The sequence below is a fragment of the Pseudonaja textilis genome, chromosome Z (genome assembly GCF_049901715.1).
Source record: "Pseudonaja textilis isolate UNSWEBS1 chromosome Z, rPseTex1.2, whole genome shotgun sequence".
Taxonomy (NCBI): Eukaryota; Metazoa; Chordata; class Lepidosauria; order Squamata; family Elapidae; genus Pseudonaja; species Pseudonaja textilis.
In genome coordinates, this window is record NC_142008.1 from 88,766,749 (window position 1) to 89,004,787 (window position 238,039).

General features: G+C 37.8%; 3 protein-coding genes and 2 long non-coding RNA genes across 17 annotated transcripts; 3 read left to right on the top strand and 2 right to left on the bottom strand.

The window, feature by feature from the left end:
* Positions 1 to 10,013: 10,013 nt before the first annotated feature.
* LOC113447846 (uncharacterized) lies at positions 10,014 to 134,686 on the top strand. The gene is made up of 66 exons (XM_087917191.1): positions 10,014 to 10,330; positions 10,882 to 11,076; positions 11,899 to 11,995; positions 14,391 to 14,500; positions 16,241 to 16,326; positions 16,606 to 16,749; positions 16,971 to 17,042; positions 18,412 to 18,555; positions 19,329 to 19,394; positions 20,198 to 20,827; positions 22,613 to 22,669; positions 24,013 to 24,156; positions 27,064 to 27,135; positions 28,379 to 28,522; positions 34,740 to 34,883; positions 38,139 to 38,210; positions 39,707 to 39,850; positions 41,237 to 41,308; positions 42,817 to 42,963; positions 49,500 to 49,571; positions 51,051 to 51,194; positions 51,594 to 51,665; positions 52,333 to 52,476; positions 52,568 to 52,639; positions 53,362 to 53,505; positions 55,021 to 55,139; positions 59,195 to 59,329; positions 59,774 to 59,951; positions 61,918 to 62,061; positions 63,655 to 63,726; positions 63,996 to 64,139; positions 66,186 to 66,257; positions 66,963 to 67,106; positions 67,580 to 67,651; positions 69,423 to 69,566; positions 70,427 to 70,498; positions 71,265 to 71,405; positions 72,168 to 72,239; positions 72,326 to 72,469; positions 73,052 to 73,123; positions 74,948 to 75,052; positions 80,765 to 80,836; positions 81,454 to 81,558; positions 88,072 to 88,143; positions 89,610 to 89,732; positions 90,579 to 90,638; positions 91,907 to 92,011; positions 94,733 to 94,801; positions 98,302 to 99,057; positions 99,857 to 99,925; positions 100,512 to 100,568; positions 101,622 to 101,726; positions 103,032 to 103,100; positions 106,120 to 106,224; positions 106,981 to 107,043; positions 107,742 to 107,819; positions 109,909 to 109,986; positions 118,036 to 118,120; positions 118,521 to 118,597; positions 120,269 to 120,412; positions 123,483 to 123,554; positions 124,889 to 125,006; positions 129,067 to 129,260; positions 132,683 to 132,870; positions 133,021 to 133,119; positions 134,231 to 134,686. Exons 1-66 carry the CDS (start codon positions 10,014 to 10,016, stop codon positions 134,522 to 134,524), a joined length of 8,592 nt encoding a protein of 2,863 aa, XP_087773317.1. The 3' UTR covers positions 134,525 to 134,686.
* Positions 134,687 to 137,383: 2,697 nt separating this feature from the next.
* Positions 137,384 to 148,489, bottom strand: LOC148124137 (uncharacterized). Of its 3 annotated transcripts, none has more exons than XR_015740067.1 (3): positions 147,896 to 148,489; positions 145,207 to 145,289; positions 137,384 to 138,502 (listed from the first exon to the last, which is right to left on the bottom strand). It is a non-coding gene; the product is annotated as an uncharacterized LOC148124137 (long non-coding RNA). The 3 variants fall into 3 exon arrangements; XR_015740068.1 differs by having other exon boundaries at positions 148,071 to 148,447; XR_015740066.1 differs by lacking the exons at positions 145,207 to 145,289; positions 147,896 to 148,489 and adding exons at positions 139,385 to 139,591; positions 141,971 to 144,446.
* A 10-nt stretch (positions 148,490 to 148,499) lies between these two features.
* Positions 148,500 to 155,943, top strand: LOC113447862 (tRNA N(3)-cytidine methyltransferase METTL2-like). Of its 5 annotated transcripts, none has more exons than XM_026718305.2 (9): positions 148,500 to 148,630; positions 149,944 to 150,035; positions 150,629 to 151,005; positions 151,642 to 151,691; positions 152,483 to 152,543; positions 153,095 to 153,234; positions 153,379 to 153,485; positions 154,527 to 154,592; positions 155,161 to 155,943. In XM_026718305.2, the coding sequence occupies exons 1-9, from the start codon at positions 148,536 to 148,538 to the stop codon at positions 155,343 to 155,345; spliced, it is 1,173 nt and encodes a 390-aa protein (XP_026574090.1). In that variant the 5' UTR covers positions 148,500 to 148,535; the 3' UTR covers positions 155,346 to 155,943. The 5 variants fall into 5 exon arrangements, with proteins under 5 accessions (XP_026574090.1, XP_087772380.1, XP_087772381.1 ...); XM_087916254.1 differs by having other exon boundaries at positions 153,152 to 153,234; XM_087916255.1 differs by having other exon boundaries at positions 150,722 to 151,005.
* Positions 155,944 to 156,277: 334 nt separating this feature from the next.
* On the bottom strand, positions 156,278 to 161,267 carry LOC113447863 (uncharacterized). 2 transcript variants are annotated; one of them, XR_015740065.1, is made up of 3 exons: positions 161,133 to 161,267; positions 160,157 to 160,267; positions 156,278 to 156,680 (listed from the first exon to the last, which is right to left on the bottom strand). It is a non-coding gene; the product is annotated as an uncharacterized LOC113447863 (long non-coding RNA). The 2 variants fall into 2 exon arrangements; XR_003375667.2 differs by lacking the exon at positions 156,278 to 156,680 and adding an exon at positions 157,403 to 158,910.
* On the top strand, positions 160,601 to 224,367 carry TLK2 (tousled like kinase 2). Of its 6 annotated transcripts, none has more exons than XR_015740064.1 (24): positions 161,358 to 161,489; positions 165,374 to 165,456; positions 167,040 to 167,111; positions 167,824 to 167,893; positions 168,436 to 168,479; positions 169,530 to 169,625; positions 171,814 to 171,981; positions 175,584 to 175,679; positions 177,683 to 177,775; positions 183,460 to 183,570; positions 186,335 to 186,471; positions 187,655 to 187,807; positions 188,879 to 188,945; positions 193,074 to 193,171; positions 193,598 to 193,679; positions 197,658 to 197,749; positions 198,595 to 198,684; positions 201,853 to 202,022; positions 206,290 to 206,428; positions 213,064 to 213,175; positions 214,168 to 214,275; positions 214,802 to 215,109; positions 221,348 to 221,533; positions 223,260 to 224,367. XR_015740064.1 is itself a non-coding variant. In XM_026718301.2 (22 exons), the coding sequence occupies exons 2-22, from the start codon at positions 165,376 to 165,378 to the stop codon at positions 214,973 to 214,975; spliced, it is 2,253 nt and encodes a 750-aa protein (XP_026574086.1). In that variant the 5' UTR covers positions 160,601 to 161,074; positions 165,374 to 165,375; the 3' UTR covers positions 214,976 to 217,790. The 6 variants fall into 6 exon arrangements, 4 of the variants coding, with proteins under 4 accessions (XP_026574086.1, XP_026574088.1, XP_026574087.1 ...); XR_015740063.1 differs by having other exon boundaries at positions 223,263 to 224,367; XM_026718301.2 differs by lacking the exons at positions 161,358 to 161,489; positions 221,348 to 221,533; positions 223,260 to 224,367 and adding an exon at positions 160,601 to 161,074 and having other exon boundaries at positions 214,802 to 217,790.
* The last annotated feature ends 13,672 nt before the right edge of the window (positions 224,368 to 238,039 follow it).

A 238,039-nucleotide genomic window follows, 5' to 3' on the forward strand; every position in this document is an offset into this window, starting at 1 on the left:
CTTAATTCTCTCTGCATTTGCAAGTTGAAATTATGTTTATCACTTTTTTATTTTAAAACATTATGTTTTTTCAAGAATCTCAGATAAAAGAGGTTTACATTTTCTTCAATTTCAAATATCCAATTTAAATACAAACTCAATTTAAATTAAAAGATCTAATTTTTTTAAAAAAAATCACTTTTATTTCCACAGTACAAAAGAGTTGCCTTATGGCGACATGGGCCACTTATAAATAAATAAAGAGTTCAAGCTAAGAATTTGGAGTTTAAAAAGCCCTCTGCAGCATTTTTTTTTATGCAATTGAATATAGCAAAGACACTTCATTCAGTTGCAATTACGGTTACTCCTTGACTTACAACCATTCATTTAGTGATTATTTGAATGTACAACGACACTGAAAAAAGTTACTTATGATCATTTTTTACATTTATGACCATCCTCATGGTCATGTGATCCAGAATTTGGATGCTTGGCAATTGGTTTATATTTCTGATGGTTGAATATTGTATGAGTTCATAATAGTCACCTTTTGTGGCCTTCTGATAAACAAATTCAATGGAAAAGCCAGATTCACCCAATAACCATGTTCCTACCTTAATAGCTCACTTAATAACTGTGGCAAGAAAGGACAAAACAGGGCAAAACTCAACTACTGCCTTGCTTAGCAACAGAAATGTTGGGGTCCATTTTAGTCATATGTCAAGGACTACCTATAGTCAGATAAACCATAAACAAACTCAAAGAATTGCGAAAGTACTCCTATGTGCTATAAGCTTATATTCTAAGATATTAACAGACTTAACAGATAATCAGAGTTGGAAGGGACCTTGTAGGTCATCTAGTCCAACCCCCCACCCAAGCAAGAGACTCTACACCATTTCTGACAAATGTCAGTCCAATCTCTTCTTGAATGTCTCAAGTGATGATGCTCCCACAACTTCTGAGGGCAAGCTGTTTCATTGGTTGATTGTTCTCACTGTCAGAAAGTTTCTCCTTATTTCCAGGTTAAATCTCTCCTTGTTCAGTTTCCATCCATTATACCTTGTCTGGCCTACAGGCACTTTAGAAAATAGCTTGACCCCTTCCTCTCTGTGGCAGCCCCTCAAATATTGGAAGACCGCTATCATGTCTCCCCTGGTCCTTCTCTTTACTAGACTAGCCAAGCCCAGTTCCTGCAACCGTTCATTGTATGTTTTAGCCTCCAGTCCCCTAATCATCCTGGTTGCTCTTCTCTGTACTTTTTCTAGTCTCAACATCTTTTTTATAATGTGGTGAATAAAACTGGATGCAGTACTCTAGATGTAGTCTTACTAAGGCTTTATAGAGTGGTATTAGTACCTCACTTGATCTCGATTGTATCCCTCTGTTAATGTAACTTAGGATTGCATTAGCTTTTTTGGCTGCTGCTGCACACTGCTGGCTCATATTTAGCTGGGTGTCCACTAAGACTCCAAGATTCCTCTCACAGTGACTGCTATTGAGCCTAGTTTCACCCAGTCTATATGTGTACTTTTGGTTTTTCTTGCCTAAGTGTAGGATTTTACTTTTCTCTACATTGAATTTCATTTTGTTAGATACGGCCCAGTGTTCTAGTCTGTCAAGATCCATCTGGATCTTGAGCCTATCTTCTTGAGTGTTAGCTATTCCTGCCAGCTTAGTATCATCTGCAAATTTGGTAAGTTCCCCTTCTATTCCCTCATCTAAGTCATTAATGAAGATATTGAAGAGTGCTAGGCCTAAGACAGAACCTTGTGGCACCCCACTGCTTACTTCCCTCCATGTAGACTGAGACCCATTAAGGACTACTCGTTGAGTACGGTTTGCCAGCCAGTTGCAAGTCCAACTAGAGGTGGTGTTATCTATTCCACTTTTTTCTAGCTTACTAAGAAGTAGGTTGTGGTCTACTTTGTCGAATGCCTCGCTGAAATCTAAATATATTATGTCCACAGTATTTTGCTGGTCTACTAATTTAGTCACTGTGCTGAAGAATGAAATAAGATATTCCTCTTCATCCTCCTGTTGCTTTGATCTTATTCAAAGTAAAGGAATCCCATCATTTTGGTTGGAACCAAAAACGAATAAACTTACAGATTTTGTCTCCGAGTCCTAGCAATGAAAACAATATGAAGACAAAAACTAGACAATATGCAAAAATTCAGCCATCAGATGAGCATTGTGTTATCTGTTAAGTCCACTGTAAGTCCACAAGTGAGAACTGACAGTTCAAACCTATGAAGGATAAAATACCTCCGTGCTGTGACACGGACCGGAGTGAAGACTTCAGCTCAGTCTTTTCCGAATGCCACACTCCATATCTCTTTTAATCTTTCACAGAAGAAATTCAAACAACAAGCAACAACATAAGCCAGAGAATCCCAGAATATCTGTATGGTCTTATAGCCATTAGGAATTTTTCATCCTCCTCCCTTTGTAGACAGTACATTTACTGATAGTGGAAGGGGAAGAAGGTAGTTATGGATACCTATAGATGAATGAACACATACTCCAAAAGGCACATATTCATTGGAACATATGCACACTGCACATCACATTATTGGCTGGAACAGTTCAAGAATCTAATGGAAAGCTCAAGTAGTATACATTTTAACTAGGGGGATCTCATACACAAAGCAGGTGTATGATTTTTTACCAATTTGATGTAGTGATAAATGAGCTGGTCTAGAAACCAGGAAAGTGCATGCCAGGCTGCTTTTCCCTAAAGTCATTTTGGCTGACAAATCAATTATCTTTCATACTGCTGTTGCATGTGATCCTACTCTCCTTACACATTCATAGCTGGCTGAGGCATGCAGATCTTATAAAGCACTCCTTGGGTGCTCCCTGGATGTTCAAATAGTTGTGATTAGAGCAGAAAGACACACAGCCCTGGTCAGCAGCTTAGAAATAATTAGGGATATGTATTTTCAACTGAACACCGAGGCACATCAGGTTCTTTGGAATACATGAAAAGACAGTGAATTTAAAGTAACAGTTAAATCTTGGCTGATTACCATGGACTTTTGCACTTTCTCATATGCTTATAAACACTGAGCCACAACCTATTCTCAACTAGCTGCCAGACACTAGCAAGAGGATGAAAACTGTGAGATCTGGTTCAAAGATGACTCCCAAAAAGTTCTTGCTTTGTTGATTAGCTGGGATTGGGGAGGGTGTAACATGTGCTTAGGCCCAGGGGTGGGATTCAAAATTTTAACAACCAGTTCTGTGGGCGTGCCTTAGGTGATGGGCATGGCTTTGTGGTCATGTGACTGGGTGGACATGGCTTGGTGATCATGTTATTGGCTGGGTGTGGCCAACTCAATATCACTCATATCGAGACATGCATCTCCTCGCCTGGCCTCTCATGACTGTGGGGATGCTGCAACAGTTGTAAGTGTGAAAAAGGGTCATAAGTCACTTTTTTCAATGCCATTGTAACTTTGAATGGTCACTCCACACAAGCAAGTACCAGCAAAGGGTGGGGAGAAAACTCCAGAGAAGTTCCAGAGACAGGAAGTCTAGTCCTGCCAAGAATGTAATAAGGGTTAACGGAGAGACAGTTTCTGTAAGCAACACCAGAATGTTTCCTTCCTGCCTTCCTTACAGGATTAGGGCAGTAATTTCTTCTAACAACTGGTTCTCTGAATTGCTTAGAATGTTAACAACCGGTTCTAGCGAATAGGTGCGAACTGGTAAAATCCCACCCCTGCTTCGGCCCAATTTCTTTTGCCTGGTTCAGGGATCATTTTTTCCCTTGGTTTCTTTAAGAATTTGTTTCTTTTCTGAAGGGATCTTTTAGATTCCTTGCTTATTGTCCTTGCTGCTTATATGCCTCCTTCATTTTTTAGTTATGGCAACTAGCCTAGCCTCATATTACTACCATATAGGGACATAATAAAACAACAGCTGCAAAACAGAAGAAAAGAAGCAGTTTTTAAATTGCAGGATTATCCCTTTAAGATTTCACAATCTTCAGACAAGATAATCACATTTACCAAGGGTAAAGGATAGATAGAACAACATTCTCAAATAGGACGTCAGATTTTAGTTCTCAGATTCTTAACAATGACCACACTCACTGGATAGTTCTGAGAATTAAACACTGCACCTATGGCCTGGAGAAGATTGAGACCTTTCCATGGTGCTGAAAGCATTTGCCAGCACAGCTGCCCTGCCAGCTGCGAATACATCAAAGAAACCTTAATCTAACTTGCTAAAGTATGGTGCAGGATCTCCAAAGGTAGTTTACCTGAGTGAGGGCTGAGAATGTTGTCTCTGCTTTTATCACAGCTTCATGATACCCTTTCATATTTCCAGCAATGCTAGTGGATACCTAAAACTGCACTGGCTGCTAGTTAACTTGAAGCAGTCTGATTTAAGATTCTAAATACCAATTTGGAAGTTTTATATGGCTGAAGACCTGGGCAACTTTTAAAAAGCCTGCTCCAAAACTCATCCAATCTACTCATCCAGTAATATCAGTGGGACAAGCTATCACACACATCCCCCAAATTTCACCTTGGCTCCACAATTAGCCCTTCTCAATGGACCTTTTCTTTGCTGCCCAGGGGACAGTTTGCTCTCATTCAACTGGACTGCCACTTCCCTGATGAATTTCTATAGGGATATAAATAAACAGCTGTGGAATGTTAAGTTTTGCCCTGTTCCAATGGGACCATTACTGTATTGCAACATTGTGGTCTGGGTTTTGCTGTTTTTGTTTTGCTGTCAATACATATCACTTGGAGCTGGTTAGAATGAAGTGGTAGATCAATTCTATAAATAAATAGTATGCCTGTGTGTATTTTTTGCCAATTTACTATTCCTTTTGTTTGTCAGGACTTCTACCAAGCCCTGTTTTCATCGTTACTATTCTACCCCCATTCAGGTACCAAAAAGTAAGGCCCGTATACCAAAAGTTAGCAGTAAAAGAAAAAAATTAAGATCTTTTTTAAAAACAAAAGTATGCCTTCTACTTACATAATTTGCCATTGCAGAATTATAATTTCTGATTGCTTTATGACAAGTAGATTCATACACATCGTTTCATATCCATACCCATCTATGAGCTACATTTGTTTGGTGGAGAGCAATATTCAGAGAAAAAAATGGCTATGTTTCTAAATATAAAAAAGATTGCCTCTAATATGAATAATACTTGGATATTGTTACAGGCCACTTTCTCTACAAATAATTATGAGGATTTACTTCCTGGAGGGTCTCATACAGAATTTAAAATAGTAATTTGTTTGGTAGCTTGGTTGTTAGATGGGTGAAATAAATCTAATTCATCCTTCTGAATCAATCCATTATTCTGCAGCTTGGGACCTTTAATGTTAATGAATGATTAAGAGCCTTTTTTCCCCTTCTCCACCAATTGGATAGGTATTTATATCCCATAGGTCATGCCCTATTCTATGACATCATTAGATTGGAACTTCTCCACACAACTAGTGAAGTCAAGACAGTAGGGGAGAACCTACTGTGGTGGGAGGGCTGCATATCCATCTCCAGAGAGCCAGTTCCATCAAACTCTCTTGGACCCTCCTATTAACTATTTGGCACGAAGCATAAGACCTCTTTTATGTTGCCAGGGGAAAATCAGAAATCTTAAAACTTTCTACACTCTTGTTGATTGTCCTAGCTGTTCGACACTGTCGTATTTCAATTTCTGACCTTTTGGATATTGCCAGCAAACTTGCTAATCCCAGACTTTTCAGCAAGAGAGCTGTGGCAACAATTACAGTATTTTGCTGTAAGTATTTCTGTTTGCGCTTGCTATCTGGCTGAAAGTTTGCTGTCAGAAATGGATAGTAGTTTCTGTTACACTCCAGCTAAGATGTAGCATTCTCCATGTTTTCATTGGGACTTTGTTTTTGAAGAATTTATTGGACATCACTACTGATGAGGAAGTAACAAAACTTTGTTTCAGAAGAATGGACATCCCAGTCAAGAAAGATGGAAGGTTAATAATTTTGTATCTGTAAAAAAAAATCAGCTACTTGTTGTGTAAAACAAAATCAAACTTTAACAAGTATAATTGTCTTAAGTTTTAAAATTGCATGTATATTACATGCAACATATATGACACCTTTTTTATTTCCTAAATGTATTATTTGAATTGGTATATTGATTCTATTCCTGCATCAAAGTTTTTTTCCCCTTTTTTACTATAACTGGGATTGCATTACTATGAATGTGTTTAGGAGACTTTTTGATAATCCACAATTAACCTGAGATCTCAGGTTTTATTCTAGCATATTTACTGCCCAGCACTGAAATAAGCTGGATCTGAAGGAGTGGGTGGAACAGCATTAGTGAGAATGGAGCCTTGGTTTAATCAATATGCACTTTAAGGCTCATTATTTTATGGGATCCAAGAATTATGCCTATTCTGTGGCAGTGCGTTTCCACTGATATTCCTCCTGCCCCAAGAAAATAATGTGGTACCCACCTTTATAATAGTTTGGCAACTACAAAAAGTTTTCTCAGGATTGGGTAGTTGTGAAGCCCTTTATTTAATTTAGTATGATTTAAACTTCAGCATTTATTTTTCAGTCAGCTATGTTCTCTTTTCTATATATTGCTTTTCTTTTATTTGTAAGCTGCCCAGAGTGACCATGGAGTTAGAAAGCCTACAAATTAGATAAAAATAAATAAAAATAAACAGGTGTTTTGTTTTGTCAGGATTCCTAAAGGTTCATACTTGTGAACTTTTCTCATGAATAAAATATGTTCACTGGAACCTAAATAAAAGTTGGATTCCTGAAACAAGAATCTTCCCTTACATTTTTTAAAATCTTTTATTCAGTTTTTTGAGTCTGAGGACATTTATTGAAAAAAGTGAAATGTTGATTTACACTAAAGCAGTTTATCCAAACTGCAGAGAGTGACGCCTGACTTTCATTCTTACATTTCAAAATATTTATCCTTGCCAAAGACATCTGAAAATATCTCTCGTCTTCAGAGAAGGCCACTATCCATTTTAAAAATTTAGATTTGACAATATATCTTCCCTGAAGATGAGTACTTTTAGGCATGGTGGAACAGCTTCTATTTTGATGCAGAAGGTCTCATGTTTAATTCTGGCTTCTGTAAGTTGGGTCACAGATATTTCAGGCTAAAACTGTGAGAGCCTTTTTCATCCATTCATCTGATATGATATGAGGCAGAACAGAGGTTTAAGAAAGTAAATATTACTATCTTGGCTTTTTGTTATCTTCCCCAAAAAGCTATCCTTCTTGATAAACCACCAGAAAAAAAGTTGTTTAAGTTCTTACCTTTCTAACATGGGTAGCTTTTGTCTATTGAGATTCAGTCATCCAGGTCATGGCTATTTCAAAGGTGATTTTTGAAAAGGTAACTGGACTTTCTTTGTTTTTCCTGGAAGACATTTTTCTTCTTATCCAAGAAGCTTTTTCAGTTCTGACTGAATGGTGGAAAATGGAAGGATTTGTGTTCCTTGCAGTCATCTGGCTCTTAGCCCTCTTTCTAAGAGTTGTTGAGGCAGTGTAGAAGAGGTTTACCTGTGCCCTCAGGATCACCTAGGTTAATAGGTGCAAATGGGTGTGGAACTTTCTTGGAACTGCTGAAAAGACTGTGTTGTAAACAGGAAATAGGCGATGTCATATCCCTCCACCTTTGTTGAGAGAGAGAATAGTCCAATCTTAACGTAGATGACCTCTTTGACCCTTCTTTCAAACCAGCAGTCCTCTCTTCCAGAATGTGGAGTTTGCTGTCATCAAAAGAGTGATCTTTATCTTTCAAATGTAAATGGACTGCTGAATCTTGTCCTGATGGGTTTGTTCTCCTATGTTGTACCACATGTTTGTGAAGTGGTTGGTTTGTTTCTCCAATGTACAGATCTGCACTGCATTGTACTGCACATATCCACCCCAAAGGTAAAACCCTTGGCCCAGTTACAAACTGAGCAATGACATATGCAATAGCAAAACAAGTAGCAAAAGAAAAGACAGTCAGTTTGATTTAGTGATGAAGATGCTAACCTTGAAACCAGGAGACTCTGAATTTTAGTCTTGCTTTAGGTATGAAAGCCAACTGAGTGGCTTTGGGCCAGTCATTTAGTCAACCCACCTCATAGAGTTGTTGCTGGGGGAATAGAAGGAGGAAGGAATGTTAAGTATGTTTGCTGCTTGAGTTACTTACAAAGTAATAACAATAGGATAAAAACTCCAATAAATAAATAATGTCAACTCATAAAACATTTTGTATACACGTTTTATAGTTGACAACAGAAATAAGGGGGGGCAAAGAACAGACCACAGGGTAAATCGAAAGTACATTCCATTCATATTTTCTTCTGATTAGATGGCTGAAGCTTCTGCCGCGAAAAATGTAATTGGAGTGCATGATTGATGACTCTTGGCTATGGACGTTTTTTCATTGGATGATACACCTGGGGGGAAGCAGGATCAAGGGTGACAATGAATTATGTATCTCAGAGTTGGCTACGGTCAGATTAGTGCCGGAAGTAGAATGTTACCTTCAAATAAATCCTCTTTAGTTTTGGGAGTGTGGCTCAAGGCTCATGATTTAATTGAAGTAACTGCCGGAACCCTGATAACTAACACACTTCACTTCTGAAATTATTTATCCATTGCCAGATCCATTGCCAGTTATATTAATAGGGCAAAATCTTGTTCCATGGAGCCTCTGAAGTCATACATCATCTAAGGCTGAAGAAATATCAGACATTCTTGTGAGATGTTAATGATGACACTCAAAGTCTTAATAACATCTCTAAGGCAGATTGCCAAAATGTCCTTTCATGAGACTGTTATATTTAAAAAGTTGTTGACTTCTGTTTTAAAGGCTCGTGAAGGACATGCATGTATTTTAGCAACCACAATTGGTTCTGTCAACTTGATCATTAAGCGAAATGTCACCAAATGAAAATTAAATGACTCTGTGTTTATGATTTCAGCTTTCCTTAAGAGGCAAACTAAAGCCTTCAGCATGAAACTAACTAAGGCCTGCCAGTTTAATGCACCAGCTGTGGTTGGCACAATGGTTAGAATGCTGTATTGTAGGCTGACTGCCCACTATCAAGAGTTTGATCCTGATCGGCTCAAAGTTGACGCAGTCTTCCATCCTTCCGTGGTCAGTTAAAGGAGGACCAAGATTGTTGGGAGCAATATGCTGATTCTTAGAGAATGCTGTAAAGCAGTCTAGGTCATGTCAAAATTTTCAGCTTTCCATTTCCAAATATTAAGGAGTACTCAAAAGTTGTGACATGCCTTGGGGATTATAAAGATATTTTGTTTAATATAATTTAGATGTGCTTGGTAAGTAACTACATAAATACAACTTTTTAACATTTTCTTTGTTTCATTTGAAAGTACTATGAAGTGAGATACAAGTCTAAATGCTGTTGCTATTCTGTAAGTGCATTCTAATAAACTTGTTAAGGTCACAGAATTGAGCTTATCGCAGTTAGCACTTTCTAGGGATACACTGTGCTGCAGAAAAAAACAGCTCAGGAAGAAATAGTTTATTTAGGCAATCTCCCTGCTTTGGGGACAAGGGAGGAAAAAATGGTTCAGTTACAGAAAAAGTACTGACTGGCTATAATGGGGGATATGTGTCTAATACAGACATTGCAAAGGTCGTAAATGTACACATTGGTCCCAAAGCTACTTTTTCATCCCTGTTATAATTGTAAATAGTTGCTATTCAAAGCAGTAGCTAAATGACTATCTGTGCTTGGTATCATCCCCTGGAATAACCTACGGAAAGAAACCTAGCATTGGGGTTAGGTTATTCCAGGGGAATAACCCTGGAATAACCTAACCCTAACCCTAACATATGTATATCTACAGGTATATCTGAACTTACTATGCTTCTATATCACCAAAATGTTGCAATTAGAACTTTGTGCCCTTGGTGGAGAGTAACTAGAGAGAACCAAAACCAGAACAGAACCATCTCTGTAAATGAATGTTTTGTTTTTCTTCCTTCACAGCAAACCCCAAGACCTAACTGAGAATACCAAAATGGGTGGTCAGCCCCAGGACTCAAAAGCAGAAACTGAGGAGAACAAATCCAATTACCCAAATGAGGAGGGTGAACACGACAAGAAATCTCCTGGAGAGCAGGTTAAAGAGGAAAAATCTAAAGACCTGAAGGAACAGAATGCAGATAATACCCAGCCATCATTAAAAACATTAGATCTGCAGGAAGATAAAGAACCCTCAGCATTATATTCCTCTAGTTCATGGGAAAAAGAAACATCAGATTGGAAGGATGATCTATCTAGCTTTCTTACTCCCGAGAAAAGCACAACTATTTTTTCCTCCCTCATTTCAGAGCAGTAAGTCAGAGTAGCAGAAGATAAGATTATCAGGATTTTTTGGTCCTGCAGTTTAGAAGATAATTTCCAAAGGGGCCTCAGTTATACTCAGTTCAGTTTAATCTAACCTTTTCACTGTCTTTGTAACAGCTGTGTAACAGCTTCAATTGCTTAAACTATTACATGAAAGGGAAATCCTGTACTATATAATATTTATCTCATGAATCTTAAATTTCACATGCTAACTTTCTACAATATCAAGATGCAGTACATGGTTTTTTCATGTTGTCATCTAGCAATCTGAGTGAACATATTCATGATGTGCGAAGTCACTATATTGCCTTTGCATAACATGCTGAGCATGATCAATTTTAACTCTGATTTAAAATCAGGGATTTTGGTCACAGCCTATATATGTTTAGCAAATTCAACCATTTTTCTAATTAATAACTTAATGTATTTGCAATCACCAAAAAAGGGTTAACTCAGAAGCCAAAGGTGTGTCAAGTGAACCCAGTCATAGAGAGAATTGTCATCTGTTCCTAGTCTTGAGTTTATTTTTCTCCTCCTAGTACTGACACTGATGATCTAAAGACATCAACTTGGACTGAATCCCAATTGGTGAATCCAGAGTTGCAGTCTGAAGTTGAATCTGTTCCTGTATGCATATGGAAGAAGCCTACAGAATGGAAGGAAGAGGAACGCCGTTTTTCTATCCCAGCACGCAAGCCTTCCTTCCACAACCGCTGCGGCTGCAGTACAACTGAGTAAGCTAAGACATCAAGTGATGATGGGCTTTGGGCATTCCGCATATTATTCCACATGTTATTACATTCTTCTCATTGTTCCTCCTTTGTATGTTTTGAACTGTGCTGAGGTACATTTCATGGAATCTTGAGACAGAAGAAGCTGATGTTCAAGCAAACAGCAGGCTGGAATTTATGAAAAGTTCTAGATGGGAAAACTTTTGGCTACTGAATTATTTCCCTGAATGTTTGTAGTATTTGAGTATTGTAGTATTTGTTGTATTTGAAGGATCAAAATGTCCATGGCCAATGAATAGTGGGATTATCCTGCCCACACAATTGTATAAAGCCATTAATTTTAAGACAAAGTGAAGTAATTCGATAGCACCTTTTCTAACCAACCACTTTTATTATGAGGTACTTGTAAACTACAGCTCACTTCATCGGCTGCATATAGTAGATAAGCTAGTGTAGAATTTAAATTGGGATAGGTGGAAGATAAGTCAACTATGCAGTTGCAGTTTGCTCATCAGACTGATCACAAACAACTTAAAAAAATATGACATCTTAAAAACCATTCTGATTATTGTTTTATGTTCAAAGTCTTCCACTATTTCTAATCAAATCACAGATATTTTTTGATCATTTTAAGTTATTTTCTTTTGAACAAGGCACATTGGCTTTTATCACTGTAAATCCTTTATCTAGTCTGATTAAAATATTGGACTATACATTCTGTGCTGTCAGTTTCATTTTGTTTTAAAGCAGTTGAAAATGAAATTCAGGAAATACATTTCGGTCACTTTCCCAATATGCTAATCTTTTCATTTTTGTCTCTCGTAGACGATTGATCAAGCACAGCCCACTGCATCTTCCCAAAGCACCATTTCACAAAAGCATTATGTGGAGAAATCAAAGACCACTATTCAGAGGACATGAGGTGAGAGCAAGAGTTACAGGGCTGTATTAAGATCTAGTTTAAAAGTATTGGAGTTTTCCTAGAAAATTATCCATGGAAATGAGTAGTAGTAGTGTACGCTGAAAGACAGCTTTTCCATTACCACTATCACTGAACTTCTGCCGATCCCAGGAAGCATTAAGCATCCTTCCCCATACTTTCAGCTCAAACAAAGCCAGAGAAATGGGAAATAAAAGCATCCCTGTATGAACTGCATGCTTCTGTTACAAGCCCCTAAATTGTAGAGCTGTGTTTCACAACCTCAGCAGATGGGAATTCTTGGAGTTGAGTCCCCATATCTTAAAGTTGCTGAGATTAAAATAGTCTGGATTTCTGAATTGGCTTCTAATTAAATCATCTTTAAGCCAATCTTTTCATGAGAGATCACACTGAACCTTTTGGGCAAAGAAGCGTAACTGTGGAATTGTGTTATATCTGTAGAAAAAGTCAGAATTTTATTCTTTTTTGCCCCCAAATTGAAAGGAAACAGGGTTGGGGGTCTATTAGCAGGATTGCTCAGTGCGATGGCTCTTGTCCTAGGCACAATATGGAGAATAAAAGCATCTTTGTAATAAAAATGAAGAAAAGATATTCTTTGAATTATGGAATCATGCAGTGTTTCTTCAGCAGTATGAAGGTGGCTTCTCATAGCCTTTTTCCAAGCCATTTTCCCATTCCATCTTTATTATAACTATAGTATATTCAATCAACTAATTAAGGTAGGATGATGCAATGATTATAAGAGCAGGGCTGTGGCCACATCTTTTTTTGATGTCTTCTGGAATTGATCCCAACACGAGGCGTTTGTGTGACTTCAATGGCATTGAAAGTGGCAGAGGAGATAATCAGGCTCCTAAGGAATTACAGAAAGGTATCACACTTTGAGGCCATTATTTTCTTAGTTATGGGTTGGACTATAAGAACTCTTACAGCCCTATAATTCTATAATTTAGAGGCTCTTGTAAGTCACAATGGAGCAATCTCTTGATATGAGTGGCTCTTGGTGCTCTCTGAGCCTGATTGTTTTCTGAAGACATTTCATTACCCAAACTATGTAACATTATCTATGCATCCTAGCACTGATAATGTTGCTTAATTTGGGTAATGAAATGTCTCAGAGACCCCCAAGGACCCTTCATTTCAACTCTGAGTTACAAATATTCTCCTTTATTGGAATCTCCTGATAATCAAGATGGATACAAAAATCCTATTCCATTGAAGTGTAGACACTGGTTAATCATGGCTCAGTGGCTAAGACAGTGAGCTTGTCGATCAGAAAGGTCAGCAGTTCAGTGGTTCGAATCCCTAGTGCCACGTAATGGAGTGAGCTCCTGTTACTTGTCCCAGCTTCTGCCAGCCTAACACTTTGAAAGCATGTAAAAAAGCAAGTAGAAAAATAGGGACCCATTTGGTGGGAAGGTAACAGCGTTCCATTTGCCTTCGGCATTAAGTCATGCTGGTCACATGACCACAGAGATGTCTTTGTACAGCGCTGGCTCTTCGGCTTTGTAACAGAGATGAACATCGGCCCCTAGAGGCGGAAATGACTAGCACCTATATGCAAGGGGAAACTTTACCTTTACCTTTTAGTCATTAGATAAATGGTTTATTTTCTATGTCTGCCTTTGCAGCCTATATAATCTTCAGTTCATTGTGTAGTTACATAAATATTATAATGTAAAAAACACTAAACAAAGGCAGTATAACAGAAAAAAACAGTATAACAAAACAAAGGGAGAACAAAAACCTTTAATCAGATACAAAACATGTTTTGTATGTGTATGTTTGTTTTTAAAAATATTTTTTTTAAAAAAAAATCCTTTAATCAGCAACATGAGCATTTTGGAGACTTTTGTCTTTAATAAATTGTTATCTATTTACTTATAAATTTATAAGGTAGAAACCTACAGTTAAGTACAGGAATCCCATATATCCTGCTGAAGTAATTGAGATAAAGAAGGATTCTTTTGCTTTGAATTCAAATTAGTAGGTGGCTATAATAATAAGGCCACCTTGCCTTACATGTTAGCATTATGACAATATTAGGACTGAAGAGCTTCAAGTTTGCACAGATTTTCTTTTCACTTTTTATCATCACCTTTGTGCTTCTTCTTTGTTTATCGCTCATCTTTAATATTGCTGGAATAATTAGACTGGAATAAAGGTTTGGCCAGAAAATCTTTTAAGTTGCACTAGCCTTTACTTCATACACCCCTCTAACTTTACCTGGTCCAAATTAAGTTTGGAGACAAGAATGGATTCTTCCCCTCCCCCCTAAGAACAACTCATATCTGTACAGAAGTAAGATGTTGCTGTATATTTCTTCCTGAGGAAAAGTATAGTTGAGTGCATCTTGTCATTTCATCCTCCCCATTAGATCTGCTCACCAGAGAAAGGACTATTGAAGAATGTGAAAAGGAAGAAAGACTACAGGGCACTTACCAAAGCTCAGATGCTTAGGATGCTTTCCTCCAAAGGAAGCAACAGGTATTTGGGCAACCTAGAATACTTGATTTAATAAGAGGAACATCAACAATGAGTAAAGAAAAAGACAAAGCCCTTTTACATTAGAAAGCAAATATTTTCTTCCTATTGTAGATATTAAATACAGTATCTATTTGAAATCTGCAGCTTAATGTTAAAACAATCTTTTGCAGAGTAGAACTGAAAAGAGTAGAACTGTCTATTAAGGGCATCTGGGATGGGAGGTAACATTATTCTATAGGAATGAATATATTTTTAAAGTAAAGTAGAAGAGAGAGATAAGAGAGATTAATTTTAGAAAATGACACTACTTTCCAGATGACTAAAAATATGTTTGAAGGCTAACCTTGGGCTACTTCTACTCTAATGTAAGTTGCAAAAATGTCATGTTTCCAGAAGACACTGCTAAAATCCAGGTAGTCCTCAACTTACAACAGTTTATTTAGTGATCATTTAAAGTTACAACATCACTGAAAAATGTGACTTATGACCATATTTCAGACTTACAACCATTGCAGCATCCCCATGGTCATGTGATCAAAATTCAGGTGGTTGGCAACTGACTCACGTTTATGAGCATTGCAGTGTCCTGTGGCCATGTGATCACCTTTTGTGACCTTCTAACAAGCAAGTCAGTGGGGAAGCCAGATTCACTTAACAACCATTTTACTAATTTAACAAATACAGTAATTCATTTAACAACCATAGCAAGAACAGTCATAAAGTGGGACAAAACTCACATAACAAATATCTCACTTAGCAACAGAAATTTTGGGCTCAATTGTGGTCATAAATCAGGGACTATCTATAGGAATTTTCCACACTTGGTATGAGATTGCAAGCTAGCCGTAAGGTATTCAAAATAACTGAGTGTTTAAAATTAAAATCACAAAGAAGCACAATCCTAAGTATTAGGTCTTCCTTATTAACCATGTTATTCTCTGTTCACAGTTGCACATCAACTAACTACATTTCCAGATAGTGCCAATCTACTTTAGGCATCATAATTCTCAACCACCTTGAAAAACAGGATAAACTCTATGTTTCATCCCAATATCTCCTTTTATAACATAAATTTATCCTGATTGCTATCATTAAACCAACAAAATTGAAATTAGCTACAGGTGATTTTAAACCAGTTGCATCTGTAACAGGTAATAAAACTTAACTCGGGATTTGGATTGAAATCAACTGTTGCAAGATTACATCAATTTGAATAAGTATTAGTAGACACTGTACTATCTACTGTTCCAACGATATATAAAATCTGTCCTTTCTAAGATCTATATCTGGTAGAAATCCTAATACTTATTGTACATTATTACTCAAAGTAAAGCTCACATTTCAGAGATTCAAACTTGTGAGAAAATCAAATTTTACCTCCACATCTTCATCAATATCAGAAGAAAAAAAGTATCACTGTGTCTATGATTGTAGACACAGAAAAAAATTGTATGTGATTGGAAACTCAATCTTTTTTAATGCTATACTGATTTACCATATTGCAACTTTTGGAATGAATGTCTGTATCTGCTTTTTGTTCCTTCTCTAAAAAATAATCTGGTTTCTCTATCAGCTCATGATTTTGTAGTTTAAGTTTCTAAACAAGTAGGAATGGAGGCTTGTAGCCATTCATCAAGGTGCCGCCACTAGACTGGAAGAAGTTGAGTTATGAATGCAAGAAAGAGATAAATTAAAGAGATTGTATTTGTCAGCTGTTAGTGTGTGCATGTATCTTGGCAGGCAAAGTAAAGCTATGTACAATCTCTACACAACATTCTGTGATGAGGGAGAGCACTTTGACCCATGTCTTCTCCATGGAGCAAAAGGTAAGAAAGAATATGATTGCTTTTTCTTTGCTATTGAAATTAGTAGCGTATTTATTTATTTATTTGGTATGCTGCCCATCTCATACCAAGTATGTTTTTGCTTTTGTCAAACAAGTTGTTGCCAGACTCCTGTAAGCTTTTGTGGAATAATCTGATGAAAAGATCTAAAATAGATTCCACACTGAGGATATCTAGATTTCCTTAGGTGAAAGAAATCAATAATATAATTTGCTTTTAAGGCCTTTTAGCAGACTCAGAATATTATGTTTGCTTTCCCAGGACTCTCCAGGGCTTGCACCATTTTTACTGCCATCAGAAGGGGAAGAATTCACATCAACTATCTCCTCCTTACCTTACACACTTTGGGTATCCTCCTGTCCAAAGATCAGATGTTTCAAATTCTCCAGTTTATCCCTATTGATGGTCTGTGCTATTTCTTATCCTTGAGCCTAGGAATTTCATAAACTAATATTTTGCAGAATTTTAAACAAGTAATCCTTGTGTGCATGCTTGTTAGTGTGTGTGTGTGTACATGAAATAAATACGTAGAACATGTTACATTTGGTTCATTTATATATAAAATTATAAACTAACTAGTTGCCTCACATTTTTACCATTTTGTCTTGCCTTTCTTTTTCATACAGCGTATGGCAGTCTGGATTTTTATGACTTTTTGGATGTTGCACGTAACACCTTGCTCTACATTGATCTTGAGGGTATGTAGAATATTTCTCATAGATTTACAGTCAATATAAAATTATTCTGAATTTCTTTCTCACATTTTCTATGTTCTCAAGGTTCATGTACCTTTTTTGTAATGGCTCGTGTCCTTCCTCCTTCTCTGAATCAAATCTACATTTGTTCATGCCATTTTAAGTTTGCTTGTGGCTCTCAGATGTCATTAATGCTGCAATAAGATTCAACAGACAATTTGAGCAAGAAGGAAGGCACTGTTCTGTCCTTTGCCACAGATAACTGTAATGTCTGAAGGTTTTCCTAACCCTGATCAATACCTATCAAGTCACTAGCCTTTTAAGATGGCCAGATGCAGAACTGGAGGACTTAAAAAATTAGGAGTGACCATTTTATATGAATTTACAAAACTTAAAAGTTGTTTGAGGCCCAATTCTAAGATAATTTTATGTCAATTTTTAGCTATAGGATGGTTCTGAAACAGTGGTGGGATTCAAATATTTTTACTACCGGTTCTGTGGGCATGGCTTGGTGGGCGTGGTGTGGCTTGGTGGGCGTGGCTTGGTGGATGTGGCAGGGGAAGGATACTGTAAAATCCACATTCCCTCCTTGCCCCACTAACCTGTTTTCCAGCTCCGTTCTCCTGTTCAGGACAACAAAATAAGACCCAGCCAATCAGCTGGGACTCAGGAGGCAGAGAATTAGATGGGGGCTGGCCAGTCAAAGGTGGTATTTGCTGGTTCTTATAACTACTCAAAATTTCCACCACTGGTTCTCCAGAACTGGTCATAACCTGCTGAATACCACCTCTGTTTCTGAAACCTAATCACTACCAGAACCTCTGCAAGATCAGTGAAAAGTCTGGGCCAAAAATGCTTTACTGAGTATAGTATTTCTTCTAGGTTTTATTCGCATGCTACTGAAATTTTCTGTGAACATTCTGTGATATTAGTTTGGCCAAAGCTTGTGACCATAATACAGGTAGTCCTCACTAATTGGGACCAGAAACTCTGTCCTTGAGTTAAAACTTCCACACAACTTAACAGCAGCAATTCTGGCAGTCCCAGATGCCATCATTAAGTGAGAACTGCATGGGCTATTGAGCAAGAATCTCATGTGACTGCAACTTATGATTTCCTGCTGGCTTCCTCATTGATTTCTTCTCAGAAACTGGCAGGAAAGGTTGCAGATTACAATCACATGACCACAGGAATGCTGAAAGGGCTGTAAGTAAAGTGACTGGTCATAACACCATTTGTTCAGTGCCATCTTAATCATAAATTATTACAGTAAAAGTTATTCTCTATTATTCTCTATACTATACCTAGGTGATTATCAATTTGTGCTTTTTAATTGTCCTGTCCTGTTTTTGTTCTCTTGCATCTTCTGCAGCTTTTGAAAATGTTCAGAGGATTTTCCGAACCATTAAAAAGGATATGATAGCCATTGAAGAATTGGAGCCAATTTTAGCATGCTTGGGGGTCAGCCTTAGTCCCCTAATTATACAGCAAACACTAGAACACACTACAATTACCAGTAAGTATATGCCTATTTCAGTGTATGCTGGATTGGAAGAGATGGTACCACGTGTCTTTGGTCTTTGATTTCAACAGAAGAACCAGATTATTATCAGAGGCAGAAAGAAAATCTGAACTCATCCAAGTTCATCTCAAAGGAAATGTAAAGTCTATACTTCCAAGTTCTTTTTTAATATACATCAAAATTAAACACTAGAGCAGTGTTTCTTAACTTTGCAACCTTAAGTTGTGTGGACTTTAATTCCCAGAATCTTCCAGCGAAGGTTGAGAAATACTGCACTAGAGACATTGCCAATTTCCTTCCTTTATCATTCTATTATATTTATTATGAAGATAGAAGCTTTTACTATAAATTGAGATGAAAATTAGCTGCGTTGAAGAATGGGGAGGAAAGTTTTGAGGTTTTCAGGTAATGTTTTACATCAGTTACTCAAAATGACATTGTATTTTCTGTCCCAGTAACAACAAGTACATGTTTGACTGAAATGAATATCCATTCCTACAAAGTCCAAATACATATCAACTAATAAAAACCCAATTAAACCAATTGTGCCAAGACTACACACTTTTGATTCAATAAACCAATAAAGCTGGACTTCAGTAGTCTCCACTGTAGTGCTCATTCTTCAAGGTAGCTAAGATTCAGTTTATCAATAACAATAGTTAATCAGTAATTTGCCTAATAGGAAACTATAAGCATACGGATGTAAATGTGGGGAAAGAGATTCCTTTATACAGTACATTCCTGAAGTCTCCCTTTTTCTTTGACAGAGGATGGGAAATTGAACATCTCAGAATTTCTGTCATCTGTGAGAGGATTATTAAGTCAACACATGCGTAAGTGTTCACAGCTCATGAATTAGGTTCATGGTAAAATGTTACCTAGCCCAGTGGCCTCCAACTTTTCTGACACCAGGGACCAGTTTTGGAAGAAAAATTGTCTTCCGCAGATGGGAATGGAGGGGAGGAGAATAGCAAACTAGAGCCTGTGTATGTGCCAATGAAGGTTTGGTTACTTGCTCACCTCTTGCACAGCACAGTTCCTAACAGGCCACTGACTGGTACTAGTTCATTGCCCAGGGCTTGGGGCCCCCTGTTTTAGTCTGGTCTCTGTAAGTTACTTTTGGGTTGTTGTAAGTGGATGCTATCTTAAACTGATATAAAAAAAGATTGATGTACTATGAAAAAAAATATGTGTATAATTCCTAAAATTCAAAAAGTTATGGTATACTTATTTTCTGAACTAAAATAGAAGACACACTTTGCTTTTTTTTATTAATGGTTCTTAGAATATCCTATCTTTAGAAAAGCTCATCCTCCTGTGTTGTATTTATGAATCATTGATTGGGAAGGAGATAATTGGCTAAAAGGAGAGCAAAGATTATTAAACAAAATAAGCACTTCTTGAAGATAAGTCATTTATGTTGTTCCTGCATGAAGAATGATGGGTACTGTGGATTCACAATAAAATTGTAATTTTCTTTTTACTATACTGGTAACAATACCTCTGGGAATCATTGTGTAAAATATTGTTATTTGGCAGTATGAGTGCAGATAGCACTTTTATAGAGATTCCTTACTTCAGCTTGACACGTACAGTAGTTAATAATCTCATTACTTCTTCTGATTGTTACTTATAGATGAGTATGGTATTTTGGATGGAGAATCTTGTCAAGACTTTCCTACTATGGATGACTCTGAAGTAGAAAGGAGAAGAAATATTTTGCTTGATAAGGGGATACCACTTTGTTATGCTCACTTGATTGGATTATATGAACCAGATGAAGAGATCACTATTGACAGCCTAGAGAAGAAAGCAAATAAATTTCAGAAACCTGTTGGGCTAAAGCAAACCAACAAAGCAACAACTGCAGTTTCCATGGATGAAAAGGACAAAAAAGACCAAAGCACAGAGTGGCCAAAGATTAGATCAAAATATGGCTATACAAGTCATGACACACTGTTTCCATTAAGTTCCACTCTCCCACTTGGAGAAAGTAAACTAATGGCTACACAGTCAAAGACAAGATGGCCATTGAAAAAGCCCCCCATACTACCTGATCTTTCTTTAGTTCCTCATGCAAGCCTTAGTAGTGAAAGTATAAAGCAGAAAAAGAAGAAGAAAAAGAAGAAACTTTCCTTCCAAGATGATATCCCAGCTAGGCATGATGAAGACAAACAAGAACTTGATGAAGACAAACAGGAAATCGAAGCTAAGAGAGATGAAAGTGAAGATATGGGACATTTAGAAGATCTATCATTTCAGGAAGGTGGGTTTTGATATGTTGTACATTTAATGTAATATACACTTGAGCTTCCATGTTTTGGATCATTGAAATGTGGTTAATAAGTCATTTTTGACAGATGGAAGTCCAGTCTTTTCTTGAAAGTTTCCAGTGATGAAGCTCCCACAACTTCTGAAGGCAAGCTGTTCCATTGACTGATTGCTCCCACTGTCAGAAAATTTCTCCTTATTTCCAGGTTGAATCTCTCCTTGTTCAGTTTCCATCCATTTCAATAATATCAGTGTCAGCTGAAGTTAGAGTTTCTTATGGATACCTATTTAAGATTGTAGAGCTATTATCTACCAGGATTTTGCACTGCTTTAACCTTGACAGCTCATTGGTTCTTCCTGACTATGTTGCATATATCAACTTGCTTTTTACTCTGGTCTACCCTATATAATATTCTATATGAGCTTCAAATGTATTGAACTACAGCCCTTATAATTCTTCAGAAATCTCCATGAATCAATATTCCATTTTTGTCTTTTACTTTCTTATCCTGATATTCAGGCTTTTCAATGAGAAGCCTTATGCAGGATGATTTATGTATTTCCTCCTTTGAGCAATCATTCCCAAATGTTAGGTAGGACCAGACCCTGGATAGTTTTACTCATAAGATGTGGAGGACTACAGAATAATGGTATTAGATTATTCATGTGGATAATCAGTTCATTCCATCTATTTGTTTTATCAAACTAAAAGATCAATGGTGTTGGTATGTTCCATACTATTCTGAATATTAGGAAAATCTAATTATTGTCTTGTTGGATAAGCATTGAGATTTAGCAATAGCAAATAGCACTTAGACTTATATACCACTTTACAGTGCTTTACATCCCTCTATAAGCAGTTTACAGAGTCAGCATATTGCCTCCAACAATCTGGGTCCTCATTTTACCACTTCAGAAGAATGGAGGACTGAGTCAACCTTGAACTGGTCAGACTGTGCAAACTACTGTATGTTTTTGATTATCTATCATGACTACATTCTACATGGATATCCATTGTGAAGGCCAATAAAGTAGATGCAATCTAAAACAATCTTCCTCAACTTGTACCTTTCAGATATTTTGGGACTGCAACATCCAACATTTCCAGTCATAAAATCCAAAACAAATCTGAGAGTAGTACATTGGCAAAAGCTTCCTTAGAATAACCTAACCCATGAAGACATGAGCAAAACCCTTTTAAAGTTCCAAAGAATTTTAACAGAATTTATCTGCCTCATCCTAGCTAATTGATTTCATACTGTGCTATATTCTTGTCTTGTTAATTGCCCTCTGATATAGGTAGTCCTCAACTTATGGCCATAGTTGCTAAATGAGACAGTTGTTGGCTGAACTTTTCCCTACTTTACAACTTTTCTTGCCATAGTTATTAAGTGAATCACTGCAGTTCTTAAATTAGTTATATGATTGTTAAGTGAATCTGGCTTCCTCGTTGACTTAGCTTCTCAGAAGTTTGCAAAAGGTGATTGCATGCCCACAGGATGCTGCAACTGTCATAAATATGAGGCAGCTGCCATCCAAATTTTAATCAAGCGACCACAGGATGCTACAATGGTCGTAGGCATGAAAAATGATCGTAAGTCACTTAACTCACTTTTCTCAGTGCTGTTGTAACTCCAAATTGTCACTAAACGAATGGTTGTAAGTTGAGGACTATTTGTACTTTCCCAGGTTTCTAGGGAGTCATTTAAGAAAGCCCAGATAGGAAAGCTCTTTAGATAGCAATTCTGCAGACTTTTTGTTTGATTTTTTTCCTGTGAAGGGATTGAACTGGAGCCACACGATCCTTTATCATCAGCCTCACTGCCTTTTAATGACAGTGAGTAGGACATGACCAAGCATTCTGATGGTAAGCAGTCACTATGGATGACAGCAAAATGGGCATCTGTTGTGTGGAATGCTGCTTATCTCACATAGAAGGTGCAAACTTGTCCACAGTACTTTGCTGGACTCTTCATATCATGACAGGATTGGCCCTCTTGATACGCTTGGGGCAAATGACCAGCTTTTAGGATGCTTAAGAGGAAGACTAAGGAAGCAACACTGAAACCAGCTTCCTAGTGGGATGAACCAGAGGCCAAACATACATTTAGGAATGAAGCTTTTTCTTTCATGTCAGATACAGTATTGGTTATTGGAAAGATTGTCAAAGAGGAAGGAAAGGGGGGTTTCTAAACTGTAATTTCCTACTTTCAAACCATGAGCCAGAGAACAAAAAGATGTCTAACATTTGGATTCGATACTGGCTGCCATGCCAAACAACAATCTGGCTTGTTTAAAGTATCTTGCTTAGTTAGTTTTTAGCATACTTTAAAAAAAAAAAAAAAACTAGTGTTTTCCACCCTTGGCAACCTTGAGATATAGGATTTCAATTCCCAGAATTCCCCAGCTAGCATGAAGTCCACACATGCTAAGATTGCCAAAGCTGGGAAATGCTGCCCTTAACGCATGTATATAAATTGAAGGGTATTTTTTCAATCAGAGAAAAAAAAGTTGGCCACATTCAGAATCAGCTGAGTAAAACATATTCAAAATGTAAATTCTACTTTTGCTTTATATGAAGTGATAGGAGCAAGTCATAAAGATATCTGCGTCCATAATTGTCCTGGAGATTGTCATCATGGCCTATGAACAGACATTGGGAGAGAGGACTAGAAAAAGCCATCAATTTCTGATTTTTGAATTTAATGCATGAAGGTCATTGTTTCCAATGAGTCTTTGCTACTTATGTTCCTGTATTGACCTAAGTTTAGTAGATTGTATAAAAATCAGCTGCTACTGAAAAAAAATAAGACCATATGACTTTTTGCCTTATCATCCTAATAGCCCATGAAGCACTGATTGTGGCAGCCTGAAAGAAGTTGACGTGTTCTCTTGCTTTTAAATTTAAAGGGCAAAACCCACTAGATGATATTAATTGAAGAGGAATGTCTAATCTGCTTCTTTTTAGTGCACTAGGTTTTTGCTGTAATTTAAGAAGCAAGAATAAGAATAGTTAGCAACAATGACATCATAGTCAATTGCTTCCAACTATAGATACAGAAAGTATCAATATAAAAGAGTTAGCATGAGAAACAAGAGTTAACATCAGAAACTTCAAATTGTTTCAGCACACATCTCTATATAACATGTATTTTGCCCCAAACTAGCATGTTTTTTCAGCCTTACAGAATATGTTTGATGTCATCCAAATGCTTCTGGAAGATAGCATCAAAAGTCATGATCTGTGCTCCACCCTGAACAAACTGGGAATCGGCATGAGTGACACAGAATTCCAGGAAATGCTGCAGAATGCAGATGTGGCAGGTTAGTCTCTTCGATTCTTTTGGGTTTACATCTTAGCCAGTGGGTTGATGGACCAGGTTTATGATTGTGCTTCTATCTAGCTTTTATTCTGATCAAGCCCAAGAGTACCACCAGAAGCCTTATACCATATCAAACTGATGATCCTCACCTAACCAACCAAAGATATTGAGATGCCAGGAACAGAGCCCAAGACCTACAAGCAAACCCTTATGCTTATTATTGAACAGTACTACAGTACTTTCCATAAAAGATAAACCAAGTTCTCATGTTTTATTTGCCACTATCCAACTGTTAAATCACATAACCTGGATCTTTTTGTTTTATACTGTGTGTTTGTGCTGATCAACATGATTTTTCATTGTACGCATTGTATCTACATGCGCATCCAATTCTAATAATAATGTTGTAAACAGTTCTTTTCTATGCTCTGGAGTCCTTAATTGACCTTTAATTACTTAGTTCACTTTTCCACCCAGAAACTGAATAAATTACAAGTTATACCATGTGAAGTATTGGATAAATCTACTAAGATTGCAGTGAAATGGAACCATCAGGTCCAAAATTATTCTAGCCAAAATTCCAGTACATCTTAATTATACATTTTTTTCTATTTTGTGGAAGAATTAATAAGTTTTTGTCAGCATTGGTGGCTACTCCAATAGAGATCCAGTTATTACTGCTTTACTATCACATTTATTGACAGGAAATTAAACATGGATTCTTTAACCAGATTTATTGAGAAAGATGTTCAGTTAGACAAATTTCAACAAGTGGCTTCTTTGAAGTTTCTGACATATTATGTTCAATCTATGGAAGCAGGAATAATCGTGGCTTTTGTGTGAATTTGTAAAAATGGCTGTATTTTTAACTAAAGAAGCTACTCTTCTAGCATTGGAACCATACCATACCATAATAACCAGTTAATTCAGTACTACCTTTTTTACTACAAAGTAGGGGTGGGATGCTACCGGTTTGGCCCAGTTCTATAGAACCAGTACCTTGGAAGAGCAGCAGACACTGAACCGGTTTGCTGCGATGACCTTTTGGTCATCTGTTTGACCCACCCGCCTGTCCCGGCTCTTGCTGTCCTTTATTTCCTGCTTTTTCAACCTCAGCTGCTTTGTGCAGCACAGCTGAGGTTGAAAAAGCAGAAAAGAAGAGGATGTTCAAATGCTGCGCACTCATGCGCAGCACTTATTAGCTGTCCGGGTGGTACAGATGGTTTTTTGCAAATGCTATACACGCATACACAGTGCACGTCAAGAGCATGCGCCCGTGAAGCAAGAGCACACACGCAAAATGCACTCTCACTGAACCAGTAGTAACCCCGGTTGAATCCCACCCCTGCTGCAAAGGTGTAAATATGACACACACATCCCAAATAGGCCTATATTTAGGCAGTTGAAGCCATTCCACAGAAAAATCAGTGCTCTATTCAATCTATTGTTTTAGTCTGTGATTATTGTTCGATCTATTTCCAATTACCATGGCAATTTCTGAGCATTTGATAATAAAGATAATGCACACTTCATTTGAAATAAGAATAAAGCTTAAAAAATTATCTACAAACTTCCAGCTAGCAATAATAATCATCATCATAATGTTAAGAAATTGAAGTAACAAGAAACGATCGATGAAAATGTTCCATCTGAATGACCAATAAAATTTTTGCTAGAATTTCATCTCCACACTGTCATATCTGCGAAGCAGGGCCCAAAGTTCATTGCAAATGACTCACTGAAAAATGTATGTGATACTGAGGGGATATCCATAGCTTCATAATATAATATTGCTATATAATATTGCTATATATGATAATAATGTGCATCAGACAGTTATTAGAAGGAAACTTTTTTGCCAACCTGATTGCAAAAACCATTGTATAAGGTATGGAAAAGAAAAACTTGATAAGCTCAAAATGTTTTGAGACAAGATGTTTTTCAAACCATGAAGCAAAACCGAACCATTTGACCACAATTGCACAAGATGTATTTGGAGAAATAAGGGTGAAGTATTTGCAGAAAAGGAATATCTTGACAACTGTAAAATATAAAGTGGCTTTATCACACTTTGGAGGTGTCAAGAGCCAGTACTACAACCAATATTATACAGGCATAAAAATAATAATGGATTCAACAAATATCAACATATCCTAGAAGCTAACGTTTACTGTTGCTGAAGAAGCTGAAGGTAGAAAGAAACTGGGTATTTCAGCAAAACAATGATTTGTCCAAATCAATCATGAAATACAGGAAAAAAAATAATGGTTTATGTAGGATCTTTTCAGTTCCCAAAATTGCATATTATGGAGATATAGGGAGACCTCAAATATGATCATGCATGGAGACATAGAAATATTTCTTAGCTAGAAAAGTTCCACAAGGAAGAGTGGGAAACAATCGAAAGAAAGAATAGAAGAACTACAGAAAATTACTTGGAAGCTATCATTTCTACAAAAGGAGTTGTTATAAATATTAAGCAGGAAGGTGAACATTCTTTTCTTATTTTGACTCAGTAAACAACTGCTCTTATAGGGTAAGGTGCAGTCAAATTTGCACAACAATGTTGTACTTAACATTGTACCATGTAGAGGCTATATCAGTTTATTTCTAGATTCATTAATGCATATAATTTTTCAGGATGGAGGGTGGACGTAAACTTTTGCATGTGACTATGGATACCCTTGAACAATATAGAATTAGGAAATTGTACTTCTCCAAATAACATTGGACTGCAGTTCCCAAAGTTTATGACTTGTTTCCATATTGGCTTAGATTGATACAGTTTAGAATCTAATAACCTCTTGAAGGCCCACATTTGCTTCAACCTTCTCTAAAGGATCCACTGTATTATGTATAAATCCAAGTAAATGAATACTTGTAACATGTTTTCATATTGCCATTGCAGAAGACGGGACAGTAAATTTCAACAGCTTCATATCCTTAATGGAGAAAATGTATTTCTTAAGTGAATTTGCAAGTGAGTAAACCAAAATACTGTTTTCAAGCCGGGAAGGGATATGGTAGATTTTCATTTCAGTCTCAATGTTTATATTAGCTTAAACCCAAAAGAAAGCCAGGTAGAGTTTTATCCTGCTACGGTGCATCCACAAGGCAGGGTCACAAAAGTCAAGACAGTGGCTATGACCATGTGATTGAAAACTTGCCTCTTTTTAAGTACTCCATGTGACACCCATAAAGATGAGGAGCGATAAGTGAACAGTTGCAAGCCTCTTGACTTTTTCAATCCACACTGACTTGTCATCAAATAATTTAAATGCTCTTGATCTTAAAAATGAAGAGTTATATGTTTCAGCTCCAAGAGTTAGAATTTCCCATCACATTAGAATTCTAACCTGAGAAAAGAAAAGAATTTCCAGGGAAAATAGGTATTTTTAGATCAAGCATCAAGAAAATGCAAAACTTCTCACTTATTGAAAGGACTCTTAAAATTCCACAAATTGTTAGGGCACAATGTTTTAACCCACATTTCTACTGGGAGATTTTTCAACAATTTCTCAATGGCAATTGTCATTAGTAACAGCCATTTCCTCTCTTTGTCTCTCATGGTTTTTTTTAGCAGATTAATTTTTAAAGGTATATTTTTGTACCCTCACTCCAAAGCAGGCATGGAGGTAGGCGATAGTAGCAGCTGCCAAAAATGAAAAAAAAGAGAATGTTTGCAGAAATTTGCGTATTTATTTATTAAATTTAAATGCCACCCCACTGTTGAAACAGTTCTGGGTGACTTACAAAATGAAAAAAAGATAAATATAAAACAGTCAAATTAGTAAGAATTAAATAAGGACTGAAAAGCTCAGGGACAGACAGCACAGCAGTGGGGTCTTTTCTCTTACCCCATATTCTACCTTCAGTGTAGGGTGCCACTATCAGAGTGGAATTTCTACAAAGGATCCTCCTTCAGAGAAGGGAAAAAAATTAATATTTTCTTAGGATGAGAAACGGCTGACCTGGAAACTCACATTTCAACTAAGACAGAATGTAGCAACTGAATTGTACATCTTGATAGATCTGGGACAACCTAAACTGCAAAATGACTTGCCTCACCAAAAAAAAATTGTTCCTCTGACTCTTAGTGAGCAAAACTGAAAGTTTTGTTTTTTATTAATTGTTCGTGTCCTCTTCAATTTTCATTCTGCATCTTTGGTGGCAGCATAAATAGCATTTAATGACAAGAATTGGACATGTTTGCAATTTTGCAGTTTTGAAACGTACCATTCAAGCCCTTGACAAGATAGAAGAAGACAAGATGGTTCTGCATGATCTTCCTTTCTTTATTAGAAATATGGGTATCCAGCTGCATGAAAATGAATTAGAAGAAGCCCTAAAACAGGTTGCTATTGACGGTTAGTACAAAATAAAGTATTTTTCATCCATGTCACTAGAACCTAGCAGACATTGTACAGATAGTCCTAGCTTTACTACCATAGTTGGGACTGGCAACTCCATCACTAAGATAATTCAGCAGGACATCATATGATTGCAATGGTATCACTTCTGCCATGCTCATTAAGCGAGACCTCATGTGTGATTTTATTGCTGGCTTCTCTGTTTGTTTTTGTTTGTTGGAAACAGACTATGAAGTGCACAAAATGGCGACCACATGATTTTGGGACACGGCAATGGTCTTAAATATCCCATGGTTGCAAAATGTTCAAATTTTAATTATATGACTACAGGGACACTGTGACAATTGTCAGTGCAAGGATTGATCATGAAGTTATTTTTTTACTACCATTGTAAACTTTGTACAGATATTAAATGGGGCAGTCACTAAACAAAGACTATCTGTAACAAAGAACTTTTGTTCTATACAAGATTCTGAGGTGACAATGATATAGTGCTTCTATAATCCCAAATGTTGGCATCCCAAGCAAGAAGCCCTCAACTCATTCTTAATAATAATGATTACGGCTTTTATGTTACATTGTTAAAAATGTAGAGTGTGGGACTGGGTATTTTCCCCATATTATTATTTTTTGGGGGGGATAAATGCTTCAAAAGTTCACGTGTTGGGAGCTTCTTCCTTCCTGAAGGGTAGTCCTTTTTATAGGTAAAACCAAAGCCCAATGAATGTATGGTTTTCTTGCACTACCAACTTTTCTACAACATTGTGTGCTCAATATCAGTTCTTATTTCCAAGAATCAACTGCCATGGTAAAAATACTAAATCAGTTCCTGTTCTCCCATTCACTTCTCTTCCCATGATTCCTTATAGTAAAAGACAACAAAGCCCATCAAAATACTTAAGCTTAAGCAGGCTAATCATACCCAAATATTTAGTTTTTAGGATGTTGGAGGGAAAAAATCTAGTAGTGCTCGCGGAGATTAATATGATAAAGATTTTTCTTTGGTGTGTGGTGCCCTTCTAAAATCTGCAGACACTGAAAAATGCCACAAAGAAACATTCATTGGCTTTCTGATTTGTCTGGTTTATTACTGCATGGACAATCTACTACATTGGCAAAGTATCCTCTTTCATTATGGTCCAAGGAAAGTTTTTTCTCCTAAATTAAATATTAGAGATCTCCACTATAGAAGGCCTATATTTCTTCCATTGGCCTCCCTTCTCCTTGCCCTTTATTTTCAAAGATATGCCCTATCTATTTATGGAGGTATCATCTGTCTACTGTCCATCAATTCATCATCTACTTTACTCTTTGGCCTTGCAGGAAAGGACAGATGAGAAAGACCTATTGAAATCCCCGCGAACCCCAATATATAAGAACTGTGGGTAAGTTAGACTGATCTTTGAGAAAGAGAGGGATGAAGATGTTAGCTGAGGCCTTCAGCCTTCCTACACAATCATTTTAATAAATTTCTTACAATGTGTGGCCCTTACGTTGTGTGTGTGCCCTGCAATTATACGATGATACTTGATCGGGGAACATCCCCAGAGGTATTTAATCAAGCTTATAATGCAGTTATACAAAAATCAGATAAAGATCATATCCAATGTGCTAATTAATTATGATCCAATTTTACAGACTAATGTTGATACAAAGCTCTTAGGAGCAGTGATAGCAAATGTGTACAGCAAGTACTATTATTAAAAAATGATCGAAAAGGGTTTGTAAAAACTAGACAAACAACCGACAATAGGTTAATTGTAGATGTAACAGCCTTGTATAAAAATGAAGACCAATTTGTAACCTTGTTAGACACTGAAAAACCCTTTGAAAAAAACATACAGGCAGTACATATTTGCTGTATTAAATAAGTTTAGATTTAATTTAAAATTCATAAAACAGATCAAAATGTTATGAGTTTCCCACATCTAAACTAATGGTGAGTGACATATTTTCTACTACTTCCTCGTTATTTAGTGGAATTAGACAAATGTCTACTTCAGTCTTGCTTTTAATGTTTGCATGGAACCCTTGGCTTGTATTATTAGACAACATGGGAAGATTTATAGAATAATATGTAATTTAGTTGAACATTAAGTGGTTCTGTTTGCAGGTGATCGTTTTCTGATATTCTTCTATATATTTCCAAACCTCACACTACTATTCCAGTATTGATATAAATGATATTTAGCAAACTAGCAGGATATTCTATTAATTACCCCAAATTGAAGTTGATGCCAACAGCTGAAAATAATATTACTCATTCATTTAAGGAATATCAATTCTGTATTTGTACTGAATCCTTTAATATTTAGATGTGAGAAAGATATATCTCAGTAATATATAATATAAATAGAATATATAAAGAGATTTCTTCAGATATACAGTATAATTTGCTTTGTCCTTGTATGATTGCATACTAATTCCATATCTAGTTGTTGATGTCCTTTGCATCTAAGCTTGTTAAAAAGTACACAAATGTAATTAATAACAGCCAGAAAGTCATCAGTCATAAAATATCAAGCCATTTTACTAGCAATGTTGATTTCTCAAACAATATGGAATGAAAAGAGGTCCAGTTTTTCTGCATATGTATGAAAGTTTTCTGAAGCCACCTCTTGTCATCTTAACAACCATTCCCAAGTCTTCTTGAAGTTATGGATTTGCTGGGGTAAAAGGTTATTGCTACTCTGTCATGGAGGACAGGATATATTTTAGCCTTCTCAAGTTTTTTAATATCTACTTTTGATATATACATACACATAATTTTCTGTTGCTGCTGACCCTCAGTGGGAAAATGTTTTTCCACTGGACAAATATAATGAATACAAATTTATCAATGTTTGGCCTAAGATAAGGGAACTGCAAGAAATACTTCATTTTTTTCCTGTTTCATGAATGGCAGGCAGGTTGTTCATTAAACTAATTCCTAGTAAGGCAGGGATAAAAATTGGTGATTAAGAAGTTAGAAGCCCAAAAGAGTGGATACCGATATTGCCTTCCTGCAATATCTCCAAGTTTTTCTTTTGAGGATCTTATTCTTATCAGTTATTGTAATGCACATGCATGAAGAGTAATAGACAAGATGCAACTTATTGTAAGATGGATGTGTTAACAATGCAACTTATCTTGAAAAGAGGATAACTTTTATTTGGGGAAGGAGTGTGTCAGTGTATGGAAAGATGCATTAACTGGCTTGCAGGATAATCTTAATTAAATCCCTTGCCTATTTGAGTACTTAAGGGAAAGGAGTCCCAGGGTAAGACAGATCTATATTGAGAGTGTGTTTCAAATAAGAGGGGGTGGTGGGGAGAGAGATGCTACCTAAGAAATAATCAAACAAGAAAGGCAAAAAACCCCAGTTTTCATTTTGGTACCTGCAAGATCCTATTAATCAGAATCAGTTTATTTTGTATTCGATTTTGCAAGTCTTAAAAGTACAAATTTCCCACCATCTCTTTTAATTGCTTGATCCAGTATGGTGGATCGTCCTAGGTTTCTTTTTTTGACTGCTAAGCCACTGGGAGGACCTGCTTTTCTTGTCTGTTTGTTTCTCAGAGAGCACCTCTTCCCCTCATTTCCCAAGGTCAGCCACACATTTCATTGTATCGCCCTTCCCTTCAGAGCTCATCCTCCCAAATTCCCAGCAGAAAATAGGTTGTGGGCAGTGAGAATGAACCATAGCTATGTCACTACCCTCTTCTGACAATTTCCCACAAGCATATCAGGTGTCCTATAAATCATCTGCTCCAGTTAACTGGCAAACAGACCCAGCTTCAGGAATCTTCTGATCTCCTCCTCTCATGTCTTGTATGTCTGATGTGGATGGAGCTGAGACATTTTCCACTTCTCAGTCTCTTCCTTTACTTGAAACTCCCTTCATCCCATGGAAGTGCTCCTCCTGCCTCTCTAGTCTGATGGTTTCCGATATATTCCAATCACACATACATTCACAAAAGTTAGACATGCTCTGTCTCTACCTTCATCTGCCTGCAATCTGTTCTTTATTAAAATGTCATATCTGGTAGATATGCACAAAAGTGTCTCATGCAGATTTATTTAATGCAGTACTCTAAAGAGAATTTCCAAAATCAGATTCTGTTCTGACCTAGGCTCCCTTAGAAAGCATAGAACACAATCTTAGTTCCGGCAAAGCCTCTTTTATTTCAATGACTGTGAATTACGTTCATTCACAGACTTCAAGGCTTCACAAACAGTCTTTCAGGGGAATGTTTATAAACACCCATATTATCACACTTGGAATGATGCCAGAAAACTAATTGCCAATTGCAGGGCAAGGCCAAATTTAACATAGAGTCAAACAGAACTTTTCAAAGCTTGAATTGACCAGACAAACTAATTGCTTCCTGCAAAAGCTCACATCCCATTCACTTTTCTTTTATGTCTCATGGGGCCAATCATCTCCGAGGTGTGGCCTTACTACTGAGTCGACCCTGCTTTCTCAATTGTTCTTGTCTTCTGGTAGCCCTGCACATGCACAGACTGGGAACCGGTTTCATAAGCTCCCCCGTATCACTGCTGTCTGAGTCTGAAGGCAGCTGATGACTGCCAGACTGCCTGGCCCCATCCCTGCCTCCGATGCAGAGCCCTCGTCTGAACCCTCCTCAGTCTCCAAGACTGGCTTAGGTTCCTCCCCAACATCCTCATTACTGTCCAACTCCGCTGCCAACTCCGTCAGCCGCTGGCAGGTCATAACAGATTCAGCTGGAATTGTCACTCTTAGGTTGACAAAGTGAGGGACTTGAACTCTTCACTTAATAGATTTTGTTTTTCCATATTGAAATTTGAAGCAAATTGACTTTCTTGTGTAGTCCTATTGGAAATGAAGCTGGCTTTGAACATGGTACTGTTTTTGTGTCCTGTTTTTTTTATCAAGGTTCTCAACTGATAGATGCCTCTATTTTCATTAGTTTTCCCATTATGCCTAGAAAAGAAGTAATAATTGGTTTCCTTTCTCTCTGTCTTTAAGGACATGTGCTTCCATTATATGGGCCTATCTGTGTTGACTCTCTCTTGTATCTGGTGCCTTACCATTTGGTACATCTGACAGTGGTCTGGAATCTTTAAAAAGGAAAGAAAATCCCAGTTTTTACAACCCTTTCTACCATTATGGATGTAAAATGAAGCCTGCAAAATTCTGGGCAATTTCACATTGTTGTTTTTTTCTTGTAAGAAAGAAGAAGAAAGTACCACTTCTGTCTCCATCATTGAACTTGTAAAAAGAAAATAATAGTCCAATAAAAAGGTTTTTTTTAAAAAAAATAATAATCCGCTGAATTCCATTAGACTTGAATTCAGAAATATCAAAAAAGCAATCAAGGTCCCTTCAGAACCAAACAGTTAGTTTGGCAGCTCTGGACAGAATGGCCATGGATGGCAATGATCAGTGGGAATGAATGTTGTTGGCATATAGTGCATCATAGCTAGTTAGAGTAGATATATTTGCCTATGGTGAAATGACAGATCTATATCTATATTCAATTTGTTCAGCACAAATTGAAAAACACTATTTTCAATGTATAGGAGGGAAATAGGAGCTGGTAGAAGTCTAACACCAGACTTTCCTGCCCTTGAAAAATCACCACACTGGTCTTGGTTAATATCTGAAGATCAGCCCTAATTTTTACCTGATAACCTGTCTTATCTTGAATCTTAGTAACCATATAGACTGATTTTCCCCCAAATAAACCCTAATCTGTTTTTTCAAATCTTCCAATGGTGCATGTATGGCTGCCCTCTTGTTCTCTTTCCTTCCATCTTTTCCAGCATTAGAGTCTTCTCCAGAGAGTTAAATCTTCACATACTGTGTCAAAAGTGGGATAATTTGAACTTGGTCATTTATGCCTTAAGAGAAAATTCTGGGTTTATTTGTTTAATGATCCATTTGTTTGTATCTCAAGAAGCTGATCTCCAACACCAAATTTTTTAAAAAAATGTCAGTATTCTTCCTGTCTTGCTTATCGTACTAGTTATTATTTTGGGGTGGGTCTTCTAAGGGTCCATTCCTTCCTAATAAATTCAGTACTATCAATTCCCTTATTCTAAACCAACTTGCTATGCATGCAAATCAGGATGTGGTGAATTATATAAGTATTCCAACTCATATGAAAGGTGATTAAGTACAGAATTCAGGTTGCAGTGTTTCATCCAAAAGAAAACAGTAGATAAAAATGTGACTTTTCTTACCCCTCAGTGTTGAAAGATACTATTCAAGCAATCAACAATATTAAAGAGAACAAAGTTTCTCTGAAGGACCTCAAAACCACCCTCCAGAATATGGGCATTTATTTGTACCCACAGGAGTTTGAGGATCTAATTCAGATGATTGCAGCTGACAGTAAGTACTGCTTGGAAGCACTCTTCTCAGACTCTTAGTGTTACCAGGGAAAAGAAATTGATCTCTTCAGAAAGTGTCTCTTTTAAGGTAAAGATTTCTGTAACTCAAGTATCTGTTGGTGATTATATGGATATATACATATCTATAGCTTTCTATAAAGAGGCAGGGAAAACCCGAATAACCAAACATCCACATACAAATACCCACGAAAACCTCAGAATATATATGTGTGTGTGTGTGTGTGTGTGTGTGTGTTTTCTTAAGTTTTCGCGGGTACTTGTATGTATGGCATTCAGCTTTGTTCGGGTATTTTCCCACGTCATTGTAGTTGTGCTTTTAAAGTTGTGGCAACGTTTCGGCAGAATCTCATCTGCCATCATCAGGCTTCTGTATAGTGTTCATCTGTGAGTCAGACTTTTACAGTGGTTTCAGATTTAAATTTGGGGCAGCCTATTGCTGTGCCAGAATGGTTTTTTCTTCACCCTGATTGGTTGGGAGTCTTGGTCTGTGTTTATTGGTCTTGGCGTCTGCTGTGTTCTGCTTGATTAGTGTTTCTAATATCTTCTGTCTGTTTTTTGGCTCTTTTTGTGTCTTGATTGGCTGGAAACAGTGTGTTACTTTATTGGAGGCCTTTAATGCAGCTTGGCTCCGGGTAAATGGACGGCTATCATTAGTTAGGAAGCTAGGTTTCATCTGGGTGCCTGGTTGGGGTGTGTTTGAGCTGGAGGTATCAGGGGGGATCTGTCTGTGCCCAGGTGTTTGCCTGGCTTGTGGTGTGGAGATTTTTTTGTTTGTGAGTGCAGGCTTCCAAATGATTGACAGTCTTGTGGAATCATCTCTTCTATTCATGCTTTCTGGCCTTTTTTCAATCTCTATAGCTTCTCTGATGATTCTGTGGCTGGGGTTTTCTATAGTGGCTGGGGTTTTGGTGCCATTGAAGTTGATGCTATGACCTGTGGCTTCCATGTGTTGGACTAGTGAGGAAGTGTGTTCCAGCTTCTTGACTGCATTTTTGTGTTCATCCAGGTGGGTACTTATTCTTCTGTTGGTCTGTCCAATGTATGTGGCCGGGCATGATGCACAGGGGACTTTGTATATGCCTTGGTTTTCCAGGTCAATTTTATCTTTGAGGTTTCTAAGGATGGCTGCTATTTTTCTGTCTGTTTTGAAGGCATAAGTACCCGCCTGGATGAATACAAAAATGCAGTCAAAAAGCTGGAACATACTTCCTCACTAGTCCAACACACGAAAGCAACAGGTCATAGCATCAACTTCAGTGGCACCAAAACCCTAGCCACTATAGAAAACCCCAGCTACAGAATTATCAGAGAAGCCATAGAGATTGAAAAAAGACCTGAAAGCATGAATAGAAAAGATGATCCCACCAGACTGTCAATTATTTGGAAGCCTGCACTCACAAACAAAAAAATCTCCACACCACAAGCCAGGCAAACACCTGGGCACAAATAGATCCCCCCGATACCTCCAGCTCAAACACACCCCAACCAGGCATCCAGATAAAACCTAGCTTCCTAATAAATGGTAGCCGTCCATTTACTAGGAGCCAAGCTACATTAAAAGCCTCCAATACAGGAACATAATGTTGCCAGCCAATCAAGACACAAAAAAAGCCACAAAACAGACAGAAGATATTAGAAACACCAATCAAGCAGAACGCAGCAGACGCCAAGACCAATAAACACAGACCAAGACTCCCAACCAACCAGGATGAAGAAAAAACCATTCTGGCACAGCAGTAGGCTAGCCCCAAATTTAAAACTGAAATGGCTGTGAAAGTCTGACTCACAGATAAACCCAATACAGAAGTCTGATGATGGCAGATGAGATTCTGCCAAAACGTTGCTACAACTTTAAAAGCACAACTATAATGATGTGGGAAAATACCTGAACAAAGCTGAATACCATATATATGTATATGTGTGTGTGTGTGTGTGTGTGTGTGTGTGTGTGTGTGTTTTCGTAGATTTTCATGGGTACAGGTATGTAGGATGCGAGCAATCTTACATGGGAAAAGACCTGAACATGCCAAGATCTACCTACCTATATATATATATATATATATATATATATATATATATATATATATATACATACACACACACACACACACATATGCACATACATATACATGAACATACACACACACATACACACACACTAGCATTATTGACCCTTTCTGAGTCATAGAAAAGTTTTAGATGTTTGGACTTAGTTAATACTAGGATGGCGGATCACCAGAAAATCTGAGGGCTGTAGGCAAGAATCTGTGGTCCAGAGTTGTTTGCTGTTTTTGTTATATAGTCCCCCTAGGCTGGTAAGAGTCGTTGGATTGTGGTGGGATAGAAATGTGAAAAATAAATTTAAAAGATAATGTAGCAAAAAAAAAAGCATACCTTTGGGAGGCATGTGGCATTGTAATCTGAATAGAAAAGAGGCAAAGTTCACAATACAATGCCAAGATGACGTTTTTATTACTTAACTGTAGGAAAAGGAATGGCAGAGCTTGGGGACAGTTGAAAAGGATAAATGAACCTAGGGTTCCTATTTAGCCACAAGAGAACTAAGTCCAATTCACCTTGAGAGTAATTGGCCCTTATCTAACTCTAAGCAAGTGCCAACCATTAGTTGAGAAGATTCCTGTACATTGGCTTTTAGCAATAAATTAGTTTAACTGAATCTCCACATGTGGACCTAGTGTTTTGTGTCTGGCATTAATCCACCTTGACTCTCACTTGAAGATTCCACTGAATGTTGATCTGATCATACAAAAACAGACAAGATAACCTTCTATGAACCGACTATATAAAGGAAAATATCTGTTTATTTATAATTGTATGAATTTCCATAACAGACATAAAAGACAAACCAAAAAGGGGGAAAAAGGAAAAACAGAAAAGTGCAAAAAATAAGAACCATATAAGTGACTTCCAACCTTCTTTCAAATAGATAATTGCATTCTTATTGTCCCCCTCCTCTCTTATATATTTTGGATATTTTCTTCATTTTCAATCCATAAATATCAATTCATTTTTTTCTTCTTTCAGGAAAAGATCAGTATAAAGTTTTTCATTTTTCCAAAGTTTTTGTTGTTTGTTCTCTGACCAATTTGGTCAGTTTTGCCAGTTCTGACATTTTTACAATCCATTCAAATACTGTGGGAATTCCATTATTCTCCCATCATGTATAAGGGGCGGGGATTTAAGCAACTGCTGATTAACTGTATTCATTTTCCAGGAGAAGGAAAAGTTGATATTGGGCAAGTCATAAAGAAGATTTTCAAACTAAAACGCTTTTCAGACATTGAAGGTGAGTGAGTTGAAACAGGGCAGGATATTTCTTTGGTAGAAATAGCAAAAGAGAAAAATAGTACTGAGTGGCTTATATCACCAGTGCAATCCACCCTTTTATTTATTAAACTAACTTACATAGCTTCCCAGAAGGGCAACATTGAATAGTGAAAAAAAATAAAAACACAATATATTAAAGAGACAATGAATTTTATTGAGGCTCTAATAATAATAATTTATCCCACCAATCACTCTTTGCCAGCTTCATCAACATCTGGGGGGAAAGCCAGATTTTCACTGCTTTCCTAAAGAACAGTGGTTTCTGATTTTACCAATTCTCTTAAGAAGACTATAATTCAGGGAAAGGTGGAGGGAAAAAGAAGAGAATGGCCACTAGTAAGATGGATGAAATCTACTATGGTAGTGAGGGGGGCAACCATGCAAAATGAAAAAGACCAAGCTGGGACAGATCTTGGAGAAGATCTATCAACATTGCTGCTAAAAGTTACATTGACATGATGGCTCAAAATATATTTCTGACAATACAACCGAGTGTGCAGTTTCTGAGTGACATTAATGAGGAACACAAGTCAAATGATGGTGATCGGACGCTATCATATTTAGTGGTCACTCTTAACATCTGAGTTTATTGACAAAGTTATCTTGCATGATCTTGTTTCTGAAAGTTTGATGAATATGAAGACCACTGCTTCTTTGGAAATTGCTGAAAATGTCATATCTTCTTCCAAATTGTGCCTCTATTAGTCTTGAAAATTTAAGGTGAATAAGGCCTGATGGTCACTTATACCTCTGGTCCTGGATGAGACTTTTGCATAACTTGTACTCCATGATTATTATCAGCATGGGATCTGAAATTAGATTTTGCTTTTGAATCTGAAGCATAGATTTCTTTGAAATATGCCCAAGAGAATGCAAGATTATTTCCAAATTTGGAAGTGGGATTCTTGACTGTTGAGTCTTAATGAACCATTCTAAGCATAAATAAACCAGGAAAGGTTTAATGATATGTGTTAGACACAAGTAAACTAGGACAGATTATGAAAATAATTTTCAAAAGCAATGTCTTATGTGATGTACTTATACATGTTTGGCTACATAAATCCTGATGATTATTATCAGCCCTTTGAGATAGACCAGGTCAGAAAACAGTCTCCTCAAAAATGACTGAAACTATTTTACTGATATAGATCATTGTAACAGAATCTTGGAAGCCTATATATGTTTTTCTTTCCCTTCCTCTTATAACTAGAGGAATTAAAGAAGAGCTCTAATAAAATTATTTTAAATATTTTCCCATGCTACAAACCTATTGCTGTATAGTTCTTCCAATATTATCTCTTTGGCTCACTACAGTTGGATTGTTGGATTTTAGTGGGTATAAAATACATACAGTGTTGAAGACAATGTCATAGGAAAAAATACAGTAAGCCAGTTATAGAAAAGCAAGTATTTTTTAGAAGTCTAATCTTATTTCTCCCTCTGCCCTCTTCATAGTTCTGAATTATATCATTGAGATCATTGACCAATTCAAGGAAACAGAGTTGAATGTTTCTGAAGTGGAGAACTCCTTCAATAATATTGGAATTCATTTAACCAAGTCAGAATTAATGCAGGTCACTGAGACTTTGTCAGATTCTGGTGAGAATTTTGTTCCCACTCTGTTTGGGGGGAATCTGGTGGACATGGAGTCTGGCAGGGATCTATTAGGGGAACTAGAGTTGAAATTGTTCTTTCAAAAGTGGCTGTTGGAAAACATGGAAAAATAATTATGGATCAACTGTTTTGATCAACTATACATAGCCATGGTGAAGTTCATGTACATTTTGGGCCTTTCTTTAATACTGGAATTCCAAGTCACCCTGCATATAGTGTCACCAATACACAATAATGCAAAAGCACTCACCACTAGAATTATTTTTTATGAAATAAAAATAAAACAAAAAAACCCCTCACTTTTTATTTATGGGAATTCTTCAAAAATAAAAATACTGGATTCAGTTTGCCTAGAAAAAGACCCAGATTACCTGGTACATCTCCTTAGAGGGAAAAGCCAGTGTAAATTAACCAGGGTTCAAAGGGTATACAGTGTGCTAAAGATGCTGGTGATAGGCAGAAATCTCCTCATTTTCCCTCTCCTCATTGTCTTTTTCTGAATATCCACAATGGTCTTTTTCTGAATTACAAACCACTCTCCATCAATTGGGGGAGAGTATCTGCATCATCCTCTCCAGGTTCCAAGCATGTCCACCAACCTAAAAAGCCTTTTGGCCTTTGCCCTGACCCCGAGAAATTTACAACAGGCTAAAAGAAATTCAACATTGCTACAGTGCTAGCTAGCAAAGGAAAAATAGCAACAAAACCCAAGATATCTGTAGGATATAATCTTGAGAAAGTCTGGTGGTTCAAAATTGTGTTACTCTTGCTCCCAAGAGCCTCTGAGAAGTAATGAGCAACCAACAAACTTGAGAGAAGAGAAACTTTGAAGAGAAACTTTTCTCTCTATGGAATTTTGATTTTGTTTGTTCTGCCCTTCACATGACCATTTGATGCTGTTGAAACTTGCATACTGAGGAATTGATGGCATAGAAATGGAAATAAGCAAATAAGTTTGAGATTTTCCATTTGGAAATAGACTTCCAGTGCCATCACATAAGCACTGTAGGGCTCACCCTGTGGGGTTTTTTTTGCGGGAGAAGGGCGGATTATAACTACCTAGTTTCATCTTTGTTTCATTTGATCATTTACACTTTCTTAGAAATTCCTGGCCAAGGAATATGGGTTATCTATCCCTTTATTAAACTATTAAATATCTATCCCTTTATTAAACTATTTCTGGTGAAAATAAATTTTTAAACTTCTGTCTTTCCTGTATTTCTGAGCTGATTTCCTGACTTTCACACGTATGGTAGACAATCTGCCATTTTATGTGATGTTATTATCTATGGTTCATTATGTTGCAACAATATTAATAGCTCATTTGGTTGATCTGATAACATTTAATGGTTTCCTTTTTTTCCTTTATAGCTGGTGAGACCGTGGATGTTAAAGAACTGATGTCAGCTATGAATGAAACTAGACGATTTAAAAATTATACTGGTAAAGTTTTAGGAATGTGTTATGTGGGTAGCTCGGTGTCAGCTCTTTTCTGGGAAGTTTATATGCAACTTTACCACATCAGTAGTCAGTCAGTCACTCTTTTATTGATTGATTTATATAGTCACCGATCTCACAAAAGTGACTTTAGCTGGCATACAAGGATTTAAAAACAAAACTCTTACACCATATAATCCCAGACAAGCAATGATATTATGCAATAATCCCACTCACAGGGAGAAAAAAACACAACAACAATCACAACACTCAACTAACTTGACTCAAATGCTTATGAAAACAGCCAGTTCTTCAATGCCTTACAAAAGACTAAAAGGCTTGGGACAATCCAAATCTCCAGGGAGGTGGTGTTCCATAGGATTGGCACAGCCACCAAGAAGACCTGACTCTAGGGTCCCACAAGAAACATTGATAGAAGGAACCTAAAGCATGCTTTCTGTAGCTCTAGTGAAGCCAGCAGAAACAATGGGAGAAAAGTGCTGCAAGTAGCCTGGCATATCATGAAGGTTTTATAGACTATAACCATCTGGAAGCCCGCTGGGAGCCAACACAGCTTGCAGAGCAGTGATTTTTGATAATGAGAAATGCCAAAATAGCTGCATTCAGGACCAACCACAGTCTTTGAATGCTCTTCAGGGGCATCTCCTTGTGGAGTGCGTTATAGTAATCCACAAGAGAAGTACTTAAGGTCTGAGTCACCCTGAATAGGACCTCCCTAGTGTGCACAATTGGCACCCAAAACATCTACAAATGTTCCCCTGGCCATGGCTATCCTTCATGCAGGAGGACATCCAAACTGTGCACCAAATCTGATTGGGGGAGCGCACCCCTACAGAATTAGATGAAAAATCTCCAGAACCAGGGTCTTTAAAACACATAGTCTTGCCAGGATTGAACCAATACTTCTTCTTCCCCCATCTGGACTCTTGCAGCATCCAGGCATCATTAGGAAAGGACTTAATAGCACCAGTTGCTAGGCTTGGTGGTCGGGTGAAGTCGGAGGACACACAGAGAAAGAGAATTGTATGCCTTAATTAGAGCAATACAGTATGCCGTTTCTAGAAAAGAAAACAATGTGTTTCGTCTAATATTAGAACCACTCGGGTCTATTTTGTTTCCTATGCATCGGTTAGCAAAAGATAGCTTGGCTTTAATGAATATAATCTATACATCTATTTAAAGGATGGCTTTAACTTTGATGAATGATGTCTATGGATGTCATGGACATAGTGTGAAGAAGGATAGATTCTCACCCCACTACTGCCACCCATATATTTTGTGCTATGGCCCAGCCCACTGCTAGAAAGCAATCCTGGAACAGTTCCCTGAAGTTATTTCAGTCTTTGGGAAGAATCCCTTCCATTCAACCAACAGAATTATCCATATTTCCCTTTAGGTTTATCAAAACCTATGGGCTGCAATACTCATTCAAAATGAGAACTTTTGCCCTTCTGCATAGATATAAATAACATTGCTGATCCTTGCCTCTCTAGCTGTGCTTGACTGCGTCCTAGCTCTCAGGTTGATTAAGGAACACCAAGCAGCACGACTGAAGCTTGAAACAGAAACTCTCAGAACTATAGACCTGCCCATGGCTAACCAGGTGATTGGCCAAGCACTAAGGTCAGCAAACATAACAGGTAAGTGGCGAAGCTATGAGGAGAGATGTAGCTGTCCTAACATTGTAATAGTTCTGTAGAAAAAAGATAGGAGTTGTGTAAGAGATGACCAGGCTGAGCCTAAGGAAGGGAACAAGTGCGTCTTAAGTCCTTTTGTGCCCTCAAGAGAGCTAAGTCCAGCCTACATTGAATTTCATTGACCCTTTAAAAAAAAAAAAAAATTTTATTGAATATACAATTAAAATAAATGAACAAACACATACACAACATAGAAAAATAGAGAAAACAAAAAATATGAATTAAAGGCATGTTATTATTGGTGTCATATTTACAATTAAATCTTAATGCAAGTATATAGTTACTCCCTCCTTTACGGTTTAATAATGTTTACTATTTATATTATCTATCTTTGTTCTATCAAATCATACCAACATTCCCAGCTCTTATAATATTCTGATGATTCTTTATCCTTAAGTGCTAGAGTCAATTTATCCTTTTCTGTACAGCTTACTGTTTTCTGAATAGTAATTTCCTCTGTTAGAATATCAGCTTGTTTCCAATATTGTGCAAAAGCTAATCTAGCTGCAGTATGTATAATATTATATATTTGGCTTTTTTGGGGAGTTATCTATTGAATATCTCTAATAGGAAGAATTCTGGTTTTAATTCAATCTGCTCAGCCATTATTTCCTCCAACCATTTTTTGATTCTCTGCCAGTATTTTTGGGCATCTATGCATGACCACCACATATGGTAGAATGTTCCGTGTTTCTTTTTACATTTCCAGCAATTCGGATTCATGTTAGGAGACATCTCCGTTAATCTCGAAGGAGAGAGATGTCATCTGTAAAACATTTTATAGGCATTTTCTTTATATGTTGCTGATTTTGTGATTTTATTATTCCTGATTCAGACCTTTTCTCATTCTATTAAGGTGATGTTACATCCTATATTTCTACTCCAAGTTATCATATTGCCTTTGACTACTTCCTCCTCTAGTTCTATCTCTAATAAGTAGTTGTAAAATTTGGTTTGTTTGGTTTTTTTTGTCTGAACCTAGTAAGATTTTATCTGATTGTTGTGGCTTACTGTAAATTCCAGAAGCTTCCTTATCCTGTCTATATCTATTTTGTATTTGGAAGTAAGTGCACTGGTCAATTCGTAGTCCTTGTTCTTGGAGATGTTGCCATGATTTTAAAGTTCCTGGTACATCCAGTAGGTCTTTATATTTAATCATCTTGTTAAGATCCACATTGTTTGGATGTATCATCGCCTCCATCATTGAGATCCAAATTGGGATCTTTAGATAGTGTTTTTAATTTATTTTATTCCAATTAGCCAATAAAGAGTCTTCTAATTACATGTCTGTGGAAGTAATTCTGTTTGGTTTTCCCCGTGTCCCATAAAAATGCATGCCACCCCCTCTGTAAATCATGGCCTTCTAGAAATAATATTCTTTTATTTGATAAATTTACCCATTCTTTCAGCCATAATAAGGAGGCTGTGCTGTGGTATAGTTTCCAATTTGGGAGTGCCATACCCCACCTGCTCTTCATATCTTGCATTGCTTTTAAATTTATTCTCGTTTTTTTCCCTTGCCAAATAAATTTTGTGATTATCCTATTGAGTTCCATAAAGTAGTTTTTATGTATTTTTATTTGTATTGTCTGGAACAAATAAATAAATTTAGGAAGAATGGTCATTTTAGTAGTGGCAATTCTCCCTAGTAGGGAGAGTTGCAATTTAATCCATAGCTCTAGGTCTTTTTTAACCTATTGTAGTAGTTTGTTATAGTTATTTTCCATTAGTGTCTTACAATGAGCCATCAGTCATATTCCTAAATATTTAATTTTTTTTACCACCTGTAATCCCATTGCCTTTTCCAATTCTGATTTCTGTTTTTCTGTTTTTGTAATTAATTTCATTTTTTCCCTGTTAATTTTGAGTCTTGCGACTTTCCCAAATTGATCTAACTCTTTCAACAATTCTTGACCTACTTCAGTTGGGTTCTCTATGAAAAAGACCATATCATCTGTGAATGACTGCAATTTATATTCTTCTTTCTTAATCTTTAACCCCTTTATTCCTGGGTTCTGCCTAATTCGTGTAAGCAGTGTTTCCAAAAATAGTATGAAGAGCAGGGGAGATAATGGACATCCCTGCCTAACTCCTTTCTCTATTTTTATTGAGTGTGTATATTCTCCATTAATTATGATACTCACTTTTTGTGAGGCATAAATTGTGGTTACGATGTTTTCAAATTTAGTGCCTAGATTCATATTGTAAATGTATTGGATTAGGAATTGCCAATTTAAATTGTTGAAGGCCTTCTACGCATCCAAGAATACAAGGACTACAATAAGAAATTATTTGGGTGTAACAAAAGACAAAGTAATTGGTGATGAGATGAAAGAAATGCTAATTAAAGAAATTATGTGGTCTGAACTGAAAACAGCAATAGAAAATAAAAACAAAAAACTCCAGGACCTGATGGGATCCCAGGGGAACTCTACAAGGCAATAGGAGAACAAATAGGACCCCTCATGGTGGAAATATATAATGAGGTTTTACTTGCAGCTAATATGCCAGATTCACGGAGGGAGACATTGATTTCGCTGATACTGAAGGAAGATTCAGATCCTCGACTCATACAAAACTATAGACCAATTTCTTTGTTAAATACTGATTATAAAATATTTGCTACTATTATAGCAAATAGACTAAAAAGAATCTTGAATGAATATATGCATAAAGACCAAAATGGATTTCTCCCCAACAGACAAATTAGGAACAATCTAAGAATAGTGTTAAATGTTTTGGAATACTATAAAGCCATCCAGAAAAACAAATGTCTTTTTTTTTATTTAAGTTTTTATTGGTTTTTAAAAACAAACATAAACAAACAAAACATAAAAACATCAAGCCATCTTCCATATGTATACACACAGTGTGCTGGTTGGTTTACAAATTGTTTTCGTAGTCTTCAATTACAATTACATTGCATATAATCTCATATTTTCAATCAAAAATTAATTACCTTAGTATCATTCTTAATCAATAATTTGACTATACTTTTATTCATTCATGTTTTATAAGATAATCATAATTTACTTAGTTTGTTTTATAACAGTTCATATTATCATCCCAAATCTATCCTAAAATCATTTTGTAGATATAATAAGAAAGAAGTACATCTTTATATATTTATTATTTTCTAAAAGTCTACATATTTCATTACTGTATTTTATTGTCTAACCATTGATAGAATAGCTCGCAAATTTTATAAAATTGTTTATCCTCTTGTTCTCTAATTTCAAATGTCAATCTACTCATTTCAGCACATTCCAATATTTTCTTAATGATTTCCTCCTGTGATGGTGTTTTCTCATTTTTCCAGTTTTTGGCAAATACAATCCTAGCCACTGTTAATACATTTACAATCAGATATTTCAAGTCTTTACTATATATGTCAGGTAAAATATCTCTGGTTTCAAGTCTATATGTTTTTTTGTCATTTTTTCCAACCACACGTGGATTTTAGTCCAGTATTTTTTAGCATCCGCACAAGTCCACCACATATGGTAATATGAGCCAGGTGTCTGATGACATTTCCAACATTTTTCGGATTTATTCTTGAACATTCTTGCTATTCTTGTTGGGGGAAAATGCCACCTGTAAAACATCTTATACAAATTTTCTTTATTTGCTGTTGACATTGTCATTTTATAATTTTGAGACCACAATTTTTGCCATTTCTCTAAATCAATCCCATATCCAAAATTCTTCCCCCAAGCAATCATAGTTTCTTTAACTTGTTCTTCTATTTTAATTTCTAATAAATATCCATAGAATTATTTAATCACCTTTCATCAGTACCTGTCAAAATCTTATCTAAATCAGTCAATTTATCATAGAAACCATCCATTTTAGAATCTTTATCATACCTTGAATGTATTTGCACATATGAAAACCAATTCATCTTTATACCTCGTCCCTCTAGTTTTTGCATAGATTTAACTTCACCCTTTTCATTCAATATTTCACCATATCTAACTGTTTGTTCCTTTTTGTATATTATAGGATACGAAAATGCTTCAAAAGTCGATAGCCAGACTGGAATTTTCAAATAACATTGTCTTTTAATCTTCTCCCAGTTTAACCACAGAGACTCCCATATATAATGTCTTCTAAAATACCCCTGTGTTTTAGTTCCTTTATACCATAAAAAAGCATGCCACCCCAACAACAAATCAAGTCCTTCTACTGTCAACAATCTAATATTTCTTAGTGTTATCCATTCCTTAACCCACATCAGATTTGTAGCTTGATAATACAACTCCCAAACCAAATCCTCCTCTAATTCTAGCATCTTGCAAAAGTTTTAACTTTATTCTCGCTTTCTTACCTTGCCATATATATTTCAACACAATTTTATTTAAATCTTCAAAGTAATCTTTTTCAAGCCTAATTGGAATTGTTTGAAACAAATATAAAATTTTGGGTAATATATTTATCTTGGTTGTTGAAATTCTCTCTATTAATGACAGTTGTAAATGTTCCCATTTTGCCAGATCTAGCGCTATCTGCTGTTTAAGTTTGATATAATTATTCTCTTTTAGTGTACTACATCTTGCTGTCAAATACATCCCCAAGTACTTGATCTTATTCGTGACCTGAATTTTCAATAGGTCTGCCAGTTCTCCTTTTGTCTTAATAGCATATTCTTTGTCAAGATCTTTGTCTTATCTTTATTTATTTTCAAACCAGCCACCTTTCCATATGACTCTATCTTTTCTATCAATTTTGATACTGTTTTTAAAGGGTCTTCTAAGATGAAAACCAGATCATCCACAAATGCTTGCAGCTTAAATTCTTCCTTTTTGATTTTCATTCTTTAATATTCTTTTCCTCTCTAATATTTCTGTTTAGCACTTCCAAAGTTAACACAAACAACAAAGGTGATAGTGGGCACCCTTGTCTTGTTCTTTTCTTATATTGATAGAGTCTGTCAGTTCTCCCTCTATCATTACCTTTGCTGTTTGCTTATAGTATATAGCTTCTATTGCTTGAATAAATTTTCTAGCGAAGCCCATCTTGTTCCAGAAGTAATAACATGAATCGCCAATTCACATTATCAAATGCCTTCTGTGCATCTAGAAATATCAGAGCCATTTGTTTTTCAGGATGTGCCTCATAGTATTCCAAGATGTCCAAGATTACTCTCATATTGTCTTTAATTTGTCTCTTTGGCAGAAATCCATTTTGATAAGGAAAAAAAAGTCTCAATTTTTTTCTCAGCTTTGTCTGGTCAAAGGAAAAGTAGAGTATTTCCAAGCCTCTAGTTGGCAGTGTTACAAAGTTTCTTTAGATTTCACTTTCCCCCTCCTTTTCCGCCAGAGTATAATAAGAATTAGTTAAAAAAGGAAGAAAATATTTTTTTAAAAAAAAAAGACTAAAAGGGAGTCTCTGGCTTAATATATTATAAAATCAAAAAGGGGAAAGTAAAGAGTAGATTTTTTTTAAAAAAGGAAAAAAAACAGTCCAGTTTCGAAATATAGGATCATCAGCAATAAAATAAAAAAATAAAAAAATTACTTTGACATTCCTGTTTAAAATCGCCGCTTTTCACTTCTGTCAAAAGACTTTTACAGATTCTTTCTTTCCCTTAGGGTGTCCTCTCAAATCTTTAAATAAAGAAAAGTTCTCACCAAACCGGCACACTTTCTCTTTCGTTCTCTTTCATTTCGGAGCTGTCCCAACTTTAGCAGCTTTAATGGCTGCCTCTTTGCTGCTGGCAAAAAGAGCTTCTCCTGGATCTACCAGGGACTTTGTGATATCCCTGGGATCGACAGGATGCGCTCTTCACTTTCACCGTCTCTTCGGGACAGTTTAGATCCACTTGGACCATCCAGGAGCAAAGATATTGGCAGCGATCTCAGACCTCCAAGATCGCATGCCATATCATTGTGACGCCAGCTCCCCCCCACCCCCAGAAAAATGAATTTCATTGACTCTTATCTACCACCAATTTGCTTTGACCATTAGTAGTTCAAAGTCTTGTAGAGAGTGTTAGCAACAATTTTGTTCCAAAACTTTAGAATTTTTTTTTTCTGGTCAAAGTACATTGTCTGAAAATGTCAATTCATTCCTAATGGTTTGAGACTAGGTTATAAATATGCCAGCCTTCTTCTAACAATATGCTTAATTGGGCTAATGGGAAAGAGAATTAGCAAATTATGAGAATGCCAGAATGGTATTAGGCAGAGAAACCACATTTTTTAGATGATTGGAAGATATATTTTGGCATGATATTACAAGAGAAAAGATTTATGAGAAATAAGTAGAATAAAGGAAGAGCTATTCATGGAAAGGGGATATTAAATGAAAAGCTCTCTTCTAGGTTTTTGAAAGTTATTCCAAGTAGGGTTTGTTTTGATTTTGATCAATTTAATTTCAATTTATGTTCTTATTTTTGGTAGCAAATTACAAAATATTGGAGGGAAGAATTTCACAATTAGTAATAATTGTTTATCTCTCTTTCCCAATACAACTTGTAGAAACTGGGCAGGCAAAATTTAATAACTTCTTGAGGATATTGATGAGGAATCCACAACTTAAAACTTCTGCAGGTATGATCTGGAGGTTCTGCATAGGCAATAGTGCTCTGAAAGACAGCATAGAACTAATCATTTATTTTATAACATTTACATTTCTCTTGTTTTAAATCTATTTATTTAGAACTGTTTATCATTAATATTAAAACAGTACAGTGACTAAGTATCTTGCTTCTTGTGCAAGAGCTCTCTCTTGCAAAAGCTAGCAGAAATGTACATGTCTGTTTTAATTATTGTTTTCCTTCCTTTGGTTAGTTAGCTAGGTCTTCCTAGCTTAAGGATTTTCAAAAACCAGTACAATACAAAATGTAGTGCAACATACAGAATTACTTGGTACAAGATACATAATACAAAGTACACAGTACAAAGTACAAACTCCCATCATTTCATTCAGTCTTTCCAATATCTGGAGACGAAAGGATTTCTTTTCACATATTAGGCACAACTGTAGCATGATATTTTACTACTAATGGTAAAAGGAAAGTGTAGAAATAATTATAATGCAAAATAGCTAGCAAGGATAGAATTTTCGTTTTATTTTAAAACTGGTTCTTGCTTCTACATATATGTGTATGTGTGTGTGTTGCTGCTCTAACTTTGTATATATCAATTAAATGTTCTTTTGTACACAAGTATATTTTATTTGTGCATGGGTACACACACACACACACACACACACACATATACATGCACATGGATATGCATCCACAAAAACTCTCCTCTAGGTAGAAAAGTGAATGTTACTTTCATGGAATAGAAAGTTGGATCTAGGAAAAAAATGAAGCATTGCACGTCTTATGTTCTGAAGGGTTTAAGAATCCTCAGGTTGCAAAACAGCTATTATTAATAAAATCTGGGAAACAAAGACATAGCTCATTTGCAATGCTCTGGACATGGAAGGAATGCAACGTTATCCATCCTTGCTCTCTGGAAGTGGCCACTGGCATCTTCTGAAACTGAGTGCAGGACAAAATGAAGATCTGCTCCAAATCAGCCTTGGCATCAGCCCAACCTCCTGGGCTAGCAGGACAAGACTTCCAGTGTCTTGGAATAGTGATCTTTCTTTCACATTCTTATAGGCACTGCAAAGGAGTCTAGGAAGCCATCACTTCCTGTTTGCCCTAATTGGTTGGTATTTATATGGAGTAACAACTATTATTTTTCTTCCCTCAAAAGTGTGACTGATGGGGAGTGAGGCAGAAAGTAGAACACAGAGAATGGTTACCTAGGATTTGTTTTTCTGTTGTTCCCGTGCCATTCAAAAACTCTGAATACAAGAAGTCCTAATCAGTTTGAACAACACTGCTGATTTACTATAAATCCCTCTGTCCCTATGCAAGCAGTTACTCCTATTCAATTCAGATGGTATACCACTACCCCAACTCTCTTAGATGTGTTATGAATGGGTCCCATAAGCTAATCTGAATTATTCAGCATCATTATGTTTGATTCTCAGTCCAATCACTTTCCTTTTTATGTCTCCATCCTCTCTAGCTTTGGAAGTTGGTTTTGATATTCTGGCCAAAATGAAAAACGAAAGGATTGAATTCACAGGGTTGCAGATGCTTATGCAGAGCTTCAATATCAACTTGCCAACAGAGGATATGTCAGAGGCATTGGCCTTTTGCAATGTTGATGGTGAGTATAACTTTTACTGTGGCTTTTAAGGATATATGTCAATGGAGATTCTCAGTCATTCAGGTCTTGGTTGTCCCAAATGTTCAACTGAACATTTTTCAAAAGGCAACTGAACTTTATTTTTCCTTGAAGAGTTTCGCTTCTCATGTAAGAAGTATATAGTACTACTACTATATTATAGTAGTAGTGTATACTTCTTGGATGAGAAGTGGGGGCTGTGAAATTCTGGGAGTTGAAATCCACCGGGCTAAAAGTTGCCAAGGTTGGAGACCCCTCCTATATTCCATATATTACATTCTATATATGATATACGATGTCCTGTAATATTACATTCATACAAAGATTATTATTCTATTCTTATTTTTCTCTGCTTTCTTTTCATTCCCTTTCCATTTTCAGATAACAATACATTAAATCTAAAAGAGTTCATCAGGAATGTGATCTATACTGATACTTTTGTTACTAGGCCAGGTGAGTGAAACCCTATTTGAAACTATCTTTAAGTATTAGATGTACAAACTATCCAGCTTTTTGCAATTAATTACTAAGAATAAGAGACAGCTTGATAAACAGGTAATGAGGAATTATTGAGTGGGAAAAGAAGCTTTGTAACAGTAGGAAAAAAAGAGAACATTAGAGGAGCAAGCAAAAAAGAACATAATTTTGGTTTAAAATTACATTATTCCCATTAACTGTTGATTAGATCTATAGTTTTACATTTGAATATTCTCACATATACCTGCCCCTATATATGTACTGACTTCAATACATATATAGAGGCAGATAATATTATTAGTATTACAGTACTAATTATAGCATAAATTATTTTTATGCTACTAATAATAACCATTAACAGATTTGGGTTTCATGAATTTGGGCAACCAAAAGTAGGACATGGAAACAGCTTAGTGAACTGGAAAATGGGAAATCATTTAAATAATGCTTTCCCTTTTGGTTTCTTTCATGATATATTTCCTAGTATAAGCCAACCTTTCCCAATTTAGTTAGCTCCAGACATGTTGAAGTTACATCTCTCATCATCCCTAGCCAACAAAACCATGGCAGATGGTTTAAATATCTTAGTCATGCAGATAATGATGATGCTGTACATGTTGATCTTGAAGTGATGTTTTTATAGAACTGCAGCTCATCTGCTTGGCCTTGAGCAAATTCGAAGATGACCACTTCGATCTCCAGACTCTTCAATCCAGCCTGGACACTATGGAACTTTTTAGGGCCAATGAATTATTGAAGGAAGTGATGAACATAGCCAGAGTTGACAGTAAGCATTCTTAATATGAAATGGCATCCCTGAAATTACTGTCTAGTGATTATTTTCTGTATTTCAGCATAACCCATCTTTTGCCTTATAGGTTATGGCAAAGTTAATTTAGAAGAACTCATAAGAGTTTTAACTGTAATACCAGAGATTCCAGAAGCAACCGGTAAGGCCAATTAATATTTTATTTTTCTATTCTATAGCTGTTTCTTTACAGTCTTCCTAGAATCTACTTCTCCAATCTCCTGCCTTGTGTTATGGGTTCAACTCTTAGACAGAAACCTGGCCTATAGCCATCATTCATATCTTAGAGCATACATATTCAATATTGAGTTGGGAAACTTACTTGCAGTCTCAAGCCTCAAATCTCAAGAATGATGCTCTGCTGTAGTTGTAAATGCTCCAAACTGAAAGTTTTTAACAAGAGATTTGATAACTGCTTGTCTGAAGTGGTGTAGTGTTTCCTGCCTAAGCAGGGGGTTGGACTAGATCACCAGAAGATCTGCAAGTCCCTTCCAACTCTGTTATTCTATTCTATTCTACTTCCTTGTGTGTAGGAGTAGATATATAACATCCTTTTTAAACTCTTTAAAGTGGCTGGTTCTTTTCCTGGCGCAATCCTGAGAAAAGACATGGCTGTTTAAGGAGTTGCAAAAAGGCTACTGGATTCTTTTGATTTTTTAAATTTTGTTTATTGTAAATGCAAGCAACTATAGCTGAAGCTGAGGATAAATAAAGATGGAACAAGGATAATTTAACCCCACCCTCATTTCAGTTTGTTCAATATAGTACTTGAAATGCTGTTTTAAGAGGAATAATATTGCTATTTCAGTTGGTGAAATAAATGTGCAACTGAATATCATATTGCTACAAATATTTCTTTGGTAGTGCTGATGGATACCCTTGATGCAATGCATAATACCATAGACCAGGAGATTAATATCAATGATCTAGCAAAAACCTTGACCACCATGGGTATCAACCTGACACCGGATGAAATGCAATCACTATGCAACTCAGTAACCATCACTGGTGAGATTAGTACTTATTTCAATTTCAATATTCCAGCATGTATATCTTTTATCATTACTTAAATAAAAAAACACATTCCTTTATAATTGACATTACTGAAAGAAAAAAACATAATAAAATTCTTTCTAGTCTTATGATGTTAGTGATATGGACTGCAAAAATGAAGATGGCCAGTAGATGGCAGCAAAGAGATGTAAAAATATTTAACACTGGGTTTCCCCCACCCCTTTCCTGAGAGAGTTATGATAGATAACTATGAGGAAACAGGCATCACATATGTTATACAAAAGGAAGCCAAATGTCAACCCTCATATATCAGCTTCACTAATTTAAGATCCCCCAGATATGTTAGAAATACAATTCAAAATAGGCTTGTATGTAAGTGTCAAAACCCTGTAACAGCAATCAAGATAGGATATGTGGGATTGAGTAAATTGACAACATGTGTTACAACATTATGACACAAACTCTGCTTCTTACCTATTTGTATGCGATGTTGCAATGCAAGTACAAAGCTCATGTTGTGTCACAATGACACACATTTCATCATTTGGTTTTCATCATGTTTAGGAAAAGATTTCTTTACCTCCCTAGGTTCTAATTAGCAAGATTTATTAAAACAAAAGATTAAGGAGGCAACACTAGAATTCTAACAATTGGAACTACACAAAGAAAACACAAAACACTTCCTTAATTTATCTTTCCCATGCCTTCAAAGGGAGACAGGGAAAAGCCTTCTTTTTTTTAGGATAAGGACTAATCTGCACTTTGATTTCGTTAACACAGTGCAGTGATGGGATTCAAAAATTTTCACTACTGGTTCTGTGGGCTTGGCTTGGTGGGCACGGCAGGGGAAGGACACTATAAAATCTCCAGTCAGAGGTGGTACTTGCCGGTTCTCCTGAACTACTCAAACTACTCAATTTTGAAATTTTGAACTACTCAAAATTTCTGCTACCGGTTCTCCAGAACTGGTCAGAACCTGCTGAATACCACCTCTGACACAATGGCTACTAGTCTCTTTACCAGTGTGACAATAGACACTTATACCAGGCTGCAAATTCTGGGAACTGCCACCCAACTAGAAAAAAATCAAACTGGGGAAAGCTGGCATTTTAGTAGCCTCAAAGAGGTTTTGAGTTCTCATTTTAGTCACAATTCTTAAGGATGATTTTGCCAAGTTTTCTTATTACCTGATCTATAATTATTTATCTTGTATACATACATTAATTGTATTAAAAATATAAATGTTGGCATGTTTATTTAGACTAAATAAACCATAGTCATTGGTGATTCTTGGTAAATTTGTTTAAGATTATAATCTTAAGCATTGTATAAAGCCAATTTTTTTTATCAGATTGCCAATCTCTAATTCTTGTAATATCAAAGAACTTGGTGACTTTCCTCATCTTGGAGAGCAAAACAGTATTCTAGAAATATTTTCAGAACCTAGGTTTGTCATGCATATATTATTATTTCTCCCATTCAACCAACTTGCTATTCTGTTCCTTATAGACGATGGGGCACTGAATTTTAATGATATTATGAAAGAAATAATCGGAACAGAGTCCTTTGTAGAAATTCATGGTAAGACCAGAAAATACGGTAACATTTGCATAGATACTAATAAATTGGTAAACTTTGCACTTTTCATGTTTTCAATTTAAATTTCAGTCTGTTTTAATCATACCTGAAAATTAATATACATTGGGAGGATATTTCCTAAGATTCACATATAATTTTTGAAGTCAATTTCCCTCAATGTACCATATATTTTAAAATTATTTCCTCCTCTATATCTTTATTTTGCACATCTTTCTCTTAATATACTAAGCTTGTTTAATCAGTTGATTGGGCAACTGAATTGCAAAATTCAGAAAGCATTTCAAAATAATACCAAATTTCCATTTATTTGGCCAAAAGTACATTAGATATGTTTGCTTTAAAATGGAAACTGAAAATATTTTTGTACCCGTCAAATTGTTACATTTTTATATTATTGTAAAAACATTTGAGTTCAAATGGAATGGATTCAGAGCAAAGTTCAATGTGCTTCAAATTGCTTTGGACCTCATACAAGTTTGGTACCTCCCAGCCTATGATCATATAAAATCCAAAGCCCCTTTTACAAGTTATATCCAAAGCATGTATAGCCCTATAGTCTATTTGACCAAACATTATTTGTCTGATTTATCAGTACAGTGATATTATGAATATGTTATTGTGGTAGAAGTATGGGGACCTGGGTACATGTCCACCCTTCACTATGCAAACTCACTGAATGACTATCCCTGTCCATGCTACCTTTTAGGGTTATTGCAGGGATAAAATGAAAGATCAGAATGTAAAATTAATGAATACAGTGATATTAACAAAAGAGAAAAACCAGCCTTCATATTGGCTTTAGAATGTGCTCCATCACAGTCTGTACTAAGCTTAGCTACTGAACAGAATTGCCATTAAGGTCCAATGTCAACATTTTGAGGTCAGCGAGGTTAAAAAAAAGCATATCATGGTTTTCAGAAATGTTCTTTATTGTAATAAAGTAAGAAAATACTAGCAATAAGGAGGCTCTAGGCTCTAGTCTTCTAGATTAGTGACAAAGTCAGCTTGGTGACCTTGGGCCAGTCATTTTTTTCCCCAACCTTGAGAAAGAGGCAATGCAAGTAACATCTGAAAAACTTTGCCAAGAAAATTGCAGGGATCTGTCCAGGCTGCTCCAAGAATTGGACACAAATTGAACAGAAGAAGTCAGTCTGTCCCATTTTATATCATGAGGGCAGTGAGACTGTATTTTTTAAAAAATTATCAGCACCACGTGAGCTTTTTCTACAACTGCTTCCTTAATAGCTATTCAATACTTCTCCCCTTATCTGCTCAATCATTCCTTCTCTATCTCCAAGGTCAACTCTAATATGGTTAGCGTTAGATTGGGTAGATCGGGTTCATAGAGACGCAAGACTCCGAGTGAACAATCAACTCTTTATTAAGGAATTTAGTTCTGAACAAAGATGCGGCTCGCGGCGGCTCTTCATATAGAGCCAGCTCACGGCTCGGTGGCCAATGACATCGCTTTGAATCTCCCGCAATCGGCTCAGCCAATCGCGGTAGATTCTTAGCGTGCCAATCACGGCCGCTCAGTTAGCCAATCAGGTTGTGGTCCATGTGGACCAATCGGATTTCAGGATTTGGAGAATGTTAACATAGAACACCCCTCCCCTCTTGGTTTCGTCCGACGTAGCGTGGTGACGTAGTCGCGCAGGTAGGTGGGGTTTCATACTTGCCTAGTTGACTTGCGCGTTTCAGTAGGTGTCTTGTCGTTGACCAGTTCGGACAGGTTCTGCGTTGCTCTCAAGCTCTTGATGGAACCACCTGGAATGGTGAGCCGGGCCCATTACTGCTGCTCCCACCCGGTCTACCCAGGTCGGTCAAGTTGTCAGCTCCGCTATTCCCACCTGGTCTCTCCGGGCTGGTTGAGCTGGCTCAGCTGCTCCTTCCAGGTGAAGCTCCCATCTGCAACGGCTCGAGGTCTACTGGTGAATATGGCTGGTTTATTGTTTGGTTTTGGCTTGTTCTGGTTGGGGGGTGTTCTGCCTGCGTTTTAGGCCTTTCCTCTTCCCTTTGTTCAGCGTTTGAGTCTTTCCCCCCCTCCTGGTTTCTTCATTAGTGTTTGTTTGCGGGGTGTTGGTGCTGTCAGCGGCTAGTCTTGACCGTAGCTGGTCGATGTGCCGCTTCCAGCTTCGTCCGTCAGTGGTTTGTAGTCGGTACAACCGGGGGCCCGTTACCTGGGTTATCTGTGCTGGTACCCAGAGTGGGTCTCCCGTGAAGTTTTTCGCGTAGATGATGTCTCCGGTGTTAAATGTCTGGTGTCTACTGGACGAGCCTGGGGGTTTCTCTGGGTTGTACATGGGGTGCAACTGGTCTAATGGGGACCTTAGTTTTCTGCCCATGAGTAGTTCTGCTGGGCTTTTATTTGTAGTTGTGTTGGGTGTGATGTATTGTATGAGCAGCATTCTATTTATTTTTTCTTGTATGTCGCCGGTTTCTATTTTTTGGATGGTTTTTTTTGTGAACTGAACTATTCTCTCTGATTGCCCATTCGCCGCCGGATGAGTGGGCGAGGTTAAGGCATGCCATATACCTCGTTTGGCCAGGTATTTTTCGAATGCTAGTGCCGTGAACTGCAGTCTGTTGTCCGACACTAGCACATCTGGTAACCCGTGTGTGGTGAAAAGTTTATTCAGATTTTCTATGACGGCTTCTGTTGCTGTGGTTTTCATGGTGCTTACTTCCAGCCAGTTGGAGTAAGCATCTACGGTGACCAGGAATGTGTGCCCCTTGGTGGGCCTGGAAAAATCTATGTGGATTCGTGACCAGGGGCCTCTAAGGGTTTCCCATTCCGAGACTGGTGCGGCAGGTGGGTGGATCATGTTTTCTGGCACCTTTTGCATGTGGCTACCCATGTCTCGATCTGTTTGTCCATCCCTGGCCACCAAGCGTAACTTCTGGCCAGGGCTTTCATCTTGACGATGCCCGGGTGCCCCTCATGCAACATGTCTAGTACCCTTTTTTGTAAAGTCTCTGGTATCACCACCCAGTCTCCCCAAAGTATACACCCCTTCTGTGAGAAAAGTTCGGTTTTCCGGTTTCTGAAAGCTTTGAAGGGTTTGTTGCCGTCGCTTTCTGGCCACCCTCTCTCCACCCAGCTCAAGACTCACGCCAGCCACTTGTCTTTATTTGTTTCTTGGGCAATGTCTGGCGCGGTCAGGAGTGGGTTGGTTAGAGTCTCTACTTGCAGGGTTGTTGTTGTGGGTGCTGGGTCATCCTTCAGGTCTGGTAGGGGGGATTGGCTCAGTGAGTCTGTATGCTAAATGTCCTTGCCAGGCCGGTGTGTCAGCCGGTAGCTGTAGGCAGCAAAGAACTCGGACCACCTCGTCACCCTGGGTGACAGGATGTTCGGGGTGGCCTTGTCCCCTGCCAGTATCCCTAGTAGAGGTTTGTGATCTGTAATGATTGAAAAGGTCCTACCGTAGAGATACTCGTGGAACCTTTTCACTCCGGAGATGACTGCTAGGGCTTCCTTGTCCAGCTGGCTGTAATTCCTCTCCGGCTTGGACAGCGTTCTCGAGAAGAAGGCAATGGGTACTTCTTTCCCATCCGGTAACATGTGGCTGAGGATCGCCCCGACGCCAAAGAGTGATGCGTCGCATGTTACCATCAGCAGCGGGTCTCGCTATACTAGATGAGGACTGCATCTGACATTAGTAGGTTTTTGGTCTGTTGAAATGCATTTTCCTCCCGCTTTCCCCAGGTCCAGGCAGCTGTTTTATCCAACAGCCTATGCAAAGGTTCCACCGCGGTCACCTTTTGGGGTAGGAAAACATTATAAAAGTTAATAAGTCCCCAAAACGCCTGCAGTTCTGCTTTATTCTTTGGTGTGGGGGCTTCCTTGATGGCTCTGAGTGGCTCTGATGGCTTTTTCAGTGGGGTGGATTCTGTGTCGGTCTAGGAGATACCCCAAGAATTTGACCCTCTCAGTGCAGAGTTGGCATTCCCCTTTTTTAACTTTAAGGCCCGAGTCTTTGAATTTCTGCAGTACCGCCCTTAGGCGGTTTTCCAATTGTTCTTTGTTGGCGGCTGCCATCAGCATGTCATCAAAGTAGGGCACCACTCCTTTTATTCCCTGGAGGAGTCTTTCCATGAGGCTCTGGAAGACTCCTGGCATGACGCTGACTCCAAATTGGAGTCGGTTGCATCGGAAAGCCCCCCGGTGTATTACAATCGTTTGTGCCTTGGTGATTTCACCGTCGACCGGCAGTTGCTGGTAGGCTTGAGCCAGGTCGAGCTTCGCGAAGATCGGGCTCCCCCCAGTGAGTGCAGGAGGTGCTGTACCACTGGGACGGGGTAGGCACTTTGCTGCAGGGCATGGTTGAGGGTAGCCTTATAGTCACCACAGATTCTTATGGAGCCATCTGGTTTGATGGGGATGACTATGGGTGTTTCCCAGCGGGCATGATCAATTGGCTCTAAGACCCCTTGCGCAATGAGCTTGTCTAGCTGCTCATCGATTTTGAGCTTGAGCGCAAAAGGCACTCGCCGTGGTTTAAGGCGGATTGGAGCAACATTTGGGTTGAGGTTGAAGGAGATTGGGGACCCCTGGTACTTGCCTAGGGTGTCATTGAAGACCCCCTGGAAGTCCCTCACGAGCTCCGCTTCCCAGTCCGCCTCGTCGGTGTGGTGAATGCCCGTCACCTCGATTCCCATGCAGGGGAAACCATTGCAGCCCGAGCAGGCTGGGATGTTCTTTGTCCACGATTGTGAGTGGCAGTACCACAGTGTGGCCTTTGAAGGTGATTTTAAAATGTCTGATGCCGACTACAGGGATGTGGTTTCCCTGATAGTCCTTCAGGGTCAGCTTCTGGTCGTCCAGTTCACGGCGGCGGATGGTAGGCACCAGGCGTTTGATTGTGCGCCAGGAAACCATGGAGAGGTAGGATCCGGAGTCCACCTCCATTTCGCATGTTTGGCCCTCGATGCCTACCTCCACGTGTACCTTCCGGGCGTCAATGGTTGAGGAATGGCCGATGACGACCATCTGGTGGGTTTCCTCTCTTCGCTGTGCCTCGCTGAGTCATTTGTTCCAGCTGTCGCGGCTCCATCGGCTCTTGGCTTGGCAGTCTCAGTTCCTGGGGGGGTGCCATCTCATCGCCGGGGGCTGCTGCCTCATCGCTGGGGGCTGTAGTTCCACTTGTTCCAGCATACTTTGGCGATGTGCCCCCACTTCTCGCAATGCCGGCAGATGGCATCAAGAAAATGGCATTCGGAGCGGGGGTGATTGCCGCTACAGCTGGCACAATGGAACCCCAACTTAGATCCCCTCTGGTCCCACTGATCGCATTCCACCTGGAGCCAGTGGATCTCTTCTTCCTCGTCGTCGGAGTGGGAATCAATGTCGCCATGGTGGGTGGTGGTCACCCAATGGCTGGTCTCCGTGTGCCTCTCCGGTGCTGGGGCCGTCTCAATGGCCGTCGGTCGATCTGCGGCGTTCGCTTGCCTCATCTGGGCCGCCGATTTGCGGGTGGCCTCAGCGGCAGTTGCCTCTGCAAGGGTGTCAGTGAGGGAGATGTCGCCCTTGGCCATTAGCTTGCTTTGTAGCACAGGGTCTCAGAGTCCGAGGACAACTCGGTCTCGCAGGGCTTTGTCCAAGTCGGTAAACCCGCACAGGCCTCCGAGATCCCTCAGCTGGGCCACAAAGTCGCTGATGGCCTTGCCCTCATGCTGGTCTCGCCGGTAGAAATCATGCCTTTGGATGAGGGTGGGCACAGAAGGGGCATAATGGCATCTTAGGATGGGCTCGAGGTTGGCCCAATCCATTTTTTTTATGTCGGCGGGCTTTGCCAACGCTTTGGCCATCTTGAACACTGTGGGCCCGCAGTGTGTCAAGAACACGGCTCGTTTTCTCTGCCCGTTGGCATCCTTAAGGTTGCTGCACTCCAGGAACATCTGGAACAGGTCAGTGTAGGATTCCCAATCCTCAGTGGCCGGGTTGAAGTGTGCGGGTGGCAAGGTGCTGCTCGCCATCTTGCCAGTCGTTTTGCGCCATTTGCCACGTGCTTGTTGGTCTCTCGTCTCATGATCCCATCCTCGTCGTCAGTGTTAGATTGGGTAGATCAGGTTCATAGAGACACGAGACTCCGAGTGAACAATCAGCTCTTTATTAAGGAATTTAGTTCTGAACAAAGATGCAGCTCGCAGCGGCTCTTCATATAGAGCTGGCTTGCAGCTCGGCGGCCAATGACATTGCTTTGAATCTCCCGTGATCGGCTCAGCCAATCATGGTAGATTCTTAGAGCGCCAATCACGGCCACTCAGTTAGCCAATCAGGTTGTGGTCTGTGTGGACCAATCGGATTTCAGGATTTGGAGAATGTTAATATAGAACAGTTAATTTGGGTAGAAGGTCATACATCTTGAAATTCTACAGATAGGATGAATGCTATAATTTATATCAGCTATGTTAGGCATCAGGATGTAGGCAATATAAGTAATCATTAACATCATTTCAGGACATACATTATGATTTGACATATATTGAAAGGCTGGAATTGGTTCTCACATTCTAAATTATTCATGGGAAGTATCTCTTTGAAATACTATTATCATCAACTGCCCCATCAGGCAAAGCTTCCCTATATTTCAAAATTACTTCACCTCATTTGATAAACTCCAGTAATTACCATCTTTGATTTGTCCAATTGGGAATAAGTTTCCATATTTTTATTGAAAGGATCCATCCTATTAACATTAAATATGGCTTTACAAGATTACTTTGCTTCAAATCTTATTCAGGAATGTCAAAGAATAGGCTAAGAATAAGTCAAGACTGAGCTCATTTGAAATTTGCCTCCTAAAGCTTTACAGAATACTTTCCATACTATCCACAAGATTGTAAAAGAGGACATTACAAAGGAAGATTTGCTGGATGCCCTAGAATACTTAGGCAGTCACCTGACACCCGATGATCTGCAAGAGGTTCTAGCATTTGCTTCCAGTGATGGTAAGTCTTTAATAAATTGGTGGATTATTGGGGCGGGGGTGGGAAACTTTGAGCAGAAAGGAAAATTGTTTTCCTTTCTCCATTAAATATTTTTGAAGATAAAACTGACAAAGGTGTGTATTTTTGCAAGAACACTAACATACAAGATGACAGCCACATCCATGAAATTGAAGCCTCTCTTTTTTTATGTGCCTTAAAGAGGGGAGGGTTTCCATCACTTGATCACAGCTACATTCCTGAAGGCTTCATTTACTCCCGCCTCCTATTCTCTGTCTATTCATTCTCTAATATATCAGTATTCTATCTCATCCTTGTCTTGGAGGCTTAGCTTCTAATGTGACTAAAAATATGAATCCAGAATAGGAAAATGGTAATCTGAGATATTTAGGAGACATCCAGAGGCCCTGCTCTTCAAATTCTTGGATATAAGATACTGTTTATTAAGTTGGATACCAAGAAGTATACAGCAACTTCTATACCTAAGCTTTTTGGCTGGGATGGTGGTAGAGTTCCCTGCGTTTATGATCTTGGGGAACTTTAATTTGCCTTCTCTGAGTCTGAGGTCAGAGATAGCTTAAGAGTTTAGGTCCACCATGGCAGCTATGGACCTATTCCAAGTCATCCATGCCCTACACATAAAACTGATAATATACCTGGCATATTTTTTTTTTCTGTCAGAACAGTAGCACAGTGTTCCAAATTTGGGGAAGACAGTGGATTCCCTCTTGTCATGGTTAAATCACTCCAATGTGAGCCTCCAATTCTCTGGCACCACTTCCTTTCACAGAGATATTGGGCCTATTAAAATGGCATACCTAGCTGAGTAATAGACCCAACTGGGTTCCACGGGGAGCTTGAGACTGTTCCAGAAAGCTTGATAATGGCCTGACCAAAGCTTGGGGGTCACTTGGAATAGTAGAGCAGCTTCAGTTTTGCAGTAGCCCATGTCCGAGTGGTCCTTCTGTGCACATAGTTCCAGACATTCTCTGTGCTATACAATAGAGTTGAGAAAACTTAAAAGAACTATGAGGCTCCTAGAGCTTAGCTGGCAAAAGATAAGGAACAAAGACAACTTAACATGAGTTAACCTGTTAGAGCCTACTTTATGATGATAAGGATAGTGAAACATAATTATTTCTCTGCCCTTATTGCATTTACTGATAGTCACCCAACAGCCCTATTCCAGGTGACTTGTCCTTCCTGGGAGGGAAGTTCACCTATATGGTTACGATCAGGAATATTGGCATGTTTAACAGATAAAGTGACTTGCATTCACTCAGCGTTGGATTCTGGTCTTAAGACAAAATCTGTTGAGTTGTGGGGGCTAAGTCTTGTATATACAGCATGAGTTTGAGCCTTTGAACTGGAGGAAGTGGACAGAGCTCTTGCGGTTTTTAGTTCAGCCACTTGAGTTTTAGATTTATGTCCCTTATGGCTAGTTAAAGTAGCAAGGGAAGGGATGCATTATTAGTTTTGGTCAGTTGTTAATTCTGCTTTGAGACAGGGAGTGATTCATCACAGCTCAACAGTCTTTGTCCAACTGCTGATCTCCTGTTTGTTCATTTTTTTTCTTTTTTGCTCAAACCATTGAAGAATCAGGGAAAGTGCATGGGATGGAATTCCTCAAGATTTTGTCTAGTCCCACCAGCATTTCTGACATCAGAGGTAAGTAATTTAAGTGTGAATGAAGAAAATTCATGGAAGGCAGAGGAAAAAAGTTCTCCAAATATAAAATGAAATGGAAATAGATTAAAAAAAGGAGAGTCAGTTCCCAGGGCCAATTTTTCCTTTCTCTCTTCCCCTTGTTGGCTACTCAACAGTCATGTCCTGGCTTGGCAGATCCACTGCTTTGCAACCTCTTCTCTCTGCAAAGCACTGGGCGATCTGAGAATTACAGCAGCATTGTCTTTCATCTAACAATTCATGTTCTTCAGCATTGCAGAATGCCACAAAGATTTTTGAAAATCCCAATGAAGAGAAGATGACTATCAAACAGCTGGAAGATACTCTAGAGAATATGGGAGTAGATTTACCTAGTTCAAGATTCAATGAGATAATTCAAGCTCTCAACACTGATGGTAAGACAAAGCCTTATTCTTTGTCTCTCTATTTCTGGGCTATACTAAAATTAAAAAGTCAAAATCTGCACAAAATTGAACATTAAGTTGCAGAATGAATGAATTAATTAATTAATGATGAAGGAAGGAAGGAATACATAATTCAGTGAATAGCTATACTTTAACAGCCGACAATAGATAAATGTTACATTTTGTTTTTGATATTCCTTGCATCTTCTTTATGTCTACTACATCTGCACAGGGGAAAAAAATTGCCTTTATAGGCAATGAATGAAGGCCATCTTCTTTTTCATATTGTGCATGAAAAATGACACATTTTCTCCTCATCAAGAAATGTGAATTTTTCAGTTGTAGTATCATTCAAATCACAAGCTGGAATTAGGTTACACACTGGCACGTATAATACATAGCTAGCATATTTTGGGGGAATCAGTGTTATGGAAGTACTGAAAAAGAACAAGGAAAAAGAAGCCGAAGAAATTAAAACATCAGGTCAGATAAAGAACAGGAAATGTAATTAAATCTCACAGACATCAATGCAGATAGACCTTACCTACTAACTGTTTAATTTAGTTTGAATTTGCAGTGGTGTAAAAAAAATAGTTTTGCAACTTAACCTCACATTTACAATTGCCACAAGATCACGCAATCATGTAATTGTTATTTGGGCATATTATAATTACCACACATTTACAACATTGTAGTGCCCATGATCACATGATCACTGTTTGCATGCTTTTCAACTGGCTTTTAACAAGTATAATTAATAGAGAATGTAGAATTAAAGATCACAAGGTGTGGTCATGTAGTGTCTTGATTAAGGACTGTTTGGAAGGTGACATCATAATTCTATTGCCCTCATGTGATTTTCCACTTAACAATTACAGCGCCGAGCAAAGAAGTTGCTCAGTTGTGGTCACTGACTATATTGCTCACAATATTATTCATTCCATACCTTCCTGTCCTGGAAAATCTGTGCTATTTCATATTTGCCTTTTTAAACCACAGCTTTATCCTTGTGATAATGATCTCATCAACCATTTTTTTAAAAAAATCTCAGTTTTCTTATTTATGACCTGTTCGTTCTTCCTTTATTTATAATTCGATCCTCATTCATTCTTTTTATATCACCCAAACACTTCATCATAATTCTTTGGTGATGATCCCATAATTGTTCATTCATTCCACATTTATTTGTCAACTTTTTATTCTTGTTCCTACCAATTCTTGTTTTACACACTCCATAAGTTTCCCATATCCATAAAATTAAACTTTATAAGTTTCTCCTCACATTCTCATTTTAAGTCTTGTGTTATGTAGTTAGATGTAATGGTATATGGGAATGACCTTAGAAAACATGAAGAGCTGCAGATTAGACAATGGTAAGATGGTGGCAGCTGAATTCACAGAAGAAATGGAGGCATGGCAAATATCTAATAAATGACCTTTTTTAATTTCTTGGACCATAAAGGCAAGAGATGCACTTTCAGATTGGAAGATAATGTTAATGTAATCTTACAATAAAGTTAGAGCTTCTTCTTGGAATTACTTTCCAAGGTTGACAACAATCTTTCAATAAGTTATGCAACTACTCTTCAACAAGCCACATACACATCTTAACATTCAAACATTTATCCAGTAATTCCGATTTATCTTTGTGGCCTTATCCTTTCTCTCTTGCTCTTTGCTGTCTTTTTTTTTAAAGTAAGAATTAAGAGATAAACTTTATTTTACATAATTTAAGTTTCAACAGTCTCCTCCAAAATGCACAAAAGCTGAGGGTGAAAACAATCACAGATTTGGTCGAAAGCTAAGTCACATCCTTAACTAAGTAAGATTATTTTACAATCCACAAAAGGAAAAAAAATATGACAAATACCCTGCTAATAGAAAAGGGAATATAAAAATATTAGTACCAGCTTAAAGTTTTCTTTCATTTTTATGTAGTCATTAAAATATGTGCAATTCCCATCAAACAATAAGGAGTACTTTCCTGTGCATGTTTTCCTGTGTCCCAGAAGTGTTCTGTGCATTAATGTTTTTCAGAAAATGATGAAATAGATTTCAAAGAGTTTTTGCTAGCACTGGGTGAAACAAAAGATTTTACTGAAATGGAAGGTAAGATCAAATAAATCTGATTTTTTTTTACTTAGCAGGTATGTGTAAAAATACTACTTCTTTTAGTGGGCTCCTTCTTCTAGTCAGAGTCCAGTTCAAAGTATTAGGGTTTATATGTAGAGTCCCTCAGTTACTAACTCCACAGCACACCCTTATTTGTATGCCCTTATTTTTCCCTAAAATTCCATTAGTTCTTTGCATTCTTTTGAGTTAGGCCTTATTCTGGTTCCTCACTCTGGGTTCAATAGTATTCAGGTTCTAGGACTTTAAGGATGTGGCCCTATGAATCCCTCCTTTTCCCGCCCGCCGTTTGTGGAAGTCTAATGAACTTTAAAGCATAGTCTAAACTAGTCTGGGTCTCCAACCTTGGCAACTTTAAGAACTGTGGACTTCAACTCCCTGGGAGTTGAAGTCCACAGTTCTTAAAGTTGCAAGGTTGGAGACCCTGGTTTAAAGGTCTTGGGGTCTGGTTGTTACCATTTGTTCATGTCTTTTACCAAGTAGACTCAGGCCTATAAAATATTATGGATGGCATCAGATTTTGTGTTCATTTTACTACATTCCTCTAGAATTAATCATTTCTCTACTTTCCTCTTGAAATAAGACAGCAGATATAAGATGGATGAATTTCCTTAGGGTATTTTCGCCTCTTCTTTACAGTACAGTATGTTTCCTTTAAACATTTTTTTCCTCATCTTTCTCTAGCTTTACAGCATGTCATTACCATTGTTGATAAAATGCATGGTGACCAGCTACATATAAATGAACTGCAGGACACTATAGGCAAGTTGGGTCTTCATTTGACCAAGGAAAAAATCCAAGAAATTTTTCATGGTATCGATGTGGATGGTAAGTTGTTTTGTTTTTAATAAAGTGAAACTAAGCCCATATTTTGGTTTGGTAAGTTCAATATCTGGGCTATTAGGAAAAATATAGCGAGCTATGGTGGTGGTTAAGAATATCACACTATGTATTTTGAAATTCCTTTCCAGAAAAATCAATAAATATTTATATTTGTAGATATTCTTCAAGAACTTGATCATGTTAACTTTTGATCATGAGTACTGTTTATTAAAAACACCTGATAGAAAAAACTGCATAGCCAGAAATGTGATTTTAAAAAAAACATTATTTTTAATCACAAAACGTTTTATTGATTACATAGAAAGTCCTTTATGAGTTTGAAGAACTAGGCAGATAAATTTGTTCAAGCCCTCATAACAATTCTTCTTTAACAATCCAACCCCTTATCTAGGAATATTTTTATGACCAGACATTTTTGTGATTTAATGGATTTTTCATGTATTTTCTTTTTCTACCAGCTGATGGGACCATAAATCTAAAAGACTTTCTGATGACTCTTCCTAAGATGCATTACTTCAGGGACTCTTTAGGTGAGGTTGTTAAAAACACAGCCATTACTTTTGGTAGGAGATGAACATTTGTCTCAGGATGTTGAAAATAATCGACTGTTGAGGTCTTTGAAAGTGGTATCATCCAAACAGAATATTTTGCAGCATTGAACAGAATCTACCCCCCGCCCCAAAATAGCACTGGGCTATGAAAAATTGAACAGAAAAATAATAAGCATCTCAGAAGATTAGGTAGAAAACAAGGTGGTTACATTTTTTAAAAATTGGACAGTAGCAATTTACATCCGGAAACCATATATTTGTGAAAGATTTGTAATAAAGAGTCTATTATACCTGGACAATTTTAACCCATAAATTTGCAATGTGCATGTGGTTTGATTGTGAGTTTTAAGTGTAGGTAAACCCCATAAACAGACCTTCCCCAGGATGGTTTGTTTTTAGCCTAGTCAGTTTTTAGTCTATGGATCACCCAAATTGGGTGCATGACTGTTCTAACTGAGTCCAACCACTTTGCTACTTGTCATTCAGTTCTGCCCTTTTCTTCCAAGCATTATGGATTCTCCAAGGGAGCTGGGTCTTTCCATTATGCATAATAACTAGAGCCTGGTCATTTATGCCTCAAGTTAGAAATCTAGGTTGGTGTGTTTCTATGATTGATATGTTTTCCTATCTGTCCATAGTATTCTCTCACAATTAAAAATGTCAATACTGTTATAAACTGTTTTTTTAACATTGTTTTCCATAGAACGTTACAGAAGAAAAACATTAACAGCATGATTTTGATTTTTGAAAGTAGAGATACATCACAGGATTCAAATGTCTTTTCCAAGGCCTTCATTGCTATCCTACTTTATGTTAGACTGTAGTACACTTATTTCTTGACTTCTGGTTCCTTTACTGTTGATACCTGATTTTAAAAAGCAAAACCTATCTACCACTTAAGTGTCTTTATTGTCCATTCTAAGCCATCACTGTAGCAGCAAATTAACTTTTATATTTAGCAAATTCACAGTCACTTCAAAGTCACCAGTTCACGTAGGCAAATTTTAATTTAAGATTACCTTTTGGGAAAATTATAACACTTCTAGACAACAGTGGCCTGATCTATTTTTGCAAAACAGAACTATAAAAACATTAAAAGTTGAATTAAATGTTTTAATAGCTTCCAAAGTATAATCTCAGATTACCTGAAATGCAATAATAAATTATTATTATTATGAGTCTTCCCACTTTTAAATTTTTTTTAATTTTTATTGCTTCACTACATTACATCTTAACTATATTTTATTGTATATTATTTAATAAATATAAAAGTCCCAAAGCAATGTAATTTTTTCAGAAATTAAAAATGTGAAAATCACAGCTAAGAATAATGGAATATCAGCAGGGAGAAAATTCAGGTATTTAGCATAATAACAATATTTTTTATCTCCTTGCAAAAGCAAAGAGAGATATGTCCAAGTACCAGGAAGAATATTTCATACAGAAAATAGTTCAGGTGAAAAAGTATTTTATTACTGTCCTCTCTTTATTCTTTTTGTTTCGTCACTCTCTGTCCTAAAATTCAGTATACCTGGTAATTAAGTGGGCAGCTATAACCCACAGGGGCTTGTAATGTTTTGTTTGTTTAGAAATGCAAAGTTTGTAATGAGTTTGAATGGTAGAACTGGAATGTTGCCATTTGTAAATTTATTTGAATCAGACGTTTTTGTGACTTTGCGCAATTTCCACTTCAGTCATCCTTCGAAGTATTTTGGTTTTCTTTAAAGCTTGTGCTTGATCTTTCTTATAGTATTTCAATCTGCTGTTGTGGCCTTCAGCAAGATAAAGGATGGGACTGTTGATCCTGGAGAATTGGAGTCCATTTTAGACTTACTGGGAGTTAAGTTGGACACCACAGAGCTCCAAAATGCATTAAAGGGTACTTCCATACCTGGTGAGTCTGTACTTCTGGCTCATTCATTCTACATCTTCCAACCATCTCAAATAAGAAATAAAAAAATTCACTTCAAAATTCTGTAGCAAAGCTGTGAGCTGTGAAATGCTAATAAAGTCTGCCTGTGGCAAAAATCCAACAGAAAGTAGGCAACAAGGTTCCAGAAGTAAAGATTAAACCACGTGGCATAAAATGTAGCAAATATTATATTCCCCAGTATAAAGTTCATAGAAAACTTAACATAGTCAAGTTTTCCAATGTTAGTTGTTAATTTCAATTGTTGTGAATGTTCCATTTCAAATGTCTAAAAATTAGATCTCTGGGCACCCTTCAGATGTCAGAATCAAGTCCAGAAAATTTCAGCTATCATGCCCAGTGCTGAGAATTTGAGGAATTTGAGTCCACATACAGAATTTTTGGAGGACATCCATTTTGGGAGAGGGAGGCCAAGTATTATCCTGATACATCACCCAGTAGTTTAAAGGGGTCATTTTCACCAGCTTGTGTTTCCAAACATATTTATTTAAAGTTTCCAAACATGCCCACCATAATTTATTCATTTAACTCAATTTTTTAGAATCACATGGATCATAAATGTATCAATGTTTGCACACCTTGTTAGCCTAAAACGTGATTGGCTAGTTCTTGTTTATATTTGGCATGAAAACCCAGCCTCTTGGATCCTCTATTTGAATCGCTTGCTCGTTAATCTCAAGGCATATGTAGTCTCTCCCATGTTTTGGATTATGATTAGCAATTTCTTAAAAGTTTGAGAAATTATCCAGGGATTATGTTATAGGATGCAACGAAAGGTTAGCATTGTTGATTTTTTTCAAGCATAGAAAAACTTGGTTTTTCAGGAACTGGAAAGTTCGGTTTCAAGGACTTCTTAGTCAATGTGACAACAAATGAACGCTTTTCTGAAAACTCACGTAAGTGGAAGCCACTATGGGCTCTGCAAGTAATTAGTGAGAAGAGTCAAATGCACACACATTATCAAAAGCAGGGAAGCAAACAATAAAAGGAACTGTCAAAAGATAACAGAGTTCCCAGTGTATGCAGTAGTAAATAAATAATTTTATTTTCCCATTTTCTGAAAACCTAAATTCTGCTGCTAAAACTAAAGCTGTTTCTACTTTGTATGGGAAAAATAGGTTTGTTCTTATATGAACAAGCTTTATGTTTTCAAAGCTGGAAATAATTTTAATCATTTGCTAAGTTAATTATAGCTAAATTAAGTAGATTGTTGGTAATAGGAAGAAATTCACTCTTAAATACAGAATCAACAAATATGCAATTGTCCTGTGTGTAATCTTGTTGTTGAACTGTTAAATATACTAACATTGATGACCTGCAATAAAGAGTAAAACTCTATTGGCTTTTCAGATCTCATTGACAATCTGTTGTACATCTTTCTAGGCTAGCCATTTCATAGGTGGTGCTATAGGAAGGGCAGACTATTCAGAAAGCAAGGAGCATGGTGGCTAACAAGGACATGAAAGAAGCCCCAACCAGTCATTCCCCCAGGCAATGATAATGCCACCATCTAATCTGGAAGCATCTCCGTGCTTTCAAAACAAGTGTGATGCAATCAGAAAGCAAAGTATCTATTAGCAGCAGTGCATTGATCATGTAAGAAGGAAATGAAGTTTTTACTTATTTCTGAAATTAATTAAACAACTTTTCTATTTCCAACAGTTCATGGCACCTATAGCATTCTCTGCAGAATGAATAGAGATAACGTTGAGATTTTTCAAATGAAAGATCTGCTGGCTGCTATTGGCATCACCTTAACCAAGGAGGACATGATGGAGGCACTGAAGAACATGACAGTAGATAGTAAGGACTTACTCTATTCAAATGTTTGTGGTCTACATATTTGATTTTTTTCTGATAAAGTATTAGAACCATTCCGCTTGAATGTCTATGAACACACATTTTAAAGTAATAAACATTTGGATAGTTTTGTCCCAACATATTCTCAAGCATCCTGAATATGATACTCCAGAAAATATAGAACAATGTTTGGCAATGTTTAAACCATATTCTTAAGAACCAAATTATGTTATTTGCACATTTTCAGTTCCTGGTAATGTATGTACTGGTAATCTATATGTGTACTTTTGTGTATTGAACGTTTCTAGTGCTCAAACATAATACAAATCAAACTGTATTTTCTATGAGTAATTATGTGTTCAAAATATAAACCAAACACTATTCTTTTCTGTAACTGTGAAATGTCAGGGCAACTGAGAATTTAGTTTTCTAGGTTATCTGTATCTTTCCTACATCTGAATCAAACAGGACACTGCATTATAGAGTGAATCATGGGTTGGATATTTATGGTGAGAAGCAAGCATTTAAAATAAAATCTTGCTCCAGTGGTAATTAGGTGTCAGCTAAATAACTATACTGTTAACTCATTAGTCCCATCTGTATCTGAACATGAATCTAGACTCATATTTCTCAATCTTGGCATCTGGAAGATATTAATATTTTTGTTGGTCAATACAAATTGATATAAAATTGATTGCATGTATAAATGTCTATGTATTATTTTTCATTTCTCTTTTCTCTGATAAGATTTGCTTTCCCTTACAGGTAATGGGATGGTGAATTTGAAAGAATTTATGAAGATGTTATTACTCACACAGCGATACTCTTCAGCTGGAGGCAAGAATATCCCTTTTCATAAATCTTACATGTTTTATTGTAGATTGTTGCCTTTGGATGCCTCATCGTGTTACTTCTTATCTTAGACATGGAAAAAGCAGTGAAAACACTGAAGAGCATCAGACAAGATAAAATAGAATATGAAGAGTTGGATTCCATCATGTGTGCTCTGGGCCTTCAGTTATCTCAAGATGAAATCCAGAAAGCTCTGAAATATGTTACCACAAACGGTAAGACTTTTCCAGAATAGTTGGTCTCCAGCATGCATAATCTAAATATATCAAAATTATTGGCAAATTGAAATTACAAGTTAAATCATAATCATCTTACAAGCTTTAATTTAGTAAAAGATTCCAGAACTAAACCTGTGACATATTGAATAATATCTAACATTCTTGTGTCTTTTAAAATCTATTTTATTTTCAAAGCACTAGAAGAACATTCTCTTGAATGAAATTCAACTTCTAAAATATCCATGTTAGTTTTCTTCGCAACAAGGTGGAATCAGTTACTTTTTCCAGTCTTTTGTTTATTTCTTGGTTTAACTTTGATCATTAAAATGCCCTGGTCATCTCCATCCAGGTTCAATCTTGCTTAGTTTTTTTACTCAGAATATTTACCAAGTGGCACCACTTTCTGGGACATGATAAATAAATGGGAAGAAAAATGTTCAGATGAACCTTTTTCTAACAATCAACTGACAATTTATTTTGAAAGATGCTTAAATTATTAAACTATTTATTAATTGATATACAATATTACTGTGTTGCCAACTTTCAATAATTTTCATTAATTTGTTTATTTCTTTGCAGCTGATGGGACACTGAGTATAAAAGATTTTATGTTTGCATTGACCAACAATCGAAGATTTTCTGAAGCTGATAGTAAGTTTCAAACAACTTGTTGGTCTGGTTACAATTTTAGCTCTCATTATTATTGATTGAAAAGATTACAAACATTTTTCTTAATGTTCCCTTTGCGTTTCAAATAAATTCTTTCTATATTCGCAAATTGTGATTTAAAATTAGAACATTTTCAATTATGAATAGGAATGAATTTACTCTTGGCAATTCTTTGGGCCAGGTCTCTCTACATCTTCCAATCTTGCGCTACTACTTTGAGTGGTTCTATGCTCTGGCTTCGATGGTGGTTTAAAGCTAAACATGGGGAAATTACTCACTCTGAGGAAAACAGGGTAACAACCCCACCCCACCCCACTATTCTGCTAAAACATGGGAGTAAAATTGATTCCATGTGAAGGGCATAATGATGGTGGCACCTTGTATGATTGATGGCAGCCTCTGCCAAAACCACCTCCACACAAGCAAATTGCGTTCATGAGATACTTGAAAGCTGTTATGGCTTTAGCACTAAACATTATTGAGCTATAAAAATTGGAGTAATTGAGGAATTAGAACATTGATCAATAGAATTGGGTGGGGGGGAGAGATTGATAAAAAAATTGAGAGCTGCAGGAGATTCTCAAAGGTTATATGCTGAAAATGTTTTCTCTGTACCCACAACTGAGAGGATGATACAAACTCTTCTTTTTTATGTAGTTCTGTTAAATTTGGTGAGATCTTATCTTTCATTTCAAAGCATTAAAGAACATTCTCAATTATACTCATATTAAAATAATAAGTTGATGTTTCTCTTCATTTTATACTTAATGAAGCAAATTATAGAAATGTTAAGGACCCTTCTGCCTAAGGATATTGCAGAATCAGTCTGAAAGCCATACCAAGCTTCTGTATCTCTACAGTTCTTATGCTGTAGGGATACAGAAGTTTGATATGGCTTTCTTCTACTGTAGGGAAACCTGATTTCCAACTCAACTGCAATGTAAATGATCCAACTACAATGCTAGATATTGAAGGTCCTCTTTCCCTATTAGAGGAAACGCTTCTTCTCCCCAGCTTCTGGGGTTCAGCAGCAAATCCTCATTAGCCTAGGATAAACAAACAGAATAGAAATTGGGAAGTGTTCTATCAATTTCTTTTTTCTCTTCAACACAACAGGCTGGCAAAATATCCTGAAACTGGCCATTCTTCCCTCCCCTTTGTGTACTATGAGGGTGAGAGAACCTATGGCAGTAATTTTCACACCTTAATCTCAGCTATTTAGGTCAGCAGGAAGTAAAGATGACAGGGATCCTTGTTTAGTGACTGCCTTGTACAGCAGGGCATGACCTACCAGTTCTGTAAAGCAAATGAATGCCAGACTAAAAATCATGGTTCCAATTAACAACTGCTTTAACATCTGAGTTGGCAATTGTGGTTGCTAAAGAAAGACTACCTGTAGAAACAATTTATCTGCTTCCGGGTGTTTCAGAATTAAAAACAGTGATAGTATGGAAGTGTCATAAATGAATATACATATTTGAACATAAATACTTGAACATAGTTGAATATTCTTTGTAATAGCAATAGCACTTAGACTGATATACCGCTTTATAGAGCTTTACAGCCCTCTCTAAGCAGTTTACAGAGTCAGCATATTGCCCCCAACAATTTGGGTCCTCATTTTATCCACCTCGGAAGGATGGAAGGCTGAGTCAACCCTGAGCCTGGTGGGATTTGAACTGCCAAATTGTAGGCAGCTGGCTGCAGAAGTAGCTTGCAGTACTGCACTCTAACCACTGCGCCACAGAAGCTCCTAATGCTCTTCTCTTTCTGTTCCTCTTCCTCCTCCTCCATTTTCTTTTACAGGAAATAGGATTCCCATTAAAAATCTGAATTCCATTTTGAAAAGCATGGGGATTTTTTTAACAGAGGAGGAAACAAAGAAAGCCCTTGAGCAAGTTACAGTTGATGGTAAGAAGTATAGGGATATATATTTAAGTGACAAGAGACTTGAAAGTAGGGAAGCCAGGAACTCATGAACATTAAGCAGGAAGAATTCCCAGGGTTTTTTTAAAAAATACCTCATAGGCAAGACAATGCTCCAACATTCATCAGAACTGTTTGGTGTTTACAACATTTTTCGAGGCTTGATTATCAAACTGGCTTTCTTATTATTAACTTTTTTTTAATTTAAAGGGCATAAAATGGATTCTCAAAACACATTCAGTACCTTGTCTCATGGATAACCTTGGAAGCCTATTTAGGTTATACCCAAATGTCTCCAGTTTTACTCTAAAGCACTAAGAAATAGATGGATTCAAAACAAATTCCCCAATCTGATGACTTCCAGATGTATTAGAAATACAATGTCCTAAATTCTCAGGGGTACACTATGAAAATTTGGGGTATTACAGGTCAAGCACATTGAGGGGAACCTGGTTGCACCATTTTTTAATCAGATGTAGGTTAGTTAGTTTCAATCAGGGGTACTTATAGCAGCTCTCTTTCCACATCTGTCTTTTTCCTGTGTCCCAAAGCATCTCTCTCTGATCCTCCAACACTGTACCCTCCAATACAGTAATAATGCCTCACATCGGAAGTGGTGTTTCCTCTTTCTTCATTGTCCATGTCAGCCTTCAAGATTTTTCTCCCTTTGCTTTGCTTCTTTCAGCTGTCATAAGTAACGGGGGGAGGAGGGGGGGAATGATTATGGGAAGTGAGCTGGAGGTGTTACAAAGCAGAACTATATAAGCTGGAGGAGCACATTCTTGCTTAGGTTTCTATCCTATGCTTTGCGCAGCTGCAACCCTTTATCAAACTATATCAAGGTCAGCGAACAGAAGCCTCATCAGCACCTGGAGATGCCCACATGATGATATACACAACTTTTAATTGGATGAGCCAATTGAACTATTGGGGGTGGAAACGTTGCCATTACTTTGTATATGTGAGTTACGCACCCATCTTCTCAGATTCAGAATTCTTTTATTGCTACCACTTGATTTCCAGTAAAATATATCTTCTCTCTGATTAAAAGAGTCTAAGTATTCCTTTCTTGGATTTTGAATGGAGCACCAGCTGACATTATTCTGAATCTCCACATTACCAGCCCACCCGGAGAAGTAATAAATTTTCTTCCGAGGGGATCCGAACACAACGTCAGATCCAGCCAGTGACCAAAAAGACCTGGGAGCAACTGGAGGACAAGATTCTCTGCTGCTGCTAGGGGAAACAGGGGAAGACAACTAGCAGAACTAAATCTTGGGGAAAAACCAGCTGTAAAACCCAAATGGTCCCTGAGAGTCAGTTGGAAGGATCCTGAGGAAAAGCCTCCTCCAGGAGTGACCACTACCCGTCGGCATGGAAGAGAGGAGCCATGCCAAGAGAAGGAAAGAAAGAATTTTTTACTAACTCAAGCCATGCATCTTCTAAATGAAGCTATCGGAGAATCTCAAACTGATCAAAGGTATGAGGAAGAGGAGGGGGAGGCAGCCCCAGCCAGAAGAATCAGAGCAGCCACCCCCCATAAATCAACCTGGGCTAGTGCAACAGGCAGCAAGAGCCGAGGGGCCCCCAGCGGGAGGAGTAATTGCCAGAAGACATAGAACTCTAAAGGTGCCCCCGTTGGAAGTAAAATATGGGGGGGATCCCAAGGAGTTAGGATTCTTCCTGGCACAAGTCTGGAGCCATATGGAGGAATATGGAGGGGATTTTTCCTCAGAAGCAGCCAAAGTTAGATGTGTTACCAGGACTCTGGAGGGAACAGCTGCAAAGTGGATGGTGACTTTGCATAATGATAATGCCCCCAGCTGATGAATTATGACCTGTTCATGACTGCGCTGCAGGCCGGGTTTGAAGACCCACTTGCTGAACGTAAGGCCAGAATTAGGATGAAGATCATAAATCAGGGATGGAGATCAGTGACCAACTACACCCAGGAATTTAGAGAGCTGGCGTGTCATATTTGAGGCTGGTCCCAGGGAGCCCTCATAGAAGCTTTTAAAGATGGGTTGAATGAAGATGTATATCAAAGCTGTATTGCCAGAAGAGACCCCAGTAAGCTGCAGCTGTGGTACGTGCTGGCGGCAGAGGTGGAAATTGATCTGACCCAAAACAGATGCCGGGGGGGTCTTGGTTGGAGCAAATCCTCCCCCACCAGCCCTCGAGAAGCCTTAAAACCTCAAAAGGGAGGAATGGCAGCAAAACCCAAGACCACTGCTTGCTTCTGATGTGGGAAGGAAGGTCACCAGGCTGCAGATTGCTGTGCCAAGCTAGAACCAAAGGGGGCACCAGGAGGAGGAAGAAAACCTGAAAAAACCCCAGCAAAGCCTTGCAAAATGGCACTTAAAGCAGAGGAGGTTGTAGAGATCGACCCTACGAAAAGAGAGGAGCTGGGAACTCCAACCTCTTCTGAAGAGAGTGAATCCGTGTTGAAGATGATTCACTGGTAAGTCCAAACAAGGGCCCTATGACCATTCCAGTGAGATTAAGGGTACCCACATCGGGAACCAAAGGGGAAATGCTGGCCTTGTTAGACTCTGGGTGCACAAGGTGTGTAATCAGCTCGGAGGTAGTGGAGAAAATGGGCTTAAGGCTGAAGACTTTAAAAACGCCCATAGCCTTTTTTGTCAATTGATGGATCGTGGTAGTTGGGGTGCCCTGCACATTTCATAATGGAACCAATAGAAATGACAATGGGGAAGCATAGAGAGACTTTGTGTTTTATTGTGGCTCCTGGGATGGAGCGGCCCCTAATACTGGGGTTGCCCTGGCTCCGGAAATGGAACCCCCATGTTGATTGGAGGAGAGGGTCATTGCACATACATACTGACCAGCACCCAGAAGGGGAGGGTCAAGAATCCCACTGAACTGGCCTCCACTGGCACCAAGAACATGATGGGGGAGGAGAAAATTCCGGAGGAATATTGGGACTTAAAGGAGGTATTCAGTGAAAAGGCCTCGGATGAGCTTCCCCGCCATCGTTCAACAGATTGCAGTATTAAAATTATACCCGGAGTGAAACTCCCAAAACTGAAAATGTACTCAATGACACCACAGGAGCTAGAAGAGCTGCGGTCATTTATCAATAAGAATTTGGAACATGGTTTCATCCAACCCACTAGACCCCAGGTAGCAGCCCCAGTATTGTTCTGTGAAAAGAAAGATGTCTCCCTTCGTTTATGTGTTGATTATGGAAACCTGAATGCTATTTCAGTGGAGAATGTGTACCCCCTCCCCTTGATGAAGGATATGTTGGCCCACTTGGCCAAAGGGAAAATTTTTTACAAAATTCAACTTGAGAGAAGCATACTACCGGGTTCAAATTAAGGAAGGGCATGAATGGAAAACTGCTTTTAACTGCCCAATGGGTTGTTTCCAATTCAACGTTCCTCCATTTGGCCTACAGGAGTGCCCTGCAGTATTCATGCAAATCAGTCAGGTGTTACATGAACATCTATACAAAGGAGTGTTGGTTTATTTTGTTGATATTCTTATCTACATGGAGACTCGTGATGAACGTGTGAAACTAGTGCAGTCAGTTCTGGAAAAACTTCGAGCTGCTGAGCTGTATGCAAAGTTGTCCAAGTGTGAATTCCACCAGGAAAAATAGACTATTTAGGTTATCGCATCTCACATGATGGCATAGAAATGGATCCGGGGAATGTTCATGCCGTTTTGCAATGGGCCCCTCCCTGCACCAGGAAACAACTTAAAAGTTTCTTGGGATTCGCTAATTTTTACCATCAATTTATCCCTGCTTTTGCGAAGATTGCAATGCCTATCACAAATCTCCTAAAAACCAAAGGGGAGGTGAAACTGAAGCCTAGTAAACCCCTGGAGTGGTCCATGGAATGTCAAGCCACTTTTGAGAAGCTGAAACAACTGTTTGCTGCTGAACCAGTACTCAAGCACCCGGACATGGATGCTCCTTTTGTAATCCAAGCCGATGTGAGTGACATAACAGTCAGGGTGGTGTTACTACAAGCAAACGAGACGGGGACTCTGCAACCATGTGCATATACTTCCCGTAAACTAACAGAAACCGAAAGAAGATGGGCCATCTGGGAAAAAGAAGCTTTTGCAGTTCGTTGGGCTCTGTTAACTTGGAGGCATTTCTTAGAAGGGGCAAAACACCCATTTGAGGTGTGAACAGATCATAAAAATCTGGAGGCTTTGAAAACGCCTCGGAAGCTGTCTCCCAAGCAAGTTTGCTGGGCGCAGTACTTTAAGCGCTTTAATTTTTCATTGAAGTACATTCCAGGGGGGAAGAACTTCATGGCGGATGCTTTATCTAGATTACCTCAATATAATAGTGCTTGCCAAGAAGTGGTACAGCCGATTGTCCCAACCAAACAGTTGGCAGCTTCAGTGGTACCAGAGCCCAGAAAAAGAAGGAGGTTGATTTATCAAATGAATTGACTGCACAGTTAAGAGATGCTCTAAAACTTGATGATTGGTTCCTTGCTCACTCAAATAACTGTATGGTTAGAGATGGATTGGCATGGGTGGGGGCCAAATTATATGTGCCAGCAAAGCTGAGAAGCCAAATATTACAGCAAGCTCATGACTCTAAAGCTACTGGTCATTTTGGATTCGTGAAAACCTTACACTTAGTTAAAAGGCAATTTTGGTGGCCTACCTTGAAAAAGGACATTGAGACTTATGTAGGTATTTGTGCCTCAGCCAAATGGCCTCCTGGTAAACCAGCAGGCTTACTACAAAATGTGGCTAGACCAACGGCTCCATGGAAGGAAATCTCTATGGATTTTATAGTGGAATTACCCAAAAGTGAAACCCAGACTAAAGTTTAAAAAGTCCCTTTTAAAAAATTTAGTGTATGTTAATGTAAGAACAAATGTTTAAAATGCATTTTCCATTTGTGGTGTCCAGGTCTTCTCATTTATCATTTCTGTAATCTTAAATTAGATGGAATGGTAAACCTGAATGAATTCACAAGGAATCTTAGAGTCTTGCAGGAGTTACCTCAACCTAATGGTGAGTAGTGGCTTAGATACAAAGCTAGCACTGATGATGTTACCTAACTTGGTAATGACATGTCTACAAGAAAATCACCAGAGAACAGCAGGGGCTCTACAGATATAAGAATTATTTATTTAATTGCCAAATTTACAGGATGTACACTATTTAAAAAGTAAGCTCAATAAGACAAAGAAAATACCTATATAAAAGTCCAGAAAATAAAACACAGTAACCTATAAATTCCTATTTGCTCCCCATGCCTAAGAAGGAAGCCAGGTTTTCAAAGACATTTTAAACATAATCAGGATGGGAGCCGCATAGATCTTTGGAGAGAGTCTGATCCAAAAATTGTACTCTACTAAAAAAGGCGTGTTTATTGGATTTTAATAGATAACATTATTAAATTGATGGGGCCTGGAACATGCCTACATAGACGGACACAATACAGAAGCCTGATGATGGCAGATGAGATTCTGCCGAAACGTTGCTACAACTTTAAAAGCACACCTACAATGACCTGGGAAAATACCCGAACAAAGCTGAATACCATACATACATACATACATACATACATACATACATACATACATGCATACATACATAATTTAAATGCAATTAAACTGATTTGCAAAATGTTGCAGTCAATTCTTCTTCCTGCATTTGCTGCCTACATGCTAAACTCACTTTTAAATGCCTCTGCAGAAAATGAAAAGGTGAAGATGAATGAACTAATTGAAAGTGTGGCTAAGACCCAGAGACAATCCCAAGTAGGGAGTAAGTGAATTTTCATGGTTGGATTAAAATTCTTCAAGCATGCAGGCAATATTTGGGGGAAAAAACAGATGGGCCTAGTGGGGTTGAAAAAAGAGGCAGCAATTAGAAGGTGAGGAGATAAAACTACAGTAACATATGAATTAGTGGGCTTAGCAAAAGGCAGTCTGCTTGAAACTAGGGTCTGTGGTTTGATGTTTTGATTCTGTGGGAATATAGAATATTGTAATCAGAACAGAATTCAGCTTCTTGAGAGGGTGCTTTTTTACATTTAGATATTACAATGATGATATTGGGAATAGTGATTCATTAATCTTTGCTGATTTTTCAAAAATCAAGGTTTTGATTAAATATAAAACCATAGGGCAAAAGAGTGAGACATATGGTGTTTGCTCATTCAATGAGTTGAATAAATTAAGCAAAATAATAAAAATGCACCAATAATATCAAATGAAGAAAAAAGTATGCGTATTGTATAGAATCCAGATTTCCATTCTAAACAGGTTGCTTGTCTGATTTTAGAATGGAAAACTTGCAAAGTTACCTTATGAGCTTTGCTGACTACATATGGAATGCCAAAGTTCTGGGAATATTTGCTGATTGTTATTATTTTTTCTCAGTGGATTGGATTTATGTCAATAATCTGGATAATGCCCTAATCGATATGGGCATTTACCTAACAGATGATGAAATCAAGGAAGTTCTGAATTCTACAGCTCCAGATGGTGAGTTTTGGGGATACTTAAATTAGTTGTATTTAGGGTAATTTATGATTGGATTGTGTTAAATTAGGCTAATCTGTGGCTCCTTCTCTATGAAAATATCATCCCCATGGAGATAAGACTGGCTCCCCCATTTTGACAATCTTTCATGAGGCCCTGAAGATCTGGTTTTGCCAATGGACCTGGGGAACCCAGAGTGAGATAGAGATAATCAAGTGATTTATTTGATTGACAGATTGTCATTGGTGTCGCTGAAAGTGAGTGGGGCAGCCATATATTTTTAGTCACTCAATATGCTAAAGAAAACTCTTCTGTTTTAACAATGCAGACTAAAGTTAAAAATGGCAGATAACTCAGGGGGAGGGGAATTGATTGAAGTCAAGTGTGATAGTGAAAGTTAAAGGCTTAATAGCTAGGGGAAAAACAGTGTGGTGCCCATCTTCCCTTGGTTTCACTGAATGGCTGAATAAAGATTCTGAAAGAAGAATTTTAATTGGAAAGAAAGGCCAATGGACCTCTCTGATGAGCACACAGACACTAACCATATAATCTGTGTACAGTACCTCAATTTCTGACAAGTGGGAAGAGAATCTCCATTGCTGTTAAGTGAGTCATACCTAACTTACAACCTTTTTGCCACAGTTGTTAAAGAAATCACTGCAGTTGTGAGTCCTTCAGTCATTAAGCAAACCTGACTTTTCCTATTGACTTTGTTTGTTGGAAGCTGTCCAAGAAGATCACAAATGGTGATCACGTGATCCTCCAGGATACTGCAACCATTGTAAATGCGTGCTGGTTGCCAAGCATCCAAATTTTGTTTACATGACTGTGGGGATGCTGCAATGGACATAAGTGCAAGGATCTGTTAAGTTATTTTTTTTATGCCGTTGTAACTTTGAATGGTTGTTAAATGAACAGTTCTGTGTCAAGGCTACCTGTAATTGTTTTCATAAAGGGAAGGGGTATATTTTAAGCCTTACACTGTGCTTACACGCCTTCTGGCTCGTAGGCTCAGAGTTCCCTGGGCAAAATCTTTAGACCTGGAAAGAAAAGTATTGGTTGCTTCTTGGTTTTCTGCAAGTGCTAAGAGCCTGCAAGTATGTCAAACATTGTTTGTGTATTCAGCAAGAGCAAGAGCACTTATATACTGCTCCATTGTGCTTTATAGCACTCTCTGAGCAGTTTATAATATCACATATTGCCCCCAACAATCTGGGTCCTCATTTTACTAACCTTGGAGGTTGAGCCAACCTCGAACCCTTTCAGGATCAAATGCCAGAGTGTGGGCAGAGTTAGCCTGCAATACTGCATTCTAACCATTGTGCCACCAGAGCACCTATTTATTTGTTCATTAAATTAAATTTACATGCTGTCCATTTCATCAGGGATGGTGGCTCAGTAGTTGAGATGCTGGGTTTGTTGGCTGGAAAAGCTGTCAGTCAAGGTTTGAGACCTGAGCGCCATGTGACAGGGTGAGCTCCAGTCCTCGCCCCAGCTTCTGCCAAACTAGAAGTTCTAAAGCATGCAAATGCAAGTAGATAAATAGGTACCACTTTGTTGGGAAGGTAACAGTACTTCTTGAAGTCATGCTGGCCTCATGATCACGGAATTCTCTTCAGATGGTGCTGGCTCAATGGCTTTGAAATGGAGATGAGCACTACCCCCTATAATCAGTAACAACCAGCAGAGTGAAATCCCAGGGACTCCTATTTCTACTATCTCATAAAAAAAAGCAACACTGGGTGAAAAATCCAAATTTAATCAAAACAATCCAGATCAATTCTCACTGCATTTTCAAGTGAAGTCCAGTGAATTCTGGAGATGAAAAAAAAGGCTAGTTGTTAGTACCTCTGATTGTTAACACTGAATTCCCTCACTATATCTTCCTTGGGGAGTGGGGGAGGTTCATATTTTTCTTAAGGTTCTTTGGTGTGGTGAAAGCTGAATTGATGCATGATAACGTTTACAGGAAGAAGGTAGCCTGATGACCTCTAGGTCTTTTAAAAGCCATTACTCAAAAAGGGTGGAGAGTTTGAAAGCTTAGGAGCATGGATGTCCATGAGGAGGATTAAAAAAGTCAACATGACAGCCATGACCATGCATATGGAGTGATGTGCCTATTTTATGTGTAACACATGTAAAAAGGGAGTGAAGCTGGCATCTTTTTTGCCCTCACCTACCTGTGTACATTCCTACTTCAGGAAAAAAATAGAGGGTCAAAGAATATGTGCAAACAAGAAGCAAATGAGACAGTTGATGCATTTGTCACAGTGCTGTATGCATTAGCAGAACACTGTAACTATGGAGCACTACATGACGAGCTCATCAGAGACAGGATTGTAGTAGGCTTGGTCGATACACGGCTATCAGAACACATGCAAATGGGAAAAGACCTAGACCTGGATAAAGCTATTAATATGGCAAGACAATCAGAGGAGATTTTAAAAAAGCAAACCACATTGAGAAGTGATGCTAGTGCTGTAAACCTAAAGGATGTGAACTCTTTGGACAGACTGTTTAAAGGCAGGCATCAGAAAGAAAAGCAAAAATTCAGCAGAGCAAAGAATGATGGAGCAAAGCCTCAAAGCAGGCAGAACCAAAACACTAAAGGCCCCCAGTGTCATAAATGCGATGGCATGCTTCACCCTAGACAGGAATGTCCTGCTAAGGATGTTAAATGCCATACATGTGGGAAAAAGGGTCACTATCAATGTGAATGTTTTGCAAGCAAGGCTGTGCATGGCATTGAGGAAGAGGAGAGAAGCTTCTTTCTCAGCTCTGTGACATCACATGCTGATCCATGGACTGTGGAAATCAGAATGATAGATAAAGACATCACGTTCAAGTTGGATACCGGAGCAGATGTCACTGTTGTTTCACAGAAGAATTTTGCCAACATTTTCCGACACGGGTGCCAGTGCTGCAAAAAGCAGAGAGAACTCTACTGGGTCCAGGGAGAATTCCACTGGAAGTGAGGGAGGTTGCCAAACTACAGCTAAAGAAAGAAGCAAAACAAATTACAGAGAAGGTGTATGTGGTCAAAAACCTGAGTATGCCCTTGCTGGGACTGCCAGCTATTGTAGCTCTTGGTCTGTTGGTTCGTGCAGACACTATTGACATGGAAAACCTGAAGTCAAGCTACCCTAAGTTATGCAGCGGCCTAGGGGAGGTTCGACAACCTTATTGTATTAAGCTCAAACCCAATGCTATGCCTTTCTCTTTGAAAACCCCAAGGAGGATTCTCCTACCATTGATGGGGAAAGTCAAAGATGAGCTTCAACGCATGGAAAACTTGGGAGTAATCACTTGTGTGGAAGAGCCTACGAACTGGTGCGCAGGCATGGTAGTGTGCCCAAGAAGGACAGCAAAAAGGTGCATTTGTGTGTGGACCTGACCGGCTTGAACAAGTATGTATGTCGTGAAAAATTCATTTTACCATCAGTAGAACAGAGTCTTGGAACACTGGCTGGTATTAAAATGTTCAGTAAATTAGACGCCAACCTGGGGTTTTGGCAGATACCCCTCACCAAGGATTCAGCAAAGTATACCACATTCATTACACCCTTTGGGCGGTTCCACTTTAACCATCTTCCATTTGGCATTGCCTCAGCCCCCGAACATTTCCAATGTATGATGGCGGAAGTTACACAGGGGCTGGAAGGTATAGTTTGCCACATTGATGATCTACTGGTATGGGGACGGGACCAAGAAGAACATGACAATCGACTCCATGCAGTGCTAAAAAAACTGGAAAAGGCGGGAATCACTCTGAATGTGGATAAGTGTGAGCTCTCCAGGAGTGAGGTGGTCTTTTGGGGTCACATCATCTCTGATGCAGGGAGAGGACCTGACCCAAGGAAAACAGAGGCTATCAGAGCTATTTAGGAGCCCTCTAGTGTGAACAAACTGAGGAGTTTTCTTGGCATGGTAAACCAGCTGGGGAAGTTCATCCCTCAGTTGGCAGAAAAAGACAAGCCACTTTGTGATCTCCTTTCTAAGAAAAACTGTTGGGTTTGGGATGTGGAACAGGTAAGGGCATTTAAGACATTGAAAGATGCTTTGTCTTCCCCTCCGGTTCTGGCCATGTATGATCTGAACAAAGTGATGAAAGTGTCAGTGGATGCATCATCATACGGCTTGGTTCTTCTTCAAGAGTGGGGAGATAAATGGAAGCCTGTGGCTTATGCATCACATTCATACACTCCAACTGAACAGGTGGAAAAAGAAGGCCTGGCTCTAACCTGGGCATGTGAAAGCTTTCGGGATTTCCTCCTAGGAAAGCATTTCTGCCTGGAGACTGACCACAAACCAGCTGTCAGTTTGTTTGGAGACCAAGCACTAGATCTTCTACCCTTGAGAATTCAGCGATTCAGGATGAGGCTCATGCGTTACTCTTACTACATTATGCCCGTGCTCGGAAAGTCACTTTGGACAGCAGACACATTGTCATGTTCGCCTATGGACTCTCACATGTCCAAAGCAGAACTGGAGCTGATGGAAAGCAGTAACATATATGTGGACTGTGTAGTAGACACCTTGCCTGTTAGCCACACATATATGGAAATCATAAAAAAGCAGTTGCAAGCTGATAGTATTTGCTCTCAAGTCATGAAATTGTGTGCAGATGGATGGCCAGTGCATGCAAAACAGGAACCTGCACTGAGAGGATACTGGCCAGAACGAGCTACACTCACTGTACAAGATGGATTACTACTGAAAGACACTAGGCTTGTGATCCCATCCACTCTGAGGAATGAGGTGTTGGAGAGGCTGCATGAAGGACACCAAGGGGTGGTGAAATGCAAAGAACGTCCTCGTCAGTCTGTGTGGTGGCCAGGACTCAGTCAGCAGGTCAGTGAAATGGTGCTCAAATGCAGGACATGTATTCAAGAGCGTCAGAATCCTAAAAAGCCACTCATGACATCTGAGTGCCCTGAAAGACCATGGCAAAAGTTAGGGACTGACTTGTTTGTATTTGGAAGGAAAACATACTTAGTTGTGATAGACTATTTCTCCAGATATGTCGAGATTGCACTGCTATCAAACACTAAGTTAACTGATGTCATTGTCCATCTAAAGTCAATCTTTACCCAGCATGGGATTCCAGAGGAGTTGATGTCAGACAATGGACCACAGTTTTCTGGCCAAGATTTCTCTCATTTTGCATCCACATATGGGTTCAAACATGTTACTAGCAGTCCAAAGTTTCCACAAAGTAACAGAGAAACTGAAGGTGCAGTTCAGACAGTGAAAAGTCTCTTGACAAAGGCTAGCGACCCTTATCTGGCCCTGCTTGCCTACAGAGCTACCCCTCTCCAGAGGGGGTTCAGTCCGGCTCAGCTGCTTATGGGGCGACGTCTTCGTACCACTGTGCCGACTCTTCCCTCTCAGCTAGACCTAGCATTGCCAAATGTTGACCATTTTGCTCATAAAGAGAGAGAGAAGAGGAAATTGAATACTGAATACTACAACAGGAGACATTGTGCAAAACCTCTTAGTGATTTGGTACCAGGAGAGCATATATGGGTCACCGATACAAAAGAATCTGGGACTGTGCTGCAGAATCACACGAGTCCAAGGTCATATCTGGTGGATGTACCTAAAGGTGTGGTGAGACGCAATCGTCAGCACCTGATACCCTTACACACACATGCAAGTGAAGAAGGAGAGGTGGAGCAGCAGGAGTTGCCAGAGACAAACAGTGAGCAAGTTTCTACATCACCTGGGAAAATACTTAAAAACTTTCCTAGTGTGACAGCTACCCCAAGGACAAGGTCTGGGAGAGCTATAATTTAATCAGAGAGACTGAATCTGTGAATTGAGAAAGTGAAAAAGAGCTAATGTTGATGTGTAGTTCAGTAAGAAATCTGAGGTGCAGAATAGTTTAAACACAGTTTAGGTGTATTGGATTAGTGAATAGTTATATAATAACATTTTCTTCCCTACAGGATTTAGATAGGAACAGACCTTCAACAAAAGAGGCAGAATAATCCTCTAAGGTCTGGTGAGATAAAGGTAGTCTACCCTTTGTTCTCTAGAAAAGGGAGATGTGGTGTAAGGTAAACGGAACCTGTTGATGTTTAACTGTGAAGAGGAACCAATGTTAGACAGAGAGTAGTGAGAGACATATTTTCAGGTGACACAGTATGAAGGAACGGGAAGGGAGGAGTTAAGAAAAATAAAGCAGTTTGTGTGCAGAGAACTCACGTGTTAGGAGTATTATTACAAAATACGACAATCTCTTCCAATTCTGTTAATCTGTAAATAAAAATAAAAATGCTATTTGTTGATTCAGTCTTCTGCACATTACCACACATATGCCCACTTTTCAAAGATGTGTTAGGGCTATAATTCCTAACATTTGCTATAAATGTGCTTTTCTAACATTTCCAGAGAATTCCAGTTTCAGAAATAGTTCTGTTATTTTTATGCATATTTCTTGAGATGTAAGTAACAGCAGCCTCAGTTAGGCTTTCCTGTTCAGCTGGGTTAATTACTTTGTCCTCTGTCTTGTAGAGGATGGAAAAGTTAATCTGAGTGATTTGATGGAAGGGGTGAAGAATATGAAGCTCATATTAAGTGCAGGAGGTAAGTCTCTGGGCAATTTGAAATTATAATTCAAATTACAATAAACTGAAGGATAGTCTGGAGTTGATATTCTTAAATTTGCCAGCCAACGAGTAAAGTATTTTTATAGCTTTGATTGATGTAGCAACTGGTGTAAATTTTATACTTTATTTTCTGATTTATGATCAAAATAAAAATGTTATAATTGTGGTTACAGCCACTGTGGAAAAGATGACAATTTTTTGTTGTTGTAAGAATTGGATGTTTGCTTTTTTTCAAGTTCCACTCTGAGTCATTAGGCAAACTGGGCATTTCCTTTGCTCCCCTCCCCTCCTGCTCCAAAGTAGACTCAAAAGGCAGGAAGTGGGTCTTTCCTAGTGGGCTGGCAGCATAAAGACAATGTTATCTACTCCTGTTCATGTGAAATGGTTTAGTGGTTCATAGTTCTATTAGGGAATGCTGTTTTGCAGAATAGGTGTAGAATTTAAATTACTAGAGAGGTAACTTTTTAAAAAAACTCGTTATGCAGCATATTTTCCATGGAAACATCCTAATTATAATAATTTATAATATAATAAAGAATACAAGTAAAAATATAATCCATCACAGCCCATAGAATCAAGCATTCTATTGTGTCCAATTAGATATATCTGGGAAGCTCTCAAAGATGAACAGGTGGCAGTAATTATCCTCTTCTCTTGTGCTTCAGCAGCTGTTGTTAAGCTAAGCGCTTGCAGTTCAGGTCATTGGGTACCTGTTGCCCAATTTATACCTCTTGCTGAATTGCTCTTTGCAATCATTATAACGTGTCATGTCTTGTTGCTTTCTTGTGTCCTGGATTTTATTCAAAGAGTTGATGCTGGATTCTTTTTAATGTAGAAATTAATTCATAAGAGGTGCATATTAGAAAAAATAATTCAGGCTTTTATCACCCTGATCTTGAAATAGTGGTGCTAAATTTTAAGATTACTGATTCCAATCACTAGCAGGAACTGAAATCAACACACTTTAGAGATGAATCTGAATACAGCAGTAAGTAGAAACCTTACTAGGAAGGAAGAATACGCTATATACTTCTGCTTATGATGGGATTGTTAGTGATCCTATATTAACCTCTAAGTATGGGTTAATAGTATGCTTTTTAAACTTTATTCTGATTGACATTGTAATATATATATGACACATAATTAACTATTAGTCAGGATATCATGTTTGGTACAATATTAGTAGGTGCAACACAACCTTGAAAATAAGTCCATGTAGAAGGATACCCACCCATCTATCTACTTCTACCAATTTTAATCCTTAATGGCTAAAAGTAGGAACCCCCCTAGTGAAATTGTTTGTTTTCTCATTCCAAGGTGCTGGGTTTGGGGAGTTGAAGGGTAGCAGAAACCACCAGGCCAGTTGGCAATGATATACTGATACTTATGAAATATGAATCTTGGATCTTGTGACATTGGATGGTTTTTGTAAATTGATATCAGGGCAAATGGTTGAAACTGGTGATCTGAGATCCAGCCTGACAGGAATGGGCCTCAATATAACAGAAGAAGAAACTCAAGAGGCTCTGAAACTCCTTACACTTGATGGTAAGTTGAATGGAAAAGGCAGTTATAACAACGATGAATAATTTGCACTTGCCCTGGAGATCACCCCACCCCCACCCCAAAGACTTTTAAATCCCAACTTTTTCAGGCCAGTTTTTAAACAGAATCATTAAAATTATTGTGTTACTCAGTTAATGAATATATTAACAGGAATTCCCACATTGAGAAAAACAATCTGATCCTTTCAAATTCATCCCTTTGTAGATCCATTCCAAACTCTTCAAGGATTTCAAAACCAGAAACAAAATACCTGGCTCAGAATTATTGAATCAGCCAGGAAACTACTCAGCTTCCAAGCTTCCAACACTATTCTTACTAACATGACATCTAATCCTCTATTTGTTTCCAACTCCCACCTGCACTTCTTGGTATCTGAAGAAAGAAATCAGATGCAAAGATTGGGAATTAATTTGCTACTTTACTAACAAGCATTTCACAGTCTTACAACAGATAAATGTTTAATTTTATCAACCATCTACATTTTTATTCCTGTAGTTGTCATAGGGGCCCCTGCACGCTGCTTTGCCCAGGGGTCCATAATACTGCTAAGAAGGCCCTGATCTGAGATTAATGAGAACATTCCTTTTGTCTCTGATATTTTACACGTACCACTCATCAGATAGGAGCTGCTAATGGCACCCTATATTTCTAGCTGGTATTTTCTGTCAACAAACCAATAATTTACAAGTTTATAAGTCAATATGAACTGAAGAACTATTTGGCTACCCTTAAAAAAACTGGGCAGAAGTAAAATTGCTATATTTTTTCACTCCTTCCTTCCTCCCTATTCCAATTTCCTTGATGCTCCTCATGCTATTTACATTTTGTGTGCAGGTATTGACAAAGTGGATATGAAGGATGTTTTGCAAAACATTATGCTCATGAAACGGCCTTTTAAGCTGGAAAGTAAGTTGAATCAGGAGGTTGGAATGGATCTGGTCTCCTATCTATCTGGTCTCCTTTACATTTCCTTGTTTCCTTTTTTAAAAAAATAAAGTTACTCTTTTTAAATTATGGGGAAGCATTCTATAATTCCAGTCTTGTGAAATAATTGATTTAATAAAATGATAACTCTAGTGTAAAAAAAATGCAAAAGTTAAAGGCATTAAAATAGTCCTCAGCAGAGACAAAGCATGTGCAGCTTTTAAAGTTCAAAAACTAAAGGGCCATTTTCTTAAAAATTGTTTTAACTTGGAGCTGAAAATACAATACGCCCAACTTTTGAAAACCTGAACATCATATACTTCATCTGCTTATATACTTTATGCAAAATACTGTAATTAATTTTAAATTTATATTTTCACCTTGAAATTTTGTAGTTGAAAAAAATCATTTTATAAAAAGATGGGCGAGGAAGTAAATATTGCTGAATAATATTAAAAGTAATTCCATTTTTATCCTAAATGAGGTAGTACTTTGGTCCTGACTCTGTGCATTTTTGTAGTATGGCCCCCGTTTGGCAAGTGAAGGTCAAGTGATAGCCTCCCTCCCACAAAGATTATATACTCTTGTTTTAGGAGCTAACCCCCAGTGGTTCTATTCATCATAGTTTTTTTAAACATATTTTTGTTCATGCTATGGAAATTGAGCCTATGCTTTGCTGCAAATCTATTTTTTCCTTCTCTTTTTTTCTGTTTTGCTTTTGAGAATAAGAGAATAAAGTGATGGACTAAATGTAGTGAAATTCTTTTAAAACAAACATTGAAATGAACTAAAGAAGCTTCTTGGATGATAAGTGAATGGTTTTCAAGAAAACAAACCCAGAAAGTCCAGTTGCCTTTGTAAAGCACCTTTGGAATTGCATAAATAATTGAATCTATAGTGCACATAATAACATACAGGAGTAGACCCAAAGTTGCTTTTTCCAGAAACAACTGAACTTTCTGTTTTTCTTTGAAGATGTTTTGCTTCTCATTCAAGAAGCTTCTTCAGGCAAAGCACTTTTGGGGCAGCCATGACCTGGATGACTGAGAATCTCCATAGACATTTAGCTATCGAGAAGTAGACTAAACCATATTCTTCCCAGAGTCGTGGTAGTTAAATTATATTAATTTTCTTTTTAGAACAGGTATTTTAAACAAAACAAGGTTAACAACTAGTTTCTTACTCTTTTTCTGTGCTTGAAATAAGTAGGAGTTGAACCTATCTTTTGCCTCCTTTATCTGCACATGCAGGAGACAGGATTGATATTCAAGATCTGAACAGGCTTCTGACCTCTGCAGGCATTCAACTCACAGAAGCAGAATTCCAGGAAGCCTTGGCAACTACCCCAATAGATAGTTAGTATTTATTTTGCCATTACTTTTCTGAATGCTTACAAAATCATAGAACTATAAAGTTGAAATAGATGGTGTCAGTAGGCTACTGAGAGAAACACTCTCTTTGAGATTAAAGCATCTATTTTCAACTCCTATGTAACGTGTCCCACAATTTGCAAGCTCGGAAATATCAGATAACATTATATCACTGAAATACGATGGCAAAAAAAAAATCAAAATTCAGCAATGTAAGTTTTTTAAAAGAAAGAAGCAAATGGGTATTTACATTCCTGCTTGACTTAACAAAGTAATTTTAATTATCCGCCAAGACACACAGCCCTATGAAAAAGGAACATGCAAAAATTATAGTTCCATCTGATTCAAGCATTTCAGTATTATACCATTGAATTTTAAGAATATTTCTTAGCCAGAAAGAAGTTACTAAGTCCTGCCTTAATACTAGTAGAGATAGGTCAGTGGCTATGTTTCATTTGTGAACCTATCAGACACTATCAATCTATCAGATACTATCATTTGGGGGCACCGACAATGAGTCAATTGGCAGCAGACTCCAAAGGCAAGGCTCTGATTGGTTAGCTCACTGACAGAATGGCAAAATGCTTTGCTTGAAATTGATGCACAGCTGCAAATTTGACCTGACCAGCAGAAAGCTATTTGTCACGTGCAGGGGTGGGATGCTGCCGGTTCAGCCCAGTTCTATAGAACCTGTGGTTGCAAAGAGCAGCTGACACGAACAGTTCGGTGTTTGGCCCACCCACCTGCCCAGGCTCAAGGCTGTCCTTTATTCCTTGCTTTTCCCTCCTCAGCTGCTTTGCACGGCACAGCTGAGGTTGAAAAAGCAGGAAACAAGAGGATTTTCAAACACCGAGCGCAGTGGTTAACAGCTGTCCAGGCGGCACAGCTGATGATTTCTTGCAAATGTTGAACACATGATTGTCCCCAGTTTGGAGAACCAGCAAATCGCTTCACTGTCTAGCCCCGCCCCTCTCCACCCACTCACTTCTTACCTGGCATGTGAGCCATCCAACTTGCCTGGTTTGGTAAGTTGCTATTTTTCCTTTTTTTTCTTCTGACCACCAGCTGTTCTGCTCTGCCAGGAGATTTAGATTAACTAGAAAGCAGGAAATCCTTGGATTTCTTGCTTTCTAGCTAATCTAAAAGCAGAGTCGAACCTTCCTTATAGGACTGAAGCTTTTCAGTGCAGATTCAGGTAGCCGATTGCAGATAGATAAATCTCTTAAGTTAATCTGTGATTCTGTGAGCAACTCAATCTGCCTGCCTGCTTTGCCTGCTTTGGGATAAAAGTTGCTCTTTTTTAAAATAAAAAATTCAATATTTACATACATGGTGTGTTGTGAGTTAATTTTGTGAGTTTGCTTGCTAGCAAATTTTATGTGACAGACTCAGGTAGCCAATTGCAGATAGATAGATCTCTAAGTGAATCTGTGATTCTGTGAGCAACTCAATCTGCCTGCCTGCTTTGCCTGCTTTGGGGTAAAAGTTGCTCTTTTTTTTATAAAAAAATCAATATTTACATCAATATTTATAATATTTACATACAAGCTATGACCACTGAGTCACATGACCACCAAGCCACACCCACAGAATCAGTTGTTAAGAAATTTGAATCCCACCCCTGGTCACGTGGTCACAGTTGATGATGACAGTAGGAAGAGGAGCGGGGATGGAAAAAACCAGAAACGGTATTCCTTGTAGAAGTAAAGAATGGGGGGAGGGGACAAGACAGACAGAATGAAAACTAAATAAGTTTCTTTCCACAGAATACCTCTAGACTTGTAGACTTTTATATGAAATCTATAGTTTGTATATATTTTTGCATGCACTATTCGGACTGAATGACTATGTCTATATCTGTGCTAGCAACTGGTCTTCATTATGTATGAACTGGGTTAGAAGATGATAGCTGCATTTCAAGGCAGATGAACAGGAACTGGGAGTAAAAGGAGAATTTGTTGGCGGATGAATACTTTTATCTCTTGCCAATTGTGGCCTTTTCTCATGCCTGTGTTGATTTTTCAAGGATAAGTATAATATGCAAATTATCTTCATACTTGTTATTGCACAAGTATTGCTATTAGAAAACCAGGAAAATGCCTATAATTTAAGAACGGTTTTTTTAAAACATGGTGTAAAATAATTCTTCAATCGGGCTTTTTTATGTCTAATTTTTCAGATGTTTATAACATCTAAAAGACATGTTTAGTTTGAGGAATTTATATATCCAGTGCTTATGTACTGTATGCTACAGTATAGCAGTCTTCCTCAGGATATACTTTCTTGGGATACATTGCCCTTGAGCCCCATGACCCACAGCAATTAACATTTCAGGGATAGGTTGGCTGGGGTACTTCAAACTTTCAAGGTCTATTCTGGTCTTTAATAAAGATTTGCTTTGATTTAATTTGAAATATCACGATCCCATGGGTCCTACAGTGAAGAAGTCAGCATTTTATGGAACATTCATTATGAATAGAAAAAAAACATTATGAGTCTTTTAATTCCTAATGCTACTTAAGTCTCTTGGGAAGTAGTACTCTGTGCTTTTAAAAGTTCATTAAAAATATTAAAATATATTTCTTTTGATATATCTATTTTTCTATTTTTTTATCTACTATCTCATAAAATAACAAACCCAAACTGTGTATTGCTATAAATGGACTTTCTCAGCATCACTTCTTTTGGGTTTTTGTTTCCTCTTAGTTGAAGGGAAAGTAAACTTAGGAGAATTTATGAAGTCGGTGAGGGCACTCCAGCCATATCCTCAGCCTGGTAAGTTAATAAACTGATTAACAATGTACTGAGAGAGGTAAAAGAACACAAAAATAATTGTGTATTTTTGTTGCTATTGTGCCTCATGTAACAACTTTGAATTATACAACCAATAAACTTTGGTTCATGTATGAAACAATGTGCTCCTGAAGGTCCTCCATCAAGTCCTGTGTGGAAATAGAACACAGGGCTTATCCAACAATCTTTAATATATATAATAGGTATAGATGTACGTATAGTTATATAGATTTTTAAAAAATAAAATAGAATTCTGAGATTTTGTATCTACAGACATTATGCCAGATAAAATGGGAATTTAGCGTTTTCAAAGTTAGCCCTCCCTTCTTTTTTAGGATATATCGTACTATTTATATATATCTCTATACTCTTTATATATATATATATATATATATATATATATATATATATATATATATATATATATATATATATATGTGGATCTTTGGTTGTTCGGGTTTTCTCCCGCGTAAGATTCAAAGTATCTAGGCAACGTTTCGATGAAGTCTCATTCATCATCTTCAGGCTTCTGTCTCCGGCTCTGTGCTTTTCAGAGTAATGTGAGATTGCAGCTGCTTCCTCCTTTTAACTGCCAGTGGGGGTGGGACTTGATTGGGTGGGGGCTTGGCTGTGTTCTGATTGGGTGGGGGTGTGTTCTCATTGGTAGGGGGTTTGGTTGTGTTCTGATTGGTTGGGGGGTTAGCCGTGTTCTGATTGGTTGGAGGCGTGTTCTCTTCACCCAAGTGCCAATAAAAGAAGCCTTGACCGCCATCCAAAACAAATACAACCCCCCCAAGCACATCCTAGATCTAACCAACCACTGCCTATCCAATACATACTTCACCTACAATGGACAAAAATACAAACAAATAGAAGGAGCACCCATGGGATCACCCCTCTCACCTGTCATCGCTAACCTCTACATGGAACACTTTGAAACACAAGCTCTAGAAAAATACGACCACAAACCCAAACTCTGGCTCAGATACGTAGATGACACCTTCATAATCTGGCCACATGGGAAAGAAAAACTGAACAACTTCCTCACACACCTCAACAGCCTACACCCCAAAATACAATTCACCATGGAAACAGAAGCCAACAACCAACTTCCCTTCCTAGATGTCTTGGTATACAAAAGATCCAATGGCTCCCTAGGACACACCATCTACCAGAAGAAAACACACACTAACCGCTATCTACATGCACTCTCACACCACCACCCAGCACAGATCAATTCCAGTAGCCAAGACACTCATCTCCAGAACAAAATGCTTAGCCGATGAACAACACCAAAAAACCGAACTACACACTCTCACCAACGTACTTACAGCCAATGGATTCCAAAGAAAGAAGATTACCCACCTAATCCAAAAAGAAACCCCAACCAAAATCCAAGACAGAGAACAAGAAAACAGCAAAGCCCTCCTCCCATATATAAAAGGCACTACAGACAAAATCAGCAAGATCCTCCAAAAACACAACATCAAAACAGCATTCTGCACAAACAGAAAAATATCCACCATCCTAAGAAACCCCAAAGACAAAATCGAATTAGAAAACCAAGGAGTATACGAAATCCCCTGCACTGCCTGCCCTACCACATACATTGGACAAACTAACAGAAGAATAAATGCACGCATTGAAGAACATAAGAACTCAATCAAAAAAGAAGAAACGACCTCTTCCCTGGTCCAACACCTCAAAGCCACAGGACATGAAATTGATTTTAAAAATACCAGAACTATCGCCAAAACCGAACACTTCAACAGCAGAATAATCAGAGAAGCCATAGAGATAGAAAACGCCCACACAGCATGAACAAACGAGATGACACCTCCCGCCTTCCAGCCATTTGGAAACCCGCCCTCATGAACAGACGAGTACCTAACATGAAGAAGGACACCAGACCCACACCCATGAGAGCCACACAAGATGCCACCACCACACTTCCATGTAGAAAACAGACTCTCACCCACTCAGAAGATGAGACACGACCATGGACCAGAAGCTGCACTACAGCTGCATCACTACCCACTTCAAACCCCTCCGAGCCATACATGAAGCAAACCGACACCCACTATGAAGATGCAACAGGACCACGAACTAGAAGCCAAACAGCAAGATCACAACTCACCAGCTCAAATCCCCCAGCAACTAAGACTAACCGGAGCACAGCCAAGCCCCCACCTGAACAGAACACGCCTCCAACCAATCAGAACACGGCTAACCCCCAACCAATCAGAACACAACCAAACCCCTACCAATGAGAACACACCCCCACCCAATCAGAACACAGCCAAGCCCCCACCCAATCAAGTCCCACCCCCACTGGCAGTTAAAAGGAGGAAGCAGCTGCAATCTCACATTACTCTGAAAAGCACAGAGCCGGAGACAGAAGCCTGAAGATGATGAATGAGACTTCATCGAAACGTTGCCTAGATACTTTGAATCTTACGCGGGAGAAAACCCGAACAACCAAAGATCCACATATAAATACCCGCGAGAACCTCAGAAAACATATATATATATATATATACATACATGTATACTCTTTATGTGCATGACTGCATTCCCACTCATGCCAGTAATATTATTATTAAATTTGCAGATGATACAACAATGGTGGGACTCGTCTTCGGAGGGGGATGAGTCTCCCTATCGAGATGAGGTGGACCAGTTGCTTTCGTGGCGTGGAGACAATAACTTGGTCCTTAACACCAATAAGACCAAGGAGCTTATACTGGATTATAGCAGGAACAGTTTCTAGGTGTTATCATAAAAGAGAACCTGACCTGGAGCGCTCACATTGCAGCACTGGTCAAAAGGGCCCAGCAGAGATTATACTACATGAGATTTCTCAGGAAACAACAACTGAATGAAAAACTGCTGGTGACTTTCTACCTCTGTACCATAGAGAGTATTTTAACTTACTGCACCTCTGTATGGTTTGCCAATTGCACAGGGGCAGATAGGAAAGCACTCCAGAGGGTTAACATCATTGCCCAGAAGATCACTGGTTGCCCTCTCCCCTCTTTGGGAAAGCTTTATAGCTCCCACTGACTTAAGAAAGTTCAAAACATTCTCAAAGGTCCATCTCATCCTGGGAATGCTTTTTTTGAACTATTACCATCTGGCACACGGTACAGGATAATAAAAAGGACAAATAGGCTGAAAAACTGCTTCTATTCCAGAGCAGTAACTATATTGAATTTTATTGTACAGTGCAATATTAATGCAATATCAGGGGTTTTCAATTCAATTGTATAGAATGCGAAAGATGTGTGTTTGTGTTTTATTTTTATAGTTATAATGCACACTGAAGATGGCATTTAATTTTGTTATATGAGCTGCAATGACAATAAACTGAACTAAACTAAAACTCTCCATTCTGGATCTCCCCTATTAAATGAAAGTACAGTTATTAAAATGCTGTATTGTTTACCTTTTATTTCATCACTATTTTTCCTGTTGACCTTTAGAAGAAGAAACCATTGCTTTTCTAGAAGAGAATATTGTTATTCAAGAAGAGGAAGAGGAGATTCCTGTTGAGGAAGAGAAAGTTGCTGCCGCTGAGGAAGAGGAAGAGGAGATTCCTGTTGAGGAAGAGAAAGTTGCTGCTGCTGAGGAAGAGGAAGAAGAGATTCCTGTTGAGGAAGAGAAGGTTGCTGCTGCTGAGGAAGAGGAAGAAGAGATTCCTGCTGAGGAAAAGAAAGTTGCTGCCGCTGAGGAAGAGGAAGAAGAGATGCCTGTTGAGGAAGAGAAAGTTGCTGCCGCTGAGGAAGAAGAAGAGAAGATTCCTGCTGAGGAAAAGAAAGTTGCTGCCGCTGAGGAAGAGGAAGAAGAGATGCCTGTTGAGGAAGAGAAAGTTGCTGCCGCTGAAGAAGAGGAAGAAGAGATTCCTGTTGAGGAAGAGAAAGTTGCTGCCGCTGAGGAAGAAGAAGAAAAGATTCCTGTTGAAGACGAAAAAGTTGCTGCCGCTGAGGAGGAGGAAGAGAAGATTCCTGCTGAGGAAGAGAAAGTTGCTGCTGCTGAGGAAGAGAAAGAGAAGATTTCCAACGAGAAAGAGAAACCTGCTGCCCAGGAAGAGGAAGAGAAAATATTTATTAAAGTTGAGAAAATGGCTGCCCAGGAAGAAAAGGTTGCTGTTGAAGAACTGGGTGCAATTTTAGCCAATAAGGGCATTTCTTTGAGGGACAAAGAGCTGGAGGAGGCCTTGTTAAAGTCAAAAGTAAATGGTTAGTATTTATATTTTGACTTTTGGTTCAGAAGTATTTAAATTGCTAGCAAGATAAATTACAATTTTACATTCTCCTAAATTTGTTGGATTATGGCTCCCATCATCTCAGTGATGGGAAAAGGTACTTTAAATATAAAAGCAGCCCTTCTCAACTGTTTTGTAATCCTAGTACTCCCAAAGTGATCTCTATTGCCATTTGAAAACAAAATTCTGGTTTTCAGTAATATCATTTTTTGCTTTCATACTTTAAAAATCCAAAACAATAAAAAAGGACACAGCTGAAATGTTCTGTTCCAACTATATCAGACCACCAGTGTCATGTCATTTGTGAAGCTCAGGGGCCACGAAAATAGAAATATAAGTAAATGGCTATGTATGTTTGTACACACACACGAACACACACACAGAGAGACACACACACACAGAGAGAGAGAGAGGGGGGACTGTTTCTTTCACCTAAAATCAGCCTGTCTTATCAGATTACCTAGGTAGAAAACCATTTCTAGTGTTCTACTTTCAGGCAGAAAAAGGAGTTGAAGCTATGCAGGGCTACTTTTAGATAACAGTGCTGAATCTCTGAAACTATCTCATATGGATATCAGTTTGGCCTCCTCCTAATTGCTTTCAGACAAAACTGTTTCAGAAGATACTTTAACTAGATTGGATAATTTGTGAATAGTTGTATTTATAAAAGGTTTCTAAACTCTTTTTATTGTCAGCCATTATAAATCACTGCAAAAATTGTGAGAATAACATTTTGCTGCTGCTACTTTTTTTTCTTTTTTTCCCCCTTACAGTTGATGGGACAGTGAACCTCTGTGACTTTTTAAAGGCAGTTCATGAGATTCAAAGGTCACCTCCAGAAGGTAAGCTGAAAGACAACATACAAATATACGATGTGGGTTTTTTCTAGACACACTCCTAACCTCTTTTTACTCTTTTACGTTGCCTTTGACCCAAACAGCAAAGGGCTTTACTCTGCCTGTAAATTTTTTATTCCAAATATTGATTTCCTCCCTAGACTATTTTATGGCTCGGTGACTACAATAACACTTGTTTAAGTAGACGAGCCATTGGAGGCTGACACAATGTTTTTCAGTTAAATCAATTCATGTAAGGAAGAAATCTACAGTAAACTGGTCCCAAATGTGCACTTGCATGATAAAATGTGAGCCATTTCATGAATATGAATACATGAGCCAAAACAATAATTATAGATAAATGAGCCCGCAATGTTGTATGGGATTTGTGACTATTATGACATCTAACAGGATATGTGAGTGGGAAGATCTATGACTTTTCCTTTCATATCATAGTTTGTCTGGGTACTTCAACCTAACTCCATTAACTTCTAGCCGGAACTGGGATTAAAACTCAAAGAGGTAAGATGGAAAAGTTTTCCTTCTTTCTTATAGCAGTCAAAGAGAATGAAGGCTTAGAAGAGCTACAAAGAGAGAGAGAAAACAGCTCCAATGATCTCCCAAATAATAGTAAATGGGTGGACAAAAAGTAGTAAAAATAAGGGTGATTAAAAAGGGCAAGTTCAGAGAGGGAAATAACAGTCTTCACGTTCATGCACATATTCAGACTCACATAAACCAACAGTTCTCTTTGTGGTAAATCTCAATCAAAAAGTGGAGCACACAGTACGGTAACATTTCTTTAACCAGAATAATACATAAATAATAAAGCAAGAAGAAGAATTCTACCCTAATCCATGACTGAGGAGAAAGCTAGATTTCTAACGACAATTTAAGGCTTTAACATAATCAGAGCAGAAGCCACATAGATTTCTGAGTGGATTCTGATTTGACTATAATTGATTTGTTTTCCTATCTATCCGTCAAGTATATTCTCTTCATGCTGTGTGCCTGTTGAGCCCATATCTAGACCCATAACATGAGGCTCTGCTCTCATTCACTCATGCCTGATCATCTCCTGAATGTACATAGGGCTGCTCTTGAAGATTGTCACTGACTCAAATTACCCAACCTCAGGTACATCTTCTGAGCAAAACAATGCTTCATCTTTTCTCTCAAAAATTTGTCATTCTGAGGGGAAAAAGCCTTGTGAAAGTAACCTACTATTCCAACAGAATTTGAAAATAAATACAACTTTTTTTGTAGTAAATAATGCTTTTAAAATAATGTATCAGTTGTTTATGTTCCTTCACACACACACACACACACACACACACACACAAGCAAATAACTTTCATTTCCAAATTTTCTCATTTCTTTCCCATTAACAATTGTGTTCAAACTTTTCAGAATTTCATTAATTTTCATTTCCTCTGTATTTATCAGGAAATGCTATCTTTATTTTTCTTTTAAGGAACAGTAATTTTATCTTCTGAGCAGCTACAATCTGATCTGGTGTCAGAGTCAGGGCTGGAATCACAGTGAGCTCTGCTACCCTTAATGTCACAAACATTTTGTTTACAGTAAGCACTCTAGAAAGAAAAGCTTCCTCATTTACAGAAGTACAAGCCAGAAGTCTCGAATAAAACATTAATAAAATGTTTTATTGCTTTTTTCTTTTATATATATATTTCTTTTACAGAAACTAAAGTTGATATTGAGAGCTTGGATGAAGTCTTGGAAGAAATGGGAATCTATTTAACCAACAGACAACTATACGAGGCATTTAAACACGTTTCAATAGATGGTTGGTTCCTTTGTTCATTTGAACAGAGTAGTTGGTATCTAACCTTTGGTTTTTATTCCACAAAATAATTTTTATGGTTTTACAAAAAGAGAAGACTTTAGAGGGTAGCTAAAGTACTTGTGTTGTAACTCACCCAGGTAAACAACCAAATCCTTGCAAGAAAATGAAATTTATGCCTATTTGAGAATTTGCAATGTATATAATTAAGCCACTATCTTTAGGGGCTAAATGCAACCTTCTGATAGGAAGTATGGAAACTCACAAAATGAAAATATCGACCCATAGTCCTTTATGACTAAGGAGAGAAAATCACAATGGAGGACCATTTTATATTTATTTGCATGACAACTGTCAAGCTCCAAGTAAGGATTGTGAAAATATTCCTACAGATTACGTTTGAATTTTATTTAAGGGTAGGGGAGTACAGAGGGGTCATTAATTCAGTTCAAGAGTTGCTTGCTCTATCCTTCATCTTTTTGCTATAGTATCTATTATTGTTTCCTTGTTTTCACCTGGTCTTACATTTTTCAAGAGGCAACTAGACTTTCTGGTTTTTCTTTGAAGATATTTCGCTTCTTATCCAAGAAGCTTCTTCAGCTTCCTGACCCTAATCTCTTGAAAAAGCACCTTTGGGACAACCATGACCTGGATGACTGAGGATCTCCAGAGACGTTTATGGTGCTACATTTATTCCCAATTGTTCATTTCCATTTGGGAACAATAATGCGATTTACATTACCATATTGCTGAGTTCAGCTCAAGAATTTACTGTGTGCTAAAGTAGCACAGATCCTTTTCTATAAGGAGCTATTTCTGTTTCTGCCTATCCTCTTCTTAGACACTTAGCAATTTGTATTAAAGCTGAACTAAACTTTATTCTTTCCCATCTCAAACACATAGGTCTACTTTCACCTCTCTCCTTCTCTTCACTCTGTTTTATTGTTCTCACCTGAAACTGAAGATAATTCAGTTGATTGAACATAGAATAATAGAGTTGGAAGAGTTCTAAGAGGCCTTCTAATCACTTCCCCTGCTCAAACAAGAGATCTTATATCATTTTAGAAAAATGGTTGTCCACTCTCCTTTTGAAAGCCTTCAGAGATAAAACATCCACAACTTCTGAAGGCAACTTATTCCATTGGTTAATTGCTGTCACCTTTAGAAAAGTTGTCCTTAGTTCTAAGTTGCTTTTCATCTTGGTTAGTTTCCAACCATTGTTTCTTGTCTTGCCTTTTGGTGCTTTGATTTTAGAATTCAATCCAGGATTGTTTCATTTTATCTCTTCTTTTGGTTTCTTTGTTGCAGATGATGGGATGGTGGACAAGAACGCATTCATGAGAAGTGTAAATGCCATTTTGAAGAACCAGAAAAATGGTAAGCTGAAGCATTGAACTGAATGAAGAATCATAACAGTACAGATATATTAATATTTTTTGCGTGACCATTTCAATTAAAACAAATAATATTTTTATGATACTACATATAATATGATAACATGAGTCTAAAATTTCGGGATCATGTTGAAGACTGGAAGCAGGAAACAAGTTATCTATACCCAAACTATATTTTACTTTCTAATTTCCCACAAAGTTATTGTTTCTCTTTTCCCTGTGCGGGCTCTTTAAGGAACCCGCAAGAAGTTGAAATTAGAATCAAAAGGATGGGAGGAAAAAAGTAGTTTTGTTCTCATGCTGGCTTACTTTGTGTTTAAAATGCTTCTGTACTATGAATTTTCCAGTGTTATAGGCAACATGAAATTGGCAAGAATCAGACAACCCTCTCAGACTGCATGTTCTAACTCCCCAAATACCCACAATCATGATGCCCCTGGCAAAATAGCTAACTTTTTGTTTGATTATTGTTTTGTGTTTCAGAGAAGCAATAGAGATATCGAATTTTGCCCCCTAAGCTCTGCAAAACCCACAAGTACAAAAGTGCTTTAAGTTGTTGCCATTGACTATACAGAAATACTGTGTTTGTTTACATTTCTAAGTCAGCCCTCTCCCAGACAACTCTGGGCAATGGACATTGCAAGCAAACCAATACAGTTAGGACAAACTGCAATTTATGCAATAGGATTTCTTTTAAAGCCTATTATGCTGCCCTCAGTCAAGATAAGTAAAAGTCTTCAAAGTGTTCTAATCTGCTGTGAAAAGCCAGGAAGATGGAGCTGCATTTACCTCTGTGGGGCAGAGATTTATAAAGTGGGATGCAGATCTCTTGCATTCCCCGAATCAGCTGGCCAGATTCTATTCTGCCATGCCATTGTCTGAAGTAACCTGTTGCTATACCATGTATGTTTTAAAACTAAAGATCAGCATTTTAAACTGGTCTCAAGAGCCTGCTGGTAACCAATGTAAAATGGGTGTTACCACATTGGTGCTGTCAATTCAGCAGTACTCTAGTCCCTTTGCTTTGTACCAGCTGTGACCTCTGGATCTTCTCCAAAGGCAGTTCTGTGAAGAACACATTGCAGTAATCCATCTATGCTGCCTAAATTACATCCCAAACAAGTCCCTAAATCAAAGTATGTTTTAGAATATAACTCTCCAGGTAAAAAAAGGGTGGGTTGCCTCTACCAAACTAATGGGATTTGCGGGGAATGAGCTAGCAAGCACCAATCACAGGTTCTTCTTATCCTTTATCATAGTTTCTTCCGTGTCTATATTGTTGCAATTGCAGCTAATTGAAATGGCTCAAATGGAGCTAATTCTTGATGCCTTTCCTAGAAGAGAAAGAATATGTTCCAATTACTCCTGTGGGGATCAATAATGGGCAAATAATGTAAAATTCATTTCAGTAATCGATTTGACTTAGAAAAACAATCTAGGTCTGATTTAGAAAATAAATCTGACCCAATTTGGGCAGTCAAGCTCACTTTTTAAAATAGGTCAATTTGATCTGTGTTTGTAAATCAATTAGGAAATCATTTCTTTAGGTATAGAAGAGCATCAAAACTACCCAGATCAATTTGGAGGCATGCAATTCAATTCAGTTCTTTGAACTAACTTTATGATTCGATCCAGAAAGACCAAAGATTTGACTGAGTTGCTTGATTCATGCCATTGTCGCTGTACAGTTCCACTATTACAATGTGATCTATCTTTTCAGACCTAGAAAGCTTCAATAATGGGCATGGGTAGGGGCACCCACTGGTGACCAGCAGACTTCCATGTGCAATTCAAGGTGCTGGTTATTACCTGTTCTGTTTCAAATTCATATACAAACAGTTGCTAAATGGGAATAGAACTTACCCAAGGTTGAGTAGATCACTTGCAGACTAGAAAAGGAATATAAAACAAAACAGAGACTCTGGGAAAGGCAGTTTGCCTGGGTAGTTTTGCTTTCAACAGAAACATGTGGGGTGAGTCAAAATCTAATCCAAAGTTGAGAGAGCCAAGTCAGATTTATCAGCCAGTCCAAAGGTTTGCATTTCAAGATTCATGAGCAGAATGCACAGGAATGACATAGCAGAGAAAGAGATCAGACCGTTGTTTCCAAGACAGAAGCACAAACCAGGGCTGCCTTCTTAAATCAGGCTGTAGCCAGCTGTCTTTAATTATGGGAACTACTGAACTACTTCCTTGCTTGGCAAGGAATCCCCTTGAGTATCTTTGCTCTGCTCTGTGCTCAGTTCACGGAGTCCAGGAGCTTGGAGTCTATACTTCACCAATGTGCTGCTCCAGCTATTCCAATGGTCCTTGTATTTGATCAACCTGGGGGGATTTCTGGCATGGAGGCTTCTGAAATTGACATTCCATTGGTTCAGCTGTGGAGCAGATTTGTCAGAGTCTGAATCCTTGGGCACAACATCATCTTTACAACATTACATGGCACAGGACCAAGTTACTTGAAAGATAATCTATCTCTCGTGGTTTCTGCCCAACCAGTACAAACTGGGAGAATTTATATGCTCTGTGTCCTATTGATTAAACAGTACCATCTATCAGGACCCAGAAAACCTACTTTCTCTGTATCTGCTCTCTGGAATGAGATTGATGTGGCTTAGATCCTGTTTATGTTCGGGAAGGCCTTGAAGACCTGGGTGTTCTCCCAGATCTTGTCAGAGTTCTTGGAGTAGGGTGGAGCAGGTCTTGAACTTGCTTTTTGTTTATGTTTCTATACTGAGTGGCTAGATCCCCTCTTGTTTGTTTCTATTGTGTTTTGTTTGTTTGTTTGTTTCTATCCTGCCTTTATTTTGTTTGCTATATTAAGACCTGCTCAGGGCTGATTTGCAGTTGGGAGGCATCCAAGTTGAACTGAAATAAATAAATGGAAATTGCATTGAAATCGTGCAAGAATAAATAGCGAATTTTATGGGAATATGTTTAATTAAATTAATGACATTATTTGGGATTCAATACATGCCCACAAAATATTTCTCTTCTAACAGACAAACGAGTAGATGTCGATACATTGGCCTCCGTCCTAGCTAATATGGGCCTTTACCTATCAGACCAAGTGATTAAGGAAGCTCTAAAAAGGACAACCTTTAACAGTGAGTGCCAGACATATAGAGAAGCCAATGTCTCATCCCCTTTCTAAGCTTCCAGTGTGCATAAGCGCACCAACATGTCCTAATGTCCCCTTTTATTTGTACCCATTTCATGTAATCATAATCATGTTCTAGTTATATCTGTTATCTAATACATGCTTGACAAATAAATAATAAAAATAAATCATCCTATCTCTTCTCCCATGTAGAAAACCAGCATGCAAATAATTATCTTGAACCTTTAAGAAACCCACCAAAAGAGGAAAATTAATCAACTCTTAACCTACTGTTTTCATATCTCTGATGCACTATCTAGCGAGGCTTATTCAGAAATGTTATAAATACATGGGGGGAAATGGGTGGTTTTATTTGGTGTATAATTTGATCAATAGAATTTTTCTGGGTTATTTCTGGGTTAACCAACCTAGTGAAAAGCTTCGCTCACCAGCAACCAGTTCAGGGAATCAACATACATTTAAAAAAAACAGGTGGAATTTCTATTAGAATATTGTGGCTGCTATCTTGAGTTATTTTACCAAACCCTGCAGACACTCTTACTCCTACTCAACTATCCATACTGAAAGGTAGCATCCCCAGTATTTTTATGCTGCTGACATATTGATAGAGAGCAATGAAATTTTCCAGAGAAGAAAGGAGCTGTAAACAAAATGAGATTAATGTTGAAATGATTATCAATTATTAAGATACAAACAACTTCCTGGGAGCATTTATACTGTCTATTTTTAAAAAAAATTATAGAGGATATGACTGTGAATTTGAAGGACTTTATGTGGGCTGTTGATGACCTCCTCAGTAGTCAAGGTGAGTTTTAAGTCTTTCTGGAAATAATGAGAAGGCAACAGATAAATATTGAAATGAAGTTTGGAGTTCTTGTAAGCCAGACAGATGCATTAGGGCTAAAGCCTGTTTGATTATGATAGAAGAGGCAACTGTAGAAAAGGACATTAAAAAAAAAACATCATGGGGACTGCAGGTATCCTAAGTTAACCAAAGCGAGTCAGATAAAAAAAGGCAAAAAGAGTCTTATGCAGACATGCTAGGGACAAACCTACTGAGCTGCTGACTTAGATACAAGATTTACTATTGATAGTAAAGAAAAAAGAAAGGGGGGAAAAAGGTTCCCTTGAATGAATATTGATGAACATTTCCATGTAGGGTTTTGGGCAAAAATACAGAAGTGGCTTGCCATTTTTTTTCTTGGTAATGATTTATATTTCCCTTGATTTTTCTTATTGTCTCTCATGAGATCAGACTACGTTTCTTTTTTGTGATTTACCAGGTTTGGCTAGATATAGCTAGGCAGAGAGAGGCCTTGGTTAAAATTTTAGCTCAATATAACCTTATTGCCCAGTTTTCTGCATTGTTGTTACATCAGTTCTCAATCTGCAAAGTTGGGGTGATAAATATTGCTATGATAAAATGAATAGCTACTGGGATTATTTCTGAAATAATAGATTATTTCTGGAAAAATTAATGCTAATTACTGTTTTTAACTAAAGAAGAACTAGAGGATACTAGCAGCTCGGACATTACCTTGAGAAATACAGACACCTCCCTAACCACAGAAGAAGAGCAGGGTATGTTGAAGATGACTAAGTTTAATGGTAAAAGTATCTTGTTGTTATGAACTCATTAGACAAATTTAATTGCCATTTTTTAAAACTCATCTTCCAAAAAAAAATTATATTATTATGCTGCATAGAAAGTCTAGGTGTTTAATCATTCATAGCTTTTGGTAATATGCTATATTTGTTTACCATTCTAATGGAATTGAGAGACCAAGTTATTCTCTGATTCCATCTATGGTCCAATATGGGGCTTGTTCTATATCTTATACAGAGCAGAATATTGTGAGTAAATACGTTCTAACCAATATCACTCTCAGTTTCAAAACTTCTTCAGGAAGCTTTATGAAACAGATAGTGAGCTTCCAGAAATCAATATTAATTATATCAGTGTAAGTCTTTAAGAATGTACCTTGATAACTATTATTATTAAGTTGTGGTAACTTACATAAATCTCAAATTTCCTGATGATCTCACGCAGCAGTTTCAGCACAATCACAGAAAATGCTGCTGACAGAACAAATCTCTGAGAAACTTCATACAACAGTTAACCAAACACACAATACTAGTTTTTAAGACTCTGGAGTGAACCACTGCAATTCAAATATTCTTTATCCCTAAACTACTCAGGTGATCTAGAGCAGTGGTCGCCAACTGGTGAGAAAATGTTGGTGGGCCGCAACGTGCTGAAGATCAGGTGGCTGGCGGGGAGGTGGGGCAATCCTGCAGTCTCTCTAGCAAACCTGTGTTGTGGCTGCTGCCTCCTGCCTCAGCGCATTGAGGAGGCCGAGTAACGTTGACCTCCTGAGCCACAGGAAGCAGCTGCCAGCGATGCCCTCAGGTGAAGATGTTGCAAGGGGGAAGCTCAACCCTCTCTTCCTCCTCACCAGAAGTGCTCACACATGCCCAGCGGGAAAGAGGCAGCTTGTCAGATGCCAGAGGGGAGATCAGTGCTTTGCGTGTGAGTGCTTCTGCCAAGGAGGAAGAGAAGTTCCTGAGGGGAGAGGGGAGAGCCTCCCCCTTGCAACATCTTCCCCTGAGGGCATCGCTGGCAGCCGCTTGACCTCCTCAATGTGCGGAGGCAGGAGGTAACACCAGTTGAGAGATTCCTTTCTCCCCATCACCTTGCAGGCCAGGGAGGACCCGGGAAGGGCTCCGATGCTGCGATCTTCCACATGTATGAGTCCATCTGCTGCTGGTAGCACCTCCGTTGCCCCACCTCCCTGCAAGCCACCTGGTCTTCAGCACATGGCTCGTTGGCCTCCAGATATCAGATTCTCACTACCCAGCACCAGTTCAGAAGTTCTTTTCCCCCACCCCCAGGAATGTGGGGGGGAGGAGAGAGAGAGAGAAAGAGGAAGAAATGAAGAAAGAGAGAGGGGTGGAGGGAAAGAGAGAAAGAGAAAGAGGGAGAAAAGGAGAGAGAGAGAGAAAGAGGGAGAAAGGGAGAAAGAGAGGGGGGAGGGAGAGAGAGAGAGAGAAAGAGAAAGAAAGATGAGAGATCCCAGTGTTTTGTTTTCTGTGGGAAACAGGTCCAAATGATTCTGAGTATTTAAGGTTGCAGAAACAGACAGCCAAGCTAAGTGCCTGAAGGATCCCATCCCATCAATGGGAGTCCAGGCGCTTCAGTAAGTGGCATGCTGGATTCATATTAGTGGTCCACGGGTTTTAAAATTATGAGTTTGGTGGTCCCCCCTGAGGTCCAAAAGGTTGGGGACCCCTGATCTAGAAGACTCCCTTGATCAATGGTATTCAAAGCCAGTAAGAGATTCAAATGATCAAACGTCATCATATTCTTTCTTTCCATCCCTTAGCAAAAGGCTGCTTTACCCCAAAATTCACTCTAAAGCTAGTCAGACTTAAAAGTATAGTTTAAATTTGAATTTTAGATATTCTAGTATTTATTTCTTTTAACTGCTGTTTATTAATATATTTCCCAAGGAAACATACTTGTAAGTTAAAAAATTATTTGTGAACAAAGAACTATAAGAGTCTTCTAATGAGGTCATATTGGGCTTTAGTGATTAGCTTTACTTTGTTTTTCTGCAAATAGGCATTTGAATATTCTTGTTTTTCTTACTTGTCCTTTTTTATTTTGCAGAGGATGAAACTGTGTATTTAACAGACATTACAAGGATGTCTAGTGACAGTCAGACCTTCTCTAACTCATCTTCTCTAGGTGAGTTTGTCTTTGGATGATGCAGATAAGACAGAACAGTTGAAGTTCTTGGCACTATTTTTCCACCCAACAGTGTTGCCACTATTAATTAGGTGGCCTAAGCATTACCACCAAATTCTACTAATAATCAGGAAAACAAAATATATTGCCTATGTGCGGATAATAATTTAGCATCCACACAAATTTAGTTGTACCTTATATTTCAAAGGCATCTTAAGCCCTTAAAAAAAACCCTCAAAAAGTGAATTATTTTCTTGAATATCACTTTTAATTTCTATAAAGTTCACAATTCAGTAAAATAATACAGAATTAGTCATCACCCTACTTCCCTGGACCTATTAGTGTACAAGTCTTTATTTCCCTTTTGAATTTCCTTCCAACACTGCTAATAATTAAGCTGGATTTAACTGAAAACTCCTTAGTATTTAGGAATTCAGTTAATCAGTTAGTGTAATCCCCAGTCTAGTGGAAAACAAGAGTCATGAAGCAATATCAGAGTATATTATCGCTGATTTTTTCCCTCTTTCCCTCTTTTTATCTTTCAGCATCCAAAGGGAATGAATTGCCTTAGTATTAAAACTTCCTATCACCATTTTTTTTAAATATAAATTTTATTTGGGTTTTCACAAAAACATAACAAAAATAAAACATCTTTTTTTTTTGAGAATAGCATGATCCCGGGTTATCACTTCTTCATACAGACACAAACTCAATTTCATATTCATCTTTGTGTTCTACTCCATATCTTATTACTATTTTAACATTTTCTCCATAATTTTTCCCCTCCCTTGGTTTTCTCAACTTTATTTTTAATTATCTCATATCTAAATTCAATTATATATCTTTTTCTAAGTTTCAATATCTTTCCAATCATTATATTTATACTTTGTCCTGTTTCAATTTCATATTATCTTTTCTCATTAAACAAATTTTCTCTTGTAGTTACTAATTGGAGTATGAAACCTTTATATCTTTTAATTTTATCCATTCAACTCTTATTTAAACTTCAATTTATGCCTTTAAAATTATAACATTCAATATAGTACATAAGTTCCAATCGAATTCTGCTTGGTACATTCTTAACTATGTTTTTATATATATATATATATATATATATTCAGCTTTGTTCAGGTATTTTCCCACATCATTATAGTTGTGCTTTTAAAGTTATAGCAATGTTTCGGCAGAATCTCATCTGCCATCATCAGGCTTCTGTACAGTGTTCATCTGTGAGTCAGACTTTCGCAGCCATTTCTGTTTTAAATTTGGTGCTAGCCTACACTGTACCAGAATGGTTTTTTCTTCATCCTGATTGGTTGGGAGTCTTGGTCTGTGTTAATTGGTCTTGGAGTTTGCTGTGTTCTGCTTGATTGGTGTTTCTAATATTTTCTGTCTGTTTTGTAGCTTTTTTTGTCTTGATTGGCTGGCAACATTGTGTTTTCTGTATTGGAGGCTTTTAGTGCGGCTTGGCTCTGAGTAAATGGATGGCTATCATTTATTAGGAAGCTAGGTTTCATCTGGGTGCCTGGTTGGAGTGTGTTTGAGCTGGAGGTATCAGGGGGAGTCTGTTTGTGCTCAGGTGTTTGTTTGGCTTGTGGTGTGGAAATTTTTTTGTTTGAGAGTGCAGGCTTCCAGATAATTGACAGTCTGGTGGAGTCATCTTTCAGGTCTTTTTTAAATCTCTATGGCTTCTCTGATAATTCTGTAGCTGGGGTTTTCTATAGTGGCTAGGGTTTGGGTGCCATTGAAGTTGTTGCTATGACCTGTTGCTTTCGTGTGTTGGACTAGTGAGGAAGAGTGTTCCAGCTTTTTTACTGCATTTTTGTGTTCATCTAGGCAGGTACTTATTCTTCTATTGGTCTGTCCAATGTATGTGGCAGGGCATGATGCAAAGGGGACTTTATATATGCCTTGGTTTTCCAGGTCAATTTTATCTTTGGGGTTTCTTAGGATGACTGCTATTTTTCTGTCTGTTTTGAAGACAGTCTTGATGTGATGCCTGTGTAGTATCTTACTGATTTTGTCTGTAGTACCTCTTACGTAGGGCATGACAGCCATAGGTCTGTTCCTCTTCTAGCTCTCCATTATGTCTCAATGTGATTTTGTGGATCAAGCCAGTGATTTTGCTTTTGTGGAAGCCGTTGGCTGTCAGTACTTTAGTCAGGGTGCATAGTTCAGTCTTTATGTGTGTCTTGTCTGCCAGGTGTTTGGTTCTGGCAATTAGTATTTTGGCCACAGAATTTATCTGTGCTGGGTGGTGGTGGGATTGGGCGTTGAGGTAGCAGTTGGTGTGTGTTTTCTTCTGGTCTATGGTGTGCCTAATGGCCAGCTGAGGAGGAGAGGTGCAGCTCTCCTCGACCCTGCTAGCAGTCTCCCCCCTCTTCACCACCTCTATGGGATGGCTTAGCCCTGAATCCAGCCGGCTCAGGGCACACCGGTGGTGAGCACGGATTAAAACCGCGCATGATTGCGGATTTTGGTTCGTCGCCGAAGAAGCTCAAACCGGAAGTCCATATCACCATTCTTTTGATGGAAAGTATTTTGTTTTAGCTCTTTGGGATTTTTTGTCTTGTGGTATAATGAGCTCCTATGACAAGAAAATTAAGCATTCCTGAATTGACCTTTATTTTTTATTTCTTCTCTTCTGTGCTAATTATGTTGTCATGTTATGGCTCTTCAGTGATGTTTCTTTGTGGAATTGCCCTTTTCTTTTTCAACAAGATCAATTGTGAAAATACTTCTCCCCTCCAAAATGGGTATTCAATTTCCTTTGCCTGTTGAGGTAATAGGAATGAATGTATGAAAGATATATGGTGAATGACCTTCCTCAAGTACAAGAATCTTTAGCAGTCAGAAAATCAGTCTTTTTTTAAGTTGCATTTATGTATCTGGATTATATGGAACAGTATTCAAAATTATATTTCCTCTGATGCAGCCTAACATGTCAAAATTAACATGGGCCTTAACAAATACCCAAAGATGCTGATTCCTAAACACATCCCTGAATACATTGGTAGCATAAGTTAGTAGGGAAGAATAAAGAATTCAACAGGATACGTTCATAGAAAGTATGTAGTAGCTAGTATTAGTCTAGAAAAGTGGTTCCCAAAGTGGGTGGTACCGCCCCCTGGGGGGTGGTAGGGTGCCTTAGGGGGACGCTAAGAGACGGAAGCGGGGGTGTTCGAGGCACCGGCCCCGCAAGGTCACCCCATTGACTGTTGCACCACTCCAGAGCCGGCGCCTCGAATGCGGCAGCTCTGATGCACCACTCCAGTGCAACAGTTAATGGCATCCGTGGATCATCTAGGGGGAGGCAGAGGAAGGGGGGCTTTGACCACATGCCCAATATCCAGATCCCGCTCAGCCAAGCCTGTCCCTCTTTGCTGTGCCTAACAGCAAGTTCACAGGCTGCCCCTCTCACCAGGGATCAGCCTCCCAAGCTGTCCCCCTCCCAGGGCACTCACGTCATAGAAGGCAGTGCTGTTCCCTCCTTCCTGGAGCAGGGCGGGGTTGAGGAAGCCCAGGACAGGCATCTTTGATCTACTTTTGCAACGTGCTGCCTGCATTCAAAGTGCCGGCTCCGCAGGCTCACCTCATTGAGCCCCTTGCATCGCTCTGGTGCAACAGTCAATGGGGTGAGCCTGCAGTCCTGGTGCCACAAATGCCTCCCTGCTGCCTCTTAGGGGCCCCAAGGGGGCCAGCAGAAGGGCTCTAAAAGGCGGCAGGGGGGCATTCAAGGCACTGGCACTGCAGGCTCACCCTATTGACTGTTGCACCGCCCTGGAGCCGGCGCCTCAAATGAGGTGGCGGCAGCTTTGCTTTACTTTCCCAAAGTGCCACCGCTGTCGCATTCTGTCTATCTATCTGTCTGTCCGTCCATCCATCCAAAAGGTCTGTCTGTCTGTCTGCCTTCCTGCCTGCCTACCTACCTGCCTGCCTGCCTGTCTTTCTGTCTACCTACCTACCTACCAATATCTATCTATCTACCTACCTACCTGCCCATCCATCCATCTATCCATCCATCCATCCATCCAGAAGGTATGTCTGTCTTCCTGCCTGCTTGCTTGCCTACATACCTATTTATCTATCTATCTATCTATCTATCTATCTATCTATCTATCTATCTATCTATCTACTTATCTATCTATCTATGTATCTATCTATCTACCAATATATCTATCTACCTACCTACCTACCTGCCTCTCTCTCTCTCTCTCTCTCTCTCTCTCTCTCTCTCCATCTATCCATCCATCCATGTTCGAAGCGCTGGCCCCGCAGGCACATTGGGAAAGTAGAACAAAGCCAGTCTGGGAGGGAGGGAGAGAGAGAGAGAGTTAGCTGATGCATCAGATTGAAATGAGACCTAGTTTAGACAGGCCCTTTTACACATTGAAACATCTTTGGCTTCTATTAAAGGTTTTGTGGATGAAACATGGTCAAGACTATCAGGAAGCGCTCACATTTTTTGAAGCTTTAAACAGGATCCATTGGACCAGATCTCCACCCTAAAAAATTACTTTTCCCCAATGTATTACAATGCCAATTCTGAAGAAGGCAAAACCAAAATGTACTGGTAAATTACAAGGAAAACACACACACACACACATTCCCTTCTAACTCTGCTGGAGCAGGTGATTGGACTAGAATAGATATTATCTTTCTCCTCCCTCTCTCCCTCCTTTATTTCTTTTTCTTTCTGTCCCTTCCTTCTATCCCCCCTCTTTCTTTGTCTGTCCCTCTTTCTTTCTTTCTTTCTTTCTTTCTTTCTTTCTTTCTTTCTTTCTTTCTTTCTTTCCCTTTTCTCTTTCTTTTCTTCCTTCTCTCTTTCTCTCTTTCTCTTCTCTCTCTCTCTTTCCCTCTCTCAGGCTCACCCCATTGACTTGGTACACCGCTTTGCTTGGACTTGCTTGGGCAGGTCCCTCCAGTGCAGTGGGCTCAATGGGGTGAACCTGCAGGGCCGGGACCTAGAACGTGGCAGTGGCAGCACGTTTGAAAAGTCAAGCAAAGCCAGAGATGAGTAATTTTTGCTGCAAAGAATCACAAAAGCTTCTGGGTTGTGCACAAGAGAGGACACACATGTCAATGCAATTCAGCAACACAAAATAAAGAAGTAAAAATAAAACAAATCAAGAATCAGCAAAGCATCTCTGATTAGATTATATTCACTACTAGAATCTAATCAGAGATGCTTTGCTGATTCTAGTCCAATGACCTGCTCCAGCAGGGTTAGAAGGGATTGTGTGTGTATGTGTGTGCATGGCTGTCAAAACTCCAAAAACAGGTCAAGTAGCTCTGGGGAGGCCAGTCATAAATTAGAACACTTGCTAAACAACCAGCCATTAAGTGAGAACCACTTGCATTTGGTTTGCCAGCCATCTGGCCATGACCACCGTCACATGACCACCAAACCACATTTACCCGGTCATGTGACCAGCAAGCCATGCCCAGCCAGCAAGCCACTCCAGCCAGTCACCTGACCAGCAAGCCATGCCCACCCAGTCATGTGACCAGCAAGCCACACCCTCAAATTAGGCCATGCCCACAGAAATTTGAACCCTACCCCTGGGTGGGGGGCACTAAAAATGAGTTTGTAGCACAAAGGGGGGGTGGACTGAAAAAGTTTGGGAATCGCTGGTCTAGAAATTGGAAGAGCCAAGCTCAAGTAAACCTTTCCATTAAGTTATTTATTGTTGCTTTCATTTTTAATGTAGTCCAAAATTCTTTTATAGGTGGACTTTCACAACAAAGTGTAAGCAATTCCTCTCAAGGACAAAAGGAAGTAGATGTTGTATAACAAAATGTCTGCAGGAAAAATTAAGATAATATTTCCCATGATAGAGAATAAACAGAAAAGAAAAATTGAATTCTTATTTCTTTAGAAAAAAGAGACCAAAAATAAATACAAAAACAAAGCCACAAAGTTCTTTTAAAAACTAGTAAAACACAAAGTCCTTGCAGTAGTCCTGTGTAGATGTAAATCAAATGAGATTATTTTCATTACCAAGGAGAAAGCCTTTACACTTTCAGCTTCCATGTGGCCAAAACAAATGTGTTTCCTAAGTCCAAAGCAAACAAAAAATTATTTATTGCTTTGCTATACAGAGCTTTAAAGGTAATAACTAACACTTTGAATTAGTTCTGGAAGCAAATAGCAATCAGTGTAGCTTGTGCAACAACAATGTTATATGTGGCACTCTGGGGCCCTCACCCACTGTATTCTGCACCATATAAACTCCATGTTTAACTCATGCATAAAGATAAAGAAGTTGAACAGGTCAAAAGTTTACAAACTGATGATGTGGTAATAGAATATGCAATGCCAAGTCTTTAAGATTCTTTATCCAAGGAATGAGTAGCAGGGATAATCTTGGCCAAGGAAAATATAAAGGTCCTCTTAGCTCTTAACTCCAATTAAACACACATCTTTTAGAACTTGGAGTTAAGAGCTAAGAGGACCTTTATATTTTCCTTGGCCAAGATTATTCTCATTGTCAATAACTTTGATTATGGATTAACATTAATCTGCCCACTTGGTCATGGCTATCTTTTCACAAGCCATGCTGCCTTTCTAGATGTCCATGGACTCTGTATAACTAGTGAGTTTCTGCTTTTAGAGATCCTCATTATTGCTAAGGGTTATTGGTTGTCCAGGGTACATGAAAGACAGCTATAGGTCATAATGTCCTGATCACAAGCAAGTCTTCAACTTTTAACTCTATAAAGTTGAAGGACAACTGTCCCATGGTAAGAAGTTACATGAAAAGAGAACGTTTTAGGAGTTATGTCATGTGCCTCCTCCACAACACTCTTCTTCAATCTGATATGATCTGGATGCGTTAGAATACAGATACCATCATCCTTAATCTGCAATCATTTACTGTGCTAGTGGGTATGATGGGTTTTACTCTAAAACTTCTGGAGGTAACCAAGTTGGAGAGGATTGCAGAGGGTATTCAGAAATTTAAAGGATATGTTCTTCTAGGAAGTCAGGAAGAACAGAACAGGAAATTCATAGTATGTGGGATTGATGATATCAAAATGAGATAACCTCCAAAATTAGTTACACCCCATTCAACATTGTTTGACTTCTACGGTTATGTGAACAGAAGGCTTCTGCATAGAAGAAACCTAAACAGGAATTAAATATGCATTTCCAAGCATGATTGCTTGAAATTTAACTGGTTCATATATGTTTAATATAAGATCATTAAGGATAATGATATGTCATTGTTTATATTTCAGAAACCAAATTGTTGGGTGGGGAACTGTTTTCAGTTGCTTTACAGGAAGGAAACAAGAGGTTCTTGGTGCTTTTGGATTTATTACTGATTTCCATAAAAAAGGAACAAAACTTTCAGTCGTTGCCGACACAAACTTGCAGAAGCTTCATCTTGCGGCTCATTCTTTGTTCTAGCACTGATAATAATACGGGGGTGGGGGGGAATTCTGTGCATACAAGTGTATGTACAGCAGATATCAAACTGAGCAGCATTCTACTAAAATAATTGTGCTGCCAACTATAGTCTTAAGATGGTCCTCGACTAATGAAGATCAGCACTTAGTATGAAGTTGACTAGATGGTCTTAAGTAGGAGATGGTTGCACATGATAGTTATTTTTAGCATAGCTTTATTAAATTGAAGATTCTCTTTTCCTATATGCTTTTCTTCCTTTACATACACTCTTGGTATTATAGTGAATATAGTACTCAATCACAAATGTGATTTAAAATAAATTTGCATGGCTCTTAGTATAAAGCAGGTCAAGAATAGCTAGGAATATGTGACAAAGGATGCATTCTCAAAATTATAATTCTTAAGCCTCCTAGATAAAGATAATCAAACCACTCAAATATATGCATTATCTGGCATTCTTTCTTTTTTTTCTGCTTTTTAAAATCATCTAACTGTAATAAATCTATAAAGAGGACAGTATAAATATGTGTCATTGTGGTAGAAACACTGGCTCAGCCCAAAGAAATTAGCAATGATTCAATATCAGGAAGAGAATTGTTGGTCCTGACAGTAGATGTATTCTCTTTTCTTCATAGAAACATATCCATATAAAATGCAAGATGCAAAGATGTTCAAGTTGCCCAGAATGGTGGAGAGGTCAGTTCCCCAAACACCAAACAGGTAGAGCAAGATTTATCCATCTGATTTCTTCTCCTCCCATTGAAGCTTTGGTGATTAAGTAATGGGTTTTTAGGGCTGGAAGAATTTTAAAAGGCTATTTGTTGTTTAATCCTATTATTTGTCTCCCATATAATTTGGGAATATGCAAGTCAGTATTCAGATGACATGCTAATATTTCATAATAAAACTTTCAAAAAATCAGTCTCCCTTTAATAACTGTAATAATAAATAATTGAGTAATGGCTTTTATTATATTGCCAATTATTAACAATGATTGTAGTCTTTTTTTTCCAGAAACTCCTTCATTTTGCATCCAGTATTTCGCTCTTTTTCATAAAAACAGTGGAGTTCTTGGAAATTAATCGGTATCGTTTGTTTGTTTGTTTTTTAATTTGGACAGGGTTTTCCCTTCTGTGACTTTTAATGAGGAGGCCAAACCCAAAGCAGTAAAGAACCTGAGTAAGCCACAGCTAGAAGGTATTTATCCTGCTTAGAAATCATATAACTTGAAATTTTCCCAAGGCCCTGTATATAGTTTGTGAAGAATGTGTCTGAAAGATATAATAATTTTATCATTAGTCCTGTTCTACTAACTTACACCCTTAATTTAAATCTACCTTCTTCATGGAAATTGTTTTGTGGTAAAGAGTTTTTACTTAGAGGTTCCATGCATAAAATAGGAACATTTAAGCTTTGCGTTATTTTAAAAGTAATACCACTGTTTTCCGTAGATTTTATCAAAGATTTGGTAGTTAACTTGAACTGCAATTATATTATGCGCAATCTTCATAATCCTGAAAAAATACATGATAATAATATTAATACCTACTGTAAGAAATCAGCTTCCAAAAAAGAAAATATATTTCAAAAGTGATATTTCGTATTGTGCTATCATGTCATGTTGTTACAAACCTTTTCCTTTCCTTTTTCTGGCCATGTACTTTTTAAAGTGCTTTGATCCCTAAAGCATTGTCAGTAACCTGCTATAATATTATAATTTCTGAAAAGACACTGTTTTTACCTTTTTTGTTTTTGTTTTTCTAATAATTATTATATAATAATTTAAATTATGTTTTATTTATTTTACTGTTTTATTGGATTATTGTACCCTGCCCAGAATCTCTTTCCATGAGATGGGCAGCAATATAAATTTGATTAATTAATTAATTAGCGCCATGGTGGTGCAGTGGTTAGAATGCAGTATTGCAAGCTAGTTCTGCTGACTGCTGGCTGCCTGCAATCTGGCGGTTTGGCAGATCGAATCTCACTAGGCTCAAGATTGACTCAGCCTTCCATCCTTCAGAGGTGGATAAAATGAGGAGCCAAATTATTGGGGGCAATATGCTGACTCTGTAAACCATTTAGAGAGGGCTGTAAAGTACTGTAAAGTGGTATGTAAGTCTGCTATTGCTACTGCAAATTAATGCCCTGATTCAGAGGTTCTCAGCCTGTGGTCCATTGACCCCTGGAGGGCTGTGATGTTCCCCCGGGGGAACAGGGGGTCTACAACTTCAAAAGATGTATGATTTAAATGTTGAGTTAAGTCCTGGAAGTCTGTGGCCATGGTTCGCCACAATAGGGGGCGGTCTGTGGTAAAGAAAAGGTGGAGAACCAAAGCTTTAGTAAAATGGCCTCCCCAATTTACAAAATAGGAACTGATCTTCAGTTGCAAGAATCAGATTGAGTAGCAGCTTTAGATAAGAAATTGGCAAGTTTTTCATAAAACAAAAAGAATTTGGGACTGGAGTTGGAGGATATGCAATTTGGTCATATGAAGTGCAAAATATAGAAAATAACTATATTTAAAGTTCTGTGGAAAACAGGGAAGCCTGTTTATTTTAAGTCATCCAGTGCTATCTCATGCCCTTTAGATGTGTTAATCACCATTTCCCATCATTCCCAGAAAGCATAGTGAATTATGGCTGACAATTATGACAGTTGGCCCAGCATGATGGAAGGGAACACATCAGGCTGGCCAATCCTTTCTTTAGTCCATTAATTTCCGAAGTACAAGATAATAATGGGATTTACTAGGAATCAGATGCAAGGACAGGGTACATTCATAACAAAAGGCTGGTGAGCAGGTACCTGATCTTTCTTGCTTCCATTTCTCCTGAGTCTTACCTCCTACTTTTCCTCTCTGCATAGCCTTCCGTACAGCTTATGATACATTCAGAAAGGACCTTGATGGCATTATTGATCTGGCAGCCCTAGAGACCACAGCCCATAATTTAGGAATCAATTTAACAGAGGAGGAAGCTCTTGATGAACTGATATATGCTGACATGGATGGTAAGTGCATAGCGATAGATCTTATTTAGTGGTGATAATTTGGACCAACAATGCCATTGCTAAGCAGAGCAATCACTAGGCGGGAAATTACACTGCCCTAGCTGTTTTCCGGCTTTAAACTGACAAAACTAATCAGAATCACAACTTTGTTGTGTGGGTCTCCTAACCATTCTTCTGCTCTTTGAAATGCTCACTTAGGCACTGGGATAAATATTCAAACATAAATAAATTAATATTTGAGTTTACATTCATTGGAGAGGCATGGAACATGCATGAAAAGCAGTGCCTTGGTGCCAGCAACTATGAAGCACACTAAGCAAACAGCCCGATATATTCTCTATTATTTGCCTGTTTACTCTCTCTTTCCAATTTTTTCCTCTGCAGAGGGGGAAAAAATAATAGGCATATGATAACCCATATTGATTATAACGGCAATTATGTGATTGATCCTACAAAGATCCTAAATGCTGACATTGGTTGAAAAATTATTTTTTCAGCATTATTGTGTTGGTAATAGTTGGTGAATGAGGCAGTCAGTAAACAAGGATTAACAATTCCCTTTTTCTTATGCACTTAATGTCTTATATACAACGGATACCCGTGAGCTGGGGAGAAGCACCAGTTCTCAGTGGTAGTTGAAAATTTGTGCAAAGCTAAAATTCAGATATCCTGCCTGTACAAGTAGCCCTTGGCTTACAACAGTTCATTTAGCAATCATTTGAAGTCACAATGGCTCTGGAAAAAGTGACTTATGACCATTTTTCACACTTGCGACCATTGCAGCTTCTCCATGATCACATAATCAAAATTGAGATCTTGGCAACTGACTCATGCTTATAATGGTTGCAGTGCACCCAGGGTCATGTGATCACTTTTTGCAACCTTTGGTCAAGCAAAATCAATGTGGAAGCCAGATCCACTTAATAACCATGTTACTAAATTAAGAATGGCAGTGATTCACTTAACAACAATGGCAAGAAAAGTTGTAAAATAGGGCAAACTCACTGAACAAATTTCTCACTTAACAACAGAAATCTTGGGGTCGAATGGTGGTCATAATTCGACGACTACCTGTAGTTTTACATCTTGGCTTTGGGAAGCATACTCCCACTCTATCCATCCTTAGACTCACTATTTATAGAGAATCAAGAAGATGGCCTTGAAGGAACCATCTTCAAGGCCAGGACAGGAAGGAAGATAGTATTTGGAAGAGATTGGAAGAGTATTTGGAAGAGATTCAGGCTGACTCTTTCCTGAATTTTTGAGGTAGGAGAGGAGAAACACAAGCAGACTTACAGGATTCTTTCTCTGTAGTCTATCCCTATAATTCTATAGTTTTTCCTATTCCAAGATTTTATAAATTCTATATTTCTATTTATGGAGCCAATTTCCTAGACTAATCTACATTCTAAAGCTGACGCAGTCAGATCATTCATTCCCTACATTCCTTGCAGAAACCTGTCTGGTTATTTTTTGTTATTGTTGTTGTTCTGCTTTACAACTATTGTTACTCCCGTCCCCTCAATTTCATGTATATATCAGATTCTGGACACAAACAACAAATAAAGTTCTTTGCCCTTATGCCTTGTATGTAGGCTTCTCAGGAGCAACAGGCTGGCTTCAATTGGAAATAAGACATTAGATGAAATGCACTTTCAGTCTCTTCATATTCTGAGGGATAAAAAGGTTTAGAAGAGTGGCATATTGGCGAATGTTTCATAATTGATTCTTTCTCCCCAATCCAAAAAAATTCAATGTCTTTATTGCCGCTGTCATGTTGTACCACTAGCTGCCAAATAGTTGATTGACACACAACCAACCAAAATGCAAAATTCCAGAAAACATAATCAGCTCTTGCAAGCTGGTATGAGTTTGTCCCAGCACATTATTGGATTAAAATCAGAACTCTTATTCAAGTGTACACAGGAATAAGAGATAGCATGTTAATGAATGAATGGAAGTGAATGAATGGAATAATCCTAGGTTTATAACCACAATGGGGTTGGGAAATTGTCATTAGGTGGTACAGTTATTAAGCAAGACATCATATGACCATTTTTGCCATGGTCATGAAATGAATCACTAAGCAAGACATCAGGTGATCATGACTTACAATTTCCATTGGCTTCCTTATCGACCTTGCTTGTCAAAAGCCAACTGGGAAGGTCTCATATGGTGACCACATGGTGACTCTGGGATGCTGCAACCATCATAAGTGTGAGCTTGTTGCCCAGTGCATAGATAGCAATCATGTGACCTCAAGGACACTGCAATGATCATCACTATTTTCAATTCCACTGTAACTTTGATCTCTGCAAGGATGTTCACAAGTCAAAGACTGTTGTGGTTCGCCAGCAGCAGGTATGGACAGCTCAGGTCTCAGAGAGCAAGGACTCAGATGAGGGGCCTGTGTGTGATGCAGGGATGGAGCTAGGACCATCAGGGAGTGGAATGCTGCCTTCGGAGATTATGGAGGCTCGCAGCAGTGATGAAGAGGTCCCCGAGAAGCCTGTGCCCATTGCATGTGTGCGCAGGGCTATTCAAAGGAAAGAGCAGCTACAGCAGCATGGGCAACTTGGGAGTAAGGCTGCAAGGTAATGGCCCCTCTCTTAAGAGATAAAAGCAGCTGAGAAACTGGAGCTCTTTGCAGGAAGCAAAGAAGTTTTTGGACTCAAGCCTTGTGGATGTTTGGAGTATTTTAGTTGGTGTTCACTCTTTGTGTTCGAAATATTTCTTAGTAACTTTATCTAATATTCTTGGCAGCCTTGCACAACCCTGGGAAGGATCGTTATTATTAGAGACAATTAGTTTGAAACAGCCTTTTAACCGTGAAGGAATGGAATTCGTAAAGAATCATTAAAAGGTTTTTCTGTTACCTCTGTTTCGTGTTTGTTTCCTTGGAACAAGGTTTGGGTCAGAACAAAGACTACCTTTACAATTCAGGCAAAATTGTCGAGTTGCCACCAGAAGTAAGAATAAAGTATAATTGGAAGTAACTCCTTTCAATCTAGCTTATTAATTGATTGTTCTTGGTGGGGTTTTTCTTTTTTTTGTGGGAACTATTTTTCAGGAGATGGAAAAGTAAATTTCACAGATTTCCTCAACATCATCACAGATACCAAGCGATTCATCCAGGCTGTAGGTGAGAAGAAAGAGAACCTTCTTCTTAGTAGGACAAATCCCCTATTTCCCATATAAGCTTTGCATTTTGGGTTTTCCATGAGAAATTGCCTGTAGTATTTAATACAATGGGATGACATTGCTAAGCAATGGTAAGACAAGCTTACTATCTATCTATCTATCTATCTATCTATCTATCTATATCGCTCTCCCTCCCTCCCTCTCTCTCTCTCTCACACACACACACACACTGCCTTGCATAACAACAAATGGCTTCAGTTGTGGTACTAAGTCAAGGATTACCTATAACAAGTTACAAAATGGAAGCAACACCTTGCTGAAAGTTAGTAATATACTGTGTGGTTGCTATTTCATTTTATATAAGGTCCAAAATTAAACTTCAGATTAGATAAACAAGCTCTTTAATATCTATTAAAAGAACTAATTGAATGGAAACTGCTTCATGTTTGAATTTTATGCCCAGTAATTATCCTGGGATGAATGCAAAAAAGATTCCCTTTAGCTTTTAGAGAGAATTGGGAATTGATTCAGGAGTTAGGACTTTCCACATTTCCCTGAAGAGATAGATTTGTGTTCCCAGATGAGGGTAGTCGGCTTATTGTGATGACCTGGGGCATGGCACAAAGGGAACACAGATAATAAGTAGGAATCCTTTTATTAGCTCCAACTTTGCCCCCAATGTCCTAGTTACCTTCTGGTTGGAGAAAAACTCTCCGAGGAACAGCCTTTGGCTGCAGAGAATCAAGTCCAAAATGTGGTCAACAAAAACTGTGACTATAAGTCCAGTCACGGCAAGATGAGGTAATTAGTCAGGAAGGGCAGGAGAAGGAATTCCAGACGTAAAGGAATGGCTGTAATTCAACATGGTTGGGACAATGCCAGGAACAGATAACCAAAGTCAACACAAGATAAACTCACGTTTGCTCCCAGCAGACGCTGCACTCAGCATGCATCTCTTTTAAACTCTCTTCCCAGGTGTGGCTAATGAAAGGAATCAGAGCCCTTTCCTCTCCCATAAGCCATGCAACCCACGTTGCTCTCTTCTCCGTTCCTGCATGCCCTCAGATGAAGAGGGGTGGGTCTGGGTCTTCCTCAGAACTCCCTCTCCCTTGTTCTACCTCTCCCTTGCTCTGCCCAGCTGGACTTTGCCCTTCCCCAGTTTCCCTCACAGCCAACAGAGCCACACCCCGGCTCCTTGTCAGCTGTTCATTTTCCTCTCGGATTCAGACTCTGACAGGGCATGACATTTATACCACCAGCCCTTCTGCATTGTTGTTAGCCTTCTCTTTTCCCACTCTGGCAATTTCTTGACATAAATATTCTGTTTCCCATAAGCCCCTAAGAAAGATGACAAAGAGACTGTTGATGCCCGAGGAATCTTGTTCTTTGAGCTCCTGTCAAAGCTGGTGGAATCATCTAAACTGCCAAGACATACTACTACAGCTATTGTCAGGTGAGAAAGAGGAAATCCTAAGCATATTGCATGGGCACGGAAACATAGACTGATTCATATAATGTTCCTTGTATGTTTCTATGAACCCAGAGATTCATTTTTTCTTACAAAACAGTTCAAAAATAAATTTGTTAAATTTTAATGGCATGGAGTAATCCTTTAGTCATTAACATCTTTACTAACAGCAATTTAGATTGGGAGTTCTCCCAAATGACAATAAATGGAAAAATGTTTTGAATCTGATTCACGTTTTATTCATACAGTAATTTGGAAATCTTTTCAATTATACAAGAATGTTTCAATGGGAATTTTTTTTTTTTTACAATCACAGCTAATGTAAATTATCCAGCATTCTTTTTATAAAAAGGGTTTAATGAATAACTATAAGAAAGAAAAAAGAATTTAGGAGGACTTATTTTTTGTTCTTAGGATTGGTTCTCAAAGTAAATCTATTTATTAAATGTAAAAATTTTAGTTGGAAAAAGAAATCCATGCTTTTTGCATACTTCTCCATCAGATATTTAGTAAGAAATTCATGCATGTTCTTCACTGAAATGTCACTTGCATTTTCCAAATTATTCCACTTACTGCTGTGCATTATGTGAAACTCTCAGTTGACCAAAGTTTGATAAGTGGCAGAGACAATTTGATGGAGACAATCATGATATATGAAAGAATGCAAGTTGGAATGTAAGAGCAGTAAATGGAAAACATCAAGAATTAACTAACAAAATGAAAGAAAAATAAATATGTATCTATAAAGCTAAGTAAATTTATAAGCCCAATAAAATTAGTCTGATTTTGTGGAGTAGAATTGATGAAAATATACAGGGAACTAAAGAAACAGATTTAATTATGAACGAAAAGGTATCATACTGATGATACTGAACCCAATGCAGGATGATTTCTCCCAGCAGTTTCATATGGATATTAAATAGGAGGCAAGAGAGACTGAGGTATTACACATAATGGGCCTACAACTGAATCTCTCCTTCCCACACCATCACTACCTGATTCTAGCAATGGAGAAAGGAGAACATTGCAAAACAGTGCCACCCAAACCTCTCCAGCAATACTCAATGGTCAATTATATTAAAAGCTGCCAAGAGGCCAAGAAAAACCAAGATGAACACATCACCTTAAACCAATCCCTCCAAGGTCATCCACAAGGCAACCAGTGGTTATTTAGTGCATGGTATATCATACATGAACTAACTATATATATAGTTAGTTCATGTATGATATAGAGCAACCAAGTAATGTCTCAGAACTGTAGCCTGGCCTTAATTCTGACTGCAAAAGGTCCAGATAACAGATAACATATAATCAGAATTGGAAAGGACCTTGTAGGTCATCTAGTCCAACCCCCTGCCCAAGCAGGCAACCCTACGCCATTTCTGATAGATGGGTGTCCAATCTCTTCTTGAAAGTCTCAAGTGATGGCACTCCCACAACTTCTGAGGGCAAGCTGTTCCATTGGTTGATATTTCTCACTGTCAGAAAGTTTCTCCTTATTTCCAGGTTAAATCTCTCCTTGTTCAGTTTTCATCCATTATTCCTTGTCTGGCCTTATGGGCACTTTAGAAAATAGCTTGACTCATTCCTCTCTGTGGCAGCCCTCAAATATTGGAAGACTGCTATCATGTCTCCCCTGGTCCTTCTCCTCACTTGACTAGCCACGCCCAGTTCCTGTAACCGTTCCTCATATGTTTTAGCCTCCAGTCCCCTAATCATCCTGGTTGCTCTTCTCTGTACTTTTTCTAGAGTCTCAACATCTTTTTTATAGCGTGGTGACCAAAACTGGATGCAGTACTCTAGATGTAGTCTTACTAAGACTTTATAGAGTGGTATTAGTACCTCACTTCATCTCGACTGTATCCCTCTGTTAATGTAATTTAGGATTGCATTAGCTTTTTTGGCTGCTGCTGCTGGCTGATATTTAGCTGGTTGTCCACTAAGACTCCAAGATCCCTTTCACAGTTATTGCTATTAAGCCTAGTTTCACCCAGTTTATATGTGTACTTTTGGTTTTTCTTGCCTAAGTGTAGGACTTTACTTTTCTGTAGATAATCTACTTCATCAGGCCTCCCACCATCCAATAAATTACCTTGCTTAAAAATGGAAGGTTAGATACCAGGAAAAAGTTCTCTGAGAAATGGATGATCTCTTCCGGACGAAATGAATTACCACCTCTTTCAAGGCCAGCAGAACCATACCTCTCCCCAAAAGATCCAATCAAATGTCACTTCTCAGGAGATCTTTATTAATTAGGAGGAGCGTAAGTCCAGATTACAGATGGCCAAGCTTAGAGAAGGCCCCTATGCACTTCCCCTGACTGGCTCCAGTGGTGGGATTCAAATATTCTTGCCACCGGTTCGGTGGGCGAGGCTTGGTGGGCGTGCTTTGCGTATGTGCACACACTTTGCATGTACACACATGCCAAACGCGCACTTTGTGCAGGCACAGAGACATTTGCACAAGCACAGAGACATTTGCGCAGGCACAGAGGCATTCTAGCTCTCCTCCTACAAGCCTGCACGATCCTGGTTGCTGCCGTGTGGCACTATTCTGTGCCGCGCAAAGCAGCTGCACTTCAAATTCAGCAGATAAAAGTGAGTATGGGAGCCTGGGCGAGCGGGTGGGCCCAACAGCAAAGTGGTGGAGAGAACCGGTTCAGTCTCCAGTGCTCATCTCTCCTATCAGCTCGCCAGAACCGGGCAGAACCAGTCGAATAGCATCACTGACTAGCTCAAACCCAATGAAATAATCAAGCTAGAATATGCCTTAGTCACTTCTACTGCACCTGAAGTTGAGCAACTTTATCTAGCATACTCTGATTTTCCCTAGGGGCCACTTGAGAAATTGGGATTGTTGTGGAAGACTGGTGCCACTCTCCTGTCCCCACTGACACCACCCTACCACCTGGCACTGATGCCTCATCCTCCACTGATGCCCTCTTTCCCCCACTACTGATACCACACTGATGTTCTGCCCTTGCCATTGATATCCCACCAATGCCCCATCATCCTACCATCAATGCTGCAGGCCGGACTGCAACAACCCACAGGCTGGATGTGGCCCTGGGACATAAATTGCTCAGGTCTGATCTAAGAGATGCCTAGAATAGTCCTCACAGTGGCTGTGCAAGGATTCATTTGCCATGCCCCCACCCCTATGCAGGAGGATTCTGGGTTCCTTGCCCTTGGCCTGCAACAAATACCAGATCCACGTTGCATCCTCTATGTGTTGTATCCTCTATGAGTTGGGCCATCAATAAGTTGTGCCAGATCCAGGGCCACTATGACAGCCATGAATTTCCAAGCCACCTCTGTTTCTGGGCCCACAAGGCTGTTTGAAGCACTACCAGTCTAGGGAATATTACCATCAATTCCATGAATGTAGGAGCTCAGGCAGAGCCTAGCTGTCCCACAGGGAGGAAAGTAGATAAGCAACAAGCTCAACTGATGTCTATGACCCTGCTTCCCAAAGAGCTATACGTCTAGCTATGCACGTATGTAGTATGCCACTAGAGACTTTTGCGACCTTTCCAGATGGCCTACAATAAGCAATCAATGGGAAAGTCAGATTCACTTAACAATCATGTTATTAATAACTGCAAATGATTTGCTTAAAACAACCATGGCAGAAAGGTAATAAAATTAGGTGTAACTCATTTAACAATTGCCTTAATTAACAACAGAAATTCTGGTCTCGGTTGTGGTCGTAAGTTGAGAATTATCTGTAAAATGCATGCGATCATGCTAATTGGATATATAAAAAGGATGGGCGCAAGATGAAGAGACTGGATTTTTAAAAATGCTGCAAAAGATGACGATGAGAGGAAAATATTGTATAATGTGCGTAGAGAGAAAAAGTTAGTTGCACAGAATATCATTAAAGAGAATGAGGGATGGCTAAGATTTAAAAAGACAGAGGAAACTCTGAGTGATTATAAAGTCAACAATGGAAAAAGCAAATGGTTTAACCATCTTACTTACATGTCTTCCTCAGTTTTCTTTAATGCTCACTTTGTTTTTTTCCTTGTCTTGCTTTCTATTAGCTATTATCGCCAAAAGTTCCTGGACTCTACGAGCAAGAAAGTTTCAGGCAGGACAGCCAAACAGGGTCAACACCATCCTGATAAAGAAAGATTGCCCAGAAGCCAATCTTCCCCAATTACTGCCTTTGCTGGTGCTGCCCGCATCTGCATCATGAATGAAAAGGAACTGGAATCATACGTGGCAAATATCAAAGGTAAACACTCACACTGCAGCAAATTTCAGAGCTGAACCATATCTGTTAAGAACCTGGTGGATCATACACTGGAAAAATGGAACTGATAATCTTAAATCTCTATGCTAAGCCATGCAATTTCCTTGGTTTTACCTTGTAGTAGTGTTGAGAAAATGCATTAAACGTATCTAGTGATCTCAGGGTTTTTGCACAAAAGCATGCTTTGCTGGCCTATTGCCATAATTAAGATTGATCAATCTGTTAAGTATGGTTGGTGGGTCCCATAGAGACACGAGGCTCAAGTAGTGAACAACAGCTCTTTATTAAGGAGGCAGATTCTGAGACAACAACCCTAGCCGCAGCAGCTCTTTTTATAAAGCCGGCTGCGGCTAGGCAGCCAATGATAGCTTTTTGAGCTTGCCGCACTTGGTTTTACCCAATCGCGGCAAGCCCTTTACGAGCCAATCACAAGCGCTTATTTCGTCCAATCACAGCCCGGCTTTTCCGGACCAATAGGAATGCAGGTCTTCAAGCCTGCTAGTATGGAACACAATCATTCTGCCTTAATTGAAGCCCAAGTCCAAACAGGCAGGCAAGAGGTTGACTAACTTAGTGGAACTTTCAAGGAGCAAAATGCTTTCGCAGGAATCATATTCTGTACCTCACCATATTCCTACTTTGAAACCACTAGGCACAGCTGGTGGTTTGTTTGATTCCTGTTACTGATTAACATAGCATAATCTATGTCTGTACTACTTTATTAAATATAACAGCATAGAAGACATGCTTTGAAAGAATTATAATTTATAAGGAGATCATTGAAGAAAACAGCATGCATGACCCACACAGTTATGTGTATTTGTGCTTAATTATAACAGCATATAAGAATTGATGTAATAGTGCAAAAGCACTCTAGAAAAAGGTGACAACTGGGAGATGGGAGAGATTTTTTAAAAAGTAGATGCAGAGAATGATATTGTGAAGCTGCTTTGGTAAGTAGTTCTAGGCATATTAGGTATCATATTAGATACCTGGACACACTTGTAAGTGGATCATAAGCTTCCTAACAGACAGGAAGCAACAGGTGAAGCAAGGCAGAATCACATCTAATAATTGTACAATTACCACAAGTGGCCCCCAAGGCTGTGTGCTTTTTCCACTTCTCTTCTCCCTAAATACCATTGACTGCATCTCAAATTATCCATCTGTTAAAATACTGAAGTTTTCAGATGATACAACAGTAATTGGTCTCATTCGAGACAACGACGAATCCGCATACAGACGGGAGGTTGTACAACTTGCCTTGTGGTGTAACTGGAACAATCTGGAACTGAACACCCTCAAAACCGTAGAAATGGCTTTAGGAGAAACCTTCCCATACTACCACCTCTTACAATACTAGACAACATAGTATCAACAGTAGAGACCTTGAAATTTCTAGGTTCTATCGTATCACAAAATGGACACCTAACATCAAAAATGTCATCAAAAAAGCACAACAAATGATGTTTTTCTGTGCCAATTCAGAAAGCTCAAACTGGCCAAGGAGCTGCTGATATAGTTCTATAGAGAAATTATTGAGTCTGTCATCTGCACCTATATAACTGTCTGGTTGGTTCTGCAACCCAACAAAACAGGCTTCAGAGAGCCATTAAGACTGCAGAAAAAAACAATTACTACAACCTGCCTTCCATTGAGGACCTATATACTGCACAAGCCAAAAAGAGGGCTGTGAAAATAATTAAAGACCCCTTGCATCCTGGACATAAACTATTTCAACTCCTACCCTCAAAACGACACTATAGAGCATGCACACCAGAACAACTAGATACAAGAACAGTTTTCCCCTGAATACTATCATTCTGTTAACAAATAATTCCCTCAACACTGTCAAACTGTCAAACTATTTACTAAGTCTGCATTACTATTACTATTAATCCTCCCATCCTTCCTTTACTATTACTATTAATCCTCCCATCCTTCCTTTCACCCATTTCCTCACACTTACGACTGTATGACTGTAACCTTGTTGCTTGTTGTATCCTAATGGTTTTTATTGGCTGTTTCCTAGTATGATTTGATTGCTTATTGTACCCTATGACTATTATTAAGTGCTGTACCTTATGATTCTTGATGAATGTATCTTTTATGTACACTGAGAGCATATGCACCAAGTCAAATTCCTTGTGTATCCAATTATGCTTGGCCAATAAAGAATTTTATTCTATTCTATTCTGTTCTATTCTATTCATATGAGTACCATTATAAGGGAGTAAGACTTTTCCTTTTCAAGACTCTTTTAGAACATAGGCTGAGTTAAATACAGATTTTGCATTGCATTAGTCCAACCCCGGGTTTGTCTGTCTCTTTGTTTTTCTCGTAATGGGTGAGCATTTGTTGGATTTTTGCTCTTGTGGTGGCAATGAAGCAAACAATTCTTTGTTGTCAGAATGTCATAATTGTTGACCACATTCCCTGAGAATATTTTTTTTTTCTGGATTAGGAATGAGGATGGGGGAAGCACACAGCATTTGATTAGGAAGAAGTCTGTGCTCCATTTTCTGCTTCCACAAAAGAAATTAATTCCAGTAGAAAATAACCATTCTGATATTGGATAAGGTTTTAGGCACACCTCCTAAAAAGTTATTCCAGTGCTAAAAAGATTTCCTACTTTTCTAAATAACTTTAGGGAAATGATAAAGGAGGTGGGAAATATATTGAATGTATTTATTATTTTGCATTGATTTATAAATTTATCGTACCAGGTAATTTAATATTTACCAAACATACATGCCCAGATTAAATATGATACATGCCATCTTCTCTATTATTGCAAATATAAATTATAGTACTCCAACCATCCATTTGAATTGCTGGTTGGAAGGGCGTTTGCTATGGTTTTTCCAAATTCCTAGGACTTCATTTATCTAGTACAGAAAATAATTAAGAATATATGCAGAAATAATTTACCTTCTTGTGTGCAGTGTTAAGCACAAATATAAAAGTTGAGTTTGCATTGTGAAATGCACATTTTGTCATTTTTGTATTTTCATAATTTATACTGGGTGACTGTGCTTGTGTTTACAAAGCTTTTCCTCCAATACCTAACAAGAGCTGGGTAAGATTTCAATCAGAGCCATGGTATAGAAAAAAAGTATTTAAAAAACAACAACATCCATTTGATAGTATATCTACCATTCTGTGTGAACAGCACAAAAAAAAAAGAAATGCATTCATTTCTAATTAGCTTCGGGCTAAAGGCTAATCTGCTGTCCTGCTTCCTTCCAGGTCGTTTGCAATGGCTATTTGCTTCTCTTGTACTTTGCTATGTTCTGCTCCAATTTCTCTTTGCTTTTCACTAGAGTTGAATTTGGATATTGATGAGTATCGATGATATACAGCTAAGAGCATCCTGACATTTGACTTTGTTTTGCTTTATCTAGGAAAAGTTAACCCTTCAGAGAGTCCCTATAATCAAATACCTATCTTTCCCTTGATCCCTAACCGGGATGTCTTGGTCAAAGGGAAGTCAACAAAGGATGTCCAGAAGCTAGACATGCAAAGGAAGATGGAGCCCCTCTCCTCCTTTGAAGACCATTTCCTTCGTAAAAAGAGGTGGATAAAGCAGATAGTGAGTATACAATTCCATTCTGCCTATTTTCATCTAATGATAATAATCCTTCAAGTAGCCTTTCCATATATTTGTTTATATGACACTGATCTGCTCAGATTTGACAAACCTTCATTATACATTTTGTTCGTTTTTTTCTTTTATACATAGCCCAAGTCTGCCAAGGCTTCCAAACCATCCCTCTCTCTCTCTCCAGAGCTAAGTCAGAAGCGTTTGACTATGGATGACGTGAGTCAAATCCGACAAGAGGTAAGCTCTTTGAAACAGGTACTATTTATTGGGCTGGACCAAATTAAATTAGTTGGACTTATATTATAATTAAAATCAATTACCAACCTTTGACTTAAGGAATGGGTAATTGCTCTCTGTAATGATAATATGAATGGGAATAGTCTTTATTTTTGAGTTTCACATCCATCTGTGCTTCTCTTGTATATCAAACTCACATATAGCATAGTTCACTTAACCATTGCTTGGTCTTTTCTCTCCACCCATCTATCTTTCTGGTTATTATATTGATGCATTCTTTTTTCTTCTTCATTGTTTATTTTATTGTTTTATTATTTCTCTTTGTACTCCTTTCATTTTCTTCCATTTTATTATTGTAAGCCACCTAATATAACCTGGAAACCTCTAAATTAAATTACTGTAATGTATATAAGCACTATATTATCTTTATGGGAAGTTCAGAAACTAGCTCATGCTGGCTGGGGAATCCTGAAAGTTGGTCCACCCATCTCAACATTGAGAAACACTGATGTAGAGTATAATTCTGCAGCTTAACTGCTAATGGAATTTGGGTGGAAAAAATTAATGGGCCTGGATGGAAAAAAATTTCCAGCAATAGGTCCATCCATTGGGGTAATCTTCCGATTTCTTTTTCTGTGCACCTTTGTTTGATACTTTTAGAAAGTAGTCCCTTTTAGTTATTTTATTATAGAAAGTAGTCCCTTTTAGTTATTTTATTTTCCAGGCTTTTAAGAACTGCTAGTGTAGGTATTTTTAACTTTGACTGATTATTGAGAAGACATGTCTATATTATTTTATATGTCCATTTTTTTAACCATATCTTACTTTGTTAGGAATTCTGTGAATATATGACTTCCTTAAAGGCATCAGATATTAACTTTATGAATAAATACAAAGAACAAAGGGCAGTGGGAGGAAGTTTACCAGCCTCAAATTCCTCAAAGCTCCTTCTCATAATACCAGCTAATGTATTGGTCTAATTTGGGAGTAATAACTTTACTAATTACTCACATTTATATGCTACCCAATTCCCAATGAATCATTTTAAAAGTTTTTGCATTTTACTCTGATGATTTATCTCCCATCCATACTCTCTGGCTTTTCTATTTAGGTCAAGAAAGTGACAGGCTCCTATCGGAAAGTAATGGCTTTCCGTGAACGCAACAAAATACTGAAGCTGTGGAAGAGACTACGTGGTGGAGAGATTGGGCTAGAGACAGACAACCCCAGCTTCTACCAGATCTTCTCCACCTACACCTGGTCATGGAATGTTTTGCAGGAACTAGTATCACCCCGAGAACTTCAGGAATATGATAAAAAACAGTACCAACGTGTTGTCCGGCCAGCCACTCCTGTAGATAAACTAATCAATACTAGTGGAAAATCAAAAAGAAGTCAGAAGTAACACCAGATGTTGTAACCAGTGCTCCTCCTTTTATGTGAATGCATTCCCTCAATCAGTCTCAGGCTGGTATGCAGGTCACACTTTCTATGAGACATAGTGCAAGGTTTCAACTTTGTACCCTGGCTAATACAGTGAAAAATTAAGCTTCAAGAGGCAAACCATCTCTCTTGTCATCTTTGTTTTCTTATTGTTACTTATTGAGTGCCATTAGCAGGCATAAGGACAGTAAAACAGGAGAAAAATATTCAATCTTGAAACTCAAAAAAAGATTTGGGGGATAGCACTCAACTCTTTATCATCCACAATGCATTCTATTCTCCTTACAATTTTTTTCTTTTCTTTCTTGTCCAACCTTAACAGTTAACTTAAAACAATTCTCAATAACCATGTTTCTCTAGAAATGAGTTGCATCAGGTGGTAAACTGCAGTCTTTAGAAGACAAACAAAGTTTGCACATTGCATGAAGGCATTTAGCTAATTCTGCAAAAAAGTAGTAGTAGTAGTAGTAGTTAATTGTATTATGGCTTCATTTAATGTGCAAAACCAATAATGTATTCATATGTTGTTCAAGGGAATGCATAAAGGAGAAATGTGTTTTGTCTTAAACTCTCAACCTTTTTATTATTCTAGGTTTTAGTTAAAACCGAGTGGGATGGATTTCACTAAGCAAGTATGGCAAGGCTGAACAAATGTTTTGCTCCCCTCAGACTTCCCAGCACTTTTCTTTCCTTGTCTCTTCTCAGCCAATTCTGCCATCAGTGTCAAAAAAGCAGCATGACATAGTCCAATAGCCCATTTTCTCATTCACTTACCTACCTACCACCCCATTCTTAGTTCTCACAGCAATTGGTTTTACATCACAATGTTCTTTACAGTAAGGAAGTGATTCCCAAACTGGCATGTTCAATTATCCTCTCTCCATCCTGACTTCCCAGAACTTTTCTATCCCTCCCTCTTTCCCCTCAACTGCCAGGACTGTTAATGTTTGGTTTCCCTGAATTCTTTCAGTCCATATCTATAATGAAACAGCTCTACCCTGTGCATGGATCAAAATATCTGGAAAACACATTTCCGTCCCAGAAGGAACCCTCCTCTCTAAATCAACTGCTTTATTCATCTAATTGTGCACAAACATTTTGCATATCGCTAATCTGAAGTACTTTTGTGGTTGCCTATGTGAACTTGTTCATATCTAACTCATGTACAGCCTGTGTATAAAGCATGTACAGCCTGTTTTACAACCTCAATGGCTGGTATAGCACAGTATGCTAATTAAATAAGGCCGTAGCAAAAAGAGTGGAGCAGACTGGAGAAATATTGAAGAAGACTTGGAGCATCTATGCCCTCAAAATATAATTCATATTTCAAAGTTAAAGGACTCAAAAAAGAGAAGTAATGATGTCAGTAAGAAGACAGGCCCAAGTGGAAGAAGGGTCCATTTTTGATAAGGGGAAAGGCTGTTGTAACAATATAATTATATCCTAAAAGGAACTAACGATGGATGGATAGAAGTTATCATACTTGAAAATACAGTGTGTTATTGAACAGCCTAATTAAGCCACATCAGTCCATTTATTCTAGGTGATTCAACAAAATAGAAGATACAAATAGAAAACACTCAATTTTTGGATATATATTTAAATTTCATTCCAGAAATATCCGTATCAAATGAAGCGTGTGAGTTTAAGTTATGATGTAAATCTGAACAACAAATTGGCACTTACACAGGGGCAGTTAATTTATTTGATAAAATATTTTTATAATATTTATAATAGAACAGTATCCCTGAAATTGGAGAAAAGAGAAACAAAAATAACTGACTTTTAGGCAGAATCACCAACTTAAAATGAGGAGATAGGGCAGCAATTCAACCTCAAAAGGTTTTAAATTCTTTAAAAAGAATTTTGGTTTAAGAGAACTTTCGTTTATATCTAAGAAATAACTGAGAAAATTTAAAATGTTAGGCTTTGCACCCCTGGGTCTTGTTGACCCTTAGAGGACCTCAGATCAAACTTTGAGAACTGCTAATTAGAGAAGCACAATAATTCATCAATCATTGGAAAACGTTATAAAGGTAAATAGGTTATATTCAAGAAGAATGTAATCAGTTCTGGGTACGTATTGATAGTATAGAACAATATATAGTATTAAGAGCATTAACCACTGTATCACCACAGCTTTTGGAATGCAGTATTATAGGCTGACTCTGCTCTCTGCCAGAAGTTTGTTTCCTTCGATCCTGATGGGCTCATGGTTAATTTCAGCCTTCCATCCTTCTGAGATCAGTAAAATGAGGACCCAGATTGTTGGGGCCAATATGCTGATTCTGTAAAACCTCTTAGACAAGGTTGTAAAGCACTATGAAGTGGTATATAAATCTAAGTGCTATTGCTACCGAATATATATTCTTGCTGGCTGGAGAATTCTAAGATTGAAATTTATCTAAAACTTACCAAGGTTGAGAAACACTGTCCTTGATATATATAAAACAGGAAAATATCCTGCTCTTTTTTGTATAGTTTATTTTATATTTTCTAATTCTTGCTCATTCTTCTCCGATTTCATATTTCTACACTTCATTTCCAGTAGAAGCAACATAGCGAGCCAGGAATTATTGGGTTTTTTCTTGCTGATCAGTCCTTGCCCTCCAGCATAAGCATAGCCAGTTCATATGCCCGTTGATATAGAGGGCTACCATTTCTGAGCTGCAAAATTACATTGCACTAAATAGTATCAAGGATTAGATTTTTCCAAACCGTTTTACTGCTGGTCTGGATTTTTACAAAGGAGATATGCTAGAGCCAGCTCAAGGCCCCAATCAAACTGAAGTGGCTATAGAAGTTAAACCAAGGAGCAATGAGGACTTTTCCCCTGCTTTCTCTTTAATTGGAAGCAGGGTTATTGTGCCTTGTGAAGGAATATGGGGGGAAAGACTAGGGGCATCAGATTTGGTCGCAAACATCACTAAATGGTGTTGTAACGACGAGGCAGTCGAGTTATTTGATCATGAACAACTGAATCATGATGATCTTTATTGGAGTATAGTCTTATATTTATATACATTTTTAGTTATCCTCCATCATTGGTTAACTTTGGTTACTGCTTAACTTTTGTTACTGTTTAGTACAGTAATTCATACAATTATCTCTAGTTAATGTCTAACATATGTTTACTTCCCCTCTCTAATCCTCCTTTATCCATAGATTAGTGACTTTGTTTGCTTGAGTTGTATTTGCTTGGAAACATTCTTTATCTGAGGTTTGCCATCCGAGATTGGAACATTCCTACAATTACAACTTACATATCCTCGTTTTTTATTTTAAATGGAGGATTCAAAGATTTATGAATGTATCGCAATTGAAGAGGATTAAGAGAGGGCGAAGCGGGACGAAACAATGCGAATAAATTTGGAATACATTGAATAAAACAACAGGTTGCAATTAGTACAATAATAATAATTATAGCATTAAAAAAAACTGTCTGAGCCAAGACCAATCAGGGAGCCAATTGGTTAGTCACTCAAAAGGTGAGTAATGAGCATGGATATTATTTTGAATGTATGATTGTAAATTGGCAAGCTCACCCTCAATAGTTTTATTCAAAGAATGAAAATGCACAGCACATCCACGGTGTCCAACTAACATACAGAACCCTCCCTGATGGGCTAAAAGATAATCTATGGCAAAACGCTGCTGTAAGACATCTTGATTTAAGTCTTCTATTTCATGCTGCAAATCACGAATAATAGCAGCGGTAGCATTGATGGATTTTCAAGTCTGCAGGTGAGACCAAGAACAGATTGTCTGTTTTCTTGAGCAATTATGCCAGGATAAGAGCCTAGAGTAAGGACTCCTGTAACGGCCCCTGCCAATGCACAGCCAAATGTAGAACCAGAAGACAATTGTGTGTCAATAATGACTTCATCATTACATGTAGGCCCCAGAGATGAATGCCGCTGTCGAGTTGATGGGAGCGTACCTATTTGAACAGGTAGAGTAAAATAACCTATTGATAATTCTGAGGATGAACATTAGTAGCATATTTATCAAAAAAGAACCACATATTAGGATCCTTAAGCTGCCAAGCAGCGTATATTGATCCTGTATTAGATTGATCAGAGGCATTAAAAATAGGAAAATTGTCAGGATACATATCAGGAGCTATATTAATTCCATGCAAAGAAGAATTAAAGGTACCTGACAACCAATAGTAGTCAGAACAATAACTATAATTCCCTAGCTTTTTTAATATATGCTGAGTAGCATCATAATCAGATCAATTATGAAGCCAAGTGTGTTTAGCGTGACAACAGAAACACAGACCCCTTGTAAATTGACTAACTTTCAAGTAACGCCAATGGACAGAATTCAATTGCATAGCGGGTGTAGAAAATAGCCAGGAGTGTGAAATAGATTGTAGCTGTGAGACAATAAATGTAGAAGACATGATCAAGTTAGGGGTAAAAGAAATTTGACCAAATGCCATTGGGGGCTCATAGTATAAAGTAATATTTGTGCCATGGGTCATAAACATGTATTGGGCATGACGAACCCACAAATTAGGGTTAAGACGAACCACAGAAGTGTCATTTTGAGCAGAAACACCATTAACCATAAACAAGAAAATACAAAGTAAAATGGTAACAGAGTTAGCAGTAATAATAGCAAAAACAGCAGCAACAAGATTTTCAGGAGTCTGAGGTAATGAGGTCTGTTGCAGTTGTTGTTGAGCTTGATATGTAGTAGATTTAACCTGGCCCCAAGTGATGGGTTGCGGGCGCATCGACCTTGGAAGACGGACTTCCATGTTCAGATGAAGATTGAAATCCAGAATCGGGTTGTGAAGGTCCTGATGTCATACCATGATACGGACGAACACAGCACGCTGGAAACCACACTGCTTATCGAGTAGAAGGATCTTCCACGGTGGCGTAACCGTGACCCCAGGTGATCAGCGGTATAGCGCCTTTCCAGGTTGGATCTGGAGCTTGGCGATACTTTACCAAAGGCCTTGCTAAAGATTCAGTAGTTCGAAAATGCAAATTAACAGGTGAGTCTGCAAGAGAATCTAAAAGGGTTAAATAATTCCAAGTATATAATGCTACAGCAATGAGATTTTGAATCTTTTGCAGATGGTAAGGACCAGACTCAGTTTGTAATTGTTTCTGAAGCAATGCCTTAAAAGTACGATAAGCTCGCTCAACTATAGCTTGACCCTGAGAGTTGTAAGGAATTCCACGCACTAAAGTAATATTCCATTGACAAAAGGTTTGAAATTCCTTACTAATATAAGCGGAGCCATTGTCAGTTTTAAGGAGGATTGGCAATGAGAAATAACATCTGAAGTACGTTCATGTTTTGAAGCAGTAACCCAAAGGAGGTGTGAATGAGTGTCAATAGATGTATGAAGATAACAGTATGGCTTAAGGGTTGAAAATTGAGTTACATCCATTTGCCAAATTTGATTAGCTTGGGTTCCTCATGGGTTGACACCCACTGGAAAGGGAACTGCCAGTTGCTGACAAGCTGGACAAGCACGGACAATATCCCGGACTTGAGATAATGAAATTTTAAATGGCTTTGCAAGCGATTTGGCATTTTGATGAAAATAAGAATGACTAGCAACAGGATCAGCAAACAAAGACGCAACATCCTTTAAGGATTCATCTGCCTTCCGATTTCCTTCAGTCAAGGCATTAGTAAAGGGAGTATGACTTCAAATGTGTTCTACATACAAAGAATACAAGCGAGTTTCCAAACTATAAAGATAAAAACAAGGATAACAAATTCTTATCCAAAGAGAGAGCACAATAAGAAAAGGGAAGAGATTGCATAGCTAAATACACATATTGAGTATCAACGATCAAGTTAATAGGTTGGTCATTGAACAATCATAAAGCCAAAATCACAGCAGCCAGCTCAGCACGTTGAGCTGAAGTCTGTGTGGCAGTAAATTTAGAATACCATTGTTGTTGAATCTGCCAGACAGCCACACCCCTTGTAGGTGATCCATCAGTAAAGACTATAAGAGCTTTAGAAATAGGATTTCGCACAAAAATGGAAGAAAAGGCCAGATTTAAAGTAGTAGTAACCACTATTCTAGGATCCTTGGGTAAAGAATACAACAAGTTTCCCACATATTGAGAAAAGGCTATCTCATATGATTCTGAAATCATCATCAAATGCTCATGTTCAACTTTTGTACGCTATGCTAATGAGATCCTCTCCTGTAAGATGTAAGGCTCGTTTACGATCTTTAATAATCAAATCCTCTAATGCTGATTGATAAGGATGTTTTTAGGCGGAGTAGCTGACAAATTAATCCGCTGAATGTTGACCGCTTGCGGGGACGCATTAGAATAAAGATATCCCATGGGTAAGGGTGTAGTGGGAAGAATAGCTAAGCAAAGTCCTATTGTTAAGGATGTTATCCTGTCCACATATCGATGCTTAAACTTATTCAATATTTCTTGAAGGCATGTTCTTTGAAGATCAGTTAATACAACTAGATCTCCTGGTGATTGTGCTCCCTTCAAAGACTGAAATAAGGGCAACATATCACCAGTTTTAATGTAGAAGAATGGGCGTGCCCAATTAATAATGCCAAGTAATTTTTGCCATTGTACTAATGTATATGATTTCTGTACTTGTAATTCAGGAACAATTGGAATGGAGGAATTGTGCAACATTCGATGTCCTAAGTAAGTATAAGGTTCTACCTTTTGAATTTTGTCTGAGGCTATATACAATCCCTGTTGTGCCACAATATCCGTTAACTCTTTTAACAACTTAGATTCATCAAAATCCGGGGCTGCTATCAATATATCATCCATATAATGACAGACTAAATAGGAAGGAAATTTATTCTGAAAGGGTTGAAGGGCATTATCCATATTGACAAGTGTAGGGGAATTAAGCATTCCCTGAGGCAACACTCGCCAATGATATCATTTTGTGGACATGCTAGTATTAAAAACTGGGACAGTAAATGCAAATTTTTCTTTGTCTTGAGGCTGCAAAGGTATAGTAAAAAAGCAGTCTTTAAGATCAACTACCAATAATTTATAAAAATTAGGAATTAAGTTAGGATTTGGTAGACCACATTGTAAAGGACCCATGGGTTGGATACATTTATTAATTTCTCTTAAATCCTGAAGGAGATGCCATTTCCCATTTTTCTTTTTTATAACAAAAACAGGAGTATTCCAAGGACTAGTAGAAGGTTCTATATGACCAGCAGCCAATTGTTCTTGAACCAATTGTTGTAAAGCAGCGAGTTTTTCCCTTGATAATGGCCATTGTTCCACCCAAACGGCGTAGAACAGAGCCATTTAAGAGGAAGAGCCATCATCAAGAATCAAATGGGCATTAAAAAGAGAAGGGATATCACGGCCCCAAATATTAGTATGAATATCTAGAATGTATGGTTATAGGAAAAAGAACTTACCAGCAGATGTTGTAACATTAATTTCTTGAACACTCTGCCAAGCAGCTGTAGAACCTCCTATTCCCCACAATGAAGAAACTGTCATTTTGGGCCACTGTACTGGCCACTGTAAAGAGATGACAGTAACATCGGCTCCAGTATCCAATAACCCTTGAAATGGTTGTTTATTAAGGAAGAGCATTAACAAAGGACAAGAGGAGTTCAGCTGATGAAGTAAGCCTACAGATAAAGAAGTTGATCCAAATCCTGCATCCCCACAATTACCTATACCAGGAGATGGAATTTCATATGGAAGAAGCAATTGAGCAACAGAAGAATTACAAGGAAGAACTTGAGGAAGATTCACCCAAATCTGAATCATGAGGATACTAGTGTAATCTGAATCTATTACCCCAGGCACAACAAAATAGCCCTTTTTGTATGCAAAAGAATGAGGCAAAATTAAGCCAACTAATCCCGAAGGAAGAGGACCTTTAAATTGAGATGGAACTATTTTAACTTCCATAGGAAATTTAAACTCAATTTCCTCTTGAGTGATTAAATTGATCCCAGCGCTACCGGCTGTGGCTGGGGAGGAGTGAGAGAGACTGCTGGAGGAATCAGAGTGATGGGAAAGGCACGCTTTGGATTCTGGATGGGTGCCACACCCATTGGCAAGTTTCCCGACCGAAACTGACATTGATTGGCCCAATGAAATCCCCTTTTGCAAATAGGGCACTTCTTAGAAGGACGATTCTGAGGCATAGAAGGTGTAGAATGACAGTCCTTCTGAAAGTGGTCAGGCTTCTTACACTTAAAACAGTTACCAATTGGTCGCTGTCCTTTCTGAATAACAGCTGCTAACATATGCATTTTATAAGTTTGTGATCCAATATCCTGGCAGATTCGCAGCATATCTGCCAGAGTGTAATGAGCAGTAGCCTTTAACAGCTGTAAAGCTCTTTTACAATCTGCATTAGCATTTTCAATAGCTAACTGGCGAAGAAGTTCACCAGCAGCTTCCTGATGACCAAACTGCTGTCTAATTGCTTTGGACAGACGCTCAACAAAGTCAGCCTAAGGCTCATTGGCATTCTGTCGAACGTTTGAAAAATTTGCTCTAGGTTCTCCAGCTTGGGGTACCTTAAGAAAAGCACAAAAGGCACATTCAGAAACAATAGTTAACGTAGCTGGAGGAAGAACAACTTGAGTAGGAATTATACCAAACGGTCCAGAACCAAATAGCTGCTCAACTGTATATGCTCCTCCTCCTCCTAAAGCAGCAGCTTGAGCATGTCTCATATATTCACTCTCCCAAACCACATATTGCATGGATGTTAAAATCATGCAAAATATATGCTTCCAATCTTCAGGGATCATTGTATAACCATTTTTTATTCCTTCTACAAGTCCTCTTGTAAAATTACCACTAATCCCATAGTCTATAACTGCCTTTTTAAACTCTCTTAAGATCTGATAAGGCAGACCCTCCCATTCTGCTACTTGCAGTTCTGCTCCCTGACCAGGACGATATTGTACTGGACAAACAGACAGTAATTCTGCAAGTTCTGTTCCTGAGACAGAGACATCCCTTTTACAAGTCTCTACCATTTTCTGAAAAGAAGACTGAATAATAGAGTCAAGAGGCTTTTGCCCTGTATCTGTAGGAGCTGAGGGAATTGAAGATATATGTTCAGGTGAAGAAGGGGAACAAATGACAGCATTAGTATAACATGAAGGTGGAGGTGTTAAAATAGAAAGTTCATTGTGACCAAATTTTTCAATTGCATGCCTACATAAATGCCACACATGCAAAACTTCTATTTTTGCTCAAGGTTCAGTATGCAATGTTTTCCCAATACGTTCCCAATCAGTTAATTTTAAAGACCCCTTTTCTGGGTACCATAGGCACTGAGCTGCAATCTCCTGGACCAGCCGTAAAAGATTTCTCTGTGGTACCTCGGTATTATTTTTCTTCAATAAATAGCCTAATTCATCTACATGCTTCCTTTGTTCCTCAGAAAGCGAAGACCCCATACTTACAGAAACCGAAAGGTTGAAGAAACCACAAAGGGTTGAAGGTGCACCAAATCCTTGCCGGACAAAATAAGAGGGCCCCTGTTCATGCACCACTTGTTGTAACAACGAAGCAGTCGAGTTGTTTGATCATGAACAACTGAATCATGATGAACTTTATTGGAGTATAGTCTTGTATTTATATACATTTTTAGTTATCCTCGATCATTGGTTAACTTTGGTTACTGCTTAACTTTCGTTACTGTTTAGTACAGTAATCCATACAATTAATTATCTCTAGTTAAAGTCTAACATATGTTTACTTCCCCTCTCTAATCCTCCTTTATCCATAGATTAGTGACTTTGTTTGCTTGAGTTGTATTTGCTTGGAAACATTCTTTATCTGAGGTTTGCCATCCGAGTTTGGAACATTCCTGCAATTACAACTCTACAAAATGGCTGCAAAACAATATCATCCAAGTATGAGATACCTATGAAGCAGTCTAGTTGGAAGAAGGAGCAAAAATACTGGTGGTTAAGCAGGACGAGAATAGGGATTATTTGGGCGACTACAGGACCCACACAGAATTAAGGCTAGCTGTTACTGTAGTAGGAAGAAAGAAGTATACAATTCTCCTCTACCCTTTTCCTAGCTATTTTTAATTGCTACATCTTCAGAAGGTCTGCTATGTGGCATGTTTCACTTTTGAGTATGGAGGGAATCTGAGGCATTAGCTTTGGAACTCAGAGAACTCCAGTGTCTCCTTCACATCTTAAGGTTTAGACATTTGTATGTACGTATTTATAATTTAAGTGCTGCAAAGTACAATTTTTATACAAACATAATGCCTAAATTATATGTCATTTTCAAAAAAGCAAGCTAAGTGGCAAGAAAAGGTACATTATGTTATGACCTACAAAGAAAGGGAGATTGGAATAGAACTTTTCTAGCTAAATGTTAGCTTCTAATAAACCTGTCCTTTTTCAAGTCCAATTCTATTCGTTTTCTCTTTGCTCACTTAATCTGTTGTATAAAGCTATTCTTACTCTAGAAACCTGTAGTGCTAGAAATGATGCTCCAAATACAGCATTAGCTGCTTTTAGTAGGATTTCACTGCCTTATAGCATTGGTCCCCAATTTTTTTTGCACAAAGGACCAATTTCGTGGAAAACTATTTTTCCACAGACTGGAGGTGAAGTATCATGCAACATAGATCCCACACATGGGCAGGTTCACTCACCTGTTGCTCATCTACAGCTGTGTGGCCTGGTTCCTAACAGGCCTTGGATAGGTACCAGTTCTGCTTTATAGGACTTTCATGGACTGAAAAAAACAAAAAATAATGCTTTTGAATGGAAGAAATTGTTTGCACAAATCAGTGGAGAAATTGGGATTGAAACCCCTATCCAATTTCATGACAGTTGTGTTGTTTTTAGTTTGCAACAAAATCATCTTACCAATACAGTTATTTCTATATTGCAAACTGGACATCCAGCTTACCGTATTATAGGCTTATTCACTCAGCTTCCCAGCCCTAGTCAACTAACAAAGGTTAGGCATAATCCGCAATTGAAAAGCAGCCGTTGAGTTGGAGACTTTTTCATGATAACATGATTGTAAATGAGATTGGAAAGTAGAAAATCTTGCAAGAAGGCAATGATAGATACACCTGAATTGTTGCAAAAAAACCCTATACGGATGAAGATCGAGAAGTCACTAGAAATTAAACTTGATTTGAAGGAGATTTTACTGTATGTTAATTGCAAACTGAGAACACCATCAGTGGTACATATGTTGGAAAACAAAATTATCTACTGATTGCTTAAAATTTATATCCTTGTTTTTGTACAACTTTAGGTAGACAGTGTGGGATTTATTGCATTTCAATACAATAAATGTGTCATGTAGGTTCGGGGGAAGAGGATAACACTTGAGACCATCATTCAGCCATAATCTGAAGTTTTAAGTTTGACAATTTCATGAACAATTTTTAGGAATCTGTATGAAACAATCTATTACATGCCACACTGTTTCAAATGGTTTCATCAAAAACAAAAGTTGTTATTGTGAATTTCCATCTAAGCAAAAATGCAGAGAGATTTTATGAAATACTGTAAAACCGAGGTCCCTTTTATCATCACTGTACACCATACTCCTCTGGCCTCAATTTTCTCAGATCCCTTCCTTGCTACACCACCTATGGTATCAGTTCCCCCAGAACATCTGAATTTTGGTCCATAAAGGGATCAAACAGTTCTTGCGTGTTTTGATTTGGGCACAGACCATCCATCCCAGTTCCCATATTCTGTGTACAGAACGGTTGTGCTTCTAAAGTCATTCACAAAAAATCCAATGTATCTCCATGTTGAATTTTTGTGGGGGGGAGGGAGGACAACAATGTACAGGATTGGAAAAGGTCAGTTTACATTCCAATTCCAAAAAAAGGCAATGTCAAAGAATATTCAAACTATCACACCATTGCACACATTTCAGATGCTAGCAAAGTTATGCTCAAAATCCTACAAGCTAGGCTCCAACAGTATGTGAATCGAGAACTACCAGAAGTAAAGACAGGATTTCGAAGATGCAGAGGAACTAAAGATCAAATTGCCAACATATGCTGGATCATGGAAAAAGCTACAGAGTTTCAGAAAAACATCTACTTCTGCTTCATTGACTATGCTAAAGCCTTTGATTCTGTGGATCACAGCAAATTGGAAAGTTCTTAAAGAGATGGGAGTACTTGTTTGTCTCTTGAGAAACCTATATGCGGATCAAGAAGCAACAGTGAGACCTGGACACGGAACGACTGATTGATTCAAAATTGGGAAAGGAGTCCGGCAAGGCTGTATACTGTCACCCTGCCTATTTAACTTATATGCAAAGCACATCATGAGAAAGGCGGGGCTAGATGAATCACAAATTGGAATTAAGATTGCTGGGAGAAATATCAACAACCTCAGATATGAAGATGATACCACCCTAATGGCAGAAAGTGAAGAGGAACTAAAGAGCGTCATGATGCAGGTGAAAAAGGAAAGTGCAAAAGTTGGTGTGAAATTCAACATTAAGAAAACTAAGATCATGGCATCTGATTCTCTCAATTCTTGGCAAATAGATGGGGAAGAAATTGAGATAGTGAGATATTTTATTTTCTTGGACTCCAAGATCACCATAGATGGTGACTGCAGCCAAGAAATTAGAAGACGCTTGCTCCCGGGGAGGAAACCTGTGGCAAATCTAGACAGCATACCTAAAAAGCAGAGACATCACTGCCAAAAAAAGTGTGTATAGTCAAGGCTACTGTTTTCCCAGTTGTAATGTATGGTTGTGAAAGTTGGACCATAAGAAAAGCTGAGCACCAAAGAATTGAGGTCTTTGAACTATGGTGCTGGAGAAAACTCCTGCGAGTCCCTTGGACTGCAAGGCAATCAAACCAGTCAGTCCTACAGGAGATCAACCCTGACTGCTCTTTAGAAGGCCAGATCCTGAAGATGAAACTCAAATACTTTGGCCACCTAATGAGGACTCACTGGAGAAGAGCCTAATGCTGGGAATGATTGAGGGCAATAGAAAAAGGGGATGACAGAGAATGAGGTGGCTGGATGGAGTCACTGAAGCAGTTGGCATGAGCTAAAATGGACTCCAGGGGATGGTAGAGGACAGGAACACCTGGAGGAATGTTGTCCGATGGGTCAGACATGACTTTGCAATGAACAACAATGTACAGCTGTTTTGTTTTTAAAACTTCCCAGTCTAGTCTGTAGTATTCCCCATCAAAATACTGATTTAATCAATCCTGCTTGGCTTTTTCAAAATTAATTATGTTTGAATAAGTGGTACCATCTGTGTACAGCTCCTTCAAAACTTTCTAATTCTATTTAAAGCATGACTAGAAATTGAGCATAAGAAATAATCATATTTATTACCTGCTTCTGAGAGTGATCAAACCCCTATCATGCCAATTAAAAAATAATTATGGATTTGTCATTCAGCAAAAGTATAATAAAAGCTATTGCGAATATTATAAGCTATTAACTGGTTTGAAAGTTTATTTCCAACTAAAATATTCTCATTTGGGTTGCAACCAAGATCTTTTGGTACCTTGTTCAAGTGATTTCTAGAGCTCAGTTGTATTCAGAAATTTTGTTCTTCATTGACATACAAAAGATGTCAGATACTTAAAACTTTTAAAAAAATCAATGTTCGGGTTTTGCGGAAGTGTTAATTTGCAACCCAAATACCGTACTTTTTAGAAGACGGATCTATTAGTATCTATGGGCAGATCTCCCTTCCTTATAGAAAGGAACAAAACTCTAGGGACACAGACAGTCTCAAGATTCATTTTCGAAGACAGCTTGGCAGAGAAATCCAGGAAGCTAGGCAACCTCTTCAATTAAGCAAAGGCACTCTTTGTAAGCAAGCAAGCCTTAAAATCTCACGCATGCGCATTGGGCGATCCCGATTTTCCCTTGCGTGAACTTCAAGAGCCGTAGGAAGAGCACAAGAAATCAAGTCCTCTCCTTCCGGGTCGGATTCTCTTGAACCTGTCTGTAGTGTTCGTCTTGCATGATGGCTGCGCCCAGCCGAGATGAAAAGAAAAGGAAGCAGTTCGGGAATCGTTTCCTCACTGATGCGACTCGGGTTTTTCAACACAACGCCTGGTAAGTAACGATTCTGGCTGCTTCTCTCTAACAATCTATTTTCTGATCCGTTTTAGCTACTCCATAGTTTATGCCAGCTCTCTACGCAGGATCTCACAAAGTAAAACAAAAACGCATTATCTGCTTTGTTCTCTACACTTACATTAATGCTGCATCTTAACAGATCGAAAAGATGAAATGTTAAGCTTAGTTGACACAAAGGAAGATAAAATAGTAAATAAAGAGACACGTTCAGCTGTTTATGAGCTGTAATCAAGGGCTTCATGAGAAAAAATGGGGAAATGGGTACACATTGCTTGTTCTCATCTTTATAAAGCCTTATGGGCACATCAAGCCACCAGCTATTTTAACTCCAATTTTTATCTTTCACTGCAAATTCCGCTGCTCCTAATAGGGTGCAACTGAGGATACATAAATGATGTCACCACACAGTGTCATCTTATTTCAGAAGATAAATACAGCAGTCCTTGTTAACAACAACTATTGGAACTATTTACTCTGTTGCAAAGGGTCGCAGTCCTTAAGCAGAATATCACATGATTGTGATGGGTTTACCTGCCACTTCACTATCACTTTGATAGTTAAGCAAATATTAATGTGACTGTAACTTACAATTTTATTGCGTGTCTCCATTAACACTGCTTGTCACAAGCCAGTTGCAAAGAGCACAAATGTTAATCATGTGACCCCAAGATTCTGCAACTGTTGCCTGTATTTTAAATCCTGCCATAACTTCAAGCAAATCACTCAAATGAGGCAGTCAATAAGCAAGGTCTATCAGTATGTAATTAGCTATATTTACATGATATAATTGCTGGTAACATTAAATTTTGCCTTGGATGTACATCACATGTCCAAAAATATTTGCCCTTTGTATGTGTAGTTATTTTGTCCGATGGCAGCTGTATGCAATATTAGGCCTGAAAAAGTGGTTTATTTTTTTAATGAAGTTTTTATTTAAAGATTTTACAAAGATTTTAAAATTTGCAGAAACAAAAGAATTAGAAAAAAAGAAAAGGTTAAAAGAAAAAGTGAAGAGTACAAAAAAGCAAGAGAAGTATTTAAAGCAACTTTGTCTTGTTTGCATCAATTATTCTTAGAAATTACCATATCCACCCTCCATATTGCATATATAGTTGCTCTCCTCCCATAAACAAACCTTTCTAATCAATAAATTCTGCATTAATTTTTTTTTATCTTTACAGTCTATTCCTCTGTTATTGATGTTTCTGTAGCCTTCCATCTTTGTGCTAAAGAATTGGATTTTAATACTTAACAATTAACTGTAGTGGATTAACATTTCTTTTTTATAGGGATAATGTGGAATGGTCTGAAGAGCAGGAAGCTGCTGCACAAGCAAAGGTCCAAGAACAGAGCATGCAGTTAGTACCACAAGATCAACAAGGTACTACAGACTATATAATGAAAATTCTTCCTTTTATATATGACAACCCCATCAAATAAATTAATAAATAAATATCAGAACCATATATATTTCTATCAAAGGATTTTTTATAAAATTAAAAGACAAACATGAAACAATATAGGAAAAAACAAAGGATATATCAATATCAATAAAATATTAATCTCAATCTAAAAACAAGTTTGCATTTAGTTCCAGTGAAATCATTAGGACAGATTAGTGAATAGCTTCATTCTTCATGATATCTATATTTGACACATATATTAAGGGTTTCCTAGTTAAAATATCATTTTTTTAAAAATATATTAGCTCCTAGCATAAGTATCTCTTAGCTTCAGAGAACTGGGATTCAGACTAAAGGTTAGATATTATCTGATTTTGAAGATGTGCTTCTTGGGTGTATGGGAAACTCGTTACAACAGCAAAAGTCTTAAATGAAAAGGCAGTAATTTAAAGCAAATTACTGTGCAGAGTTTCTGCTACACTGAAGATATCATTGCTAAATTATGTAATTTGTGAGATTTTTTTGTAAATGGAATTGCTGACTTATTATCCTCTGTCTTTCTTGTTTAAAGATGCTTATGAAATCAATGCCAACATGTATTGGGATGATTTCTATAAAACCCATGAAAATGGATTTTTTAAAGATCGCCATTGGTTGTTCACAGAGTTTCCTGAACTAGCTCCAAACCACGCTCAAGGTCAGATTGCCATACATAATTCTAAGGAAACTGTGAAAAACATCAAAAATTCAAGTCTTAGAAGCTACTCTGACAAACTTTGTACAAGAGATAATAAAGATTTGGAACATCTGGATCCAGAAAGAAAGAATAATAGTAACATCACCCATCAGCTGCAGTCAGAAGATAAAATGGCATCACAACTACAGGAAGAGAAAGTAATAAAAGATGTTAACTTCCCAGGATCATCTGCTACATACAGAATATTAGAGGTAAAAACACGGCAAATCAAAATTTAAGAATGAGCATGCTGCCTTGAGTGCACAATCCTAATTGACTCAGCATCCTTTTTAGGAGGAGTAGCTACTACTATTATGCAAAGCATCAAAGAAGCACATCATTTCAACAAAAGCTGTAGTTTTTTATTTCAGTCATAATTACTCACAAACTTACTATATGCCTTCAATGGTGCTGCCTGTGAGTCTTGCCAGATAATGTGTTTTGCATTTGAAAAGTACAATATGAATGGGAAAAGATATAGGAATGAATAGCTGGCAATGTTTTTAAACCTAGGATGGTTCTTAAAGGAAACTACATGACTTTTCTGAAGAAACTCACTTATTTGGACTAGTAAGATTCGGTTGTCTTATATTTCATTTACAAGTTCAGTCCATCCCAAAAAAAAGAACTAGTTGCTGACGTCAAAAATAACATGTTAATGGCACACATGAAGAATATTTAGGAAACAAGCATAGATAATAAAAATTATTTCCAGAAGGGAAACCACAGTAATCTTTTGGAATGAAAGTAACAAAAGCCTTCGGATATCTCAAACTATTTAACAATTTTATTATTCCATTAATTTTTATCACAGCAAAATAATTCAGATCTATTTCTTTTATTGACAGGTGGGATGTGGTGCAGGAAATACGGTCTTTCCTATCCTTCAAACCAACAAGTAAGAAAAATTACAACTCAAACATATAGATTGCATAGATACTTTCTAGCATTGTGGGATCACTTAGATGTATAATCCTTTTCACCTCATTTTGAATAATCTATTTCCAATTTGGGAGATTTTTCCCAAACATTGAAGATTAAACTTCTGAAATTATGTAGAGTTTATATATGCATATTTATAATAATACAAATAATTTACACATCTGACATCAGGAAAGCCCATCAATTTACTTAAATTGCATTTTTATAAATTTCAAAAGAGGTCCTCTTTGGTGTAATGATTTCTCTTTCCATATTTATGGAGTTCTTATAATTGCCCCTCTGAGTGAAAAACCATTTCATTTATGTTTTCTAGAGTTTGACACTTGGCTAACATAATTGCTTCTATATTATGTTAAACAAAAAACATATTGAATGTGATTTTAATTCAAATTATGATCTTCGGAAGTCATATGCTGCTCAAAGTCAATTTATTAGAACAGTCTAGGTAGATTTAGTAAATAAATAAAAAAATTATTGCAACAACAGTGGACATTTTGCTTCAATTTCTAGTCAAACTAGTTTGATCCTAGTTAACATATAATTCTGCTTAACTAGAGAGTAAAGTTTTGAATTGAAAATTTATCTTTCTATTGTGCCTAATTGTCATGGAGTCTTCTTTTATTCCATATTTAGCCGCTTTCTAATGGAAAACAGTCACTGTGCTAGATCCTATCTTTGGAAACTCTGTAGCAGCTTGTCCCTTCTAAATAAAAAAGTGTTTCTGATAAAACTTCTATTTCATTTCAGTGATCCAGGCCTTTTTGTATATTGTTGTGACTTCTCTACTACAGCAGTGGATCTTGTCCTGGTAATTTTAAAAAATGATGTCATTTTTTAAAAATTTCTTAGCTAGCTTCCTTTATTTCTGAAAGTATGTAATTGTTATGGTCTCCTAACATAAGTCTACTAAAGATAAGAGTAGAGATATTTAAATAATACATCACCCCGTAAACAAAAAATAAGAACAGTGAGAAGGGTGAGTTCAATTTATTATTAACTCATGAGTCCTCTAATAGAACATCAATCTTCATTAAAAAAAACTTGTTTTTTAAATGCTGTTCATTTGTGAAAATATGCAACTGTGTGAAATAGAACTATTTATCCCTTAAAGGTCTCTGGTATGTATGTGTGTATGTATGTATATATGTATGTATGCATGTTCAGGGATTTCCCACAGAAATATGGATGGTTTGCTATAACAAGTTTATGCATGGATTGGAACATCTAGAAAATTCCTGGTGCAGCTTTGAGGTTACCTGGGTGAGATTTGGGCAAGTTGCTCTCTCTTAGCTTAATTTATTCCACGGGTTTCTGTGAAATAAGAACTGCTATAAGAAAGATAATTGTGTGAACATACAGGCCCATCCAGAATATGATGCCTCTCGTTGCTTTGCCTTCGTTCATGACCTGACCAAGAATCAGACGCCTTTTCCAATGCCAGACGAGAGCCTTGATGTGATAGTTCTTATCTTCGTCCTTTCATCTATTCTTCCAGAAAAGTATGAAATACTGATGTTACATATTATTTGTCTGACAAAGACATGTGCATTGAGGAGGGATAAAGATATGATGACCTGTTCCAAAATAAAACTTTTGTAGTGAGCCTCAGTAGACATTGACTTTTTTCTCTTTCTTTTTCTCAGAATGCAGTGTGCAATCAATAGGCTTAGCCATCTTCTAAAACCTGGTGGAATTATTTTATTACGAGATTATGGCCGGTTTGATCTAGCCCAACTTCGCTTTAAGAAAGGTAGGGTGAGGGCAAAACTATGATATTTAAAAAGTATTATCACTCTGCTTCTCATTAAAAGAAATTACTAGCCATTTTCATGAAACTAGATATCAAAGTGGTTTGAGTAGATACAGAACTGTTTGTTCTGCTCCATTAATAAAAACAGCATGAATGACAACTTTTTTTGAGTTTCTGAAATCAGTGGCTTCTATGGTTTGTACACCAATGGTGATTCATGATGATTGCAAGAAGCACTATTAAAAAAAGGAATTAAATCCTATAATCATCAGATCCAATGAAATCTGGTGTTCTGTTTTAACATTTTATGGGATTTCAGATGAGTACCCTGAATTTTTGCGATATTCTATTTTGAGATTTGACATATTTTTAAAGAAACAAAGTTTTAATTTTATTTTGAGGTTTTATGAATATCATTATGGAGGTCACATGTGCAGATGTAATCACAGACATTGCACTGCCAAACCCTAATGTGTGATGATCTTCAAAAACTTTAGATAGTGACTTAGTAATTCACACTAAATAAACATCGAAATCTATGTCTTAGTTGATAAAAACTGCTTTTTCTTGTTCTTTCGTGGGCTAACATTTTCGGCTTTTAACCATGAATTACTTGTTGCCATGCAGGAAGTGGTAATCTTGTTCCAAATAATATGCAGACTATGTCTTTAGCAATATGCAGATTCAAATATTTCTGACAATGTGGGAAAGTAAAAAATTTGGAACAGTTGCTTAATGTTATTTTCAGTGTTTGACAGACATACAAGCAGTTCTGAGGGTAAAGAAATCACTTGTAGATTGTGTGAGGTCTTTTTCAGCCAAAGACCACTCTGGTTATTGCTAGATTTCTGCATATGGTTCAGCAAGCACTGAAGTACCACTGTGTCCTACTGTAACTAAAGAAAAAAAACTATTGTCTTTGCTGAAGTATTTTGACAGTGAATTGATTATTACTGCCTTTACCTTTTGGGTGGAGGTAGTGGGAGGCAGAATGAAAGAGGAACAAATGCATTTGCAGTCAAATCTCTTTCCTCTCTTCAGGTCAATGTCTGGCTGATAATTTCTATGTGAAAGGAGATGGAACCAGAGTTTATTTCTTCACACAAGGTAAACAAATAGCAGTTTTACATAACGAGGCTTGCAACTGAGTGGAATTCATGAGAAGATGATCTCATAGTTTTGGTTGAGAATCTTCATAGACAGATCTTATAGCTTCTTCCATTATTGTTGGAGACTTACATTCTGATTGGAGCAATACATTAATTCTGAACCATTATAGAATCAACTAGGATACTAAGTTGTCACCTTTAAAATTATCTGATCTACCTAGTTATAAAACTACATGACAATTTCCCATGAGAAATATGAGGGAGGGGGAATCTGTGGTACCACACATCCACAACAATCTCCCTAAAAGCCTTTGACTAGTCCCTGTGAAATTCCCTCTAAATTGTTTAGTTTACTTTATTGTCATTGCACCTTGTACAACGAAATCAAACACCATCAAATTTTGTCTGACCAAAGATGGTTTCCTACAAGGTAAAATTTTAATGATCTGGCTGTGTTGATATTTTTGAATTTCATTGCCATATAGTGAGCAATAATTAATTTAAACTTTTTTATAGCTATGAATAAGAAAACATAGGTAAATTAAATTCTTTCCTTTGTATCATAGATGAGTTGGATTTTCTGTTTTCTACTGCTGGCTTAGAGAAAATTCAAAATATTCTTGATCGCCGCCTCCAGGTGAACAGAGGAAAACAAATCACCATGTATAGAGTCTGGATCCAATGTAAATACCAGAAGCCACCAGGAGATAACAAGTCTGTAGCAGAGAGAATTTCTTCAATTATTAATTGAACTTAATGAGATCTCCTTTTCTGGGAGAATGTGCTATACAGAAAGTCATCATGTATATGATACATACATGTAACTCTGTTGTACTGTTCTTGGATGATCATTGCTTTTTGATGGTGAATTTTTTAAATTTAGAACTGGTCAAATTCAGTCTACCTAGCATTTGTAATGAGTTTGATATATTGCACGAATTTTTCAGAATTCTCATAACTTATAATTCCTACAGAAACACCTTCAATCCCAGTTTATCCATTGCCAAAGTCATTTTCTTATGTGGCCTGTGAGAGGTCATTTCTTCTCTAGTTTAAAAAGATTATTAAATTTTAAAGTGTGCTTTTGGCCAATACTGAATTCCTTTAGGTTTTGAGATGCTTTTCCAATTTTGGAAGATCTACAACAGCAGTCTCCAATGTTTCTGGCTTGCTGGACTGGTGGAGATGGTGGCAGTCTGGGGTGGGGAGAGGGGATACTTTCATGCATGCACTGCTTCCAAAAATGCAGTTTTGAGTGCACTCACCTATTGTTTTCTCTGACCAGTTCTCTGCTCTTAGATCAAATTTTTCAAAGTTAAATTGCTGATAAAAATCATGTTCTTCTCAAATTCTTGCATTGTTTCTGAATAGGCATGGCTCAGAATAATGACTAAGATTATGCTTGCCTAAGTGTTTTTAGCAATATCGTTCCCTGTTAAGCTAGGATACAGAGGAGCATATATTGCATGGAAATGATATGGACAACAAGTATAGAACAAAAATGAAACCATAAGCATAATGGTGTTGAATATGTGCTTGCAAGATTAACAGGTATGCTTATTTGTTATTTGCTGACAAATAAACAGGTATGCTTATTTGTTATTTGTTTTGCATGTCATGCTAAGAATAGGCTTATGAAAGCCTATTCTTAGCATGACATGCAAAACTATGACTAATGTGTTTGACACTAAGAGCATGTGCAATTAGAATTATAGGAATTGGCAAACATTGAAAGTTATGCTTATTTTTAATAGTGTTGATGAGCCTTGGGATACACTTCAGATATACTTAAGCTAAATATTTGATTAAAGATGTGGGATAATGGGAGGACGGGACATAGGCAAATGTTCTATAAAGCCCTGAAAGCCACCCTTTCCTGTGTTCTACATCCATCCATAATCTCACAGATCAAAGTTTTCAAATAGACAGCTCCACATAATCCTGTTTCTTCCTATAGTGGGATAGTGTATTCAACTGATGTTTACATGTCTTCTGGACCATAAGTAGATGTGTTCCATTTATGAAGCTCTGCATTTTACAGGCCCAGTTTCAAAGAGTGTTGCCATTTTAGCACAGCAGTACCACCCTGTGAAAGACAGAAGACTTGTATTTAGTTAAATAGCATTTATTGGCAAGAACTTCCATATTACTACCCAATTTTCCATCTTAGCTGCAAAAGTCAACTGCAGCAAGTTTGATTTTTTTTCTTGGGACCAGAGATTTCATAGGTCTGAGCAATATCTTTTATGTGGATGACAACTCATTGCAGTGTGTAATGGTATCGTAAGGCTTACTTCAGTGCCAAATGGCAGTTAATACCATAAGATCAGTATCTGTATAAATATAGATACTACATAATAATCCTGGAAGCTTTTGTTCCCTGTTCTGAAGAGCAAAGGACTTATGTTATCGGTAGGAGTGTCTGTGGAAGATGAGAAGGTGGTCTGACCAGGATAAAATTATAAACCACCTTTTCTCTCTGAGGAGACTGGTATAATTTATTTCTTATCATGTTTTATCTAAGAGATCTTTTAGAAGTGTTTACAAGTTGCCATAGTAAGCAGGATATATTTGGGATTCTTGCCAAGATGTAGGTCATAAACATTATAGGCAAATGATCCAAAATGAGGCATGTGCACACAATTCTGAGTAACATGACATTTAGTTATGAGAACTCTACAAACATCCAGATTAGATTGGGCAGCCTCCCCCCCCAAATTATCCAGAATAGCATGGTTTTCTCCAGAGATTGTTTGTTCGGTACCCAAAGGCTAGCTCAATTACCCATTTTGTAGTCATCTTATAAACTAGATTCAACAGCCTGGTCTGGTTTCTTTTCAGAGCAGCATTACACAACTTTCTCCTGCCATTTCTAAATTATTTCTGCTTTACAGTTAGGCAATTGGGTACAAAGAGTCAATTCACTTCCCATCTATGCTTGTTCTGTTTTCTTTTGGGTGGAATGATACAAATTGATAATACTGTTTGATCCATTTTTATGGACTTTGTCTTTTAGAATGTTTTAAACTAATAATAATAGAGATAACCTGATCTACAAAATGTACCAATTTCCTCATCACACTGAGACTAAGATAAATTCAGCGTTCAGTAATCAATTAAGGACACTATGAAAACATGGATATTATTAAGCATAGTCTGTAGTATGACTTGTGTAGCTTGAATCATATTCAGGCAAATAGTATGTACATGTGTTCATGTGCCCATGCAGTAACCAAGTAAGTAATGGTACTATCCTGTTTTTTTCTGTCATTCAGTTATGTCTGATTCTTAGACATTCCTTGGAACTGAAGTTCCTGTAGTTTTCCTGGCAAGTTTTTTTCAGAAATAGTTTGCCATTGTGACCTTCCCAGGACTGAGAGAAAATGATTAGTTAAAGATTATCTAACTGCCTTGTGATTAAGGCAGGACTAGAACTTGTGGCTTTCTGGTTCCTAGCCTGCTGCCTTAACCACTACACCAAACTGCCTCTCAACAATGTGGTGCAAATGGACTGTATCAGTACAGTTATGGCAAGAAATGCTTATTGATCAGCCTGCCTCACTGCCATGATAGTAAGAATGCTGTTAAATACACCAGGAGTTTTATTGGGTTTCTCTGAGTGAGGATGACATGTATGGCTACAAACTGATTTTTTTTTCAGATAAAATTGCATATGGCTGGTTAATTAAAGTAGAATCACTTGTGAAATTTGAAAACTGCACTGTTGGGTATGAACTGTTGTGGAGGCTGTTGCTGAATGCAATTGCAGTATGACTGCATATTGCAAAGAGATTGAGGTAGTGTCTTCTTTAAATAGTTGCACCTTTTATCAAAGAGATGATAGTCTTCCAACTTTATATAAAAGAATCAGATGGGTCAAGACTCTAGATTTAAGTGCTTTATTCCTAGGAAAACACAAATACATTAGAGAAAGGGGTTAACATACATAGACTACAGCTGTTGTAATGAATTATTTTTTGTGTCCACTAGACTATAGAATATTTTGTGTAGGTGTCCTTTTTGCAGTAATCCTCCAGTTCAGTCTCATATTTTGAACAATTGTATGAATATCACATGGCCAGAAAATCATAACCACTTGCCATAATCATAGTATATATGATTATGATAAATTGCACTAGTGTGTAATTTATAATTAGCATTTGTACAAGTGATCATATTTATAATACATCATCAAGTTTATCTCATTGTAGGTGCATGAGATGGATGCAGCTTTTTTTTCTCTTTTATAACATTCAGTAGCATGGAAGAGAAGATCAATGTTACATGAAAGTAATAGCAAAGTGGAAATTCTTAGCCTGGAAGAGATTTGAATGAAGCATTAATGTACTTTTGGAATACATCATGTATTCTTTTTTGTTGCATATGCTAATGTTTCTTTCCTTGATGGTACCAAACCTTCCAATTTAGTGTTTAATCAATAAGTGTAGATACAATACTTTATCCCAAGAACAACAGGGATTCCACACAAACAAGGAGATGCAGTTGGGATTTAAGATGAAAATATATTTGTCTAATTATTTCTTCTGCTGATGGAATAATAGCAAAAGGCTATTCAGAAGACCTTCAAAAGGCATCATACATAATACCTATTTTAACCTATCACTGCATGTTTCTGATAATAGAGCTATAGACCGAATGTTTTTTATGTTTCTTCTCAACAATACACTTTGAATTTACCAAGTGATAAGCAATAACATTTGCTTATCATTTGGTAAACTTGTATTTGACTCAGATAGTTTGCTTGTGACTATTCATGAATTTCTCATTGTGTTTCAAATTAGTCTCCAAAATATTGTGATGATTAAAATGGAGCCAGTTGCTTGAATCTTTAAGGGTCACAATTATCACCATATATGTCTCTGAGCAACAAAAGGCAGGGCATAATTCCTTAGAGGATAAGATGGTTAAAGGCATAGATGTGCATTTACAAAGATGATTTCCACTATCAATTTTAGAAAACGGAAATTCTATCAAGAGACAAAGAATAAACAACACAAATATGATTCTATTACTGATTTTAATAGACACTTGAGGATCATAAATGCTTAATGTTTATTAACATAAAAACAAGAGTTCATTAACTTTGCAGTGTACATATCATTTTGCTTTACTCTCCATTTGACAGATTTTTCAACTAACTGCATGCTTCCAGTAGTTTGCCCCCTTCTCCATCAACCTTACAATGCAATTGCAATCCTGTAAACTTTATTACATTCAATAGGGTTTATTTTTGAATAGACCTGCCCTTTTAAGCTTTCCCCTAATGATTCCGGTATAACAATCTGCATTCTGTAGCTGAATGTGATGAAGTTAGATATTGTTTCGAATTTTGTTTTACACAGTAACTTTCCTAAACACTAGTATTCTGTTGTACACCTTCTTTCTTACTAAGGACACATCTTTAAAGCTACAGTTCCCTTTATATATAGCAGCCTGACTCCCGGTTTGCTTTAATCATACTGATAACTCTTCAGGCTCTTGGGTCTCCTCTCTGGAGAAGCATCATAGCCTGAGTACGACCATATCAAAATAGCTACCTACCTTAGGGTCCTCTGTCAAGACAACCTCCCTGCCACGCCCCTTCTTGGCCGCAGAAGCTGCTTTTAGGATTTCTCTCCAAGCTGCACTGCTCGAGTCTTTGTTTTGCAATGACTGCCATGAAAAAAGGAGTCCCTTGGCCAATTCTCAAGGAAAAGAATCTGATTTCCCCCTTTGACCTGGGGACACGTCTCCCCTCGTTATAATCCCACTAAGACAAGATAAATTATCTCAACCCGCTTAACTATTATTGCTCGTGCAGCTACACATCCATTTTTTAGGTCCTCCCTCAACCCCATCGCCACACCCCATGCTTTTAGCACCTCCTTGCACTGACCTCTCCCCTCCCCCAACCTTTTCTCACCACCACTATCACCACCTCCCCCCTCCCACACGTGCAAATCTCGCGAGACAATATGCATTTTCACAAGTAGTGCTTTTCCCCCGTTTTTTTTTTTTTTGCACCAATCGATCCAGGGCTGGGCTTAAAAAATGACCAAGTAAAGAAGGGCGGGGGGAAGGGGGTGTAGAGCAGGGGGAGAAAAGTGAAATGTGGGGGTGCCCCTCCCCCATCGATCGCAACTTGCAATTCCCTAAACACATACACCTGACTAGCCTTTCTTTTTTGTAACCCCCTCTCCCATCCCAGCCCCCCCTCCCTTTCCCTCTGTAATCTGTTCCTTGGGGGAAAGGCGGTGAAGAGTCCCTCATTCCTCCCGGGAGTGAAGCTACCTTTGCCGGGGACAGAAACTACGCGAGCCCGAGGATTTTGCGGCCTGTATTTCTCCCGGGTCTCTGCTGAGACGGCACTGCAGCTCCTTTTCCTCAAAATTACCCCTCTTTCTCTCCCTCACCACCTTCTCCTTGTGGTAAAAAAGGCCCCGCAGCTGGCTAGCTAGGAGTGAAGCCGAGCCACCACAGGTGAGATGCGCCCCGTGAACCTCATCCCCACGTTGTTGGGAGAGAAAAAAGGACTCACTTCTCTCCATAGCTATCAAGACTCTGGCTAGTAGGCGGGTGAGCAGGCCCGTCTCCTTTCCGGTCTTCCTTGTAGGCCTCGGGGTTGGGACGTGGTGCTCCTGCAACTACTTAAGCCTCTTTGGCGGTGATGTACGTATTATTAAAGGGAGGGGGACGCTGGCCTTGGGTTCGCTTTTTCCTGTTCCGCTCCGCTGCCTCAATTGCTGTCTAGATGCAGTCGGGGACGAGGTTGCTGGCCGACCGTCCGGGCCTCGGAGCCCTCGCCTGCTTGCTACAATGGTAACTGTGCGGAGGGGAGGGGAACGCGCACCCCCACCCCCTGCTAAGCCTCAGAAACGGGGTTCTTGTTGCTATGGTAACGTTATGGGGGCATACCAGCACACGCGCGCGTGTTTTATAGGCCGCGGGTAGAGAAGAGTTTATTGTGGTTAAGAATAAGAAATAGATTGGGGTGGGGGATATTATTGGGGGGGGACAGGCGCGCATGGCGATCGGATTTGCCGCCCCATGTGCGGGCCTTGGGGCGAGCCTACATCGCGGAGTTAGAAGGGGTACATCTGAGGGCTGCCAAAGGGCGAGAGTTGGGGGGCCGCGAATGCGAACGCCTGGCTGTTGCTATGGGAGCGTTCTGGTCGGTTGAGGGGGAGCCTTCCTCGCGGCTATAAAAGCGGTGGGTGGGAAAGACTGGGGTTACTCCTTTCTTGGAGTGGCGTGGGATTGCGCTTACTCCTTGAGCGAAAGTCGGGGTGCCGTTGAAGGTTGGCTGGGCCTAGCTTCAAGGATTGAATCTTGGCCTAGAAGTGTTGGGGCTATTGGGGTGTATTCTTAGGTAGCGAGATGGCTGCGACCACATCCTCGGGGGAGGGAAGGCCAGGAAGAGTAGTAGTAACTTCAGCTGGAAGTTTGGGTAGGTTTGGGGCCGGTTAATTGATTAAAAGGGGTTCAAAGGAGGGGTGGGGCTGTTCTTCTGGTAAATAACTAGAGATCTACGTTAGATGGGTGAATTCTTGTTTGTGTCAATGAATTGATTTGGAACAAGCAATTACTTTTAGGATCTGATACTCCCAAGCTACTACCTGATAACTTCCTCCTGTTAAAAATTTGGAAGGGTGTGTCCATCTTTTTGATGAAAATGGTTTGTATGGTAGTATCCCACAGATATTTAGGTCTCCAAGACCTAGTTTGTATTACCAGTGGATTCAGCCAATAACTAGGAGAAATTTGTAAGGCTCACATGAATGTTATATCTTGGGAAACTAGGTGAAATGAATGTTAACAATGTATCCTTGGAAATTAAATACAGGAAATGTAATGGAAAAGTACAGTGAATGTACTTGTGAAAGGAGCAGAAAAAGTTTGATAGTTTATTATAAAGCTTGATAGATTTATAACTTGATTTATAAGTATTCCTGTTTGAACTTGATTAGGCTAGCTTTCTGCAGCTTGGTACCCTCCAGATGTATTACAATGGAGTTCCCCAAATTCCTAGAAAATATGGTATGCTTTTGAAAATTTGCAATTTGTAATCCCAGCACATGTGGAATTATACTAAATTGGAGAAAGCTGAAGTGAATACTTATCCATTAACGCACTGTTTATTATCACCACCCCATCCTTCAAACATAAATTTTCAATTTCTTTTTTGTCAAAGGTTCTGAATGGGAAATAATCAGGTTTCCTTAAAATATTACATCATTGTAATTTAGGAAAGGATTTATATATTTTCTGTTCAACCTTTTGGGATGTTATTTCATTTGCAGAATTTTTTTTACATAATTAGAAGCTACCTTTGTAAGGCTTTGGTTCATAATTTCATTGGACATTCCTCTATTAGTAGTATGCTTTTGTAGTCATCTGATAATTATTTGCATCATCTTTTAAAATATTTGAAGTGAATAAATTAACAAAATATCAGACAGAAAGACTTAACCAATAGAGGCAATAACCAATGCTTGATGGGGTGGGGGGAATCTTAATCTATTTGAAGCGCCAGCAGGATGAAGTGAATCTTCTTCGATAGGGAATTCTGAACAAACAGCACCATAATCCAGACTAAACCTAGCTCTGAGGTTGGCAGATCCTAGAGGTGAACTTGTCCACAAAATGTAACTAAATATATAGCCTTATATGGGAGAAAACAGCCCTTTAGGTATTCTGTTGCACCACTACATGTCAAATTATAAAAAATATCAATGTTTTTATAATAGCCACTGAACCTCAACAATATCCACAGATGGTTTTTTTCTACAACAGTCTTCCAGAGAAGTGATGTTGAGATAAAATAAAAAGCAAAGAGAATAATTGGTGTGATGTCAGCTTTCTTTCTCTCTCTCTCTCTCTCTCTCTCTCTCTCAACTCCCCTCTCTCAAGGGCATTTGCTGCCCTTCAGGAATATTCCTCCTAGGCATGTGCTAGATGCTGAATGATTCAGTGCCTTATCATTTGTTGGGGAAATGAAAATAACAAATCTGGGAATAAAGTGTTTGGAAATATGTGAATCAGTCAATTTGATATCTCTCAATTGTACCATTTTGCTTCTAATTACTTCACTTATTTCATTGAACATGTTCAAGCAAAATTTTGCTGTCATGTCCATTTATTTGTTCTATAACTAAGATGTTCTCTAGGCTTTGCAATAGTACAGTACCCTAAAATGATGAATGGATTGAGTTATCCTCAAGAATAAAACTAGCAAAAAAATTTCTTTAAAAAAAGCCCTCATGATTGGTGAATTGTTCTGACAGATGGCTAGAACCTCAGATTCAACTATTTCTCAAAACTTCATCTGGACTTTGTTTGTGTAAATGGATTACAATTCACTCCAGAGGATTACAGTTCACTCCAGGGTGTGTTGCCTGCTTTGCCAGGACTCCCATTATGGGTTTGTCCAAGTAAAGCAGGAATGATTTTTGACAGTGCTCCAGCCTACATAGGCCTTACCAGCTTTAAACAATGTATGCTTGCTTCTAAATAACTGGCAACCCATAAAGATTCACAGTACACAGAGAATCTTGTGCTATCATACCTTAGTAATAGGTTCCTTGTAGAGCTGACTGGAATTTCATCAGTTAGTAGAAAATGAAAGTAAATGTTTCTTATTAACCATTCATGGTCTCATTTCTGTTTCACTCTAAAAAGATTAGAGGTTGACTAATAATTATACACTGGAGGACATATGGTAACTATTTTATTTATAAATATATTTGCATTTTTTTAAAAAAATTTGTTATATTTTAGTTATTTCCCAGAGATAATGTCAGTTCTAAAGAGGAATGTGATTAAGAATTGAGTTTCTGGGAACATACAATTGCTACTGTGCATATAAGGTCACTTTGGAGTTCTATCTTATACAGTTTTATATATCAGGTTGCTTGAGTGCCTGTTGCTGGAACTTGTCCTTCCCAGTTAATTCTGAAAAATGAACATATCAGAAAGGAGTCCTTCAGAAGAGAGCTATCTGTTCAATTTCTGAATGTCATGGATAGTAAAAGCAAGTCATATTTTCTGTGGTTTGACGTTAATGATGAGCAGTGACAATATTTGATGCAGTTTTACACTCTTGTTGTTGCAAGAGAATATCTGATAGGTACAGTCATTTTAGAGCACATTATGGTACTCTATGTACATATACGATTATATTATTCCTTTGCAGTTAGGCTGTGGAACTGTAATTAAATCTTTTTCTATACCATTTGTTTTTAACAGCATTGTTCTGCAGTTTGAATTCAATAGTTCCATCCTTAATTTCCTATTCTTAAGATGTTTACCTCATAGAATAGTTCTAATGTAAAAGATTTTATTGATATTGCATTCCAAGAAACACAGTAGAGGAAAAATGCTGATCTGTAATATTTTGCTATAGGAATGGAGATTTAAGGCACTTCTGGATTAAGTATGCTGTGCGAACTTAGTTGTTGTGGTTTATAAGTTTTTAGCTTAGCATGTTGAGCAAACCCACCCAAGTATTTATTTAGTAAAGCATAGATAAGTGAACTGAATAAGTGATAAGTGACTAAATTTGAAAAAACTATTACAATTATGCTCAATTAAATGGAGAAAGTAATAGTACAATATTCTTATAGTTGTATAATACATATAAATGAATGTAAAGTCCCATTTTGAGTTTATGGGTCATTGTGTAAATAAGTTCATATTAATCAAGAGTAGAATATTATTAATGGATTATTAATTTGGATAGCGTTAACTGTTCTTAAAGTGTTCTATTTTCTTTATCATCAGATATGATGGAAGAATTGCACAGCCTGGATCCACGACGACAGGAACTGTTAGAGGCCAGGTTTACTGGAGCAGGTGTTGCTAAGGTTAGTTATGTGCACAACCAGTTGGCTAATTGTATGTATATCTCTGCATGTTTTGGTAACATTTTATGAAATGGGGATATGTTAAATAGCAGGGATATAACTGAGATCTGCATGGTCATATTTCATACAAAGGAATTGATTCAAAGTCCTATTATCAACTTGTTGATTTCAGTGACATGTATGATAATAATGAAACTTGTCCAAACCATATAAATTGATGATCTACTGCATCTTCAAAATCAAGATAATTGTGACTGGCCTTTTTAAATCATATTCTAAAGCAGACTTGTGCAATTAATAAAGGAAAAAAGGGCCACGTTGATAAACATTAAAAAATATAGATAAAATTCAACTTACAAATGCCAAAATAATTAATAATTAAAATAGTTATTAGCTACATTTTACATCCTCCAAAATCCTTCTTTCTTCCAGGCATCCCCCAAAATTTCAGAATAAATTTATTTATTTATTAAAGTTATATTGCCACCTATTCGCCCATGGCAAGTCAAGGTGGCTTACAGAATGTAAAACCATATTTAAAACAAAACAATAAAAACTAACAAAAAGAATCAAATAAATTAATAAAATACAATAGAACAAAATCTAAAAAAAAATCACCCCCCAACTCTCACCTACCTGTAACTTATTGATTCTAGACCTGCCCTCTCCAGTAAATGAGTCTACTTCTTCAACAATATGACAACCCTATAGATATCTGAAATTTCACAATCTTTTAAGCAAACTAAAATGCCTATTTACTATTCCTTTTAGAACTTGGTTTCTAGTCTCCAACTTTGTCAAATTTGTTTCAATTTGTCAGTGTTCATTTTACACCTCTGTCCAAAACAATATCCAAGTAGGCCTTGATAGAGACAGAATAGAATGAGAAAATAATATTCCATTGTCTAAATTTGATGCTTAGTGGCTTTATCATAGTGTTAGTTAATATTAATGTGTGTTTTGCTAGAATATTCATATTCTTTTCTTAATGTCAGGGTAGGGTTCTCCCTTTCATTTGTTTTCTTTTTTTTACACCTTTGTGTGTGTAACTTACATTTGATAATCCTGTTTTCTTAACCTCTTCAGGTTATTAATAAAAAATATTGAATAGCAGATGGCATAAAACAGTGCTGTGGTATTCTGCTTGTTAGTCATTCAGCCATATAGAAATTCATCTAACAATTTGTCAGCTATTCTATAATCTATCTCATATTGTACCATTTTATTAATAAAGTAGCATGTGAGACATTGTTGAATACCTTGCTGATTTTATAAAAATCTACTCTACCAGTAGCATTGCCTAATTTGCCATGTTTCTCTGAAAATAAGATCCGGTCTTATATTTTGAGGGGGGCCCTCTAAAATAAGCACTAGGGCTGATTTTCAGGGATATACAATTTCAAAGTGATCAGCCCAGTTGGGTGCCTCCACCCCCTGGATACAAGCGGTGCCTCTATCTGTCATAATAGATAACAATCTGAATTATCATAATTTATCATTATCAGTGACTTTTGTGGTAAAAGGAATTTAAAGAAGACAAAGTTTCCTGTTGGTAACACATGTTTGTTTCCTTCATACACTAGGGTCCTTTGAATAATGAATCTTCCAATCAGAGTTTGTGCAGTGTGGGTTCCTTGAGTGACAAAGAACTGGAGGTAACTAAAATGATATTTTTCAAATAATCTTCACAGAGGACTTTAGCCCAAAATTTTAGCCACCAAATGATCTGATTGTTAAGCAAGTCACCTGATGACCAGAGTCATTTTTATGACTACTATGTGGTTATTGAATAAATCATTGCAGACATTAAGTATCTATTGGAATCATTAAGTGAATCACAGATTTTAAGTGCATCTGGCTTCCACAATTGACTTTGCTTGTGAGAAGCCAGATGAGAAGGTTGCAGATTTTGATCATGTGATCATAAAATGCTTTATCTGTTGAAAACTAGTGAATCAGTTGCTAAGTGCCTAATTTGCGATCACATAACCACATGGCAACATGACAGTTGTAACTCACTTTTTCCAAGGCTGTTATAATCTTAATCATAAATGGAGGACTGCATATATTGCGGATGACTTTGACCAAAAAGTCTTAATTTAATCTTTGACAATAAAAAATATTCTGCTTAACTCAGGACTACTGCAGCAACTTAACTAATTTACACTAATCAGTAATTGGTTATTTGCTGAGTATGGTGTTCCATAATCACATCTAAAAGTACCAAAAATGGAAATGTAGTCTGTTTTGAAAGTTAAAATATCTGTGGAGGAGTTGCTGATAACCATATTTCATTTTTTAAAAAGTTGTGACCTTAAATCCTTAGATGTTTGTAGAAATTCATTGGATTTTTTTCACCCCTTTAAGACTCCTGAAAAAAAACAAAATGATCAGCGCAACAGAAAGAGGAAAGGTGAACCATTTGAAACCAATCAAAGTAAGGCTTCTATTTAGAATATCTAAAAAATTGATGGCTTTCTGCAGTATATACAGAACATATGCAACAATCTTCTAATATGTAATGAAATTATGATATATTAGATAACAAAATGATATCATATGCTGTGTTTTCTTTGGAACATTTCTTGGAAAAGTTATATTAAAATGGGCTATATTGAAAATGGTATATTGAAAAATGTTAATTTAGTTGATGCTTAAGTAAATGTGTCTTTTCTGCTGTTTTTTTACAGCTGTAATATATTCATAAAGAGCAACCAGAAGCTCTTAATTTAAATTATATTCAGCATTTGCATTTTCTCTGATTTGCTGTGGTTTCTCTTTTATTAAATTGTTTCTCTTAATGTCTTCCTCATACATACATCGTTTTTTTCTTTCTTTCCCCTTTCCACTGACTAGCTTTGCATGACATTCAAAATATCTCAAAATCAAAACAATTCCAGTAAAATAATTGAAGTATTGTAGTATTTTTAAATTATTTAATTTAATATCATTTATGGTAATGTTTGTTTTTCTTTCCAGACAAAATTATTCCCAGGGGACATAAAATTAGTGACTACTTTGAGGTAAGCCAATGTTGTGCACTTTCTCTCCCCTCTCCCTGTATCTAGCTATCTATACATACATACATGTATGTATGCATATATAGTGTGTATACACACACATTAGTTTAAGAAACAGCCTCCAAATTCTATGTACACTCCTCAGTAGTAGGCCTTGAAAATATATGATTAAGTTTTCCAGGCAATTTGTCTTGATTATTTTTTTATTCCCTTTGTAGACATAATTTGGTTGTACTTCTGTATTTAACTTGCTATACAGAACATTCCTGATGAAAAGTGAAAGAAACAATAATAGTATGGGCAAAGAACTTTGGATATACAATAGAATTAGACAAATGCAAAAACTTTGGGATTGAAATTATAAATTGACAATGACAACTATATATAAGGAAAACTTACATAAGATGTTTTACAGGTGGCATCTGCCACTGGCAAGGCTAGCAAAGATGTTTAAAAATATGTTCGTTAAATGTTGGAAATGCAGTCAGATAACAGGCTCGTACATGGTGGACATGCCCAAAGGCAAAAAATGTATTTGACAAAAATATATACGTGGTTAGAGAAAATGATAAAGCAACATATAAATTTAAAGCCATAACTATTTTTGTTAAGTATATTACCAGAAAAATATGACAGAAGTGGTTGTTTATTTAATATTACTTATGTTGACAGCAGCAAGAATTGTATTTGCACAATATTTGAAAAAGGAAATTCCTACAGATGAAAACATAAATTTAATGAATATTAGACTGTGTGGAAATGGATATGTTAACATTAAAGATAAAGAATAAAGAAGATACAGAATATTTTTAACATAGGATTAGTTTTACCAATGGTTAAGCAATAAAGGTAGAAGTTGGAAGAATATCTCTATGTACAAGTAAATATTGTTTTTCTTACTGATATTATGTATAAGTAAATTGACCCAGACAGTACTCTGTTTATTAAGCACTCGTGTGTTAAAGAAAAGCATACAAATAAAATTTATATTAAAAAGCATTCCTGAAGTTACTGATACTTGCCTTCTTTCATTTTCTTCCTCTCTTGCTTTAGTTTGCTGGTGGAAGTGGTCCAGGAACAAGCCCTGGGAGAAGTGTGCCACCAGTAGCGCGATCTTCACCACAACATTCCTTATCTAATCCCTTACCTGTAAGTACCTAACAGGATAGAGTAATATCCTGAGAATTTTCTGAGAACATTTATAGTTCTGTTAATACATACATGTGATAGAAACAGTGCAGATCTTCTATGATTATATAGTAGAATCTCTTTGCCTTTGTTTCCTGTCCTATGTTAATTCTTAGCTTTCATTATCTGTATAACCCAGTTCTGGGTAGGTTTTAATTAAGATCCAGTTCAGGAAGCTAAATCCTATAATACAAGCAGTCCTTTAAGTGTGTGTAAATGTTATTAAAGCTACAATCTAATACAAATTCATATGTTGGTTTGTTGTAAATTGACTCATGTTGAAAGAAATTAAAAGGAAGATAATTGGCTGTAAAGTTGACTTTTGATAAACTTATTATTCTGTCTCTATTATGAAATATACGTAGTCTGCCTTCCTTAAAAAGATTAATTTTGGAAGTATGACTAGCAAGTGTTTTCATAGTTTATTCAAATAAGTAAATTGAAGAACATTTATTGCCATCACATTTTAGGCAAAATGTTTCAACTTGGAGGAATATAGTACACATATATGCAAAAATACTCTTTCCTATATATGCATGGTCATAGTTAACAGGTCTGTTCTGAAGTTTCATATTACAGCTACCCTTTGTGATTGTCACATTTTTTGTAACGATTTCCTATATCTGCCCCTCAAGCAGAAGGTGCCATTGGCAGATTTTTCTTAATATTCTGTTTAAACACATGTTTGTTTTTCTCAGAGTCCAGGATGTGGCCCTTTACTAAGCCTATTACTATAAGAAAAAAAAAATGAGGGGATGGTATTTGTGAATGCTTGTGTAAACATTTTTTTATCTAAATCTATTATCATATGATCTTTATCAAGTCCTGAGAGAAAGCTTGAGTCCAGTAATTGATCCTAAGGATAGAGAGGCAGTGGAGCCTAAGAGTATTTGTTTACTCTGTGTGTGAGTGTATGCATTCATGTGCATATGTCTGCCTACTGTCTTTGGCTTCTATTACTACAAGGAAGCCAAAAATATACCAGTATTTTAAAAATCAGTTTGTTCTTGTGGATAAAAAATGGCCAACTCTAAGCTTCTGAAGAAAAGGTACAAGATAAATCTAACAAATACATTCCAAATGGAGGATTTTAATGAAAAATAAAGAGTATAGTGCATTAGAGTCAATAAGAATAGTTAACCTTTTAGTATCTGCAAGCGGGGGTGGGGGGAGGAATCGTTTTATTTTTTTAAACCAAGGCTCCATGGCGAATTAGAATAGATGGTAATACCATGAGAAAGAAGAGACTCCTCTCCCCTAGTGTCCAGTAATTTAGAAGTTTTGATTCAAATTTATGGAGCCTTCTGTGGATTTAATGCACTTATTTTCTTGATTTGTTTTAACATAACAAAATCACACAACAAGCAATACACTTACTTGCAATCTGGTTTTGTTAATTCTAGGGGATTCCTGTGACTTCAGAAATGAAGAATGTATTCAAATGGTATCATATGAACCTAGGCTTCTACTTCTCAAACATGGAACACTAAAATTTATATTCTATTAAAAAAAACCTCTGATCTCATTACAATTTGTTAAGAAAAAATGTGGAGAGCACCATGATTGCTTGTTTTAGACCAGGGGTGTCAAACTCAAGGCCTGTGGGCCAGATGTGGCCCATGAGGTGCTTAGATCTGACCGGCAGGGCATCCCTGAAAATAGGACTGGCCAGTCTTCGCCAGTGAAAACTGAGCTCGCAAGGGCTGCGTGCGATTCTCCTGAGCTCTGTTTTTGCTGGCAGAGGGTTGCAGGCTGCCGTCCCAGCTGTAAACTGAGCTCGCGAGGGCTGTGCATGGTCCCTTCAAGCTCTGTTTTTGCTGGCAGAGGTTGCAGAAGGCTGTTGCAGCCGAAAACTGAGCTCAGAAGCCTGTTTTCACTGGCAGAGTACTTGAGTCACCACAGGTGCCCCCAACACAAGTGACATCATGCTGTCCATGTCCACTCTGGCTCTGCTCACCAGGCCCCAAAGTCAAATACAACCCTGATGTGGCCCTCAATGAAACTGAGTTTGATACTCCTGCTTTAGATGTATCTTTCTCTCTGAAAAAAAAAAAAATTACTAGCTTTGTGTCCAAACTGCTGCATGGCTCAGTTCTATAACTGTTTCCACATAACCTTTTTTTCTGATAATTTTCTTTAATGTATACAGCGACGAATGGAGCAGCCACTTTACGGAGTAGACGGTAGTGCAGCCAAGGAAGCGCCAGAGGAGCATTCTGCTGTCCCAACTCTGGTATCGACAATGATGGCAAAACAGCGGCTAGAAGGCGAGCCACTGGCACAGAGGGGTACAAGCCTCTGTTTTCCATTTGCTTCGGTGAGCAAGGCTTAATGACCAAAGTTAAGGTGGAATGGGACAATCATGACCTATTTGCCATGGGACAACTCACCACGGGATAAGTCACTACGGAGCAATTTAAGAATTATATTATTTAAGATAAAAATTATTTTAATTTTTGCCATTCACATTTCATTCTGTCCTTTCTTTTGCACCCTTTCTTTAATGATTCTGTTCCACCATTTTTTTGATATTAGTGTAATTTTCATCACGCAGTGAGTTGTCTTATGGCAAGTTGGCCATAGCGAGTTTTTCTGCAAAGAGTTGGCCATGTTGGTGAGTTGTCATAGACCCCTCAAGGGGGACTAAATGGATCTTTTTTTTTTAAGGAAATTTTATTGATTTTAACAACAAACAAAACAGAACATCATTAGACATTAAAAACATAAAATCTCTTTCCATTATAAATCTTTACAAGGCAGGTAACACATTATTTTATATCACATTCTTCTAATTTATCCCATTTCCATGTAGCCACGTAAATTCCCTTTAACAAATTTCACATTATTTCTCTTTACTCTTATTCAATCACATTTCTTTTCTAATTTATCTGCTATTCAATCATCACATTTATATTTTCCTCTGGCTTGTTTACACTTGTTCTCATCTGGCCTTCCTCCAAGATTTTATTAATTCTCAATTAGACACACACACATAAAGCATAAAAAACATAAAACTTCCTTTTAGAAAGTAACTTGGCCCCAGATTACCTCTTTTTGTATGGACTTCAATTAAATTCATGCTCTTCTTATATACCATTACCTATCTTGTTTACCATTCTATATCTTCTATATAACTCCTCCCCACTTATATATTTCATCTTGCTTTGAGACAATATTTTTATATCTTTAGTCCATTTTTCCATTTACATCTATCTCATTCCCAATATAAAAAAAGAATAATTTCTCCTGAAATCACTAATCAGAGTATGATGCCTTTCTATCATTCCCCTAAATTGAAATTTGAAATAACACCTAAGTCCCAATCTGATTCTGCTTAGTACATTCTACTATTTCAAAAACAAATACTACAGTAATAAATATATAATAACCAACACATTAGCCCATTAAACTCTATAATTAAACTAATATTTTAAACATTTCCTTTAATGTTTTATTGAAACTTAAAATCATTCATTATTAAACATTTTAACATTGTACCTTAATATTTTAATATTTTATTAAATCTTATAAAATTCTAATTTTCTATTTTTAATACAAATACAACTGCTACAGTACTATCGTGTACTATGCAGAATCCCCCTTTTTTAAAAAAAGAATCATACATTACCCTTTATACCTAAAATTTTTTTTCTTTTTCCCATCTTGTTTTATACCTTTATAACTTTTTCCCCCTTTTCCCTTTCTTGCTTGGACCACCTAGACTTTTTACCCACTCCTCTCCAAACCTCTGCCTTCTTAGCTTCCCCTTTCTGTTGCATTCTTCTTTCCCTTTGCTTTCTGGCATTATATTGTTTTTGCATCTTATTTTTCTCTTTCATAGATATTTTTTTATGTCTTAAGTCCTTCCTTTTCCCTCCTCTCTTTCTCCTTTCTTTCTTAATCACGCTATTTAATTCATTAAAAATGGCTTCTTCTTCCTCCGCTTCTTCCAGCTGTTGTTTAATTTGCTGAAACATAGCAAGCGCCATATCTAGAAAACAAAGGGCTTCTCCCATAGCGTCCTTGCCTTCTTTCCTTCTTTTTAGATATTGTTTTTTTAGTTCATCGAGAGGTAGAGCCATTATAAACTTTTTCTTCTTCTTTTTCTGTATCCTGTTCTTGTTATTAATCAAATATTCAAATATTTGATTCAAACAATCAAATATTTCCAAACTTAAATCAATTCCCCAAAATCCCAAAGTCATCAAACAGTCCAGGCAAAGCACAAACTTCTTCCTTTTACGGTTTCTCTTTCTGGGGTAAAGTCAATTAGGAAAAAAACCCAATCTGTATTTTAAATCTTTTTGCAGTTAGCTTCTAATCTCTTTATCTTCAAAGCATCTCCTCCAACAAAGTCTTGAAATAATTTTTTTTTCCAAGCCTCTCCCTTCCCACTTGTAACAAAGGGCTTTAAATTTTTACCTTCTGTTAGAGAGCAGATTTTCCATGTCCATTTGTTAATTCCATAAGGGAGGGAGAGTAACTTTCTCTTTCAACACTTTCCTTCGCTGCTGAAAACCTCCATTAGAGACATTGTAGCATCCAAAAAAAATAGTAATTTTCCAGGTATTAGATATATCCTTAAAGTCCTGGTTCAGCCAAGAAAACTTTCATTTTAAAACTTCCTTCTTCTTCCTCCTGCACATTCTTAATCCAGTTGCCAGCTTCTTTGTGGCGGCCATTAAGACCGCCGCTCCACCACCTTGAGAAAAGAGGATTATTGCCGGCTAGGGAGGGGGTCTGCGATACCCCTCAACCCCTGTCCGGATCCCCCCTATCTTCAGCTACCCCAACAGGGCAGCCTTATCCTCCAGATCCGTCAGGATCGGAGGCACCAAGACAGCTAGCACAGCAGGGATCGCGGAGAAACGCGAATCCCTGCTGTCACCGAAGCCTGGCAAACCGGAAGTCCAGGGACTAAATGGATCTTGTGTGGTTAGACAGTATGTACTTTCCACTGCTGCAATAGAATCTATTTTCTTTCTTAAAATTTTGGTTCCTGATTGCTGCAGTTCATAACAGTATAATAAAATAATAATAATCCCTCAACATAGAATTATTTTGGAATTATTGTTTATTTAGGTATCTACTTTTTGACAAAGATATATTTCTTTCTGCTGTAATGTTCATCTCTCATCTGCATGTTCCTGCATTTGCATGGTTTTCATGTTTCCATGATGATAAAGTAGTAGGTCAAAGGTTCAAAAGCTAAATTTTCCAATGTATTAAAATTATATATTTTGTAGGAATTTTAGATGTTGGAAGTAATGATAAGCCATAGTGTAATTCATTACTATAAACAAGTTGTTTGGAAGATGAATCAAAACTGTTTCTATAAAAGTATGGAATGTTAATTTGGGGCTATTCAAGTTAATTTAGAGGCCAACCATTTCTTATCTCAAAAAAAAAAAATTCTCATCAATCAACCAGCTATTACTTTTCTGCAATGCTTTTCAAATTCTGTCTTGGTAGAATGTGTATACTCAAGAGAAAGGGACCTTCATCTACAAGAACAAATTTAATTTTAGAGTTTGCTATTTAACTCATTGTCACAGAAGCTAGCTGTTTGTCAGACTAAAAAATAAAATAATAAATTAAAATTATTTGAACGATTTCAGTGAAAATAATTAATGCAATTTATATTATTTTTGTGAGCAGAAAAATTTGAATTTTGATAAAGACGAGTTATAATCCAGGATGAATCATGTTTTACACAGAAGTTTTAAAAATATTCCTGATTTTATTAGATTTTCTTTGGGTGCAGAACTAGAAAAAAAAAACTGGGTATGCAACTTGTTGCCTCTTAAGGTTGACCACATACAGCTATTTTTCTTCAAAGGTTTTTCTTTCAAATAACAGTGAGGAAGAATGTGTTTTGTAAAATACTATACAACTTACGTGTTGCTTCTCTTCTTACAGAGCCAGCAAGGCAGTCCCTCATCTGCAGTTTCAGGAAACACAGAGCATTCCTGCAGTTCTCAGAAACAAATTTCTGTCCAGTACAAACAGACACAGGTACAAGACAAATGAATAACATAGTGCAAAGCTATACCCGATTAAAATCAAATATATGTCAATTTGACAGATAAATGGAAATATATTCTTGTTTCTCTTTAGATCATATAAATCTTTCACCTTTTACTAGAAAAAAATTGAAACTTGTGATGTAAGGACAGAATACGTCCACAAGAAACTTAAAACTTAGTTGTGATGATTCCATCTAAGAATGTTTTAGCTTTAGAGGCTGTCTTGAAGTGAAATAGTCTCCATTGAATAACAAATTTCAGAATAATTTTACTGTTGTGCCTGCCTCAACTTCCAGCTTTTATCTTGTTCTTTAATCAACACTTTTTTCCGCTTTGTCAAATGGGTATTCAGTTCATATTTTGGCTAAAGATTTTCTCACTCTTTAGTATATATGATATATTTCTACTTAATATAGGTTTCTTTTTTTAAAGGATTCATTTGCCTGCATCAGGACAATATTGGAACATCTTTCTTTGAAAATTTGTGCCATCTAGGAAGTTTCTTGCTTTCATTTTTGTTGTTGATTGCTTTACAGCTATAACTTTAAATACAAATTCATGCAAGCCCCATTATAGCCTTATATAGCTGAGGATATGCAAAGCATATTTTGTAGTCAATGTATTTTAGGCAACCTAGCTTGCCTTTTTCAGAATATTTAAAAATCATCTGCTTTATAAGTGAAAGCCTGGGTCCTATATATTGTTTGCAGCTTTATGCCTTTTCACAAGGTTAGAACTTGTATTAAACTTGGTTGTTGCTCTGCTTTATTTCTTTAGACCTTTCATTTGTTTGTTACACTATGTTATATAGGTTATGCTATGTTATTTTTGTTTAAAATATCTATTATTCCCTTCTTCCCCTCCTTTTTCCTCTCTCTGAGACATCTAGCTATTGGAAGCATTCACATCCCAAATGTCTAAAGTATATCCCTCCATCACTATTTTAATGAACACTAATATTGTTTTTTTGAACATAGTAATTGTGAGCTTACTTCAGCCATTTTTCTATAAAAGAAAAGTACGTCATATGCTGATACTTATTGCCACGTATGCAAAAATAAAGATGCAAATCCCTGTTCAACTACACTTGGGTTAGCTAGTTGAAGAAGATTATCACAGTAATCATGTAGTACAGTAATCAAGATATGCTGTGCATACTGCTACCTGTAGGGCTTCCAATGTCGTTTGCAGTAATCAAGTCTCAAAATATCAGCTTGCCAAGTTTTCAAGGGCTACTATTTTATTTATAAATTTCTCAAAACCATGCAAGTGTGATGGGCAGTATAGAAATTTTATAAATAAAATATTATGAACCTATAATAGGTTTTGGCTGAATGAGGAAGTAATTGGGGAATCTTGGTCTTCAAGATGGTGATACTTTTACTGCAGCATTTTCCTATGCAATATGAGTCTTCTCTAATCCAAATCTAATGTGCTCTTATGTAAAATGCATAGGGAAACTGAAGACTGTTCACAGGCAAATTATAGACACTGTCATAATTCCATTGGTTTTAAAGCTATAGAACTCCTCTTTTATGGATTGGATCATCTGGGAGATTATTTAATTCCCTTTATTTCACAAATGTTGATAAGTTTGTGGAAATCAAGAACATAATGCCTGTGCGGCCTGGTTATAGGTTTCTTTCCTTGGTTTATTTATCAATCTTGAAATAGATTGTTTTCTCAGCCTTGTTATACATTCAGTAATTGGAGCAGGGCTGCATAGAAATACCATAAATAAATCTGGGAAAATTCAAATTCAACCCATTTCTTTCCAATAGACCAGAGAAGGATTTTCTTTTTAAACAAAGTTGGGAAGTGCAGGCTTAGTCATATTTTTCATCAGACAATAATCTGATGAAACAATTAACAATAATTGTCCTGACTAATTGTAATTCCAACCCTTGGTTATGTTGTTTTACACAACAGAAAAATAACACATTTGACTACTTTGTAAATCATTTCTTAAGAACTTATTTTTTCCTTCCCAAGTCTGATCTTACAATGGAGAAATTATCTGCGTTAGAAAACAGTAAGAACTCTGATCTGGAGAAAAAAGAAGGCAGAATAGATGATTTATTAAGGGTAAGTAGTTGTAATTGTACATCCTATATTCAAATTTCAAGCCATAGAATCTATATAGTATAAATATAGGCAAGAGATTAAGAGTATCATTTAATAGTTATATAAATGGGCTGCCATGGAGAAAATCTAAGCAATTGCTAAGGGCTGACATTAATGACATATAATCAATTATATGCAAGGTCCTTGATAAGGTAATTGCATTCTCTCTTGATAAATACGTATCTCTAGATTCATTTAAGAATTTTACAATCTTAATATTCAAACAATTCCCTCCTTTTTACACTTCCTCTACAAAGATTTTAATTTGAAAGTCCTATGAAAATATCTAGAAAGATAGTCATAGTAATTTATTGCATTGAAAAATACTAAAATAGCTTGTGACAATAAAAAATAAAATAAAAATAAAATCATTAAATGGATTGTGTTCTGATAATTCTTTTGTAATAATTAATTTTAACATTAAAGTATTTTCCTGAAAGAAACGGACTCAAATCCTAATATATATGTGTATGTGTGTGTGTGTATATATATGCATATACATATATACGTGTGTGTGTGTGTGTGTTTTCTTAAGTTTTCGTGGGTACTCACATGTATGATATTCAGCTTTGTTTGGGTATTTTCCCACATCATTATAGTTGGGCTCTTAAAGTTGTAGCAACATTTCGGCAGAATCTCATCTGCCATCATCAGGTTTCTGTATTGTATACAGAATACAGAAGCCTGATGATGGCAGATGAGATTCTGCCGAAACGTTGCTACAACTTTTAAGAGCCCAACTATAATGACGTGGGAAAATACCCAAACAAAGCTGAATACCATATGTGTGTGTGTGTGTGTTTTACAATTGAACAATTTTGATGAAACAATAATTCTATGTGTTCCAAACAGTTGAGCAATCTGAAATTTTATTGTCTTCTGTATATTCCTAAATACCATATAGAGCATTTTAACTTCAGTTTAGTAGTTTCAGATGGAACTGATAGGAAAAGTCAGTTTTTCAGCTGCCTTTTTGTGTGGGAAAATTCTCACATCTATCAAGTTCACAAACAAAGTGACTGGAATAGCTTAGAGCTCTTACAAAATTCAGATCTGGTTGGTTCTTTCTTTCTTTTTTTCCTTCCTTCCTTCCTTCCTTCCTTCCTTCCTTCCTTCCTTTCTAAATAATTTCTTTTCCTAATTTCCATCTTTTCTATATTCTTCTCCCTCACTCCAATATGCACATGTTCCCTGCTGGAGAAATTTAAGAATATTCTATTTTCTCCATTTTGAATTATCAATTTAGGACAATTCTCAATAATTTCTCAAGGGGAACACATATTTCTCTTTCAAGCTATTGTTTTCCTCCAGTTTCTGAGAGAAATTTATCTTTCAACAAGGTATATTCCATATTGCTAGCTCCAGCCTTAGAGTAGAAGTCAAAGCAATAAGAGTAGAAATCAACAGTGGTTGCCTGCAAGATGTTTTCTCAATCCTTGTTCCCATTATAGGACAAGAGGGATTATATAGCATGCAAAAGAGATCTATTTGAAATATTTGTTAGCTTAGAAAGATAGGCGGAATCATCCATTTCTGAAGGAAACTAATAAAGCTTTCTGAAAAAGAGATGGAATCCTCTCCTCCTATTATCTTTTCCTAACATTTTTCTCATATAGTATTATACTACAGTTGTCAGGGACTAGGAAAAGATATGAAATTTCAGATCTCCGGATACCTATACACCATTCAAGTTTCTTGCATTCCCTTCCCAGAAACTTCTGTGGATGTTTTAAAAGCAGAACTGCCTCAACCATTAAACCCACAAAAATGTTATTTGCTTCTTTCCTTCTTTTATGGCCCCAAGTGTTTATTCCTCTTATAACCTCAAACAAATTCAGAAAGTATTAAAATCCAGGTATTTTCATTCTAGGAGAAATCAAGCATAGAAGTTAAAAAAAAACCCAACAAACTACATTTCTTCCTGAGTATGATGCTAGGTAGCTAATGGACAACAGCTCATAGTGCTTAAATTTCTGTGGTTTAGTTCAGAGAACTGACTCAAGAAAAGATTTTTATGGCTTCTTTCTAAAATTCTATTACTGACTTCATAACAATTTTACTTAATCTCATAATGCAAAAAATAGCTCATATATTTTCAAATTAAAATTCCTTAAAGCCATTCAATAACTTTTTGCCATTTTGCCATTGTATAAATTTTATCCATTTGCATGGGTAAAATTTTTAGAATGAAAACAACTGTACCAAGGGCAAGACAGATATAAATAAACAACATTGAATAAATTTATACATTGTCCTGGTCCAGTTCCTATGAAAAAATTCAGATTATTAAGGTCATTCTGAAGTCCAGCAGGTCAGGGCCATGTTGACCTTTGTGCAAGATAATATTTCAAAGGGCAGGCATGCCATCAGAATGGAAATGCTCAAATCATTCTGAATCAAAATAATTAAAGCAATTCATGAACTCTCTCGTATCCGTAGCAGCATCATTCTTTGGAAATATTTTCTAATTTGTATTGATTATCAAAGGCATATGTTTACATTCTAGTTCGATAGGAACACCTTTGGTACACTTTTACTATAAGCATTAACACTAATCGAGTCAGACATACATTGGACATGGAGGAAACATTTCTACATGTTTGGACAGCATTGCACTTAGGCAGCATCAGAACATAAATGCCCTTTTCAGATACCCTTTGTTTACTTGAAAAATCATGGGGTGATTGCAGAACTACAGGGGACCTCTCTAGTTTAGTTCTACATATTCTGATCAGAAAAGGGTACAGAAGTCGTTAAATGGAGCCAGGAGATCTTAGACTTTTCTCTTTCAAGCATAATAATATCTTGACAGCCGTAGATTGTTGGTTCATCAAGCATCCTTCATAGTTGATAATTTAGCAGAGAAGAAGAACTGGATTGCAGATTGGCGTAGCAGGGTATCTACTTAAGAATTCAAATAACAAATAAGCCTTTGTAACATTTCCACAAATGATATATCAGTTTGGGTAGCTCATGTTTTTTAGAACCAGGAAATACAAACATTACCACATATATCAAGATTAATATATAGCAAACTGAACTAGCTAGAAGCATTTGGATGTTACTACTCTTATGTCTTTCCACTTGACTTTGTGTTTGCGACTTTTGAATTTTTGGACAACAAAGCACAGATGATCCTTATAGCAACCTGTTGGCATAAATAGCTTTGATTTACTATGCAGGATTCGGTAGAAAAATTCAGTAAATTTGGGAAATGGTCTTCTGTCTCAAGATCCAATCATTTATTCAGTATCTTGGTTCTTATCAGGTGAGACAGTGTTAGTTGCACTAAATATTATTTTAGGCAGTGCTTTTTTTCTCTCTCTTCCAAGTTTGAGGTAATTTTTATGTCGATTAATCTTTCTAATGCCTTTCCCTAGGCATAATTTTAGCTGGATCTTTATGGTTCTAGTTCAGGGATGTCAGACTCCCGGCCTTTGGGCCGGATGTGTCATGTGCTGGCCATGTACAGTTTAGCAAAGTGGGGGAAAGTCCCAATATGTCACCTGATGCCATGTGATGACATGAGTTTGACACCCCTGTTCTAGTAGGTTCTGTCATTGAGTTTATGGTTAACTGATGAATCAAGTTACTAACACTCAACTGGTTATTACATTGACCAGAAGAGATTTAAAATTTGGGGCCTTAGCCTCATATCCTGAGTCCTTTTTTCTTATGAACAAAGTTTTCTGCTGGAGTTCTCTCTATTTGTCAAAGTCCATCCTAATTCTAATGGTTCACATAGCTTGTATATAATATGCTTGAAGTCATATCTGGATAGAATATTGAACTTCAGGAAATGTGAACCATTGTAGTCTCACTGCCACAAAGCAAGGCAGTGGGGATTGGAGTACGAAGCAAAGCCGGTGCGGGGCATGGGGGGACAGCTACGCACCCCTCCACCTTACTTCATACTCCACCACCTCACTGCTCAGGTGGCTCCTGCCACCCCCTGCGCCCCTGCCCCCCCCCGCCACTGCCACCAGAAGCATAAATGCCCCGACTGAAGCAGGGATTGCCCTCTCTCTCTCTCTCTCTCTCTCTCACACACACACACACACACACACACACACACACACACACACACACAGAGTTTGGAGAGTCCCTCTCCTCTGTCTCGCTGCAGCAGCAGTTGCAGCATTTCAGTGCTTGGCTGGCAGGGTGCTCAGGTATGCAGGTGTGGGGCATGGGTGGGTAGGTCCGAACCCCTCCACCTCAGGTGGCTCCTGCCACCCATGCCACTGCCACACCCACCCTGGTCACACCCACCCCAGCCACACCCACCCTGGCCACACCAAAGTCAACCACAATCCTGTGCGACCCTCTATGAAATTGAGTTTGATAACCCCTGTCCTAGAAGAATAGAGATAATTTTCCTGTCAAAAGTGGTATGTGAAATCAGCATTAACTTCAGTAGTTTATATTTTCTTCAAACTATATAATATTGGTAAATTAAGTTCAACAGCAGTATTTGGCTACTTTCTACAAAGTACAGTAAAACAGGAATATTGATCCCTGGTAGGCATCTCTTTGGTCCCCTGGTCTGATAGACTCTTAAGATATAAAATGCTGTCTATGATACTGAAGAAAATGTGGAAATTTGAATTTCTGTATACTATAAAACATTTGTATCTCTATTCAAGTGGGAAAAACAATACATCATAGGGCAATGACTTTTTTGAACTCAGGTACCTCAAATGAGCTAATGTACAGAATGAGTCCAAAATCTGGGACCCATGACAAATTTGTGGCTGTTTCAGTGCTGCTGCGCTTCCACCAAAGGTTCAGTAGTCCCAATCTAGCCCTCCAGAAGCAGAGTAGAGCAGCCCCTTCTTTAACTATCAGAAATCAGGTAGACTGGTTCCCATCCTAGCCCTCTGAAGGCTGGATAGCCTTCTCATGCATACCAGTCCTGTCATTGGCTGTCAGAAGGTGATCAGCTGCAGTCAGGTTGGCAGGAAGTTAGAAGTTGTTCCCACTACTTTTCCCCTCCTAGTTATTCTGTTTCTCTTTTAGAGGTAAGGAAATATCTCTGAAATGACCCAGTGGTTTATAGGTTGTCTAGAACATCTAAATTTGTTCTCTGAACCTCACAAAACCCATCTATTGTAGAATAAACTTTTAAAATGAGAAGGGATGTTGCATATTTATTTCTGCAATTTTAACATTTCGGTCTTTAAAAAAATCAAGCAATTAATGCTATTACTATGGAGGTGGAATAGCAAAGAAAGCATTCTTAGCTGACCTGGATCTTGTTTTTTTATTGTTACTCCAGTGTTGCTAATAATGTTTTCTAAATGTAAGTCTTCTGATTTCTAAAAGAAATAATAATGCTGGATTGAGAAGTTGCATTGATTCTCCATTCCAGGAGGAGCCAGGATGATTCCTGCCACTGGAGAGGCAGTGATAAATTGGACCTTTGGGTCGAAAATAGTCTTGCTCTAGGAGATATGAATTCCCTCTTTGAGATTCAAACAATTTAAGTAAATGGTCAATCCAAAGTTATTGTGTGCACGAGTATGGTTTTTGTTATATTTGATAACTGTGATAGTTTTAATTCTTTTCCTCATCTGTGCAAGACAATGAATTGTAATTAGTATAGGGTAATTTTTGTTTTCTTCACCTGCTTGATATTTTATTTTCAGGCAAACTGTGACTTAAGACGACAGATAGATGAACATCAGAAAATGCTTGAGAAATACAAAGAACGGTTAAATAGGTGTGTAACAATGAGCAAGAAGCTACTTGTAGAAAAGGTGAGTTACAACCAGCACAACTTGTTCTGAAGTTATATCCCAATAACTTGCATAATTAGGTAGCTTATTTGTTTCAGATAATAACTACTAGTAGTAATAATAACACTGTGTTTAACACATGCTGTGTTTCTTCTTTTTTGGATTGAAAATAAGCACTTTGGCTTATTTTCAGGGAGTTTTCAGGAGTGGAAGCAGCTATTGCTGGCCCCGCTCTCTCTGTCCCACTGTCTACTTGCACGCTTCAACGGACCACATTCTCGACACGCCCTGATCTTCTTTACACCAGACAGGAGCATCCCAGCAGGGTGGCCGAGAGCAACACTACCAGGAGGGCAAAGAGCCCACGTGAGGCCAGCAGCAGCATGGGCAACTGCTTACCCACTTTAAGATTTAGGGATTTCAACTCCCAGAAGTCCCCACAGCCCCCTCTTTTCCTGCTGATCACCTTTCCTTGTGCCAAAGATGCATGGAGGGAGGTATTAAAAGTTAATATTTCAGAAATGTTACCTGTGGAGCAACACTCTGCTGCATCTTTAGAGCAAACCTCTGCCCTCCCTGTGCAGGATTGCAAGGCTGTAGGCTTCGGGTGGAGCATTTTTGGCATGTGTGTTGCTGGGCTCAAGGAAAAGATGATTGGGAAGAAATTAGGAGTGGGGGCTTCCTGCCAATCATCCTTTTTGGGGGATCCCTGCATAGACGCACATTCCAGAATTGCAAGGCTGGAGGCTTTGGATGGAGCACTTTTGGGATGTGTGTCTGCTGGACTGAAGGAAAGGATGATCAGTAAGAAAATGGGGGGCTGGATTTTCCTGCTGATCGTCCTTTCTTTGGGAGCTCTGCACAGACACACATCCCCAAAATGCTCCATCCGAAGCCTTCAGCTTTGCAATCCTGTGTAGGGAAGGCAGAGGCTTGCTCTGAAGCTGCGGTAGAGCATTGCACTGGGAGGCCTCCATGGGTAACACTGAGTTGCATGTCTTGCTTCAATGTGAGGGGTGCAGGCAGGGGATCAGTGGCCAGGGAGGATGGGGTTTGGAGTACATAGGAGGAAGAGGCAGTCTCCCTGTCCCTCCTTCAACCTGCTGCAGGGCCATCACAGAGCTTGCGCAGGCCAGCATGACCGTTGGCAAAGGGGGCCCTGACAGACTGGCGATAGGGGAGGTGCTCCAGAGATCTGGGCTTAATTGCCCCATGCCAGGCGGGAGCAGTGCAGACAGGAGGACGATGAGACCCCGCAAGGTCAGCAGCAGCAGGGAGAATGATTGGAAGTGTGCAGGATGAGGAAAACTCTTTCAGAAAGTGATCGGCAAGTGAAGGGTGGATTTTCCTGTCAATCGTTCTTTCAAACAGGAGCCCTGCACAGACATACATCCAAAAATGCCCTCTCCATGGCTTCGGAGTCTCCGGCCTTGCAATCTTGTGCAGGAAAGGCAGAGATTTGCTCTGAAGCTGTGGCAGAATGTTGCACCAGGAAACCTTGGCAGGCAACATTAAGTTTGCGCATCTTGCTCCAGCAAGAGGGGTGCAGGCCGAGGGCTTGGTGGCCAGGGAAGATGGGGTTTTGGGGTACAAAGGAGGAAGGGGCAATCTCCCCCTCCATCCTGCTGCAGGATTGCCATGGAGCTTACATAGAGCAGTGTGACCACTGGTGAAGTGGCCCTGGCAGGCTGATGGCAGGGGGATGCTTTGGAGATTGTGGATCTGAGCCAAATTGCCCCACGCCAGGCAGGAGCATCCCAGAAGCACTGCTGAGAGCAGCACAGCCAGGAGGGTGAAGAGCCCCTGTGAGGCCAGCAGCAAAGGTGCAGCAGGCCCAGCAGCTGGGCAGAGGTGGCAGGGAGAGCCGATTTCGAAGTGCCACATGGCCTTCTGCCTCAGCAGCCTGAGCATGACCCAAGCTCTAGGCCTGATGGAGCGCAAACTGTGGTTGCCGCCTGCTCCAGAGCCACAAGGCGAGCTGTAAATCAGCTACGAAGTTGCCTGGCACCATAGGCAGGACCAGGGCTGCAAGACTGTGCCAGAAACACCTCCAGATGTTCGGAGAGACAGAATGAAAGGCAGCTCCTGGCCCTCACTGGCTCAGGTGAACAGTGGCGCTGCGTTTAAAGGACTGAGCCTCCATGAAGTGACCAGGGAAGGGCTGTCTCCTGTGTTGGCAATCCACCCCCTTCATTTGGGCTTATTTTTGGGGTAGAGCTTACATTAGGCCCACCCCACAAAAAATCAGCCTAGGGCTTATTTTGGGGGTAGATCTTATTTTGGGGGGAAATACGGTAGTTGGATCATCAAATGTTTGGAGTCAATTGATATCAATCAAAAACATTAGAATGCTGAAAAAATAATGAAGCAATAGAATTTGTGGTAAATATTTAATGATTAAATAGTTGTGTTACAATGAGCACTGTCATTGTTGTAAATGTGCAGAATTTGTTAAGTGGCCAAATCATCACATGATCTTATGAATGCTGCAATAACTGCAGTTTCAAAGACAAGTCACAGGTCTCCTTTTTCAGATCCTCCATAATTTAACAAGTGATTGGTAAGCAAGGAGCACCTGTATGTTTTTTATGTAGAAATATAAAACTAGCCAGCCCTTTGAGAATCAACTTAAGTGTTGTTTATGTTGATATCGGCTTTGATTGAGTAACAGTACGGTGTTGTGAACTTCCCAGACTTGCATTTTTAAGATGGATGATCTTTCAAAGCATATATATAATAGGGATACTTTGCAAAGTATTCAGATACCTTACTTTTTCCTTTACAGTCAAAACAGGAAAAGATGGCTTGTCGAGATAAGAGTATGCAAGATCGCTTGCGATTAGGTCACTTTGCTACAGTCCGGCATGGAGCCTCTTACACAGAGCAATGGACAGATGGCTATGCTTTCCAAAATTTAATCAAGTATGTATTTTTCTTGTTCTGCTTTCTCCAGAAGCAGAAAAGATTACTGGTGATTTACACAGTGGGTTTTTTTGTATATTAATCCATACATAACTTAAATATTTGTGATTACTGTTCTCTTTTAAATAAAAGTTTGCACAAAATCAGGAGAGTACCATTTACTGAAACAAAAATATATCTCCACAAAATATTTATAAAATAGTAAATGAACAACAACCTTATAATATAGTACAGGTAGTCCTTAACTTACAACCACAATTAAGCCCAAAATTTGTGTTGTTAAAGTGAGAAATTTGTTAAGTGAGTTTTGCATCATTTTCTGACTTCTTGCCACATTTGTTAAGTGAATCATTGCAGTTGTTAAATTAATAACAGGATTGTTAAGTGAATTTGGTTTCCCCATTGACTTTGCTCATGAGCAGTTTGCAAAAGGGGTCACATGATTCTGGAACACCATACCCGTCATAAATGTGAGTCAGTTTTCAAGCATCTGAATGTAAATCACCTTATGGGGATGCTGCACCCATCCTAAGTGTGAAAAATGGTCATAAGTCACTTTCTGTCATTGTAACTTCAGTGGTCATTAAGCGACTTAATTTTGCATTTTCCCCACTACTCTTCTTGGCAGAGCTCTTCTAGTTCAACAATATGATAAGCAAAGACTTTATTGGGCTGGTGGACCATTTTGTTTCCCTGATGCTCAAATACCTTATCTCAAAAGAGAAAAGAAATGACTAGGTTTCTTAATAATCATGCATAAAATAACTGGTTTCTTATCTGGTGTACAAGACATAGAAATAGAAAGGTACATATATCCATCTAAGTTGAACTCAGCAACTGATAACAAGGCTAAAAATATTTTTTCCACAGAGGAAATTAAGGCAGTTGTCGTGCCACCTAAACATTAGCCTCTTCATTTGAAAACTGTCTGCAACTATAAATGCTTTTGATATTTAAAACAAAGGTCCTTATAATTATTTCTTAGAAACTGGGTTTACCAGTCAATCTGTTGCTTGATAATAGGAGGCAACATTTCCAAAGCCCAAACTTTAAGCTATTTAGTCTTCTAAGGATTACTAGAAATGTACTGTTCAGGTGTGCCTACCAAAGGATGTTGAAGACCAACCATATATTGGCATATATTATGTTACATTCTCTATGTTCATGTTCTACTTTTATTTAGGCAGCAAGAAAGGATAAATTCCCAAAGGGAAGAAATAGAAAGGCAACGGAAAATGTTAGCAAAACGAAAACCGCCTGCCATGGGCCAGACTCCTCCATCTACCAATGAGCAAAAGCAGCGCAAAAACAAAACCAATGGATCAGAAAATGAGACGTAGGTGACACAAGCATTTCAGAATCCTTTCTGGGGCTGTCAAATGGAAGGAACTTCCTAGGTTTTACTCAAGTAGGCCTCCTCAGATTCTGTGTTTGTGATGAAGTTTCTCTCCACAAAAATATTTGGTTTTGGCCATATTTGACATTTGAATAGTAGGCCATGGCCTGTTTTCCAAAAACTAATCAGATGTGATGACCCAAAGGCAACACAGTCAGGTAATAAGTAGGAATCCCTTTATTAGCTCCAACTTTGCCCCCAATGTCCTGGTTATCTTCTGGTCTGGAGAAAAACTCTACAGGAACAGCCTCTGGCTGCAGAGATTCAAGTCCATAATACTGTCAACAGAAACTTTATAAATCCAATCAAAGCAAGATGAGGTAATTATTCCAGCAGGGCAAGATAAGGAATTCTAGAAGTGAAGGAATGGCAGTAAATCAACCCAGTTAGGAGGATGCCAGGAACACAGATAACCACAGTCAACATCAGATAAACTCATGTTTGTTCCCAGCAAATGCCACTCTCAGCTGTTCCTCCTTTAAACTCTCTTCCCAGGGATGGCTAATGAAGGGAATCAGGGCCCTTTCCTCCCCCATAAGCCATGCAACCCACATTGCTCTCTTCTCCGTTCTTCCCTGCATGCCCTAGGATGAAGAGGCGGTGGGCCTGGGTCTTCCTCTGAACTCCCTTTCCCTTGTTCTACCTCTACCCTGCTCTGCCCAGCTGGACTTTGCCCTTCCCCAGTTTCCTCCACAGCCAACGGAGCCACACTCCTGCTCCCTGTCAGCTGTTCGTCTTCTTGGATTCAGACTCTGACAGGGGCATGAATCAGACTTGGTACAAAAAGTAGATGGACTCATTTCAACCAGTAGGTTGAATTGATGGGCTAATTTATTATTCTTTATGAATGTAATGATTTTGTCCTATAACTAACAAAAGTAGACTTTGTTAATAACCTTTACTGGACTCCAAAGATTGCCTATGGCATCTGAATATATTCATCTGTTTAGATCATCTTTCTTGGTATAAGACACTTCTAATTTTTGAACTACTTATTTTATACATGTACAGGTTAACATTAGCAGAATATCATGAACAAGAGGAAATATTTAAACTCCGACTAGGTCATCTTAAAAAGGTAAAAAGATATGTTATAGCTTCAAGTACGCATGGAATTATGTTTTTGACTTCCTACTTGTTCTACTTCTTGGTTATTTGTTTCTTTATTGATTTATGTTTGTTTACTCTCTGTTTGAGAGTGTAGGTCCTTCTGTGAAATTCTCTGTCTCAAACTTTATAGCTATCTGTTTCTAAACACCAGAAATACTAGCTCTTAAACAAGTAGTTTTCAAAAAAATTAGGAAGTATTTTACAGAACCGTGTCTGTGAGTCTGTTTTAGCATAATATGAAGAATTTTGGAAGATTCTTTAATACAGAAGGTCATTTTATAAGGAATATTGGCAGATTCTTAGCTCTCACTGCACACTTGCATGAACCAAAGCTTTATTCTAAAACAATAAATAAAATTACATGCATTTCTAAATAAAACTAACAATGATGGACATTTTTAACAGAATAGTAAGAGTTGGAAGGGACCTTGAAAATCTTCTAGTCTAACCCGCTCAAACAGGAAACCTTTTGCCATTTCAGGCAAATGGTTGTCCAGTCTCTTCTTAAAAATCTCCAGTGTTGGAGCACCCTCAACTTCTGGAAGCAAATTGTTCCACTGATTAATTTTCCTAACTTTTTTTTTAAGAAGAATTGTTTGCCATCATTGATCCTCTATTTTTAGGAACTTCTATCCTTGAAGAATCATTTTAAAATGGCTGATAATAAATAAATCAACTGCTTTCCTCAGTAATGAAAGAAGAAAGAAACCTCTTGGGGTTTTGTTTTTCAGTGTTACAGTTTTAATCCAATATCAGGAAACAAAAGATTTTTCTGCTTCTCTGATAATTTTATATTGTATATTATTTGTATTGTGTTCACAAAAGACTAATCCCCTAAGTAATTCTACTTTGTTGTAGTAAAGTATCTGGGGATTTTTAGATAGATGGTAAATATAGGTAGATACGGTATGCAGACAAAACATAGATTTCTCACAATGTTAGTAAAATAGAATGGAATAACAGAGTTGGAAGGGACCTTGAAGGTCTTCTAGTCCAACCTCCTGCCTAGGCAGGAAACTCTATAGCACTTCAGACAAATGATTATCCAACATCTTTTTTAAAACTTCCTGTGTTGGAGCATTCACAACTTCTGGAGGCAAGGTGTTCCACTGATTAATTGCTCCAACTGTCAGGAAATTTCTCCTTAGTTCTAAGTTGCTTCTCTGCTTGATTAGTTTCCACCCATTGCTTCTTGTCCTATGCTCAGGTGCTTTGGAGAATAGCTTGACTCCCTCTTCTTTGTGGAGCCCCTGAGATATTGGAACACTGGTATCATGTCTCTCCTAGTCCTTCTTTTCATTAGAGTAGACATACCTAATTCCAGCAACCCTTCTTTATATGTTTCCGGTCCCCTAATCATCTTTGTTGCTCTTCTCTGCACTCTTTCTAAAGTCTCAACTTTTTTTTTTTACATTGTGGCAACCAAAACTGAATGCAGTATTCCAAGCCTTACCAAGGCATTATAAAGTGGTATTAACACTTCACATGATCTTGATTCTATTCCTCTGTTTATGCAGCCTAGAACTGTGTTGGCTTTTTTGGAGCTGCTGCACACTGCTGGCTCATATTTAAAAGGTTGTCCACTAGGACTCCGTGATTCCTCTCACAGTTACTACTATTGAGCAAGGTACCACATATACTGTACCTGTGCATTTGATTTTTCTTGCCTAAATGTAGAACCTTACTTTTTTCAGCATTGAATTTCATTTTGTTAGATAACACCCAATGTTCAAGTCTGTCAAGATCCTTCTGTATCTTAAGCCTATCTTCTGGAGAGTTGCTATTCTTGCCAGCTTGATATTGTCTGCAAATTTAATGAGTTCCCCATCTATCCCCTTGTCCAAATCATTGATGAAGATGTTGAAGAGTACTGAGCCTAAAACAGAGCCTTGGGGTATCCCTTCATTTAGATGTAGCTCCATTGAGGCCTACTCATTGAGTGCTGTTGGTCAGCCAGTTACAGACAGTATCATTTGGTAGTGATACTGTCTAATCCACATTTTTCTACTTTATCTAGTAGTAGGTTATAGTCTACTTTATCAAATGCCTTACTGAAGTCCAAGTAAATTATATCAACAGCATTCCTCTGGTCAACTAATTTTGTCACCTTGTCAAAGAATGCAATAAGATTAATCTGGCATGACCTGCTTTTTAACAAACCCATGTTGGTTTTTTGTTATTACTTTGTTTGCTTCTAGGTGTTCGCTAATTCATCGCTTGATTATCTTTTCCAGAAACTTCCCTGGTATTGAGGTCAGGCTGATAGGTCTGTAGTTTCCTGGATTTTTTTTCCTTTTTTGATGATGGGAACATCAGCTCTTTTCCAGTCCTCTGGGAGTTCCCCAGTGCTCCAGGTTCTTTGAAAGATATAGTTCACTGGTTCTGAGATCACGTCTGCCAGTTCCTTCAGAACCTTGGGGTGTAATCCACCCAGTCTTGGTGATTTGAATTCATCTAGGGTGGACAGGTGTTCACTTACCATTTTCTTCGCTCTTTTAACTTGTGTTCCTAATCTGCTTTTTTTGTGGTGCTGTTTTTGATAAGTTGGATTGTTTTTCCCTTTGTGTAAAGACAGATGCAAAAAAAGAGTTAAGTAGTTCTGCTTTCTCCCTGTTGCTTATCACCTTCCTGCCACTTTCTCCCAGCAATGGACCAATTGCTTCCTTGACTTTTTTCTTGTTTTTAACATGTTGGAAGAAGCTTTTTTGTTATTTTTTACTTTTGTTGCAATCCTTTGTTCATTATGAACCTTAGCTTTCCTCACTTATCTTTACAGGCTCTGGCTGTTTGTTGATATTCTGCCTTAGTTATTTGCCCCTCTTTCCACTTTCTATACTTGACCTTTTTGTCCTTCAATTTGTCAGAGAGTTCTTTATGCAGCCATGCTGGTTTCTTTTGAGAGCTGTTATTTTTCTTTTTCATTGGTATTGTGCTAGATTGGGTTTTTATAATCTCACTTTTCAAAATTTCCCAAACTTTTTTCCCCTTGAGGATTCTCATCCATGGAATCCTTCCCAAGCTCTCTCTTAAGTTTATTGAAATTAGCTCTCTTAAAGTCCAAGACTCTAGTTTGACTTCGTTCTACTACTTGTGCTTGCATAATGTTGAATTTCAATATTGCATGATCACTTGTCCCCCAAAGTTCCTGTATTTTCAACACCTTCTATCGTTTCATCTCTTCATAGTACTTGAGCTCACCCATTAAAAATAAATACTGAAATTTTAATGCAAATGAAAGTACTTTTTTAAAAAATGGATTATTTAAATAATTTTGAATGAAATTGATCAAACATAAGAGTAGAATAAGCTATCAGTTATTACTAATCTTGATGGCTGTTTATTACCTTTGGAAATACAATCAGCATATCTCAGAAAACTCAGCATATCTCAGAGTTCTGGAATTTTTGAACCTACTTTTTTATAATAATCTTGTAAAAAGTATGTTTTGTGATAAATTCATCTAAGAAAAATTAGAGTAAGATCTTTTACAAAAGAAAATGGAAAAAGAAGAAAGATAACAAATGCATTCCCCCATTTATAATATCAGAACAAAAACATTACATGAATGCGCTCTGTTCTTTTGCAAGTTTACACAAGGAGTTAGGAAATAATAACATGTTATTCCTTGCAACATTGCAGCAAATGATAAAGAAGGGAGTGAGCATTAGCAAAAGGATCTCTCCTTTGGAAAGGACACAAAAAAGTTGCAAGTGAAAATATAGAGATGTCAGAATAGCTCAGTAAAACAAAAACCATGCAAAATTCAATATCTCCTTCTAAAAACTTTCTGTCATCTAAACAGTTCAAACGCTTTTCAAGCCAGACAATTTTGATTCACAATACTTCTGTCTGTGGATTATTAGTATATCTTAGGATGTTTTAGCCAGTAATTTGCAGGCCACTGTGAAGTCCAGTGTTTACAAACATTCTCATGTCTTTTCATTTACTTTTTACATATCATGACATCTTTCCCTGTGATTGGGAGATACTGTGTAAAGGAAAGCCATTGTGCAGAAATCCTTATCAGGCAAATTTCGTTTAAAATCCTCAGTACAGCAGTTTACAGTACAGTAAAGTGATCTTCCTCTTTGTGCAGGAAGAAGCTGAGATTCAAGCAGAATTAGAGCGATTAGAACGGGTTAGAAATCTGCATATCAGGGAATTGAAAAGGATACATAATGAAGATAATTCACAGTGAGTATCGGCCATAAGGGAGAAGCAAATTACAACCTTGCGAAAGACGACTAGCTTGTTAAAATACACTAGAAATGTTTGCTTGGAATTCAGAATTAATATTTATTAAATGAATATAATCTGACTCCTAGCTGCTTTGAGTAGCATACTCTTCCAAGTGACAGTGTAAACAAGAAAACAAAGATAAAAGAAAACAGGAAAAATGTGTTTGTGATGGGCAGTGCAAGACAATCAGAGAAAGTTTGGCTGTGTTTCGACAAATCTAGCTTTGCCTGTGAAATAGATTGCCAATTTATTTGCATACTCAAACCTTTCTATTATAGGCAGAGAGCTTCAATTTATCAAATCACTTCCTTTTTGGATGATTTGCTTAAGACTATGTACTAACGATTATAAGAATAAAGTCTCCTGTTCTTTCCCCATTAGGTTTAAAGACCACCCAACACTAAATGATAGGTATTTGTTGTTACATCTCCTAGGCAGAGGAGGATTTAGTGAAGTATATAAGGTAAGTTAGATCACCTTTCTATTTTATTTAATTAAATGGTGTAGACATTTAGCATTTATTAATCGAAAGTCTTCGTTATTTAAACTTCTATCTTTGTGTTCTAAGGAGTCTGTCAATCTAAATAAACTTATTTGGCCTGAGAAGTCAGTAGGTTCAAGTTAACAAAAGTTACCTCTGTATGCTCATTACAATTAAGTGAATTTTGTTGGTTTTATTTTAGCATTGTCATTTCATACTCACTTACCAAATTTGGCACCATGTTAAAATTTATTTTAGCATGTCAATCAGAATAGTGTAGCAGAATAACAGAATTGGAAGGGAGCTTAGAGATCTTCTAATTCAACTCTCTGCTCAAGCAGGAAATTGTATACCATTTCAGACAAATGGTTGTCCAGTCTCTTCTTAAAAACCTCCAGTGTTGGAGCACCCATAACTTCTGGAGACAAATTGTTCCACTGATTAATAGTTCTGTCAAGAAAATCCTCCTTAGTTCTAGAGCTTCTCTCCTTGATTAGTTTCTGTCCATTGCTTCTTGTGCTTTGGAAAATAGGTTGACCCCCTTTTCTTGGTGGCAGCCCCTGAGATATTAGAACGCTGCTATCATATCCTCTAGTCCTTCTTTCCATTAAACTGTACATAATTTAAATCATCTTTAGAAGATTTTATAGAAGTATTTACTAATTCTATATTCCCCATAATGGGACTTTTAAAAAAACTCATGAAATTCACTCACAGTTTCCATAGATTGCAAAGTTTGCCAAAACAGGAATTATTTTTCTTATTAATATAATATACGTGTATAACCTTTGCAGATCCTGGAAAAAGATTCATCACTCTGGAAGCTTCATATCAGTAACTTTTTCAGTTGATCCTACCTTAATAATACCAATTTTCAATTGTTGAATTATTTAGAAAATTACTTCGTTAAATTATGATTCATGTAGTTGGCAGAAGGAACATATAATGAATTCCTTTTAATAATCCCATTTCTGGAGCACATTTTATTTTTTGTTTAATTATAATTCTCCTTTACACACTTTCTTCCAGAAAGACATTTTTTTCATATAAAAAAGATGTGCCTTTCTTTTGACAAATGCTCCAACATTTTATTGAATAGCTGAGAGATGTTTAAGTTATTCTTATTGTATAATGTATTTACTTCGATTGCAACTGTAATAACTGTACAGAAGCTGATAAAAAGCCTGAGTTCCATAGTGTTTGCTATTTTGCATCTTCCATTTCTATGGGGGTCCCAATAATGATGATGATGATGATGATGATAAGCCAGAGTCCAAGAAAAAGAACTGGAAAAAAAATCACAGAATATCAGGACCTGGCCACCAAAACTACATGATACTGCACGGTTATGGATGAAACATGTAGCAGTAATACCCATTGTCATCAGGGCACTTGGTACCATGTCCAATAGTTTTACAAAACACATCAAGAAATTGCAGCTTCCTGCAATAACACCAGTGGAACTGCTAAAAACTGCTACTCAGAACATCATATATTTTAAGAAGATACTTGGTTGATATCTAAGACGCTGGTAGCAACCCGTAGCAAGCATTAGCACCAGTCACTGGTATTTGTGGTACATTTTTAAATGTTCAGTTGACTAAGTTTCATGTTTAATGAATAAAAGAGATAATATAAAAATGCAAGAAGATTGCATAGACTGACTACAAACAGTGGCATGACAAAGTAGCAATGATGGTGCATCAGAAGATCTGCAAGAAATATCATTTGCCTGCAGGTAAGAACTGCTGGCACCATAAAATAGAGAAAATCATAGAAAATGAAGAAGTTCAATTGCTCTAGGACTTTAGAATTCAAACAGACAGGAATCTGCCAGATAACATCCCGGGCTTAACAATTGTCAATAAGAAAGACCAAAGATGTCTGGATAGTGGACATGGCAGTGCCTCAAGACAGCAGAATAGAAGAAAAAGAACTGGAGAAGATAACAAAACACAAAGACTACAAATAGAACTAGAACAACTGTGTCAAAGTCAATTCATTGGCTGACCTTGTTACCATGCTCTGTTCCAGTTCATGAATATATTCTGACAGAGTTGCCCAAACTGGAAGCTTTGCCAGAAGTTTGGGTTCAAATGCAGCAAATATTACTGGGAACACGAAATTGACAAAAGTTCTTGAAAATGAACAGGTCAAGATCTTATGGGACTTTTGAATCCAAACAGGCAGATATCTGGCCCACAATATGCCTGACATCACTATTGTGGAAAAGAAAATAGTCTGATTCATTGATATGGCAATACCAAGTGATGCATAAATTGAAGAGAAACAACTAGAAAAAAATAACAAAATAAGGTGATCTGCAAATTGAAGGTGAGCCCTTGGAGCAGTACCCAAAGGGCTGCCTAGGTACATGGAAATTTTGAACTTATCAGGCCTGAACATTCTGACTTTGCAAAAACAAAAAACCCACTCTATCTGGAACTACCTGTATATTCAGACATTACCTTAATAGTTCTTAGGTTCCTGGTTAGGACTTGAACTGTTACATTTTTATCGGTCCAAGACTGAATCAAGTTGAAGATTAAATTTAATTAATTCATTTAGGTTGGAAAGGATAATTATTAATTTCTCAAAGTGTGTTAAGCAGTGAAATACTGAATCTCTTACATTCTCATTCTAAAAAAAAGTTTCAAAAGTTTATAGTCAAGTGGACCAAGAAAAAGAATCACAAATAGGTTGTCAATTATCTCTTCCTTGTTGCCATATATATTGTAAAAATCTGTAATCCTATAAAGGTCAAAGTCTCTTCATAATGTCAATGTATCTGTCCTATGTTGGTTATAAAATCCTGAATATGTTAACAGGGCTAGATGTATTTCTATAAACATGCAGAGATACTCAAAACATGTTGCTTGTTATTAGAGTTTAGGAAATGAAATTTAATTCCACCATCCTACTTATTTCTGAGACCAGTAAAGAAACTGTTGATTTATAACTTTTTAGAATTAAAGCAAAAAGTTTAATAGTAAACAATGGTATTTTCTCTGTAATTTCTATTGGAAGAATTTGAAATTTAAAACAATTTTAAAAGTGCCTGTATTTTGGCTATCTCGGTTCCAACCATTATATTTAAGCATTTCATTTTGAAATTTTGATTTTTCTCTAAATGGGAATAAAATTTTATCAAATAATATATGAATTGTAATATTTGTTCTTAAATATTTAAAATATTTATATATTACTAGTGTATATAAGATATTATATTATACAACTCATTTTTTAACAAATGTGAAAGAATATTATTTGGGAGCTGCTTTAAGATGAATATTTTTACAAAATTTTCCAGTTCCATTCTAATGTATTTTGATGACTAAATAGAATTTTTAAAAGTTAATGCCACATGTACTCCTGGATAAACCAAGAATTTTAGGTGCCAAAATACACACCCAAAATAGGATTTGGTTTATCTGCAAATGGGCTTATCTGTGAGTATGTATGGACATTTTTAAAGTGCTCTATATCCTATATACTTGCAGATTAGCCAAGCCTCAAATGTTTAATTCAAATAAAATAAAAAAATGCCATCCACAGATAGGCTAGTTGTGAAAATAAAAACATGAAAATTTCAAGAGTTGGATTATCTGCAGATAAACATACTTAGAAGTATACAAATAAATTCAGTAAATAGGTCTCCTTTCCTATTTTTTCCCTTTAATTTCCTTATTACTAGGAAGTACTACTATTAAAGTTTCTATAAGAAAAGTAAATGATAAAAGAGATTAAATAGGCAGACTTGTTTAATATGTTTTGAAATATTGGACAAATGGTCAGTATCAAACTTTTGTACTAAACCAATTTTTAATATTAGCATTTTAAGAACCCCTAGTCAATAAAAGTTAAGCATTTAGGTGTTGCTCTTTTCATAACTTTTTCATATTTAAAAATGGCAGTCTTTGTGGTGTTCTTGACTATTTACTAGCTATCCTTCTCTTTCAGGCATTTGATTTAACGGAACAGAGGTATGTAGCAGTAAAAATCCACCAGTTAAATAAAAACTGGAGGGATGAAAAGAAAGAAAATTATCACAAGTGAGTATTTCCACAGTTACATGATCAAAATTTTAGGGCTTGGCAACCAAGTTGACAGTTGTAATGTTTTTGGATCATGTGATAACCACCTTCCCACCCTCCCCTAACAAGAAAAATTGATTGGGAAACCAGATTCACTTATCAACCATGTGATTCACTTAACAACTATATTTTTTGATTGTTGGATATAGAACATGGGCTGGGCCAAATAACAGCTGAGTTATTTTCCAAATCACCAAATACAATATTTTATCCTTTGTTGATTCGAATCTAGGTGGATACTATGTCCACTTCCATTTATTACTCTTTAGATTGTTTTCAGAAAAACTAGAACATGCTCAGAGAAAAATATAGAATAATGATCTGGAGATAACATTGGTTGCTGCCTTGGCTCCATTTCAAAAGGCAGTCAAGATTAATTTATTCCAAAAGCCTTTAGAAATTACTTTTTTTTTCAAGTTCAGGTTAACCCTGTAAAAAGGCAGTGTGTGTTTCTCATGATCGTGACAATATTTATGTGCCATGCTCAGGTTAAAAGTCAGACACATTAAGTGATATTCAATACATTCAGTTTTGAGGTAATGTGTGAACTAAATTGTGATATATAATCTAACATTTCTAATATATCCATTTCAGATATATTTAACTTTCCATTTGGAGGTAAACCTACACTTTTCCTGGAAGTATTCTATCAAATAATTTTGAGGGATACTTTTGGTTACCAAGTTAGCCTTTGTTGAGTTTAGAACCTAACAAAGCACTACCCATATTTTTTCACCTCCTGAAGTGCCAGGAGGATTGGTGAGAGGCCACTTGTAATAAACCATTCTGTCTTTTTCTTTTAGGCATGCTTGCAGAGAGTACAGAATTCATAAAGAGCTGGATCATCCTCGCATAGTTAAATTATATGACTATTTCTCATTGGACACTGACTCGTAAGTGCTGCTGTCTTTGTAATTTGCACTGTTAAATAAAGTCATTTGAAAATTTGTGATTAAGCTGTTAGAAATTTGTGGGGGAGGAAATGGAGCAAACCAATCTTTTTGAAATATGGATCTTAACATTTAAAGTAAAGCCTTGCCAGAAATTGAACTTGCCTGTTCAATCCAATGATTAAGAGAAGACATTTTGCAAATCCTTACTCTTTACAACAGGGGTGGGCAATTAATTTCTGTCGGGGGCCATATGGAAAATCAGATCTGCGTTCGAGGGCCGAACCAATTTTACTAAAGGCCATTATAAAGGGCCCATTATAAAATGCAGCAAATTATATATAAGAATATTATTTATTTATAATATCTTAATATTATATATATATAATATTCTTATATATAATTTGCTGCATTTTATAATGGGCCCTTTATAATATATATATATTATATATATATATTGTATATATATACATATATACATATACATATACATATATATATAAAGAGAAAAAATAACACCGCGGCTGCTCCTGCTACTACTTTCCACGCTTTCCAAACGCGAGTCCCAGGAGACAACAAACAGCAAACCCGCGCTCAGGGGCATCCAAGCCCACCTAAAGCTAGGCCGCTGCTGGTGGAGCCTTGCCCTGCCTTGGTGCCCCGTTTCCCGGCTCAGTGGTCCTGCTCGGGCAGCACTTTAAAAGCCCTCCTCCTCGCGTACGTGCCCGACGAGCCACTCACCACGACGGCGGCTCCCAGCACCCGAGCAACTTCCCAGCAACTTGTGGCTTGCTTTTTCCTCTCGGGTGCTCGCACCTAGCCCCGAGCCGTGCAGCAGAGGGGAAGCCCGGAGCGCTGCCGGGTCGCCTCCTCCAAGCAGCCCGCCCGCCCACCAGGCAGAACCCTTCCCGCTCCTCAGCGGAAGACGCTCCCACCTGCAAACTTTGCCTGTGCAAAGTTTAAGCCTGAAGCCCGGAAACCAGAGCAACTTCCTGGCAACTTTCGGCTTCTTTCAACTCTCAGGTGCTCGCGCCTGGCCCCGAGTCGCCGGGAGGGGAAACCCGAGCACCGCCGGTCGCCTCCTCCAAGCACTCCGCTCCTGGATGAACCCTTCCGCTCCTTGGCAGGAAGACGCTCCCACCTGCAAACTTTGCCTGTGCAAAGTTTAAGCCCTGAAGCCCCGAGCAACTTCCCAGCAACTTGCGGCTTCTTTTTCCTCGCGGGCACTCACGCCTGGCCCCGAGCCGCGCGGCAGAGGGGAAGCCCGGCGGGCAGGCTGCTTGGAGGAGGCGACCCGGCAGCACTCCGGGCTTCCCCTCCGCCACACGGCTCGGGGCCAGGCGCGAACACCTGCGAGCTGAAAGGAAGCCTAAAGCTGCCGGGAAGTTGCCTGGGCTCGGGCTTCCAGGCTTAAACTTTGACAGGCAAAGTTTGCAGGTGGGAGCATCTTCCCGCCGAGGAGCGGGAAGGGTTCTGCCCGGAGGGTGGGCGGGCTGCTTGGAGGAGACGACCTGACGGCGCTCCGGGTTTCCCCTCCGTGCGCGGCTCAGGGCCAGGCGTGAGCGCCTGCGAGGAAAAAGGACGCCGCAAGTTGCTGGGAGCCGCCAGTCGTGGTGAGCGGCTCGTCGGGCACATACGCAAGGAGGAGGGCTTTTAAAGTGCCACCTGAGCAGGACCGCCGAGCTGGGAAACGGGGCACCAAGGCAGGGCAAGGCTCCACCAGCAGCAGCCTAGCTTTAGGTGGCTCCAAGCAGCCCGCTTCAAGCAGCCCGCCCACCGGGCGGAACCCTTCCCGCTCCTCGGCAGGAAGACGCTCCCGCCTGCAAACTTTGCCTTTGCAAAGTTTAATCCTGAAAGCCCCGGAAAAAAAGGGGGGATCGGCGGGGACTCACCTTCGGAGAGGTCGCACTCAAAGGTGATTTCAAACTCCCAGCTGAGGCCTTTGCAAAGTTCTTCTTTTCTTTCCTACCCCGAGAGCGCTCCGCACTGTTTTGCAGCTTTGGGGGCCACGCGGCGCAGGGCAATATGCCACGCCCACTGATTTTTTTTAAGGGGCGGGCCGGATTGGACAGACCAAGGGGCCGGATGCGGCCCGCAGTCCGTAATTTGCCCACCCCCGCTTTACAACAATGCATGGGCCATAGAAAATGCAGCATGCATTCTGAGTGATGGGCCTATTTTGTGAAATACTTTTCTCTGGAAGAACAGATGGCCCAAATGCTACTGGCAATTTGTAAACAAAGCAGTTTTGTTCCAGCTTGGGTTCAACCTTTAGATTAATTTAGTTTTACAAGTATCTATGATGTTTATTTCTATCTTTTAATTATCTTTAAATGTTTACACTGAGTCTTTAATTATTAAATTAAAAGGACTAGAGTGCCTTGATACTAATAAAGGTATATATCTCATAAAATTTATATTTTTTCTACACAGCATTCATGGTGGCTTACAATTAAAAAAACATAAATAGCTAAAATATGAGTAAAACATTTTAAATCACAATTATGTAATTAATACCAAGATTACCATGCTAAAGCTGCTTTGTTTCCTTTCCAAAAAAAAAAAAAAAAGTAGAAACCAAATAAGTAGTACAACTGAAGGTGTGCATTTCATAATTTGGGAGCAATAGGGAGGGCCTTCTTTCACAAACCTCATAAATTGTGGGAAGGCAATATATAATTAGTATTTTGAGAAAATATATCATGGAAGAGAAAATAGGATTTATGAAAGGGATTCATATTACCTTGCACATAAGAAAAGCTGCAATATTATCACCTTGCACATAAGAAAAGTTGCAGCAATACTTTATTTTGTGGGTGCCAAATAGTAGTTAACTTTTTGGAATTGAAATTTATGCTAAATGTACTAAGTAAATTTGGTTTTAGCCTTTTTTTTTCAGAAATAAAATAAGTGATATGTTGCTTCAGCTTATCCATATCTTTTTTTTACCGGTAAATAAGCACACTTTGAAACAAAGCTTATAGGGTTTAAAAAAATAAGGTCTATCACTTCTTGGCATTTTGGCTAAGATCAGGTTAATAGATCTATACATACTGCATCAGTGCAGATGTACAGATCTAGAAAAATCATTATTTGTGATTTCCTAAGTAAACATTAAGTTGATTTTGGTACATGCATAAAACGTGTTTGATTGTTTGATTTCCCTTCCAGGTTTTGTACAGTGCTAGAATACTGTGAGGGTAACGATCTGGACTTCTACCTGAAACAGCACAAATTAATGACAGAGAAAGAAGCCCGATCTATAATCATGCAGATTGTAAATGCATTAAAATATTTAAATGAAATCAAGCCACCTATTATTCATTACGATCTCAAACCAGGCAAGTTCATAGTGAAGATTGTACTGCACCATGGGGGGTGGGGGGGCGGACAGACGACAGAATATGATGTATTTTACAACATTATGCTTCCTTGATGATAGAATGTGAAATATGTAGTTTGGTTTGATTATTTAACAATAACATTTCCAATTCCCATCACTGTGAACTTCCATAGTCATAACAGGAAACATTGTCAATCCTTTCTCTCTCTTTCAAATTAGTACTGTCATTTCGTTACTTTGAAAAGTATTAAATATGTTGCTTCAGTTGTAGCACTAATATCTTCAATGATGGATAGATGTTATTCTGAAAATGAGATCAGTAATTATCTTTAAATTTTATCTTTTATTCAGGTTATAACTTGAAGTGCTTTAGTGAACTGGAATTGATGTGCGGTTTTAGTTTGGCTCATGTTTATATGATATTTTATCAATAAAATTAGTTAGACTGGGATGGGAAAAAAAGCTCATGAGCGGAAATTATTATTAAGATGATAATGATGATTCTTCTCCTCTTCTGATCCTGTTTAGCCTTCAACTTTATTTCTGCAAAGTTATTCTAAAAGAAAACTGTCTTTTAGTTAATTGTATTACCACTTTGTATGGATGATTCTATGTTTTGATTGACAGTTATCAGAGAACTTAATTGGAGGGCAACTTAGAAAATTGTGGTTGGTTGCACAGCCAGATATGTATACTGGATTTGGCATGTTTGTTTAATCTGTAAATTTCTTCTCAAGGTCCTGCAAATAGGAAGGTGTTATTTAATAATATTAAAGGTTTTGTCACAGTATATAAGCTGTTCCAAATAAACCTGTCTTTTGCAATTAACTGATGGTAGTTTTGTCAGTGTTCAAGTAGTGTTCCAGATGTTTTAGAATTTCATCCAAGGCACCTTATTGCTTTATTTTACAACAGTTTTCTACTTCATTTGTAGGTCTTCATGTTTTATTATTTTTCCCTTTCTTTGTCTTCTGTTGTCGCCAAGTATTGCAACATCCACTACCCAGATTTTTTTTGTCTTATCAACAGCTGTTAAGTAATGTGACAGATGCTTGTCTGTTTGAATTCTAAAGTCCAAGAGCACTTTAACTTTTTCATGTTCTATTTGTGTATTTTGTGGTCCCACCAGTTCTTCCTTGCAAATAAATGATATTTCTTGCAGATATTCCAGTGCATCATTGTTGCTACTTTTTCATTCCCTCATGCGTAGTCCTGTGCCATCTTCTTATAGCAGCTAACTAGGTGGCCCATTGTTTCTTCTCCTTCAACAAGTGCAGAGGTGGCTTTTATTGTTTGTTGCTGTCCAGTCAATTCTGCCTTTATATGCATTCATTATTAAGGCTTGATCTTATGCAGCCAGAATTAGCCCTTCTGCCTCTTAATTTAACTTTCCTGCTTTTAGCCACTGCCAGATTTTGTTCTTATCTGTTTTGCCTGCTATTTCTTTAATGTACTGGCCATGTAATACTTTGCCTTGTCATATGTCTCTTTGATTCTTCATTTGATCTTTCATATAGACCAGTTTGGTCTCTCCAGTACTCAGTAAATATGCCTGGTATACTAGCTACAGTGCATTTTCTTTACTTTGCTTCAAATATTTCTCCAATGCCTCTTCTTCAGTTGCCTGGTGTACATTTCACACCAATCTATTTTCCTTGTTAAGCAGAATTGGTCAACATTGCTGTGGGAATGAAGGGCATGGTTCATGATAATTTTTCTGGTCTTTCTATCCAGGGCTTTTACTTCTGTTTGAGTCCAGTCCACTATTCCACCTCTATATCTAATGATTGGAATTGTCCAGGTTTTGCCTTGGTGATATTTCCTCCACTGAGTTTGGACTTTTAAGGTCTTCACTCTTATGATGTATTCACTTCTAATCCTCTTCTTGACTTCAGTGTGCTTAATGTCGTCAGCTTGAAGGGTGCCCAAGTATTTGTAGTGATTGTCTTCATCTAGATTTTTGATGTTATTTTCATAACTCATCTTGATTCGTTCAGTTTTCCATATTTTCCCCACTGATGGTGACAGAAGCATATTTGTTCAATCCAAAATCTCTTCAATATCTTGGCTGTATAAATGAACAATGCTGAGAATCAATTCTATTTTAGGAGATATTTCTCCTTATAGCTTCATACTATCCATGTAAAGGATATGGAATAACTTAATAGATGTTTTTGATGTTTGATAGCTATGGGTTGATGTGTGACGTATTATTGACATCAGTGCAATAACAAATAGTAGTAGTGTAGTGAGTCTCCTTGAAAGATTCCTCACTTGATATTAACCTCTCCTGATCTAAACCATTGACCAGCAATTGTGTCTTCCATTGTCCCATTGATCTTTGTACAAAGTTTCTAATGTTTCTACTGATTCCACTTATTTCTAGGCACTTGATTATCCAACCATATGGCAGGAAGTCAAATGCCTTCTTATTATCAATCCAAGCTACATTCCAGTTGATCTTCATTGTCTTGTGGTTTTCAAAATCATCTTGTCAGTTAGGGGCTGAACTTCTGTTTCTCTGCTGTTTGGGCAGTTTCCTTTCTCCTCAGGTGGAAAGAGTTTGTTTTCAGTTAGATACTGTTGGACTGCATCAGTTACTACACAGATACCATCTGAAAATTATTGCTAAGTAGATAATTGGTTTATAATTGCATGGTGCTGCCCCTTCTGCTGGAACTTTCATTATCAAGTAGCTTTTACCAGAGGTATTTTTTAATTTTGCAACCCTGCAGCTTGTTGTTAAACTGTTTACCAATGAATGGGTGTTAAATGTTTCAATCCTAAACTGTGCAGTTCATCTTCACCTAGAGCTGACCAATTCTTGATTTTCCTTGCCCTTTTCTCCATAGTTTTTTCTGTTATAACAAATTAATTCATTCATTCCAGCTTCTTTTTAATTCTTATTCACCTAAAGAGAAATAATTATCTATTCCTCCCTGCATCAAAGCTATCCTGAACTGCAACACTCAGTAGCTGCATCAAAGCTGGGCCTGAATTGGAGGCCCAAGTTTCGACTTCAGTCCTAGGCCACCACTGTCACTCAAAAAGGCCACCTTCTACCATTCCCCAAGGAATAGTTGCCTTGCAGTCAGCCCTCCCCAGGATCTGTTTGCACCACTTATCTTTAGACAATGTCCTTTTGTTGTTGTTGTTGCAGGCCACCATGGCCTATATGAGGCTGCTCGGTCACAAACTGCATGAACTGTGATCTGTTTTTTCTGCCTCTTTGCACAATCTGCATTTTGAATCATTTGATTATTTCAATTCAGGACTAGATTGTATTACTTGAAATAGCCTGCTCTTGGGCAAACAAAATTGACAGATTATTTGTTTAATATTCTAGTTTTATGCTATTGCCAGGTTTTATTCTTATCCATTTTGATCTTTTGTAGAAATTGGCCATATAATGCTTTTGCTTGATTGCATTCTGTTTATGTTTTTATTATATTATTTTGATATTCATGTATTGTTTCCTATGCATTCATTAAGGTCCAGTTGTTAATTTGAATGAATGCTTGGCCTTGGCTGTCTTTTAGATAATCAATAGTTTGACTTGAAGTAAACCTCTACTTCCATTTCTATAGGGCAGGTATACCATATCAATATAACAGTAGGGATATAATGAATAATCACCAGTTTTCTTGTTTTATAGTCCAAATTATCTGGTTAAAATTCAAACAGTATATCACATCATGCCAGTATCACCATTTGATGATGTTTCCATTGTTCACTCTTGTCTTCAGCATTTTTTCCACTCTGGATGTATTCTTTACTAATCATATTTTAACTTGTTTCTGTTTGATGTTATCCAACTGTAAAATACTTGTAGGCTTCTTCATGATGGCTCCTGGTGGTTTCACCTTTACTATTCATGAGTTTATCTCAATTTATTGCTACTGTAGTACATTTCTTTAGGCCAAGTTCCATTGCTGTGTCCGTGCTAAAAATGCTTATGGTAATGGCTGACAATGATTTCTGATTTTCCATAAAGTTACAGATTATCCAAATAAAGCAAGTGTGAGATTTTATGAGCATATTTGATATTTGATAGCCACAATTTGTATGATGATGATGAACCATTTCCATTCACCTATTAGTTTATCCTGTAACATTACATCTAAGTAGAGTTTCTCTTGGATATGGAAAAAAAACATAACTACATTAAGTTTTGGGAAAGAATCCAGTGCATCTTTTTTCTCTGGCTGTTCTATCCACCCTCATACTTAGTAGGCCTGTTTAACTTCAATTTTTTTCCTGCCCAGGAAACATCCTCTTGGTAAACGGTACTGCTTGTGGTGAAATTAAAATCACTGACTTCGGCCTCTCAAAAATCATGGACGATGACAGTTACAATTCAGTTGATGGCATGGAGCTGACATCTCAAGGAGCTGGTACATATTGGTGGGTATATAATCTGTTTCTTGTCTTGCATAGTCTATAATGTTCTAAAAATACCTGTCAGTAGAACTTGAGGAAAAACAGAGAAAAACATACATTTTGCCAAAAGAAGATTTTTGTAAAAGTAGGGGAAATAATGAGGGCAATAGATTCAACTAGTATATCAAAATCATAGTTTTCAGAGGAAATTAGATATCTCTTAGGAGTATACAAAACTCCTCAGAAAATAGTTCTTTAGAATATACCCTCTGAGTTTTCTAGAGAACCTCAGAACATTCTATTTCTAAGTAATTGAGCTTTGAATATCTTAGTTTTTCCAACTCAATTAACAATCTGAGATATTGAAAAAATTATTTCAAAACATTAGATACCTGTAAATATTTAAGGGACCTTCCTTGTAAAATTATAGCAGAATCCTTAGTGATTTTCAAAGACTTATTTGGATATATGAGAAAGGCCATCTCTTGCCTCATTTCCCAACTATGGACATCTCCAGACAAAATAAAAATTATTCTGGGAATATTTAAGTAAATATTTAAGCAAATAAGTAAGAGGTGTACTTATTTTTGTATATTTTTATTATGGAAATTAATTTTTAAAAAATCATTAATATTTTTCTCTAGACTAGCTGGGTGGTAGGTAAGTCAGTATAGCCTATTATCCCATCTAAATTTGTAGATCAAGAACAAAAAAATTGAAAGAATAATAACCTATTTCAATATCCCAGTATTTCCTTTTAAAAGTCCCTGTTATATCAGAGATAAAATTACAGAACACTGGATAGTTTGTTCCAAGGTTGAAATACTCATAACTTCCATTTCAAATTTAGAAAATGTTGTCCAATTTCTACACATATTTTACTGCAACTGTCTAAAGGGCATGATGTCTGAGAATCCTGAGTGCATAATAAAGGTGAACATTACAGCTGGCTACTATACACTTTCAAAGAAAAGCAAATCAGTGTATTCCGGTTGTGGTAGCTTACTTGAAATATAAGGTGGATGATCTTTTGCCTGACCTGAACAAGTAAGCAATACTGTAAGATGTAGACAGACTGAAGATCACTTGAGGATATGTACTTGGGGGATGCTGTTAGGAATGTAAGTCACCTAACAGTTGGGTTGGAAAATATATAAACCAGGATAGACATTTTAATACTGTCTCTTTAAGGGAATGCTAAAATTGTAATTGGGTGTGGTTCCTCAAAAGGCCATAAGATGGAGCCAGAAACCTGGGTTGCTCTGTTCTGTTATTCTGAAGAGTGTTGCCATTTCCCTGTTGACTGTTAGTGATCATCATTATTCTTGGATTTGATGTAAGTCTGTTACTGAGCCGTTTATGATACCGGACTTGGTTATTGGATTATCCCTGGACTGAAAACTGACTACTTTAACCATGAATGACTTGGACTGTTCGTTGAACTTGGCTTAACCGTTTTACTGGAAGTAAAAACCTACATTTTACCATACAGTGTATCTGTGTGCTGGTTGTGTGTTATTCTTCACCACTCTCACTACGTCTCCCTATGTGCACTCATTCTCCTAACGGGGAATTACCTCAATACTGGTTATGGGCCCAGGCCATACCGGGCTCTGATAACTGAGAATTGGTGTGAATATACAGTACCTTATACAGACAGCTGTTTACTGTTTAATTGTGGTTTACTGTCCTGGTAAAGATGGCACAAGACCCGTCAACAAGTCTATCCCTGATAACCCAGTTGGATGGAACAAACCATATTTCCTGGTCTATGAAGTGCAGTCTACTTCTGCGTAGAGAAGAGTTATGGAATGTAGTTCAAGACCCACCGGATGTAAATGCTTGGGATCCAGGAAATGAGGACGATGCCAAGAAGCTTGCTGACTTTAAACAGAACAACAAACGAGCTCTTTGTATAATTGGACTAACACTGAGTGACCAACAGCTAGTCTATATTCATGGAGAAGAGTCTCCTGCTAGGTGTTGGGAGAATTTGAAGAGGATTTATGTTCATGACAGTGTAGGTGCACACATACATCTTACATGTAAACTGTTTAGAGCATGTCTTCTGAAAGGTGGAGATATGTTCGCTCATTTAAACTTCATGAAAAGAACTTTTCAAGAGCTACATGAAAAAGAACTGATATTTTCAGAGCGGCATCAAGTTTACATCATTCTTTCCTCATTGGATGAAACTTATGATGATTACGTATCTTCACTGGAAGTCCTGCCCAGAGATAAACTGACATTAACTGACGTAACTGGAAGGTTGTTAGAAGAAGCAAGAAGACGACTGGATAGGAACCAACTAAGAAAGGAACAACCACAAGAAGAGGATTTGTGTTCAACTGCCTATACTGTTAGGAAATGTTTTTCTTACGTGGGGCTAGGGGACATATAGCTAGATTCTGTAAGAAGGGAAAACAACAGAATACTGGTAATCACCAGAAGGCTAAGAAGAATGTTAGTTTAGCTATGTCTAGCAATTCAACTGTAAACAATGATTTGTGGATTGTTGATAGTGGAGCATTGCAATGCATTACTAAAAATAGAGGTTTGTAAAAATGTCTATGAGTAAGCAACATGTATCATTGGCTAATGGATGGAAGATGAAAGCATCTGGTGCAGGTACTGCATATTGTTCATGTGTAAATGAGCATTTAACTATGTTATATGTACCTAAACTGAAATTTATTTTGTTATCAGTAAGGGCTTTAGTTAATTTTGGTTATGTAGTAATCTTTAGGGGAGATAACTGTATAATAGAGAAAGAGGGTACAAGTGTTACTGCTAATTTAGAGAATGATTTATATGTGATACATGATGACCAGTTGAAGATGGCTAACTTGGTTTATAACAATGTTAAGCCACATGATTTACAGCATAGACGTCTAGGGCACATTAATTTCAAAATGCTGAAGCAAACTGTTGACTTGTCAGAGGGAGTAAAAAAAAACCTGTAGTAAGTATTTAAACTGTAATGCCTTTGGCAAGAGAAAAGCAAGGTTATTTCAGAAAACAGACTTAATGGGTTTAAGACCAAAGAACCTTTAGAGGTTGTGCTTGCAGACATAATTGGTCCTAAGAAACCCAGTTTGGGAGGTGCCTGCTATGTTTTGAGTATAATGGTCCATTACTCATGGTACGGTTTCTGCTATCTCAGGAAAAACAAAACAGAAACATTCCAACATTTCTTTAACTGGCTAAGATTTGCTGAAAGAAAAATGAGGAGTAAAGTAATTACTTTAGTGACTGATAATGGGACTGAGTTTGTTAACAATAGATTCCAAACAATGCTGACATTGGCTGGTTTCGAGCATAAATGTTCTGCACCTTACAGACCACAACATAACTCGTTTGTAGAACAGAGAGGGCAAACGTTACAAGCCATGGCTCGCACTATGTTATCTGACTCAGGTTTGCCTGAAACACTGTGCGGTGAAGCCATAATGTGTAGCAACCATGTATTAAACAATGTAGTTAACACAACAACTGGTGAATTGCCATTCACTCGTTGGCATGGCAGAAAGCCAAATTTAAGTTATCTACACACATTTGGAGCTCCAGCATGGGTGCATATTCCCTCACAAGTAAGACTGAAAGGGCAACATAGAGCTAAGAAATTATTTTTTGTAGGTTACGAGGCCAACCATAGATCATTTAGATTCTAGGATCAAGGCACAGCTCATGTTTGTTGTAGCACTAGGGCAAAATTTCTTGAGCACGTTGGGTGGGATAAACTGGAACAGGAATCCAGCAATGATATTATTGACACCAAAGTAGTCCCTAAAGATAAAATAAGTAAATCACAAATAGCCATTAAAGAGGAAGAACAGGAGGAAGTAGGAGAACAGGCACAGGAGGAGGTAGGAGAACAGGAGCAGGTGGCACAGGTGAGTTCACCAGTGAGCCCTATATCCGAGTAACACGACCACCTGATAGATATCAGGCTGGTGTTGTATGCCAAGTGAATACAGTTCCTGGTAACTATAGTGAACTGAAACTGTATCCTGCTAATGATCAGGCTGCTTGGCAGGAAGCAATGGATAAGGAACTGGAATCATTAAAAAAGTTGGAGGTATATGAAAATGTTAAGTTACCCTCTGGTAAACATGCCATAGGGTGTAAATGGGTTTATAAACTAAAGATTAGTGTAGACGGGACTGTTACCCATAAAGCCAGGTTAGTAGCACAAGGATTCAATCAGACAGCAAATGACTATGATGAGGGGTTTGCACCTAGTCTGAAGGCTACTACATTAAGGGTAGCATTAGTGTGGGCAGCTAAGGAGAAATACATTGTAAATCATTTAGATGGAGAGACGGCACCGTTGCAACACATTATATATTTAAAGAAACCTTTAGGTATCAAAAATAACAGTACAACTGATTGCTGGAGATTGAAAAAGTCTTTATGGCTTGAAGCAATCAGGATTGAGTGGAACCAGTGTATAGTGAAAGAATTAACTAAGATAGGTTTGGTAGCTGCCATGGCTGATCCATGTTTGTTCAAAAAGGAAAGTAATGGTGTAATTTTATTGTTGCTATTGTTTACTGATGACATAGCATTAATCACCAAAACTGAACAAGAAGCTACTAAAATAATATCACTGTTAGAGAAGAAATTTAAGATAAAACAGGAGAAATTAAACAATATCTTGGATTAAAGATAGATAAAACTAGGGGAGGATACAAGATCTCACAGGCAGATAAAATTAACCAATTACTAAAAAGTTTTAAAATGGAACTTTGTAAGCCGGCTAAGACATCAGTGAGCCCGGAGTTTAGCCAAAGTGATGTTCAAAGTCCTATTTTTGATAAAGATATTTATCAGTCCTTGATTGGTAGCTTATCTCAGTAATTGATCAAGGCCAGATATAGCATACTGTGTTAATCAATTAGCAAGGTTTAACGCTGAGCCAACTGAAAGGCACTGGCAAGCTGCTAAGCGTGTGTTAAGATATCTGAAACAAACAATGCATTATGCATTGTATTTGGAGCCTAAGGATGAATTAAGTCTAACTGCATATGCCAATGCAAGTTTCACTACAGATATAAATACATGTAAATCTACATCAGGTACTGTAGTATTATTGGGAAAGGTGTCGATCAGATGGAGGTCTATTTGGCAGAAACATTTAAGTTTGTCAACAATGGAGGCTGAATTCTCATGTTTATCTTTATTATGTACAGATTTAGTTTATTATAAGCAACTATTGATTGACATGGGAATTGATGTAACAGATTCTATTGTTGTTTATGAAGACAACCAATCAGCAATACAGATGGCTTCAAATATTGCTGTAAGACATGATCAAAACACACAGATTTAAGATATTTAAATGTGAGACAATGTGTGCAAAGTAAGATCCTTAAGCTGGAATACTGCATGTCAGAAAATAACATCGCAGATCAATTTACAAAAGCCCAAGGCTCTGTAAAGCATAAGGCTTGCTGTGAGGATTATGGACTTAGAATGTAAGGTTGTATATATTGTCCTACCCAAAGGGGAGAATGTTAGGAATGTAAGTCACCTAACAGTTGGGTTGGAAAATATATAAACCAGGATAGACATTTTAATACTGTCTCTTTAAGGGAATGCTAAAATTGTAATTGGGTGTGGTTCCTCAAAAGGCCATAAGATGGAGCCAGAAACCTGGGTTGTTCTGTTGTTCTGGAGAGTGTTGCCATTTCCCTATTGATTGTTTCTGATCATTGTTATTCTTGGATTTTATGTAAATCTGTTACTGAACTGTTTATGATACTGGACTTCGTTATTGGATTATCCCTGGACTGAAAACTGACTGCTTTAACCATGAATGACTTGGACTGTTTGTTGAACTTTGCTTAACTGTTTTACTGGAAGTAAAAACCTACATTTTACTATACAGTGTATCTGTGTGCTGGTTGTGTGTTATTCTTCACCACTCTCACTACGTCTCCCTGTGCACTCTTTCTCCTAATGGGGAATTACCTCAACAGATGCCCTTTGAAGGCATAGTGTCTTTCCTTGTAAGCCAACAAATCAGTTGAAGCAACATATTTGAGAATACTTGCTGTTTATCCTTTATCACCCAAATTGTAGTGCTAGCCCTAATTATAAAATCGTAAATAACTCTCCAGAAAACGCACATCCATTAATGTAAAACAGGTTTGAAGGGCATTTTTAGAGTTCATAGGTTGAACATAAAGAAGTGTGGCATAAAATCCACAATATTTGCATTATAGGTAGTACAGGGAAATTTGGTAATAATAGTAGTATTTGTATCATTATTCCAATAATTAGACATATATTAACAAAACCAGCTGCTTTTCTATGCTTCATTTTTTATTGTTTCAGAATTTTGCTATTTATAGTTAAATTGTTGTAATAAAGAGTTGAACTAAAAGACATTTTATTCAACTTTAAGAAGCAAGTTAACGCAACTTGGTATCTTGCTGCTATTTCTGCAACAATAAAAGTTGATGAAAAATTATAGTGGTTGTTTCAATGTATGCCATACAGAACCAGAACATGCCCTGATAAGCTTTAAATAAAAAGGGGGGATTTTAACTCTGTGAAATTTTAATAGTCCTTGGGTGAAATACAGTCTGTGACATAAATGGTTAATGGTGAAAGGGGCATTTAAAATAAATATAGCTATTACTCTCTCTTCTCAGGTATCTGCCGCCTGAATGTTTTGTGGTTGGAAAAGAGCCTCCAAAGATTTCAAATAAAGTTGATGTTTGGTCAGTAGGAGTTATCTTCTACCAGTGTCTTTATGGCAGAAAGGTAAGTGGAAGGGAAACTAAGGTATTGCAAAAAATATTCAGTCATTTTAGCCTGAGTCTTATGTGCACTCAATTATAGTTCCTAAAATTAGGAGGAGTGGTAATATATTTTCCATCTAACACATTTTATTAAAAGGTATAAGCTTTCAGGAGCTACAGGTTTCTAAAAATCTTAACATCTAGTTTAAGTGTTAAAGCACATATTCTATCCTGTTGCTGTAACCTCAATTTGTGCAAGTAGATTCTGTTAAAAATGTTTGTGTTTATATATTAACATTTCTGAATTTAACAAATTTGTATATTGCCATTAATACCAAAGATTCTCAGTAGTTATAGTAATATATATTAACATTAACGCTTCCATGGTTAAAATGTTAGACCTACATTATATATAAAACATGGCTAACAAACAATATGAATATTTTGAAGACTTCAGTTATTTATTTTTATTCATGAAATGTAATATTTTTAAAAATGTTGATTGGCTGTCTAACTCATAAAGAAATTCTGATGAAATTTGGGAAAGGAGAGATGATATAAAGGAAAATGAGAGGATTTTAGAATAAATATATTTGGAATTTGATTAATGATTACAGCTAGCAGTTTTATTTCACACTTCAAATGCAATTCACAATTAGTGAAGAAATTCAGGTAAAGCATAATCCACGGATATTGGCCAACCTTTGCCTAGACACATCCAGCAAAGGAGAGCCACAATTTTTCTTGTTAATTGGTTCCACTGTTGAACTGCTCTTACTATTAGGTGGTGTTCCTACCATTCAGCTTTCTTACAACAACTTGAACATTATTCCATGCCTGGGACAATAGTCTTCTATATGGTCTTTTTCAATAGAGCAGAATGTTTTCATATCCCTTCTTGTTCATCTTTTCTCAAAGCTAAATACACAGCTCTCTCATTTTCTTCTCCTATAATTTTTTAGTTCTGTAGTCATCCTTGTATCCCTTTCTTGTACTTTTTCTCTTCTTCTGCAGCCCTTTGGTCACAACCAATCTCAGCAAGATATCCTGCAGGAAAACACAATCCTTAAAGCTACGGAAGTACAATTTCCTCCTAAGCCAGTGGTAACGCCAGAAGCAAAGGTAAAAAGAGTTATATTTGATACAGGGAAATAGGATTAGTCTGCTTTTAGGGGTTTGTTTAATTCTTCTATTGGAGGAAAAAGCACTGAATTGTTGAGTCTATTGATCATTTGGATTGCTTATCATCTACTTCTGACTGAGAGAAGGAAAATGTTTTTGCATTCCATAAACCTGTTATCTGCCTATCTTTCTTCCATGAAGCTAAGTTCTTTAAAACAGATAAAAGACCAGTGAAATAAATGTAGGGAAGCTGAAATAAATGTTGAATAGCTGCCTTTCAAACAGATTTTTTAAGAGGAATGCTTGTAGCCCAAATGGAAACTTGACCTGGAGAAATCTATCTGGGGAAAATTTCATACAGCATGGGAAGATTTTTCTATAGCTTTAATTTGCTATAACACTTCATTAACATAAAAAATTGATTTCTTTTTGCTAGTGCTGCTAGCTTCTTCCCTTTATAAAAGGGGGACAGTACCAATTTTTATTTCTGGTGCCTATTTTCTCCTTGTGTTTTATTATTTTTTAGGCATTTATTAGGCGCTGCCTGGCATATAGGAAGGAAGATCGGATAGATGTCCAACAATTGGCATGTGACCCCTATTTGCTTCCACACATCCGCAAGTCTGTATCAACAAGCAGCCCAGCTGGAGCTGCTGTCGCCTCAACTTCTGGATCTTCTAATAACAGCTCATCAAACTGAGCAGGAACAATAGGTCAAAATATATATATATAACTGGAACTGCAGAAGGAAATGGAGAGAGTCAGACATGTTTTGAGATGCAGCCTTGGGATTGGCAAGAAGTCCACAAAATGGCTCCAAGAAACCAGGATCAGGTTCTTTGTTTTTCTCTTGCATTCTTGTCCCATCCGTAGAGCAAGGCATCATTGATTCTCAGCAAGGATTATGGCAACTTAAGCTAAGTAGCCAAGGAAAAGAAGATTGGTCTAGTGCTAAGCAATTGCGAAGGCACTATCTGCTCTGGGCAGTGAAAGGAGAAAGATGGTTCTATGTTCCATGAACTTCCAAACACTATGGACCCAGAATGCGGTTCCATGATGCAGGGTGCACACACTTAGTGTGAAGAAATGTGGTTTTGGTGGCAGGGTAAAGAGGCTGGAAACAGTCTACCATCAATATTAATTTTTTTTCTTTTTGTTAAGACTACATCTCATTGGAGGAAAGGGGAAGAAACCACATAGGTCAATGGTATGAGGTTGCACTGAAGGTTGGCATAGGATTTTTGTGCTCTCTACAAAAGAGTGCAGTATCCTGCCTATTGATAGCACCAGCATTAATTAGCATGTTATCCCAAATAATTTCATCTTTAGTAACAAATTTGTTTTTTGGAAACAAGATGAATTAAATAGCAAGTCAGTGTGGCAGGAATTTTTCCTTAGAGTGACTTCATAATCTATGAGAAAGGAATGCAATGCAGAATTTACATAACAACTGTGAGCTTAGATTTCTCTTCCGTTTCAACATCCTAAGAAAGTTACTATTTTGTCAGGAATTTAACAATTATCAGCTCTTCCTTTTGAACAAATGTAGAATTTCTCCTTTTTCTTTCTTTCTCCACCTAGTTCTTCAATCCATTCATTGGTGTTTACTTTAGAAAATTCTGCTCTCTTTAACATGCATACAAATGCTGGCTCTAGCAAATTCTTTAGCCAAAGTTCTTACTCTTCCTAATTTTCCATATTTACTTTTTGCATTGTTTTGAATGCATTTGCTGCATTTACATCTCGAAGGAAGTGTATGTAGAAGAGGCAGACTTTTCTAATCTTCTGTCTTGTGTTTAATTTTCTTCTCAGTTAAGAAGTGGGTTTTTAAAAATTTTCTTTACTTTTTCATCGTCTAAAAAAAAACCTCAAAAACCAAAGAAGAATCCAGTTGCTTGAAACTTGTGGCAAAATGTTACTCCTGCAAATAGCTGAAAGGATGTTTGCTGCAAATTATTTGAGCAGTACTGTATGATCAAGTACCCTGGCACAGACCTCAGTTCTTCACTTACAGCTGATGATTCTCAGTCCTCCCTTAACTTCTTATAGGTACTAGTACAAACGGAAGCAGCCAGGGGCCAAACATTTTGAAAGTCAAGAGAATTAGGAGGAGAGAGCAAAATGGACATAAGGGCTTTGTATGTAAACTATTATGAGGATATCCTTTGGCTACATTTGTAGATCAGGTGATTAAGACCTGGTTGTTAAATCTATTTGGGGTCCCCACCCTTCCTTCTGAAGCAGCACAGTGCATGCACCCATTCGGTCAGAAGATGATCCTCATACTTAAATGGAATTAAATAAGCCGGTATGAAGAGTAAGGAAACACAACATGTCACTATCACAACTGAAGATACCATAAGAAAGCTCATCTTTCTTATGGTCATCTTTAAAATAATCTCCCCAAATAGAGGCTATATGACTACCTTTAGAATGGGAGTTTGTCATCAGTATGAAATAATATGTTGTCAAAGCTTTGAAGGACCGTGTCTTCCTTTTTTCTTTCACTCTTGCTTCTTTTCCTAGACAAACAACTGATACTTAAGCATCTTTTACTGGAGATAAAATGTAAGCAGTTTCCAGGTTTATCTAGATATCTAGTGAATCACATCCATTGCACCTATTTCTTCCAATAAAGTTGTTAATTACCACTGAAAGCCTGTGAAAATAATAGGTCTTTTTTGTTTTGTTTTTCCCTTGTCCCAGCTTTCAATTTGCTTTCTTGTCGTAAAAGAAGCCAACTCACATGTCTGTTTTTTTCAGGGTTCACATGTGCCGTGGTTACTTGTAGCTCTTTCACCAAAATACAGCTCATATTAACTGTCAAAATACATAGGCAGAAATGACTGCTGCCATAACAAGATAGGACTCCTTTCAGCTTGTTTGGACAGTAATGGTTGACCCCTTTATCTCATCTCTTTTGGGATAGGGTTTGCTTTATTTTTCCATAGCCGAATGCAAAATATAAAAGATTGTCCATGTCAGTGCTCAGGTCTAACACTGTAGTCTTTTGCTCTCCAGATTTCTTACTTGGAAAGATAGATAGAAATCTGCATTTCATAGTTTATCATTTAGTTGATTCTTGATCATTAGCATAAATCCTATCCCAAATAAAACTTAAAGTACTTTAAAAGAAATCTCAATCAATCATAATGTTTAAAATCACAATATGACTCCCCCCCCCTCCTCCACTCACCCATTAAATAGTAGCTGTCTGATATATTGATCTTTATTCATTGTACCTGAGCAGAAATCTCCTGTTTTCATGGAGTTCATCACTAAACCAGGCTAAATCAGTTTGGAAGAAAAATACAGACTGTGAGTTTTTCATTTCTTTAAGCGGTTGCTGAACTGTTTTATTTTGGGTATCCAAGCCTTTTTGTTGCCACACTGTTCATTTAACTGAAAGGGAAAAAGAAAGGTGTATGGATTTGTAACTTGAAACTAGGCCAGACTGTTTTGGCTTTGCCCTACAGACAAAAATATGGATATTAAACACGTTTTCAAAAATGCAATCTCTTCACTTGCCTGGTTTTATATTTAAGCTGTGTTATTGTTATGGGAGGCATGAAAACCACAAGCTGTATAAAAGACACTCATTGGTCCCGATGAAACAATATAAGCAAATAGTTTGTTGCAGTCCACAAAAATTTTAAGAAGATGTAGTTTCCCTTCTCTAATAGGAATAGGAAGATCTGATAGATTTGTAAGTCAATTGTAAAAATGAATTTGAACAGAAATGAAGTGCTATCTTCCCTTGAATATAAATAATCATGTAAATGATTCCTCAAATACCAAGAGTTTTGAATTGGAAGCCAAGTCCATGATGCTGAGAAAATCTCCATGATTGTTTGCCTTAAAAGTTCTTGTATCAGAAGTGCCTAATGAAACTTTAGAACTTTCTCCAGATAGATATTTGGACAGGACTTCTGTCCCCAATATAATATAGGCCACTCAATTCCTAAAAGCAGCAACATACTGAATTCCTGAGCTAATAACCATTTTTACTAATTTTACAGTTTTTCCCAATAATAGTAAGATTGTTCCCAGAATTGAGCTCTTTACTTTGAAAAAAATCCCCATCCATTAGTGCAGAAATATAGTGATAAGAGCCCTACAACAGACTAAGCATGACTGCGTAAAGCTGTGCATACTTCAAGAATTATTGTATTGAGAAACTGCTTTGGACCTCACTTAAACACAGCTCCTCATTTCTATTGATTAAAGATATCTTCTGTTTTTCATACTTGCATCAGAGTGATGCCACTCTTTTAAGGAAGATGGTTCCTTAAAACAGTAGCAAATGATTCCTTTGATTTTGCTTTAAAGATGAACTTTTATTTTCATCTTTGTGTATGCAGAAACCAAAAAAAATCAGGCAGAGAAGTGTTGTTCTCATGTAACATTTAAAATAATTTCAACTCATTTTGAAACTTACAAAATCCTTATAATTTTTTTAACTTGTGAGATGCCCGTCTGTGATAAATTAACGGCATTATCATTTCCAAAAATATATCCTACTGGAATGTAGTTCATTGTATCTTCTTGCAGCATATTGTTTTAATTTTTTTCCCCTAAAATATTTTATTTTCCTTTTCCTTTGAAAAAGGAAGCTAAATTGTCAACAAGGTAAAAATAGGAACATAGTATAATGAACAGGAACAATATTCAAATTATTACATTTATCATATCTGTAACCTTCAACTGGATGAAATGGTGCATCATAGGGCAAAATCTAGTGAAACTTAAAAAAATGATGGAATCATTACTCCTGAGGGAATGAAATTTGAGAAAGTTGTGGCTGTGTCAGAACTGCAGAACTGCTGCTGCAATCATGTGATTCACATTTACAAAATTCCATGATATTTTCCCAGCCACTTGTGCAATCCCTTAATTCTCCAGTAGCCATAACCTGTCTGGCTGGAAAGGGAGAGAAGGGAAAGGAAAGGAAAAGGAGGGAGGGAGTAAGGAAAAAAGGATAGAAGAAAGGAAAGAAAGATTTCTAATGTTCACTGCCTGATTCCCAGAAGGGAATTCAGTGGGGAAGCCTTTTAGGAAGTCAGAAGTAGGTCTACTGATTGTTTATAATCCTGTTTAAGTAAGCAAACATCTGAAACAATAATATGTGATCCTTATTTGCAAACAAGAGGAGATTGGCTTGACATCTTCCCACAAGTGAATTGGAACACTTGCAGGGAGAAAGTCAGTTGGGATCATGTTACAGCGGCTGATGGTGGAAGCATATCAATGCCTTTGGATTTGCAACTTACTTCCTAGGAAACTTGCCGGAAAGGTTGCAAGTTGCAACTATATTACGCAAATATATACAAGAAAATGCTTCAAAATGCAAGAAAGATCCCTTTTCATGTATCCCATGTAAATCTATGTAAACTTATGGTTGGGCAAAGTTTCCCAGCCACCTTACTCTCCACATGAAAACTGCAATTATAAGCCCTCTACTAAAACTGCCCACACTTAGCCCACGAGAGTTGAAAAATTATATTTCATCTATTTCTGGAGAAAAAAATAAGATTGCCTTGCAGCTTCAAACAAATATACCCGATAAAGTATATAGGACCTATTTCAATCTGGCTTTTGGCTACAGAATTGTAGCAAGATGGGGACTGCAAGTATTGATGGGGGAGTCCATTAGGAATTATTACTGAGGAGGCCTGTCATATTACAGCTGCCTCACAAACTTCATGAAATATATGAACTTAGGGCAGGCATCCTGATCAACACACAGTATGTTCAATGCTTGCTTGTAAGTGCTGTCTAAAATATCCCAGTGCTGCACAATAAAACTCTGTAACACAAATGCAAGAGTATAAGTCTACTAATTATCCTGGACCTTTTTGCAAATATACATTGACATGTACATTTTCAGTATATGTCAATTACAGTACTTTCTGGATCACATAATACAATATTGTACAGTGGTGTCACGAGGTACCATTACCCAATAGTTCCAATCCTTCATACCCAAAACTGATGCAGGACAGTTATTATTGATCAGTATTTACCCAGCTGACCCATTTATTCAGAATCTACATCAGGGCTCCCCAATCTTTTTGGTTCCACAGACGGACCTTTTCAACAGTGGGGAGTAGGGGTGTGTGAATGGTTTTGCATGTGCAATGTAAATGCCATGCATATGCTTTATAGCTCGCCCACTACTTCAGTGGCCCAGTTCTCAATGGGGTCCTGGGGTTGGGGACTCCTGATCTATATGAAAACGTTTGGGGGAAATGTCAGAGCTTTGGAATGGGATGACAACATTATACTAATGATACTTGGTTCCATTCCTCCTTTTTCCTCTTTTCTTGTTGTCAAATTCGCTAAGTATGATGATAGTCTGAGTGAAAGTAAAAAGAGAGAGAAGACAAAGGTGCAAATAAGTAGGAAACTACAATTATTGTCTAACGTTTAGTCAAATTTGGACCAGATTGTATTTCTGAAAGAGCAAGTCCACAGTCCGGGAGCTCTCCTTAATCCTCAGCTGTCACTGAATTCTTAGATGACAGCTGCAGCAAGGAATATTTTCACACGATTAAACCTAGCATGCCAACTATGAAACTTTCAAAGCTAGTGAAGATTTGCTGAAGGTCGTCCATACCTTAGTTCCATCCTATCTTGGCTATTGGAACATGTTGAATGTAAGGCTATCCTTGAAAAGTGCCCAAAAATTCCAATTGGCGCAAAGTACAGCAGGTAAGCTTAATAACCAGTAGAAACTGGGATCACATTATGCCTTGGATCGCATTGGTTCTCAGTTGTTTTCTGAGCATAATTTAATTTAGGACCTTATTAACTAAAGAATAATTTCTTTTGTTAAGTACCTCTGTCTAACTGTCAGGATCTCCCTGAGAATACCTTTTGATAATCTTCCCCATCTCACTATAAGAGGCTCTAGTGGAGAGGACTTTCTGCATTGCTCTAAAATAATAAAATGTACTGGTAGTTCCTTAGCTGTATTTGGACTTCTCTCAGTATTTAATTCTCTTGCAGGTGTTTAATACATGATTTTAACATTCATTTACGTTTTTAATCTTTTACTGTGCTCTTCATTTAGCCACCTTCAAGGGCTAAAACAGGAATAACAACAATTGCATGAGGCGAATGTATTGCTAATTCTTCAAACCATCATCTCACTGAAAAAGAAAGATCAAGCTGTATCTCATCATCATACTCTACAAATCTATAACACCTCAGAATTGTTGGATCTCATATGTGAGTGATGAGAAGACTAAGAGCTTAGGTATATAAATCTTGATACTTAGTTTTCTTCACCTGACTGGAACTAGAAGTTTCCACTTCACTTTTCATATTGAAAGTCTTCTTAAAGACAGTTGTCGGTAGTCATAAATAGAGGTACTTGAGTATTGCCCTCCGTCCTTGTATTCAAATATAGCCATCTACTAACTCATCTTCTAAATTAAATCCCTTCTTTCTAATAAAGGTTTAGGCAGATAAGTCTGTCAACTGTCAGAGAGAGCTCATACCATGTTATCCAGGTTACTCATGTTTCCTCTGAATCATGTTAAGAATAAAGAAAAATTCCAGTATCTCTTTTTCCAGTTAAATCAAGAACAAGGATTCTAGACTAACACAAGTACTGCTTTTGGAAGGACTTTCAAGGTTGTATCTCTGAAGAGAAATATTCCAAATCCATAAGCACTGATCTAAAGACAAGCTAATTCTGAGGTGTTAGAATCTGAAAAGCTTATAATTCAACCTTTAAAACATACGGATGATCAATAGTGTTGAATTTTAAACTAAAATAGAAACTAAGTTTAAATTTGTTAAATGGAATTTTTATTTAATTAAGCTCAGCTAAGGTTCTTTTTCTGATTAGAAGTTATACTTTGATTTTTAAAGAAAGTTAATTATTCATGAGATGCAGGAAGCATACAGGTAGTCCACAGTTTACGAACAACTGAGCCCAAAATGTATGTTACTAAGTGAGACCTTTGTTAAGTTAGTTTTGCCCCATTTTATGACTTTTCTTGCCACAGTTACTAAGTGAATCATTGCAACTGCTAAGTTAATAGCCCGAATGTTAAGTGAATCTGGCTTCCCCATTGACTTTGTTTGTCAGGTCACAAACATTTATCACATGACTCCATCATAAATATGAACAAGTTGCTAAGCATCCGAATTTTGATAAAGTCATCATGAGGATGCTACAACGGTCGTAAGTGTGAAAAACAGTTGTAACTCAACTTTTTTCAGTGCTATGGTAACCTTGAGTTACAATAAACAAACTGCTGTAAGTTGAGGACTACCTACATAAAAATCAGGAATTTTTTTGCCAGAAATTGTCCTGCTCAATATGAAGTTTTGCCATTAAATTTTAGCATGCAGTTTAGAAGCGGGGGACAAAATGTCCCAAAGTCTGCCTGCCTCATATTTACCTTAAATCAACTTAAACTTTAATCGGAATCAGTTTTCTTCAGTTGATGCAATTTTCCTTTGAAGAGGCAGTAAAAACTAAATTTATAACTCTTAAAAGCTAAATTAGATGTGATATTAATTAAGAATAAAAATGATCATTGAAATAATACTCCAACTCAGTGTTGTAGTGCTTTTTCTAAGTTCCACTTGCATTCCATATAGTGACATATCATAATGCAGGTGATCAACTAAATGTTACTGGATCTCTTGATAGCTCTGGTGTGCATATTGGATTACATCCAAATTAAGTCATACTTTAGTCTTCAGAAATGAATAGGTCTTAGATTAGTCATTACTAGCTTACTCCATAAACATCTATGAAACTAAAGCAATATTCTTTAGCACAGTTGTAAAAATCCGTCAGTAAAGCCATCAAGTCAGGAGCCAACACAAAATTAGGATCAAATATAATCTTTTAACACAAATTTAATTCCAGCCAATATTCTTCCAAACTATGAATGCTCATGATACAGTTGTATCCTACCTCTTGTCTGAGTTTGTGGCAAGTTATTAAATGTATTTTTCTCCAGCAGGAATCACAGTTCAGAAGCTTGAATATATTCCAAGTCAGCATAGGATATTAATTCAAGGACAAGGAAAAGGAAACCTTGGAAGCTCAAACAATATTTCTTTATACTATGGATTGATTGAACTTTTTTCAATGTTTATGGCTGCCTATCTCAAACAAGTGACTTTTGGAAACTAGCAATAACAACAATAATGCTATTTTTGTAACCTCCCCTCAATACAAATACAATAATTGACCCACGTGGTCAATTGGCAAACGAGATTAAAAAACAAAAAATTAACGTAAATAATTAAAATGGTTAATAAAACCGCACCTATTTCTAAAATGCATACTGGCCATGTAACTATGGTGTCATAGAGTGAACAAATTACTCAGGGGACTCCTTGTGGATTGCCAGTTGTTGTTGCTTTTGACCCAACCCTGTTTATATCCAGCAAGATGTAATATGGACTTCAGCTGTCTTGCATATTTGAGCTGCATGGAGAATGAAAGCAAATGAAAGGGAAAATTATTTGTTATTCAATGAACTGCATGAATGGAAATGTGCTTCCCCTACATATTATTCTCTTATTTTTTATATCTATTGTACCCAAATTGCAAAAATTGAAAATAAGTGCTTCCCAAATCTTTTGGCTGCCATCTAATGGTCATCTGGGTTTTTGCAGTCCAGATCTGATAAACCTGCTTTCTAGGTTTACTTCTTGATGTTTTGCTCACTAAAGATCTTGGAAGCTATCTAAGAGGAAGAAAATTTGGAGTCTGACTACTGTACAGAATTCAGTCCTGAACATTTATGCCAAAATAACAAAGCAGAAGACAAAGAAATATCCATGTGATTGAAATAGACACAGTCTAATTGTTAAAGCACCAGATTAGAAACCAAGAGACTATAAGTCCTACTCCTGTCTTAGACACGAAAGCTGGTTGGATAACTTTGAGCCCATCACACTTTCTCAGTCCAACCCGCCTCTTAAAATTGTTATTGTTGGGAATATTGAAAGAGGAAGAAGTTTTGGATATATTTGTTGCCTTGAGTTAGTTATACAAATAATAAAGATGTGATTTTTTAAAAAATCTCAAAAATAAAATCACTAAATTGTGCTGATAAAGTTTGTGTTGTATCTTTTTCATAGGTGAGCTCATTCACTGTTTCTCTGATATTTTTGAACTTCAGTTTAATTTCTATACCAGTTGATTGGGAATAAAATTAATTGATAGGCTATTTTTCTTATGAAGAAAAAAAAGGGGGTTTAAAATTTGTTTTGTGAAGAAGCATTCAACTTGCTGCTCCACTCTATAGTATAAAATACAATTTAGGAAGATCTTTCAGTTTGTTTTTCTCTGTGAAAAGAGTGTCCTGAAAACTAAGCCATTTAAAGATAGAAAAATAGATATGGAAATTTTAAGACAAATGATGACTAGTATGTGATTTTAAATGAGGAATGAATGTTGAAAGAAAAAAAAAACATGTCTATGCATCTGAACATGCCTTTATTTTGCTTCAAAGAATTGAGTGAAATATATCAGGGAAAATATGGAAGTAATGTAAATGTGATTCTAATTGTTGATTGAATGCAGGCATTGATGTGTAGCCTTTAGACTAGCAATTCTAGTTGGCATAGAATAATACGAGCACACTTGGAATAAAATGAGACTTAGTCTGTACTTATACTGACCAAAATACGCCAAAACTGACTGGTGATTAGTACATGGGATTGCATGTGGCCCAGCTATAACTAAGGCTGGTAGTGTGGTCTACATCTTTTGCAATTTACTAATAAGCATAATGTGAAAGCCTCATGTGACCAAAAACAATGATGGACATGAGAGGTAAACAACTATGAACCTTTCTTTCTTTCATGGTACAAGGAAGAGTTTGACTTGAAATGTAAATAATAAAAAATATGAATTAACTAATGAAAGTAAAGACATAAACTACATACATTATGTGCCTTTGAAAATAAGAAAGTGGAAGGATATAATCTGAATGAAATTGGGGAAACTTAATTGAGAAATTATTAAGATGTGTCAATGTTTTAAAAAACAGTAAGGACTGAATCTATCCCAGTATGTCAAAAGAAATGTTGCACAGACTTCTGTGCACTTCATTATATGAGAGTTGAGCATGTACATAAAAGAAGCTGAAAGCAGTAGGAATGGAATATTGCACTTAGATGTTATACATTAAAACAAGAAGGGGCAGTATCAAGGAAGAATGCAGACTGAATATAAATGTGAATAAGCACCAAGAAATATATCAGAATGATTTAGTCTTATAGCAAGTCTGAATGAGGGTGAATCAGAATACATATATATGAAAGAAGAGTGAATGGATTGAAGGAAACAGGAATACCAAGAAAGTTGCAATTAAGTCAACTGATGACATGTAAAAAAGAAAGATATGGAGGCAATGTGTGAAGCAGCTTATGGATATGCTGGAAGGAAGGATGATTTCTAAGCATAGAAAAATATGGACAGGTATAGAATTGGGGTAAACTAGTTTTAGTTGTTTTCTTTTTCTCCTGCCTTTGCCTTACTGGTTTTTTTTTTACTTTTTCCATGGACTGCATAACATTCCTACCATATTCCTATTCCAAATATAAAACTATAATAATATAATATATACTGTATGTATAGTTTGTATGTGAGACCTTCAACTTTTAATGTGATAAATGAAGGAGCAGGATGACTATAACTTCTTAGTTAAGATTACAAATTTAAAGTGATAGTATTTATACCTCATTCTGTAATGGAATACTTCGCTTTTTCCTCAAAGTTTTAAACTGGAGCTGGGAAGCCTAATTCATTTTCTCCCTTTATTATTAAGTTTACTCAGTGATTTGGAGACAGTCTCTCTCTGCTTAATGTACCTTTTTATATCTTTTTAATGTATACTTTGATAAAGTGGGAGTTGCTCGAATTCATAGAAATAATGTGGAATGTTTCAATTATTTTTCTCTCTTGATGATATGCTTTCTTTTATTCTCTAATCCATGTGCAGCTCTTCCTACCTTGTCTTGTAATGCTGAGCATGTATCTTTCCATGGCTTTTTATGCCAATCGCAGCTTTTGTATTCATTGTGAGGTTAGTGCCCATGTTTCACCAGTATATGTTAAAGCAGGTAGCATAAAGCAATCAAAAAATTTTCTTTTCAGACATAAGGAGAGGTTGTTCTTGAAAATTAAGCTTAGATTGCCATATTGAAATGGAAATGGGCTGCTCATATAGCAAGAAGAACAGGTGGCAGGTGGACCAAGGCAGTTATAGAATGGATCCCATTTGATAAAAAGCACCCACGAAAGAGACCTAAAACAAGATGGATCAATGACATCAGCAAATATTTCTGGCCCAATTGGTAAAAGAAAGGACCCTATTGGTTGGGGAACATGTGGAAGAGATCTTCATCCTGCAGTGGACAGACAATGGTTAAAAAGAGGAGGGGAGGGGGACAATTTAGGAAGAAAGAAGCCCAGCAAAGAGCATGGGAAGTAGGACATGACTTTATTTTGGAAATTCAGTAATATAACAGCTGTGAGAACTGTGCTTGTCAAAGCAGTGAATATACTGTAAGCAAGGTCATCATATCTTGGAACTCCAGGACTTTAAACATTTCTCTGTATCTGCAGTAGCATATGAAAGGTCTTCAACTTATGATCATTCATTTAGCATCCATTTGAAATTACGGCAGGACTGAAAAAAGCAACCTGACCAGTCATTACAACTTACTGTCATAGTGCCCCAATGCCACATGATCATGATTCTGGATTAGCAGCTGGCATGTATTTATAATAGTTGCAGTGTCCCAAGGACTAAATGATTGCCATTTACAATCTTTCAAGGGGGCTTTTGACAAGCAAAGTCATGAGAAAGGTCAGATTCATTTAATAGCCACAGGATTCACTAAAGAGTGGGAAGAAGGTTGTAAAGTAAGGTGTAGTCACCTGATAATTCATTTAACAATTACTTTGCTTAGCAATGTATGTCCCAGTCCTACTTGTGCTTGTTACTTGAGGACTACCTGCAGTGGCCTTTTTCCAGGTATGATCAGAAAGTTCATGAAGACAGTTTGAAATAACCACATGCTACTATTTCATCCTGTTAGGAGCTGTTGTGGCCCCTAAACCAGGGGTCCATCAGCAATTCACTCTTCAGCTACTAGATTAGCTCATTGTGAGTCAGTCTGTTGGTTTAGCTTGTTGTCTCATGAGTGCCTGGGCCAGTTCAGGGGGAGGGGGGAATGATGGCATGTACCATGTCCTCCGTGCTGCTTTTGTATTGGGAGGTGGGAGAGAGCATCAGCGAGGAAGTTCCCCCTCCCCAGGAACATACTTAAGAGTAATTAAAGTGTAATTAAAGTGCAATGAGTGCAAATGAAGTACTGCACTCACTGCACTTTCCTGGGTGAAAGAGTGGGGGTCATGAGGGCCTCTAAATTCTTGTGGTCAGTCCACACCTCGAAAAACATACCCCTTCAAAAAATGCTACCAGATCAGTAATGGCCAGCAAACAGCAAATGACTCCTCCCACACTGCCCACCTTCGTTCAGTATCTGTGAGCTTATGGGAGATGTAGGTATGTAGTTGCAGCTCTCCCCTTTCATTCTTCTGTTATAAAACTGCCCCACTGCCACATCACTGACATAAGCCTAGATCATGTCTGGGTCTGAGTGTTTTAAAACGGGCTCCTCAGCGAATATTCTTTTTAAAGTCTCGAAAGCTTCTTGGCACTCCATTGTCCACTGCAAGAGTTGATTGGGTCTGGGTGTCCCTCCCTTGGCTTCAGTTTTCAGTAGATTGATGATTGGAATGGCCACTTAGGTGAACAAAGGGATAAATTGTCAGTAGAAGTTCACAAACCTCAAGAAGCTCTAGCTGTTTATGGGTTCAAGTGGGTTGCCATTCCAGAATGGCTTTCACTTTCACTGGATTCATTTTTATTCCCTCACTTGACACATGGTATCCCAGGTAGTCCAGTTGGTCTTGATGGAACTCAAACTTAGCCAGCTTCACATAAAGATTAGCGGCCAGGAGTTTCTTTAAGACTTGCCTGACTAATTTGATGTTTTTGTCCATCATTTTGGTAAAGATGAGAATGTCATCTAAATACATCAGGACCCCTTGTACATGCAGCACTTCATTTATTAGCTGCATCAACACCTTGGGGGCTCCCTGCAATCCAAAAGGCATCACTTGGAATTGGAAAGTCCTCTTAGGTCTATCTTGGTGAACACTCTTCCCTTTGCCAGGTAAGACAACATATCTTTCATGAGAGGGAGGGTATATATGTTCTCCATGCAGACACCATTTATCCCCCTAAAATCCACACACAATCTCATCGACTCATTTTTTTTTCTTTAAATAAGACCGGAGCCACCACTTGAGGCTTTGCGAGCTGAATGAATCCTTGAGCTAAGTTCTTGTCTATGTATTCCTTTAGCTCCCACATTTCTCTGGGGGACATGGAGTACATCTTAGGCTTCAGTAGCTTCGCCCCTGGTATGATCTTGATGGCACAGTCAGCTGTATGGTGGGGAGGCAGCATGCTGTACTCCTACTTGCTGAGCAACCTGGCTATGTCTTGGTACTCCTTGGGGATGGGGATCGCCCCCAGTAGTTTGGTGGTGGCTGCCCTCCCTCACTTGCCCCAGGCCTTCCTCTTCCTGCCAGATTTGCTCATGAGGTGGGAGATGAGGGCCTCTTGCCAGTCTCATACTCCAGCTCCTCCCTTCCCACCAGATCATAGGACCCCACCTATCTAGCCATGCTCACCCTAGGATTACTGACTCCGTAATGGGGACGATGACGAATCTGATCATATCCCAGTGCTGGAACATTTCTAGTTCAATCAGATGGGTGGATGATGCCCCACACAACAGGGAGCCATCCAACTACTTGAACATAATGGATTTGGACAGTCTCTTTGCTCAGATCCCCAAATTTAGAGCAGCTGGTAAGCTAATTAGGCACTACCTGCATCCCGAATCTATCAGGGCTTCAAACTTCCCCTGAGCCCCAAAGTTGGGTGCTGTGATGGTGATGGTCAAGGGACTCCACTTATCATCAGGTCATCCTCCATCCTCACTGTCGTAGGAGTTCAACATGGGCTCCTCATCAGCTGGAGTTCCCTATATCTCAGAACAGCAGGAGGGGACCTCTAGGGCCTGATGAATGGCTTGGGACTTCTTGGGTGTCTTCCTGGGCAGTTTCCTTGGCATCTCAAGGCCTGGTGGGCCAGCTTTCAGGTTGGGACAGGGTGCTGGGCACAAAGCGGTGCAGTGACACAGTGGGCCACTTCAGAAGCACTGGAATGGCATCCGGGCACTCCTTGCAGGGATCCCACCATGACGGCTGGCCCCGCTCGCTTCTTGGTGGCAGCTTCTCCTGGCCCCTTAACAGCTAGCATCAGGCTAGCATCACTCTTGGGTCTGCACTGCCTAGTTCCACATCCAAGTCGGTGGCTGCCCAGTACCAATCATTGAACCAGTTGAGCAGTCCCCGGTAGGTACAGGCCTGCCGTAGTTCACAGTGAAGGCACACCTTGAAATAATGGACCAGTAATGGCCACTGCTTCAGTTTCCCCATGATCCAATGGAACTTGTGGATGTATTCTTGCACTGATTTACCCCTTTGTTTCAGCATTTGCAGCCCCCCCCCCACTTGTTGAACATACATGACGTCCTCAAAATGGTCTCTCAGTTCCTTGAGGAAAAAACCAACATTCCCCAGCACTCGAGCATTCTCCACATGGAGGTTGGCCTTTCCTTCCAGGCCTGAAGCTATGGCATTGGCCATTGCTCTCTGGTTAGGATAGGCATGGGCATAGTAGTCTACATGTGCAATCGCTTGGCTCAGAAAAAACACCAACTGATTAGGGTCCCCATCAAAAGTTGCTCTGAATAGTGGAGGCTCCATCATCTGCTGATGTGGCTGCCAGTAGGTGAGCTGCCATTCAGGGGCACTTGGGGTTGGTGAGCCTGAATTGACTCGGGGCTCAGGAGGAGGTTCAAATGGCTGCACCATAGGGTGGGCTGGCTGTTGCCAGTGCCATTGAGTCGGGATAGCAGCTGGCCTCTTCACCTCCAGTCCCCTCACTGCTGGTTGGGGCCTCTGCTCCATCTCTCTGCCTTCCACTCCTGCCCCCTTCTCCACCCAAGCCTTCTAGGCTAGGCTTGAAGTAGTTTCTGGGTGAAACTTCGAGGTGGTCAGTTGAAATCGGCCGACGGAACTTTGACTTCTCTGGTCAGGATACAGCTCCATTAGGTAGCTGTGCACCCTGCCTCTGGCCTCCCATCCCTGCCACAATCTGGCATCCTGGAAGCTTGCCCCGTTGAACCTTTCCCTGAACTGCTCCAACTCTTGGCCAACAGGCATTGTCAAATAGTTCTAGTCCTCCCCCTCACCTTCTTCAGTCACTTTCCATTCTCTTCACTGTGTTAGGGTGATTCAGAAAGGTTCAGCGACACTGCTGGGGCTCCAGTCTCAAGGGCTGCCATCATCACCTGCCACCATCCCTCGGCTTTGGTCAGATGGGGGCTCTCTGTCACCACCAGCTCAAGCCAGGCTGCTGGTGTCTTGGCTCCCTCCACCTGAACCTTTGGGCAGATGTCCAGCTGCTGAGGTTCTCCTGTCACTGACGCAGTCACCAACACTGTCACCAGAATCACTTCAGGTTCACCAGCCTTGGTTCGCTTCACCATCCCTTCTGTTATCATCCCCTGAGGTTTTCCAACCCTTGTGGTGAGTATTGGGTGGTCAGCCGGGTCTCAGGGTCCTGGGCGAATTTTAGATTGTGCAGAGCTAGCTTGATGTCATCGTTCCAAGTAATAAACTCAGAGAAGTCAGGATTCTAACGCTTTGTTCAGATTCCAGAGATCTTTTATTGAGTACATCATATCGGTATATACAAAGGTGAAGCTACCTCTAAATTATTCCTACACTTAGGGATAGGTAAAAGAATGAGACCTCCCCACCCCACCCTTTATCTCTCGAGTCACATGAGCCAATCAGTCCAGGTGTAGGTTTCCACTCAACTTCAATGAATGTTTGTTGAAATGACTTTGGTTCACACGCTGGCTGGTAAATGTTATGGCTAGCTGGCTGAAGCACTAATTCCTTGAATGGCAACGAAGAAACAAAGCAGAAGTAAGCATGGCTTCAGCTGAAGTTGTTTTGCAGGTTAACTTAATGATTTAGGCAATCCTTAACTCACTACCTCAATTGAGTCCAACAAAATTTCCATTGCTAGGTGTGGTTGAGTTCTGCCCCATTTTTGACTTGTTTTGCTGCAGTTGTCAAGTGAATCATGCAATCACTAAGTGAATCTGGCTTCCCCCATTGATTTTGCTTGTTGGTTACAAATGGTAGTCACATGACCTCAGGCTAGTGCAACTGTTATACATGCCAGTTGATAAATGCCAGAATTTTGATCACATGACCCTGAGGATGCTGCAATGGTCATGTGAAAAACAGTTATAAGTTTTTTTTCCAGTGCCATTTTAACTTTGAACAGTGCTAAATGAATGGTTGTAAGTAAAGAACCATATGTATAATGCATTTAATTGCATAAAGTTTTTGACCCACTGCATGCGTCCAACAAGAGTAAAAGTATTTTGTTGCTGAATTTCATTTGTACTTGGGATCCAATGCATTAGCCAGCATTGATGGATTCCAGTTGCCCTTATATTATTTTTCCATTATGGCAATGCCCTGGTGAAATCCTCCACCATGTTCATTTCTGTTTGGAAAAGACATCCAAGTGTGAATGCAGAAAATGAATCTTCAATGACATAACAGATAACAGATAATCAGAGTTGGAAGTGACCTTTATCATGGTCCAGAATAGATATGATTTGGACTTCATCAGAATTAATATCTAATATTCAAGAAATAAATATTGAAACGGGTATATGGGCAGACCATAACCCAATGACAATCAAATGGAAAGGACAAAAAAGAAGATCTAGATGGACATTAAACAATACAATTTTAAAGGAAAAAGATTTTACACAATGGATGGGCAAAGAATTGGCTTTCTTTTTCAGTGAAAATAAAAAAGAAGATACTTCAATGCAGAATGTTTGGGATACAATGAAGGCATATGCAAGAGGATTAATAATGGACTATTCAAAGAAAAAGAATATTAGGAAGAGGCAAATTATTAAAGCTTTAGAAGATGATTATAAAAGATTGGAAAAAGAACTGCAGAATATGCCACAGAAAAAAGATATTAAATTCAAAATGGATATAATTAAACATAAGATGTGCCAGGCAGAGAAAGAAGAACTGGCACAAAAAATTAGAAGTGTTAAACAGAACTATTTTGAAGATGCAAATAAACCAGGTAGATGGCTAGCATACAAATTGAGAAAGGAGAAAGAATCTAGGAAAATATTACAGTTAATAGATGATCAAGGCCAAATGTGTTATGGTAATAAGGAGAAAAAGATAATTATTCAAGATTTTTATAGGCAATTATATAAAAAGGAGGATTTTGATGAGGAAAGAATTAAACTTTATCTACAAAATGCTAACCTACCTAAGATATCTGAAGAGACTGAAAAAATGTTAGAAAGTACTATAACAATGATAGAATTAACTGAAGCATTTAATAGGCAGAATAACGGAAAAGCACCAGGCCCAGATGGGCTCCCGGCAGAATTTTATAAAACATTACAAGAATCGTTGAGCACTCCACTATTAGAAGTCATGAATGAAGTCATGTTAAATAAGAAAATACCTAAAACATGGTCAGAAGCTTATATTACACTTATTCCAAAAGAAGGGGCCGATCCATTACAAATTAAGAACTATAGACCTATTTCTTTACTGAATGCAGACTATAAAATTTTTGCCTCAATCTTGGCAGAAAGGCAGTCCAATCTCTTCTTGAAAGTCTCAAGTGATGGCACTCCCACAATTTCCGAGGGCAAGGTGTTCCATTGGTTGATTGTTCTCATGTTGCATTTCATGTTGCATTTCGTGTTGTAAGAAGTTTTTTTAACCAGCTGAATGTATTTCGTGCTCTGTAATTGCAAAAAAAGATTCTCAACAACATCCAAAATAAAAGTCTCAACAAAATCCAGGTGATTTTCTCTGACCCAGTAACAGATCTTCAGACTGCTTGCTATTGATGATCTGATCTGTGGACCAACAAACTTCCCCATTTATTGCTTTTACAAAAATTTATATCAATCTGAGTTTTATGTGAAGCAGAAGCAAAAATATCTTTGTTGAGTCAACAAGTGGTTCATATGCAACTTTCTTCTGTCTTGGAACCACATTCTTTCACACTAGCCATTTCTTTTTATGTAATATGACTCTCTTGCACAGCAGTCCCACTCCCATGTGTAACAGTAATACTTGGTATGTCTCAGATGCATTCCAAGCAGAGCCATTACTTTTAGATTTCCACAGATATACCAGTTGTACTTGGTGTACTGGATGTGTTTCAACAACAGTTCCATGCTTTCATATGTTTCTTTCATGTGTGCAGCACAAACAACAGCATGTCTCCACTGTTGTTTAATATCTACTCTGAATCAATTTTCAAAGAAGCAATAGAAAACATTGAGTAAACAGTCTTCGGATCAACAATTTAAGATATGCTGATGACACAGTTCTGCACTTAGGGATAGTAAAAGAATGAGACCTCCCCACCCCCCTTTTATCTCTCGAGTCACATGAGCCAATCAGTCCAGGTGTAGGTTTCCACTCAATTTCAATGAATGTCTGTTGAAATGACTTCAGTTCATACGCTGGCTGGAAGACCTTCAGTTACTCATTAACAGAGTCACAGAACTATCTGAAAAATATGGCTTGAAGCTTAACACCTCAAAAACCAAGATCATGGTCGTCAGCAAGCAACCCATTATTTTACCCCAGATAACTTTGGAAGGAATACCACTAGAAAAAGTTAAAAGGATCACGTACCTCAGTTCTAATTTACATGAAAGCTGGAACGTAACCATTGAAGTAAAAACAAGGATAGAGAAAGCTCAAACAGCATTCCTCAGAATGAAAAAGTTCTTCTGCAGTCACGACATAAGCCTAAGATTGAAAATCAGGCTTCTCATGTTGCATCTTTTCTATCCTGTTCTATGGAATGGAGAGTTGGTCTCTGACAGAAAGTCACTTGAACAGAGTAGAAGGATTTGAAATGTGAATTTACAGGTGGCTGTTACGTATAAATTCGGTTGACAAAATCAGAAATGAGGATGTAATAAGCTGCCTGGGAAAGCCAAAGAAAATAATCAAAACCATAAAAAAGCAAGTTAGAATATTTTGAACATGTATGTGACACCTGGGAAAATACTTCATTTAATCCTCCAAGGAAAGATTGAATGCAAATGAGATTCAAGCAGAAGAACATCATGGCTTCAAAATCTAAGGGACTGGTTTGGATAAAACTCAACAGCACTTTTTCATGCAGCTGTTGATAAAAATAAGATTGCCAACATGATCGCCAACGTCTGATAGTGGATATGGCACAAGAAGTGCAGCATAGTCAATGTAGCTTTATAATATAGTAACACCAGCTAATCTGGTTGTGATTCCTACCTGATTTACTTAGCAAGGGTAACACAAATTCATTTATTTATTACATTTATATGGCACCCATCTGCTTTACAACTCTGGGCAGCTTTTCGATCATAAAATGATAAATAGAAAAGCAATTACAATTTTAAAGCTATGCAAATTAAATGTATTACTTGTAAATTATATTAGCAAGTATTGTTAATCCATCTGCAAATATCTAAACGTTTTATGAGTCTGGAGATCCAGTTACTCCTAATGTTTTTGTATTTCGAGATTTCTACACATGCTTGGGTTAATAGTTGATATGACATGGTAAAAGAATTGAAATAGTAAATATTATTGGATAAAAAATTTTGGTACAAAATTTAACTTAAATAACCTCTTTATGTGTGTTATGCATTTATGATGGCATAATACTGTATAAATACCCCACCTGTATTTTTACAGGTAAAATCGAAAAATTAGAATATTGTGCAAAAGTTCATTTATTTCAGTAATGCAACTTAAAAGGTGAAACTAATATGTGAGATAGACTCATTACATGCAAAGCAAGATAGTTCAAGCCATGATGTGTCATAATTGTGATGATTATGGCTTACAGCTCATGAAAACCCCAAATCCACAATCTCAGAAAATTAGAATATTACATGCAATCAATAAAACAAGAATTGTACATAGAACAATATTGGACCTCTGAAAAGTATAAGCATGCATATGTACTCAGTACATCTTGGTTTGGGCCCCTTTTGCAGCAATTACTGCCTCAATGCGGTGTGGCATGGAAGCTATCAGCCTGTGGCACTGCTGAGGTGTTATGGAAGACCAGGATGCTTCAATAGCATCCTTCAGTTCTTCTGCATTGTTTGGTCTATGTCTCTCATCTTTCTCTTGGCAATGCCCCATAGATTCTCTATGGGGTTCAGGTCAGGAGAGTTTGCTGGACAATCAAGCACAGTAATCCCACGGTCATTGAACAGGTTTTGGTGCTTTTGGCAGTGTGGCAGGTGCCAGGTCCTGCTGGAAAATTAAGTCAGCATCCCCATAAAGCTCATCTGCGGAAGGAAGCATGAAGTGCTCCAAAATCTCCTGGTAGACAGCTGCGTTGAACCTGGACTTAATGAAGCACAATGGACCAACACCAGCAGATGACATAGTGGACCAACACCAGCAGATGATGGCTCCCCGAATCAACACAGACTGTGGAAACTTCACACTGGAGTATCTTCAAGTATCTTGCAGTGTGTGCCTCTCCATTCTTCCTCCAGACTCTGGGTCCTTGGTTTCCAAATGAGATGCAAAAGTTGCTCTCATCAGAAAAAAGGACTTTGGACCACTGAGCAACAGACCACTTCTGTTTTTCTTTAGCCCATGTAAGACGCTTCTGATGTTGTTTGTTATTCAGGAGTGGCTTGACAAGAAGAATATGACATTTGAAGCCCATGTCCAGGATCCGTCTGTGTGTGGTGGCTCTTGATGCACTGACTCCAGCCTCAGTCCACTCCTTGTGAAAGTCCCCAACACTTTTGAATGGCCTTTTCCTGACAATCCTCTCCTGCTGCTTGTGCAACACTTCAACACTTTTCCCTTCCACATAACTTTCTATTAATGTGCTTTGATACAGCACTTTGGGAACATCCAACTTCTTTTGCAATTACTTTTTGAGGCTTTCCCTCCTTATGGAGGGTGTCAATGATGGTTTTCTGTACAACTGTTAGGTCACCAGTCTTTCCCATGATTGTGATTCCTAGTAAACCAGACTGGGAGACCATTTAAAGGCTCAGAAACCTTTTGCAGGTGTTATGGCTTAATTAGCTGATTAGAGTGGGACACTTTAAGCCTAGAATATTGAACCTTTTCACAAAATTCTAATTTTCTGAGATTGTGGATTTGGGGTTTTCATGATCTGTAAGCCATAATCATCTCAATTATGACATATCACGGCTTGAACTATCTTGCTTTGCATGTAATGAGTCTATCTGTATAACAGATAATCAGAGTTGGAAGGGACCTTGTAGGTCATCTAGGCCAATCACCCGCCCAAGCAGGAGACCCTACACCATTTCTGACAAATGGCAGTCCAATCTCTTCTTGAAAATCCCAAGTGATGGTGCTCCCACAACTTCCGAGGGCAAGCTGTTCCATTGGTTGATTGTTCTCACTGTCAGAAAGTTTCTCCTTATTTCCAAGTTAAATCTCTCCTTGTTCAGTTTCCATCCATTATTCCTTGTCTGGCCTACAGACGCTTTCGAAAATAGCTTGACCCCTTCCCCTCTGTGGCAGTCCCTCAAATATTGGAAGATCACTATCATGTCTCCCCTGGTCCTTCTCTTTACTAGACTAGCCAAGCCCAGTTCCTGCAACCGCTCATTGTATGTTTTAGCATCCCATCCCCAAATCATCCCGGGGCCTCTTCTCTGTACTTTTTCTAGAGTCTCAGCATCTTTTAAAAAAATTTGTTGAGCAAAACTGGATGCAGTACTCTAGGTGTGGTTTACTAAGGCTTTATAGAGTGGTATTAGTACTTCCCTTGATCTTGATTGTATCCCTCTGTTAATACAACTTAGGATTGCATTAGCTTTTTTGGCTGCTGCTGCACACTGCTGGCTCATATTTAGCTGGTTGTCCACTAGGACTCCAAGATCCCTCTCACAGTTACTGCTGTTGAGCCTGGTTTCACCCAGTCTATATGGGTACTTTGGGTTTTTCTTGCCTAAGTGTAAGACTTTACTTTTCTCTACATTGATTTTCATTTTGTTAGATATGGCCCAGTGTTCTAGTCTGTCAAGATCCATCTGGATCTTGAGCCTATCTTCTTGAGTGTTAGCTATTCCTGCCAGTTTAGTATCATCTGCAAATTTGGTAAGTTCTATTCCCTCATCTAAGTCGTTAATGAAGATATTGAAGAGTACTGGGCCTAAGGTGGAACTTTGTGGCACCCCACTGCTTACTTCCCTCCATGTAGACTTAGACCCATTAGGGACTAATTGTTGAGTACGGTTTGCCAGTCAGTTGTGAATCCATCTAGAGGTGGTGCTATCTATTTCACTTTTTTCTAGCTTACTAAGAAGTAGATTGTGATCTACTTTGTCGAATGCCTTGCTGAAATCTAAATATATTATGTCCACAGTATTTTGCTGGTCTACTAATTTAGTCACTGTGTTGAAGAATGAAATAAGATTGGTTTGGCATGATCTATTTTTAACAAACCCGTGCTGACTGCTAGTTATTTCTTTACTTGTTTCTAGA

What these genes read in the sequence shown, in the direction of transcription:
- LOC113447846 (XM_087917191.1), top strand. Translation starts at nt 10,014, where the DNA reads ATGGGTGGTCAGCCCCAGGACTCAAAAGCAGAAACTGAGGAGAACAAA. An exon ending in AGCATTTGCTTCCAGTGATG is followed by an intron (nt 62,062 to 63,654) that starts GTAAGTCTTTAA and finishes AAACCATTGAAG; the next exon opens with AATCAGGGAAAGTGCATGGG. An exon ending in ATACGTGGCAAATATCAAAG is followed by an intron (nt 129,261 to 132,682) that starts GTAAACACTCAC and finishes TGCTTTATCTAG; the next exon opens with GAAAAGTTAACCCTTCAGAG.
- LOC113447862 (XM_026718305.2), top strand. Translation starts at nt 148,536, where the DNA reads ATGATGGCTGCGCCCAGCCGAGATGAAAAGAAAAGGAAGCAGTTCGGG. An exon ending in TCATCTATTCTTCCAGAAAA is followed by an intron (nt 153,235 to 153,378) that starts GTATGAAATACT and finishes TCTTTTTCTCAG; the next exon opens with AATGCAGTGTGCAATCAATA. An exon ending in AGTTTATTTCTTCACACAAG is followed by an intron (nt 154,593 to 155,160) that starts GTAAACAAATAG and finishes TTTGTATCATAG; the next exon opens with ATGAGTTGGATTTTCTGTTT.
- TLK2 (XM_087916250.1), top strand. Translation starts at nt 161,411, where the DNA reads ATGGTAACTGTGCGGAGGGGAGGGGAACGCGCACCCCCACCCCCTGCT. An exon ending in AAATTAGTGACTACTTTGAG is followed by an intron (nt 168,480 to 169,529) that starts GTAAGCCAATGT and finishes CTCTTGCTTTAG; the next exon opens with TTTGCTGGTGGAAGTGGTCC. An exon ending in AGTGTCTTTATGGCAGAAAG is followed by an intron (nt 213,176 to 214,167) that starts GTAAGTGGAAGG and finishes CTTCTTCTGCAG; the next exon opens with CCCTTTGGTCACAACCAATC.